At 33.3% G+C, this 288,358-nt stretch overlaps 2 protein-coding genes and 3 long non-coding RNA genes across 8 annotated transcripts in view; 4 read left to right on the forward strand and 1 right to left on the reverse strand.

Moving 5' to 3' along the window:
- Window positions 1–68,799: 68,799 nt before the first annotated feature.
- On the forward strand, window positions 68,800–72,065 carry LOC139903959 (uncharacterized). Of its 2 annotated transcripts, none has more exons than XR_011778604.1 (7): window positions 68,800–69,152; window positions 69,236–69,316; window positions 69,593–69,677; window positions 69,777–69,926; window positions 70,285–70,381; window positions 70,685–70,865; window positions 71,859–72,065. It is a non-coding gene; the product is annotated as an uncharacterized lncRNA (long non-coding RNA). The 2 variants fall into 2 exon arrangements; XR_011778603.1 differs by lacking the exon at window positions 71,859–72,065 and adding an exon at window positions 70,957–71,253.
- A 15,828-nt stretch (window positions 72,066–87,893) lies between these two features.
- Window positions 87,894–207,082, forward strand: LOC139903961 (glutamate receptor 2.7-like). Of its 2 annotated transcripts, XR_011778605.1 has the most exons (5): window positions 87,894–89,442; window positions 89,534–89,843; window positions 90,196–90,602; window positions 90,728–91,668; window positions 206,958–207,082. XR_011778605.1 is itself a non-coding variant. In XM_071885890.1 (4 exons), exons 1-4 carry the CDS (start codon window positions 87,898–87,900, stop codon window positions 91,286–91,288), a joined length of 2,823 nt encoding a protein of 940 aa, XP_071741991.1. In that variant the 5' UTR covers window positions 87,894–87,897; the 3' UTR covers window positions 91,289–91,851. The 2 variants fall into 2 exon arrangements, 1 of the variants encoding a protein (XP_071741991.1); XM_071885890.1 differs by lacking the exon at window positions 206,958–207,082 and having other exon boundaries at window positions 90,728–91,851.
- LOC139903962 (uncharacterized) lies at window positions 90,113–93,107 on the reverse strand. Its single transcript, XR_011778606.1, has 3 exons — window positions 92,931–93,107; window positions 90,806–91,097; window positions 90,113–90,327 (listed from the first exon to the last, which is right to left on the reverse strand). It is a non-coding gene; the product is annotated as an uncharacterized lncRNA (long non-coding RNA).
- LOC139904457 (uncharacterized) lies at window positions 198,924–200,304 on the forward strand. Of its 2 annotated transcripts, XR_011778806.1 has the most exons (4): window positions 198,924–199,170; window positions 199,310–199,359; window positions 199,775–199,831; window positions 200,166–200,304. It is a non-coding gene; the product is annotated as an uncharacterized lncRNA (long non-coding RNA). The 2 variants fall into 2 exon arrangements; XR_011778807.1 differs by lacking the exon at window positions 199,310–199,359.
- Window positions 207,083–284,882: 77,800 nt separating the features above from the next.
- The window catches only part of LOC139842965 (glutamate receptor 2.7-like), a 7,037-nt gene continuing 3,561 nt past the window's right edge, over window positions 284,883–288,358 (forward strand). Inside the window, exons 1-3 of the mRNA XM_071833060.1 lie at window positions 284,883–285,401; window positions 287,545–287,562; window positions 287,654–287,711. Coding sequence (XP_071689161.1) covers window positions 284,883–285,401; window positions 287,545–287,562; window positions 287,654–287,711 — 595 coding nt within the window. The remainder of the gene's footprint in view (window positions 285,402–287,544; window positions 287,563–287,653; window positions 287,712–288,358) is intronic.

The raw sequence follows: 288,358 nt of genomic DNA on the forward strand, positions 1-288,358 counted from the left end.
ACGAAATATCAACTGAGTAGTACAAACTTTGACAAATTAAGCTCAAAATTTTAATTCTATATACACTTATATATATTTATATATTTAAATTCATTTAAATAGCAACCTTATTATAATGCTTATTATTTTACAATTTAGTTCTTACAATTAAATCATATATTATTTCAAATTAATATATATATATATATATATATATATATATATATATATATATATATACATTTAAATATATATGTAACTATTTTCAAATAGTAGTTCGTGAATCGTCAAGAACAGTCGAAGGTCAATTGAATATATGAAATAGTTCAAAATTTTTGAGATGCAACATAACGGACTTTGCTTATCGTGTCAAAGATATAATATCGTATCGAGAGTTTGGTTTAAAATTAGTCGAAATTTTCCGGGTCGTGACAGTACCTACCCGTTAAAGAAATTTCGTCCCCGAAATTTGATCGAGATTGTCATGGATAACCTTAAGAATGTTTTTTTTTTTTCATGACAATAAGAGTTGATAACTAGAGTTTTATCATTATTGATTAATATAGATAAAACGATTCGATGATATGAAGCGTACGAGTAAAGCTATCACAAAAGATTGAGATAAAGATTAAACTTTTTGGCGTAGTCACGGTGGATTTCCGGAATAAAATTTTTTTTTTAAAGAAAATCATCTAATCAGAAAGAAAATGTAATGGCACAATTTATTAGCAATTTGTTTGAATTACGGAAGAACAGAAATATCAAAGAAATATTTATGTGATATGCTTAGAGATTAAGTAGAATTAAAGAATCGTGTAACATGGCACATGATGAGGGTAAGATCTGTGAACCATCATCACGTTTCATTAGAAATTTAGCATGACTTACTGTAATATAACCACGTTGGCCCGACGTCATTATATTATACTAACTCATGCTTCAATTTCCTACACTTCTCCAAAAATCATCCATAATTTAAACTCAAATTTCATAGAAGGATAGAAACTGAAACAGTTATTTTTATGAGATAACATAGATAGCACGAGAAGATAGATAATTTCGGACAGGAATATTTATGAAAATATCCTCAAAAATATCGAAGATATTTTATGATGATATTTTGGAATTTCTAAGTTCGAAGATTGATGGAAAAGATTTTTTGCAAGATTTTAACATGACTTCGGAACAAGATATTCTCTAAAGATTCCATCGGGTCCAAAATTACCTGGATTCTTTGAATATAGGGTTTAGTACTTGTATTTATCCTTGGTCTCCTTCATGGTGTGCTCAATCCGATTTCCAGTACCAGTTTTCTATTGAGTGTTCCAAACACTTCCTTCTTTATCATCAACTTTTGGCCATTAAGGCCATCTACAACATGCTGCTTCGTCAACATTTTCAAAGTTAACGGATCTGGGTCATTGGTTATTAAACCGAGGGGTTTTCAGGAGAATTGCGTTTCGAGATGATTAAATGCTGATGGTAGTATGGTGGAATATGAAAGGTTCTCCGGTAATAATAAAAGAGTACGCATATATATATATATATATATATATATATATATATATATATATATATATATATATATATATATATATATATATATATATATATATATATATATATATATATATATATATATAAAGGTTTTAATAAGGTTGTTTTGAGTGAAAAGTCGAAGCTGTCTTGCTGGAGCTGTGACAAAATTTGGCTATTTTGAAAAGGGATTGCAAAGTGATTTTCGGTAGTAACATCGCCAAAGGAGCTAACGCATATACATGTTAAACCTTTACTCAGGTTCCAAGAGTTTTTCAGGTGCATAACTATATGCATAAATCTTTTCTTCCGTAGATAAAGTGTGGTTGGTTCATCTTCTCGATTGAGGTGTTTTCAAGAATCATGGAAGGTTCGAACGCAGATTGTAATCGTCAAGATACAAATGAGGTTTAAAATGAAATCAAGTGGCAAACTTGAAGAAATGTTTAGTTTCATATGTTATAATCAATATTTTAATTCATTTTAATTGTCCAATATTATTAGTACACAGTCTATAGTCCACATTTAACAGTCCAATAGTTCATATATAGTTTAATATATAACATTCGAATTAATTAATACGTATCGTGACCCGTGTACCGGTCTCAGTATTGATCACAACTCAAACTATATATATATTTTGGAATCAACCTCAACCCTGTATAGCTAACTCCGTCATTTACATATAGAGTGTCTATGGTTGTTCCAAGATAAATATCTAGATGGGTTAATATGATATGTCGAAACCTTGTATACGTGTCCCGTTATTTAAAGTGCGTAAAATAAATACAGAAATTAAATGACGATAAATAAAATTGCGAGAATGTAAATTGCGATAATTAAATTGCGATAAATAAAATGTAACCAGTTAGCTAGGAACAGTTAGCTAGGAACAGTTAGCGTGGATTCTTAATAATATTTCAATTAGTTAGTTCGTTTGTTTCTAACAAATTTTACTTTGTCCGATGTTTTCTTCATTATGCCACTTGTTGGATTTTGATAGATCAGAATCCAAATATGAAATTGAACGAAAATGGATTATGTGGTGAACGGATACGTATATCTATGGATACAAGTAGGATAGTGACTGACTGTTGAATCAGAGTCGAAGAATGTACCGTGTAACTGATTAATGTGAAATCTAAATATTCCTCGGGTATTACCTACCCGTTAAAATATTTTCACCATTAACAGTTTGTACAAAAGAATTTTAATTACAATCTTTATGAAAATATACTTGCATATATATTTTCTTCAGATGTAATCATGGATTTAATGAGTCAATAAGATATTAAACTCATTTGATTTACCGTTAATACTAGATTACATAATCTCTAAAACTTTAGAAATTACATAATCGCCATGTCGAGCGAAGATAATCGATGTAGAACGATTCGTAGAACGATGATTATACTCGAGGTACAGAATGAGATGGTGAGGCATGGATTGTTGAAACTTGGGTTATTGGTGGTACTGGTACCGTTGGTGCTGAAGCTGGTGATGTTACTGGTGTTGGTGATACTGCTGGTGCTTGCAAATTGTGTACCATGCTCTCTAAAGTTAACACTCGAGCTCGGAGTTCTTTAACTTCTTCTACTAACCCTGGTTGGTTATCAGTGTGAGGTAAAGGTCGAATATCTTCTCTAGTTCCGTTAATGGTAGCCTCAAGATGAAAATTTCTTGCAAAAAGGGTATAAACAGTGTTGCGAACAGGTTCGCCGGTGAGCGGGTCGAGCACTCCGACGTTAGGTGGTAAGTTCGGCTCATGATATGGAGTACCTTCTTCATTTCTCCATAGGGTAAGTATTTCGCGAACCCATCCCCACTTTCTAAAAAAATCACGGTAGTTGATCGGTTGGTGCGCTCCCGTCACGCTATCTTCGGAGTCAGAAGAACTTGGTCGATTCGTAGAGGCCATCGTACGCGATCACAGAAAAGAATTTTGGTATGAAAAGCTTAGTGACAGCAAATGATAGTTGAATGGTATTCTCAATGCATAATATGCATAGATTTATATAGTACCAGGATCCCTTAAATTACGGAGAAATTTACGGAAGATATCAAGCAAAGTCTATCGTAATAGATGCGCTAAGATATGATTTAGCAGATACGCTAAGATATGAGTTTTGTCTATACACTAATCATGCAGTCGATGCAGTAAGATGTGTCTAGACTAAGAATAATGAGCAGGTAATTTCCTAAAGATGATAAGCAGATGATTTTCGACAAAAATGATAAGCCAAAACTTTTAACATGCAGACACGGTCGAAGTCCAGATCCACTAATGCATCTAAACAACTATCAGTTAGACACATTAATGTAAGACCTGTTTCGCTAAGACCACTGCTCTAATACCACCTGTAACGACCCGTCCTAATCCTCCTGGACGAAGTCATCAACATTTGGTCCCATTGCGATGATCGACTCCAAGTAATGTCCTTAAAATGAGCAAATGCACAGCGGAAGACTTAATTCGTACCTGAGAATAAACATGCTTAAAAGTGTCAACCAAAAGGTTGGTGAGTTCATAGGTTTATCATGATAATCATATCAATATATATTAATAGACCACAAGATTTCCGTTTATAAATATATATGTACACTCGCAAGTGTATAAAAGTATTCTATAAATTATAGGCACCCGATAACAAGCCTTAACGTTCATATTTTACCCTCTGAAGTACACCAGATCAGGTGTGTTTAAAATAACCTCGAAGTACTAAAGCATCCCATAGTCAGGATGGGGTTTGTCAGGCCCAATAGATCTATCTTTAGGATTCGCACCTACCGTACATAGACAAGTAGTTTAATGTTACCAAGCTAAGGGTATATTTCTGGTTTAAACCCACATAGAATTTGTTTTAGTACTTGTGCCTATTTCGTAAAACATTTATAAAACAGCGCATGTATTCTCAGTCCAAAAATATATATTGCAAAAGCAATTAAAAAGGGAGCAAATGAAACTCACCATACTGTATTTTGTAGTAAAAATACATATGACGTCATTTAACAAGTATAGGGTTGATCTCGGATTTACGAACCTATATCAGTTGCATATATATTAATACACATCCCATGTAATCAGCTAAATTTTACTTATATTTTATAATTTATTAAAATTGGTATCTTTAAATATAATTATACTTATAATAAATATATGATATATAATTTAATTAAAGTTTTATCAATATAATGATAGTATATTAGTTGAAAACATTTTAGTATGTAATATTAGTTATCATGTATAGATCATATTTGTTTGCTAAAAATAATTACAAAAATACCTAAAATAATAATAATAATGATAATAATAATAATGATAATACTTTTAATAATGATAAAAATAATAATACTTATAATGATAATAGTTAATATGATAATATTTTCATATTGAGAATAATAATGATTAGATTTAATAATGATAATGATAATAAAAATGTTGATAATAATAATAACAATAAAAATAATTATTAATATTGATAATATGATAGTTTTTAATAATAATAATAATAATAATAACAATACTTACATTAATAATAATAATAATAATAATAATAATAATAATAATAATAATAATAATACTTATGTTAGTAATAAAAATAATAAAGTTAATAATGATAATAATAATAATACTAACTCTTATGATAGTAATAATAATAATAACATTAATATTAATAATAATAACAATATGTAATACCTTTAATCTTAAAAATAAATTAAACTGCCTCAAACCGGGATAGAACCTGCAACCTCCCGTTTAGCATCCCTCCCTACAAACCACTCTACCATCTTTGTTTTTCTGAATAACTCATGTCCCAATGATATATAACCCGTATTCCGTATTTCATATAATTATCATCATATTATCTATATCGTGACATGATCATACATCATCATAAGTAAGATTGTCATCTATTATTATCAACATCTAACATCACCCATTTTGATCATAATCATCATCTTAATCTCATCGTTACTTCTTCATTAGTTTTATCATCAACACCTTATTTTCGACCCAATAACATAAGATGAATCTTGGCCCAATTAAAAGAGTCCAATAATCCGTTTGTTTAAAATCGAACTCGAAATAGATATGTGGGAAACAAGCCCAATACGATCAACTCATTTAGGGTCCGTTATGTGTAGGATTTTAAATAAATCGGTTAGTAGCTTTTGTTGTGGTGGGTTCCTGTCGTCAGGAAAAAGGGAGACAGAAATAACAATACATCATTATCATATATTTATACGTAATCATCTCCATCAACTCAACTATTCGTCGTCTTCATCCTCTAGATGAATTGGTAAGCAAAAAGGTCGTAGGTTTTGGAATAGAATGAAACGGAAAAATATAATTGCGGTGGTTATGGTTTCGTGACTGTAAAACCGTAAGTGTGCAGTTGTAGAAATCATGGGATGAAGGTTGTTTTGGGTGAGATGATTTTCTTGGTGGTGGTGGTGGAATGGGTTTACGAAAGAGAATAAGAGAGAGAGGTATATAGAGAGAGAAGTGGTTGTGATTGATGGTGAATTGAAGTGGTTGTGGTGGCCTCCGGTAACGGTGGTAGGAGGTAGTGGAAGCTAGTTGTTACAAAGAAGAAGGGAAGGAGAAAGATGATGATTGGGGTGATGACCCGTTGTCGTAGTTTGAACAGAAAATAGAATGAAAACGGTTGATCACTATGGTTTTCGTTAACAAGACTCAACAGTAGCGTAGTAGCAGTTGAACTTGGGTCTTGTTCGACAGAATACAGAAAGAACATGAGTAATAGTCGATGGTTTTTCTTGAGGTGTGGGTTGTAATCGAAAGGTAACAAAATGAACCCATTTTGATGTTGGGTTTGATCGGAAACAATAGAATATTGAGCTAGTGGGTTAATAGTGATTGTAGTGGTAGTCGATGTTTAAATGGGTTTAGATGGTGGTTGGGTTGTCTACGGTTGCAAACAGAAGAAGAGGAAAAGAAAGAAAAAAAAATAACGATGGGGTGTGATAGTAGGGTGGTGGTGACGATTTGTTGTGGTTTGTGGTGGGTGTTTAAATGGTGATCAAGATTGGTTTGTTCCCCGGTGTTGATCAATGAATGGTGGATAACAACGGTGGTGGTAGTGATGGTTGTAGGGTAGTGATGGTTAAGTGGCGAGCTATGGTGGTTACCGGTTGTTCTTAAAGGTGATGAAGGTTGTCGAGTTGGTGATTAATAATGATAGGATGATGTGGTTCGTTGTTAGAGAAACTTGGACTGAGTCAGGGAGATGATTGGAGATAGTTCAAATGTATGTGATCATATATAGATAAAATAATACATGACACACAGTAATCTTAATCAATATTTCACTAACATATAATATTATAAGATAAATTAAAAGTAGCACATGTGAATTAGCTGTCATTCTATTCTATACCTGCCGACACCTTAACACACACGGGTATCATACTGTGGTCCATTGCTAAACAGTTAATACATAAAAGTGTTCCTAAAAATCCCAAACTTTTGGATTAAATATATTTAATTATTTCACTCATTAACTGTTTGAAACCTGATCAAAAAGGTTAGATAATTATTTATTTTCTGTCTCAATTACTATGTACGGAGTACTAATATTTAAACTTAAAAATGTAAAAATAGTTTTAACAAATCTAAAATCTTTGTAATCAATTTACGCTCCAACTTTTATTTTAGTCTTTCATAAACTCATGTTAAACCTATATGAACGCTAACGAAATATCAACTGAGTAGTACAAACTTTGACAAATTAAGCTCAAAATTATTAATTCTATATACACTTATATATATTTATATATTTAAATTCATTTAAATAGCAACCTTATTATAATGCTTATTATTTTACAATTTAGTTCTTACAATTAAATCATATATTATTTCAAATTAATATATATATATATATATATATATATATATATATATATATATATATATATATATATATATATATATATATATATATATATACATTTAAATATATATGTAACTATTTTCAAATAGTAGTTCGTGAATCGTCAAGAACAGTCGAAGGTCAATTGAATATATGAAATAGTTCAAAATTTTTGAGATGCAACATAACGGACTTTGCTTATCGTGTCAAAGATATAATATCGTATCGAGAGTTTGGTTTAAAATTAGTCGAAATTTTCCGGGTCGTGACAGCAGTAAACTTACCAACAATTTTGTTGATCCTTAATTTTTCGAAAAATCATTATCTTTATCGAAACCTTATCATATAGTCATCCACATCTTATAACGAGAATTACCATACCAATTACCGAGAATCAGCAATCAATATTTTGAAATCTCGCAGCATGTCTACGCCAACAATTATATGTGTACTTATAACGTCTATCTTCTAGACTTACATACTTCGAATGTGAAGTTTCTGAAAAACACCCCAATATACCATTTAGTTCTTCGAATTTTTGGAAAAGCTGAATGAAACAGCAGAAACTGTAGACAACAGTAGCAGTCAAAAGTTTGATGATAAAGAATAGTGGGTTGGCAAAGCTCAGAAAAAGAGAAGATTTGGTACTGAAAAACGAATTGAACAAACCATGAAGGAGACCAAGGATAAATACAAGGGCCAAACCCTGTATTTAAAGAATCCTGATGATTCTGTTTCTGATGAAATCTTTAGCGAATACCTTACTTCTAAATTTCTCTAAATCATTGTGAATGAATTTCTTCATCACACTATGATTCTAAAATCCTAGGATATCATCGTATCTTTCATTATAAATATCCTCCATATTTCTGAAGATAATTTCATAATTATTCTTACCTGAAATTATTTATCTCTTCGCAAAATCAGTGTTACATCAGAAAAGAAACTGTTAGTTCCTAAATTTCTGAAAAATTCGAGTTTGAATTATGAATGCTTTGAAGTAGTGTTGGAAATTGATGCATGAGTTCGTATAATATAATGACACTTGATCAACGTGATTATATTACAGTAAGTCATGCTGAGTTTCTAATGAAACATGATGATTCATAGACCCTAACGTCATCCTGTTCCATGTTACACGACTCTTACATTCTACCTAATCTCTAAACAAATCAAGAACATATTTTCTTGATAGTTCTATCTTTTTCCGTAACTTCTGGTAATTTAACCAATCAAGATCGTGTTATTACAATTTTTTAAAACATTAGCTATATTTATTTGAAACTCCATACCTACGAATTATGGACCATTATTTGCTTTATTTAAAGTCGGAAAGAGAAAACAAAAGCATGGAGCTCCAAAATATAAGGGAGAATATAAAGCTCGATAACAACACATAAATTATAAACCGTGTACATCAATGTTTATCGCAACATAAAGACACGGGAGAATTAAAAACACTATAACCCCAAGGGCGAAGTAGAAGTAAACAGATTCCTCCGGTGGAAGTTGGAAAAGGAGAAGGATTATTGCGATAGTCAGGATCAGGACAAGGATTAGAACTGGATTAAGCACTTTCACAATCTTTTGAATTTGGGAATTGAGTATAGGAGTGGTAAAAGTAATGGAAAGAAAGAAGTTAATTTATAGAGAAATATCTGATAAAGAAATCAAGGCAGATTTTCGCATTCAATTAGAGAGATCTTAATTTCCTTATTCGCTAAAGACTCAAATCTTTTAAAGATTACGAAGATTTTCTTTAAATCCTTTAAATTCCGGAATTCAACCATGACTAATCAAAAGTTATGATGAAACTTGTCTTTCTCATTTCACTCTATCGTGATAGCTTCACTCGCACTTTTCACAAAAACGAATTGTTTTATTCGTATTACTAACTAATGATAAAACTCTATTTATCAACTTATATGTGTCATGAAAACATACTTATTGTCAGCCATGACGATCCCAATCAAATTTCGGGACGAAATTTCTTTAACGGGTAGGTACTGTGACGACCCGGAAATTTCCGACCAAATTTAAACTTAATCTCTATATGGTTTCGACATGATAAGAAAAGTCTATTAAATTGAATTTCAAAATCTTTGAACTATGTTATGAAATCATTTGACCTTCGACTGCTCTCGACGATTCACGAACAATTAATTGTAAATAGATATGTGCATATGTATATATATAAATAATAATTCAAAATATAATTTGAAGTATTATATGTTGTTGTTATTAAAAATTAATAAAATAAAAATAGGATATTATAATAATTATTATTTAAAATATATCTATATATATATATATATATATATATATATATATATATATATATATATATATAAATAAATAAAGTATATCAAAAATAAATATTAAATGATTGTAATACTCGTTTGATGTTTCGATTGATATTAAGCAAGTTAAATTCAAACTTATGTAATTTTAAATAAACGGTGATACGAAAATGAGTTCTATAAATTTTAGGCTTATTAAAAATGTATTTAGGAACTACTTGTTAAGTTTTAAAACACTTTTCATATTTTACCCATAAATGAGAGGGACAATTGATGTAATTTTTATTTAACAAATTAAGGATCGAATTTTATACCATAATGACCAAAATAAATAAATATAGTTAATTTAAAAATATGAAATTTTTCTGAACACTTTTTATCTGCTACTGATTAACAACGGGCACGATATAGCACTTAGTGGAAATTGTTGGTAGATAATATCATATATATATGAAAGCTGTAAAGTGATTTGTGCACGTTCTTTTCTTCTTTAGTTAAAATATAAAATATATAATACTACTTAACATGTGAATGTATAGTAGTAAACAAGTTACTGTGTTTGTAACTATATACCCATATTATATGCGTGACATATATGCCTAACAAGGAGAAGACATCAAATTAAAACCCACTTATTCTAAACTTCATCTTGTTTGACAATCAACACTTGAGAACTATTTTTGGTGTTCCGACTCCTACCACCATCACGGTCTTGAACCTCCATGACCACCACAACCATCGTGATACATCACAAAGTCTATCATAATCATCGAGCCATCATCACCTCCGCCACCATCAAACCACCGGCCACTCTTAAAAACACTACTACCATTACCGCCACCATGCACCCCCCCCCCCTCTCTCTCTCTCTCTCTCTCTATCTATCTCTCTTTCACCTCCTTCTCTTTTGCTATCTTCGTGAATCATCACAACCACAACCACCTCCACCCTACACCACCACTATCACCGCCATTAGAACCACCCTCACCTAGTGTGTTATGTCTTTGCAGCCATCGTAAACCACCACCATCATGACTATAAACTACCTGTCTTGATAATTCTTTCCTATTTCACGATTGAAACTCACACCCCACGTCAACCCTCACCTTCATCACCATCTTGTTTACTTGTTTTGATCAACCACCATCTCACCATCGAACTATCATTTTTTTTATGTTTCTCTTTCGTTTGTAAGATCAACTTGTTAACCATCGTCACCTTCCTTCTTGTTCCTATTTTAGTCAAGAATCCATAACTCATCAAGGATCATCACATTACCACTCACCATCATCATCGAAACCTGCTACTAATGTGGTACTCGTTCATGTTTCATATCGATTAAACCCAACCAAAATAACCTACTGTGATCCTTGCTACTTTTCGTTCTATTTACAACCATGAAACAACCAAATCCAAACCAAACACTCATGAGCTGTTAGTTTATGTTTCGATTCTGATTAAATCCACACATCAATTATTATCACTATTCGCAGATGCATAGTTCTCGGTCCATTCTATTTTCCAAAACCCACTAATAATCAAATCGAACACCACTCATCTGCTTCTATTATTCGAAAACCAGCAAGGGTTATTATTGCTGTGAAAACAAGGATAATAGGGTGATTTGATATGATGATGGAGATAATGATTATGGCGATGATCTTGAGGGATGTTAAGAACGATGATAATAAATGATTTTTTTTACGGTGGTGACAGCAATTGGGTGCAGGAGGTTATCGATTTCGATGGTGTCAGTGGAAGTCAATAATAATAGTGATGATGTTATTATAAGTGTTAACCGCGTATATTTTTGTATTTTACTCCTTCAGCCGTTAAGTTGCCAAACTCAAACCCAAAGATTGTTTATTGGACCGTAAAATTAAGTTGGGCTCGTGAGAGTGTTTGGGCCGAAAGAATGATTGGGCCAGAGATGTTGTAAGTGGGTTTTAAGAAAACATATACAAACGGGTTATGTAATTAAACGAACTAATTAGTACGCAAATGGATGAGTGGAGCAATGGTATGGGAGTGTGTTGGTTTATCGAGAGGTCGTGGGTTCAATTCTGGGCAGTGACAGTTATTATTTTTGAAGCTTATTAATTCTCTTAAGGTAGTATTATTGCTATTGCTATTGCTATTGCTATTATTATTGTTATTGTTATTGTTATTGTTATTGTTATTGTTATTGTTATTGTTATTGTTATTGTTATTGTTATTGTTATTGTTATTGTTATTGTTATTGTTATTATTATTATTATTATTATTATTATTATTATTATTATTATTATTATTATTATTATTATTATTATAAGTATTAAGTATTATTATTTTTATTATTATCAATAACACATTATTATTAATAATATTATTATCATTATTATAATTATTAACATTATTATTATTATTATTATGATAACAAACATAAAGAATATAGATACAAATAATATCATAAAAATGATTAAGTTACAATGAATTATTATTATTACCATTATTTTAGTATTATTATAATTTTAACAAACAAATGATATTTATATAAAAATATATATTTTTACATCTATCATAACTATATTAATATTAATATTGTTTTTAAATGAAATGTTATTATTATAAAATATTAATTATTTATCTAAAGTATATAAAATAGTTATAACTAATTTATTTATTAATATCACATACAAATTATTAAGTATATTAATATTAATATATATACTTGCTTAATTATTATTATAGATTTTAATATATACACAAATGATATAGGTTCGTGAATCCAAGGCCAACCCTGCATTGTTCAGTATCGTCGTATGAATATTTTTACTACAAAATATTGTATCGTGAGTTTCATTTGCTCCCTTTTTAAATGCTTTTGCAATATATATTTTTGGGACTGAGAATACATGCGCTGCTTTATAAATGTTTGACGAAATAGACACAAGTACTTAAAACTACATTCTATGGCTGGATTATTAAACTAAATATGCCCCTTTTTAGTCTGGTAATCTAAGAATTAGGGAACAGACACCCTAATTGACGCAAATCCTAAAGATATATCTATTGGGCCCAACAAGCCCCATCCAAAGTACCGGATGCTTTAGTACTTTGAATTTATCATGTTTGAAGGGAGTCCTGAAATGATGGGAATATTCTATATGCATCTTATTAAGGTCGTTTACCAGGTGTTCACCATATGAATGAATTTTTATCTCTATGTAGTTTGCGAAATGCCTGATATGAGATTAAGTTTATGAGAAATTGAAATATGAAATCTTGTGGTCTATTAAAATTATGGAAATGATTGATTATGATAAACTAATGAACTCATCAACCTTTTGGTTGACACTTTAAAGTATGTTTATTCTCAGGTAATTAAAAAATCTTTCGCTGTGCATTTGCTCATTTTAGAGATATACTTGGAGTCATTCATGACATATTTCAAAAGACGTTGCATTCGAGTCATTGAGTTCATCAAGATTATTATTAAGTCAATTATAGTTGGATATATTATGAAATGGTATGCATGCCATCAACTTTCGATGAAATGAAAGTTTGTCTTTTAAAAACGAATGCAATGTTTGTAAAATGTATCATATAGAGGTCAAGTACCTCGCGATGTAACCAAATGTAATGTAATCGTCCAGATGGATCAGGACGGGGCATTAGAGTTTGAACAAGATGTGGGTAGTTTAACTCCAAACACCATGCTCTAGGTGTCGTTTGGAGTTTAAACTCTTATGGTCGAAACTTGTATTTTTGAATGAAACTCGTAAAACGGCCGATGTAGGCCCGATGTCGCAAAACTTGGTTTTATTGTGGGAACTTCTTAGTTTTAATTATATTATCATGTTGTGAAAAGAGTTTCGTTTAAAAGTGTCGGGAAGTGGGTTTTCCGCTAATGTAATTTGGACACTTGGTCAGAATCTGGCAGTTCATTTGGATGCCGTCCAGATCTTCTGGACGCCGTCCAAGTCTTCTTTGCTGGGCGCCGTCCAGATGTGTTGAAATAGAATTGTTTTTTTTGGAGTCATATTTTGGTATAACGAGGTTTTGGTTGTTACATGATTAGCTACCATTGTTACGGGTTCAAATCGTGTCAAACGAGCGATATACGATAATTGTTGAGCAAGATGGGGCGGTGAGGTGTATATGTATATATTTGTGTCTTGTCCTTTCGTTTCATTGTTTAATCTATTTCCGTTTTATAGTATGAAGACGAGAAACGGACCCGAGAACCATGAAGTAGGTACGAGTGAGGACCTCGCGTTTACCGCCAAAGTGGAGGCCATCTTTAAACGTCAAAAGCGGAGTTTCTCGAAGACGTTAAGAAGATGTTTCTAGATACGGTTGACGAGCAACTAGTCAATGTGGTTAAGGAACAAGTTAAACTTGTTCTACAAGAAGATAATGTGGGAAGACTGGACTTCTTTTATAAGAATTTCAAGGATTCTCAACCTCCCACCTTTGAAGGTGAACGAGACCCTCTTAAGAGTGCCCGTTGGATCTCCGATATGGAGGGGGATTTCCGTACTTGTGAATGTCCTCTCGATAAGAAGACAAGGTATGGGTGTAGTATGTTGCGGGGTGATGCTAAATTGTGGTGGGACGCGAAGATCCAACTTTATGGTGAAGAACAATGTATGGATTTCACTTGGGAAGAGTTCAAGGCTGAGTTTTTCGATGAGTACTGATAATGCTAAAAACGAACATATATTTCATAGCATTATCCCTCAAGAAAGACAAGCTTTTAGTTGCAATTATTCTATTTACAAGTAATATTCGTTTAAATAATAAAAGGTGAAGACAAAAGACAAATTCGACGAATTGAAGACGCAAACTACCAAAAAGCTAAAAAGTACAAAGTACAATCAAAGTGGTTCAAATTATTGATGAGAAACGTCTCGAAATTACAAGAGTACAAGACGCAAAACGCAAAATACAAGATATTAAATTGTACGCAAGGACGTTCGAAAATCCGGAACTGGGACCAGAGTCAACTCTCAACGCTCGACGCAACGGACTAAAAATTACAAGTCAACTATGTACATAAATATAATATAATATTTAAATAATTCTTAAAATTATTTATATATTATATTTATTTATAAAATCCGTCGGCAAGAAAGAAAACAAAGCAATGTGAGCTGGTACCTACCTCCATGCGATCGCATGGCCTGTAGGCTTAATATCCATGCGATCGCATGGGCTACTTTTTGTGGCCACATGCCTATAAATTCGCAGTTTGGTGATCGATTAAACATCCATCTATCTCTCTATCTCACTCGTATAATATATATATATATATATATATATATATATATATATATATATATATATATATATTTTAATTTTAATTTTAATTTTAATTTTAAATTCTAATAATAAGGGTATGTTAGCGAATGTTGTAAGGGTGTAAGTCGAAATTCTATCCGTGTAACGCTACGCTATTTTTAATCATTGTAAGTTATGTTCAACCTTTTTAAATTAATGTCTCGTAGCTAAGTTATTATTATGCTTATTTAATGCCGAAGTAATCGTGATGTTGGGCTAAATATTAAAATTGGGTAATTGGGCTTTGTACCATAATTGGGGTTTGGATAAAAGAATGATACTTGTGGAAATTAGACTATGGGCTATTAATGGGTTTTATATTAACTTAATGATACCTCGTTAATTTAATATAAAGGTTATAATTTGACGTATCTATAAATAACCACATACGCTTAATCGGGTACGGTGGGCGGGATATCTATAAATACCAATAATTGTTCAATTTATCGGACACGGAACTGGATTAATAGTTAATAGACTTGTTGAAACAGGGGTGGATTACATTCAAGGGTAATTGGTGTAATTGTTAACAAAGTAGTAAAACCTTGGTTTACACGCAGTCGATAACCTGGTGTATTCATTAAACAAAGTATTAAGACCTTGTTACAATTCGAATCCCCAATTAGTAGGAATATTTGACTTCGGGTATAAGGATAATTTGACGAAGACTCTCGCACTTTATATTTATGACTGATGGACTATTATGGACAAATCCGTATGGACATATCGAATAATCCAGGACAAAGGACAATTAACCCATGGTAATAAACTAAAAACAACACGTCGAACATCATGATTATGGAAGTTTAAATAAGCATAATTCCTTTATTTCATATTTAAATTCCTTTATTTCATATTTAATTGCACTTTTAATTATCGCACTTTTATTTATTGTCATTTTATTTAATTGCACTTTTAATTATCGCACTTTAATTTATTGTCATTTTAATTATCGTAATTTTTAATTATCGTAATTTTATTTTATCGCACTTTTATTTATCACAATTTCATTATCATTATTTACTTTACGCTTTAAATTAAGTTTTATTTATTTTTAATATTTTACATTAGGTTTTAACTGCGACTAAAGTTTTTAAAATTGACAAACCGGTCATTAAACGGTAAAATCCCCCTTTTATAATAATAATAATACTACTTATATATATTTTTGTATTTTTACAAATATAGCGTTAAACTTGGCTAAGATCCCTGTGGAACAAATCGGACTTACTAAAAACTACACTACTGTACGATTAGGTACACTGCCTATAAGTGTTGTAGCAAGGTTTAGGTATATCCATTCTATAAATAAATAAATATCTTGTGTAAAAATTGTATCATATTTAATAGAATTTTGTATTAAAAATACAACTATTTTGTATACACATCTACGCACATCAAGTATTTTTGGCGCCGCTGCCGGGGACACTAAAACGCCGAAAGCGCAACGCTATAAAAAAAAGATTTTTATTTAGTTCTTTTTATAAAAATATACGTTTTAAATATTAAAAATACAAAAATATAAAAAGAAAAACAAAATATATATATATATTTAAGAGTTGTTCAAAAATATATAAAATTATAAAATATTTCTATTTTTATTTTTAGTTTGTAAAAATATAAGTTTTATTTAATTTATATAAATACTTTTTATAAATATTAAAACATAAAATTAAAACAGAAAAAAAAGTAAAAACCACTCGGCCCGATCACTGTTGCAGCCCAAAGCCTGGCCCGAAACCTTACTCCATGCGACCGCATGGAAATTTAACTATCAAACCATGCGATCGCATGGCTTGATTTGACCCGTATGATACCTCTGCCAACAGAAATTAGGGTTTTTAATTAATAATAATTATTATTATTAAACCCTAATTAGGGTTACATTTAATTTTATTTAGTTTAGTTTTATTATTTATTTTGTATTATTAAGTTTAATTAGTTTTATAAATTATAAAATTAATACTTTTATAAAATAAATAATATAAAAATAATATTTTTATAAAAATTGTACTTTTTACAACTTTAAGTTTATTTTTATATTTTATATCTTTTTATTTGTTTTAGCGTAATATTTGTATTTTTCGCTCGTAATTAGTTTTAAGACATAATTTTTGCCGTAGTTATTTTTATTTCTAGATTTTTAGGCTTTGCCGTAAAATCCCTTAAGTGCTTTTTCTTTAGACTAATATTTAGGTGCTTTAGAACTTTGCGACGCCATTTTATAAATTTTAGTACTTTTTAAAATATTATTATATATATATTCTTTAGAACTTTGCGACGCCATTTTATAAATTTTAGTACTTTTTAAGTTATTATCGTTTTGGATTTAGATTTTCTCTAAGCTTTAATATTTTTAGACGCAACTTTTAATTCTTAGTTTTTAGTTCCTTTTAAGTTTAGACGCGCTACGTTCTTTTTTTTTCGACCTTTTATTTTTCGACGTTTTCCGAAGCACTCGTTTTCTTTCTTATTTCTCGACGCTCTAGTTTTTAAGACATAGAATTTTCTATTTCTTCTCTAAAATTTCAAAACGAAAAATTATTTTAAGCAATTAAATTGATAGACATCCAAATTTTCTGGTTCGTAGTAATAGTTGGATTTGTTAGTGGCGAGTTGGGGCTTCCGATTTAAAGGGTTCTGGCTCCCTGCTGTATCTATTGGCTATTCGAAACGTGGGCAAAAGCAGAAAAGTCTATTATTTTGATAACTTATATAATTTTTATCTTTTATAACTAATAGGATATTCAGTGAATGCACCGAGCAAAACGTTCACCACCTTTTGTACGTTCACCACCTGTAACTCGATCAAGAAATCTAGCCAATATTGTCGCCGTTGATTTTTCTTTAGAATCGTCATCCAGTCGACCAAGTACTCCAATTTAAATTTTCGATAATCCATTTTTTGAACCCGACAACACAATTGAGAATCCGGAGGATATTCAGGGACAATTCCGAGATCCTGAACCACTAATCTTTCATCCGGAACCACCAATCATTCAAACAGAGATTGTTGAGGAACCTACCATTAAATCAGAATCCTCTATTGAAAGGACCCATTCATATACATTATAAACGATTCACAATAGTTGATTACATCGCGAGGTATTTGACCTTTATATGATACGTTTTACAAACATTGCATTCGTTTTTAAAAGACAAACTTTCTTTACATCTAAAATTGACGGCATGCATACCATTTCATATTACATTCAACTATAATTGACTTAATATTAATCTTGATGAACTCAATGACTCGAATGCAACGTCTTTCAAAGTATGTCATGAATGACTCCAAGTAATATCCTTAAAAAGAGCTAATGCACAGCGGAAGATTTCTTTAATACCTGAGAATAAACATGCTTTAAAGTGTCAACTAAATGGTTGGTGAGTTCATTAGTTTATCATAATCAATCATTTTCGTAATAGTAATAGACCACAAGATTTCATATACATAAACGTTTTAATAAAAATATTCTAAGTGGTTGAGCACTTGGTAACCATACTTAACATTTAATCAACGTCGCATATTCCCTTTATTATGAAATCTCACTACACTGTACCAAGTGTAGTCACTGAAACGAAGTACTGTGCAACCGTTGAATACTGATGGTCCAGTCCGGTTGGGGTTGTCAGGCCCGATAGATCTATCAACAGGATTCGCGTTTACAATACCGCATGTAAGTGGTAGTTACCAAGCTACAGGGAAGTATGCCAGTGGTACAACTCAACGTAGAATATATTTTAAGTACTTATGTCTATTTTGTAAAGCATTCATAAAACAACGCATGTATTCTCAGCCGAAAAATATATAATGCAAAAGCATTTAAAAAGGGAGCAAATGAAACTCACAATACTGTATTTCGTAGCAATTATGTATATGACGACACTGAACAAGTGCAGGGTTTGTCTCGGATTCACAAACGTATCAATATTGTGATTCAATATTGCAGGAAAGTACGTAGACGCAACGAAAATGATAAACGTTAGGTTGACCATACTCTCGATCAATACCCATAACCTCCATAGCTATAACCCATAATTTCCTTAGCTCTATTCTGTTTGAAAACTTATTTTGAAATCGTCTGAATATAACACCGTCGTAGTATTTTATGTATACTAATAATATCTTGAAGTAATACTAAGTAAATATATATATGTAATTCGATTGAGAGAGTTTAGAGAAATATATTTTCAAGTTTTCTATGAAATAATGAAACCTATTGAATTCTATTTATAATAGATTTTTGGATTATTAAAGTGAATTATTAAAGTATGAATTATTAAAGTGAATTATTAAAGTGAATTATTAAAGTGAATTATTAAAGTGAATTATTAAAGCATGAATTATTAAAGTGAATTATTAAAGTATGAATTATTAAAGTTAAAGTAAAGTAAAAGTAAAGTAAAGGTAAAGTTAAAGTATAGTAAAAGTATAAAACTATGTACGTATAATACGCGTATAAATATATTTAATATTAATTTAAATCGTTATATTATAAAACATTTTAGAAAAGTAGAATTATATATATTCATAATTGGTTTCAAGTTTTTAAATTACAGTCTGTTGGTGAAGCATGGGATAAAGTCCAAAGGTTAAATAAACGTATGAAATCATCTTAATGAAAAATGTCGAGTTACTTAACTTGTCGATATCCAACATCTAAGTTATTTACACTCCACGTTCTTACTTTCATATTAAATAAAATGAAAGTTAACATAGTTATCTTATCAAGGTCACTAGGAAAATATTATAAAACATGCCTTGAAAATTAAACAGGAATTTCCACTAACCCTTGTCTAGTTCCCGTTAATTGACACATTTGTTCTTACTTATAAATCACTTTACCATTTTTCGAATATTGTCAAAAATAATAGATTTCTTAAATCACAGTGGACCTCATAACATAGGCCCGTAATCATATCATAATGTATCTGATAATTCAATCATTTGATATTATCTCTTAATTCTGTCGATAAATATATCAAAACAATTACGTTCATATAAAGTATCATATATCTAATACTTTGTTAATGTTTTCAGTTAATATTATATATTATATATACATATCTATATACACATAATTGTTCGTGAATCGTCGAACACGGTCAAAGGGTAATTGATTACATGAATGTAGTTCCAAACTTTTTGAGATTCAACATTACAAATTCTGCTTATCGTGTCGGAAACATATAAAGGTTAAGTTTAAATTTGGTCAGAAATTTCCGGGTTGTCACAGTACCTACCCGTTAAAGAAATTTCGTCCCGAAATTTGATCGAGGTCGTCATGGCTAACCATAAAAATGTTTTCATGACGGATATGTGTTGATAGATAGTATTTTATTACCATAGAGTAATATGGATAAAATGATCCGATTACACGAAGCGTATGAGTGAAGCTATCACAAAATAGTGGAATGAGGAAAATAAGTTTCGTCATAATTTTTGACGTAGTCATGGTTGAATTCCGGAATTCAAGGGATTCAAAAAAAAAAAAATCTTGGAAATCTATAAGATCTGTTTCTTCGAGATTTAAGGAAATTAGGATCTCTTTAATTAAATGCGATGATCTGTCCCGATTACTACGTCTGATATTTCCCTTATATATTTACCTTTTCCATTCCATTAGTTTTTACCACTTCTATACTCAATTCCAATTTCAAAAGATTGCGAAAATGCTTAATCCAGTTCTAACCTTTGTCCTTATCCTTACTATCGCAACAATCATTCTCCTTTTCCAACTTTCACCGGAGGAATCTGTTTTCTTCTACTTCGCCCTTGGGGTTATAGTGTTTTTAATTCTCCCGTGTCTTTATGTTGCGATAAACATTGATATACACGGTTTGTAATTTATGTGTTGTTATTGGACTTTATATTCTCCCTTACATTTCGGAGTTTCATACTTTTGTTGTCTCTTCCCGGCTTTAAGTCAAGCGAATAATGGTCTAAAATTAGTAGGTATGAAGTTTTGGATGAACATAGTTAATGTTCTAAGAAGGAAATCATAATGGTACGATCTTGATTTGACAAATTACCAGAATATCCGAAAAGATAGAACTATCAAGAAGATATGTTCTTAATATGTTTGGAGATTTGGTAGAATGTAAGAGTCGTGTAAATGGCACATGATGACGGTATGTTCTGTGAATCATCACGTTCCATTAGAAACTCAGCATGAATTACTGTAATATAATCACGTTGATCAAGTGTCATTATATTATACTAACTCATGCTTCAGTTCCCAACACTACTTCAAAACATTCATATTTGAATTTTTTAGAATTTAGAAACTAACACAGTTTCTTTTATGTTACAGATATTACGGAGAGATAAATGATCTCAGATAAGAATAGTTGTGAAAATATCTCCAGAAATATGGAGAATATGTATAATGAGAGATACGAAGATATCTTATAATATTTAAGATAAGATGATGATGAAGAATAAGGTCCGCAAAGGTTTAGAGTCAGGAGCAAGGTATTCGTTAATGACTTCGTCAGAAACAGAATCATCAAGATTCTTTAAATACAGACTTTGGTCCTTGTATTTGTCCTTGGTCTCCTTCACGGTCTGCTCAATCCATTGTTCAGTACCAACTCTTCTCTTTTTCTGGGCTTTACCAACACATTATTCTTTGTCATCAAACTTTTGACTGTTAAAGTCGTTTACAGTTTCTGCTGCTTCATTAGCATTTCGAGAACTAATTCACAGTTTGAGATGTTTTTCAGAAACTTCACATTCGAAGTGTGTAAGTTTAGGAGATAGACGTTATATGTATATATAACTATTGAAGTAGAAACGCTGCGAGATTTCAAAATACTGATTGTTGATTTTCAGTAATTGGTATGGCAATTCTTGTTGCAAGATGCGGATGAATAAGAGATGGAGTTTCAATGAATAAGTATAGTGACTTTTCAGAGAGGTTTAAGTCGAAGGTTAATGAAGTTGTTGATAATTTTACTGCTAATATGGTGAGATATGAAAGGTTCCCCAGTAACGATGGTGAAAGGGCAGCGTATCTATCGAAGTTATAATAAAATTAGTTTTACTGAAAAGTCGAAGTTGACTTGTTGGAGCTGTGACAAAACTGGCTACTTTGAAAAGAATCGTAAGGTTGCTTTTGCTAATAAATGCTAAAGAATTCAACGCGGGTACGTGTTAAACTATGACTTTGGGTTCGACAGTTTTTTAGGTACAAGACTTCGGGTAATGTGTGATTGGATCATCATCTCGATTGTTCCTTATTTGAAGTGTCTTCCGAAATTTCGAAGCGTTTTAAATGCAGCTTGTCATTTTCAATATCCAAAGGATAAATTCGTCATAAATCTCGATTGATTCTCGTATCCTTTTGAGTGTTACAATTAAAAGTGATGTTCTATCACAGTTTTGAAGTCAAAGTATAGCTTTGAAAAAATGTAAGGATCTAAGAGTGATGGTTTTTCTTATATCTCGAGTTGCATTCTGAGATTTCAAAAATCAGAATAGGTGATTGAATTTGAACGAGTATGGTTGTTTTGATTTCTTATAAAAGAAGGTATACTGTTGTGAAAATAGGGAGTATAGTTGATGATTTACTGAATTAGAATCGAAGAATGTAATATATTAATTGTGCATTTATATATCTCTCGGGTATTACCTACCCGTTAAAAAAAATGTCACAAATAATATTTTGAACAAGAATTTTTCATTACAGTCTTTATAAAAATATATGTATGTATATTTTCTTCAGATGTAATACAGATTTAATGAGTTAATATCATATTAAGCTCATTTGATTTTCGGCTTGGATTAGTAAAGAATAATCTCTAAAACATTAGAGATTACATAATCTTCATGGAGTATTTCGCTAATGTAATCAATACTTCAATATTTATTCTTATAGATATTTCCTTAGTGAATTATGCTGATGCTCATAGAACTCTTGCTAACTTCACAAGATACGAATGTTGTTTTCCAGTAAGTTTCGAGTACATTGAAGATGAAAGTGTAAAATCAAACATGTTATTGAATGATACACTTGGTTTATTATGAAACCGAATTCATTTAATTGAATCAAAGATTGTAGTTACGATGGTTAGGTTGTTAACGAAGGATGTACATCATAGCATATTAGTAATATGAATTTAACTGAGTAGTATCTACCATTTTTCAATTCATATTCAATAGCTAAGTACGAAAGATTTTTATAGTTTCAGCATTCATATATATAAAATATATATATATAATTTATTCAGAAGAATGAGTTAATACTTCATAACTCGTTGATACAAAATACTCGTTGTTGATCAATGATGACGTCCACGGCGATTCTTGAACTGACGGAACTTGTGATGTTATAGGTGCTGCTAGTGCTGATGATGCTGACAGTACTGACGGTGATGGTGGTGCTGACGATATTGTTGATGCTGATGATACTACCGGTAACTGCTGGTGATGCTTGTATAGCAAGTCTAGCTTGTAAATCGCTCACCATTCTTGTCAGGGTTTTGATTCTTCTCCCTATCATCTCTATCTATTCTACTCATCTGATTTATGGATAATGCTGAAATAGATAATCTCTAAGACTTTAGAGATTACATTATCACCGCATGATGTTTCTCCGATGAAGTTATGAATCAATACCTCATCGTTTGTTGTTGTTGGTATTCCTTGGTATCTATGGTACGTGTGATGTTGATATTCGAGGTACAGATTGTGATGTTGAGGCGTGTGATGCGGATGTGATTGTTGGTGGTGGTACTGATCCTGTTGATGTTGATGGTGGTGGTGCTGTTGATGCCGGTGATGCTGCTGAAGCTTGTTGTATTAAGGCTTGCAATGTGGATGTTACTGGCGGTATTGGTTATGCTGCTGGTGCTGCTGATGGTGTTTGTAATCCTTGCACCATGTGTTCCAAAGCCACTACTCGGGCGCGAAGTTCGTTAATTTCTGCTAGTACACCAGGATGATTGACGGTTGGAACGAGTGGATGAATAAGATTCGCAATATGGGATAGTATATAATCATGACAAGATACTCTAGCAATGAGTGAGAAAATGGTGTCTCGAACAGGTTCGCCGGTAAGTGCTTCAGGTTCATCGCCAAGAGGGCAATGTGGTGGATGGAAGGGATCACCTTCTTCTTGTCTCCAATGGTTGAGTAGACTACGGACCCATCCCCAATTCATCCAAAATAGATGATGGGAAATTGGTTGATCCATTCCGGTGACGCTACTTTCGGAGCTCAGGTAGATATCCATATCAGAATAGCTGTCGGAATCTGAGGAATTCGAACTGGTTGAGGGATCCATCTAGTAGAATCAGGGAAAGAATTTTTAGTATGAAATAGATTGTAGAATTTAGATTTGGCATTCTTCAATTACATAATTTGTATATGTATATATAATACCAAAATCCCGTAAATTACGGAGAATCATTGAAAAGATGTCAGTCAAAGTTCACAGTAATAGATGTGCTAAGATAAGAATTCGTCTATACACTATTATGCAATAAATGCAGGAAAACGCGTCTAGACTTAAGATGATAAGCAGGTAATTTCCTAAAGATGATAAGTAGATGATTTTGGACTAGAATTGATAAGCAAACTTTTTGACATGCAGACACGGTCGAAATCCAGACTCACTAATGCATCTTAACAACTATCAGTTAGACACACTAATGCAAGACCTGGTTCGCTAAGACCACCGCTCTGATACCAACTGAAAGGACCCGTTCATATACATTATAAACGTTTCACAATAGTTGATTACATCGCGAGGTATTTGACCTCTATATGATACGTTTTACAAACATTGCATTCGTTTTTAAAAGACAAACTTTCTTTACATCTAAAATTGACGGCATGCATACCATTTCATATTACATCCAACTATAATTGACTTAATATTAATCTTGATGAACTCAACGACTCGAATGCAACGTCTTTCAAAGTAGGTCATGAATGACTCCAAGTAATATCCTTAAAATGAGCTAATGCACAGCGGAAGATTTCTTTAATACCTGAGAATAAACATGCTTTAAAGTGTCAACCAAAAGGTTGGTGAGTTCATTAGTTTATCATAATCAATCATTTCTGTAATAGTAATAGACCACAAGATTTCATATACATAAACGTTTTAATAAAAATATTCTAAGTGGTTGAGCACTTGGTAACCATACTTAACATTTAATCAACGTCGCATATTCCCTTTATTATGAAATCTCACTACACTGTACCAAGTGTAGTCACTGAAATGAAGTACTGTGCAACCGTTGAATACTGGTCGTCCAGTCCGGTTGGGGTTGTCAGGCCCGATAGATCTATCAACAGGATTCGCGTTTACAATACCGCATGTAAATGGTAGTTACCAAGCTACAGGGAAGTATGCCAGTGGTACAACTCAACATAGAATATATTTTAAGTACTTATGTCTATTTTGTAAAGCATTCATAAAACAACGCATGTATTCTCAGCCCAAAAATATATAATGCAAAAGCATTTAAAAAGGGAGCAAATGAAACTCACAATACTGTATTACGTAGCAATTATGTATATGACGACACTGAACAAGTGCAGGGTTTGTCTCGGATTCACGAACGTATCAATATTGTGATTCGATATTGCAGAAAAGTACGTAGATGCAACGAAAATGATAAACGTTAGGTTGACCTCACGAGCAATACCCTCGATCAATACCCATAACCTCCATAGCTATAACCCATAATTTCCTTAGCTCTATTCCGTTTGAAAACTAATTTTGAAATCGTCTGAATATAACTCCGTCGTAGTATTTTATGTATACTAATAATATCTTGAAGTAATACTAAGTAAATATATATATATGTAATTCAATTGAGAGAGTTTAGAGAAATATATTTTCAAGTTTTCTATGAAATAATGAAACCTATTGAATTCTATTTATAATAGATTTTTGAATTATTAAAGTGAATTATTAAAGTATGAATTATTAAAGTGAATTATTAAAGTGAATTATTAAAGTATGAATTATTAAAGTGAATTATTAAAGTGAATTATTAAAGTGAATTATTAAAGTATGAATTATTAAAGTGAATTATTAAAGTATGAATTATTAAAGTTAAAGTAAAGTAAAAGTAAAGTAAAGATAAAGTTAAAGTATAGTAAAAGTATAAAACTATGTACGTATAATACGCGTATAAATATATTTAATATTAATTTAAATCGTTATATCATAAAACATTTTAGAAAAGTAGAATTATATATATTAATAATAGGTTTCAAGTTTTTAAATTACAGTCTGTTGGTGAAGCATGGGATAAAGTCCAAAGGTTAAATAAACGTATGAAATCATCTTAATGAAAAATGTCAAGTTACTTAACTTGTCGATATCCAACATCTAAGTTATTTACACTCCACGTTCTTACTTTCATATTAAATAAAATAAAAGTTAACATAGTTATCTTATCAAGGTCACTAGGAAAATATTATAAAACATGCCTTGAAAATTAAACAGGAATTTCCACTAACCCTTGTCTAGTTCCCGTTAATTGACACATTTGTTCTTACTTATAAATCACTTTACCATTTTCCGAATATTGTCAAAAAGAATAGATTTCTTAAATCACAGTGGACCTCATAACATAGGCCCGTAATCATATCATAATGTATCTGATAATTCAATCATTTGATATTATCTCTTAATTCTGTCGATAAATATATCGAAACAATTACGTTCATGTAAAGTATCATATATCTGATACTTTGTTAATGTTTTCAGTTAATATTATATATTATATATACATATCTATATACACATAATTGTTCGTGAATCGTCAAACACGGTCAAAGGGTAATTGATTACATGAATGTAGTTCCAAACTTTTTGAGATTCAACATTACAAATTCTGCTTATCGTGTCGGAAACATATAAAGGTTAAGTTTAAATTTGGTCAGAAATTTCCGGGTCGTCACATCTAGTGATTCAGATTCAACAAATTCAATCATGGAAAATCTGGAACCTCTAAGTATGGAAGACCGAATGAGAGCTAAACGCACTGGCCAAGGTCACGCAATTACTCAACCTGACATTAATGCGCCAGATTATGAAATCAAAGGACAAATTCTACACATGGTAACTAATCAATGTCAATTTAGTGGTGCACCGAAGGAAGATCCAAATGAACATCTTCGTACATTTAATAGGATCTGCACTCTATTTAAAATAAGAGAAGTGGAGGATGAACATATATATCTCATGTTATTTCCCTGGACTTTAAAGGGAGAAACCAAAGATTGGTTAGAATCATTACCTGAAGGGGCGATTGATACATCGGACGTTTTAGTTGAAACTTTTCTTAAACAATTCTTTCCGGCATCTAAAGCCGTGAGACTTCAAGGAAAAATTGTTACGCTCACGCAAAAGCTAAATGAAACTCTATATGAGGCGTGGACAAGATTTGAAAAGTTATTGAGAGGATGTCCGCAACATAGTTTAGACACTTGTCAAATAGTACAAATATTCTACCAAGGATGCGACATCACTACAAGGAAAGACATCGATATAGCAGTTGGTGGTTCCATTATGAAGAAAACCGCAACTGATGCTTACAAAATTATTGATAACACTGCTTCTCACTCACATGAGTGGCACCAAGAAAAAGATATCGTTAGATCATCTAAAGCAACTAGAGCCAATTCTAACCATGACTTCGATTCCATTTCTGCAAAGATAGATGCTGTCGAGAGACGAATGTAAAAGATGACTAAAGATATTCACTCAATACGAATTAGTTGTGAGCAGTGTGGAGGAACACATTTGACAAAAGATTGTCTCAGTATTGAACTAACAATGGAACAAAGAGAGAATGTTTCATACATGAACCAAAGGCCTGGAAATAATTATCAGAATAATTATCAACCGCCAAGACCAATCTCCAATCAAAACCAGAATTATAACCGAAATGTTCCATACAACAACCAACAAGGTCCTAGCAATCAACAAGTATCCAACAATACTTACAATCAGCAAAGACCTATTTTTCAAAATAAACCACCACAAACCGATGATAAAAAGCCAAATTTAGAAGATATGATGTCGAAGCTAGTTGAATCTCAAACGCAGTTTTTCACATCTCAGAAACAAACCAATGAACAAAATGCTCAAGCATTTAGAAATCAACAAGCTTCTATTCAAAATCTTGAACAAGAAGTAAGCAACCTAGCAAGGTTGATAGATGAAAGAAAACCGGGAAGTCTACCTAGTGATACAAATGCTAACCCCTGAAATGAAACAGCTAAAGCCATTACCACAAGAAGTGGTATTACACTTAAACCACCTGAAATACCTGTAATTTCTGATAATGCTATTCCTACTCCACAAGAACCACAACCTGAGCAAGATAAGGAAACAGAACCGGTAGTTGAAAAGGTTAATGAAGATAACACAGTTAAAGCTAAACCTTATGTTAAACCATACCAACCACCACTTCCTTACCCAAGTAAAATGAGAAAAGAGAGACTTGAAGCCGAGCAATCCAAATTCTTGGATATGTTTAAACAAATAAATGTCAATCTTCCTTTCATTGATGTGATTTCAGGAATGCCTAGATATGCTAAATTTCTGAAAGATCTAATCACAAATAGAAAGAAAATGGAAGAACTCTCGGCTGTTACTATGAATGCTAATTGTTCTGCAGTACTGTTGAATAAGATACCAGAAAAATTATCAGATTCAGGAAGTTTCACAATTCCATGTTTTCTGGGTAGTCTTAGTTCAATAGAAGCATTGGCAGATTTTGGTGCTTGTATAAATTTAATGCCGTATTCACTATACGCTAAACTAGACCTTGGAGAATTGATACCAACACGAATAAGTATACAACTAGCTAATCGATCAGTAAAATATCCTAGAGGAATAATGGAGAACATGCTAGTTAAAGTTGGTACTTTAGTATTTCCAGTAGATTTTGTTATTCTGGACATGGAAGAAGATTCTCGAGTTCCTCTCATATTAGGAAGACCATTCTTAAACACGGCCAAAGCAATAATAGACGTGTTCGGTAAGAAACTGACCCTAAGTATAGAGGACGAGAGTGTTACCTTTTCTGTTGATAGAGCAATGCAACAACCGCAATCTGCAGATGATACATGTTATTATATTCAAACTATAGATTCACATGCAGAATTATTAGAAGAATTTCCAGAATTACAAGGAACAGGAGAATGTTCTTTAGGAGAAGGAACTGAACCAATTGATGAAACTGAAATGTTAGCTACACTTATGGCTAATGGATATGAGCCAACAACAGAAGAAATTCAAATGCTAAAAGAGGAAGACAGATATCGATATAAATCATCGATAGAAGAACCACCGACATTAGAGTTAAAGCCATTTCCAAACCATTTGGAATACGCTTATTTACATGGTGAATCCGAATTACCTATAATAATATCATCTTCTCTTACTGAAAATGAAAAATCTCAACTCATTTCTGTGCTAAAAGCTCATAAACCAGCTATTGCATGGAAAATTCATGATATTAAAGGAATAAGTCCTTCGTATTGCACACATAAAATCCTTATGGAAGAAGGTCATAAAACGTATGTGCAACGCCAACGAAGACTAAATCCTAATATGCAAGATGTTGTTAAGAAAGAAATTATTAAACTGCTTGATGCAGGTTTAATTTATCCAATCTCTAATAGTCCATGGGTAAGCCCAGTTCAATGCCTACCTAAGAAGGGTGGCATGACTGTCATCACAAATGAGAAAAATGAGCTTATTCCTACTAGGACTGTAACAGGATGGCGTGTCTGTATTGATTATAGAAAATTAAATGACGCCACCAGAAAAGATCACTTTCCCTTTCCTTTCATTGATCAAATGTTGGAAAGATTAGCCGGAAATAGTTACTATTGTTTTCTTGATGGTTTTTCCGGATATTTTCAAATTCCAATAGCACCCGAGGACCAAGAGAAAACCACATTCACGTGCCCTTATGGTACTTTTTCTTACAAACGCATGCCATTTGGACTTTGCAACGCCCCTGCAACTTTTCAAAGGTGCATGATGGCGATTTTTCACGACATGATAGAAGAATGCATGGAAGTTTTCATGGATGACTTTTCAGTCTTCGGTGATACATTTGAATCATGTCTAGTTAATCTTGAACGAATGCTTATTAGATGCGAACAATCAAATCTAGTACTTAATTATGAGAAATGCCATTTCATGGTTAAAGAAGGCATCTTTCTTGGTCATAAAATTTCAAAGGAAGGAATTGAAGTGGATAGAGCTAAAGTAGATGTAATTGCTAAACTTCCACATCCCACCAATGTTAGAGGAGTTAGGAGTTTTCTAGGGCATTTCGGTTTTTACCGACGTTTTATAAAAGATTTTTCTAAAATTGTCACTCCTATGAATAAACTCCTAGAAAATGATGCTCCATTCATCTTTTCAGATGAATGTGTCAAATCTTTTAATATTCTTAAAGAAAAACTTACTAATGCGCCGATCATGATAACTCCAAATTGGAATCTACCATTTGAACTCATGTGCGATGCAAGTGATTTTGCAATGGGAGCCGTTTTAGGACAAAGGATTGAAAAACGATTTCAACCTATATATTATGCTAGTAAGACATTACAAGGAGCACAAACGAATTACACAACTACTGAAAAAGAACTCCTTGCTATTGTCTTTGCTTTTGACAAATTTCGTTCATATCTCGTTCTAGCTAAAACGGTGGTCTATACCGACCATTCTGCTCTTAGATACCTATTTTTGAAACAAGATGCTAAACCAAGATTAATCCGTTGGATCTTACCCTTACAAGAGTTCGATATTGAAATCCGAGATAAAAAGGGAGCAGAAAATCTCGCCGCTGATCATCTTTCTCGTCTTGAAAATCCTGAATTAGAAGTTCTGAATGAATCGGCCATACAAGACAACTTTCCTGATGAATATCTATTGAAGATAGATTATAATGAAATTCCATGGTTTGCAGACTATGCAAACTACTTAGTATGTGGATTCCTTGAAAAAGGATTGTCGTACCAAAAACGAAAGAAATTCTTTAGTGATATAAAACACTATTTCTGGGAAGATCCACATTTATTTAAAAGTTGTCCCGATGGAATAATACGCCGATGTGTATTCGGGGATGAAGCTAGTAAAATCTTAAACCATTGTCACACAGGACCAACAGGAGGGCATTATGGGCCTCAGCTCACAGCAAGAAAAGTTTACGATGCTGGATTCTATTGGCCTACAATTTTCAAAGACGCACACATTCTTTGCAAATCCTGTGATGCTTGTCAAAGGGGCGGAAAAATAAGTCAACGTGATGAAATACCACAAAATGTCATTCAAGTATGTGAAGTATTTGACATTTGGGGTATTGACTTTATGGGTCCATTTCCAAAATCTCAAAATAATCTCTACATTCTCGTTGCCATTGATTATGTATCTAAATGGGCGGAAGCACAAGCTCTCCCGACTAACGATGCACGAGTTGTAGTCAAATTTTTAAAATGTATTTTTGCAAGGTTTGAAACACCGAAAGCTTTAATAAGTGATCGGGGTACTCATTTTTGTAATAATCAACTTGAGAAAGTTCTTAAAAGATATGGAGTAACTCATAAAATCTCCACTGCTTATCATCCACAAACAAGTGGACAAGTTGAAAATACCAACCGAGCTTTAAAACGTATTCTAGAGAAAACCGTAGGATCAAATCCGAAGGAATGGTCCATGAAATTGGAGGATGCACTCTGGGATTTTAGAACAGCCTATAAAACTCCAATTGGAACCACACCTTTCAAACTCGTTTACGGAAAAGCATGTCATCTTCCAGTAGAAATTGAACACAAAGCATTTTGGGCTTTGAAGACATGTAATCTTGATTTACATGAATCCGGACGTCTACGATTGAGTCAACTAAATGAATTAGAAGAATTAAGACATGAAGCATACGAAAACTCGTTAATCTATAAAGAAAGAATGAAGAAATGGCATGATAAAAGAATCAGAAGTTCAAAAGAATTCAAAAAAGGAGACAGAGTTCTTCTTTTCAATTCACGATTCAAGCTATTTTCTGGAAAATTGAAATCAAGATGGTCTGGACCATTCATAGTCAAAAGAGTTTTCCCATACGGAACAATAGAGTTAATAAATTCAAATGGGATTGAATTTAAAGTTAATGGTCACAGAGTTAAACATTACATACATGGTCCGATGGAAGTTAACAATGAAGTCAATCATAATTTCACCACCTAAGAAAACCTTTAAAATGAAAACATAAATATGTTATCAACAACATATGAAAAATCAAAATTGGAAAATAGGGAGGATTCAAATTGGAGTGATGAAGAAGAATTCTTATACAAACCTCCCATTCCAAGAAACGAAGAAAAATGTGAACAAGAAGTTCAAATAGAAGTGAAAGAACCAAGAAAAGAACACCTGAAAAAGGTTTACAAACCAACTCGACTTACTAAAGCAGGAGACCCGGGTGAATTTATCATTTCTTGCTTGCTTAATGATGGTGCTATATATAATGGACTCGCAGATTTAGGAGCAAGTGCAAATATTATGCCTCTTTCCTTATACAAAAGATTAGATATGGGTAAATTAAAACCAACCAAAATAGGTGTTCAATCATTTGACCTAACCATTAAACACCCGGTTGGAATAGCAAGTAATTTACTTATTAACGTGAGAAGTTTGACCTTTGTTGCAAACTTCATAGTGATTAATATGGAGGAAAACCTTGATATTCCTCTAATTTTAGGTCGCCCATTTTTAGCAACCACCGAGGCGTTCATTGATGTAAGAGAAGGTAGAATGACACTTAGGGATGGTGATAAATCGATCACCTTTGTGAACCGAAAGTTTATATCTCCACCAACCAAAACTGTTAGACCAATAAAAACACATAAGTGTGGGGAAGATGAAGAAACACTTAATGATGATCCGATCACAAAGAACCCCGTTGATGATACGAAATTAGATGAACCCGTTTTTAACAGTTCAACGAAGAAACTTTATAAACGGATTCACGATGCTAAGATTAAAGGAAACTTTAAGTTATGTAACCGATTAGTATCCAATTTATCACCAAAAGAAAAGGCGATGTTAGTTGAATTTGTGAAAGTTACAGAGGAAATCAACAAATGGATTGAAGCAAAAGTCAGAGATATACAAGTTGTTGATGATACAATTGAAAATAACGTTAATCACAATTTCAACACCACATCTAACTAAGTGTGGGGAGGTTCGAATATTTTTAGGGTAATATATATTTCTGTTAGAGTTAGATATTCTGTTTTCGTGTAGTTCTCGAGAATGGAATCCGTATGGTCTTTCCCTAGCAGACCCTAAAGAACTAGTCTTCTCCCCCCATTCTGAATTTTTATTTTTTTAGGTTTTACGAGATGAAAAATTCCCGTGAACTAAACCATGGTCTAATGCTGCACGCTTTGATCACTAAACATAATAATGACACACTCTCGAGTGACCTGGTATCAGTAATAAGAGCCAAATTGGACGGAGTAAGAAAAGAACTCAGAAACGATCATAATAAGTTACATTTTGGTAAAGGAAAATCAAAATCCGCAGCGAAAAGAAGAGCACGACACCTTGAAAGATGTCACAAATGCGGAAAATGGTCACACGAAGGAAAATGCTCGACGAATCAGACATATTCCAATACCAAGTTCGTTACTTTATGTAGAGAAGGACCGTTCATATGTTTCGAAGAAAAATCGTTGAATGCTAGAGGTTACGCCTATGTAGCTATGGAAAACCAATTAGTCCGACTATCTTATGAGTGGGCTAAAGCAGGTCACTGAGAATTCTATCTCACAGGTAAGTATGCACAGTTTTTATTTTTATTTTATTGCTTTTAATCTTTTGATAATAAACGATAAATCGTTCGCTATAAAGTATTAAATTGGTATTCAATAAAATTAGGTTTTGCGACCGAAATTTATTACATCACTGCGAAATTTACCGTTTATTCTTAAGGTATAAATATCTTTAATCAATCAACCCAAAATATTTCAGAAATTCGTCAGGAGTAAAACTAGGTAATATAGCCGAAATTACTTTACCGAAAAGAGGGGCGTATATTTTTGATAATATTTGATTGATTAAAGTGGAATAAAAGACCAAAAAGATTTTTAATTTTATTTTTACTTTTTTTAAAAATTAATATTAAATTATTATTATAAACTTTTTAAAATTAATATATTTAAGTTTGTAAATATTTGAAAATTAATATTTTTAAAATAAGTTTGTATGTTTAAAAACAAAATTTTTAATATAAATTTTGTATTAATAATATGAATTTTTAATTTTATGCATTTCAAATTTAAGTTTGGTGTGAAATTTAAAAACAAAAATTTACTTTATTTCTCTAAGTTAAAAAAATTGATTTTTAAAATTCGTCGTGAGTTGAAAACTAGGTCGTTGAACCGAAATTGCTCTACCCAAGGGAGGGACGAGAACTTTTATTATCATTATTTTTAATCTTATTGAATTAAAGTATGCCAAAAATATTTAAAAAAACCAAAAAAAAATTACTTTTAAAACCGCTCTTTGAATTGACAAATTTTAAAATTTTGTCGAGGGACGGACTAGGACAACGATCCGAAACACCCTCACTCCTAAAAAGAAACAAATTTTTAAAATTTTATTAATTTATGTTTTATTAGTATAAGGTTTTTTTTTAAAAAAAAAAAACAACTGTACCCGGACCCCATGCGATCGCATGGGATTTGGCCTTCAGAGCCATGCGATCGCATGGAGCTGGAAAAATGGTCAGGATCAAAAGGTCAGTCGAGTTCTGCTCTCCACACAACACACATACAAATACACGAACATACACCCTAAAACCTCTCAAATTTCATCAATTTTTCACCAAAATCAACCAAATTTCTTGCTACAATCCGCTCTAATCATGAATTTGATAAGAAGTTTATCAAGAAGGGTAACAATTTCATCCCTAAACCTCTTTAAATTTGATTTTTAGTGTTCTTGAGCTATATTTTACCTAATTTGATTTTGTTAATTTCTAGTGTAATTAGAGTTAAATTGTTAGTATTTTATGCATGTATAACCTAGATTGATGCTATTTAACATGATTTGAAGCCAAAAACTTCAAAATTTTTAGAAATCTAGGGTTTGTGTTCTTGAGCAATTTGGGGCTTTTTGATATAAACAGGTTATGGCCGATTTTTGTCATGAATTATTGCTAAATTAAGTAGTGTAACATGTTTAGGTAGCTAAATGATCCAAACTTTGATCCTAAACATGATTTTTGAGAATTAAAGTGGACTTTTTAGGTCAAAATTTTATGAACTTGATTAATTTGATATAATTGTCATTTGAGACTTGTTTAATTGCTAGTAATGACTATTTTAACATGATATTTGAATTGAATGCTTATGAACTTTGTAAACATTTTCATATATGTTTATTTGAAAAAGTGTAGAATTGTTAAAATTGTGAAAATGTGTATAAGTTTAATTTTGATTAAACATGTTATTGTAATTGTTTCAAGTTGTTATTTTGCTAACACTAATACATATTTGGATGCACAAATTTTGTGTTTAATGTGTTTTGCAGAGATTTACTAATACTGAAACTGGAGGTGCATCATCATCATCTAGACAACCACAACCAGAACCTGAACCAGAATATGAGCCGTAATACGAGCCTGAACCGGAACAACAAAAGGAACCACAACATCAACCTGATCAACACGTACCTTATTATGATCCGCTACAATTTGTTGATGCCTTCATAGTATTTTCGATGCATCCGCCAGTAGAATACCCAACGATTCCTGAACACACGTTGCATCCTAATCTGAGATTCGATAGAAGCTGGAGAGATTACCCAACATATCAAAGTAACAAATTCAAACTGATACCGAAAAATGTAGAAGTACCAAGGGTAATCAATTGGGAGCCTTTGGAAAGGGTCCAACTTGCTAACTCGATTAGACAGCATTTGATCCAAAGGTATGGCAGCACTTCTTTTCACGATTGGGAACGTTTATTCACCATTCGTAGACCTGTATATAAGGAATGGTCCATTGAGCTTTTGAGTACTATAGTGTTAAATGCAGATGTAGATAGATTAGATGATAGAAGTTTTCTTAGATTTATACTTGGCCGTAGGATGTACAGGATGTCCATGCTGGATATGGCCAGGGCTTTGCAGATATATACTCCTGGTGAATTACTACTTCCTGATTGTATGAATTTGATTTATCGTGGTGAGAGGGTAGATAGGAATTTTGACGCGAACGCCGTTTGGAGGCGTATGTCAGATTATAATGTTTTTACGCTGGGAGGAAAACACTCCTACTTAAATATTAACAAAGCCGAACTTCGTATAATTCATAGATTTTTGGCTAACTCGATTACACAGAGAGGTCACAACAAGGAGAAAATGACCTTACATGATTTATTTTACCTAAAGTGTATTCAAGACCCAAGAGGCTTTGTTAATATCCCTTACTATGTTGGTTTTTATTTGTCTAAAATGGTAGAAGGAATACAGGAAGGGAGAATAATAGGAGGAGGTATTTTTGTTACTCTCATTGGAGAGTATTTGGGTGTAGATAGGGATTAAGGAGGTCCACTTTTGGAATGTTGGGAATAGGTTGAGCCTTTAGGATTGAGGGTCTATCAGGGTGCTAAGGTATTAAAAAGCAGACGCAATCAGGCAATACCCTATGTTGGTAGTCATCCTCAGGAAGAGAAAGGTTCAGATGAGGAAATGGAGGAAGCAGATGACATTAGGGATGTCATTAGGGAGGCTATGACTGATGTCTACCAGCGTATAGATGAGGTGGAAATGACAAACGAGGAGAGATTTAGTCGAATGGAGCAGTGGCAAGCCCGGAATGATTACGAGCATTCCAGGCAACGACAGCATGATAAATGGGACTATCATCAGCGTCAGATCATGAGCCGACTGTCACCTCAGGATCACTACGTACCGACCCGACCCGCTTACTATCCTTCACATCAGCCCGAGATGAGACCACCATATACTCTCTACGACCCTAACCATGCCTACCAGTACACCTATCACCAACCATGGAACCCGACCGATGACATGAACTGGGACCCCTATCTAGATTGATATAGTTCCTGTTGGTGATTTTTATGATTTTTTATCTTTTTATTACGTAGTATTTTTATTTATTTATTTATGTTTAAGCATACAAATATTGATACTGTTATTGTAATGTTTAATATTTTTATTATTTTGTACTAATATTTCATATTTGATTTGAAAGTGAGATTTTAAGTCCCATTTCAAATTACCATGCATGTTATTATTTGTATGTATGTATATTGTCAATTGTACACAACGGGGTAAAATAGCGCATTTTCAAAGACTGGCATTAAGTTCAGCAAAAGCTACTGATTTTGACGACAAAACGAAAAACAAATGTGATGTAACAACAAGACGGAATGAACAAATTGAAATGTCCCGTTCATATTGATTATAAACGTTCCATATTAATTGATTTCGTCGCGAGGTTTTGACCTCTATATGAGACGTTTTTCAAAGACTGCATTCATTTTTAAAACAACCATAACCTTTATTTTATCTATAAAGGTTTAAAAAGCATTACGTAGATTATCAAATAATGATAATCTAAAATATACCGTTTACACACGACCATTACATAATGGTTTACAATAAGAATATATTACATCAAAAATAAGTTTCTTGAATGCAGTTTTTACATAATATCATACAAGCATGGACTCTAAATCTTGTCCTTATTTTAGTATGCAACAGCGGAAGCACTTAATAATCACCTGAGAATAAACATGCTTAAAACGTCAACAAAAATGTTGGTGAGTTATAGGTTTAACCTATATATTATCAAATCATAATAATAGACCACAAGACTTCATATTTCAATATACATCCCATACATAGAGATAAAATTCATTCATATGGTGAACACCTGGTAACCGACATTAACAAGATGCATATATAAGAATATCCCCATCATTCCGGGACACCCTTCGGATATGATATAAATTTCGAAGTACTAAAGCATCCGGTACTTTGGATAGGGTTTGTTAGGCCCAATAGATCTATCTTTAGGATTCGCGTCAATTAGGGTGTCTGTTCCCTAATTCTTAGATTACCAGACTTAATAAAAAGGGGCATATTCGATTTCGATAATTCAACCATAGAATGTAGTTCCACGTACTTGTGTCTATTTTGTAAATCATTTATAAAACCTGCATGTATTCTCATCCCAAAAATATTAGATTTTAAAAGTGGGACTATAACTCACTTTCACAGATTTTTTACTTCGTCGGAAAGTAAGACTTGGCCACTGGTCGATTCACGAACCTATAACAAATATGTACATATATATCAAAGTATGTTCAAAATATATTTACAACACTTTTAATACATTTTTGATGTTTTAAGTTTATTAAGTCAGCTGTCCTCGTTAGTAACCTACAACTAGTTGTCCACAGTTAGATGTACAGAAATAAATCGATATATATTATCTTGAATCAATCCACAACCCAATGTATACATATCTCAGTATTGATCACAACTCAAACTATATATATTTTGGAATCAACCTCAACCCTGTATAGCTAACTCCAACATTCACATATAGAGTGTCTATGGTTGTTCTGAAATATATATAGATGTGTCGACATGATAGGTCGAAACATTGTATACGTGTCTATGGTATCTCAAGATTACATAATATACAATACAAGTTGATTAAGTTATGGTTGGAATAGATTTGTTACCAATTTTCACGTAGCTAAAATGAGTAGTTTTTACCAATTTTGTTTTGCTCGCCATTTCTTCGTTTCTAATCCGTTTTGAGTGATTTAAGCGGCCACGGTTTCGTATTGAACTTGACTATATGAAACTAAACAGAAAAGGTATAGGTTTATAGTTGGAAATACAAGTTACAAGTCATTTTTGAAAGAGGTAGTCATTTCCGTCGAAAGAACGACATCTTGATGACTATTTTGAAAAACATACTTTCACTTTGAGTTTAACCATGATTTTTGGATATGGTTTCATGTTCATAAGAAAAATCATTTTCCCAAAAGTATAGCTTTTAAATCAAAGTTTTTCATAGTTTTTAATTATCCAAACCAAAACAGCCCCCGATTGTAACTACGACGGCGTAAATCCGGTTTTATGGTGTTTATCGTGTTTTCGGGTTTTAAATCATTAAGTTAGCATATCATATAGATATAGATCATGTGTATAGTTGATTTTAAAAGTGTAGTTAGAAGGATTAACTTTATTTGCGAACAAGTTTAGAATTAACTAAACTATGTTCTAGTGATTACTAGTTTACCACTTCGAATATGATAGCTTTTTATGTATGAATCAAATGATGTTATGAACATAATTACTACCTTAAGTTCCTTGGATAAACCTACTGGAAAAGATTAAAATGGATCTAGCTTCAACGGATCCTTGGATGGCTCGAAGTTCTTGAAGCAGAATCATGACACGAAAACAAGTTCAAGTAAGATCATCACTTGAAATAAGATTGTTACAGTTATAGAAATTGAACCAAAGTTTGAATATGATTATTACCTTGTATTAGAATGATAACCTACTGTAAGAAACAAAGATTTCTTGAGGTTGGATGATCACCTTACAAGATTGGAAGTGAGCTAGCAAACTTGAAAGTATTCTTGATTTTATGAAACTAGAACTTGTAGAATTTATGAAGAACACTTAGAACTTGAAGATAGAACTTGAGAGAGATTAATTAGATGAAGAAAATTGAAGAATGAAAGTGTTTGTAGGTGTCTTTAGTCATTGGTGTATGGATTAGATATAAAGGATATGTAATTTTGTTTTCATGTAAATAAGTCATGAATGATTACTCATATTTTTGTAATTTTATGTGATATTTCATGCTAGTTGCCAAATGATAGTTCCCACATGTGTTCAGTGACTCACATGGGCTTCTGAGAGCTGATCATTGGAGTGTATATACCAATAGTACATACATCTAAAAGCTGTGTATTGTACGAGTACGAATACGGGTGCATACGAGTAGAATTGTTGATGAAACTGAACGAGGATGTAATTGTAAGCATTTTTGTTAAGTAGAAGTATTTTAATAAGTGTCTTGAAGTCTTTCAAAAGTGTATGAATACATATTAAAACACTACATGTATATACATTTTAACTGAGTCGTTAAGTCATCGTTAGTCGTTACATGTAAGTGTTGTTTTGAAACCTTTACGTTAACGATCTTGTTAAATGTTGTTAACCCAATGTTTATAATATCAAATGAGATTTTAAATTATTATATTATCATGATATTATGATATATTAATATATCTTAATATAATATATACATTTAAATGTCGTTACGACGATAATCGTTACATATATGTCTCGTTTCGAAATCCTTAAGTTAGTAGTCTTGTTTTTACTTATGTAGTTCATTGTTAATACACTTAATGATATATTTAATTATCATATTATCATATTATATATAATATAACAATGTATTAATATGCTTCATATATATTTAGTAAGACGTGGTTATAACGATAATCGTTATATGTATCGTTTCGAGTTTCATACGTCAATAGTCTCCTTTTTAAGTATATAACTTATTGTTACTATTTTTAATGAGATACTTGATGATCATTATATCATGTTAAACATATATATTTATTCATTTATGTATCATCATGTCATATACAACTTATAGCGTTCGTGAATCATTGGTCAAACTGGGTAATCAGACGTTTACAAAATTTCCGTTTCAATTAACCAAGTCTTAACAAGTTTGATTGCTTAACATGTTGGAAACATTTAATCATGTAAATATAGTTTTCATTAAACATATAATCATAGAAAGGTTCAAAAAAGTTCGGGTCACTGCAGTACCAACCCGTTATATAAATTTCGTCCCGAAATTTTAAGCGATTGGAGGTGTTGGCTCATCTTCTGGAAATAAGTGCGGGTACTTCTTCTTCATCTGATCTTCTCATTCCCAGGTGAACTTGGGTCCTCTACGAGCATTCCATCGAACCTTAACAATCGGTATCTTGTTTTGTTTAAGTCTCTTAACCTCACGATCCATTATTTCAACGGGTTCTTCAATGAATTGAAGTTTTTCATTGATTTGGATTTCGTCCAACGGAATAGTGAGATCTTCTTTAGCAAAACATTTCTTCAAATTCGAGACATGGAAAGTGTTATGTACAGCCGCGAGTTGTTGAGGTAACTCAAGTCGGTAAGCTACTGGTCCGACACGATCAATAATCTTGAATGGTCCAATATACCTTAGATTTAATTTCCCTCGTTTACCAAATCGAACAACACCTTTCCAAGGTGCAACCTTAAGTATGACCATCTCTTCAATTTCAAATTCTATATCTTTTCTTTTAATGTCGGCATAGCTCTTTTGTCGACTTTGGGCGGTTTTCAACCGTTGTTGAATTTGGATGATCTTCTCAGTAGTTTCTTGTATTATCTCTTGACCCGTAATCTGTCTATCCCCCACTTCACTCTAACAAATTGGAGACCTGCACTTTCTACCATAAAGTGCTTCAAATGGCGCCATCTCAATGCTTGAATGGTAGCTGTTGTTGTAGGAAAATTCTGCTAACGGTAGATGTCGATCCCAACTGTTTCCGAAATCAATAACACATGCTCGTAGCATGTCTTCAAGCGTTTGTATCGTCCTTTCACTCTGCCCATCAGTTTGTGGATGATAGGCAGTACTCATGTCTAGACGAGTTCCTAATGCTTGCTGTAATGTCTGCCAGAATCTTGAAATAAATCTGCCATCCCTATCAGAGATAATAGAGATTGGTATTCCATGTCTGGAGATGACTTCCTTCAAATACAGTCGTGCTAACTTCTCCATCTTGTCATCTTCTCTTATTGGCAGGAAGTGTGCTGATTTGGTGAGACGATCAACTATTACCCAAATAGTATCAAAACCACTTGCAGTCCTTGGCAATTTAGTGATGAAATCCATGGTAATGTTTTCCCATTTCCATTCCGGGATTTCGGGTTGTTGAAGTAGACCTGATGGTTTCTGATGCTCAGCTTTGACCTTAGAACACGTCAAACATTCTCCTACGTATTTAGCAACATCGGCTTTCATACCCGGCCACCAAAAATGTTTCTTGAGATCCTTGTACATCTTTCCCGTTCCAGGATGTATTGAGTATCTGGTTTTATGAGCTTCTCTAAGTACCATTTCTCTCATATTTCCAAATTTTGGTACCCAAATCCTTTCAGCCCTATACCGGGTTCCGTCTTCTCGAATATTAAGATGCTTCTCCGATCCTTTGGGTATTTCATCCTTTAAATTTCCCTCTTTTAAAACTCCTTGTTGTGCCTCCTTTATTTGAGTAGTAAGGTTATTGTGAATTATAATATTCATAGATTTTACTCGAATGGGTTCTCTGTCCTTCCTGCTCAAGGCGTCGGCTACCACATTTGCCTTCCCCGGGTGGTAACGAATCTCAAAGTCGTAATCATTCAACAATTCAATCCATCTACGCTGCCTCATATTCAGTTGTTTCTGATTAAATATGTGTTGAAGACTTTTGTGGTCGGTATATATATTACTTTTGACCCCATATAAGTAGTGCCTCCAAGTCTTTAATACAAAAACAACCGCGCCTAATTCCAAATCATGCGTCGTATAATTCTGTTCGTGAATCTTCAATTGTCTAGACGCATAAGCAATTACTTTCATTCGTTGCATTAATACACAACCGAGACCTTGCTTTGAGGCATCACAATATATCACAAAATCATCATTCCCTTCAGGTAATGACAATATAGGTGCCGTAGTTAACTTTTTCTTTAACAATTGAAACACTTTCTCTTGTTCATCTTTCCATTCAAATTTCTTCCCTTTATGCGTTAATGCAGTCAAGGGTTTTGCTATTCTGGAAAAGTCTTGGATGAACCTTCTGTAGTAACCCGCTAGTCCTAAAAACTGGCGTATGTGTTTCGGAGTTTTCGGGGTTTCCCACTTTTCAACGGTTTCGATCTTTGCTGGATCCACCTGAATACCTTCTTTGTTCACTATGTGATCGAGGAATTGAACTTCTTCCAACCAAAATGTACACTTTGAAAACTTAGCGTACAGTTTTTCTTTTCTCAGCAACTCTAGCACTTTTCTCAAATGTTCTTCGTGCTCTTGATCATTCTTCGAGTAAATAAGTATGTCATCGATGAAAACAATGACAAACTTGTCAAGATATGGCCCACACACTCGGTTCATGAGGTCCATGAACACAGCTGGTGCGTTAGTCAATCCAAACGGCATAACCATAAACTCGTAATGACCGTAACGCGTCCTAAAAGCAGTCTTTGGAATATCATCCTCCTTCACCCGCATTTGATGATATCCAGAACGTAAATCGATCTTCGAATAAACAGACGAGCCTTGTAGTTGATCAAATAAGTCGTCGATTCTCGGTAGTGGGTAGCGGTTCTTAATGGTAAGTTTGTTCAACTCTTGGTAGTCGATACACAACCTGAATGTACCATCTTTCTTCTTGACAAACAAAACAGGAGCTCCCCACGGTGATGTGCTTGGTCGAATGAAACCACGCTCTAAAAGTTCTTGTAATTGGCTCTGAAGTTCCTTCATTTCGCTAGGTGCGAGTCTGTATGGAGCACGAGCTATTGGTGCAGCTCCCGGTACAAGGTCTATTTGAAATTCAACGGATCGGTGTGGAGGTAGTCCCGGTAATTCTTTCGGAAATACATCGAGAAATTCTTTTGCGACGGGAATATCATTGATGTTCTTTTCTTCGGAATTCACTTTCTCGACGTGTGCTAGTACAGCATAGCAACCTTTTCTTATTAGTTTTTGTGCCTTCAGGTTACTAATAAGATTTAACTTCGCGTTGCTCTTTTCTCCGTACACCATTAAGGGTTTTCCTTTTTCTCGTATAATGCGAATTGCATTTTTGTAACAAACGATCTCTGCTTTCACTTCTCTCAACTAGTCCATACCGATTATCACATCAAAACTCCCTAACTCTACTGGTATCAAGTCAATCTTAAATGTTTCGCTAACCAGTTTAATTTCTCGATTCCGACATATATTATCTGCTGAAATTAATTTACCATTTGCTAATTCGAGTAAAAATTTACTATCCAAAGGCGCCAATGGGCAACTTAATTTAGCACAAAATTCTCTACTCATATAGCTTCTATCCGCACCCGAATCAAATAAAACATAAGCAGATTTATCGTCAATAAGAAACGTACCCGTAACAAGCTCCGGGTCTTCCTGTGCCTCTGCCATATTAATATTGAAAACTCTTCCGCAGCCTTGTCCATTTGTGTTCTCCTGGTTCGGGCAATTTCTAATAATGTGGCCCGGTTTTCCACATTTATAACAAACTACATTAGCATAACTTGCTCCTACACTACTTGCTCCACCATTACTCGTTCCGACACCATTTGTTCCTTTCGTTCTGTTAACCCCTGGTCCGTAGACCTCACACTTTGCCGCGCTATGACCATTTCTTTTATACTTGTTGCAAAATTTGGTGCAGAACCCCGAGTGATACTTTTCACACCTTTGGCATAGCTGCTTCTGATTATTGTTGTTGTTGCGGTTGTTATTGTTGTTGGGATGATTGTTATAGTTGCTGTTGTTGTTGTTGTTGTTGTTGTTGTTGTTGGGCCATTTGTTGTAGTTGCGATTGATGTTGCGATTGTTGGGATAGTTTTTGCGATTATTGTTGTAATTGCTGTTATTGTTGTATTAGTGATTCTTATCACCGTTTTCCTCCCACTTTCTTTTGACTTGCTTCACATTGGCCTCTTCAGCCGCCTGTTCTTTAATTCTTTCCTCAATCTGGTTCACTAGTTTGTGAGCCATTCTACATGCCTGTTGTATGGAGGCGGGCTCGTGTGAACTTATATCTTCTTGGATTCTTTCCGGTAATCCTTTCACAAATGCGTCGATCTTCTCTTCCTCATCTTCGAACGCTCCCGGACACAATAGGCACAATTCTGTGAATCGTCTTTCATACGTGGTAATATCAAATCCTTGGGTTCGTAACCCTCTAAGTTCTGTCTTGAGCTTATTGACCTCGATTCTGGGACGGTACTTCTCGTTCATCAAGTGCTTGAATGCTGACCACGGTAGTGCGTAAGCATCATCTTGTCCCACTTGCTCTAGATAGGTATTCCACCATGTTAACGCAGTACCTGTGAAGGTATGCGTAGCGTACTTCACATTGTCCTCTTCAGTACACTTACTTATGGCAAACACCGATTCGACCTTCTCGGTCCACCGTTTCAATCCGATCGGTCCTTCAGTTCCATCAAATTCCAAAGGTTTGCAGGCAGTGAATTCTTTGTAGGTGCATCCTACACGATTTCCTGTACTGCTAGATCCAAGGTTATTGTTGGTATGTAGCGCAGCCTGAACTGCGGCTATGTTTGCAGCAAGAAAGGTACGAAATTCCTCTTCGCTCATATTCATGGTTTGTCGAGTAGTCAGTAACATTTCCTTCAAATAGTCAAATGAAACAAATTAATCATACAGAATATTAAGAGTAGTCAATAGTATCTCGTAGCATAATATGAACTCATTTATAAAAGCTTTTTCTTCATATTAGCATTTTATAAGTTTAAATTCGGGTAGTACCTACCCGTTAAGTTCATACTTAGTAGCTAATATACAATTCAACTACTACAATTCTATATGAAAAACTGATTATAATAATATTTCGCGTTCAAACTTTTTCACAATATTTTACAAACTTACAATACCGCTTATTTTACATATAACATGAAATATAGCACACAATAACTTTGATACAAGATAGTTGTGAAGATAATTCTAGCTAGTACACAAGTCGTTCAGCAAAGGCAATAAAGACACGTAATTCATACGTCCAGAAACAAGTCATGCATTCTGGTTTTACTAGGACTACTTCCCATCCTTGGTTTTGTGGAACATAACCGTTATGGCCGTTGATAAGACAGCGTGTTGTAACGTCGTCAAAGGGACGAGGGTTACGTAATATCCAACAGTCCCGTAACAATCTAAAAACCTTGTTTCTCACCCCAACTACTGAGTCCGTCACTTGTGGGAACGTTTTGTTTAATAGTTGTAGCCTGATGTTCTTGTTCTCACTTTGGTGAGAAGCGAACATTACTAAACCGTAAGCATAACATGCTTCTTTATGTTGCATGTTAGCCGCTTTTTCTAAATCACGAAGTCCTATATTCGGATATATTGAGTCAAAATAATTTCTTAACCCGTTGCGTAAAATAGCATTTGGGTTCCCCGCAATATATACGTCAAAGTAAACACATCGTAACTTATGGATTTCCCAATATGATATCCCCCATCTTTCGAACGAAAGCCTTTTATAAACCAAGGCATTCTTGGAACGTTCTTCGAATGTCTTACAAACTGATCTCGCCTTAAATAGTTGTGCCGAAGATTTCTGACCGACTCTAGACAAGATTTCATCAATCATGTCTCCGGGTAGGTCTCTTAAAATATTGGGTTGTCTATCCATTTTGTGTTTTTATACTGTAAAATAGACAAGAGTTAGATTCATAAAAAAAAATACTTATTAATACAAGCAATTTTTACATATATCATAAAGCATAAGCACACTATATTACATATATTACACCACACGAATACAACTATCTTATTCCGACTCGCTCGTTTCTTTTTCTTCTTCAGTTTTGGTTCGTTTTGCTAAGTTTCTAGGGATATATGATGTTCCCCTAATACGAGCCGTCGTTTTCCACATTGGTTTAGAAAATCCTGGTGGTTTAGAGGTTCCCGGGTTATTGTCACAACTTAAGAAATACGGGTGTTGACGATACATATAAAGTTCATCGGGTTTGGAATCAAATTTCTCTATTTTTATGCCCTTTCCCTTATTGTTCTCTTTTGCCTTATTAAATTGTGTTGGGGTAATTTCTATAACATCATCGGAATCCTTGTCGGGATCCGATTCATCGGAGAATTGGTAATCCTCCCAATACTTTGCTTCCTTGACGGAAACACCATTGACCATAATTAACTTTGGTCGGTTGGTTGAGGATTTTCTTCTACTTAACCATTTTATTATTTCCCCCACTGGTTCTATTTATTCTTCCGGTTCCGATTCTTCTTCCGGTTCCGATTCTTCTTCCGGTTCCTCTTCGGGAACTTGTGAATCAGTCCACGAATCATTCCAATTTATATTTGACTCTTCATTATTATTAGGTGAGTCAATGGGACTTGTTCTAGAGGTAGACATCTATCACATAATATCAAACACGTTAAGAGATTAATATATCACATAATATTCACATGTTAAAAATATATAGTTTCCAACAAAATTTGTTAAGCAATCATTTTTCAAGTAAACACGGTCGAAGTCCAGACTCACTAATGCATCCTAATAAACTCGATAAGACACACTAATGCAAAATTCTGGTTCTCTAAGACCAACGCTCGGATACCAACTGAAATGTCCCGTTCATATTGATTATAAACGTTCCATATTAATTGATTTCATCGCGAGATTTTGACCTCTATATGAGACGTTTTTCAAAGACTGCATTCATTTTTAAAACAACCATAACCTTTATTTTATCTATAAAGGTTTAAAAAGCATTACGTAGATTATCAAATAATGATAATCTATAATATACCGTTTACACAAGACCATTACATAATGGTTTACAATAAGAATATATTACATCAAAAATAAGTTTCTTGAATGTAGTTTTTACATAATATCATACAAGCATGAACTCCAAATCTTGTCCTTATTTTAGTATGCAACAGCGGAAGCTCTTAATAATCACCTGAGAATAAACATGCTTAAAACGTCAACAAAAATGTTAGTGAGTTATAGGTTTAACCTATATATTATCAAATCATAATAATAGACCACAAGACTTCATATTTCAATATACATCCCATACATAGAGATAAAATTCATTCATATGGTGAACACCTGGTAACCGACATTAACAAGATGCATATATAAGAATATCCCCATCATTCCGGGACACCCTTCGGATATGATATAAATTTCGAAGTACTAAAGCATCCGGTACTTTGGATGGGGTTTGTTAGGCCCAATAGATCTATCTTTAGAATTCGCGTCAATTAGGGTGTATGTTCCCTAATTCTTAGATTACCAGACTTAATAAAAAGGGGCATATTCGATTTCGATAATTCAACCATAGAATGTAGTTCCACGTACTTGTGTCTATTTTGTAAATCATTTATAAAACCTGCATGTATTCTCATCCCAAAAATATTAGATTTTAAAAGTGGGACTATAACTCACTTTCACAGATTTTTTACTTCGTCGGGAAGTAAGACTTGGCCACTGGTCGATTCACGAACCTATAACAAATATGTACATATATATCAAAGTATGTTCAAAATATATTTACAACACTTTTAATACATTTTTGATGTTTTAAGTTTATTAAGTCAGCTGTCCTCGTTAGTAACCTACAACTAGTTGTCCACAGTTAGATGTACAGAAATAAATCGATATATATTATCTTAAATCAATCCACGACCCAATGTATACATATCTCAGTATTGATCATAACTCAAACTATAAATATTTTGGAATCAACCTCAACCCTGTATAGCTAACTCCAACATTCACATATAGAGTGTCTATGGTTGTTCTGAAATATATATAGATGTGTCGACATGATAGGTCGAAACATTGTATACGTGTCTATGGTATCTCAAGATTACATAATATACAATACAAGTTGATTAAGTTATGGTTGGAATAGATTTGTTACCAATTTTCACGTAGCTAAAATGAGTAGTTTTTACCAATTTTGTTTTGCTCGCCATTTCTTCGTTTCTAATCCGTTTTGAGTGATTTAAGCGGCCATGGTTTCGTATTGAACTTGAATTTATGAAACTAAATAGAAAAGGTATAGGTTTATAGTCGGAAATACAAGTTACAATTCGTTTTTGAAAGAGGTAGTCATTTCCGTTGAAAGAACGACATCTTGATGACTGTTTTGAAAAACATACTTTCACTTTGAGTTTAACCATGATTTTTGGATATGGTTTCATGTTCATAAGAAAAATCATTTTCCCAGAAGTATAGCTTTTAAATCAAAGTTTTTCATAGTTTTTAATTATCCAAACCAAAACAGCCCCCGATTGTAACTACGACGGCGTAAATCCGGTTATATGGTGTTTATCGTGTTTTCGGGTTTTAAATCATTAAGTTAGCATATAATATAGATATAGATCATGTGTATAGTTGATTTTAAAAGTGTAGTTAGAAGGATTAACTTTATTTGAAAACAAGTTTAGAATTAACTAAACTATGTTCTAGTGATTACTAGTTTACCACTTCGAATATGATAGCTTTTTATGTATGAATCGAATGATGTTATGAACATAATTACTACCTTAAGTTCCTTGGATAAACCTACTAGAAAAGAGAAAAATGGATCTAGCTTCAACGGATCCTTGGATGGCTCGAAGTTCTTGAAGCAGAATCATGACACGAAAACAAGTTCAAGTAAGATCATCACTTGAAATAAGATTGTTATAGTTATAGAAATTGAACCAAAGTTTGAATATGATTATTACCTTGTATTAGAATGATAACCTACTGTAAGAAACAAAGATTTCTTGAGGTTGGATGATCACCTTACAAGATTGGAAGTGAGCTAGCAAACTTGAAAGTATTCTTGATTTTATGAAACTAGAACTTGTAGAATTTATGAAGAACACTTAGAACTTGAAGATAGAACTTGAGAGAGATCAATTAGATAAAGAAAATTGAAGAATGAAAGTGTTGGTAGGTGTTTTTGGTCGTTGGTGTATGGATTAGATATAAAGGATATGTAATTTTGTTTTCATGTAAATAAGTCATGAATGATTACTCATATTTTTGTAATTTTATGAGATATTTCATGCTAGTTGCCAAATGATAGTTCCCACATGTGGTAGGTGACTCACATGGGCTTCTAAGAGCTGATCATTGGAGTGTATATACCAATAGTACATACATCTAAAAGCTGTGTATTGTACGAGTACGAATACGGGTGCATACGAGTAGAATTGTTGATGAAACTGAACGAGGATGTAATTGTAAGCATTTTTGTTAAATAGAAGTATTTTGATAAGTGTCTTGAAGTCTTTCAAAAGTGTATGAATACATATTAAAACACTACATGTATATACATTTTAACTGAGTCGTTAAGTCATCGTTAGTCGTTACATGTAAGTGTTGTTTTGAAACCTTTAGGTTAACGATCTTGTTTAATGTTGTTAACCCAATGTTTATAATATCAAATGAGATTTTAAATTATTATATTATCATGATGTTATGATATATTAATATATCTTAATATGATATATACATTTAAATGTCGTTACAACGATAATCGTTACATATATGTCTCGTTTCGAAATCCTTAAGTTAGTAGTCTTGTTTTTACTTATGTAGTTCATTGTTAATACACTTAATGATATATTTAATTATCATATTATCATATTATATATAATATAACAATGTATTAATATGCTTCATATATATTTAGTAAGACGTGGTTATAACGATAATCGTTATATGTATCGTTTCGAGTTTCATACGTCAATAGTCTCCTTTTTAAGTATATAACTTATTGTTACTATTTTTAATGAGATACTTGATGATCATTATATCATGTTAAACATATGTATTTATTTATTTATGTATCATCATGTCATATACAACTTATAGCGTTCGTGAATCATTGGTCAAACTGGGTAATCAGACGTTTACAAAATTTCCGTTTCAATTAACCAAGTCTTAACAAGTTTGATTGCTTAACATGTTGGAAACATTTAATCATGTAAATATAGTTTTCATTAAACATATAATCATAGAAAGGTTCGGAAAAGTTCGGGTCACTACACAAATGATGTGCACCATTTATCATTCAGCAAACAAACGCCAATATGTTTGGAAACTATGGTAAAATTTAATCATTTTTCTACGCTAATCACCCTCAATAATTTAAATTATTACTGATTTCTTGCAAATGAGGGCATTGCAAGATCTTAAGTGTGGGAAGGGGTTAAATTATTTCGGATTTTTAAAATTTTTTTTTGACTTAAACACTTGGTTACCATTAAAAATACTAGTAACGCAGTAGTTGTATTAGAATCTAGTGCTCTCTGATAATAAAGAACAGCCCTAGTCTTATATACTGACTACCCAATTCTAGAAAAAAATTTTAAATTTTCAAATAAATGAATTCAAAATCATATTTATACATATTTATGAACGATAAAACTAGGTGTTAACACTGAAATTATTGTTACCTCGGAAAGGACATAAATTGAGAAACAAACCAAAATGTTAGAATTCATTTAAAATGGAATAGAGGACAATAAAAAGGCAAAGAAAGGAAAATAAAAGCCAAGTGTGGGAAAAATTTATCAAGTTATTTAAAACATATATCACATATTTTTGTAACAAATAATTGAAGATACTTTTACATTGGACTAAACTAATCTGTTTTACCCGGAAAACTGTAATATATTTGAAAGAAAGATGGATCTACACAATGAATCAATTCCATCATTAAAAGGAAGTAAAGTCTTTCGAAAAAGACACGCGCTTCTTGATTTAGGTCAGGAAGTTGTCGTCCAGACCAGCTGTAGAGTCTACGAAAAACTTTGAAAAGTTTTCTCGAAAATCAGCTGGAAATCCACAGACCTCAGCATCAAACAGGGTCGCCAAGTGGTCAGACTTATCCTAACCATGAGAGGATCTGTCTCGTAAAATGGGGAGGGCACCGTGCAAATTAGCTTGATCAGACTAATGAATCAGATCCCCAGAAAGGATAATCTCCTTAAAGATCAAAAATCAGCTTTTAAGACTGATATTACTCAATCCGTGAGATTGACTTTTAAAGATTGAGAATTACAAACTCATGGAATTCAATGATATCTAAACTCGAGCTTGATCGAGAAAATATTTTGATCAAATTAAAACCGATTTGTTTTCTGAAAACTCATTTTTAATGCGTTCATTACCATTGAACGTAAAATCCTAGAAATTCACCTGGAATTCATTAGGTCACCTGAACCAAATCGGGTGTCAACCGTAAGAACGGTGGTTGCATAGCATGGTCAAAGACAGGACCTTGTGCCAGACCGAAAAACCATAAGGGTGAGCTTTACTATTGCTCCTACCAAGGATAGTAATTGCATCCGACACGTTATAGACCATAATTGAAAGCATGTCATGGGACATTGCCTTAACAGTTGCTTGTTCAACGCTTTCCTTTACAACCGGACGGTAGTTTACCGAAAGGTAATATACGGAGCAAGTATACTGGACGTGTTGCTTTCCTAATACAAGGTTAGCAAGTTTTGAGCTAAAATTTTCAAATCTAAAACCCACCAATCCCACAAAAACAATTTGCAAACACCGGTGAAGGGTTATTTCGGAAAACTTATCTAGGGTAAAAGCTAGATTGAATTTACAAAAGATCAAATGTTTTCATAAAGATCCAATTTCCTTAAGGATCTAAATTTTCATAGTCATGTGGGACTATAAACCACATCGTTACTACCATTGTTCACACCGCCGTATAGAAATCACTGATGTACAAAGTGTAAAGAATAAAGAAGTGATTCTAGTATTTTTATTTCAAGACTATATTGCTTGAGGACAAGCAACGCTCAAGTGTGGAAATATTTGATAATGCTAAAAACGAACATATATTTCATAGCATTATCCCTCAAGAAAGACAAGCTTTTAGTTGCAATTGTTCTATTTACAAGTAATATTAGTTTAAATAATAAAAGGTGAAGATAAAATACAGATTCGACGAATTAAAGATGCAAACGACCAAAAAGCTAAAAAGTACAAAGTACAATCAAAGTGGTTCAAATTATTGATGAGAAACGTCTCGAAATTACAAGAGTACAAGACGCAAAACGCAAAATATAAGATATTAAATTGTACGCAAGGACGTTCGAAAATCCGGAACCGGGACCAGAGTCAACTCTCAACGATCGACGCAACGGACTAAAAATTAAAAGTCAACTATGCACATAAATATAATATAATATTTAAATAATTCTTAAAATTATTTATATATTATATTTATTTATAAAAACCGTCGGCAAGAAAGAAAACAAAGCAATGTGAGCTGGTACCTACCTCCATGCTATCGCATGGCCTGTAGGCTTAATATCCATGCGATCGCATGGGCCACTTTTTGTGGCCACATGCCTGTAAATTCGCAATTTGGTGATCGATTAAACATCCATCTATCTCTCTATCTCACTCGTATAATATATATATATATATATATATATATATATATATATATATATATATATATATATATATATATATATATATATATATATATATTATATTTTAATTTTAATTTTAATTTTAATTTTAATTTTAATTTTAAATTCTAATAATAAGGGTATGTTTGCGAATGTTGTAAGGGTGTAAGTCGAAATTCTGTCCGTGTAACGCTACGCTATTTTTAATCATTGTAAGTTATGTTCAATCTTTTTAAATTAATGTCTCGTAGCTAAGTTATTATTATGCTTATTTAATGCCGAAGTAATCGTGATGTTGGGCTAAATATTAAAATTGGGTAATTGGGCTTTGTACCATAATTGGGGTTTGGATAAAAGAACGATACTTGTGGAAATTAGACTATGGGCTATTAATGGGTTTTATATTAACTTAATGATACCTCGTTAATTTAATATAAAGGTTATAATTTGACGTATCTATAAATAACCACATACGCTTAATCGGGTACGGTGGGCGGGATATCTATACATACCAATAATTGTTCAATTTACCGGGCACGGAACTGGATTAATAGTTAATAGACTTGTTGAAACAGGGGTGGATTACATTCAAGGGTAATTGGTGTAATTGTTAACAAAGTAGTAAAACCTTGGTTTACACGCAGTCGATAACCTGGTGTATTCATTAAACAAAGTATTAAGACCTTGTTACAATTCGAATCCCCAATTAGTTGGAATATTTGACTTCGGGTATAAGGATAATTTGACGAAGACTTTCGCACTTTATATTTATGACTGATGGACTATTATGGACAAATTCGTATGGACATATCGAATAATCCAGGACAAAGGACAATTAACCCATGGTAATAAACTAAAAACAACACGTCGAACATCATGATTACAGAAGTTTAAATAAGCATAATTCCTTTATTTCATATTTAAATTCCTTTATTTCATATTTAATTTCACTTTTAATTATCGCACTTTTATTTATTGTCATTTTATTTAATTGCACTTTTAATTATCGCACTTTAATTTATTGTCATTTTAATTATCGTAATTTTTAATTATCGTAATTTTATTTTATCGCACTTTTATTTATCGCAATTTCATTATCGTTATTTACTTTACGTTTTAAATTAAGTTATATTTATTTTTAATATTTTACATTAGATTTTAACTGCGACTAAAGTTTTAAAATCTACAAACCGGTCATTAAACGGTAAAATCCCCCTTTTATAATAATAATACTACTTATATATATTTTTGTATTTTTACAAATATAGTTTTTAAAAATATAGCGTTAAACTTGGCTAAGATCCCTGTGGAACGAACCGGACTTACTAAAAACTACACTACTGTACGATTAGGTACACTGCCTATAAGTGTTGTAGCAAGGTTTAGGTATATCCATTCTATAAATAAATAAATATCGTGTGTAAAAATTGTATCATATTTAATAGTATTTTGTAGTAAAAATACAACTATTTTGTATACACCTCTACGCACATCAAGTACCGAACTTTGGCCGATCTTACTAGGCTTAAGGACGAGTTGCGTGCCTCGAGGCAAGGGTCGATGGATTTGAACACTCTCAAATCCGTTTTCTTGTCAAAGACCCAATTTTTCCCGAAGTATGTCGGGAATGATAAAATGTTGAAGGAAGACTTCTATCGAACCTTGAACGATAGTTATCAAGAAAAGATTAGTGTAAGCGTGGTAAAAAGTTTTGATGAGTTGTTCAATATGGCCAAAGGTTTTGAGGCGCTTGTGTTGAGAAAGAGTGGCTTTACGTTTGGCAAAAGGAAGTTTGAAGCTACTAGTCATTCGAACAAGAAAAGTAAGGGTGCGAGTGAGAGTGTTGGTAGTGTGAAGAAGGGTACGTCCGGGGGTTTTGAACATAAATGTTATAATTGTGGACGACAAGGACACATGGCTAGCGATTGCACCAAGCCATCTTCTACAACCAAACTCACTTGTTATAATTGTGGTAAGTAAGGGCAGCGAAGGCCGGAGTGTCCCGATTTGAACACCGATCATGTTAAGAAGTTGGAGAAGGCGGCGGGTACGACTCAGGGACGAAACTATTTGATGACCAATGATGAGGCCAAGCAATCCAACGAAGTTGTCTCGGGTACTTTCATGGTTAACTCTAATCCGGCAAGGATACTTTTTGATAGTGGTGCTAATTTGTCGTTCGTGTCTCCGAGATTTGTGTCTAAGCTTGATAAACCGCTAGCTAAGTTGAGGCATCCAGTAGAAGTTGAAATAGCGGATGGTAAGACGGTGCTAGGGGTTGATGTTTGTAATGATTGTGATATTATGTTTGGTACTAAAACGTTTAAAATTGATCTTATCCCGATGACCTTGGGTGAATTCGATATTGTCGTTGGTATGGATTGGCTCGATCGTTATAGGGCCGATATTTCATGCCATGAAAAATCTATTCGTGTGAAGACCCCAAGTGGGGGAGAGTTAATTATTCATGGCGAGAGACGGAGAAGACTTGTGCCATTATGCACTTATGCACAGGCACATCGTTTTCTTGTTAGTGGTGGCATGGCTTTTTCTTGCTCATGTAGTTGATACTCTTGAAGAGCCACCATCCATTCATGAAATTCCAGTGGTTAGTGAATTCGAAGACATTTTTCCGAACGAATTACCGGGTGTTCCGGCGGAAAGAAAAGTTGAATTTCGCATTGAGTTGGTTCCGGGGGCTACTCCCATTGCCAAAACTCCTTATCGTTTAGCACCAACGGAAATGCAAGAGTTGTTAAATCAAACTCAAGAATTACTTGAAAAGGGTTTTATTCGACCGAGTGCTTCTCCATGGGGTGCTCCAGTTTTATTCGTGAAGAAGAAGGATGGTAGTATGCGGATGTGCATTGATTATCGTGAGTTGAACAAGGTGGCCATCAAGAATCGTTATCCATTGCTTCGGATTGACGATTTGTTTGATCAACTCCAAAGCGCAACTTACTTTTCTAAAACCGACTTACGGTCCGGCTATCACCAAATGCGAATCCGTGAGGAAGATATTGAGAAAACGGCTTTTCGAACGCGTTACGGGCATTTTTAGTTTGTAGTTATGCCTTTTGGTCTTACGAATGCACTGGCGGCATTCATGGATCTTATGAACCGAGTGTGCCAACCTATGTTGGACAAGTCGGTGATTGTGTTCATTGACGACATACTTGTCTATTCGAAGAGTATGAAAGAACATGAACATCATTTGCGTGGTGTGGTGAAGACGTTGCGGAAGGAGAAGTTGTAAGCAAAATTCTCCAAATGTGAATTTTGGCTAAGGGAAGTTCAATTCCTTGGTCATATTGTGAACAAAGATGGTATTCAAGTAGATCCGGGGAAGATTGAGACGGTAAAGAGTTGGGGACGACCGACTACGCCTACGGAAATTCGAAGTTTCCTCGGATTGGCTGGTTATTATCATCGGTTTATCCAAGACTTTTCTAAAATCGCTTCTCCTTTGACGAAGTTGACGAGAAAGAACTCGAGATTTAATTGGGAGAACGAGCAAGAAATTGCTTTTCAATTGTTAAAAGAGAAGTTATGTCAAGCTCCGGTGTTAGTGTTGCCGGAAGGGGTAGAAGACATGACGGTTTATTGTGATGCTTCTTTAAATGGGATCGGTTTTGTTCTAATGCAACGAGGTAGAGTCATCGCGTATGCCACTCGACAATTAAAGGAACACGAAATGAGATATCCGACTCATGATCTTAAGTTGGCGACGGTTGTTCATGCATTGAAAATTTGGCGCCATTACTTGTATGGTGTCAAGTGTACGATTTATTCGGATCACAAGAGCTTAAAACATCTTTTTGATCAACGATATTTGAATTATCGTCAACGTAGATGGATGGATGTGGTGAAAGACTATGATTGTGAAATACTTTATCATCCGGGTAAGGCGAATGTGGTCGCGGATGCGTTAAGTCGGAAGAGTCAACATCCGGCGATACGAGTAGGATCGTTACGCATTATTATTACTAACGATTTTCTAGTAAAGCTCGGCGAGATACAAATTGAAGCTTTTGTTAACAACAAACATGAGGAACGGATCGTGGGCCAAACGGAGTTTATTACCTTAGGTCCGCACGGTTTGTTGTCCTTTCAAGGACGAGTGTGGGTGCCTAGAATGGGAGATTTCCGACGAGTGCTACTTGATGAAGCACATAAGTCAAAGTATTCCATTCGTCCGGGCGCAACGAAGATGTATCTTGATTTGAAGAAAGAGTATTGGTGGCCGAGCATGAAACGTGATGTTGTAAAGTATGTTGAACAATGTGTCATGTGTTTGCAAGTTAAGGCCGAGCACCAAAATCCGTATGGTAAGTTACAACAGTTGGAAGTCCCGAAATGGAAATGGGAGCACATTACCATGGATTTCATTACAAAGTTACCAAAGATGGCGAGAACCCAATTTGACTCGATTTGGGTGATAGTTGATCGGTTGATGAAAAGTACCTTGTTTCTTCCCATTCGGGAAACGATATCGTCGGAGACTTTGGCTAAATTATTTATCAATGAGGTGATATCGAGGCATGGGGTTCCTATATCTATTATTTCGGATCGAGACACTCGTTTCACATCTCAATTTTGGAATAAGTTTCATGAAGATATGGGTACACAATTGAGAATGAGCACGGCATACCATCCTCAAACGGACTGTCAAACCGAACGTACGAATCAAACATTAGAGGATATGTTACGGGCGTGTATTATTGAGTTCGGTGGTAGTTGGGATGAGCATTTGCCCTTGGTGGAATTCTCGTACAATAATAGTTATCATACTAGTATCGGGATGCCACCTTATGAGATGCTTTATGGGCGGAGGTGTCGAACTCCGATTTGTTGGGGTGAAGTGGGTCAAAGAGAAATCGGGAGTACCGATTTGGTTTTAGAGACGAATAGCAAGATTGAGATGATTCGGACTCATTTGAAAGCGGCTCAAGATAGACGAAATTCGTATGCCGATAAACGTAGGCGATTGATTGAGTTCCAAGAAGGTGACATGGTGATGCTTAAGGTTTCGCCATGGAAGGGTATTATTCGGTTTTGAAAACGGGGAAAGTTAGCTCCTCGGTTTATTGGGCCATTTAAGATTTTAGCTCGTGTTGGTGAAGTTGCGTATCGCTTGGAATTACCCGAAGAGCTTGCGGGGATCCATAATACATTTCATGTTTCCCATCTCCGTAAGTGTCTTGCAGATGATTCTTCATGGATGCCATTAGACGAAATTGAACTAAACAACAATTTAGAGAATGTTGAGGAGCCGATTGTGATACTCGACGAAAAGGTGAAAAGGTTGAGGAATAAAGAAGTGAGAACTTATAAAGTTCAACGGTGTCGTAGTAAAGGTTCCGAGTTTACTTAGGAGCCCGAAGAGTTTGTTATTGTTTATCTTCCTTCTTGTTATGCGGCTTGGATTGCGAGGACGCAATCCGGTTCAAGTGGGGGAGAGTTGTAAGATCCTGTTTTCACATAAGGTTGGGACGCCGTCCAAATGGTGGGACGCCGTCCTTTATTGAAGGGCTGGACGTCGTCCAGTATTCTGGACGCCGTCCAGATGAACTGGCGAGCCAGCTGTTTTGTTTTTAAATATTACAAATGGGTAATTTGATAATTTCACTTTGTGGACGAATTTAAGGCCCTAGATCAGTTTTTGGAGCACCATTTACTCCATCTTCAACCACCACTTCTTATCCACTTAAATTCTAGAGAGAGAAAAGGGTTTTAGTTTGAGAAAGCTCAATCCAAAGAGGAAGAAGCTAGTTTCGGATCTCAGTGCGAGTTCTAAAGTTGTTCATCTACTCCCTAGCTACGCTTTGATTGTAGTTGTAAGTCTTAACCTTGAATTCCTTACTTTAATTGTTTAAGGGTTAGGGTTTGGGTAGGTGATGAATTTAAAACCCATTTGCTTGTAATTTGGGGGTTTTGGGTAAGTTTGGGTCATGAGGACTCAAAGATGACTAACATAGGGTTTCTAAAATGATAAATGTGTTTAAGAGTCTTAATTGGTTAGTTGAGTACTAGCACACCTAGATATTGAGTAAGTAAGTGCTATTTGGGTATGGTGGTGACCCAAATGGGTGTGTTAACTTTGAAATGGGTCAAGGGAGTCTTGATGACCTAAGTTGTTTAATGGGCGTGAAAATGCGATGACCATGTGTTAAAAGGTATATTAAGACCAAATTTGGCTAGTGTTAGGGTTTTGGGGCGGAGTTGACTCAATGTTAGAGTTAAGGGTGCAATTGGGTCACAATTGCACTATGAGTCAAATGACACTAGGGTGGTGAATGAGTTGGTTGACCAACTTGATTGTATGATTGATTATATGCATAATGTAATAGGTGCGTTACATTGAAGGTTGCAAGCTTAGGCTATCATTCACCGAAGGCATAAGGTGAGTGGAATAATTATGCATGTATGTATATAGTGTATTTATTTGTGTGCTATGGTATGAACCACGGAGCCGGTAGTGCCATAGTATGTGCGAGTGTGCTATGATGTGAACCACGGAGCCGGTAGCATCATGGTACGTGTGTTGTAGTGTGAACCACGGAGCCGGTAGCACTATAGCACGAGTAGTTAAAGTGTGAACCACGGAGCCGGTAGCACTATAAAAGAGTATGACTCGAGTTTGTGATGTGAACCACGGAGCCGGTAACATCAAAGTGTGAACCACAGAGCCGGTAGCACTATAAAATGAGGTGTGAACCACGGAGCCGGTAACACCAAAGTGTGAACCACGGAGCCGGTAGCACTATAAAAGGTTATGACTCAAATGCGTAGTGACGTGAACCACGGAGCCGGTAGCGTCATAGCATTGCGTATGGTGTGAACCACGGAGCCGGTAGCACCATGACGCGTTTATGGTTAACCATATAGTTTGTGTATGTGTTATTGTATAGCATAATATGTTATTTTGGTGAATATGCTATTGATTAGTCTAGTTGCGATTTTTGGAGGTTATTAGCTTATACTCGGAGTTGGTATGCTAATTGTTATTACTAGCGATTATACGGTGTGTGTAAGTGTATGCAAGTAGGTATATTATATATGTATATGTATAATTATTGCATTCACTAAGCGTTTTGCTTACCCTCTCGTTGTTTACTCTTTTTAGGTTCCGGCGTAGACAAGGGTAAGGGTGTTCGTTTGGATTAGAGGCCTACCGCTTTGTTTTGGATAGGGGACGCTTTTGGGAAGATTAGTTTCCGAAGTTTGACCAAGATGTGGGTAGTTTAACCCCAAACACCTGCTCAAGGTGTCGTTTGGAGTTAAAACTCTTATGGTCGAAACTTGTATTTTTGAACGAAACTCGTAAAACGGCCGATGTAGGTCCGATGTCGTAAAACTTGGTTTTATTGTGGAAACTTCTTAGTTTTAATTATATTATCATGTTGTGAAAAGCGTTTCGTTTAAAAGTGTCGGGAAGTGGGTTTTTCGCTCATGTAATTTGGACACTTGGTCAGAATCTGGCAGTTCATTTGGACGCCGTCCAGATCTTCTGGACGCTGTCCAAGTCTTCTTTGCTGGACGCCGTCCAGATAGATGTGTTGAAACAGAATTTTTTTTTTTTTTTTTTTTTTTTGGGGGTCATATTTTGGTATAACGAGGTTTTGGTTGTTACAACATAACAAACCTATGATAATACATGCAACATTTATTAAGAGATATTTCTTAACAGGAACTTCATAAGTGAAAATTAAAACGACATGTGTTGTATCATATCCATACGAAGGAGAACAATTTAAATGACTCACCGACTTTTTTGACCACCCCTTTCATTTTAAGTTGACATCAATTTTGAGGTTCTACTAATGCAGCCATGTGTGCCTTTTATGTATGCACATAAGGTTATAGTAAAATGTTTTTGTAAAGAAAGTTTCGACCACCCAAATTATTTTTGATCAGTTTGTTTGTAGGGAGTTAGTGCGCATTTATATCATCTTTTTGGTTTATTCAGTTAGCTGGCTTATGGTAAATCTTTTTAGTGGACACAATTTGACCACTGCTGCCAAATTATTTGATGTAGAATCGGGCTCTAAGTAATACAAGGGCTACAAAAGACACAGAATTGGGCCAAACCATCATTCAATCCATGAAGTTTAAAGAGTTTGTTGTGAACTTGGAACATGTGATCCAAGAAGTTTAAACGTGGGATTGGATAGTTGTTATTTAACTATTTAAGTTTGTATTGGATAAGGATTAATGTATCTTTATCTCATTTTGTTTTCCTATTTCCTAGCTACTTTGTAGGGTACTCCGTATTTATATTTCGTTTCATAACTTTGAAAAATTAAGTTGATTATTGATATCCTGTTTACGTGAAGTAATAAAACAAGCCATTGGCTTTTGTTTGATATAGCAAATATATTTTTGGTGTGTGATATCCAATTATATTCTACTATTTGTATTGGAGAGTAATATTCAATACTAATTATCTATCTTGTTCTAGTGTTTAAGTCATCGATCTTTAATATCGCATTATGTGGTATCAGATTCCAAAGCTAAACAAGCTGAGTTCGAGAGATTGAATCGCAAGATTCAAGAGTTGGATTACATGAAAGATCGATTGCTTAATGTAGCGATGAAGCTTTAAAATATTGAATTTTCAAGAAAGGCTCAATCGGATGACACTATTGATTCGGTTGATCAAGTTTTTAATCAGGAAGACGCTCCTGAACCTATTATGGATGAAGATTCTGAGCCCATCTATGATATAGATGGTGAGGATGAAGCACCAATCTATGATACTGATAGTGAAATAGATGCAAATTTTCTGGATTTCAATGATATTAATGATACTGTCATCAAATATATTTCGGGTGTAAAAGCTGTAGTGGCAGGTGAAGATGTTGATGTTAGTTTGAAAAACGAGTTAAAAAATATTTGTTTAGTCCTTGAGGATCATTTAGTCCTTGAGGATCATTTAGATGTTTTAGTTCTTGAAGTTGTAGACTCGAGGACGAGTCTTTTCGAAGAAGGGGAGAATGATGTAGAATCGGGCTCAAGTAATACATGGGCTACAAAAGACACAGAATTGGACCAAACCATCATTCAAGCCATGAAGTTTAAAGAGTTTGTTGTGAACTTGAAACATGTGATCAAGAAGTTTAAACGTGGGATTGGATAGTTGTTATTTAACTATTTGACCACCGCTGCCAAATTATATAGCTTTATTTGTTGGACATTAATACTGGGTTAATGATTTGCTTTGGTCCATTAAGTAGGCAATGATCAATTAGCTGCCGATGCAAATCCATGTTAAGTTGCAAAAGTTCTTAAAAGAAAAAAGTTTTTGCTAACTTAGTTACTGATGTTGGGATTGCTTTTCTACAGCCACAGAAACTGACTCATAATATCTTTATTTAGCCTTAGTGTATGGCGCTATCTGCAGACACACGCGGGGTGGAACTTTGTCCACTCAGACATTTATGCAAATGGAAGGTGCCAATATAGGCGACCATCATCTACTCAGATAAGAGCCCTCTAATCACATAGAACCTAAAGCTAAATAGATAGCTAAGCCAAAGTATATTTTGTTCAAGACTTAAGTTGGCACATAACCAATATCATCGACACAATTAACCTCACCAGACAAACATTCACTATTGCCACTTTCCTCTTGCCCTTTTCTAGTTCCCATTACGCTATTAAGTACTGTTGTTTAACTACTAAGTAGGAATCAGATATAAGAAAAATCTAATCGTCATAAATGACCCTTAGAGCCACATACGCCATTGACAACCACAAAATCAGTAACAACATAAAACAAAGCGAAATAAAACAATACAAAACAGCAAAAAACACAATTAGAAAAATACAAATAGCAACATTCAGATCTTATATTACCGTTAAGTGACATAAGCTCAAATGCTGGTCAGCGTTCCAGTGAAAACCTCCAACAAACCACATTATAAATCAACATTCACCATATCAAGTTATGAGAAAAAATATGAGGCAGGTGCATGTTCTCAAACAACACCACAACACAATAGAATGAACCCGGAAAAGAAACGTATAAATCAAAAGTTAGGGTTGAAATAAATCAAAATTATGAGGAAAAAAAAATCAAACCTAAAAAGGACCATACACTGTAATTGGGAGTCAGGAATCCAGGCATTAAACATCTGCAGTCAATATAACTCAAACTTAGGTTTGAATTATTTTGTAACCTTGTTATGGTAGTCGGAAGCGAGCACCGGCGAGGAGATGATGAGGGACGAACAACAGCAACAGGACAGTAGCGGAAGAGGAACGGTGGAGCATATCGTCATCGCCAGAGATTGGATTTGGAGGGGTTGGTAGGTGTGCTTGTTTATTACGGAATATGCATTTTTTTAGTACTCCCTCGTATTAATAGTTAACGGACAAAAAAACACACAGTTTAAGATACTTTTATAATAATACTGTACATTCTGTCAACTTTTTAGTTTTACCCTTACGTTTTCTTTCTCTTTCAATTCTATACACATACATTAAGGGTATAATAAAACTTTACCTTATTATTCTCATCTTTATATGAAAGTGGATTATTAATTTGGGACATCTCAAAAATGAAGTACTAGACTATCAATATAGGACAGAGGTCAGAGGGAGTATTTCTTTAAGGTTATGATTGGGTTGAGAAATAAATTATAACCGATAACCCATCAAAACATCATTATGATTGAATAAAACGACTGATTTCTGCGAGGCTAATCGAATGTAAGGGTTAATAATAGTAAAATATATATACCAGCTTTAAAGTTTGAATATTGGTTTTCTGTTGCAAATTTGAATAAGGTAATAATACTATTATATGGATAATATGGTGGGTTATGATATACGGAGTAGCTAGTAGGCATTTCATTGGCTGAAAAAATATGTTTTGTTGTGTTTTTCAGGGGTTGTGATTGTTAGCATATCAGCAAACAATGATAGTAACAAATAAACGGATTTACATCAACTTGACATTTACTCGACCAAGAGAGGGAAATGAGATGAGGCTTGACCTTGTAGCGTTCTAAGTTAACTCTAGTCGTGATGAAGGTCTCGGGAGGGTGGTTTAGATGCTAGTTGTCGACTGATCGGACGCGACCAATCAACAGCAATGAGGAAAACGGCATACATAAATCATAGGAGAAATCCTGTAGAAGTCGGTCCATTGTGAAGAATTTTACTTTTTTATCTTATAATTCAGTTTTAGATGAGTTAAGAATTTCTTTTACCCATTAGTACTCATTATATGTTATAAGAAATGCAGTTAGATTGCAAGGTTTGATCTGTTATAAGAAACTTAGGTGCAAAATTTTATTGAGAAAATACATATACATATACTAATATATATTGAAATTCTAAAGATATTTTCTTATCATATTGTTGCTGCATATTTGTTAAATGTTTGTTGAAAGGTAGTAAATATAAAATCCGTTAAAACCTTACTTTAAGCTAGCAATTTTCACGATACACTAAACTTTTTTATCGCTATTAGCATCACCTAAAGTACTGAGACCTCCAATATGATGTAGGCACCCCATATAGCCTACACAAACAGATTTCATATAATCAAATAGCTGAATGAATTGATACGTTGTTCTGTGCCCTACTTCGTTCATTTTTTCCTACTCGGATACTCTGAAAGTAACAGAAGATCACATAATGGCGAACCTTTCAAGAAAGTGGATCGGAGATTCATCCATTTGTGATCAGCAGAACGAAGCTACAGTCACCTCGGAAAAAGCTCACACTCGATAGCTTTTATTCATTGCTGACTTATCATCCACCTCTGCTCTCATGCTTTTCTTCCTAAAATGTTGATGTTTTGTCGAATTAATTATACATTAATGTCTTGCCGAAAACGTGAGTCCCACCCGATCGGAAAAAAAAATAAAAAATTGGGGGAGAGATATTGAAAATTTAGAATGGAACCGTCTAGTCTAGTTGATTTAGGGTTAATACCTACTTTGCCCTCTCATGGTATATTTTAATTAAAAATTTATTTGATATTGATTTTGTTGATAGATGGTCTAAATTTGTTCTTACCATTTTTTTTAAAATAAGAACTAGTGGTGTGAGTCCCACTTTGTTAGGGACAAGGATTGGATCGGGTTATTAGTGGCGGAACTTGAAATTTGTTACCCGGGGGCGAGATCGATACGGACGATAAAAATACCAAAATCTACATATAGCAATAGTAATTTACAAATAATGAATAAGTAGTCTCAAAGACACAACCTGCACAACATTTACATATCGCAATAGTAATTAAGGGTCATGTAGAACCAAACTAGCTTACAAATGTGTTACATGAAAGCAACACAAATAGATCAGATGGAATACATAATTAGCAACGGCAGTGTCCAGTAACGTATTAAGTATTCAGGAAGATTCAACAACCACCTTATACAAATAAAGAAAATTAAATGTTCTAGACTTTTATTTAAATCAATGAAAGTATAAAACGTATGTGTACCATTAAAGTATTAAGTATTCGATCATTTGCAAATATTGAATTTATATAGGTACACATTAAGCATAAAATGAATTAAATGTAGTCCTATGCCCCAGTTCAGGGAATCATTATTCTATCAAATACATAACAACGAAAACAAAATAAGTCTCATTATAGAAATAAAGAAAAATACCTCAAACAATAAGATTTTATGTAATCGCATATGCATAATCAGGAGCGACTCTAGAGTGTGTGGTATGGGGTCAAAGGACCCCACAATAATTTGATTTCTTTTTGTCAATTACTATTAAAATTTTGTAGGACACCATAAAATTTGAAAATATGACCTCATATGTTTTTAAAATTAATGGTTTTTTCTGAAGTAAACAGTCATATTTTGAAGGAAAAAAATACAAAGTATCACTCAGATAGTATAGGACCCCGTTGAGTTTCGATCCTAAATTCGCCACTGTGCATAATTGAAGAAGAGCGTCGTTCACTAGCTTGTGGTTAGCTGGGAATCTTATTCATTAAGATTGATGAAGAGCATCCGTTCACTCATTTAGGCAATGGGCTGATTTGGGTATATTTAATTAAAGGCTTTATGTGTAATTTTTTGGAGGACTAAATTATAGATTTATTTTTAGTCTTTTGAGCTGGGGCAAAAGAATAAAAGGTTATACACTAAAGCCCAATGCATGTCAAATGGTTACAAGTAAAAACCCAGCCGCGGCAAATGCCCATTGCTGCCTTAAGACGAGTTCCAACGCTGCGTCAGTCAATCCATGTGGCGAATTTTGACGATATTTGACGCCGTTAAAGGGCGTCAGTTTTTGACGCCTAAAACCGTTAGTTGAATTTTTGACGTCCTTTGGTTTGAGCGTGAGATTTACATTGGGCCAATCATATGTTTTCTACATTTATATTTATTATTTAATTTATTTTTTTCTCACCCAATTTCCAATCAGATTTTACCACCTCACCCTCCAAATATTTGACACAAAAACTTGACATTTGAGTTAACGGAGGTCAAGTACAGTCACAGTCAAAAACCCACTTTTTCACCAAAAAGTGCATTATTCGCCTCTGAGTTGGAAACAGTCTAAGTATCTTTCGTCACTGCGGGTGATCCAAATATAAAAGTGGTTACAATAGTAAAGTTTGGTTTTTAGAGTCGATCAAATTGCAACAATAAATACACCATTTAGAATATTTATAAATAAATGTTCATATTTGAACACTCACATATATATATATATATATATATATATATATATATATATATATATATATATATGATCAAGAGGGAAGTAACCATTCGGGGGGAAGCGGGGGGAAGCAATTTTTTTTTTTTCGTTTTTTTGAAAAAACTTTGTTCACGAACATTATAGATTGGATGAAAATATGAACATTTAATAAAGACATTTTATGATAAATGTTTTTATTTTGGCGGGAAAACGCTCGAAGAAGTAATATATAACAATTATCGTGTTTTTCGAGCGTATGTTGAGGTTTTAGCTATTGGGGTTTAGATATTAGAGTTTAGATATTAGGGTTTATAGGGTTTAGATATTAGGGTTTAGAAATTTAGGGTTTAGGGTTTAGATTTAGGGTTTAGAATGAGTTTTTAACACGAACGGTTTAGGGTTTAGGATTTAGGGTTTGGTGTTTTGAGTTTATGGAATAAACCCAAAACACCAAACCCTAAACCCTAAACTCTAAATCGGGCTAAATTTTACTTCACAAAACATGGAAAAAGACGTTCATATTCTTCACGAACAATATTATCTTGAATGTTATTTTTGTCGATCGTTTTTCCGCCTAAAGAATAACATTCATCACGAAGTGTCTCTTCTAAATGTTCATATTTTCGTGTGATCTTGATGCCGGAAAAAAAATTCCAAAAAAACAAAAAAAAAATATTTTGCTTCCCCCCGCTTCCACCCGATTGGTTACTTCCCTATTGATCCTGCATATATATATATATATATATATATATATATATATATATATATATATATATATATATATAACTCTAGTACTGTGAGAACCCGAGAACTCATAGTCGAACAATAAATTGATGCGGCCGAACAAAAAGTAGGGTTAGTCGAACAAAAAAAAACAAGGGCGAACCATTTTGTTGTATTAGAACAAATTTGAGCTGCATCTTTATTTTGTAGAACAAATAATTGTAGAACAACAAAATGTAGAACATGTTCGAATTAGCCAAAAATTGCTTGAATTCATTTATTTTTGTTTGAATTCGAGAAAATGTAGAACAAAAACATGTTCGAATATGCCCAGAATCGTTCAACTTGACCATGTTTTGGTTCAAATTTCACCTGTTATGTTCAAAATCAACTTTTTCGTAAATTTAGCATGATTTAGAGTTTAGGGTTTAGGGTTGAGGGTTTACAGCTAAACCCTAAACTCTAAACCGTTCGTGTAAAAAACTCATTCTAAACCCTAAATCTAAACCCTAAACCCTAAAATCTAAACCCTAAAACCGTAAATCTAAACCCTAACTTAATTTGATGTAGAACAAGTGTAGAACAACATGATCTACATGCTGTTGTACACCAGATTCTACATAAAATGTAGAACCAAGCAAACAATGCATCTAAAAGACAAAAAAATGCATCTAAAAGACAAAAAATAAAAATTGTTCGACTAGAACAATTTTTGTTCAGCCGCGTCCCATTTTCGCTCGCGTCCCTCTACTTATATATATATATATATATATATATATATATATATATATATATATATATATATATATATATATATATATATATATATATATATATATATATATATATATATATACACATTAAAAGAGAGTCCTGATTAGCTAATAAATGTTTTCAAAACCCCCTTAATCATCGTTAGATTAGAAAATTACATTACAATACCCCTAGATCCAACGGTCCATAATCAATCACTAAAAAATTAGCTAATAAATAAGTTTTACATATAATCCATCCCTAAATTACCCCCGTCTAATGATGAAAAACACGGGAGCTGTTAAAAAAATTAGGGGGCACGCTCATCAAGCAAAGGGTTTCTATGATCCTGACTCCGGTGCTAGATTCCCAATCTATTCACAGAGATCCTGACTCCGGTGCTTGATATCTATGATCTCCATTAATCAAATTGTTAATCGGTTACCAGTATAACATCTCGATTCATTCAATTGTTCTAATCCAATTGAAACGGTGGAAGCAATAACCTAATCCTTGGAAGCAATCTCGATTCATTCGATTACTTTTGTGTTCTTTTCTTTTTTCTTTTTCTTTTATATCGTTGTTTTTGCAGGTTTTAACTTCAGCTGTTGATTATCTCTGATTTAGGCCTTCTAATACGGTATTTTGAGTATCAAGTTTTTCTTTTAATTTATGTAAATTGTTATTGTTATTATTTTTAAGTATCTGACTGTTGTTTCTCAGCTGCAATTTGTCGATCCAAGTCTTCATGTTCTCGGGATCTTAAATCAGTTATCCAACAATTGCTCCAGGTTGTAAAAGTTTGTAAGTGGCGTTGTTTGATTTTGTGTACTGCCTATTACGTGGATCTGTTACAGATTTTAATTGGTTCTGTTTTGATGTTATGGGTCATATGATGCAAAGTAGAATTGGTATGTGTCATTATATTATTTTCTCTTGCACTCCCATTCGTATGATGAATTTTTCTCTAACTATTAATTGCAATGTACAATTGGTCTTCAGGGTTATGAACTCATTAGTATGTTATATATCCTTCTGGTTCGATCTAATCCAGTCAAGTTCTTACTTGTCCAATAACAGTTACTCGTACATTATGGTCGTTATCAGTGCTTGTCCAACGTATTACAAGGCAAAGTTCTCCTATCTCTAATTGTACCCAATGCAGGTATATTCTGCTACAAATAAAACACCATGCTTGACACAACCTCTGCTTTTGTTTGTTTTCTTGATAAAAAATTATTGTGTATTGTTTGTGTGTGTGCAGATGATTTCAGCTGAAAATTTGGTGAAGATTTCAACACATGATCGATCATCAGGATAGGCTTTCGTCAAGGACAACTGGTGTGTTTGTTAAGCCCCGAAACATTCAACAGTAGATAGAACTGAAAAAACGTTCCCGGAAAGAGTTGAGAGGGTACGTTTACTACTATGTGTGACTTGGAAATACATATACTTATATGTCAGATGCGACAAGATGGGCGGGTTGATTAACGTGTGAAAACATGTTTTCGGCTGAAAATGGTCACTTTTGGCACAAGTTAAATATTTGTAACTTACTTGTGAAGTTTAATAAAACAATATTTGCACAATAATATTACATTATTTTCACTATAAAATTCTGAATCACTGATAAAATAAAACACAGCCCAGGTTCTAAATGCTATAATGTTTAGAAAATATTTTGGTAAAAGAGTTGGCTTGGATGACACTAGCCATACCCGCAGTTCAACCATTAGATCTGTAATAAATTTGTCATGTTTTATGATACTCAGGGCTATGGAACCACAAGCTGCGGGCATGACTTGACTATTTTGTACAAATATTATTCTTACATTTGCCGAGTTTGATCATCTATCATTGCGAAGTGAGGTAAATTTGTGATCATAATTTTTAGTTTACGCTGTGATTGCTAATAATGTATAGCTACATATTTCAGCGTACGTATACATTCATATGTAAGAATAATATTTCAATGGAGCTACCTATACGTTAATAGTGTCACGAATAATGAATGCAACCTTAGTAATTCAATGACTTGAATTACGCTCTTTCTGCCAACACAAAAAGTAATTTTTGAAGTTGTGCTGTTAATTGTACATATTACGATTTTTTATGTTTTTCTAGACGCTGATACACGTGTTTAACATTATATGCTAATTTTATGTTGTGCAGTGTATTTTAAGATATCTTTGATGAAGACAATAAAAATGACAGTTCAAAACAGGATGTGATAGTCATAAGAAAAGCTGCCTACTGAAAATTTTGTCTCAGTTCTTCAAGTAAGGGAGCATTTTACATCGTGGGTAGCTTAGGTTACTATGACGAGATGACCAAATTATGGGGCGAATTCTAGGTATGTAGTATTTGATGCTCCTGATTCCTTTGGAACCATTTGTTATGGTATAACTTTGAACCAATTCATTTATTTGAATTTGTTGCTGTAGGATTTTGTCAACATCTAATACAATGGTGATCCAGATCCTATGCAAAGTTAATACTTGGTGTTGCCACAATGCTAGATCGAGTTTTTACCCCATTTTTTATGCATAAAAACTTCCTCTAGATGCAGGCTTATAGTTGATAGAAAGATTCCTCAAGTATTTGGTCATGTCATTATGGGTGGGTTTGAGTTATAGATTGTTATTACCAATCTTGAGCCCAGTTCGGTACTATGGATTTATCATGACCATCTTTTGTTTAACATAACAATCAAAGTGATATATAAAACCGACATTGATTGATTTTCCAATCTTACCATAACTAGATAAGTTATTGCTACATTTAATGTCCGTACCATAAGATGGATGCGTTATTAGTTTATTACTATTAAAAGACTCATTTGATCTGGGTTTTGGTTATAACATAGGGTTTAGAGTTTAGGGTTTATATTATAGGGTTTAGAGTTTAGGTTTAGGGTTTAGGTTAGGGTTTAGGGTTTAGATTTAGGGTTTTGGGTTTAGATTTAGGGTTTGGGATTTAGATTTAGGGTTTAGATTCTAGGGTTTATATTTTAGGGCTTAGGGTTTACGGTTTAGGGTTAGGGTTAGGGTTTAGAGTTTTTAGGGTTTATATTTTAGGGCTTAGTGTTTAGGGTTAGTGTTCAGAGTATTTAGGGTTTAGAGTTTGGGTTTAGGGTTTAGGGTTTAGAGGTTAGGTTTTTGGGTTTAGATTTAGGATTTAGGGTTTAGGTTAGGGTTCTGGATTTAGGGTTTAGGGTTTACAATGCTGGATTTGTTGATAATCTTAAACATTTTAAGAAGGTAATATTCTTATTAACAAGATTAATTTTACCATCCACATTTGTGATTAGACTGGCTTTTGAGAATTGATCCTTTTTGACACTCAGCTTCCGAAGTAGACTGCTAAAAGTACCAGCTGGCTTACTGGATGTGCAGCTAGTGTAAGTTCTTTTTGTCGATGGTCCAGAAATGACCTAAATACAATAAATCGGTGTTGGGTTCTGTAAGCCGTATTCTGATAATTATTCATCATTGTAACTTTGTTTTTATATACGATTTGGGCTTTTTGAATAAAAGTTTTCTTTATTCTTTCTTCTCCGGGCTTTTTGGATGGAATTATGATTTTCGGTATAAGAATCTTATATACAAGCTTATTTATATGTAGGTTATTAGTAAATAGAGGGAGTGGGCAAATGTAGATTATGTATATCCATCCCCGTTGACCAATTGTAAATGTGAAAGTGGTAATACGAACAATCAAAAAGAACGAATGGGTCGATTTAATCTCTAACGAGTCAACGTGGGTAAATTAAAAAGAAGTTACGTCAAATATGTGACGACCCGGAAATTTCCGACCAAATTTAAACTAAGTCTTAATTTGAAATCGACACGATAAGCAAAGTCTGTATTGTTGAGTTTCGAAAACTTTAGAATGGTTTACATGAATGCATTTACCTTTTTGACCATTCCCGACGATTCACGAACAATTGTTTGTAAATAAATATATAGATATAAATATAAATACAAGTATACATAGATATTATTTTGAACTAATAAAATACACTCCAATCTATTGGAACTAATAATGTGAAAATAAAATACAGAATAAATAAGTTGCTATTAAAATATATATATATATATATATATTTATTTTATTTATATATATATATGAATTCTGAACATAAATAATATTATATGGATTGTAAATTATAAATATTTAATATAAGTTATTATATAATATATTATATAATTAGTAACTACGATAAAATTTATAAATTGTAATATATTAATTTACAAGTTTGAATATAACCGTTATGTTAATATTATTAACAATAATTTCATTATGAACACTAATATGAATATTTGAATAATATATATATATATATATATATATATATATATATATATATATATATATATATATATATATATATATATATATATATATATATATATATATATATATATATATATATATATATATACGATTATATACAAATACATAAAGATATATATATGTATATACAGAATTATATAAAAACAGACATTTACAAAAATAGATACAGATATATAAATAAATCAGTATTATTATTGAATTAAAAAGTAATAATATAAATATACGTACATAAATATATATTTATATATAAGATATGGAATTAGAGGAACATATCAGAATGCGTACAATCTGTCTATTATTTTTTTTCATGCTTCTCCTATTCTGCTCGTGAGGTATGTCGACATCCCTTGGTTACAAAACAAAAATCGATCCATCCTTATTTGATGTTTTAATCAATCGAGTACTCCTATCATCAACTGCACACTTATTAATCCCCATTGCCATTCAAAAATCAGAAAAAATAAAAGAAACCTGAGTCGTTCCTTTGTTATTGAACTCGAATTGCAAGAGCACGATTTTGCATTGTTTTTCGAAATCTATAAATGCAATTAGGTTAGTATTCACCTAGTCAATCTTTTTGTAAAATCTCACTTCACAATTCTTTCTATCGATCATGAATTCACGAGTCAAAGTTTTGGTTTTCAAAAGTCAACCTTGTGTTCATCCCAAAAATTCGTTTTGTTTTGAAACTTCTGTTGAAATTGAGAGTTCACAAAGTTTGTAAGAACGATTTAAAACCAAATTCATGTTGTAACAATCATCTAAAACAGTCTCAATTTCATAATCACGAATTTAGTTATATTTTTTTTGTTTGTTCGTGACTGCTTCTGCAGTTTCTTTTAATTTTTTTCTGTTAAAAACAAAACCCACCATCTGCTAATTCAGTTTCGTTGCAAATACAAAACATGTTATGGTTTGCTATTAAGATCATCGATTTGGGTATTTGGCTGAAAGGACCCGTTCATATACATTATAAACGATTCACAATAGTTGATTACATCGCGAGGTATTTGACCTCTATATGATACGTTTTACAAACATTGCATTCGTTTTTAAAAGACAAACTTTCTTTACATCAAAAATTGACGGCATGCATACCATTTCATATTACATCCAACTATAATTGACTTAATATTAATCTTGATGAACTCAACGACTCGAATGCAACGTCTTTCAAAGTATGTCATGAATGACTCCAAGTAATATCCTTAAAATGAGCTAATGCACAGCGAAAGATTTCTTTAATATCTGAGAATAAACATGCTTTAAAGTGTCAACCAAAAGGTTGGTGAGTTCATTAGTTTATCATAATCAATCATTTCTGTAATAGTAATAGACCACAAGATTTCAGTTTCCATAAATATCTGTATACTCGCAAGTGTATAAAAGTATTCTATAAGTTGTAGGCACCCGGTAACAAGCCTTAACGTTCATGTTTTACCCTCTGAAGTACACCAGACCAGGTATGTTTAATATAACTTCGAAGTACCAAAGCATCCCATAGTCAGGATGGGGTTTGTCAGGCCCAATAGATCTATCTTTAGGATTCGCGCCTACCGTACATAGACAAGTAGTTTAATGTTACCAAGCTAAGGGTATATTTCTGGTTTAAACCCACGTAGAATTTGTTTTAGTACTTGTGCCTATTTCGTAAAACATTTATAAAACAGCGCATGTATTCTCAGCCCAAAAATATATATTGCAAAAGCAATTAAAAAGGGAGCAAATAAAACTCACAATACTGTATTTCGTAGCAATTATGTATATGATGGCACTGAACAAGTGCAGGGTTTGTCTCAGATTCACGAACGTATCAATATTGTGATTCAATATTGCAGGAAAGTACGTAGACGCAACGAAAATGATAAACGTTAGGTTGACCTGACGAGCAATACCCTCGAACAAAACCCATAACCTCCATAGCTATAACCCATAATTTCCTTAGCTCTATCCCGTTTGAAAACTTATTTTGAAATCGTCTGAATATAACTCCGTCGTAGTATTTTATGTATACTAATAATATCTTGAAATAATACTAAGTAAATATATATATGTAATTCGATTGAGAGAGTTTAGAGAAATATATTTTCAAGTTTCTATGAAATAATGAAACCTATTGAATTCTATTTATAATAGATTTTTGAATTATTAAAGTATGAATTATTAAAGTGAATTATTAAAGTATGAATTATTAAAGTGAATTATTAAAGTGTGAATTATTAAAGTGAATTATTAAAGTATGAATTATTAAAGTGAATTATTAAAGTATGAATTATTAAAGTGAATTATTAAAGTATGAATTATTAAAGTATGAATTATTAAAGTGAATTATTAAAGTGAATTATTAAAGTATGAATTATTAAAGTTAAAGTAAAGTAAAGGTAAAGTTAAAGTATAGTAAAAGTTCAAATCTTATGTACGTATAATGCGCGTATTAATTTAAATTGTTATATATATTTAATAAAATAAAATATAAATATCGTTATCTTTATCATACTGGTTAAGTAATGAGTTGTCAAAAGTGGTTCTAGATATTTATCAAAGTTATATACGTTTTAATAATAAAGTTCTTTTTAAACTGAAAACGTTTTTGTACGCTTGAAACTAAATCGAGTACTTATAAATTTGGTTTTCCAAAATTAATTATATTCCAAATCATCCTTTAAAAAGGTTTTATCTATATCGTAAAACGTTTTCAATAATATGAAAACTAATCATTATCTTACCCAAAGACACGAGACAATCATTGTAAAGCATGCATTGAAAGTTAAGCAGTAATCTCCACTAATTTTTGTCTAATTCTCGTTAATGAAACTTTTGTTCTTACTTGTAAATCACATTACCAAATATTCCGAATACCGTTAAAAAGAAATGATTTCTCAAATCAACGTGGACCTCATAACAGAGACTCGCAATCATAATTCAATGTATCTGATAATTTAATCATATGATATTATCTTTTAATTCCATCGATAAACATATTGAAACAAATACTTTTATGTAAAGTATTTTATATCTAATACTTTGTTAATGTTTTCAGTTAATAAGTATATATTATATATACATATCAGTATACACATAAATGTTCGTGAATCGTTGAGCATAGTCAAAGGGTAATTGATTACATGAATATAGATTTCAAAACTTTCGAGACTCAATATTACAGATTTTGCTTATAATGTCGGAAACATATAAAGATTAAAGTTTAAATTTAATCGAAAATTTCCGGGTCATCACATTGGCCGTATGAATTTGAAAATGAATATGAAAACATAACAGGAGGTTTAAGTAAATTCGGTTCTGGTTTAGTCAGATGAAATGATGACAGATGAGTGGTTAGGGTGTTTGTTGGTGATCGAGAGGTCGCGGGTTCGAGCCCGGCTGTTGCCATTTTTTTTTAGAAACCCTTTTCTTTTGAGGTATAACTTCTACTATTATTATTATTATTATTATTATTATTATTATTATTATTATTATTATTATTATTATTATTATTATTATTATTATTATTATTATTATTATTATTATTATTATTATTATTTTATTATTGTTATTATTATTATTGTTATTGTTATTATTATTATTGTTATTATTAGTATTATAATTATTTTTTCTACTATTGTTATTAGTGTTGTTATCATTAGTTATTATCAATATTACAAGTATTATAATTATTATTATTAGTAATGCTAAAATATGTGTTAGTTATTATTATTATGAATATAGTTACATTCATAAACAATATTAATATTATTAACATTTTGTTACCAAGTAACATCATTAAATATTATTAGTGTTACTATTGTTGGTATTATTAATATTGATATAAGTATTATTATGATTAGGATAATATAAGTATTATTATGATTAGGATATTATTATTATTAATATCATTAAGTATCAGAATTATTATTATTATTAAGTATTATGAATATTAGTTATTGCTGTTATTATTACTAATGTAAGTATTAGTTACCATTTATTATTATTATCATAACCTGTGATGACCCGAAAATTTCCGATCAAATTTATACTTAATCTTTGTATGATTAACATTTCCGACACGATAAGCAAAGTTTGTAATATTGATTCTCAAAATTTTTGAACTAATCTTATATATTCAGTTAACCTTTGACTATTGACTAACGATTCATGAACATCTATTTGAAAATAGATATATATATAAATTGGAATATTAATTATTCATAAATAACTTGCAATGTGTATTTAAAAACTGATTTATGTATATTAAAAAGATATATACATATATATAATTTCAAGTTATTTAGTAAACGATAGTAACATTCGTTTATTGATTCGATTGATATTTAGATAAGTTAACTAAAGCATTTAAGATGAACCAGTAAAACACTAATTTGCTACAGTATTTTTAAATTGCTACAGTACCCAAAATGCTTTCGAAAATCACTATTTGCTACAGTGAAATTTACTTTGCTGCAGTGAATTGCTACAGTAAAAATTGACTTGCTACAGTACCTTTGCTACAGTAAAACACTATTTCAAAATGAAAATGTATGTATTATATATTAACAAATAGCGAGACGATGATTTATAGAAGTAAATGACCAGAACACTCAAATGTATAAGTTATACCTCGAGTGGTATAGTTTATGGATGATTTAAGACTATATTTTATGTCGACGAGCTAAATTACAAAGTCGAGTGACAACGTACGACTTATCGGAACAAAAATTACAAGTCAACGATGCATGTGAATTTAATATAATATATAATTAATTATATAAATTAAATATATTATATATATTATGTCGACGAGCTAAATTACAAAAATTTGTGAGCTGGAAAAACGGGCCATGCGATCGCATGGCAAATGGCCTTCAGAACCATGCGATCGCATGGGGTCTGAATTCATGCCACACCTATAAAAGCTCGAGCATATCTGTTTCTGATTCATTCCATTACTCCGTATTTATTTACTTATTATATTATTATTATTATTATTATTATTATTATTATTATTCTTATTAATATTAAATCTTATTATTATTAATATTATTCTTATTATTAGTAGTACACATAAAATACTACGACGAGGTTTTGCTCGAATAAATTCAAAACAAGTTTTCGAGCGAGTTAAAGCTAAGGAAATTATGGGTTATTGCCAAGGAGGTTATGGGTAATGTTCAGGGGTATATTTGTGAATCAAACCTAGTATTTACCATCTTCGTTACTTCTACGTACTATCCTACAATATTGAATCTCAATATTGATACGTTGAGATCTACAGTTATTTGGTAATCCGTGTTTCGGTCACATTTTGATGAACGACTTTATATGCTGCTAAGGTGAGTTTCATTTACTCCCTTTTTAATTGTTTTTGCAATCTATATTTTTGGGCTGAGAATACATGCATTTTATTTTTAAATGCAATGGATACAAGTAAATACTAAATTCTACACCGAGTTTGAACCGAAAATCCCTTAGCTTTGGTAACTAGTAACTACCGGTTATAAGAACTGGTGGGCGCGAGTAGTAGTATATGGATCCATAGGGCTTGATATCCCCGTCCGAGCTAGAGCACTAGCCTTTTAACGGACGTATGCTATTTGAGAAGCGTACACGTTGGTTTGCGTGTATTATTAAGATGATTATACAAAGGGTACAAATTATATATACGTTAAGTTTAGTTACCAGGGTGCTCAATTTCGTAGAATATTTTGATAAACGTTTCTGGATTGAACAACTGAAATCTTGTGATCCACCTTTATATACAGATTATGCGCAATATTAAAACTATGAACTCACCAACCTTTGTGTTGACACTTGTTAGCATTTTTATTCTCAGATTTCCTAGAAGTCTTCCGCTGTTTTCTTAGATGTTAGACAAGCTATGTGCATGGAGTCTTAAATGACATATTTTTCAAGGAAACGTTGCATTCACCAAATCATCACCATGTATCTTATTTTGTGATGACCCCGGAAATTTCTGACCAAATTTAAACTTAATCTTTGTATGATTAATATTTCCGACGCGATAAGCAAAGTCTGTAAAACTGAATCTCAAAATTTTTGAACTACTTTCATATATTCAAATACCTTTCGGTTGTTCTCGACGATTCGCTAACAATTATATGTATATAGATACATATATATATACTATAACTTGAAAACGTAACAATGTATTAATTGTTTGATACCGTACATTAAACTTATTGGTTTAAATATTTATTTGAATATATATGATAAGTTGAAATATTAATTGTATGAATAACTTGCGACGTATATTTAAAACTTGTTTATGAATGTTGAAAATATATATTAACTTGGTCATAAAACGATTTGTTATTATATATATATCAACAAATAGCGAGACAATGATTTATAGAAGTAAATGACCAAAACACTCGAAAGTTTAAGATACACTTTGAATGATATAGTTTATTGATAATTTAAGACTATATTTTGACAAAGGTACGAGTCACAAAACGTAAATTGCGAGTTTTCTAAGCGTACGAAAATGCGTTCGAGAAACCGGAACCGGGACATAAGTCGAGTGACAACGTACGAGTCATCGGAACGAAAATTACAAGTCAACTATGCACATGAATTTAATATAATATATAATTAATTATTTAAATTATATATATTATATATATTATATTTAATTATGTCGACAAACAAAACAACAAAAAAATTGTGAGCTGGATTTTGGGGTCATGCGATCGCATGAGAAATAGGCATAAAACCCATGCGATCGCATGGGCATCAGATTCCAAAAAGTTGCCTATAAAATGCCAGTTTCTGCTCTAGTTTTTCTTATACATATTACTCCCTCTGTAATTATTATTATTATTATTATTTATATTATTATTATTATTATTATTATTATTATTATTATTATTATTATTATTATTATTATTATTATTATTATTATTATTATTATTATTATTATTATTATTATTATTATTATTATTCTTATTATTATTAGTAGTATTAATATTATACATAAAATACTACGACGAGGTCTTGAGCGTGTCACTTTCAAAATGGGTTTTCAAGCGGGATAGAGCAAAGGAAATTATGGGTAATGTTCGGGGGTATATTTATGAATCAAACCTAGTGTTTATCATCTGCGTTACGTCTACGTACTTTCCTACAATATTGAATCTCAATATTGATACGTAAGCACTCATATTTTATCTTTTATATATTAATTGTGTATCCATGTCTAGTGCTCGAGTATATATATTTATACATACGTGTATGCTAAATTTTGTCGTTAAACAGTTTATAATAGATCACAAATTAAATACATATATTACTGGTAAAAGGTATATGATATACATGTTTTTGGAAAGCTGGCGAAAAATCAATAACTTTTCATTTAGATATCGAATAGTTTCGATGAACGGATTAAAAGATATGATCAACTGAATTATAATTGACGTTAATTGGAATTGCTTTTGAATCTGCAATTAATATTTAAATAAATTGTTTGTAAGATTGAGAAATTGGATTTTTGAATATTACCAACCGAGTAAATGAATCCTTATATAAGGTACGTCTCTTTTTGTTGAACTATTGTCAAAATTGACTTTTTGAAACGATTTTGGATAACTTTTGTATGTCGAACTCGAGCTTTAGGATTGTGATACACTATGACCTGACCTAGCTTGATAGACAATTATTGACCAACATATGTTCTCTAGGTTGAGATCTACGGTTATTTGGTATTTCGAGTTTCGGTCCCATTTCGGTGAATGACCTTATGTGCTGCTAAGGTGAGTTTCATTTCTCCCTTTTTAATTGCTTTTGCAATCTATATTTTTGGGCTGAGAATACATGCACTTTATTTTAAACGCAATGAATACAAGTACATACTAAATTATACACCGAGTTTGAACCGAAAATTCCTTAGCTTTGGTAACTAGTAACTGCCAGTTATAAGAACTGGTGGGCGCGAGTAGTAGTATATGGATCCATAGGGTTTGACATCCCCGTCTGTTCCAGGTATAGAAAGAAACTCTAGCCTGAACTATAAAACAGACGTATGCTATTTGAAGTTAGTACACGTTGGATTGCGTGTATTGTACGTGTTGGTTGCATGTTAAACGAGGGGTACTTATTATAGACGTTAAGGCTTGGTTACCAAGGTGCTCAATCTTGTAGAATATTTTGATAAACGTTTCTGGATGAAACAACTGAAATCTTGTGATCCACCTTTATGTACAGATTATGCAAAACATTAAAACTATGAACTCACCAACCTTTTGTGTTGACACTTGTTAGCATGTTTATTCTCAGGTTCCCTAGAAGTCTTCCGCTGTTTGCTTATATGTTAGACAAGCTATGTGCATGGAGTCTTACATGGCATATTTATCAAGGAAACGTTGCATTCACCAAATCATCACCATGTATCTTATTTTGACTGCATTGTCAACAGAATTACTATTGTAAACTATTATTTACGGTGATTGTCTATATGTAGAAATTAGCAGATGTCGAAAACCTTTGATTTAAATATTCATTTATGGTGTGCCTTTTCAAAAGAATGCAATGTTTACAAAACGTATCATATAGAGGTCAAATACCTCGCAATGAAATCGATGAATGACGTGTTCGTCCATATGGATTTGGAGCGATCGTCACATATTTTGACTGCATTGTCAACGGAAATACTGTTGTAAACTATTATTTATGGTGATTGTCTATATGTAGAAATCATCAGATGTCGAAAACCTTTGATTTAAATATTCATTTAAGGTGTGCCTTTTCAAAGAATGCAATGCTTACAAAACGTATCATATAGAGGTCAAATACCTCGCAATGAAATCAATGAATGACGTGTTCGTCCATATGGATTTGGAGCGATCGTCACATAACCCTAGTTATAATTATGATTATTATTATTATTATTATTATTATTATTATTATTATTATTATTATTATTATCAAAATAGGTATTATTATTAAGTAATATGATTATCATTATTAATGAGATTTCTATTATTAATATTATTATTATTATTATTATAAGTATCAGTATTAACAAAATCATTATTAGTATTAATAAATTTATTATTATTAGCAAATCATTATTATTATCAAAACTATCTTTTTAAACAAATGAATATTTTGTGCATAAAATATACTTATTACATATATTATAATTATATCAATATTTTGCATAACTATATATATCAAACCTATTAATATTATTTATATATAAATACTTACATATACCAAACTATTGATTTTTAAATATAACACTAAACAATATATATATATATATATATATATATATATATATATATATATATATATATATATATATATATATATATATATATATATATATATATATATATATATATATATATATATATATATATAAATTAAGATATAATAAATAAATTTGTTCAGTTACGATTATATGTTTTAATATATATATATACAAATGGTATAGGTTCGTGAATCGAAGGCCAACCCTGCATTGTTCAATTTCGTCATATGTATTTTTACTACAAAATACAGTATTGTGAATTTCATTTGCTCCCTTTTTAAATGCTTTTGCAATATATATTTTTGGGACTGAGAATACATGCGCTGTTTTTTATAAATGTTTGACGAAATAGACACAAGTACTTAAAACTACATTCTATGGTTGGATTATTATACCGAATATTGCCCTTTCAAGTCTGGTAACCTAAGAATTAGAGAAATGGCCCCTAATTGACGCGAATCCTAAAGATAGATCTATGGGCCTAACAAACCCCATTCTGGAATTTGGAATGCTTTAGTACTTCGATTTAAATGGTGATTGCGATTGCCAATATTTATGGCATACTTGCGAGTATGCGGGGGATATTCTATATGCATTATGTTAATGTCGGTTACCAGGTGTTCATCATACGAATGATTTTTATACACTTGCGAGTGTAATGTTATTTATGAAAAAGAGAATCTTGTGGTCTATTATATAATTGAAAATGATTGATTATGATAAACTAATGAACTCACCAACCTTTTGGTTGACATTTTAAAGCATGTTTATTCTCAGGTATGAAAGAAATCTTCCGCTGTGCATTTGCTCATTTTAAAGATATTACTTGGAGTCATTTATGTCATATTTCAAAAGACGTTGCATTCGAGTCGTTGAGTTCATCAAGAATATTATTAAGTCATTTATAGTTGGATATATTATGAAATGGTATGCATGCCGTCAACTTTCGATGTGATGAAAGTTTGTCTTTTAAAAACGAATGCAATGTTTGTAAAATGTATCATATAGAGGTCAAATACCTAGCGATGTAATCAACTATTGTGAATCGTTTATAATCGATATGAACGGTTCCTTTCAGTTGGTATCAGAGCGGTGGTCTTAGCGAACCAGGTCTTGCATTAGTGTGTCTAACTGGTAGTTGTTTAGATGCATTAGTGGGTCTGAACTTTGACCGTGTCTGCATGTCAAAAGTTTTGCTTACCGTTCTTTGTCGAAATATATCTACCTATCATTTTCAGTCTCGACACGTCTTATTGCAATTATTGCATAGATAGTGTACAGACAAATTCATATCACATCACATTAAATCTTGTCTAACACGTTTCCTTAATTCCCTCCGTAATCTACGGGATCTTCTGTACTATATACAGGTATTCTATGTAATTAGAATATCATCCGATATCCAAAAATCATTTCCTATCAAAATCCTTTAACTAATCGTGAGAGATGGATCCTACATCTAGCTTGTATTACATTAGTTCCGGAAGTGATTTCGAGAGGTATATTGAAGTAAACTCTGAAGTCAATGAACCAGAAGTGCCTCAACCAATTCACCAACTAATTTGTACATTCTCAGTCCACCGGGAGTGAAGTATTACAGATACACCATGTAACAAAATTCACCAATTGACCATATTGACACCCTTACAATTTTAGCATACAACCCATTCCACTACAGGTATGATTCTGTTTTAATAGCTAGCACATTGCAGTTTGCACTATTGGGATCTACACGCCATGCCGCAAAAGAATCTGTGATATTCTTCCCTCAAAAAATACCAGGACTCTTAAACTCAAAATATAAGAGTGATGCAAAAGCTAACAATGCACAAAGTCAAGATTTATTATTGAAGATTATGATGATTTTAAGTTGGTTACCAGTATGTTGAAGCTACAATGTTCAAGCTATAAAGTTGATTTTTAGTTGGTTCCTTGTATGTATGTTTACCTGTTTTAAGCTCATTAATAACTTGAATTTTATGTAACAGTTATAAGTACTATGTTTTGTGATGTAAGTTGAATGTTACAATATTTTTATGTTAATTGTATGATGTACTATGCAAATACATATTTTCAATCACATGTTACAGTTGAAGAGATTCTAGTAGTTGTAAGGTTTTCCCTGTTCGGGATACCCGGGAAGGGCGAGTAATCCGACCCCATACTCTAGTGTACGCAGTCCATCAGGAATACTCCCTGGCTGTTTTCAACCCTTCCCTGGCCACCCCAAGAATTGAACCTGAGACCTCTTACAAGGATCTCAGGGCCCCAATCACTTGGGCCCTGAGAGTTAATTGTATTGACTTTGTTCTCACTGCAAGTTCATGACCAAAAGAGTAGCTTATAAAAAAGCAAACTAATGTGACCCATTTTGACATCTTATAGAAACCTAACAAATTGTATGCTTTATATAATCAAACTAATGTGGCACTGATTAATAATGTGACATGAGATTAGAAAAGAACTGCATAGAATTTACCAGAATTAGTTCATTAAAATTAAAGTTAAAAAACAAAAGAATTTACCGGTATTAATCAATAATACATTTACTTTGGGCCAACTTACTGTAACTACCTTTTTAACATACTTTGGGTCACAATAGCATTGTTAGTTTTGATACCTTTTTATGCTATTTACTTTGGGTCAAAACTTATTGTTGGTCATATCACTAGATTATGATCTGTAACTGATATGGTCATAAACTTGTTAAGTGATGTTGTTGAAATTTGTGTTATGGTCAAAAGGAGTATTTGTCATTTGGTCATATTGTTTAATTTGCAAAACAGGTCCATGATTGCACTTAGGTTAAAACGAGTCAAAATTACTACTTACTTTGTGCAAATAATTAAAAGACAATACTTGTAATCTCCTCAAGTCATTTGGTCGTTTGGTAATCTGATCACAAGGTCATTTGATCATAGTTTTACAACATAAAGTACTTGTCATGTATGTGATCTGTATCACTTGCAGACATCATACTCATACCCTATAAGCACACATATATGCAGACTTCAATGACAAAATTTCAAAGCTTCAAAATGACAGCTTAAAACAGCCAAAGCATTATCAATGACAAAATTTCAAAGCTTCAATGTCAAGATCCTCGAATAGCTGAGCTCAAGATTATTACAGCTTAAAACAGCAAAAGCATTATCAAAATCATCTACTTAAACCCTTTTTATTACAACTGATTGGTTCATTTGTAAGCTTCAAAATGACATAATCTTCTATAGAGGTACATTTAAATATCTTGTATTTTCTTGTGCTAGGAACCAGCAGCCATTGTTCTTTTTACCAATTAGGGTTTGTAAACTAGATGAATTGGGAACGAGTATTGGAAAAAGGGGAGTACGTCAATAGAATTTTGGAACCAGTGAGTAACTTGTAAATGCAGATCAAAATGTAGTTGGACCAAATTGCCCTCACGTGCCTAGCACGTGAGGATCTTAACTCCTAAAAACCAACGGAGTTTATGCAGGGGTCATCGGTGCCAAATTTCGATAAATGAAGGTCAACGACGCTAAAAAATAGATAAAGGTCAATCATGCTATTTGTTACAAACATAATGGACCATCGGCGCAATTTTGTCTTAAGAAAATAAACAAAATCAATAACCAGAGAAAGTCGATTTGAATTGGTTACGTACATAGGAATGTGGAGAAAAAGAAACTTTTAACTTAAAAATGTAAATTATCTACTCAAATCATAAATCTAACACATATATACAATAAAATATAATAACTTAATATAATTATTTAATAATGTCTAAATTGAATTCGGTTTTATATTCGGTTAACCAAATTCGGAAATTTTAAAACTAAAAACTAAAAGGAAAACCAAATTTGATTTCGGTTTTTCGGTTTCGCTCGATCCGAAAACCATTTTATAAATTCAATTTGGATTTTTTTCGGTTTAGTTTCAATTTGGTGTTCAGTTTAAATGGTTTAAACCAAACCGATGAACACCCCGACATGCCTTTTTCCCTTTCTATTCTGTCGACAAAATCACCCAAACATATCTAACCATCATATCATCATTGTTTTCGGTAAACGTTCCGGACTGGTAACGACCTCTCGATGTTTGTAACGACTTTCCGGCAACTGATAACAATTTTCTGCAAGCACAAACACAATCGTTGATGCTCCCTTATTGGTTAAATTTGTTAATTTCCATTTTATGTCTCATATATATGACGATGAAGGTTCTGATTAAGAAACGAAATTGATGACTATGGATGATGATGTAGATGACGATAAATGGTGGATGATGACGATTATGGATGATAATGATGTAGATGAAGATTGCAGATATCACATATGGGTTTTTATAAGAGGTTTGATTTTTTAGATCAGGTTTCATAAAATTGTTTGGAACAAATAAATATACATAAGGTACAAGCTATGTTTTAGTAAAAAAAAAAAAAAATCATGAGAGAGAGTACAGTAAAAAGACTAAAATAGTCTCACATGATTCAGTTTAACAGAAAATGGAATGAAAAATAGATGGAAGGATGACGAGCGTTATTTTTTAAAAGTTCGGTAATGAGGCAAACAACAAAAAAAGTTTAAGGACGACGTTAATAGTTACAAGTTCAAGAACGACTGGCGTAATTTTGTCTATACGTTAATTTCTTTTCGTCTTGTCAAATACGTTATGGTTTTGGAAAGACATATCAAACAAGTCAATTTTGAATATTGACGAATGACAAAATTAATTTCCGTAAGTGGAAGATTCCTGGTCGTGTCATATGAGCAATTTTACATTTGACATTAAATTAATTAATAATTTAATTTAATAATTAATAAATAAACAGCATTTAGTCATGCTCGATAATAGTAGTGTAACAAAATATTGAGGATTATGCTGTTTACAATGAATTTGCAATCTAAGCTATTGGTAATGTATATATTTTTAATAACATGACAAATTTTAGATGTGGTTGGTTGAGGATATTAGAGGTTAAGGAATGAGAATGATAATGATTATAGATGTTTGGTTACTTATAATGAGATGAAAATACCAAGCACACCGTTAGTGATGTCGTGTGTACCTCATACAATTGATTCACATATGAAAATACCAAAAAATATATGTGAGAGTATTCCCAACCATAATGCACTTCTTCCGATTAACACACTACCACATCTTCATTTCTTTCCATCACTAATCCATCACGTTTTATTCTCAAGAATGACATACACATTAAATTAATTAATAAAATTAATTTACAAATGCTAATGATATATATACAAGTAAACCAACCATACACTCCCGTGATTCAAAATATTAAAAATGAACAAATTGGTTGGCTAATTGAAATTGGCATGTGATTGGACATGCATTTCCAATGATAGCATAGGATTGACAATCAATTGGCATTCTCATTTGAAGTGCTCTAACAATAAGACTGTTTTCAATCGTGTCTGTGACATTACAAAAAGATTTGCACGTTTTGATCAAAAAGTGCAATCTGCCTGTGACATGGCAATGTCAGATTTTGACCCCGTTAACACAAAATGTCAAATTGCGTGTCAGATTGATTCTCGTAGGGTCCACTCATGTTTTATTTTTACATTTTTTATATCAAATTAATACATTATTTAATAAAGCTAGTTATTTAATATTCATTAAAACAAAAAAACCCGCTAAAAGGGTTGGCAGTTGACCCAGTTAACTTATTACTACTGCATGTATAAAATTGCAATCAAGTCTTTCATTCTATCACACTTAAAAAAACCCATTTATTTAGGTAGCAGTATTTAGTATGGAGAATATAATATGTCACCATACAGTAGTACTAGCCTTTGTAATGATTACTATAAGTTTTATATGTGTTACAACAGAAAAAATAAAGATAGAAATAGGTGTCATTTTGGATATGGAAACAAGCATTGGTAAGATGAGCAGTACCTGCATTTCAATGGCGTTACGTGATTTCTATCAGCAACACGTAAACTATACCACCGAAATTCAGCTTCACTTTCGTGATGCTAAACAAGACAACGTTCAAGCCGCTTCAGCAGCCATCGACCTGTTGAAAAACGATCAAGTCATGGCTATTTTAGGACCCATGAGATCTGCACAAGCAGATTTTGTGATTAACATCGGTAACAAATCAAATGTTCCTATAATCTCGCCTGCAACTAGCCCTTATCTTTCCACAGACGACAACGTTTACTTCATTCGTACTGCACCTGATTCGTCCTTACAACTCGAACCCATTGCAGAATTGATCAACCACTTTAAATGGAAAGAAATAGTGTTTATTTATGAAGCTGGTGAATATGGGAGAGGCCTTGTTCCTTATTTATCGGAAGCCATGATGAATATTGATACAAAAGTTATGTCTCGTAACGCTATATCTCCTTCCGCTTCAGATGATTCGATCCTTGAAAAGCTTTACAAGCTGAAAACAATGCAGACTCGTGTTTTTGTTGTACACGTGTTGCCCGATTTGGCGGTGCGATTTTTCAAGAAAGCAAATGAAGCAGGAATGATGGAAGAAGGTTATGTTTGGATCATAACTGAAGTGCTCACGAGCCGTTTACATTCTTTCGATCATACGGTTATAGATTCGATGCAAGGAGTATTAGGTGTGAAGTCTTATATCCCGAGGTCTAACGAGCTAGTAAAGTTTGAGAAACAATGGAAACGACAATTTATGAAACAATATCCTGAAGACGATGTTACGGAACTAGACATGTTTGGGATATGGACATACGATACATTTTTTGTGTTGGCAATGGCACTGGAGAGAATCGGATTAAGTGAAATGAATACTAGTTTCAAACGACAACGGAACTCAACAACTGATTTGGGTGCTACTGGAATATCTGAAATGGGGTCAAGGATTCTTCCATGGATCCGAAATTCATGCTTTAAAGGGCTAAGTGGCGATTTCCGTATAGTTAACGGACAGTTACAATGGTCGGTTCACCAGATTGTGAACGTAATAGGAACGAAGGAGAATGGTATCGGGTTTTGGACTTCTAAAAACGGCATCTCGAAGAAATTAAACGAACAAACGAATAATCTTAGGGCCGTTATATGGCCTGGTGACAGTCATGTCATACCTAAAGGATGGGAGATTCCAACGAGCAACGTAAACACGTTAAGAGTCGGCGTACCTGTACAACGGGGGTTTGGCGTGTTTATTGATGCTAATACCAACCCTCAAACAAACCAAGTAATCATTACTGGGTTTGTTGTGGACGTTTTCAACGCAGTTATTGATGCACTTCCTTACGCTGTCAAACATGAGTTCGTAACAGGAACCTATATCGGTCTTATGTACGGTCTCTCTGATGGGGTAATAAGATCAATAATTTCATTTATTTGCATACTTTTTGACAATATGTTGAAGATACGATGGTTTGTAACTGATAATTTCGCTGATACAGACATATGATGCAGTGGCTGGAGATATTACAATACGTGCAAACCGTGCGGATATTGTTGATTTCACGTTACCGTACACAGAATCAGGCGTGTCGATGATTGTTGCGATCAAGGATGAGAGGAAGAGCGCATGGATCTTCATGAGACCATTAGAGAAAGAGCTTTGGATAACGATTGGTGCGTTTTTCATCTACACAGGACTCGTGGTATGGATTCTAGAACATCAAGTAAACAAAGAGTTTCGCGGGCCACCTCATAAACAAGTCGGGATGATATTCTGGTTTTCCTTCTCCACGCTCGTGTTTGCCCATCGTAAGCACCTGTCTAGTAATTATTACTCTACTATTCATCTCAAAGTTATTGTCCACAAACATATTTATTATATTATAGTTAAGGATTTTGCTAGCGACAACATGCGCTAAAGTATTGTACACGCCAGTTACTTATTTACTTATCACTTTTAAAATGACGGTTACCAAATTGTTTAACACATTAAAGCGTATTAAGAACATCCGTTGTGTTGTGGTATGATAGTTATACCCTTTTGTTTCAACTATTATATGCTTACTTTAAGTTTTGTCAATAGCAAGTATATTAGCAGTACTTTTACATTTGCACACATATTGAACCATAATTCAATTACTAACAAATTGGAGGTATGCAGGGGAGAAGGTGATGAGTAACTTATCGAGATTTGTGGTAGTTGTGTGGGTGTTTGTGGTACTCGTGCTCACTTCAAGCTACACAGCAAGCTTGACATCTATGTTAACCGTACAACAGCTTAGGCCGACGTACACTGATATTCATGAGATCATGAGAAACGGTGAATCAGTAGGATACCAAGATGGTTCTTTCGTATTAGAGATTTTGAAAGATATGGGTTTTGATGATAGCAAGGTAAAAAACTACAGCACGTTTGAGCAGTATGACGAAGCCCTCCAAAAAGGAAGTAAAAATGGAGGTGTTTCCGCGATTATGGATGAACTCCCCTATAATAGAGTTTTCTTGGCAAAATATTGTTCCAATTATACCATGACTGGTCCCATTTACAAATCCGCAGGCTTTGGTTTTGTAAGTTTTATCCCATTCCATTCCATTCCAAATTGACTCTAAATTTCTTTGTATGTGTTATGTTAAATAACAGTAGTTGATGAAAGTTATATTAATATTTAATGATGACACATTTAAACATATAGGCATTTCCAAAAGGGTCTCCACTAGTCCATGATGTTTCAACAGCAGTCCTGAAAGTAACAGAAAATCAAATGACGAACCTTTCAAGAAAGTGGTTCGGTGATTCGGCCAGTTGTGATCAGCAGAACGATCCTACGGTCACCTCCGACAAGCTCACACTTGATAGCTTCAAGGGACTTTTTCTCATTGCTGGCTTATCATCAACTTCTGCACTCATGTTTTTCTTCCTAAATTTTCTTTATCAGAATAGACGAATGTTATCTTCACAAGATTCAGTTAGTCAAAAGCTAGTTGCAATTGCAAAAACTTTTGACTTGTTCAAGGACGACGAATCCAAAAGGGCCACCGCAGAGGTAGCAGCAGTAGATGAATCTGTCATTGCGGACAGTATTAATAATAGTCCCGCAAACAACATATTTCATCAAGATGAAGGCTTTTTAACTAATGAACCCGGGACACCGGTACGTGACAGTATTGAACTCATAGAAACTACTGCTCAACAGAGGACACCAGTTCGTCTCACCATTCAAGTCCTAGAAACTAGTGTTGAGAGCCGGGTTTAAACATGATGATGCCAATTTTCTATGTAGTTAGTTTTATATAACTATATAATAAGGTTTCGTGTTCCATAGTATATACTAGTGAAGAGGTCCGGGGTTACTATTTTGGGTGATACAATCTCTGAATCCCATATTTAAAAGTTTCCTAGATGTGATATGCACTTATTATTTTATAGCAGCTAATATGTAAGCAAAAGCAGATATTGTCTCGGTTACAAAAGTTGAGTGCATCAAGCAAAAGTAACAAAAGTTAAGTTGGGATGTTGCTGCTGTTATCATAATTTGGTGGAGCATCTTTGTGATTCTGCCGGCAACATTTACACACAAAACCTAGTCTTCTTTCCTTGGAGTTGGTCTGCTAATCTTCCTTTTTTACTGATTAGGTAATTTCTTATATGTAGAATAGTGTAACTGTAAAATGAATGCTACCTGGTTCTGTGAACAGAACCCGTTTGTGGTTGTGCGCTCTATGTGCGCGGCACTCACCAATTTCAGATTTCAGATTTTAGTTTTCGACCAAATTGACACCTGACCCAAATTAGACAATACCATCGAATCTCCTGAGCTAATGCATCAAATATGATATACATTATATTACTTCAACCTACCTAGTTTATAACATAATAAAACCAGTTTTTATCTTTAGTTGCAAACACAAACAGTTGTTTCGACCCAAAAAGACACAAGTAAAAGAGCATGATCTAGACCCAAAAATTCATTAGCACTAAAGTAAACGAGCAACTATCTTCACATCTAGCAATCTTCATAACATAAGCTATTCGTCTTTTAAACCCTTACCATTGTCGACACTCGATCCTATATAAAGATTAACCCTAAATGGGTAAACGGAAGCTTAGTGAGAACAACAAGCATGAATACATATATATATATACACATATAAGCATATCAACGATAACACAAATCACTATGCCAGCCCCCAAGTGGGCGAAGATGCCAAATACACATACACATACAAATATACATTCACACAAGTTGAACTCGCCTTTAACTCAAGCAAGTAATCACAATCTGTTTAAATGCACACAACAAGTAGCAAGAAAGTTCCAAGTTAGGAGTTTAACCTATTCATCAATCGCATAACACATAACACATTACTTAACCATTACTTGTACAATGGTCCAGTAGACCATTTCACACATGAATCTAAGTCTTCTTTCCCATAATCCCAATTTAATTAATCACAAGATGGTAATGGTACTATTTTTACCTCTTTACTAGTCTCGTTACTTTCATTCCAACCGCTGCATCTTTCTAAGTACTATATTTTAATTTAGCATTCATCAAGTTCCATCTTCTACATCATTTTAATAACCAATCATACTAGTATTATATATTACTAGTAAAAATTATACGGAGTAGTATATATGAACTTATGTTCATCCTCTTTAAATCAAATTGTCAAATCTCTAGACATTAACAACCAACCAAAAAGTTTCTATCCCATTGATCACCATCGTACCTACTACTACTTTTTAAAAATCAATCATTATCCAAACCCATCTACCCATAAACCCTAGCTTACAACTTGAGTTAGGATTTGAATAAAGTTAAAAACCTCATTTTAACACCGACTCACCGACATTAACATATAAATTTGGATTTAAAAAGACACAAAATTCGATACCTTAAGTCGAGGGTTTATAAAACCCCCAAAATCTTCAAGTAACGATGATTGGAAGCAAATATAAGGTTCCAAGAGTGCTAACAGGTGTTACTGATGATGTTTACACTCTTACAACTAAATGTATGTAAAAAATTCTTGAGTTCTTCGTTCTTTCGCTTAAAATCGCCAAGTGTCTGACTCACAAGACAAGCTCTCAAATTTTTCTGCATTTTGGGGAAGGAAATGAAAACTCTAGAAAAATAAAAAATAAGCTTATGAAAAAAAGTATCTTATTAACTAGAAAATAGTAAATTAGTTTATCAAACACTTATAAAAAAATAATAAGCTTCGACTACAATTTCAAAAAGAAAAAATTATTTTGATAGTCCCTGTGTTTTACACTATATTTCTCCATTAATCCCTGAATTTTTATTTTGACCTGATTGATCCCTGTAATTTACAAATGTTACGTGGGTGATCCCTACCTCTAACAACTGTTAAAAATCCGTTAACTTAGGGGTATTTTCGTCCTTTCAATGATTGCTCACCCATTTATATTTACAAATGTTACGTGGGTAATCCCCGTGATTTAAAAATATTATATCACTTCACTATCACTATATACATTAAAAGAGAGTCTTGATTAGCTAGTAAATGTTTTCAAAACTCCATTTGTTACCATTAAATTAAAAAATTACATTATAATACCCTTTAATCAAATGGTCCTTAATCATTCACTAAAAATTAGCTAATAAATCAATTTTACATATAAACCATCCCTAAAATACCCTTCTAATAAAAAACACTTAAGCTTATCAAAAAATTAGGGATTTCGTACAAAAACTAACAAATTGAATCCATGGATTCACAGATATCCCGACTCCGGTGCTAGATATTTATGATCTCCATTACTGAAAATGTTAATCGGTTACCAGTATAACATCTCGATTCATTCAATTGCTCTAATCCACCTCCAGTCGATTGAAACGTGAATGGAATCGTTTTGTTCTTCAACCTAAACTTTTTTAACTCAGGTAATCACAATTTATTTTAGTTAGGGTTTAGGGTTATTTAATTATATGAATATTTATTGCATCTATATATGAATTTCGATACATGTGATTTAAGTTTTCATGTACAGTAATTTATAATAGCTGTTAGGGTTTTATTTAATTAGTACATCAGGTTTTGTATCGTACCTAAAACTAATACTCAATATGTTTCACAGATTAATCGACTGATTGTAAGGTTTAAATCTATAATAATCATAAAATATTATTATCCTTGGTTGTTCTGTATATTTATTGTTGATGAACCCCCTGAGGTAGTTATAATTATATGAATGAATGTAACCATGTTTTTCATTAGGTACCGATAGAAGTGTTGTGATTTGGCGTTATAATACATCGAGTGACGAAAATGCGTAAGTAGGCGAAATATACAAGCAAAAATGGCAGCGCAATCATGGTTTACTGGTGCTGCCTCTTCAGCTTTTGTAGCTTATGGTACTCATTTTTTAACATATCATTGATGATGTTTAGTATTTATGTTTATGACTTTAGACATTCTCAATGCACTATATATTTGGTCTGCTCAGTATTCATGTTTTTATAGTTAGGGCTACATATTTACTTATGGTGAATGTATTTTTCTTTTTAATTGTTGTTGATGAGCATGGTGTAGTAGAGGGGGATTTCCATATGAGAGATGGATGAAAACTGATTTGATAAAGAACTCAAATGACAAACACATGAAGATTTGAGAATATTAGCTCAAATCCACTGATAACCTTAATATGAAGTAATTTAAAGTTGCTTACAGTAGTTTTGATAATTTGATTTTTTTATATTAGAAACATAGTAGACAGATTTCAATTTTTGATTTTTTTTTATATATGTTAAAGTGAGTTTGGATGCCACTTTGGATGATTTATTCGATATGTTTTTTAGGATTTACCTATATTACCTATGAGTGGAACATTTATTGAAATTTTGTTGCTGGTGAATTTTGAAGTAAACTCAGGAACAGAAATGTCGCTCTTAAGGGGTACTCTGGTCACTTCGTTGGTTCTATTGATTGAGGTTGGTTGGTTTCGATGAGATTGATTGCAGTCTTCAGACATGTCAACCACTTGCAGAGATTGGTTGTCACCGAACATGATAGTAGCACCACGGTCGAGTTGATGTTTGTATCAGTGACTTTGTTAGATGCTACTTACATCTCCTATTAAGAATGAAAAGTCACCCCTTTCTACTTAGTATGCTTTGACTTTTTGCTTCTACTGTAAGCAGTCTCCATGAAAACTGTTTGTGCTTCTGTTTTTACGTTAATTTTTTTTGGCAACATGGTTTACGATTTATTCTGCCAATACAATCTGTGTTATCTGTTAAATTAGTTGCGTCTACTGTTGTTGTTAGGTTTATGCTTACACCACGAAGACAAATCAGACAAACCCAATGGGCAGTTTTGCATTGAGGACGAAGTAAAAACGCCCCCGACCAACAACGTTCCACTTCAGGTACTGTGACACCACTATTTTGTTTTTTTTTTTTATATGTGGCGGAAGCATTTATTTATTAATTACAAAATAAACATTAACTAATGTTAATACAACTAGTGTCACGTGTCATTACAAAATACATGTTTATACGGAGAAGATGTATTTACAATATGTTTACAAAAGATTATTGTTTAAACAAAGCAAGACAACATCAGAGTTGACTCCTGTCAAACATAATATCACCATGCCCGTCTTCTCCCCAAAATGCATAATCTATAAAAGCTAACAAAACAACCTGTAGGGAGGAGATGGAGGGGAATTAGCACGAAGCTAAGTGAGTAAAATTAACTACAGGCAATAGTATACAGAAACCGTTATACTAATCATGTCATAAAATCTAACACACAAACATCACCCAAGTGCCGTCTACAGAGACTCTGGCGGCTCGGCCAAACCATTAATGTCATACCCCGTCCTAATCCATCTGGACGAAGTCACCAACATCTGGTTCCATTGCGATGATCGACTCCAAATAATGTCTTTACAATGAGCAAATGCACAGCGAAAGATTTCTTTCATACCTGAGAATAAACATGTTTTCAAGTGTCAACCAAAAGGTTGGTGAGTTTATAGGTTTATCATAAAACAATAAAATTCATCATTTTGATAGACCACAAGATTTAAATGCTGCATGGTACAAATGGGCCCGAATCCTATACCCACATGTAATGTACATGCGATATCTTTTAAATACAGTACACCTTTCATGTGTACGAAATCATCTTTCATAAATCTTAGTAACCGTACACATATCTCGTGCACAAAAATAACATACACATAACCTGTGTATAAAATCATTCTCTCGATACATAACATTCACTTTTCATTTCTTTCATAGCTTGGCTTGGTAACCGACCTTAACATATAATGCGCATAAATAATATCCCCAAAACAGAACATCTCGTCTGTATAATAATCATATAAACTTCGAAGTACTAAACACCACGCCCACTAGCCCTTCCGTCTAGTGACCATTCTGGGTGGGGGTGTTAAACCCGGTAGCTACCTTTAGGATTCGCGTGAATTAGGCGTGCACTAATTCTCAAAATTAGTGATGTTCTCTAATTCTTAGGTTACCAAGCAATAATAATCAGGGGAAAAATATTCATATCAATGGTGGCAATTATCACGTCCACATAATTCAATGGTGGCAATTATCACGTCCACATAATTCATTCGAGGAATGTTTTGCTTGTGTCTATCTCATCAAACATTTATAAAAGCATTTCATGTATTCGCAGTTCAAAATGTATTTCAAAAGCATTTAATAAAGCAGTTGTAAAAGTAGCGCATGTATTCTCTGTCCCAAAAATGTAAAGAGTAAAAGGGAATCAAATGAACTCACAATACTGTATTTTGTAGTAAAAATACATATGACGGTAATGAACAATGCAGGGTTGGCCTCGAATTCACGAAGTTATATCATTTATATATATATATCAAATAATATTATCACATATAATAATAGCGAACAGTATGTATTTTATAGCGTATTAAGATTTATATCTTTATAATATATTTATAATAATATTTTTCATATATATATATATATATATATATATATATATATATATATATATATATATATATATATATATATATATATATATGTTGTACGTATAGTAATAGAGTTAATAATAATAAAAGAGTCATATTTTATAATGATAATGATAGTAATAATACTTATAGTAATAATGATAATACTTAATAATAATCTTAATAATAATAAAATTGATAAAAATGATAATATTAGTAATGATAATAATAATGATAGCTTTCAATAATAATAAAAATGATAATTTTTAATAATTTTAATAATGATAATAATAATAATAATAACTATAATAACTATAATAATAATAATTTACTAATAATGATAATAATAATAATAATGATAATAATATTAATATTAATGATGATATTTACAAAATCATAATATTTATAATAATCTTAATAATAATAATGTTAATGATAAAAGTAATAATAAAAATGATAAAAATAATAATAATAATATCAAATAATACCTTAGAAGCATTAAAAGAAATAAATTGCCTGCGACGGGACTCGAACCCGCGACCTCTAGCTTAGACCACAACACCCCTAACCATGGATCCAATTATGTTTTTACTGATCAATACCAGACTTTCATTTATTTAACCCATTTGTCTTCATTTCGGGCCAACATGATAGGTCACAGCCCAACTACAAGCCGAGCCCAAGAGACAAACGAAGCCCAACAGCTTCTGTTGCTAATTTACAAAAAATAGAGTCGTGGCCTGGTTTCGAACTCGTGACCTCTCGGTTACCAGTCACCATGCCAGACCAACTGCGCTACAACTCGTTTCTGAATTAAATCACAACTTAATTCTATTAATCCTTCATTCTTTTTTTCATCTTCTTCTTCTAATAACACAACAACCCAGAACTATTCATGTCTTTCTTATGTATCATTTTCATCAACTCTTTCGCTAAACATCATCATCATCATCATTCCCTTTTATACATCGTCATCTCATCATCACTGTTCCATCATCATCTTTATCACTTTCGTATCATCATCATAACTAGACCATCTTCATCATCAAAATATCCATCGTAATTACTAAAACAGAAAAAGACAGCAGCGGCTGCAGCAAACTAAAGCTGCAGCAGTAACATGTAAACAACAACACAGCAATGGTAGCGAGTAGTTTTAGAAGATCAACTAGAAACAGAAAAATGGGGACCAAAGGAAGAAAAAGAAAAATAATAGAAGAGGTATAAAGGTGACGGGTTAGTGATGGTGATTTGGGTTCTATGGTGGAGATGGTGGTGCTCTCGACTGGAGGTATAACAAGTGGTGGTTCACGATTTACAACAGAAAAATATAACTTCAATAGTTTGTGATTTACAATGAAATATATATAGAAGGTGATGGTACGGTGGTGGTTCTCAGCCTGTGACAGGAATAGGAGAAAAATAATAATAAAGATGATCATGGTGGTGGTAGTTTAGCGGTGAACAGCAGCACAGAAGAAATTAACGAAGAAGAGGAGAAAGAAAAAAAAATGCAACAGTAGCTATCAAAAACGAGAAAGATGGTTGTGATGTAGTTGTTTTATAGCAAAAACAGCAGAGGTGATGGGTTTCGTTTAGGTGAGGGTGTCGTGATGGTGTTCGGAAAAAGGAACAACAAAAGATACCGTGATTGTGTTTGGGTGTCATACAACAACAACAAGCAACCGGTAGCGATGGTGATGATGATTTGTAGGATGGTGTGTGGTTAAATGGGTGATGGTGTGTTATCGGTTGTTCAATGGAAATGGAAGAAGGTGGCTGTTACACGGTGTTGTTCACCAAGAAAGAAAATAGGATATAGTAGCATATTGATTTCGCGTGAAGGTGTTCTAGTGGTGGTGTTGTCGATGGTTGGAATGGTGGTAGTGGATTCGATGGTGATGAAGGTTTGGGGTGCGGTTTCGGGTGGTGATGTTTACCGAGGAAGAAGGTGGTTGTATTAGTGATCAAGTATGGAATTGGTAGAGTGGTTTTTGTGATAATCAAATTGCACATATATATAAATATATTACTCCGTTGTCATTGTTTGAAAAAGAGAACAAAAAGAAAAATACAGTAAACATTTAAATATTATATAATTATATTCTCCTAATGTAAACGTGAATATACAGTAGAGAATAATTCAGCAGCCTATTATTTTGTTTTTAACTACCCACAGTTTTAACGGACTACTATTTCATACCCCGTTGATAATTAGTGGCGGATAAAAGTGCTCAGAAAAATTTCATATTTTTAAATTAACTATATTTATTTATTTTGGTCATTATGGTATAAAATTCGATCATTAATTTAGTAAATAAAAATTAAATCAACAGTCCCTCTCATTTATGGGTAAAATATAAAAAGTGTTAAAATTTAACAAATAGTTCCTAAATACATTTTTAATAAGCCTAAAATTTATAGAACTCATTTTCGTATTACCGTTTATTTTAAAATTACATAAGTTTAAATTTAACTTGTTTAATATCAATCGGAACATTAAACGAGTATTACAATCATTTAATATTTATTTTTAATATACTTTATTTATATATAGAGATATATTTTAAATAATAATTATTATAATATCTTATTTTTATTTTATTAATTTTTAATAACAACATATAATACTTCAAATTATATTTCGAATTATTATTTATATATACATACACAAATATCTATTTACAATTAATTGTTCGTGAATCGTCGAGAACGGTCGAAAGTCAAATGCATATATGAAACATTTCAAAATTTTGAGACTCAGTTTAATAGACTTTGCTTATCTTGTTGAAACCATATAAAGATTAAGTTTAAATTTGGTCAGAAATTTCCGGGTCGTCACAATTAACCACCAGCTGATCGGACTGGGGCTTACCAGAAGTTCCTCTGAAATGTCACGTTCATATTGATTATAAACGTTCCATATTAATTGATTTCGTCGCGAGGTTTTGACCTCTATATGAGACGTTTTTCAAAGACTGCATTCATTTTTAAAAACAACCCTAACCTTTATTTTATCGATAAAGGTTTAAAAAGCATTACGTAGATTATCAAGTAATGATAATCTAAAATATACCGTTTACACACGACCATTACATAATGGTTTACAATAAGAATATATTACATAAAAAAAATAAGTTTCTTAAATGCAGTTTTTACATAATATCATACAAGCATGGACTCCAAATCTTGTCCTTATTTTAGTATGCAACAGCGGAAGCTCTTAATAATCACCTGAGAATAAACATGCTTAAAACGTCAACAAAAATGTTGGTGAGTTATAGGTTTAACCTATATATTATCAAATCATAATAATAGACCACAAGATTTCATATTTCAATATACATCCCATACATAGAGATAAAATTCATTCATATGGTGAACACCTGGTAACCGACATTAACAAGATGCATATAAGAATATCCCCTATCATTCCGGAAAATCCTTCGGATATGATAAAAACTAATTCGAAGTATTAAAGCATCCGATACTTTGGATGGGGTTCGTTAGGCCCAATAGATCTATCTTTAGGATTCGCGTCAATTAGTAGATCGGTTTACTAATTCTTAGGCTACCAAGCAAAAGGGCCATATTCGGCTTCGATCATTCACCCATATAATGTAGTTTCATTTACTTGTGTCTATTTCGTAAAACATAAAACTGCATGTATTCTCATCCCAAAATATTAGATTTTAAAAGTGGGACTATAACTCACTTTCACAGATTTTTACTTCGTCGGGAAGTAAGACTTGGCCACTGGTCGATTCACGAACCTATAACAAATATGTACATATATATATATATCAAAGTATGTTCAAAATATATTTACAATATTTTTAATACGTTTTAATGTTTTAAGTTTATTAAGTCAGCTGTCATCGTTAGTAACCTACAACTAGTTGTCCACAATTAGATGTACAGAAATAAATCGATATATATATTATCTTGAATCAATCCATGACCCAGTGTATACACGTCTCAGGCTAGATCACAACTCAAAGTATATATATTTTTGGAATCAACCTCAACCCTGTATAGCTAACTCCAACATTACTGCATATAGAGTGTCTATGGTTGTTCCAAATAATATATATAGATGGGTCGATATGATATGTCAAAACATTTGCATACGTGTCTATGGTATCCCAAGATTACATAATATATTAGAATACATGTATAATACAATATAAGTTAGCTAGGATATGATTTGTATAGAATTGTTACAATATTTCTCGTAGCTACAACAATCAAAAAAATATCCAATCTTGTTTTACCCATAACTTCTTCGTTTTAAATCTGTTTTGAGTGAATCAAATTGCTATGGTTTCATATTGAACTCTATTTTATGAATCTAAACAGAAAAAGTATAGGTTTATTGTCAGAAATATAAGTTACAAGTGAAAGATGTAATCATTTCAGTCGAAAGAACGACGTCTTGATGACCATTTTGAAAAACATACTTCCACTTTGAGTTTAACCATGATTTTTGGATATAGTTTCATGTTCATAAGAAAAATCATTTTCCCAGAAGAACAACTTTTAAATCAAAGTTTATCATAGTTTTTAATTATCAAACCCAAAACAGCCCGCAGTGTTACTACTGTAGTGACCCGAACTTTTCCATGTTTATATATATTAATTGAGATTGATATTTACATGATTAAATGTTTCCAACATGTTAAACAATCAAACTTGTTAAGACTTGATTAATTGAAATATGTTTCATATAGACAATTGACCACCCAAGTTGACCGGTGATTCACGAACGTTAAAACTTGTAAAAACTATATGATGACATATATATGGATATATATATAGTTAACATGATACTATGATAAGTAAACATATCATTAAGTATATTAACAATGAACTACATATGTAAAAACAAGACTACTAACTTAATGATTTTTAAACGAGACATATATGTAACGATTATCGTTGTAAAGACATTTAATGTATATATATCATATTAAGAGATATTCATACATGATAATATCATGATAATATCATGATAATATAATAATTTAAAATCTCATTTGATATTATAAACATTGGGTTAACAACATTTAACAAGATCGTTAACCTAAAGGTTTCAAAACAACACTTACATGTAACGACTAACGATGACTTAACGACTAAGTTAAAATGTATATACATGTAGTGTTTTAATATGTATTTATACACTTTTGAAAGACTTCAATACACTTATCAAAATACTTCTACTTAACAAAAATGCTTACAATTACATCCTCGTTCAGTTTCATCAACAATTCTACTCGTATGCACCCGTATTCGTACTCGTACAATACACAGCTTTTAGATGTATGTACTATTGGTATATACACTCCAATGATCAGCTCTTAGCAGCCCATGTGAGTCACCTAACACATGTGGGAACCATCATTTGGCAACTAGCATGAAATATCTCATAAAATTACAAAAATATGAGTAATCATTCATGACTTATTTACATGAAAACAAAATTACATATCCTTTATATCTAATCCATACACCAACGACCAAAAATACCTACAAACACTTTCATTCTTCAATTTTCTTCATCTAATTGATCTCTCTCAAGTTCTATCTTCAAGTTCTAAGTGTTCTTCATAAGTTCTACAAGTTCTAGTTACATAAAATCAAGAATACTTTCAAGTTTGCTAGCTCACTTCCAATCTTGTAAGGTGATCATCCAACCTCAAGAAATCTTTGTTTCTTACAGTAGGTTATCATTCTAATACAAGGTAATAATCATATTCAAACTTTGGTTCAATTTCTATAACTATAATAATCTTATTTCAAGTGATGATCTTACTTGAACTTGTTTTCGTGTCATGATTCTGCTTCAAGAACTTCGAGCCATCCAAGGATCCGTTGAAGCTAGATCCATTTTTCTCTTTTCCAGTAGGTTTATCCAAGGAACTTAAGGTAGTAATGATGTTCATAACATCATTCAATTCATACATATAAAGCTATCTTATTCGAAGGTTTAAACTTGTAATCACTAGAACATAGTTTAGTTAATTCTAAACTTGTTCGCAAACAAAAGTTAATCCTTCTAACTTGACTTTTAAAATCAACTAAACACATGTTCTATATCTATATGATATGCTAACTTAATGATTTAAAACATGGAAACACGAAAAACACCGTAAAACCGGATTTACGCCGTCGTAGTAACACCGCAGGCTGTTTTGGGTTAGTTAATTAAAAACTATGATAAACTTTGATTTAAAAGTTGTTATTCTGAGAAAATGATTTTTATTATGAACATGAAACTATATCCAAAAATTATGGTTAAACTCAAAGTGGAAGTATGTTTTCTAAAATGGTCATCTAGACGTCGTTATTTCGACTGAAATGACTACCTTTACAAAAACGACTTGTAACTGTTATAATAATAATAATAATATAGATATGGATAGTCAATTTTGGTGTATACATATAGTCAATTTTGGTACACAAAGTATGTATTTTTATATTGAGATTTTAGGCTATAAATACTCATGAATGCAAGCATTAAACTTGCACCATTTCTCACACTTACAAAGTGTTTCTTTCTTTCTCTCCATTATCATCTTTGTTCTTACACTTCATTATTAGTATTCTAAATCAAGAATCAAATCACTAAAGGTAGTTATAAGCCTACTGAATTATAACATCAAGAATCAAACCACTAAAGGTAGTTATAAGCCTACTGAATTATAACATCAAGAATCAAACCACTAAAGGTAGTTATAAGCCTACTGAATTATAACACGTTATCAGCACGATAATCTTAATACTAAATATGGTTGGCTCTGCCACCAAAATGATATATGGTCGGTTATACCACCAAAATGATATATGGTCGGTTATACCACCAAAATGATATATGGTCGGTTATACCACCAGAATGATATAGGTCGGTTATACCACCTGAAAAAATATATGGTCGACACTGTCGCCAAATTTTCATTTATGTTTACTAATATTTATATTTTTGTTATATAACATTTATTTATGATTGCTTACACATGGTCGACACTGTCACCTACTTATCATTTATGTTATATTAAATTTATGTTTAATGTTTATATACTTATGAATATAAATTGACTCTAATTTATCATGATGTTTGTTTTAATTTTTGATAATAGAAAATGTCGAATCTGGAAAAGCTTAAATTTACTCCTTTAGAATCAACTGGAAACAACTACATGCCATGGGTTATAAAAGTAAAAATGCATCTTAAATCAATGGGCATTCTTGAAACCATAAATGAAAACAACACTTGTTCTGAAAAAGAACAAGCTACGGCATGTTGCTTTATTCATCAACATATTGATGAATGCTTACAAAATAATTATGTGACTGTAGAAGATCCCCATGTTTTATGGGAAGGTCTCAAAAGCAGATTCAATAATCAAAGAGAAATTTTACTTCCAGCTGCAATGGAACAATGGAGAACATTAAGGTTCCAAGACTTTAAGAAAGTAAATGAATACAGCTCAGCTCTGTATAATACATGTTCACAACTTAAATTCTGTGGACATGAAATTAGTGATGCAGACATGATGGAGAAAACTTTCTCCACAATGAATGCTGCAAACATCACAGTGCAAAGAAATTTGAGAATGCTAAAGTTCAAAACATATCCTGAACTTAATTCATATCTCTTAGTTGCAGAGCAAAATGATGAGCTATTAATGAAAAATCAGCAATCCCGTCCTACTGGTACACTTGCAATCCCTGAAGCAAATACTGCAAATAATTATAAACAGGGACAAGGACGCGGGCAAGGTCGTGGTTATAATAACCATCACCATCATCATGCCAAAAGCCATAACTATGGTAGAAACCATCCTTATGGTAATGGTAATGGGCGTGGACGTGGTCGTGGTCGTGGCCGTGGTGGTCAAAGAAATAGTAATCCACGAAAATATAAATATCAACCACAAAACAAGCCCATTAAACAAGATGTTGAAGAAAATTCTTCTAAAAATTCTGAAGAATCTTGCTACAGATGTGGTAGAATGGGCCACTGGGCTAATACTTGCCGAACATCTAAACATCTTGTTAAGATGTATCAGGATTCGCTGAAAGGTAAAGAAAAGGAAGTAAATTTTGTGGATAATATTGATCCAACAGTCACTGAGAAACCATCTGATTTATATGAAGATTTCTTGAATGTTTAAGTTGTGTGTCTTTTGAAAAATAAACGATTTAATATCGTCTGTCTTTGTCATTATGTTTGCTAAATGTTTCAGTACTATCTATTTGCGTTTAAAATATTGTGTAATATTAATGTACTCACTATTTATTTCTTATATATGAAGTTCAATATGAATTTTGCTGGAATACAACATCAATCAAGTGGTGGAGATCTCTGTATAGCAGACAGTGGAACTACACACACTATACTTAAATCCGAGAAATATTTTATTGATCTAAAACCAACGGAAGGAACTATACATACAATATCAGGACCTGCTAACTTGATAAAAGGGATAGGAAAGGCAAATTTCATACTACCAAATGGTACAAAATTTTTAATAAATGATGCCTTATTTTCTCCCAAGTCAAGCAGAAATTTATTGAGTTTCTCCGACATATACCTTAACGGGTATGATTATCAGTCAGTGACAACAGAAAATGAGAAATATTTAAGTATCACTGACAAGAGTCATGTGGTTGAAAAACTGCCAAGACTTAGTTCTGGATTACATTATACACATATAAATGTACCAGAAATACATATGGTAGTTAACGAAAAATATATTGATCCTGGTGTATTCAGTTTATGGCATAACAGATTAGGCCATCCAGGATCAACAATGATGAAAAGGATTATTGAATGTACTCATGGACATCCACTAAAGGATAGAAAAATCCATCATGATACAATGGTTCCATGTACATCTTGCTCTCTTGGAAAATTGATAACTAGACCCTCACCACTTAAGGTTGAGAAAGAATCACCAATGTTTCTTGAAAGAATTCAAGGTGATATATGTGGACCAATTCATCCACCATGTGGACCATTTAGATATTTCATGGTTCTAATAGACGCATCTAGCAGATGGTCTCATGTTTGTCTGTTATCAAGCCGTAATGTGGCATTTGCAAAATTTCTTGCCCAAATTATTAAATTGAGAGCTCATTTTCCTGATTACACCATTAAAAGGGTGAGACTTGATAATGCTGGTGAATTTACATCTCAAGCATTTAATGACTATTGCATGTCTATAGGAATTGTTGTTGAACATTCTGTTGCTCATGTGCATACACAAAATGGTTTAGCCGAGTCATTGATTAAACGTTTACAGTTAATCGCTAGACCATTGATAATGAGAACAAAACTCCCTGTATCTATATGGGGTCATGCAATTTTACATGCTGCTGCATTGATTCGCATCAGACCAAGTGCAAGTCATAAATATTCCCCCCTACAACTTGCTTTTGGTCAAGAGCCAAATATTTCCCATCTTAGAACATTTGGTTGTGCAGTGTATGTTCCAATTGCGACACCACAACGTACAAAAATGGGTCCTCAAAGGAGGTTGGGAATATATGTTGGATATGAAACATCTTCAATATTAAGGTATATTGAACCTATGACAGGTGACGTTTTTACAGCACGTTTTGCTGATTGTCATTTTAATGAAACATTGTTCCCTAGATTAGGGGGAGAAATGAAAAATAAAGAAAATGATGTTTCATGGTGTGAACCTCAATTAAAGTATCTTGATCCTCGCACAAAAGAATGCGAGACAGAAGTTCAAAAGATAATGCATATACAAGAACTTGCAAATCAATTGCCTGATGCATTTACAGATACAAAAACGGTGACAAAATCATATATACCAGCAGTAAATACTCCAGCTCGAATTGAAATTCCAAAAGCTGGCAATAACGTCACTCATGAATCTTTGCCACGTCAGAAACGTGGAAGACCAATCGGTTCAAAGGATAAAAATCCTCGAAAAAGAAAATCAGCTGATAATGAAGTAAAAGAAAGTGTTCAAGAAGAACCACAAATCAGTACTCCTACTGCAGAGGAGATTGATGATGTCAATACAGAAATTGCAATCAATTATGCATATTCAAAAATATTATGGAACCGAAATGAAATGAAAAATCTTGATGAGAAATTTTCATTTAATGTTGCATATGACATCATGAATAATGATGATGATCCAGAACCAACATCTATGGTTGAATGTCAAAATAGACATGATTGGGCTCAATGGAAAGAAGCAATACGAGCTGAATTAGAATCACTCAATAAAAGAAAAGTTTTCGGATCCATCATTCTCACTCCTAAAGATGTGAAACCTGTAGGATACAGATGGATTTTTGTCCGAAAAAGAAATGAGAAAAATGAAGTTACAAGGTATAAAGCTAGACTTGTAGCTCAAGGTTTTTCTCAAAGACCGGGAATTGATTATGAAGAAACTTATTCTCCTGTTATGGATGCAATTACTTTTAGGTACTTAATCAGTCTGGCAGTTTCTAAAAATTTAGAAATGCATCTCATGGATGTTGTGACTGCTTATCTATATGGATCACTTGATAGTGATATATATATGAAGATACCTGAAGGATTTAAGGTACCAGAAGCATCAAATGCAAAACCCAAAGAAATGTATTCGATTAAATTACAAAGATCTTTATATGGGTTAAAACAATCGGGACGTATGTGGTATAACCGATTAAGTGATTACTTGATAAGCAAAGGGTATACAAATAATCTTACTTGCCCTTGTGTTTTCATTAAGAAAACAACATCCGGATATGTGATCATAGCTGTTTATGTTGATGATCTTAACATCATAGGTACAAATAAAGAGATCCATGAAGCCATTCAACTTCTAAAGAAAGAATTTGAAATGAAAGATCTCGGAAAAACCAAGTATTGCCTTGGTTTACAAATTGAGCATATGCCTAATGGTTTACTTGTACATCAAACAACATATACTGAAAAGATTTTGAAACGTTTCAATATGGACAAGGCAAAACCATTAAGTACTCCTATGGTTGTTAGATCACTCAATGTTGAAGCTGATCCATTTCGTCCATGTGAAGATCAAGAAGACATTCTTGGACCAGAAGTACCATATCTTAGTGAAATTGGAGCTCTTATGTATCTTACAAATTGTACAAGACCTGACATTTCTTTTGCAGTTAATTTGTTGGCAAGGTTCAGCTCTGCTCCTACCAAAAGACACTGGAATGGGATCAAACACATATTTCGATACCTTCGAGGAACTACTGATTTAGGATTATTTTATTCTAACGAATCAAAACAAGATTTGGTTGGTTATGCAGATGCAGGTTATTTATCTGATCCACATAAAGCTAAATCTCAAACTGGATATGTATTCCTAAATGGAGGTACTGCAATATCATGGCGTTCTCAAAAACAAACACTTGTTGCTACATCGTCAAATCATGCCGAAGTGATTGCATTACATGAAGCTACTCGAGAATGTTTTTGGTTGAGATCAATGACACAACTCATTACTGATTCTTGTGGACTAGAACGCGATAAAAGTCCAACAACTATCTATGAAGATAATGCAGCTTGCATAGCACAGATGAAAGAAGGGTATATCAAAAGTGACCGAACAAAACACATACCACCTAGATTCTTCTCATACACTCAAAATCTCATTAAGGACAACCAGATTGAAATGAGATATGTGCAATCTAGCAAAAACTCTGCTGATCTTTTCACGAAAGCACTTCCAACTGCTATTTTCAGAACACACGTTCATAACATTGGCATGAGACATGTTCAAAAGATGTAACAGCTGAAGCGATGTCTACTTGAGGGGGAGTCAACTCCATGCTGCACTCTTTTTCCCTTAGCTAAAGTTTTTTCCCACTGGGTTTTCTTTAGCAAGGTTTTTAACGAGGCAGTAATTTATAGTTGATCTTCAACAAAATAAAATTGCTATCCAAGGGGGAGTGTTATAATAATAATAATAATATAGATATGGATAGTCAATTTTGGTGTATACATATAGTCAATTTTGGTACACAAAGTATGTATTTTTATATTGAGATTTTAGGCTATAAATACTCATGAATGCAAGCATTAAACTTGCACCATTTCTCACACTTACAAAGTGTTTCTTTCTTTCTCTCCATTATCATCTTTGTTCTTACACTTCATTATTAGTATTCTAAATCAAGAATCAAATCACTAAAGGTAGTTATAAGCCTACTGAATTATAACATCAAGAATCAAACCACTAAAGGTAGTTATAAGCCTACTGAATTATAACATCAAGAATCAAACCACTAAAGGTAGTTATAAGCCTACTGAATTATAACAGTAACTTATTTTTCCGACTATAAACCTATACTTTTTCTGTTTAGATTCATAAAATAGAGTTCAATATGAAACCATAGCAATTTTATTCACTCAAAACGGATTTAAAATGAAGAAGTTATGGGTAAAACAAGATTGGATAATTTTTCTCATTTTAGCTACGTGAAAATTGGTAACAAATCTATTCCAACCATAACTTAATCAACTTGTATTGTATATTATGTAATCTTGAGATACCATAGACACGTATACAATGTTTCGACCTATCATGTCGACACATCTATATATATTTCGGAACAACTATAGACACTCTATATGTGAATGTTGGAGTTAGCTATACAGGGTTGAGATTGATTCCAAAATATATATAGTTTGAGTTGTGATCAATACTGAGATACGTATACACTGGGTCGTGGATTGATTCAAGATAATATTTATCGATTTATTTCTGTACATCTAACTGTGGACAACTAGTTGTAGGTTACTAACGAGGACAGCTGACTTAATAAACTTAAAACATCAAAATATATTAAAAGTGTTGTAAATATATTTTGAACATACTTTGATATATATGTATATATTGTTATAGGTTCGTGAATCAACCAGTGACCAAGTCTTACTTCCCGACGAAGTAAAAATCTGTGAAAGTGAGTTATAGTCCCACTTTTAAAATCTAATATTTTTGGGATGAGAATACATGCAGGTTTTATAAATGATTTACAAAATAGACACAAGTACGTGAAACTACATTCTATGGTTGAATTATCGAAATCGAATATGCCCCTTTTTATTAAGTCTGGTAATCTAAGAATTAGGGAACAGACACCCTAATTGACGCGAATCCTAAAGATAGATCTATTGGGCCTAACAAACCCCATCCAAAGTACCAGATGCTTTAGTACTTCGAAATTTATATCATATCCGAAGGGTGTCCCGGAATGATGGGGATATTCTTATATATGCATCTTGTTAATGTCGGTTACCAGGTGTTCACCATATGAATGATTTTTATCTCTATGTATGGGATGTGTATTGAAATATGAAATCTTGTGGTCTATTATTATGATTTGATATATATAGGTTAAACCTATAACTCACCAACATTTTTGTTGACGTTTTAAGCATGTTTATTCTCAGGTGATTATTAAGAGCTTCCGCTGTCGCATAGTTAAATAAGGACGAGATTTGGAGTCCATGCTTGTATGATATTGTGTAAAAACTGCATTCAAGAAACTTATTTTGTTGTAACATATTTGTATTGTAAACCATTATGTAATGGTCGTGTGTAAACAGGATATTTTAGATTATCATTATTTGATAATCTACGTAAAGCTTTTTAAAACCTTTATCTATGAAATAAAGGTTATGGTTTGTTTTAAAAATGAATGCAGTCTTTGAAAAACGTCTCATATAGAGGTCAAAACCTCGCAACGAAATCAATTAATATGGAACGTTTTTAATCAATAAGAACGGGACATTTCAGTTGGTATCCGAGCGTTGGTCTTAGAGAACTAGAATTTTGCATTAGTGTGTCTTATCGAGTTTGTTAGGATGCATTAGTGAGTCTGGACTTCGACCGTGTTTACTTGAAAAATGATTGCTTAACAAATTTTGTTGGAAACTATATATTTTTAACATGTGAATATTATGTGATATATTAATCTCTTAACGCGTTTGATATTATGTGATAGATGTCTACCTCTAGAACAAGTCCCATTGACTCACCTAATAATAATGAAGAGTCAAATGTAAATTGGAATAATTCGTGGACTGATTCACAAGTTCCCGAAGAGGAACCGGAAGAAGAGTCGGAACCGGAAGAAGAATCGGAACCGGAAGAAGAATCGGAACCGGATGAAGAAATAGAACCGGTGGGGGAAATAATAAAACGGTTAAGTAAAAGAAAATCCTCAACCAACCGACCAAGGTTAATTATGGTCAATGGTGTTTCCGCCAAGGAAGCAAAATATTGGGAGGATTACCAATTCTCCGATGAATCGGATTCCGACGAGAATTCCGATGATGTTATAGAAATTACCCCAACTGAATTTAAGAAGGCAAAAGAAAATAATAAGGGAAAGGGCATAAAAATAGAGAAATCTAATTCCAACCCCGATGAACTTTATATGTATCGTCAACCCCCGAAGTCCTTAAGTTGTAACAATGACCCGGGAACCTCTAAACCACCAGGTTTTTCTAAACCAATGTGGAAAACGACGGCTCGTATTAGGGGAACATCATATATCCCTAGAAACTTGGCAAAACGAACCAAAATCGAAGAAGAAGAAACAAGCGAGTCGGAATAAGATAGTTGTATTCGTGTGGTGTAATATATGTAATATAGTGTGCTTATGCTTTATGATATATGTAAAAATTGCTTGTATTAATAAGTATTTTTTTTTATGAATCTAACTCTTGTCTATTTTACAGTATAAAAACACAAAATGGATAGATAACCCAATATTTTAAGAGACCTACCCGGAGACATGATTGATGAAATCTTGTCTAGAGTCGGTCAGAATTCTTCGGCACAACTATTTAAGGCGAGATCAGTTTGTAAGACATTCGAAGAACGTTCCAAGAATGCCTTGGTTTATGAAAGGCTTTCGTTCGAAAGATGGGGGATATCACATTGGGAAATCCATAAGTTACGATGTGTTTACTTTGACGCATATATTGCGGGGAACCCAAATGCTATTTTACGCAATGGGTTAAGAAATTATTTTGACTCAATATATCCGAATATTGGACTTCGTGATTTAGAAAAAGCGGCTAACATACAACATAAAGAAGCATGTTATGCTTACGGATTAGTAATGTTCGCTTCTCACCAAAGTGAGAACAAGAACATCGGGCTACAACTATTAAACAAAACGTTTTCACAAGTGACGGAGTCGGTAATTGGAGTAAGAAATGAGGTTTTTAGATTGTTACGGGACTGTTGGACATTACGTAACCCTCGTCCCTTTGACGAGGTTACAACACGCTGTCTTATCAACGGCCATAACGGTTATGTTCCACAAGACCAAGGATGAGAAGTAATCCTAGTAAAATCAGAATGCATGACTTGTTTCTGGACGTATGAATTACGTGTCTTTATTGCCTTTGCTGAACGACTTGTGTACTAGCTAGAATTATCTTCACAACCATCTTGTATCAAATTTATTGTGTGCTATATTTCATGTTATATGTAAAATAAGCAGTATTGTAAGTTTGTAAAATATTGTGTAAAAGTTTGAACGCGAAATATTATTATAATCAGTTTTTCATATAGAATTGTAGTAGTTGAATTGTATATTAGCTACTAAGTATGAACTTAACGGGTAGGTACTACCCGAATTTAAACTTATAAAACGCTAATATGAAGAAAAAGCTTTTATAAATGAGTTCATATTATGCTACGAAATACTATTAACTACTCTTAATATTATGTATGATTAACTTGTTCCATTTGACTATTTTGAAGGAAATGGCACCGACTACTCGACACACCGTGAATATGAATGAAGAGGAATTCCGTACTTTTCTAGCTTCAAACATAGCCGCAGTACAGGCTGCGCTACATACCAACAATAACCTTGGATCTAGCAGTACAGGAAATCGTGTAGGATGCACCTACAAAGAATTCACTGCCTGCAAACCTTTGGAATTTGATGGAACCGAAGGACCGATCGGATTGAAACGGTGGACCGAGAAGGTCGAATCGGTGTTTGCCATAAGTAAGTGTACTGAAGAGGACAAAGTGAAGTACGCTACGCATACCTTCACAGGTTCTGCGTTAACATGGTGGAATACCTATCTAGAGCAAGTGGGACAAGACGATGCGTACGCACTACCGTGGTCAACATTCAAGCACTTGATGAACGAGAAGTACCGTCCCAGAACCGAGGTCAATAAGCTCAAGACAGAACTTAGAGGGTTACGAACCCAAGGATTTGATATTACCACGTACGAAAGACGATTCACAAAATTGTGCCTATTGTGTCCGGGAGCATTCGAAGATGAGGAAGAGAAGATCGACGCGTTTGTGAAAGGATTACCGGAAAGAATCCAAGAAGATATAAGTTCACACGAGCCCGCCTCCATACAACAGGCATGTAGAATGGCTCACAAACTAGTGAACCAGATTGAAGAAAGAATTAAAGAACAGACTGCTGAAGAGGCCAATGTGAAGCAAGTCAAAAGAAAGTGGGAGGAAAACGGTGATAAGAATCACCAATACAACAACAACAGCAATTACAACAATAATCGCAACAATTATCCCAACAATCGCAACATCAATCGCAACTACAACAAATGGCCCAACAACAACAACAACAACAACAACAACAACAGCAGCAGCAACTACAACAATCATCCCAACAACAATAATAACCGCAACAACAACAACAATCAGAAACAGCTATGTCAAAGGTGTGAAAAGTATCACTCGGGGTTCTGCACCAAATTTTGCAACAAGTGTAAAAGAAATGGTCATAGCGCGGCGAAGTGTGAGGTCTACGGACCAGGGGTTAATAGAACGAAAGGAACAAATGGTGTCGGAACGAGTAATGGCGGAGCAAGTAGTGTCGGAGCAAGTTATGCCAATGTAGTTTGTTATAAATGTGGAAAACCGGGCCACATTATTAGAAATTACCCGAACCAGGAGAACACGAATGGACAAGGCCGCGGAAGAGTTTTCAATATTAATGCGGCAGAGGCACAGGAAGACCCGGAGCTTGTTACGAGTACGTTTCTTATTGACAATAAATCTGCTTACGTTTTATTTGATTCGGGTGCGGATAGAAGCTATATGAGTAGAGATTTTTGTGCTAAATTAAGTTGTCCATTGACGCCTTTGGATAGTAAATTTTTACTCGAATTAGCAAATGGTAAATTAATTTCAGCAGATAATATATGTCGGAATCGAGAAATTAAACTGGTTAGCGAAACATTTAAGATTGATTTGATACCAGTAGAGTTAGGGAGTTTTGATGTGATAATCGGTATGGACTGGTTGAAAGAAGTGAAAGCAGAGATCGTTTGTTACAAAAATGCAATTCGCATTATACGAGAAAAAGGAAAACCCTTAATGGTGTACGGAGAAAAGGGCAACACGAAGCTACATCTTATTAGTAATTTGAAGGAACAAAAACTAATAAGAAAAGGTTGCTATGCTGTTCTAGCACACGTCGAGAAAGTACAAACTGAAGAAAAGAGCATCAATGATGTTCCCATTGCAAAAGAATTTCCCGATGTATTTCCGAAAGAATTACCGGGATTACCCCCACATCGATCCGTTGAATTTCAAATAGATCTTGTACCAGGAGCTGCACCAATAGCTCGTGCTCCTTACAGACTCGCACCCAGCGAGATGAAAGAACTGCAAAGCCAATTACAAGAACTTTTAGAGCGTGGTTTCATTCGACCAAGCACATCACCGTGGGGAGCTCCTGTTTTGTTTGTCAAGAAGAAAGATGGTACATTCAGGTTGTGTATCGACTACCGAGAGTTGAACAAACTTACCATCAAGAACCGCTACCCACTACCGAGAATCGACGACTTATTTGATCAACTACAAGGCTCGTCTGTTTATTCAAAGATTGACTTACGTTCCGGGTATCATCAAATGCGGGTGAAAGAAGATGATATTCCAAAGACTGCTTTTAGAACACGTTACGGTCATTACGAGTTTATGGTCATGCCGTTTGGTTTAACTAAAGCACCAGTTGTGTTCATGGACCTTATGAACCGAGTGTGTGGACCATACCTTGACAAGTTTGTCATTGTTTTCATTGATGACATACTTATTTACTCAAAGAATGACCAAGAACACGGTGAACATTTGAGAAAGGTGTTAGAAGTATTGAGGAAGGAAGAATTGTACGCTAAGTTTTCAAAGTGTGCATTTTGGTTGGAAGAAGTTCAATTCCTCGGTCACATAGTGAACGAAGAAGGTATTAAGGTGGATCCGGCAAAGATAGAAACTGTTGAAAAGTGGGAAACTCCAAAAACTCCGAAACACATACGCCAGTTTTTAGGACTAGCTGGTTACTACAGAAGGTTCATCCAAGACTTTTCCAGAATAGCAAAACCCTTGACTGCATTAACGCATAAAGGGAAGAAATTTGAATGGAATGATGAATAAGAGAAAGCGTTTCAGTTATTGAAGAAAAAACTAACTACGGCACCTATATTGTCATTGCCTGAAGGGAATGATGATTTTGTGATTTATTGTGATGCATCAAAGCAAGGTCTCGGTTGTGTATTAATGCAACGAACGAAGGTGATTGCTTATGCGTCTAGACAATTGAAGATTCACGAACAAAATTATACGACGCATGATTTGGAATTAGGCGCGGTTGTTTTTGCATTAAAGACTTGGAGACACTACTTATATGGGGTCAAAAGTATTATATATACCGACCACAAAAGTCTTCAACACATATTTAATCAGAAACAACTGAATATGAGGCAGCGTAGTTGGATTGAATTGTTGAATGATTACGACTTTGAGATTCGTTACCACCCGGAGAAGGAAAATGTGGTAGCCGATGCCTTGAGCAGGAAGGACAGAGAACCCATTCGAGTAAAATCTATGAATATAATGATTCATAATAACCTTACTACTCAAATAAAGGAGGCGCAACAAGGAGTTTTAAAAGAGGGAAATTTAAAGGATGAAATACCCAAAGGATCGGAGAAGCATCTTAATATTCGGGAAGACGGAACCCGGTATAGGGCTGAAAGGATTTGGGTACCAAAATTTGGAGATATGAGAGAAATGGTACTTAGAGAAGCTCATAAAACCAGATACTCAATACATCCTGGAACGGGGAAGATGTACAAGGATCTCAAGAAACATTTTTGGTGGCCGGGTATGAAAGCCGATGTTGCTAAATACGTAGGAGAATGTTTGACGTGTTCTAAGGTCAAAGCTGAGCATCAGAAACCATCAGGTCTACTTCAACAACCCGAAATCCCGGAATGGAAATGGGAAAACATTACCATGGATTTCATCACTAAATTGCCAAGGACTGCAAGTGGTTTTGATACTATTTGGGTAATAGTTGATCGTCTCACCAAATCAGCACACTTCCTGCCAATAAGAGAAGATGACAAGATGGAGAAGTTAGCACGACTGTATTTGAAGGAAGTCGTCTCCAAACATGGAATACCAATCTTTATTATCTCTGATAGGAATGGCAGATTTATTTCAAGATTCTGGCAGACATTACAGCAAGCATTAGGAACTCGTCTAGACATGAGTACTGCCTATCATCCACAAACTGATGGGCAGAGCGAAAGGACGATACAAACGCTTGAAGACATGCTACGAGCATGTGTTATTGATTTCGGAAACAGTTGGGATCGACATCTACCGTTAGCAGAATTTTTCTACAACAACAGCTACCATTCAAGCATTGAGATGGCGCCGTTTGAAGCACTTTATGGTAGAAAGTGCAGGTCTCCGATTTGTTGAAGTGAAGTGGGGGATAGACAGATTACGGGTCCGGAGATTATACAAGAAACTACCGAGAAGATCATCCAAATTCAACAACGGTTGAAAACCGCCCAAAGTCGACAAAAGAGCTACGCTGACATTAAAAGAAAAGATATAGAATTTGAAATTGGAGAGATGGTCATGCTTAAAGTTGCACCTTGGAAAGGCGTTGTTCGATTTGGTAAACGAGGGAAATTAAATCCAAGGTATATTGGACCATTCAAGATTATTGATCGTGTCGGACCAGTAGCTTACCGACTTGAGTTACCTCAACAACTCGCGGCTGTACATAACGCTTTCCACGTCTCAAATTTGAAGAAATGTTTTGCTAAAAAAGATCTCACTATTCCGTTAGATGAAATCCAAATCAACGAAAAACTCCAATTCATCGAAGAACCCGTCGAAATAATGGATCGTGAGGTTAAAAGACTTAAGCAAAACAAGATACCAATTGTTAAGGTTCGATGGAATGCTCGTAGAGGACCCGAGTTCACCTGGGAGCGTGAAGATCAGATGAAGAAGAAATACCCGCATCTATTTCCAGAAGATTCGTCAACACCTTCAACAGCTTAAAATTTCGGGACGAAATTTATTTAACGGGTAGGTACTGTAGTGACCCGAACTTTTCCATGTTTATATATATTAATTGAGATTGATATTTACAGGATTAAATATTTCCAACATGTTAAGCAATCAAACTTGTTAAGACTTGATTAATTGAAATATGTTTCATATAGACAATTGACCACCCAAGTTGACCGGTGATTCACGAACGTTAAAACTTGTAAAAACTATATGATGACATATATATGGATATATATATATAGTTAACATGATACTATGATAAGTAAACATATCATTAAGTATATTAACAATGAACTACATATGTAAAAACAAGACTACTAACTTAATGATTTTTAAACGAGACATATATGTAACGATTATCGTTGTAAAGACATTTAATGTATATATATCTTATTAAGAGATATTCATAAATGATAATATCATGATAATATAATAATTTAAAATCTCATTTGATATTATAAACATTGGGTTAACAACATTTAACAAGATCGTTAACCTAAAGGTTTCAAAACAACACTTATATGTAACGACTAACGATGACTTAACGACTCAGTTAAAATGTATATACATGTAGTGTTTTAATATGTATTTATACACTTTTGAAAGACTTCAATACACTTATCAAAATACTTCTACTTAACAAAAATGCTTACAATTACATCCTCGTTCAGTTTCATCAACAATTCTACTCGTATGTTCCCGTATTCGTACTCGTACAATACACAGCTTTTAGATGTATGTACTATTGGTATATACACTCCAATGATCAGCTCTTAGCAGCTCATGTGAGTCACCTAACACATGTGGGAACCATCATTTGGCAACTAGCATGAAATATCTCATAAAATTACAAAAATATGAGTAATCATTCATGACTTATTTACATGAAAACAAAATTACATATCCTTTATATCTAATCCATACACCAACGACCAAAAACACCTACAAACACTTTCATTCTTCAATTTTCTTCATCTAATTGATCTCTCTCAAGTTCTATCTTCAAGTTCTAAGTGTTCTTCATAAGTTCTACAAGTTCTAGTTACATAAAATCAAGAATACTTTCAAGTTTGCTAGCTCACTTCCAATCTTGTAAGGTGATCATCCAACCTCAAGAAATCTTTGTTTCTTATAGTAGGTTATCATTCTAATACAAGGTAATAATTATATTCAAACTTTGGTTCAATTTCTATAACTATAACAATCTTATTTCAAGTGATGATCTTACTTGAACTTGTTTTCGTGTCATGATTCTGCTTCAAGAACTTCGAGCCATCCAAGGATCCGTTGAAGCTAGATCCATTTTTATCTTTTCCAGTAGGTTTATCCAAGGAACTTAAGGTAGTAATGATGTTCATAACATCATTCGATTCATACATATAAAGCTATCTTATTCGAAGGTTTAAACTTGTAATCACTAGAACATAGTTTAGTTAATTCTAAACTTGTTCGCAAACAAAAGTTAATCCTTCTAACTTGACTTTTAAAATCAACTAAACACATGTTCTATATCTATATGATATGCTAACTTAATGATTTAAAACCTGGAAACACGAAAAACACCGTAAAACCGGATTTACGCCGTCGTAGTAACACCGCAGGCTGTTTTGGGTTAGTTAATTAAAAACTATGATAAACTTTGATTTAAAAGTTGTTATTCTAAGAAAATGATTTTTATTATGAACATGAAACTATATCCAAAAATTATGGTTAAACTCAAAGTGGAAGTATGTTTTCTAAAATGGTCATCTAGACGTCGTTCTTTCGACTGAAATGACTACCTTTACAAAAACGACTTGTAACTTATTTTTCCGACTATAAACCTATACTTTTTCTGTTTAGATTCATAAAATAGAGTTCAATATGAAACCATAGCAATTTTATTCACTCAAAACGGATTTAAAATGAAGAAGTTATGGGTAAAACAAGATTGGATAATTTTTCTCATTTTAGCTACGTGAAAATTGGTAACAAATCTATTCCAACCATAACTTAATCAACTTGTATTGTATATTATGTAATCTTGAGATACCATAGACACGTATACAATGTTTCGACCTATCATGTCGACACATCTATATATATTTCGGAACAACTATAGACACTCTATATGTGAATGTTGGAGTTAGCTATACAGGGTTGAGGTTGATTCCAAAATATATATAGTTTGAGTTGTGATCAATACTGAGATACGTATACACTGGGTCGTGGATTGATTCAAGATAATATTTATCGATTTATTTCTGTACATCTAACTGTGGACAACTAGTTGTAGGTTACTAACGAGGACAGCTGACTTAATAAACTTAAAACATCAAAATATATTATAAGTGTTGTAAATATATTTTGAACATACTTTAATATATATGTATATATTGTTATAGGTTCGTGAATCAACCAGTGACCAAGTCTTACTTCCCGACGAAGTAAAAATCTGTAAAAGTGAGTTATAGTCCCACTTTTAAAATCTAATATTTTTGGGATGAGAATACATGCAGGTTTTATAAATGATTTACAAAATAGACACAAGTACGTGAAACTACATTCTATGGTTGAATTATCGAAATCGAATATGCCCCTTTTTATTAAGTCTGGTAATCTAAGAATTAGGGAACAGACACCCTAATTGACGCGAATCCTAAAGATAGATCTATTGGGCCTAACAAACCCCATCCAAAGTACCGGATGCTTTAGTACTTCGAAATTTATATCATATCCGAAGGGTGTCCCGGAATGATGGGGATATTCTTATATATGCATCTTGTTAATGTCGGTTACCAGGTGTTCACCATATGAATGATTTTTATCTCTATGTATGGGATGTGTATTGAAATATGAAATCGTGTGGTCTATTATTATGATTTGATATATATAGGTTAAACCTATAACTCACCAACATTTTTGTTGACGTTTTAAGCATGTTTATTCTCAGGTGATTATTAAGAGCTTCCGCTGTCGCATACTTAAATAAGGATGAGATTTGGAGTCCATGCTTGTATGATATTGTGTAAAAACTGCATTCAAGAAACTTATTTTGTTGTAACATATTTGTATTGTAAACCATTATGTAATGGTCGTGTGTAAACAGGATATTTTAGATTATCATTATTTGATAATCTACGTAAAGCTTTTTAAAACCTTTATCTATGAAATAAAGGTTATGGTTTGTTTTAAAAATGAATGCAGTCTTTGAAAAACGTCTCATATAGAGGTCAAAACCTCGCAACGAAATCAATTAATATGGAACGTTTTTAATCAATAAGAACGGGACATTTCAACTACGACGGCATATGACCGGTTTTACGGTGTTTTTCGTGTTTTCAGGTTTTAAATCATTAAGTTAGCATATCATATAGATATAGAACATGTGTTTAGTTGATTTTAAAAGTCAAGTTAGAAGAATTAACTTTATTTGCGAACAAGTTTAGAATTAACTAAACTATGTTCTAGTGATTACAAGTTTAAATCTTCGAATAAGATAGTTTTATATGTATGAATCGAATGATGTGATGAACATCATTACTACCTTAATTTTAGTAGGTAAACCTACTGGAAATGAGAAAAAATAGATCTAGCTTCAAAAGATCCTTGGATGGCTTGAAAGTTCTTGAAGCAGAATCATGACACGAAAACAAGTTCAAGTAAGATTTTCACTCGAAATAAGATTGTTATAGTTATAGAAATTGAATCAAAGTTTGAATATGAGTATTACCTTGTATTAGAAATATATTTTAATGTAAATAAGAAAGATTTCTTGAGGTTGGATGATCACTTTTTACAAGATTGGAAGTAAGCTAGCAAACTTGAAAGTATTCTTGATTTTATGAAATTAGAACTTATAGAATTTATGAAGTATATATATATATATATATATATATGTATATATATATATGTATATATATATATATATATATGTATATATATATCTATATATATATATGTATAGATAGAACTTGAGAGAGATCAATTAGATGAAGAAAATTGAAGAATGAAAGTGTTTGTAGGTGTTTTTGGTCGTTGGTATATGGATTAGATATAAAGGATGTGTAATTTTGTTTACATGTAAATAAGTCATGAATGATTACTAATATTTTTGTAATTTTATGAGATATTTCATGCTAGTTGCCAAATGATGGTTCTGACATGTGTTAGGTGACTCACATGGGCTGCTAATAGCTGATCATTGGAGTGTATATACCAATAGTACATACATCTAAAAGCTGTGTATTGTACGAGTACGAATACGGGTGCATACGAGTAGAATTGTTGATGAAACTGAATGAGGATGTAATTGTAAGCATTTTTGTTAAGTAGAAGTATTTTGATAAGTGTCTTGAAGTCTTTCACAGTGTAAGAATACATATAAAAACACTACATGTATATACATTTTAACTGAGTCGTTAAATCATCGTTAGTCGTTACATGTAAATGTTGTTTTGAAACCTTTAGGTTAACGATCTTGTTAAATGTTGTTAACTCATTGTTTATTATATCTAAAGAGATGTTAAATTATTACATTATCATGATATTATGATATATTAATATATCTTAGTATGATATATATACAGTTAAATGTTGTTACAACGATAATCGTTACATATATGTCTCGTTTCGAAATCATTAAGTTAGTAGTCTTGTTTTTACATATATAGTTCATTGTTAATACACTTAATGACATGTTTACTTATCATTTATCATGATTAAACATAGTGTATCAATATCTTAATATGGTTCATATGTATTTAGTAAGACGTTGTTATAACGATAATCGTTATATATATCGTTTCGAGTTTCTTAATTCAATAAACACAATTTTATATATATAACTCATTGTTAAAATACCTAATGAGATACTTACTTATCATAATATCATGTTAACTATATATATAATTATATATATGTCATCATATATTTTTTACAAGTTTTAACGTTCGTGAATCACCGGTCAACTTGGGTGGTCAATTGTCTATATGAAACCTATTTCAATTAATCAAGTCTTAACAAGTTTGATTGCTTAACATGTTGGAAACACTTAATCATGTAAATAACAATTTCATTTAATATATATAAACATGGAAAAGTTCGGGTCACTACATCCTCCACCACCGTGTGTATATATATAATCCACACGCGACGGACGCGTCATTCACATATATATTGTAACATCCCGCATTTTTTCGTTAAATTATTTTAACGCCCGTCTTTTTATTTTAAATAATATCCTTTGTGACTAGATTCGTATCTTCCGTTAGCTAACATTCTTAATAATTTTGATATTGGATTATAACGTCTCCCGTACTCTCGTGAAATTCAAAATAATTCGTTTGGTTAATTCACGCACCCACACCCGAACTAGAGGGACCATTGTTGCCAAAGGGGCAAAGAGGTGACTAGGTCAACTAGTCAACACTCTTCCTCCTCCATTCATTATTTCCTTTTCTTTTTCCATTTTCTAAATACTTTCACTAAACTCTCTCAAACACCAAAACAAGAATTCATCATCTAAAATCAGATTAGGAGGCTAGCAACAAAACAAATTACATATTTGGAATCCTCTCTTCATCCTCTACAACTTGATACCAATTTCATCTCATTTGGGTAACTTTCTAAAATTACTAGATTTTGTGTTCTTGATGTTTTTAATTTATAAAGTTGTTAATTAGTGTCTATGGCTCAAGTCTAACATGAATATATGATTTATATGCTCGATTTGTTGTTTTGGAGTAACTAGCATGAACTTGAAAATGGGTTTGCTTAATCTTTGATTTTGGATGAGTTAATGTTGTTAAATTGTTTAAGTTCATGTTTTAATTGTGTTACTAGTATCACTAGCTTCGTTTTGATGCGTAGGTTGATTAAGAAAACTTCAAATACATGATTATTGATTTTTGTGAATTTTGGTTAGGGTTTGATAAGCATAAAACGAACTTTTGATGTTTTGAATGCCATGAAATGTTATTAGTAAGTGTTTAGTTGTAATGTATGTTTCATTACCTTCAAAACGGCATACCATATGTGTGAATTGGATTCCCGAATCTTAAAAATGAGTTTTGAGAACTTGAGACTTTGAAAATAGACTTTTAATGATCACTTGACGGGAAATCAGTTATTAAAAATGATGTTTTTGTTTGATGAAACGTGTTTAGTTGTATCCCTTGTCAAAAGAGCTTTCCAACGATATAAGATACGCATTCTAAGTGTTTACGGTTTGTGTTTTGTGTTTGTTTGAGTTTTGATTTGGGACTTAAACAATTGAGACTGGCCAGGTACCAGCACATGTTAAGTGCCGCGGCGCGGCCAGCCTATGTCGCGGCGCGACAATAGGCATTTGATTCTGTTCTCCTTGTCAATTATACGAAAAATGTTTGGCACACTATGGACCTCCGATTCACATGAGACTTGTTCTAACATGCTTATATATGAATAACTAGCACAGAAAAATAGTTCGGGACCCGACCCGAACGTGTTGACTTTTGTTGACTTTGACCCGACCAAAGTTTGACTTTTTGTCAAACTTAACCAAATGTTTATGCAACCTTTATAACATGATTCTATACTTGTATCTTGCATGAAACTTGACAATTTGATTCTCATGCTATATAATCGAGTCGTAACGAGCCATAGGACTAATTGAACATCTTTTACCGATCGTGATTACCGTTATTGATACAACCCTATTTGTTTAGGTCAAGACTAGCGTTTGTACTTTGCACGTTACTTGTTGAAGTGTCTTTTTACTCTCGCACTCAAGGTGAGATCATAGTCCCACTTTTACTATTTTGAACTTACATTTGGGATGAGAAAACATAAATGTTCCTTTTTAACTAAGTGAACACAAGTACAGGAAAACAAACATTCTACATACGAGTTTAGAACAAAATCCTCAATTCGATTATCATTAGTTACACTTGCAGGGTGTAAGTGTAGGCGTGAACTTATGTTGTATGGCCATATGGGTTTGACAAACCCTCATTCGGACGGTTCGCTACCGTTATTCGGATGAAATATATTTTCGAGAAACGGTGTATGTTCTAACACTATTGTGATGGGGTACTAAGGAAGGAAATGTTAAGCCTTGATAATTGGGTGTTCGTGAATATTAACTTTTAGAATGTATTACTTTTATCAATGTTGCAAATCTTGTGGTTCGACTTACTTTTACTCACTTGCTTATTTAAACCTATGATTTCACCAACGTTTTCGTTGACAGATTTCTATATTTTTCTCAGGTCTTTGAACGATATGTGAAACATGCTTCCGCTCATTTTTTTTTATACTTGCATTGGATGTCGAGTATATGTGCATACATGGAGCGTCTTTTGACTTTATTTAAAACTGTGTCGCATAGTTTCCTTTGTACTTATAACTTTGTAACGTAACTTTTGGATGAACAATTCTTGTAAACTGTGAAACAAATCTTTACTTTTGAAAGGAATGCGACATATCTTTGGTCAAACGTCATTTTAAAGACTTACGACCACGCAATGGGACCTAAGTAGTCGGCGCCGTCAATGACGATTTGGTCGGGTCGCTACAGATGGTATCAGAGCTTTGGTTGTAGGGATTTAGAGTTCATTGGTGTCAACCCCGAGTCATAGGGTACATTAGTGAATCTAGACTACAACCGGCATATAGACTTGAAGTAGGAATTACTTGACTATTTGTGCATTTATACTCGAACGTTTCTACTCATATCTAACTCTTGATTCATCTTGATCTCACGTTGTTTAATTTAATTGACGCGCCACCTTGACTTTATGAAATAATGTCGAATGCACATATGAATTAGGGTAATATAATTGCCGGGATTATATTACGGTGACTCATATGAACGTTCTGACATTTTGACATAAAGAATTTAAGGCGAGTCAAGGAAAATTTTCTCTTTATCTTGATTTCATATCACGATTAGTATTATTGATAATACTAATCAACGGTATTCTTGTGTCATGAAGGAACAATGGCTCACCAAGGCCAACACGATACTCCTCTCGAAAATCTAGAACAAGCTCTTTAACGAATGATAACCACCGCCCTGGGTGCGGCCGTGGCCGATCACTTTTCCAACAACAACAATCATGGAGCCGGTAATTCAAGCGAGAGTTGCTCCTACAAAAACTTCATGAAATACAAACCTCCCACTTTCGATGGAACCGGGGGACCAGTTGCTCTCACCCGATGGTTTGATCAAACGGAAGCCGTTTTTACCATAAGCGGTTGTCGGGACCAAGATAAGGTCAAGTTTTCCACCCTCACTTTCACCGGCGTTGCTCTTTCATGGTGGAAAAAGTATGTACAATCGGTGGGTATCGATGAAGCCCACACACTCTCTCGGACCGAATTAAGAGAAAGAATGATCACCGAATACTTCCCGCGCGATGAAACTCGAAGGCTCGAACAGGGGCTAAGAAATTTAAAAACGGTCGGGAATGACCTCGAAACTTATAATCAACGGTTTGCTGAACTAGCCATAAGTTGTCCGACCCTCATGACTCCCGAGTCCCTAAGAGTTGAACTTTACATGGATGGCCTCCCTAAGAGCATTCAACACGGGGTAATGTCATCCAAACCCACTAACCTACAAGAGGCTTTAGCGATGGCCCGCCAATCTATAAAAACGGTGAATGAAATTGACGCGCCGGCACTAACGGCCGAGGACCAACCGGGTAACAACAAAAGAAAATGGGAAGCCTCTCCATCAAGCAACCACAACCACAACAACTTCGCCAAGAAGCCTTTCACCCCCGGTGGCAAGAAGGGGTATGCCGGAAACCTACCTTATTGTAACAAGTGCCACAAACATCATTTGGGTGAATGTGGTAAACCATTTTGCATCAGATGTCAAAGAAGTGGCCATGTGGCCCATATTTGTAAAAGTATTGCCCCCGTTGCTAAAAAGGGGCCCAATGTACCAAAAACGAGTGTTTGTTTCAAACGTGGCCAACCGGGTCATTTTAGGAATGCATGTCCTGTGATGATCCGGGAATTTCCGACCAAATTTAAACTTTAATCTTTATATGTTTCCGACACGATAAGCAAAATCTGTAATGTTGAGTCTCGAAAAGTTTGAAACTACATTCATGTAATCAAATACCCTTTGACCATGCCGGATGATTCACGAACAATTGTGTGGAAATAAATATATAAATATATATATATATATATATATATATATATATATAAATATAAGTGTATATATATTTGAATCAACAAAGTACATTTTAATCATTAGAACTCAATATGTAAAATAATATACCAGATAAGGAAGTTGTAATTAAAATAAATCTATGTATAGATATATATGAATTCTATACATAATTATTACATGTATATTGTAATATATATATATATATATATATATAATTTATAGATAGTAAACATTCAATGAAGATTATCATATTATATATGATTATATTACATAATTAATAAAATATACTACAATTTAAAGATATAGTTGTTACATTAATATTAATACTTTCAGTATTATTATAAATATTAATATTAATAAGAATATCAATATTAAAATCAATATCATTAATTTAATACATTTGAAGTGTTACAATATTATTAATATTATTAACATTGTTAAAAACATTATTATTATAACAAGTAGTAAAATTTTAATTTTAGTTATTACGATTTATAGTTATATAAAAATTTAGTACTCGTTAGGATATAATACATATTATATAATTATATTACATTTAAGTACAAGGTTAAAAATAATTGTTATATTAATATTACTATTATTACTTTTATGGATATTAAACTTTGTATAATTAATAGTATTACTTTTAATACAAAAGATATATATAAAAATTTAATATGTATAAATTATTATTGATTATTGATATCATTAAAGTAATATTACTGATTATTATTATTATTACAAATTCCATTACTATTATTATTAGTTATTATATTTATTATTATTATCAATAACAATATTATTATTAATAGATTTATATTTATTAAAAATTAATAGCTAAAGTAAATTATAAAAACAGATATACATTACATGAATCTGTTCGATTTATCTTGCTAACTGTACTAGATTTTGTTGTTGTCTCTTAAATTGTGAACAAACTGAAATCAGACACAGAACATAAAACAAATTCAGTTGTGGGTCTTTTTCCACTTTTATTTTTTTTATATTTGTTTTGGTACTGGCTCGAATTTTATCAATCAACACCAGTAGATTAGGTAACAACCGATTCTCATTTGCAATTGATTAACTTCTTCACTTTCTTCATCTCCTATATCAATTACAGCATATATTTTTTTTTTTAAAACAGAAATTGAATAACTAAACCCATTATTCTCTGTTTCATAACTTTTTCGCCAAAACTTGATTTTGAATCAAATTTTAAAATCTATTAATGGGAAATTATTAGGAATCATACGTCTAAACTTCCTGTAAAGTTACAAAAGCTAATTTTTCTTATCGTGTTCGAATTTGGAGGTCAAAGTTTTGATCTCAAAAAGTCAAAGTTTGTTCATCGATTAAATTAGAGTTCAAGGTGATGTTTCCAGTTAAATTATCGATTGAGAAAGATTTTATGAATGATTTTAAATCTATTTGGTGTTGTAAACATTAGCTAAAATGACCTCAAACTCAAAATCATTATTTTTTTTTATTATAAACCGTAAGACAGCAGCAGTGTGGTGTTTTAGCAGAGTGGTATAAAGATACTATTAAATTTTACAAGAAAATACTATTAAATACGATACATTTTTACACAAGATATTTATTTATTTATAGAATGGATATACTTAAACCTTGCTACAACACTTATAGGCAGTGTACCTAATCGTACAGTAGTGTAGTTTTTAGTAAGTCCGGTTCGTTCCACAGGGAATCTTTTTAAACAAAGCTTAACGCTATATTAGTTTACTTTTATAAAAATACAAATATATATATATATAAGTAATATTATTATTATAAAGGGGGGTTTTTACCGTTTAATGACCGGTTTGTCGATTTTAAAACTTTAGTCACAGTTAAAACCAAATGTAAAATATTAAAAATAAATACAAGACTTAAATTAAAGCGTAAAGTAAATAACGATAATGAAATTGCGAATAATAAAAGTGCGATAAAATAAACTTGCGATAATTAAAAAGTACGATAATTAAAAGTGCAATAAAATAACAATAAAAATGCGATAATTAGAAGTGCAATTAAATATAAAATAAAGGAAATTAAATATGAAATAAAAGAATTATGCTTATTTAAACTTCCGTAATCATGATGTTTGACGTGTTGATTTTAGTTTTATGCCCATGGGTTAATTGTCCTTTGTCCTGGATTATTTAATATGTCCATACGGATTTGTCCATAATAGTCCATCAGTCATAAATATAAAGAGCGAAAGCCTTCGTCAAATTATTCTTATTCCCGAAGTCAAATATTCCAACTAATTGGGGATTCGAATTGTAACAAGGTTTTAATACTTTGTTTAATGAATACACCAGGTTATCGACTGCGTGTAAACCAAGGTTTTACTACTTTGTTAACAATTACACCAATTACCCTTGAATGTAATTCACCCCTGTTTCAACAAGTCTATTAACTATTAATCCAGTTCCGTGTCCGGTAAAATGAATAATTATTGGTATTTATAGATATCCCGCCCACCGTACCCAGTCAAGCGTATGTGGTTATATATAAATACGTCAAATTATAAGTTTGTATATTAAATTAACAAGGTATTGTTTAGTTAATATAAAACCCATTAATAGTCCATAGTCTAATTTCCACAAGTGTCGTTCTTTTGTCCAAACCCCAATTATAGTACAAAGCCCAATTACCCAATTTTAGTAATTAGCCCAACATCATGATTACTTCGGATTAAATAAGCATAATAATAACTTAGCTACGAGACATTAATGTAAAAAGGCTGAACATAACTTACAATGATTAAAAATAACGTAGCGTTACACGGACAGAATTTCAACTTACACCCTTACAACATTCGCTAACATACCCTTATTATAAAAATTAAAATTAAAATTAAAATTATAATATATATATAAATATATACGATATAGATAGAGAGATGGATATATGATGGATAAAAATGATCAGAATTCGGTTGGCTTTATAGGGAGTTTCAAAACTTGGGGCTCCGCGACTCGCGGCCCTTTTGGCCTACAAACTCCGCGAGTCGCGGAGTTTGTAAATACAGCTCACACAAGTTTGGCTCTTTGTTTACCGACGGTTTTATAAATAAATATAATATATTAAATAATTATAAGAATTATTTAAATATTATATTATATTTATGTGCATAGTTGACTTGTAATTTTTAGTCCGTTGCGGCGAGCGTTGAGAGTTGACTCTGGTCCTGGTTCCGGATTTTCGAACGTCCTTGCGTACAATTTAATATCTTGTACTTTGCGTTTTGAATCTTGTACTCTTGTAATTTCGAGACGTTTCTTATCAATAATTGGAACCTCTTTGATTGTATTTTGTACTTTTGAGCTTTTTGGTCGTTTGCGTCTTCAATTCGTCGATTCTGTCTTTTGTCTTTACCTTTTATTATTTAAACGAATATCACTTGTAAATAGAACAATTGCAACTAAAAGCTTGTCTTTTTTGAGGAATAATGCTATGAAATATATGTTCGTTTTTAGCATTATCAAATATTCCCACACTTGAGCGTTGCTTGTCCTCAAGCAATATCGTCTTGAAATACTAGAATCACTTCTTTATTCTTCACACTTTGTACATCAGTGATTTCTATACGGCGGTATAAACAATGGTAGTAACGATATGGTTTACAGTCCCACATGACTATAAAAATTTAGATCCATTAAGGAAATTGGATCTTTATGAAAACATTTGATCTTTTGAAAATTAAATCTAGTTTTTACCCTAGATAAGTTTTTCGGAATAACCCTTAACCGGTATTTGCAAAATATTTTTGTGGGTTTGGTGGGTTTCAGATTTGAAAATTTTAGCTCAAAACTTGCGATTTTGTGTCACCCACTTGCTAACCTTGTATTTGGAAAGCAACACGTCCAGTTTACTTGTCCCGTATATTACCTTTCGGTAAACTACCGTCCGGTTGTAAAGGAAAGCGTTGAACAAGCAACTGTTAAGGCAATGTCCCCTGACATGCTTTTAATTATGGTCTATAACATGTCGGACGCAATTACTATCCTTGGTAGGAGCAATAGTAAAGCTCACCCTTATGATTTTTCAGTCTGGCACAAGGTCCTGTCTTTGACCACTATGCAACCACCGTTCTTACGGTTGACACTCGATTTAGTTCAGGTGACCTAATGAATTCCAGGTGAATTCCTAGGATTTTACATTCAATGGTAATGAACGCATTGAAAATAGGGTTTTCAGAAAACAAATCGGTTTGTAATTTTGATCAAAATATTTTCTCGTTCAAGCTCGAGTTTAGATATCATTGAATTCCATGAGTTTGAATTCTCAATCTTTAAGGTCAATCTCTAGGATTGAGTAATATCAGGCTTAAAAGCTGATTTTTGATCTTTTAAGGAGATTATCCTTTCTGGGGATCTGATTTATTAGTCTTATCCAGCTAATTTGCATGGTGCCCCCCCATTTTACGAGATAAATCCTTCTCATGGTTAGGATAAATCTGACCACTTGGCGACCCTGTTTAATGCTGAGGTCCGTGGATTTCCTGCTGATTTTAGTGATGACTTTTCTAGATTTTTCGTCAACCTACAGCTGGTCTGGACGACAACTTCCTGACTTAAATCAAGAAGCGCGTTTCTTTTTCGGAAGACTTTACTTCCTTTTAATGATGGAATTGATTCATCGTGTAGATCCATCTCTTCTTTTCTTTCATCGGGTAAAATAGTTTAGTTTAGTCCAAAGCAAAAGTATTTTCAGTTATTTGTTACAGATATATGTGACATATGTTTAAGATAACTTGGTAAATTTTACCACACTTGGCTTTTATTTTCCTTTTTATCGTCCTCTATTCCATTTTAAATGAATTTTAACATTTTGGTTTGTTTCTCAATTTATGTCCTTTCCGAGGTTTCAATAATTTCGGTGTTAAAACCTAGTTTTATCGTTCATAAATATGTATAAACATGATTTTGAGTTCATTTAATTGAAAATTTTGAAAAATTTTACTAGAATTGGGTAGTCAGTATATAAGACTAGGGCTGTTCTTTATTATCAGAGAGCACTAGATTCTAATACAACTACTGCTTTACTAGTATTTTTAATGGTAACCAAGTGTATAAAGTAAAAAATTTTAAAATCCGAAAGAATTTAACCCCTTCCTACACTTAAGATCTTGCAATGCCCTCATTTGCAAGAAATCAGTAACAATTTAAATTATTGAGGGTGATTTGTGTGTAAATGATTAAAATTTTTACCAAAGTTTCCAAACATATTGGCGTTTGTTTGCTGAATGATAAATGGTGCACATCATTTGTTCATTCCGTCTCGTTGTTATTTCACATATATTTTGCATCTTGTCGTCAAAATTAGTTGCTTTTGCTGAACTTAATGCCAGTCTTTGAAAATGCGTTGTTTTACCCTATTGTGTACATTAGATAAACTGCAAACATATATACATATTTTTGAAGTTTGGTATATTACCCCACATTCAAAAATTATTAAAATCTAGGAATAAAAGTTAGAAAATTATAAAGACTATTACAATATTAACATAAGTATTAAATGTATCAATATTACAAATTACAAAATAAATAAAACTAAGTAGACTAGGGATGATACTGGTACCAATAGGGGTTCCAGGCATAACCATAGGTGCTATAAAATGCTTCAGCAGGGTTATACGTAGGATACGGTGGTTGCATCTCTATAGACCAGGGAGGGAATATGGGTTTTGGTGTAGGAATATAGTTTCTACCTATATGTTGGCAATGAGCTATGATTTGGTTCTGATGAACTTGCCAATCTTCAAATGCTCTCTGTCTAGCATTTTCGTATTCCTGTGAAGCTGTAAACCTTTGCATTTCTTGCATCTCATTTCCCCCTCCTACATTACCTTGCTGTTGGTTTCTCTCAACCTGTGGATGTCTACCATGGTATTGTACTGCGGCGTTATTTCGCCTCTTCAAAACTTTCGCACCATGGTATACATTTAAACCTATAGTATCGTGGGGTTCTGGTTCTTCGACTAATAATCCCCCCCGACTTATATTCACACCTAGATATTCAGCAATCAAAGTAATAAAAATACCACCTCCTATTATGCTATGCGGTCTCATCCCCCTAACCATAGCTGATAAATAATAACCCACACAATAAGGTATACTTACAGCGCTTTGTGGGTCTCGAATACACATATGGTAAAACAAATTCTGTTCATTTACCTTTTCCTTGTTCTTAGCTCTTTGTGTAATCGAATTAGCTAAAAACCTATGAATCACTCTTAATTCAGCTCTATCTATATCCAAATAAGAGTAATTTCCCCCTTTGAATCGGTGATGGCTTGTCATTTGACTCCATACACCGTGTGTATCAAAATTTTCATCTATCTTTCTACCATTTAGTATCAACCCTCTACAATCGGCAGATGCTAACTCCTCAGGCGTATATATACGTAAAGCCTGAGCCATGTCTAGTAAAGACATGTGGCGCATCGAACCGCCTAACAAAAATCTAATAAAAGATCGATCGGTTAAACTAGCTACCCGATCATTCAACTCTATACTACACAACAATTCTTCACACCATACTTTATATACAGGTCTACGCATGGTGAATAAACGTACCCAGTCATTAAAAGTAGAATTACCATACCTCTGTGCAAGTAATTCCCTAATTGGCCCGGCCAATTCTACAGCTTCTAAGGGTCCCCATTCTATGACCCTAGGTACCTCAACAACTTTAGAATGAAGAGTATGCAAACCCCTTTGGTATTTTGGATAATCTATCCAAAGTCTGTCAAATCTCAGGTTCGGGTGCAACTCTTCCAAGTGCATATCAGAAAATGTCATGACTGGATGAGGTATATCTTGCTTGTAGTAGTTATCCACCTCCTGTTGTTCCGCATTCTCAGCAGGAGCATTGCGAGCTTGGGATGAAGATTCACCCCTTTCAGTCGTTTTTCTTGAGTAATTCCTTGATAGCATCCTTCTCAACATGATTTTAGTAAAAGATTTGATGATTAACGGTTAAAAATTGTGATTTTGGGGTGTATTTTTCGTGTATTTTCGGCAGTTTGTTCGCAGGTTTTTTTTTTTTTTTTTTTGTGTTGTGTGGTTTGAGCTGTTTCAGCTCTTTTTATTTTTTCTGTAATCCGATCCCTCCGCGACTCGCGGTGAATTACCCTTCAAACTCCGCGAGTCGCGGAGTTTGTTTTCTTTTCTTTTTTTTTTATATAATCTTTAACTTATAAAATAATTAAGTAATTAATTTTTAAAATTTTGTTTCCCTTGTTATTTAGGACGAGGTCGTTTCGGATTGATGTCCTAGTCCGTCCTTCGACAAAATTTTAAAATTTGTCTTTTTGTAGCGATTGTTTTAAAAGCTAAGATTTTTGGGTTTTTTTAATGTTTTTGGCATATTTTAATTCAATAAGATTAAAAATAATGATAATTAAAGTTCTCGTCCCTCCCTTGGGTAAAGCAATTTCGGTTCAAAGACCTAGTCTTCAACTTACGACGAATTTTAAAAATCATATTTTTAACTTAATGAGATAAAGTAAATTTTTGTTTTTAAATTTACACAACTTAAATATAAAATTCAAAATTAATATTAAAAATTCACACCAAACTTACAATTTGAAATGCATAAAATTAAAAATTCATATTTTAAAAATTAAAAATTCACACCAAACTTAATTTAAAAATTTATATTATAAAATCACACCAAACTTAATTTAAAAATTCATATTATAAATTCACACCAAACTTAATTTAATTTTTCAAATATTTACAATTTTAAATATATTATTTTTACAAAGTTTACAATATCAATTTAAGATTTATATATTAATTTTAAAAAAACATGGTAAAAATAAAATTAAAAATCTTTTTGGCTTTTTATCCCACTTTAATCAATCAAATATTATCAAAAATATGCGCCCCTCTTTTCGGTAAAGTAATTTCGGTTCCAAGACCTAATTTAACTCATGACGAATTTTTGAAATATTTTGGGTTGATTGATTAAAGATATTTATACCTTAAGAATAAACGTTAAATTTCGCAGTGATGTAATAAATTTTTTTTATGATATCAATAATTTCGGTCGCCAAACCTAATTTTATTCAATACCAATTTAATACTTTATAGCGAACAAATTAGCGTTTATTATCAAAAGGTTAAAAATAAAAAAAAAATAAAATAAAAACTGTACAAACTTACCTGTGAAATAGATTTCTTAGTTATATGATCTATCCCATTCATAAGATAGTCGGTTTAATTGGTTTTCCATAGCTATATAGGCGTAACCTCGAGCATTCAGCGTCTTTTCTTCTAAACATATGAACGGTCCTTCTCTGCATAAAGTAACAAATTCGGTATTTGAATAGGTTTGATTATTTGAACATTTACCTCCATTTGACCATTTTCCGCATTTGTGACATCTTTCTAGGTGTCTTGCTCTTCTTTTTGCTGCAGATTTTGATTTTCCTTTACCAAATTGTAACTTATTATCTTCGCATCTGGATTCTTTTCTAACTCCGTCCATTCTATCTCTGATTACTGATACTATTTCACTCGGAAGTGTGTCATTATTACGTTTAGTGATCAAAGCGTGTAGCATTAGACCATGGTTTAGTTCACAGGCAGTCTTCATTTTGTAAAAATCTAAAAAAAATAAAAATTCAGAATGGGGGGAGAAGACTAGTTCTTTAGGGTCTGCTAGGGAAAGACCATTCGGGTTCCATTTTCGAGAACTACACGAAAACAGACAATATAACTCTAACAGAAATACATAAACCTTTAAAGACTTGATTCTCCCCACACTTAGTTAGCTGTGGTGTCGAAATTGTGATTAACTTCGTTGTCAACTTCCATCGGACCATGTATGTAATGTTTAACTCTGTGACCATTAACTTTAAATTTAATCCCATTTGAATTTATTAATTCTATCGTTCCGTATGGGAAAACTCTTTTGACTATGAATGGTCCAGACCATCTTGATTTCAATTTTCCAGGAAATAGCTTGAATCGTGAATTGAAAAGAAGAACTTTGTCTCCTTCTTTAAATTCTTTTGAACTTCTGATTCTTTTATCATGCCATTTCTTCGTTCTTTCTTTATAGATTAACGAATTTTCGTATGCTTCATGTCTTAATTCTTCTAATTCGTTTAGTTGACTTAATCGTAGACGTCCGGCTTCATGTAAATCAAGATTACATATTTTCAAAGCCCAAAATGCTTTGTGTTCAATTTCTACTGGAAGATGACATGCTTTTCCATAAACAAGTCTAAAAGGTGTGGTTCCAATTGGAGTTTTGTAGGCTGTTCTAAAAGCCCAGAGTGCATCCTCCAATTTAATGGACCATTCTTTCGGATTTGATCCTACGGTTTTCTCTAGAATACGTTTTAAAGCTCGGTTGGTATTTTCAACTTGTCCACTTGTTTGTGGATGATATACGGTGGAGATTTTATGAGTTACTCCATATCTTTTAAGAACTTTCTCAAGTTGATTATTACAGAAATGAGTACCCCGATCACTTATTAAAGCTTTCGGTGTTCCAAACCTTGCAAAAAGATGTTTTAAAAAATTGACTACAACTCGTGCATCGTTAGTTGGGAGAGCTTGTGCTTCCGCCCATTTAGATACATAATCAATGGCTACAAGTATATATAGATTATTATGAGATTTTGGAAATGGACCCATAAAGTCAATACCCCAAATGTCAAATACTTCACATACTTGGATGACATTTTGTGGCATTTCATCACGTTGACTTATTTTTCCGGCCCTTTGACAAGCATCACAGGATTTGCAAAGAAGGTGTGCGTCTTTGTAAATTGTAGGCCAATAGAATCCAGCATCATAAACTTTTCTTGCTGTTAGTTGAGGCCCATAATGCCCTCCTGTTGGTCCTGTGTGACAATGGTTTAATATTTTACTAGCTTCATCTCCAAATACACATCGGCGTATTATTCCATCGGGACAACTTTTAAACAAATGTGGATCTTCCCAAAAATAGTGTTTTATATCACTGAAGAATTTCTTTCGTCTTTGGTACGATAATCCTTTTTCAAGGAATCCACAAACTAAGTAGTTTGCATAGTCTGCAAACCATGGAATTTCTTTATAATCTATCTTCAATAGGTATTCATCGGGAAAGTTGTCTTGTATGGCCGATTCATTTAGAACTTCTAATTCGGGATTTTCAAGACGAGAAAGATGATCAGCGGCGAGATTTTCTGCTCCTCTTTTATCTCGGATTTCAATATCAAACTCTTGTAAGAGTAAGATCCAACGGATTAATCTTGGTTTAGCATCTTGTTTTGAAAATAGGTATCTAAGAGCAGAATGGTCGGTATAGACCACCGTTTTTGCTAGAACGAGATATGATCGAAATTTGTCAAAAGCAAAGACAATAGCAAGGAGTTCTTTTTCAGTAGTTGTATAGTTCGTTTGTGCTCCTTGTAACGTCTTACTAGCATAATATATAGGTTGAAATCGTTTTTCTATCCTTTGTCCTAAAACGGCTCCCATTGCAAAATCACTTGCATCGCACATTAGTTCAAATGGTAGATTCCAATTTGGTGTTATCATGATCGGCGCATTAGTGAGTTTCTCTTTAAGAATATTAAAAGATTTGATACACTCATCTGAAAAGATGAATGGAGCATCCTTTTCTAGGAGTTTATTCATAGGAGTGGCAATTTTAGAAAAATCTTTTATGAAACGTCGGTAAAAACCGGCATGCCCTAGAAAACTCCTAACTCCTCTAACATTGGTGGGATGTGGAAGTTTAGCAATTACATCTACTTTAGCTCTATCCACTTCAATTCCTTCTTTTGAAATTTTATGTCCAAGAACGATGCCTTCTTTAACCATGAAATGGCATTTCTCCCAATTAAGTACTAGATTTGATTGTTCACATCTAATAAGCATTCGTTCAAGATTAACTAGACATGATTCAAATGTATCACCGAAGACTGAAAAGTCATCCATGAAAACTTCCATGCATTCTTCTATCATGTCATGAAAAATCGCCATCATGCACCTTTGAAAGGTTGCAGGGGCGTTGCAAAGTCCAAATGGCATGCGTTTGTAAGCAAAAGTACCATAAGGGCACGTGAATGTGGTTTTCTCTTGATCTTCGGGTGCTATTGGAATTTGAAAATATCCGGAAAATCCATCTAGAAAACAATAGTAACTATTTCCGGCTAATCTTTCCAACATTTGATCAATGAAAGGTAAGGGAAAGTGATCTTTTCTGGTGGCGTCATTTAATTTTCTATAATCAATACACACACGCCATCCTGTTACAGTCCTAGTAGGAATAAGCTCATTTTTCTCATTTGTAATGACAGTCATGCCACCCTTCTTAGGCACGCATTGAACTGGGCTTACCCATGGACTATCAGAAATTGGATAAATTAGACCTGCATCTAGCAGTTTAATAATCTCTTTCTTAACTACATCTTGCATATTAGGATTTAGTCTTCGTTGGCGTTGCACATACGTTTTATGACCTTCTTCCATAAGGATTTTATGTGTACAATACGAAGGACTTATTCCTTTAATATCATGAATCTTCCATGCAATGGCTGGTTTATGGGCTTTCAACACAGAAATGAGTTGTGATTTCTCATTTTCAGTAAGAGAAGAAGATATTATTACAGGTAATTCAGATTCACCATGTAAATAAGCGTATTCCAAATGGTTTGGAAGTGGCTTTAACTCTAATTTCGGAGGTTCTTCTATCGATGATTTGTATCGATATCTGTCTTCTTCTTTTAGCATTTGAATTTCTTCTGTTGTTGGTGTAACGACCCGGCTTTTTCGACTTGCTTTTGTGCCTTGTGTTTTTGCGAAACTGCGTATTTGTGCGTACTGTGTTACTTTATACTCTGGAAACTTGATTTACGTGGTTTACTTCCATTTATATGTTAAAACGTGCCTTAGAGTACGTAGGATACATAGCTTGATCATTGGAAGCCTTTATAACCGTTAGTGTTATTTGACGTTTCGAATAAACCGCGAACTTGCGCGCTGATAATGCTAAAAACGAACATATATTTCATAGCATTATTCCTCAAGAAAGACAAGCTTTTAGTTGCAATTGTTCTATTTACAAGAGATATTCGTTTAAATAATAAAAGGTGAAGACAAAAGACAGATTCGACGAGTTGAAGACGCAAACGACCAAAAAGCTCAAAAGTACAAAAGACAATCAAAAAGGTTCCAATTATTGATAAGAAACGTCTCGAAATCACAAGAGTACAAGATTCAAAACGCAAAGTACAAGATATTAAATTGTACGCAAGGACGTTCGAAAATCCGGAACCGGGACTAGAGTCAACTCTTAACGCTCGACGCAACGGACTAAAAATTACAAGTTAACTATATATATAAATATAATATAATATATAATTAATTATATTAATTATATATATATTATATATATATATTTAAAACTGTCGGCAGCCAGAAACTCCAAGGGAGTAAATTGAAAATACCTCTCCGCGACTCGCGGAGTTTGAAGGGCTTTTTGCCGCGAGTCGCGGAGCCCCAAAAATCGTTCCTGGCTATAAATCAACCCGAATTCTGATCAAAATCATCATCATATTTTTCTTCTCTTCATACGAGTAATATATATTTATATTTATAATTTATATTTTAATTTTAATTATAATTCTAATAATAAGGGTATGTTAGCGAATGTTGTAAGGGTGTAAGTCGAAATTCTGTCCGTGTAACGCTACGCTATTTTTAATCATTGTAAGTTATGTTCAACCTTTTTACATTAATGTCTCGTAGCTAAGTTATTATTATGCTTGTTTAAAATGAAGTAATCATGATGTTGGGCTAATTACTAAAATTGGGTAATTGGGCTTTGTACCATAATTGGGGTTTGGACAAAAGAACGACACTTGTGGAAACTAGGCTATGGGCTATTAATGAGCTTTATATTTGTTTAACTAAATGAAAGTTTGTTAATGTTAATATAAAGATTTACAATTGGGCGTCCCTATAAATTACCATATACACTCGATCGGACACGATGGGCAGGGTATTTATATGTACGAATAATCGTTCATTTAACCGGACACGGGAATGGATTAATAGCCACTAGAATAATTAAAACAGGGGTGAAATTACATTCAAGGGTAATTGGTGTAATTGTTAACAAAGTAGTAAAACCTTGGTTTACACGCAGTCGATAACCTGGTGTATTCATTAAACAAAGTATTAAAACCTTGTTACAATTCGAATCCCCAATTAGTTGGAATATTTATCTTCGGGTATAATAATAATTTGACAAGGACACTTGCAATTTATATTTATGACTGATGGACTGTTATGGACAAAAACCAGACGGACATATTGAATAATCCAGGACAAAGGACAATTAACCCATGGGCATAAAACTAAAATCAACACGTCAAACATCATGATTACGGAAGTTTAAATAAGCATAATTCTTTTATTTCATATTTAATTTCCTTTATTTTATATTTAATTGCACTTCTAATTATCGCACTTTTATTTATTGTTATTTCATTTTATCGCACTTTTAATTATCGTACTTTTTAATTATCGCAATTTAATTTTTATCGCATTTTTATTATTCGCAATTTCATTATCGTTATTTACTTTACGCTTTAATTTAAAGTCTTGTATTTATTTTATATTTTACATTAGGTTTTAACTGCGACTAAAGTTTTAAAATCGACAAACCGGTCATTAAACGGTAAAAACCCCCCTTTATAATAATAATATTACTTATATATATATTTGTACTTTTATAAAAGTAAACTAATATAGCGTTGAGCTTTGCTTAAAGATCTCCCTGTGGAACGAACCGGACTTACTAAAAACTACACTACTGTACGATTAGGTACACTGCCTATAAGTGTTGTAGCAAGGTTTAAGTATATCCATTCTATAAATAAATAAATATCTTGTGTAAAATTGTATCGTATTTAATAGTATTTTCTAGTAAAATATAAACTATTTTATATACACCTCGCGAAACATCAAGTATTTTTGGCGCCGCTGCCGGGGAATTATCTTAAAAGCCGGAAGCGCAACGCTAATATAAAAAAAAAAAAAAGATTTTTTTTATTAAAAGTCGTTTTTGTAAAAATTACGTTTTAATTATTCAAAAATATAAAAAGAAAAACAAAAATATAAGTATTTTTAGGATTTTGTTAAATATTTAAGTTTTATAAGTTTCTTTATCTTTATTTTAATTTATAAAAATATAAATTTTATTAAAAATCGTTTATTTAAACTAAAAACAGAAAAAAGAAAATAAAAAAAAAAAAAATAAAGAAAAACGCGTAAAAAGTAAAAGCTGTCAACTGTTTTTCTGAACCCCGCGACTCGCGGGGTTTTCCTCTTTATTAGCCGCGACTCGCGGAGGCCCTCTGACACACGGACAAAACCCTAATCACGGGTTTTAATTTATTATTATTATTATTAATTACTTAATTATTATTATTATTATTAATTTTAGTTTTATTTTTACTTTTTACTTTATATTTATGTATTTTGTTTAATTAGTTTAATTAAAATTGTAAAATTAGTAGTTTTATTAAATAAATAATATAAAAATAATATTTTTATAAAAATTGTACCTTTTACAACTTTTTGTATATTTTTATATTTTGTACCTTTTTAATCATTGTAGCGTAATATTTGTATTTTTTAGCTCATAATTAATTTTAAACTTAGTTTTAGCTATAGTTATTTTTACTCCTAGATTTTTAGGCTTTGCCGTAGAATTCCTTAAGTGCTTTTTCTTTAGACTAAGAATTAGGTGCTTTAGAATTTTGCGACGCCTTTTTAAGTTTTAGTTTCTTTTTAAGTTATTTCCATTTGGGATTTAGTTTTTCCTGTAAGCTTTAATATTTTTAGACACCTTTTACTATGTATCAATTATCATTCCAATTAGTAATTTCAATTTGCGATTATAATTTTAAGTTAGTTGTAGTAATAAGGTTAAATTAGTTGAATATTTTTAAGTTTTTTTTAAGTTTCTTTTATTTTTCCGTCACCTTTTATTTTTCAACCATTTCTTTTTCGACATTTTGCGACGAACTCTTTTTCTCTCTTATTTCTCGCTATTCTAGTTTTTAGGACTTAGAATTTTTTCTACTTCTTATCTAAATTTCTTAAAATTACGAAAATTTATTTTAAGTGGTTAAATTGATAGACATCAAAATTTTCTGGTTCGTAGTAATAGTTGGATTTGTACGTGGACCGGGTTATTGGAGCCAAACAGTCCTCAATTATATTGAGACCAAACGAATCCTGCCCCTCTGCTGCATCTTTTGGCTATTCGAAACGTGGGCAAAATCAGAAAAGTCTATTGATTGGATAACTTATTATAATTTTTCTTTCCTTTTAAAAACTAATAGAATATTCAGTGAATGCACCGAGCAAGACGTTCATCACCTTTTGTACGTTCACCACCTGTAACTAGATCAAGACATCGTTTAACAAATATAACCGCCGTTGATTTTTCTTTAGAATCGTCATCCAGTCGACCAAGTACTTCAGTTCAAATTTCCGATAATCCAGTTTTTGAAACAAACCTCACAATTGAGAATCCAGAAAATATTCAGGAACGGTTCATAGATCCTGAACCATTAAACTTTCCTCCGGAACCACCAATCATTCAAACAGAGATTGTTGAGGAACGAACTATTAAATCAGAATCATCTAGTGATACCGATTCAACAAATTCAATTATGGAGAATCTGGAACCTTTAAGTATGGAAGACCGAATGAGAGCTAAACGCACTGGCCAAGGTCACGCAATTACTCATCCAGACATTAATGCGCCAGATTATGAAATCAAAGGACAAATTTTACACATGGTGACTAATCAATGCCAATTTAGTGGTGCGCCGAAGGAAGATCCAAATGAACATCTACGTACCTTTAATAGGATCTGCACACTATTTAAAATCCGAGAAGTGGAGGATGAACAGATATATCTCATGTTATTTCCCTGGACTTTAAAGGGAGAAGCCAAAGATTGGTTAGAATCGTTACCTGAAGGGGCGATCGATACATGGGACGTTTTAATTGACAAATTTCTTAAACAATTTTTTCCTGCATCTAAAGCCGTAAGACTTCAAGCAGAAATTGTTACGTTCACACAGAAGCCAAATGAAACTCTATATGAGGCGTGGACAAGATATGGAAAGTTGTTAAGAGGATGTCCGCAACATGGTTTAGACACCTGTCAAATAGTACAAATATTCTACCAAGGATGCGACATCACTACAAGAAAAGACATAGATATAGCAGCTGGTGGTTCGATTATGAAGAAAACCGAAACTGATGCTTACAAAATTATTGATAACACTGCTTCCCACTCACATGAGTGGCACCAAGAAAAAGATATCTTTCGATCATCTAAAGTGGCTAGAACCGATTCTAGCCATGACTTAGATTCCATTTCCGCAAAAATAGATGCTGTGGAGAGACGAATGGAAAAGATGACTAAGGATATTCATGCTATACGAATTAGTTGTGAGCAGTGTGGAGGACCACATTTGACAAAAGATTGTCTCAGTATTGAATTAACAATGGAACAAAGAGAGAATATTTCATACATAAACCAAAGGCCTGGAAATAATTATCAGAATAATTATCAACCGCCAAGACCGATTTACAATCAAAACCAGAATTATAACCGAAATATTCCATACAACAACCAACAAGGTCCTAGCAATCAACAAGTATCCAATAATACTTACAATCAGCAAAGACCTAATTTTCAAAACAAACCACCACAACAAACCGATGATAAAAAGCCGAATTTAGAAGATATGATGACGAAGCTAGTTGAAACTCAAACGCAGTTTTTCACATCTCAAAAACAAACCAATGAACAAAATGCTCAAGCATTTAGAAATCAACAAGCTTCTATTCAAAATCTGGAACAAGAAGTGAGTAACCTAGCAAGGTTAATAGGTGAAAGAAAACCGGGAAGTCTACCAAGCGATACAAATGCTAACCCCCGGAATGAAACAGCTAAAGCTATTACCACAAGAAGTGGTACAACACTTAAACCACCTGAAATACCAGTAACTTCTGATGAAACTATTCCTACTCCACAAGAACCACAACCTGATCAAGATAAGGAAAAAGAACCGGTAGTTGAAAAGGTTAATGAAGATAACACAGTTAAGGATAAACCTTATGTTAAACCATACCAACCACCACTTCCTTATCCGAGTAAAATGAAGAAGGAAAAACTTGAAGCCGAGCAATCCAAATTCTTGGATATGTTTAAACAGATAAATGTAAATCTTCCTTTCATTGATGTGATTTCAGGAATGCCAAGATATGCTAAATTCTTGAAAGATCTAATCACGAATAGAAAGAAAATGGAAGAACTCTCGGCTGTTACAATGAATGCTAATTGTTCAGCAGTGCTGTTGAATAAGATACCAGAAAAACTATCTGATCCAGGAAGTTTCACAATTCCATGTTTTCTGGGTAGCCTTAGTTCAATAGAAGCATTGGCTGATTTAGGTGCTAGTATAAATTTAATGCCGTATTCACTATACGCTAAACTAGACCTTGGAGAATTGAAACCAACCAGAATAAGCATACAACTAGCCGATAGATCAATAAAATATCCTAGAGGGATAATGGAGAACATGCTAGTTAAAGTTGGTACTTTAGTATTCCCAGTAGATTTTGTTGTTTTAGACATGGAAGAAGATTCTCAAGTTCCTCTCATATTAGGAAGACCATTCTTAAACACGGCTAAAGCAATGATAGACGTGTTCGGTAAGAAACTGACCCTAAGTATAGAGGATGAGAGTGTTACCTTTTCAGTTGATAGAGCAATGCAACAACCACAATCTGCAGATGATACATGTTATTATATTCAAACTATAGATGCACATGCAGAATTATTAGAAGAATTTCCAGAATTACAAGGAACAGGAGAATGTTCTTTAGGAGAAGGAAATGAACCAATTGATGAAGCTGAAATGTTAGCTACACTTATAGCTAATGGATATGAACCAACAACAGAAGAAATTCAAATGCTAAAAGAAGAAGACAGATATCGATATAAATCATCGATAGAAGAACCTCCGAAATTAGAATTAAAGCCACTTCCAAACCATTTGGAATACGCTTATTTACATGGTGAATCTGAATTACCTGTAATAATATCGTCTTCTCTTACTGAAAATGAGAAATCACAACTCATTTCTGTGTTGAAAGCTCATAAACCAGCCATTGCATGGAAGATTCATGATATTAAAGGAATAAGTCCTTCGTATTGCACACATAAAATCCTTATGGAAGAAGGTCATAAAACGTATGTGCAACGCCAACGAAGACTAAATCCTAATATGCAAGATGTAGTTAAGAAAGAGATTATTAAACTGCTAGATGCAGGTTTGATATATCCAATCTCTGATAGTCCATGGGTAAGCCCAGTTCAATGCGTGCCTAAGAAGGGTGGTATGACTGTCATTACAAATGAGAAAAATGAGCTTATTCCTACTAGGACTGTAACAGGATGGCGTGTATGTATTGATTATAGAAAATTAAATGACGCCACCAGAAAAGATCACTTTCCCTTACCTTTCATAGATCAAATGTTGGAAAGATTAGCCGGAAATAGTTACTATTGTTTTCTAGATGGATTTTCCGGATATTTTCAAATTCCAATAGCACCCGAGGACCAAGAGAAAACCACATTCACGTGCCCTTATGGTACTTTTGCTTACAAACGCATGCCATTTGGACTTTGTAACGCCCCTGCAACCTTTCAAAGGTGTATGATGGCGATTTTTCACGACATGATAGAAGAATGCATGGAAGTATTCATGGATGACTTTTCAGTCTTCGGTGATACATTTAAATCATGTCTAGTTAATCTGGAACGAATGCTAATTAGATGCGAAAAATCAAATCTAGTACTTAATTGGGAGAAATGCCATTTCATGGTTAAAGAAGGCATCGTTCTTGGACATAAAATTTCAAAAGAAGGAATTGAAGTGGATAGAGCTAAAGTAGATGTAATTGCTAAACTTCCACATCCCACCAATGTTAGAGGAGTTAGGAGTTTTCTAGGGCATGCCGGTTTTTACCGACGTTTCATAAAAGATTTTTCTAAAATTGCCACTCCTATGAATAAACTCCTAGAAAAGGATGCGCCATTCATCTTTTCAGATGAATGTATCAAATCTTTTAATATTCTTAAAGAAAAACTCACTAATGCACCGATCATGATAACACCAAATTGGAATCTACCATTTGAACTAATGTGCGATGCAAGTGATTTTGCAATGGGAGCCGTTTTAGGACAAAGGATTGAAAAACGATTTCAACCTATATATTATGCTAGTAAGACATTACAAGGAGCACAAACGAACTATACAACTACTGAAAAAGAACTCCTTGCTATTGTCTTTGCTTTTGACAAATTTCGATCATATCTCGTTCTAGCAAAAACGGTGGTCTATACCGACCATTCTGCTCTTAGATACCTATTTTCAAAACAAGATGCTAAACCAAGATTAATCCGTTGGATTTTACTCTTACAAGAGTTTGATATTGAAATCCGAGATAAAAAGGGAGCAGAAAATCTCGCCGCTGATCATCTTTCTCGTCTTGAAAATCCCGAATTAGAAGTTCTGAATGAATCGGCCATACAAGACAACTTTCCTGATGAATATCTATTGAAGATAGATTATAAAGAAATCCCATGGTTTGCAGACTATGCAAACTACTTAGTTTGTGGATTCCTTGAAAAAGGATTATCGTACCAAAGACGAAAGAAATTCTTCAGTGATATAAAACACTATTTCTGGGAAGATCCACATCTGTTCAAAAGTTGTCCCGATGGAATAATACGCCGATGTGTATTTGGAGATGAAGCTAGTAAAATTTTAAACCATTGTCACACAGGACCAACAGGAGGGCATTATGGGCCTCAACTAACAGCAAGAAAAGTTTATGAAGCTGGATTCTATTGGCCTACAATTTACAAAGACGCACACCTTCTTTGCAAATCCTGTGATGCATGTCAAAGGGCCGGAAAAATAAGTCAACGTGATGAAATGCCACAAAATGTCATCCAAGTATGTGAAGTATTTGACATTTGGGGTATTGACTTTATGGGTCCATTTCCAAAATCTCATAATAATCTATATATACTCGTAGCCATTGATTATGTATCTAAATGGGCGGAAGCACAAGCTCTCCCAACTAACGATGCACGAGTTGTAGTCAATTTTTTAAAACGTCTTTTTGCAAGGTTTGGAACACCGAAAGCTTTAATAAGTGATCGGGGTACTCATTTCTGTAATAATCAACTTGAGAAAGTTCTTAAAAGATATGGAGTAACTCATAAAATTTCCACCGCATATCATCCACAAACAAGTGGACAAGTTGAAAATACCAACCGAGCTTTAAAACGTATTCTAGAGAAAACCGTAGGATCAAATCCGAAGGAATGGTCCATTAAATTGGAGGATGCACTCTGGGCTTTTAGAACAGCCTACAAAACTCCAATTGGAACCACACCTTTTAGACTTGTTTATGGAAAAGCGTGTCATCTTCCAGTAGAAATTGAACACAAAGCATTTTGGGCTTTGAAGACATGTAATCTTGATTTACATGAAGCCGGGCGTCTACGATTAAGTCAACTAAACGAATTAGAAGAATTAAGACATGAAGCATACGAAAATTCGTTAATCTATAAAGAAAGAACGAAGAAATGGCATGATAAAAGAATCAGAAGTTCAAAAGAATTTAAAGAAGGAGATAGAGTTCTTCTTTTCAATTCACGATTCAAGCTATTTCCTGGAAAATTGAAATCAAGATGGTCTGGACCATTCATAGTCAAAAGAGTTTTCCCATACGGAACGATAGAATTAATAAATTCAAATGGGATTGAATTTAAAGTTAATGGTCACAGAGTTAAACATTACATACATGGTCCGATGGAAGTCGACAACGAAGTTAATCACAATTTCGACACCACAGCTAACTAAGTGTGGGGAGAATCAAGTCTTTAAAGGATAATATGAATTTCTGTTAGAGTTAGATTGTCTGTTTTCGTATAGTTCTCGAAAATGGAACACGTATGGTCTTTCCCTAGCAGACCCTAAAGAACTAGTCTTCTCCCCCCATTCTGAATTTTTATTTTTTTTAGGTTTTTACAAAATGAAGACTGCCTGTGAACTAAACCATGGTCTAATGCTACACGCTTTGATCGCTAAACGTAATAATGACATACTACCGAGTGAATTAGTATCAGTAATCAGAGAAAGAATGGACGGAGTTAGAAAAGGATCCAGATGCGAAGATAATAAGTTACAATTTGGTAAAGGAAAATCAAAATCCGCAGCGAAAAGAAGAGCACGACACCTAGAAAAATGTCACAAATGCGGAAAATGGTCACATGGAGGTAAATGTTCAAATAATCAAACTTATTCAAATACCGAATTTGTTACTTTATGCAGAGACGGACCGTTCATATGTTTAGAAGAAAAGACAATGAATGCTCGAGGTTACGCCTATGCAGCCATGGAAGACCAATTAAACCGACTATCTTATGAATATAATAGATCATATAACTAAGAAATCTATTTCACAGGTATGTCTGTATAGTTTTTATTTTTATTTTTATTTTTAACCTTTTGATAATAAACGCTAATTTGTTCGCTAAAAAGTATTAAATTGGTATTAAATAAAATTAGGTTTGGCGACCGAAATTATTGATATCGTTCAAAAATTTATTACATCACTGCGAAATTTAACGTTTATTCTTAAGGTATAAATATCTTTAATCAATCAAACCAAAATATTTCAAAAATTCGTCATGAGTTAAATTAGGTCTTGGAACCGAAATTACTTTACCGAAAAGAGGGGCGCATATTTTTGATAATATTTGATTGATTAAAGTAGGATAAAAAGACAAAAAGATTTTTAATTTTATTTTTACCATGTTTTTTTTAATCTTAATATTTAAATCTTAAATTAATATTGTAAACTTTGTAAAAACAATATTTTTAAAATTGTAAATATTTGAAAAATTAATATAAGTTTGGTGTAAATTTATAATATGAATTTTTAAATTAAGTTTGGTTTGAATTTTTAATTTTTAAAATATGAAATTTTAATTTTATGCATTTTAAATTTTGAGTTTGGTGTGAATTTTTAATATTAATTTTGAATTTTATATTTAAGTTGTGTGAATTTAAAAAAAATTTACTTTATCTCATTAAGTTAAGAATATGATTTTTAAAATTCGTCGTAAGTTGAAGACTAGGTCTCTGAACCGAAATTGCTTTACCCGAGGAAGGGACGAGAACTTTTATTATCAATATTTTTAATCTTGTTGATTTAAAGTATGCCAAAAACATTAAAAAAACCCAAAAATCTTAGCTTTTAAAACAATCGCTACAAAAAGACAAATTTTAAAAATTTTGTCGAGGGACGGACTAGGACATCAATCCGAAACGACCTCGTCCTAAATAACAAGGGAAACAAAATTTTAAAATTAATTTCTTATTTGTTTTATAAGTTAAAGATTATAAAAAATAAAAAAAAAAAAAAAAAAAAAAAAAAAAAAAAAAAAAAAAAAAAAATAACTCCGCGACTCGCGGAGTTTTCAGTGAAAACCTCCGCGACTCGCGGAGGGACCAAATTACAGAAAAAAAATAAAACAGCTGCTCGATCAGATAACTCACACACACACATAAACACCCGAAATAGCTGCGAAAAAACCCGAAAAAACCCACAAAAATCATCCCAAAAACTCGATTTTTCACCGTTAATCTTCAAATTTTTCACTACAATCATGTTGAGAAGGATGATATCTAGGAACTACTCAAGAAAACAGGTACAATTACACCCCAAATCACCTTTAAATCCGAATTTTAGTGTGTTCTTGAGCATATTTTCATAATTTGAATTTTGTTAATTTTTAGTGTAATTAGTGTGAAATTGTTAGTATATTATGCATGTATAACCTAGATTGATGCTTGTTAACATGATTTGAAGCCAAAAACTTCAAAATTTTTAGAATCTAGGGTTTGTGTTCTTGAGCAAAATTGGGGCTTTTTGATATAAACAGGTTATGGCCGATTTTTGTCATGAATTGTTGCTAAATTGAGTAGTGTAACATGTCTAGGTAGTTAAATGATCAAAACTTTGAGCCTAAACATGATTTTGAGAATTAAAGTGGACTTTTTCAAGTCCAAAATTCATGAACTTGATTTTTGAAAGATAATGCCATTTGAGACTTGTTTATTTGCTAGTAATGATTATTTTGACATGTTATTTGAGTTGAATGCTTATGAACTTGGCGAAAATTTTCGTATATGCTTATTTGAAAAAGTGTAGATTTGATAAAAATGTGAAAATAAGCTTAAGTTTGATGTAAATTAATAATGTCATTGTAATTATTTTGATTGATGATTTTGCTAACACTAATGCATATTTGGATGCACAAAATTTGTGTTTGATGTGTTTTGCAGAATGAAAGGGGTGAATCTTCATCCCAAGCCCGCCATGCTCCTGCTGAGAACTTGGAACAACAGGAGGTAGATAACTACTACAAGCAGGATGTACCTCATCCAGTCATGACCTTTTCAGATATGCACTTGGAACAGTTGCACCCGAACTTGCGATTTGACAGACTTTGGATAGATTATCCAAAATATCAACGGGGTTTGCATACTCTTCATTCCAAGGTTGTTGAGGTACCGAGGGTCATAGAATGGGGACCCTTGGAAGCTGTAGAATTGGCCGGGCCAATTAGGGAATTACTGGTACAGAGGTATGGTAATTCTTCTTTTAATGACTGGATATGTTTATTCACCATACGCAGACCTGTATATAAAGTATGGTGTGAAGAGTTGTTATGTAGTATAGAGTTGAATGATCGGGTAGCTAGTTTAACCGATCGTTCTTTTGTTAGATTTTTGTTAGGCGGTTCGATGCGCCACATGTCTTTACTAGACATGGCTCAGGCTTTACGTATATATACGCCTGAGGAATTAGCGTCTGCCGATTGTAGAGGATTGATACTAAACGGTAGGAAAATAGATGAGAATTTTGATACACACGGTGTGTGGAGTCAAATGACAAGCCACCACCGTTTCAAAGGGGGAAACTACTCTTATTTGGATATAGATAGAGCCGAATTAAGAGTAATACATAGATTTTTAGCTAATTCGATTACACAAAGGGGTAAAAACAAAGAAAAGGTAAATGAACAAGATTTGTTTTACCATATGTGTATTCGAGACCCACACAGCGCTGTAAGTATACCATATTGTGTGGGTTATTATTTATCAGCTATGGTTCGAGGGATGCGTCCACATAGCATAATAGGGGGTGGTATTTTTATTACTTTGATTGGTGAATATCTCGGTGTGGATATAAGTCGGGGGGGATTATTAGTAGAAGAGCCGGAACCCCGCGACACTATAGGTTTAAATGTGTACCATGGTGCGAAAGTTTTGAAGCGGCGAAACAACGCCGCAGTACGATACAATGGTAGACATCCACAGGTAGAGAGAAACCAGGAACAAGGTAATGTAGGAGGGGGGAACCAGATGCAAGAAATGCATAGGTTTATAGCTTCTCAGGAATACGAAAATGCTAGACAGAGAGCATTTGAAGATTGGCAAGTTCATCAGAACCAGATCATAGCGCATTGCCAACATATAGGTAGAAACTATATTCCTACACCGAAACCCGTCTTCCCTCCTTGGTCGATAGAGATGCAGCCACCATATCCTACGTATGACCCTGCCGAGGCATTCTATAGCACTTATGGTTATGCGTGGAACCCCTATTGGTACCAATATCATCCTTAGTTTTTTTTTTTATTTTTATTTTTATTTTGTAATTTGTATTTATTGATATGTTTAATACTTTTGTTAATATTGTAATCATTTTTATATTTATCTAACTTTTATTCTTAGATTTTAATAATTTTTGAATGTGGGGTAATATACCAAACTTCAAAAATATGTATATATGTTTGCAGTTTATCTTATGTAAACAACAGGGTAAAACAACGCATTTTCAAAGACTGGCATTAAGTTCAGCAAAAGCAAGTAATTTTGACGACAATGATGCAAAATGTATGTGAAATAACAACAAGACGGGATGAACAAATGATGTGCACCATTTATCATTCAGCAAACAAACGACAATATATTTGGAAACTTTGGTAAAAATTTAATCATTTTCACACAAAGCACCCTCAATAATTTAAATTGTTACTGATTTCTTGCAAATGAGGGCATTGCAAGATCTTAAGTGTGGGAAGGGGTTAAATTCTTTCGGATTTTAAAATTTTTATATTAAACACTTGGTTACCATTAAAAATACTAGTAAAGCAGTAGTTGTATTAGAATCTAGTGCTCTCTGATAAAAAAGAACAGCCCTGGTCTTATATACTAACTACCCAATTCTAGTAAATTTTTCAAAATTTTCAATTAAATAAATTAAAATCATGTTTATACATATTTATGAACGATAAAACTAGGTTTTAACACCGAAATTATTGTTACCTCGGAAAGGACATAAATTGAGAAACAAACTAAAATGTTAAAATTCATTTAAAATGGAATAGAGGACGATAAAAAGAAAAATAAAAAGCCAAGTGTGGGAAAATTTACCAAGTTATTTTAAACATATGCCACATATATTTGTAACAAATAACTGAAAATACTTTTGCTTTGAACTAAACTAAACTGTTTTACCCAATGAAAGAAAAGAAGAGATGGATCTACACGATGAATCAATTCCATCATTAAAAGGAAGTAAAGTCTTCCGAAAAAGACACGCGCTTTTTGATTTAGGTCATGAAGTTGTCGTCCAGACCAGCTGTAGGTTGACGAAAAATCTAGAAAAGTCATCACTAAAATCAGCAGGAAATCCACGGACCTCAGCATAAAACAGGGTCGCCAAGTGGTCAGATTTATCCTAACCATGAGAAGGATTTATCTCGTACAATGGGGAGGCACCGTGCAAATTAGCTGGATAAGACTAATGAATCAGATCCCCAGAAAGGATAATCTCCTTAAAGATTAAAAATCAGCTTTTAAGCCTGATATTACTCAATCCTTGAGATTGACCTTAAAGATTGAGAATTACAAACTCATGGAATTCAATGATATCTAAACTCGAGCTTAAACGAGAAAATATTTTGATCAAAAATACAAACCGATTTGTTTTCTGAAAACCCTATTTTCAATGCGTTCATTACCATTGAACGTAAAATCCTAGGAATTCACCTGGAATTCATTAGGTCACCTGAACTAAATCGGGTGTCAACCGTAAGAACGGTGGTTGCATAGCATGGTCAAAGACAGGACCTTGTGCCAGACCGACAAATTATGAGGGTGAGCTTTACTATTGCTCCTACCAAGGATAGTAATTGCGTCCGACACGTTATAGACCACAATCAAAAGCATGTCACGGGACATTGCCTTAACAGTTGCTTGTTCAACGCTTTCCTTTACAACCGGACGGTAGTTTGCCGAAAGGTAATATACGGAACAAGTAAACTGGACGTGTTGCTTTCCAAATACAAGGTTAGCAAGTGGGTGACACAAAACCGCAAGTTTTGAGCTAAAATTTTCAAATCTGAAACCCACCAAACCCACAAAAATATTTTGCAAACACCGGTAAAGGGTTATTCCGGAAAACTTATCTAGGGTAAAAACTAGATTTCAAAAGATCAAATGTTTTCATAAAGATCCAATTTCCTTAATGGATCTAAATTTTTATAGTCATGTGGGACTGTAAACCATATCGTTACTACCATTGTTTATACCACCGTATAGAAATCACTGATGTACAAAGTGTGAAGAATAAAGAAGTGATTCTAGTATTTCAAGACGATATTGCTTGAGGACAAGCAACGCTCAAGTGTGGGAATATTTGATAATGCTAAAAACGAACATATATTTCATAGCATTATTCCTCAAGAAAGACAAGCTTTTAGTTGCAATTGTTCTATTTACAAGAGATATTCGTTTAAATAATAAAAGGTGAAGACAAAAGACAGATTCGACGAGTTGAAGACGCAAACGACCAAAAAGCTCAAAAGTACAAAAGACAATCAAAAAGGTTCCAATTATTGATAAGAAACGTCTCGAAATCACAAGAGTACAAGATTCAAAACGCAAAGTACAAGATATTAAATTGTACGCAAGGACGTTCGAAAATCCGGAACCGGGACTAGAGTCAACTCTTAACGCTCGACGCAACGGACTAAAAATTACAAGTTAACTATATATATAAATATAATATAATATATAATTAATTATATTAATTATATATATATTATATATATATATTTAAAACTGTCGGCAGCCAGAAACTCCAAGGGAGTAAATTGAAAATACCTCTCCGCGACTCGCGGAGTTTGAAGGGCTTTTTGCCGCGAGTCGCGGAGCCCCAAAAATCGTTCCTGGCTATAAATCAACCCGAATTCTGATCAAAATCATCATCATATTTTTCTTCTCTTCATACGAGTAATATATATTTATATTTATAATTTATATTTTAATTTTAATTATAATTCTAATAATAAGGGTATGTTAGCGAATGTTGTAAGGGTGTAAGTCGAAATTCTGTCCGTGTAACGCTACGCTATTTTTAATCATTGTAAGTTATGTTCAACCTTTTTACATTAATGTCTCGTAGCTAAGTTATTATTATGCTTGTTTAAAATGAAGTAATCATGATGTTGGGCTAATTACTAAAATTGGGTAATTGGGCTTTGTACCATAATTGGGGTTTGGACAAAAGAACGACACTTGTGGAAACTAGGCTATGGGCTATTAATGAGCTTTATATTTGTTTAACTAAATGAAAGTTTGTTAATGTTAATATAAAGATTTACAATTGGGCGTCCCTATAAATTACCATATACACTCGATCGGACACGATGGGCAGGGTATTTATATGTACGAATAATCGTTCATTTAACCGGACACGGGAATGGATTAATAGCCACTAGAATAATTAAAACAGGGGTGAAATTACATTCAAGGGTAATTGGTGTAATTGTTAACAAAGTAGTAAAACCTTGGTTTACACGCAGTCGATAACCTGGTGTATTCATTAAACAAAGTATTAAAACCTTGTTACAATTCGAATCCCCAATTAGTTGGAATATTTATCTTCGGGTATAATAATAATTTGACAAGGACACTTGCAATTTATATTTATGACTGATGGACTGTTATGGACAAAAACCAGACGGACATATTGAATAATCCAGGACAAAGGACAATTAACCCATGGGCATAAAACTAAAATCAACACGTCAAACATCATGATTACGGAAGTTTAAATAAGCATAATTCTTTTATTTCATATTTAATTTCCTTTATTTTATATTTAATTGCACTTCTAATTATCGCACTTTTATTTATTGTTATTTCATTTTATCGCACTTTTAATTATCGTACTTTTTAATTATCGCAATTTAATTTTTATCGCATTTTTATTATTCGCAATTTCATTATCGTTATTTACTTTACGCTTTAATTTAAAGTCTTGTATTTATTTTATATTTTACATTAGGTTTTAACTGCGACTAAAGTTTTAAAATCGACAAACCGGTCATTAAACGGTAAAAACCCCCCTTTATAATAATAATATTACTTATATATATATTTGTACTTTTATAAAAGTAAACTAATATAGCGTTGAGCTTTGCTTAAAGATCTCCCTGTGGAACGAACCGGACTTACTAAAAACTACACTACTGTACGATTAGGTACACTGCCTATAAGTGTTGTAGCAAGGTTTAAGTATATCCATTCTATAAATAAATAAATATCTTGTGTAAAATTGTATCGTATTTAATAGTATTTTCTAGTAAAATATAAACTATTTTATATACACCTCGCGAAACATCACGCGCACGTTTAACTTTTGTCATAATCGGAATATTATGACTGCGAAATATTAATTATTATTTTATAATAATAATTACCTGGGTTTTTGGATGCTTAATTACGCGTAGTAATTTATTTATGCACAATAGTTAGTCTTGTTGGACTTTCTACCTTGTTGGGCTCAAGCCCACCCTACTCTAGCTAGTGACCCAATTAATTAGCCCTTGTCCATGTCATCAATCCTTTTCAAATTCCTTGCTTATAAATATTAGCCCTTGTCCATGTCATCAATCCTTGTCAAATTCCTTGCTTATAAATACTAGCCTTGTCCATGTCATCAATCCTTGTCAAATTCCTTGCTTATAACTACTAGCCATTTACCTCTCATTCAAATCACTTGCTCATTTGGTTTTCACACACACTTGTTCTTTCTTTCTTTCCTTTTTAGTATTGCTTGTAAGTCTCCTTTTTCTTCTTCTTTTCCTTTCATTTTCGTGGCCATCATCATCATATTATGGAGATCAAAGTTCCTTTTAGCTTTGATCTTGCTTATATCTTGTTGATTCAAGCATGAATCTTTCAAGAACATGGAAGATTCAAGCTTTCTAGCTTTGAATCTTCACCAACTTTGTAGATTCATCTTTCTTTTACTTTAATCTTGTTATTTTGTGATAAAGATTCAAACTTTTGTTTGTTATCTTCATATATCTTAAAGATCCAAGCTTTATGCTTGAAGATCTTCAAGAACACTAAAGGTTCAAGCTTTCTAGCTTTGTGACCTTATAAATTGTGTGAAAGGGATCCAAGCTCTCTAGCTTAGGGTTCCATCACCTCTTTTGACTTGGATCATGTTCATACTTGTTTGATTGATGTAAAGTTTGTAACTTTGTTTGTAAATAGGACTTGTAATTGTGTTAAGACTAAGGATATGATGTAACCTTGGTTCATCATCCATCTAAGACTCTTAAATGAGTTGTGTTACCACTTGGTCTTAAGATATTGTGTATTGATGGTAGAATCTTGGTCAAAAGTGATGCTAAACCATCAACGAGTTGTACACTTGAAGCTACAACATCAAGGATGAGAACCGTGATGAGCATCAAGCACCAAGAACCTCACCGGAGCATTTGTCCACTGATTTTCGTATCTGATCAGACCACCTGGGCTACTGGAAAGTTGATTTTTAGTTAGTTCGGTTCGAGTAGATGATTTTCCGTTTATTCCTCATCTTAATCCGAGTTACGGTTTAGGATTTATGGCCCTCCGAGAGTCACTACACCCTATTAACGTTGTGCTGAAATTTCTGACCTACTCGCACTTAAACCGTCGCCACGGTCAAACGAAGACGAGTTAGGTTCTGAAAATTGGTCAGCGGTTATGGGACTCACATACGGAGCCATAGCCACTGACTATCCTTCTTTTCGATTTACGTAGAGGTCGCAGCAGCTGACCGAAGTCAGCCTATTGTTTCGATCTCTATTCTTGTCGAACTTACTTAGCTTTTATGATGATGAATGATGATGATGATGACACTTAAACTTACTTTATGCACTATTAGAATTTATAAAAACAACCTACTGACCTAGTAACCCTTGATTTAGGTTGACGACCTTTCGGACCGACTTACTACTTGCGTACTTTCATTACCGACTTTACCGCTTTTATCACAGTGAGTTATACATTCCCTTTTTCCTTTAACTTATTTTGGGAACTGAGAATACATGCGGATTTTATGTTTTACATACTAGGCACGAGTACTTAAACTTATATATGTGTGGGTTATACAACGGCAGAAACATTCCCTTTAGCTCGGTAACGTTTAGTCATTGGTTTTTGAACCGGTGAACGCGAATCTTAGATATGGATCCATAGGGTTTGACATCCCCACTCGAGCTAGTCGCGCTAGCATTTAACGAGTGTTTAATACTTCGTGAACATACGCACTCGCCAAGTGTACTTTCATGGGGTTATAAATGTTAAGTCTAGTTACCGGGTGCCCACGGTTATACATATACTTTATCATACTGATTTGAATTACTGATTTGAAACGCTTGTTTGAAGCACTGAAATCTCGTAGCCTACATTACATTACTGAATACAAACAAACTATAGCTCACCAACATTCGTGTTGACTTTTTAAGCATGTATTTCTCAGGTGTTTAGACGGTGTTGCTTCTGCTGTTAGTCTTGATGTTCTAGTCTCGGTGTATAGACTTGCTGTTACAGACTTGCTGTGTTAGACTTCCGCTGCATTACTTAGAGATGTCTCAAGCATGAAACTTTTACTTTGCATTCCCAACTTATGTTATTTTCGAAACAATAGCTTTTGTAATGACCTTAGTATCATGTACTCATGTTAATGTTTCCTATTCATCTTTTGTAAAACGTTATCTGTTCATGAATGCAAAACTGGTTTTCAAACAGCATATAGTGTTTGACCTTGTAATGATCCTGTTGTTGATGTACCGTACACGATGATTTTGTACGGGGAATCACAGTTGGTATCAGAGCATTGGTTGTAGGGAATTAGGTTGCATTAGTGAGTCTAGGACCGACCCGAGTAGGATTCACTAATAGGACTAATCTACAACTTGCTAGTTTACTTGTTTCTGCAGAACCTGCTGCATGCTACTGTGTTATATTACTACATGTTACTGCTTACTACTACTGCATGCCACTGCTTACTTTTACTATCGTATGAACTTGCTGCATGCTACCGTTTCCTTTTACTGCTATGTAAACTCGCTGCATGCTTTTGCTTATTCTAGCTACTGCATGCTACTATCTGCTTTTGATTGCATGTTACTTCTGTTTAGTACTGTTAATATTGTCATGCTATATACTGCTGTAAATGAGCTAGGTTGCTGTAGTGCCTGATTACGTACTTGCTTCATGCCTGCTATTCGCTGCACCGACTTGGAAAAACTTACCTTTCCTAGTTCAGATGTTCTTCTTAACCCATTTTCCACACGTCTAACCCTAAGGATTAGTATTGTAATCTACATGTTACTACTGTTCCACCGTTCCAGAGATCGAAACGATTCTTCACTCAATCTAGGAGGAGTACCCCTCGGATTACACGCCCACTAAAGTCGATCCTCGGAGGAGGAGGAGATATTGGAGGATTTGTCGGAGTGACCGCACCCCGAGCTCACTCTAAATAGCCACGTACGACGTGTGAACATTCGAAGGTTGTTCAGTTCCTGCAAGATGGCTCGTATCTCGTACGCTTTCATGACCGTCACTTATCTCTTTCGTTCTTCACCACTGCTCGACGATCTGACGACATTTCTGGATTTAGTACCCTAACACTCTTAGGCATTGGGGAAGTCGGGAGGACATCTCCTTTCACAAGGTCAGAGTGCCTTCTACTGATGCTCAACCATACCCAAAGACTTGGGAGTCGCCTCAAGACATATCGTACTACTACTTGCTACACATACAACTCGACGCGAGACCCAGATTGAATTTCTAGAAAGGAACCTAACGATGTTACCTGAACCTGAACATTTTGAAGAAATTTCAGGACATTTAGGCATTGGTGCATGACCTACGGAACTTACGCACCCACACCGAGAAACCGTGAGATTAATTATGTAGATTTTGTTTTGAGATAGCATAGATAAAGCACCGTTGGATGAAATTGAGTAGAACTTAAAGTGATCACGTTACATTGACCATATGGAGTGATATTGGAATGAACGTACGATTTAGTACAATATAATGACGCCAGGCCAGCGTAATTATATTGAAGTGAATCATGCAGAAGTCCCAATGTTACTACATAAGGAATATGAAGCGATTCAAAGGAAATTTTGGTAGGAACCACTTGAATATACGCATTATGGTCTGATAAAGGCAGGAATAACCACTTAGTCTAGATACTGTACGAGAAGGGCCTGGACTGCAGAATTGATAACCCGAAAATTTGTTATAGATATAGACACCCTGGATACTTAAGGAAAAAGTTCTCAAATAGGAAAAAAAAAAACTTTGGACTCACATACGATAGAGCAATCGTTATCTCAGCTATGGAGACTCGCATGGATCCTGATTTTAGTTAGGGTACGTTTCTTCACAACGATTTATCGTCTCGGAATTGTATAATACTAGAGTGATAGAAACCTTATATATAAGAATCCTAGTGTGATGACTAATAAGCCATTAACAATCATGAGAGTTAAGTATTCTATAGGACAAGCTAATGGTAAGTTGGCAGAGATAGAGGAGTAATTTAAGATAGTACCTTAAAAATTAACAGGTGGGTCATTTGGAGATGACCTCATGACAACAAAACTTGGAAGTTTTATAGTAGTAGTTGGAAAGGATTAGTTACCTGCGCACAAGCAGATGTTATTTGAGAAGGTTGATAAAAATTTTCACGTAAGTATAATAAGATTTGGTTGGAATGGACCTTAAAATTAACCTAATACTCATCGAGTTAGAAAGCTTTGAGGAAATAGTTGGAACGGACTGACTTTCAAGGACGAAAGCGAAAGTTATTTATAGTAAGAAGATTATTCGTATACCTCGCGAGAATGGTGAGCCAAAAGCCATCTGGATTACTTCAACAACCCGAGATCCCACAATGGAAATGGAAAGGGATGACGATGGATTTCATTCTGAAACTACCGAAAATAGTCGGCAGTTATGACACTATCGGGGTTATCGTTGATTGCCTCACCAAATCTGCTCACTTTCTAGCCATGAAAGAAACCGATACAATGAACAACGATATATAAAGGAAATTGTATCCCGTCACTTCAGCAATTCAAATTCTATACTACCCAAGAATCGTATTTGATACTCATTCTTATGCGACACTGAATCCTAACTTATTCCGAGAGAATTCTTAATCAATGATAATCACACCATCACCCTTCTTACTTCGATATTAGTCATACCAGTTCAGAATTTCCAAAATCAATGGGTAGTTAATCCCCGTTCTCATACTCTCCCTTTCGTTTCTCACTTATAAGCAACAACTTTATACTTATGCATTTTTGGTCGAAGGACTTATGCCCTACTAATAGTCATCAACCACATTAAAATTCAATAGTTTTCATTACCTCGTAACATTTTTGCTCAAATATCACCCGAGATTTTCAAAAGTCTTTTACTCGATTCTCATCAATCTTTTTTTCAACTTGTAACCTCCAAAATATGAAAATTTTGTTTGCCAAAATTTTACTTACACTATTTTACTGTGCGATCCTCTCAAAACTTAATAAAAATAAATTTATTTTATTTGCCATTCGTGCAAATTTTTGAAATCGTATACGTTATATAAAATAAAGTAAATAATTACTTCTTTTTGACAAATACATATGAAATTTTACTTTCACTTTTACAAATCAAATCTTTTATTCAAAGGATATTTTACCTTGAATGGTACGTGTTGTACATAACCCTAGTTTGCTAAGAACTTAATTTCTTTTCTTACATCGTCACCTTAAATGAATTCTATAAAATTTTCGTTGCTTGTCAATATAAAATTTTTCGTTGCTTATTCGTATCCAAGTCATCATGAAGACAGACAACTGTTAAAACTAAGAGATTCATGTGTGTGTATGTGATGAAGGCACTTACTACCATTTCATGCAGAGCCTTCGGGCATCCACAAATACTTAAACCATTCAAAATTACTGCGTTACCCCAGGGATCTTATTCTTCACACCTGTCGGAGCGATGCTCTATCTTACATAACTCAAAGTCCTGACCTATTCCAAGGAAATTCTCATCTAGCGATATTAACATCATTAGTATTCCGACTTTAATATTAGCCATAACCTGTGTGGCATTCTGCAAAGTCAAGAAGCGATTAACTTCTCATCCTCATGCTCTATCCTTCATACCTCACTTTTTAGCAACGGCTTCGCACGTAAACATTTTTGGGCCAAAGACTTAAGTTCGGATAATCATCCAAACTACATTTAATTCATTAGTTTTCATTACCTAGTAACATGTCAACCGATGATTCAAAGATTTTTCACTCGACCTTTTTCAACTCGTAACCTCTGAAATACGAAAAACTATGTTTATTAAAATTTTTACACGTTGATTTACACGTTGCTTATTTGTGCAGTGCTCACGAGATTTATGGACAAATGAAAGTACTAAAAACTTTTCTATCACTTACGCGATATATAAAATCATATATGTATAAATTTACCCTTACTTATTTTGGGTTAGTACATACTAAGTTATACCTTCAAGATGATTAAAAATCGCTCCTTTATTGAGTTGTTTTAAGTCAAATAATTTTGTGCAAATGGTACTCGTTATACATACTTCTAAATTTACCAAGAACTTCGTTCCATTTATGCTGTCGCATCAAACGTTTAAAGGTTTTTCAAAACTTCCTTGGTTGATTTTATTAAAGGTTTTCGTATTAGACTACACCATGTAGGGATCATACTTCTTCTCTCCCTCCGTTAGGGATGAAGCTTACTATTAAAATCCTTGTTAAAAATGCTTGAGCCACTTTGGGTGGCAGATTTATAAAAAAAAAAAAATTTGTTAGGAAGTCTTTGTACACGAAAAATGTTCCTTTTAAGGTTAAACATGGCAAAATCGCGGGCTGATAAATCAGTTTTCTGAGGTACACTCAATGGTCACCCCATTGTAGGAAGGGCACTAGGTGGGTTTCTATTCTCAATATTTCACGGCTAATCGCAACATCCTCGTAAAAATCATATCTATGAATTAGTAGGTTGAGGTACAAGGAATCGTTTTGAGATTCTTTTCACTTAGAGTAAACCGTTCTTTATGACCAAGGGTCCACATATCTTCTTGTCCGCGCATCTCCTTAAGTATAAGGATAAATTCAGAACAAATCGCTCGAAGAGTTCACCCTGGTTCAAAGATCACACCTTTCGTGCGATTCTCTTTCGAAAATGTAAAGTAACATACTTTAGGAATCTATGAATCTTGTTATCCTCTTGGAAGGGACTGCTTAAAACATCTGTAATACGGATATGGTTACTCTACACATTCCTTTCTTCGTCGGTTGCAACTATATGTTGTTCTAGTTAATGTTAACCCTAACTTCAACATGTAACTGAAAGGATAAAGTTACATTATGGAACTGTTCTTTCATTCCATCTAAGGATAAGTTCACCTGCAGTATGGTAAACTGGGTGATATCCTTCATTGTTCGTTCAGACCGTCCTGAAGGCACTATAGATAATTATGGCTTGCATTGCATATAAGTCCGATTATTCACTTTCAGCAAAAGTTTCAATTCATATAGTCAAATGAAACGTTCTTAAATATCGAGTTCTTTATGCCTATGGTCTCTTTCCGAAATCAAGGGGTTAGTAAAATCCGTGGCTAACACTATCCAGACATCAAATCGCATGGTTATGATCACCATGTTTTCCATCCTACCTATCAGCTTTGTATTGCGACATAAACGCTCAATGTTTTAGATGAGTTTAGTAACATTCATGATGTATTTCATGCATCCAGCTTACTAAAGATGCCTGTAAGGCTAAAAACATCATCTTTTCTTTTGTGGATATATTCAGACAACATACTCATGTTAACCAGAAACGAAATCAATTTGTTGATCTCCTAAGATACTTAATTAATAGCATATACCTATTCTTACTTTTATACGCCAGAGTACCTTTCAAGGTAAATAGCTCACTTTTTAGCCCACGAATCTTTCGGAACTTTGATACGCTACTTCTTATTTAAATACGGTACCATTTTTTTTTTGTCACTCCTCAAATATTGGGAGGAAATTTCCATTAACAGGCGGGTAATGTAACGTCCCGGCTTTTTCGACTTGCTTTTGTGCCTTGTGTTTTTGCGAAACTGCGTATTTGTGCATACTGTGTTACTTTATACTCTGAAAACTTGATTTACGTGGTTTACTTCCATTTATATGTTAAAACGTGCCTTATAGTACGTAAGATACATAACTTGATCATTGGAAGCCTTTATAACCGTTAGTGTTATTTGACGTTTCGAATAAACCGCGAACTTGCGCGCACGTTTAACTTTTGTCATAATCGGAATATTATGACTGCGAAATATTAATTATTATTTTATAATAATAATTACCTGGGTTTTTGGATGCTTAATTACGCGTAGTAATTTAATTATGCACAATAGTTAGTCTTGTTGGACTTTCTACCTTGTTGGGCTCAAGCCCACCCTACTCTAGCTAGTGACCCAATTAATTAGCCCTTGTCCATGTCATCAATCCTTTTTTCAAATTCCTTGCTTATAAGTATTAGCCCTTGTCCATGTCATCAATCCTTGTCAAATTCCTTGCTTATAAATACTAGCCCTTGTCCATGTCATCAATCCTTGTCAAATTCCTTGCTTATAAATACTAGCCCTTGTCCATGTCATCAATCCTTGTCAAATTCCTTGCTTATAACTACTAGCCATTTACCTCTCATTCAAATCACTTGCTCATTTAGTTTTCACACACACTTGTTCTTTCTTTCTTTCCTTTTTAGTATTGCTTGTAAGTCTCCTTTTTCTTCTTCTTTTCCTTTCATTTTCGTGGCCATCATCATCATATTATGGAGATCAAAGTTCCTTTTAGCTTTGATCTTGCTTATATCTTGTTGATTCAAGCATGAATCTTTCAAGAACATCGAAGATTCAAGCTTTCTAGCTTTGAATCTTCACCAACTTTGTAGATTCATCTTTCTTTTACTTTAATCTTGTTATTTTGTGATAAAGATTCAAACTTTTGTTTGTTATCTTCATATATCTTAAAGATCCAAGCTTTATGCTTGAAGATCTTCAAGAACACTAAAGGTTCAAGCTTTCTAGCTTTGTGACCTTATAAATTGTGTGAAAGGGATCCAAGCTCTCTAGCTTAGGGTTCCATCACCTCTTTTGACTTGGATCATGTTCATACTTGTTTGATTGATGTAAAGTTTGTAACTTTGTTTGTAAATAGGACTTGTAATTGTGTTAAGACTAAGGATATGATGTAACCTTGGTTCATCATCCATCTAAGACTCTTAAATGAGTTGTGTTACCACTTGGTCTTAACATATTGTGTATTGATGGTAAAATCTTGGTCAAAAGTGATGCTAAACCATCAACGAGTTGTACACTTGAAGCTACAACATCAAGGATGAGAACCGTGATGAGCATCAAGCACCAAGAACCTCACCGGAGCACTTGTCCACTGATTTTCGTATCTGATCAGACCACCTGGGCTACTGGAAAGTTGATTTTTAGTTAGTTCGGTTCGAGTAGATGATTTTCCGTTTATGCCTCATCTTAATCCGAGTTACGGTTTAGGATTTATGGCCCTCCGAGAGTCACTACACCCTATTAACGTTGTGCTGAAATTTCTGACCTACTCGCACTTAAACCGTCGCCACGGTCAAACGAAGACGAGTTAGGTTCTGAAAATTGGTCAGTGGTTAGGGGACTCACATACAGAGCCATAGCCACTGACTATCCATCTTTTCGATTTACGTAGAGGTCGCAGCAGCTGACCGAAGTCAGCCTATTGTTTCGATCTCTATTCTTGTCGAACTTACTTAGCTTTTATGATGATGAATGATGATGATGATGACACTTAAACTTACTTTATGCACTATTAGAATTTATAAAAACAACCTACTGACCTAGTAACCCTTGATTTAGGTTGACGATCTTTCGGACCGACTTACTACTTGCGTACTTTCATTACCGACTTTACCGCTTTTATCACTGTGAGTTATAGCATTCCCTTTTTACTTTAACTTATTTTGGGAACTGAGAATACATGCGGATTTTATGTTTTACATACTAGGCACGAGTACTTAAACTTATATATGTGTGGGTTATACAACGGCAGAAACATTCCCTTTAGCTCGGTAACGTTTAGTCATTGGTTTTTGAACCGGTGAACGCGAATCTTAGATATGGATCCATAGGGTTTGACATCCCCACTCGGGCTAGTCGCGCTAGCATTTAACGAGTGTTTAATACTTCGTGAACATACGCACTCGCCAAGTGTACTTTTAGGAGGTTATAAACATTAAGTCTAGTTACCGGGTGCCCACGGTTATACATATACTTTATCATACTGATTTGAATTACTGATTTGAAACGCTTGTTTGAAGCACTGAAATCTCGTGGCCTACATTACATTACTGAATACAAACAAACTATAGCTCACCAACATTCGTGTTGACTTTTTAATTGACTTTTTAAGCATGTATTTCTCAGGTGTTTAGACATTGTTGCTTCTGCTGTTAGTCTTGCTGTTCTAGTCTCGGTGTATAGACTTGCTGTTACAGACTTGCTGTGTTAGACTTCCGCTGCATTACTTAGAGATGTCTCAAGCATGAAACTTTTACTTTGCATTCCCAACTTATGTTATTTTCAAAACAATAGCTTTGTAATGACCTTAGTATCATGTACTCATGTTAATGTTTCCTATTCATCTTTTGTAAAACGTTATCTGTTCATGAATGCAAAACTGGTTTTCAAACAGCATATAGTGTTTGACCTTGTAATGATCCTGTTGTTGATGTACCGTACACGATGATTTTGTACGGGGCCGTCCCACATCGGTTGGAGAGGGGAACGAAGCATGCCTTATAAGGGTGTGGAGACCTTTCCTAGCATGACGCGTTTTGGGACCACAAGCGCAGCAGATCCCATGAGAACTCTGCAGTTAAGCGTGCTCAGGCGAGAGCACTACTAGGATGGGTGACCTCCTGGGAAAGTGCTCGTCGTGTTTGGTCGCCAAGAAAAATCCGTGAGCAACCTACGGGGGAGACAAGGGTACGTCCCTATCTCTGCAAAGCGGACAATATCATGCTACGGGGAACGTTTTACCTGGGGTGTTACAGTTGGTTCATATCCATTAGCTATAAGTGTAGCTAACATTTCAACTTCATCAATTGGTTCATTACCTTCTCCTAAAGAACATTCTCCTGTTCCTTGTAATTCTGGAAATTCTTCTAATAATTCTGCATGTGCATCTATAGTTTGAATATAATAACATGTATCATCTGCAGATTGCGGTTGTTGCATTGCTCTATCAACTGAAAAGGTAACACTCTCATCCTCTATACTTAGGGTCAGTTTCTTACCGAACACGTCTATCATTGCTTTAGCCGTATTTAAGAATGGTCTTCCTAATATGAGAGGAACTTGAGAATCTTCTTCCATGTCCAGAACAACAAAATCTACTGGAAATACTAAAGTACCAACTTTAACTAGCATGTTCTCCATTATCCCTCTAGGATATTTTATTGATCTATCGGCTAGTTGTATGCTTATTCTAGTTGGTTTCAATTCTCCAAGGTCTAGTTTAGCGTATAGTGAATACGGCATTAGATTTATACTAGCACCTAAGTCTGCCAATGCTTCTATTGAACTAAAACTACCCAGAAAACATGGAATTGAAAAACTTCCTGGATCAGATAATTTTTCTGGTATCTTATTCAACAGCACTGCTGAACAATTAGCATTCATAGTAACAGCCGAGAGTTCTTCCATTTTCTTTCTATTTGAGATTAGATCTTTCAAGAATTTAGCATATCTAGGCATTCCTGAAATCACATCAATGAAAGGAAGATTTACATTTATCTGTTTAAACATATCCAAAAATTTGGATTGCTCGGCTTCAAGTTTCTCTTTCTTCATTTTACTCGGGTAAGGAAGTGGTGGTTGGTATGGTTTAACATAAGGTTTAGCCTTAACTGTGTTATCTTCATTAACCTTTTCAACTACCGGTTCGTTTTCCTTATCTTGATTAGGTTGTGGTTCTTGTGGAGTAGGAATAGCTTCATCAGAAGTTACAGGTATTTCAGGTGGTTTAAGTGTTGTACCACTTCTTGTGGTAATGGCTTTAGCTGTTTCATTCCGGGGATTAGCATTTGTATCACTAGGTAGACTTCCCGGTTTTCTTTCACCTATTAACCTTGCTAGGTTACTTACTTCTTGTTCCAGATTTTGAATAGAAGCTTGTTGATTTCTAAATGCTTGAGCATTTTGTTCATTAGTTTGTTTTTGAGATGTGAAAAACTGCGTTTGAGTTTCAACTAGCTTCGTCATCATATCTTCTAAATTCGGCTTTTTATCATCGGTTTGTTGTGGTGGTTTGTTTTGAAAATTAGGTCTTTGCTGATTGTAAGTATTATTGGATACTTGTTGATTGCTAGGACCTTGTTGGTTGTTGTATGGAATATTTCTGTTATAATTCTGGTTTTGATTGTAAATCGGTCTTGGCGGTTGATAATTATTCTGATAATTATTTCCAGGCCTTTGGTTTATGTATGAAATATTCTCTCTTTGTTCCATTGTTAATTCAATACTGAGACAATCTTTTGTCAAATGTGGTCCTCCACACTGCTCACAACTAATTCGTATTGAGTGTATATCTTTAGTCATCTTTTCCATTCGTCTCTCGACAGCATCTATCTTTGCGGAAATGGAATCTAAGTCATGGCTAGAATCGGCTCTAGCTGCTTTAGATGATCTAACGATATCTTTTTCTTGGTGCCACTCGTGTGAGTGGGAAGCAGTGTTATCAATAATTTTGTAAGCATCAGTTTCGGTTTTCTTCATAATAGAACCACCAGCTGCTATATCTATGTCTTTCCTTGTAGTGATGTCGCATCATTGGTAAAATATTTGTACTATTTGACAGGTGTCTAAACCATGTTGCGGACATCCTCTTAATAACTTTCCATATCTTGTCCACGCCTCATATAGAGTTTCATTTGGCTTCTGTGTGAACGTAACAATTTCTGCTTGAAGTCTTACGGCTTTAGATGCAGGAAAGAATTGTTTAAGAAATTTTTCAACTAAAACATCCCATGTATCAATCGCCCCTTCAGGTAACGATTCCAACCAATCTTTGGCTTCTCCCTTTAAAGTCCAGGGAAATAACATGAGATATATCTATTCATCCTCCACTTCTCGAATTTTAAATAGTGTGCAGATCCTATTAAAGGTACGTAGATGTTCATTTGGATCTTCCTTCGGCGCACCACTAAATTGACATTGATTAGTCACCATGTGTAGAATTTGTCCTTTGATTTCATAATCTGGCGCATTAATGTCTGGATGAGTAATTGCGTGACCTTGGCCAGTGCGTTTAGCTCTCATTCGGTCTTCCATACTTAAAGGTTCCAAATTCTCCATAATTGAATTTGTTGAATCAGAATCACTAGAGGATTCTGATTTAATGGTTCGTTCCTCAACAATCTCTGTTTGAATGATTGGTGGTTCCGGAGGAAAGTTTAGTGGTTCAGGATCTACGAATCGTTCCTGAATATTCTCCGGATTCTCAATTGTGAGGTAGGGTTCAAAAAATGAATTATCGAAAATTTGAACTGAAGTACTTGGTCGACTGGATGACGATTCTAAAGAAAAATCAACGGCAGTAATATTTGCTAAATGTCTTGATCTAGTTACAGGTGGTGAACGTACAAAAGGTGATGAACGTCTTGCTCGGTGCATTCACTGAATATCCTATTAGTTTTTAAAAGGAAAGAAAAATTATAATAAGTTATCCAATCAATAGACTTTTCTGATTTTGCCCACGTTTCGAATAGCCAAAAGATGCAGCAGAGGGGCAGGATTCGTTTGGTCTCAATATAATTGAGGACTGTTTGGCTCCAATAACCCGGTCCACGTACAAATCCAACTATTACTACGAACCAGAAAATTTTGATGTCTATCAATTTAACCACTTAAAATAAATTTTCGTAATTTTAAGAAATTTAGATAAGAAGTAGAATAAAAATCTATGTCCTAAAACAAGAATAGCGAGAAATAAGAAAGAAAAAGAGCGTTTCGGGAAAAGGTCGAAAAAGAAAAATGGTTGAAAAATAAAAGGTGACGGAAAAATAAAAGAAACTTATAAAACTTAAAAATACTTGACTAACCTAACCTTATTACTACAACTAACTTAAAATTATAATCGCAAATTGAGATTACTAATTGGAATGATAATTGATACATAGGAAAAAGTCGTCTAAAAATATTAAAGCTTACAGGAAAAACTAAATCCCAAATGGAAATATCTTAAACAGAAACTAAAACTTAAAAAGGCGTCGCAAAATTCTAAAGCACCTAAATCTTAGTCTAAAAAAAAGCACTTAAGGAATTCTACGGCAAAGCCTAAAAATCTAGAAATAAAAATAACTATGGTAAAAACTAAGTTTAAAACTAAATATGAGCTAAAAATTCAAATATTACGCTAAAACGATTAAAAAGGGATAAAATATAAAAATATACAAAAAGTTGTAAAAAAATACAATTTTTATAAAAATATTATTTTTATATTATTTATTTTATAAAACTATTAATTTTACAATTTAATTAAACTTAATAAACTAAATATACAAATTAATTAAAACTTAAATTAAATACTAAATTAATTAAATATTTAACCCTAATACAAATTAATTAATAATAATTAATAATACTCCGTAATTAATGCAGATTAGGGTTCTGTGTGGCCCGTGTCAGACGGCTTCGCGACTTGCGGTATTCAAAGCAACAAACCCCGCGACTCGCGGGGTTCTAAAATTCAACTGACAGGTTTAAAATTCGACGCGTTTTTTTTTTTATTTTATATTTTCTGTTTTTATATTTTCTGTTTTAAAATCTAATTAAAATATTTATATATTTTAAATAAAACTTATCTTTAATAACAAAGATAAAAATAAAATACTTTATAACAATCTAAAAAAAACAGATTTATATATATTTATATATTTTTTTTTCGGTTTTTTATATTTATAAAATATATTTATAAAATAAATTAAATAAAACTTATATTTTTACAAACTAAAGAAACTTTATAAAACTTAAATATTTATCAAACTCCTAAAAGTATTTATATTTTTGTTTTTCTTTTTATATTTTCGAATATTTAAAACGTACTTTTATAAAAACGAATTTTAATAAAAGTAAAATAAATTTTTTTTTTTATATATTAGCGTTGCGCTTCCGGCGTTTAAGAGATCTCCGGCAGCGGCGCCAAAAATAACTTGGTGTTTTAGCAGAGTGGTATAAAAATACTATTAAATTTTACAAGAAAATACTATTAAATACGATACATTTTTACACAAGATATTTATTTATTTATAGAATGGATATACTTAAACCTTGCTACAACACTTATAGGCAGTGTACCTAATCGTACAGTAGTGTAGTTTTTAGTAAGTCCGGTTCGTTCCACAGGGAATATTTTTAAACAAAGCTTAACGCTATATTAGTTTACTTTTATAAAAATACAAATATATATATATATATATAAGTAATATTATTATTATAAAGGGGGGTTTTTACCGTTTAATGACCGGTTTGTCGATTTTAAAACTTTAGTCACAGTTAAAACCAAATGTAAAATATTAAAAATAAATATAAGACTTAAATTAAAGCGTAAAGTAAATAACGATAATGAAATTGCGAATAATAAAAGTGCGATAAAATAAACTTGCGATAATTAAAAAGTACGATAATTAAAAGTGCAATAAAATAACAATAAAAATGCGATAATTAGAAGTGCAATTAAATATAAAATAAAGGAAATTAAATATGAAATAAAAGAATTATGCTTATTTAAACTTCCTTAATCATGATGTTTGACGTGTTGATTTTAGTTTTATGCCCATGGGTTAATTGTCCTTTGTCCTGGATTATTTAATATGTCCATACGGATTTGTCCATAATAGTCCATCAGTCATAAATATAAAGAGCGAAAGCCTTCATCAAATTATTCTTATTCCCGAAGTCAAATATTCCAACTAATTGGGGATTCGAATTGTAACAAGGTTTTAATACTTTGTTTAATGAATACACCAGGTTATCGACTGCGTGTAAACCAAGGTTTTACTACTTTGTTAACAATTACACCAATTACCCTTGAATGTAATTCACCCCTGTTTCAACAAGTCTATTAACTATTAATCCAGTTCCGTGTCCGGTAAAATGAATAATTATTGGTATTTATAGATATCCCGCCCACCGTACCCAGTCAAGCGTATGTGGTTATATATAAATACGTCAAATTATAAGTTTGTATATTAAATTAACAAGGTATTGTTTAGTTAATATAAAACTCATTAATAGCCCACAGTCTAATTTCCACAAGTGTCGTTCTTTTGTCCAAACCCCAATTATGGTACAAAGCCCAATTACCCAATTTTAGTAATTAGCCCAACATCATGATTACTTCGGATTAAATAAGCATAATAATAACTTAGCTACGAGACATTAATGTAAAAAGGCTGAACATAACTTACAATGATTAAAAATAGCGTAGCGTTACACGGACAGAATTTCGACTTACACCCTTACAACATTCGCTAACATACCTTTATTATTAAAATTAAAATTAAAATTAAAATTATAATATATATATAAATATATACGATATAGATAGAGAGATGGATATATGATGGATAAAAATGATCAGAATTCGGTTGGCTTTATAGGGAGTTTCAAAACTTGGGGCTCCGCGACTCGCGGCCCTTTTGGCCTTCAAACTCCGCGAGTCGCGGAGTTTGTAAATACAGCTCACACAAGTTTGGCTCTTTGTTTACCGACGGTTTTATAAATAAATATAATATATTAAATAATTATAAGAATTATTTAAATATTATATTATATTTATGTGCATAGTTGACTTGTAATTTTTAGTCCGTTGAGGCGAGCGTTGAGAGTTGACTCTGGTCCCGGTTTCGGATTTTCGAACGTCCTTGCGTACAATTTAATATCTTGTACTTTGCGTTTTGAATCTTGTACTCTTGTAATTTCGAGACGTTTCTTATCAATAATTGGAACCTCTTTGATTGTATTTTGTACTTTTGAGCTTTTTGGTCGTTTGCGTCTTCAATTCGTCGAATCTATCTTTTGTATTCACCTTTTATTATTTAAACGAATATCACTTGTAAATAGAACAATTGCAACTAAAAGCTTGTCTTTTTTGAGGAATAATGCTATGAAATATATGTTCGTTTTTAGCATTATCACAGTGACTGTAATTCCTTTTCATTTTCTTTTTCAATTTCAAAAACCCCTTTGTTAGTTTCATGGTTGTTTACAAGTGTAATTAAAAAGAAAAGCTCGTTTTCAGCTGTGTTGATGAGGTTACAATTGAATTGGGTTGCTTAGAATGAAGAAGATGATGATTTAAAGAAGTGGGTTATATTTTTCTTGTGGGGTTTAATTCCAGAAAAAGGGCGACAGCCCAGTTGGTTGAATGTGTATTTGGGTTTACAAGAGGTCGCGGGATCGAGTCTCACCTAAGACAATTCTTTGTAGACAAAGTTTTGAAAGGGTATAACCATTACTTTTAGTTCTATTATCATTATTAATATTAATTATTACTATTATTTGAGTGAATAATGTTATTATTATGATTATGAGTCTTATTATGATTATTAACATTTCATTTATTATTATTATTGTAATTAAAAACATAGGTATTATTAATAACATTATCATCACTTTTATTGATATAATTATAATTATCATTAAACTAATTGGTAATATTATCATTATTGTTATTATATATATTATATTAATTATTATTATTATAGGTACAAGTATAATAATCATTATCACTTATATTATTAGAAGTATTAATAACATTATTATTATTAGTAATCTTATCAATTTAGTATTAATATCAACATTAAGATTGTGGTTACGATTATCATCAATATGAAAATAATACAAATTATTATTATTTTTATAAGTATTTGTATTAGTACCTTTTTATAAATATTAGAATTGTTAAAAGTTAACAAGTATTATTATTTGTATTATCACAAGCATTATTATGTAAATTACTAAAAATCGGTAACATAACTATTATTAACAGGAAAAATTAATATTTTACAAATATAATTATTAATATCATTATCATTATCATTAATAGAATTATTAACACTATTATCTCACTAGTAATATTAAGTAATATAACTACTATCATTTTACCACAATTAATATTATTTTGACTACTATTAGTATTAATATACAAACGATATATTTACATATATTAAAAAAAAATTATTTAATACATATAACCTAACAAGATTAATATTTTTATATAACGAAATGAATATAAGAACCATATATATATTATTAATATAAAAGAAATATAACTAATAAATTTATATATATTTGTTCAATTACAACGATGTATATTAATAAATACACAAATGATATAGGTTCGTGAATCCGAGGCCAACCCTACTTTTGTTCAATGACGTCATATGTATTTTTACTACAAAATACAGTATGGTGAGTTTCATTTGCTCCCTTTTACTCTTTACATTTTTGGGACTGAGAATACATGCAAATACTTTATTAACTGTTTTACAATATTTATATGCGTGAGTTTTATTATTCACTTTTTATATACATTTTTGGGCTGAGAATACATGCAAATGCTTTATTAACTATTTTACAATATTTATATGCGTGAGTTTCATTGATTCCCTTTTACTCTTTATATTTTTGGGACTGAGAATGCATGCGCTTTTATAAATGTTTTACGAAATAGACACAAGTAATCGAAACTACATTATATGGTTGAATGATCAAAATCGAATATGCCCCTTTTTATTAAGTCTGGTAATCTAAGAATTAGGGAACAGACACCCTAATTGACGCGAATATTAAAGATAGATCTATCGGGCCCAACAAGCCCCATCCAAAGTACCGGATGCTTTAGTACTTCAAAATTTACATCATGTCCGAAGGAGGATCCCGGAATGATGGGGATATTCTTATATGCATCTTGTGAATGTCGGTTACCAGGTGTTCAATCCATATGAATGATATTTTGTCTCTATGCAGGGGACGTATGTTTATGAGAAATGGAAATATGAAATCTTGTGGTCTATTAAAATTATGAAATGATTATTTATGTTAAACTAATGAACTCACCAACCTTTTGGTTGACACTTTAAAGCATGTTTATTCTCAGGTGTGAAAGAAACCTTCCGCTATGCATTTTGCTCATTTTAAGGACAATACTTGGAGTCGATCATCGCTCTGGGATCAAAGGTTGATGACTTCGTTCGGATGGATTAGGACGGGTCTTCACATGTCCAACGAAGAAACCAACCCCAACACACGCCGTTGAACTTTCAACATCGACACCTAGGATGCCCGAGACGACGAAGGACTAGTCACGGGTATGTTTCTTCACAACAACCCTATATCTCATGTTTATTCGATTCGGTTACTGTTAGACATTTTATAAACAAGGCTTTGACTCGTACTCCTTGCACTCCACCACTCCCCCTAGACACTACTTATGCCATTCAAGTGACCAACGGAAAAATATTGTGTACCAAAATTTTATCGAAAGATGTACGTTAAACTTATCGGGTGGATAGTTTGAAGTTTTACTTGATACCTATAGAACTAAGGAGCTCAAAACCTATTCGTTAAGGAGAAATGTTTCCCTACAATTATGTATAGATCATTGGAACTAAGTAACTTTCGGTTGAAAACCGATACCCTCTTCCTCATATCCATGACCTCATGATTATTTACATGAATCTCGTGTGTATTCCAAACTGACCTCTGTTCCGGTTATCATCAATTGAGAGATCAGGGAGAAGATGTCTCCTAACTCGCTTTTAGAACTCGCTACGATAGTTGTAAATTTCTTTTCATACCGTTCAGTTTAACTAAGGCTCTGTCCGAAATCATGGATCTTAAGAACCGCATATGCAAACTTATCTAGACAAATCCGTTATCGTATTTATAGATGATGTCTAAACCTATTCAAGTAAAGAAGAAAACGAACAACATCACCGTCTTACGCTCGAACCCTTGAGAAAAGAGCAACTCTATGCCGAATTCTCCAAGCGAGAATTTTGGTTAAACGAAGTCCAAATTTTAGACCATGTTGTTAGTGGTCAAGGTATTACTACAATTCTCGCATAAATCGAAGCCACACATAATCGGGAAACCCTCACGACTCTGACTTGTAATCATAAAATCTTAGACCTCGCCGGTTATTTTCGAAGATTCATTTTCAACTTTTCTCGTGTTGCACGACCTTTAACCTCGTTAACTCACTAAGGGAAAATTTAAACCTCTCCGTGTCCGAATCTTGAACGTGATTATTCACACCAACCTTACTAGCTAAATTCGTGAAGCACAATGTAATTTAAATATGGAAATATCCCTACTTGAACGCCTGAAGGGCATACTCTCTCGACTCGAAATCAAGGAAACTGAAATTCGTTATTTTGCACGAAGAATATGAACACTTAATTATGGATCCGATAAATTTTCTCATCACCACGTACCATGATACATAACTCTGTCATTTCACTATTACCGTCTAATATTACTGGGACCCAAGATAACACAATCCAAGGATACCTCTTTCTTCTTTGACTTACCGTCCTTATGCTTCTGATAATTGGCCAACTACTACTCAACTCCGAACTATACAACTACGTGTACTATCTAGTCTCCCACCAAGTCTCAACAATTGATCACTAGATGCGCGACATGGTTACCTCAAGGTGTGAACTCATCCTATTCTAAGTTCTCATTTTACTCATGTCTTATTGCTCGTACTTTCGTATAAGGAAACTTTTTATAAAATTTCTCAATGGAGAGAGAAACTCTTCACATTATATTAGTATTCGCTACGAGGGCGAATAGTCCTAACAAACATTTTCGGAAACCGATAGATCTTCCGCAGCGCGGACCTCTTGAGAAACGAAACCTGTTCAAATGTGTTTTTAAAGAAAATTCTAGCTCGGCACGACGTGCCATCTCCATAAAAATTTCAAAATCAAGATACTCGTCTCACTTCTAAATTCGGGATGCCTTACAAGGAACCTCGGGGACCCGTCCAAACATGAGTGCCGCGTATCATTCACAAACCAACGGACCAAACAAACTTATGATTCAAATCTTGGAAAGATATGTTACAAACTTGTATTGTTGCCTTTAGTTGTCTCCCCTCACACAGTAGTTACCACTCGTGTATTAACGCCGCACCTTTCGAAACCTTACATCACCACAAGTGTCGTCCTCCTATTTCGTTGGACCGAAGTAGGTGACAAGTAAATCATCAGATTCGAAATCATTTAAGAAATAACCGTTGAGATAATTCAACTCAGAGAAGGGCTAAAGACGACTCGTAATCACCAGAGAAGTTATACCAAGGTTAGATGAAAAATCTCTCAAGTTCAAAGTCAGTGACCGCGTAACATTGAAAAACTGCATCTTGGAAAGGTGCAATCCGTTTCGAGAAATCGAGGAAAGTTATATCCGCAATATTGATCCTTTTGAAATCTTGGGGCGTATTGGAACCGCTCCCTACCGTTTAGACCTCCTAACTCAATTAAAGTTTCCGTATACCTTACGTTTCATGTAACAAACCTAGAGACGTGTCCTGCGGAACAGGAACGTGCTGTCCTGCTAGATAAACCTACTATGGATGACAAACTCTCCTTCGTGTGGAAAACCGGTTGAAGTTGTGGATCGTAAAACCAAGCCTTAATACAACGTGAAATCCCGAATATCAAGGTTCATGAGAATGCCCAAGGACGTATCTTCACTTATTCATAGCATTGACAACGCAAGGTCTCGAGGAAGAGACATCGACTATTGCTTCCAACTAAATTTCGGGACGAAATTTCTTTTAAGGTGTGGGTAATATAACATCCCGCATTTTTCCGTTAAATTATTTTAACGCCCATCTTTTTATTTTAAATAATATCCTTCGTAACTAGATTCGTATCTTCCGTTAGCTAACATTCTTAATAATTTCGATATTGGATTATAACGTCTCCCGTACTCTCGTGAAATTCAAAATAATTCGTTTGGTTAATTCACGCACCCGCACCCGAACTAGAGGGACCATTGTTGCCAAAGGGGCAAAGAGGTGACTAGGTCAACTAGTCAACACTCTTCCTCCTCCATTCATTATTTCCTTTTCTTTTTCCATTTTCTAAATACTTTCACTAAACTCTCTCAAACACCAAAACAAGAATTCATCATTTAAATTCGGATTAGGAGGCTAGCAACAAAACAAGTTACATATTTGGAATCATCTCTTCATCCTCTACAACTTGATACTAATTTTATCTCATTTGAGTAACTTTCTAAAATCACTAGATTTTGTGTTCTTGATGTTTTTGATTTATAAAGTTGTTAATTAGTGTCTATGGCTCAAGTCTAACATGAATATATGATTTATATGCTCGATTTGTTGTTTTGGAGTAACTAGCATGAACTTGAAAATGAGTTTGCTTAATCTTTGATTTTGGATGAGTTAATGTTGTTAAATTGTTTAAGTTCATGTTTTAATTATGTTACTAGTATCACTAGCTTCGTTTTGATGCGTAGGTTGATTAAGAGAACTTCAAATACATGATTATTGATTTTTGTGAATTTTGGTTAGAGTTTGATAAGCATAAAACGAACTTTTGATGTTTTGGATGCCATGAAATGTTATTAGTAAGTGTTTAGTTGTAATGTATGTTTCATTACCTTCAAAACGGCATACCATATGTGTGAATTGGATTCTCGAATCTTAAAAATGAGTTTTGAGAACTTGAGACTTTGAAAATAGACTTTTAATGATCACTTGACGGGAAATCGGTTATTGAAAATGATGTTTTTGTTTGATGAAACGTATTTAGTTGTATCCCTTGTCAAAAGAGCTTTCCAACGATATAAGATACGCATTCTAAGTGTTTACGGTTTGTGTTTTGTGTTTGTTTGAGTTTTGATTTGGGACTTAAACAATTGAGACTGACCAGGTACCAGCACACGTTAAGTGCCGCGGCGCGGCCAGCCTATGTCGCAGCGCGACAATAGGCATACTTTGATTCTGTTCTCCTTGTCAATTATACGAAAAATGTTTGGCACACTATGGACCTCCGATTCACATGAGACTTGTTCTAACATGCTTATATATGAATAACTAGCACAGAAAAATAGTTCGGGACCCGACCCGAACGTGTTGACTTTTGTTGACTTTGACCCGACCAAAGTTTGACTTTTTGTCAAACTTAACCAAATGTTTATGCAACCTTTATAACATGATTCTATACTTGTATCTTGCATGAAACTTGACAATTTGATTCTCATGCTATATAATCGAGTCGTAACGAGCTATAGGACTAATTGAACATCTTTTACCGATCGTGATTACCGTTATTGATACAACCCTATTTGTTTAGGTCAAGACTAGCTTTTGTACTTTGCACGTTACTTGTTGAAGTGTCTTTTTACTCTCGCACTCAAGGTGAGATCATAGTCCCACTTTTACTATTTTGAATTTACATTTGGGATGAGAAAACATAAATGTTCCTTTTTAACTAAGTGAACACAAGTACAAGAAAACAAACATTCTACATACGAGTTTAGAACAAAATCCTCAATTCAATTATCATTAGTTAAACTTGCAGGGTGTAAGTGTAGGCGTGAACTTATGTTGTATGGCCATATGGGTTTGACAAACCCTCATTCGGACGGTTCGCTACCGTTATTCGGATGAAATATATTTTCGGGAAACGGTGTATGTTCTAACAATTTTGTGATGGGGTACTAAGGAAGGAAACGTTAAGCCTTGATAATTGGGTGCTCGTGAATATTAACTTTTAGAATGTATTACTTTTATCAATGTTGCAAATCTTGTGGTTCGACTTACTTTTACTCACTTGCTTATTTAAACCTATGATTTCACCAACGTTTTCGTTGACAAATTTCTATGTTTTTCTCAGGTCTTTGAACGATATGTGAAACATGCTTCCGTTCATTTTTTTTTATACTTGCATTGGATGTCGAGTATATGTGCATACATGGAGCGTCTTTTGACTTTATTTAAAACTGTGTCGCATAGGTTTCCTTTGTACTTATAACTTTGTAACGTAACTTTTGGATGAACAATTCTTGTAAACTGTGAAACAAATCTTTACTTTTGAAAGGAATGCGACATATCTTTGGTCAAATGTCATTTTAAAGACTTACGACCACGCAATGGGACCTAAGTAGTCGGCGCCGTCAATGACGATTTGGTCGGGTCGCTACATATATACATCTCGATTGTCTAAGCTACCACATGAGGAACCCAACCCGCAGGTTGATCTCTCCTACCGAGGCTACCACATAATAGGGACGCACTGGGCACCAGCAGACAAGCATTAACTAACATGCAGTCATCATAACGTACTAACTAACCATAACAGTAAGTATATCTAACAAGCATGGCAATCATAATATAACATGCTACTCTATACTATATTCTCTAGTTAGTCCCACTCACCAATTACCAGCAACCAGCTCAGATAATCTACTACTGAGCGGCTTCTTTATCCTTATCACCTGAACATAAGACAAATCAAGTTAGTTACTGTCCATTAACATCAAATAACACAGTACAGAAATTTTTGTATCAAAAAGCGTTCGCTAAAATTTTTTGCTTAAAACTTATGCACTTTCAAAATTTACATCCTGAACATCAAAATACAAACGGGCAGCATAACGGCTAAAAATCAACACTTAGTAAAATATTTCACCGCCAAAGACACTCGGTCGACTGTCATAGACAGTCGGCTGACTGTCTACACTCACTCGGCCGAGTGTCTAGTCACTTGGTCGATGGTCTTTCACAGACACACTCAGCCGTGGGTCATACACACTCGGTCGATTGGTCGAGTCGGTCGGTCGAGTGTCTCGAGACACTCGGCTGACTGTGTTTATCTGTAGAATGAAAGGACCCGTCCTAATCCATCTGGATGAAGTCACCAACATCTGGTTCCATTGCGATGATCAACTCCAAATAATGTCTTTAAAATGAGCAAATGTACAGCGGAAAGTTTCTTTCATACATGAGAATAAACATGCTTTCAAGTGTCAACCAAAAAGTTGGTGAGTTCATAAGTTTATAATAAATCAATAAAATTCATCATTTTGATAGACCACAAGATTTAAATGCTGCATGGTACAAATGGGCCCGAATCCTATACCCACCTGTAATGTACATGTTATATCTTTTAAATACAGTACAACTTTCTCGTGTACGAAACCAATTTCATAAATCATAGTAACCGTACACATATCTTGTGCACAAAAATAACATACACATAACCTGTGTATAAAATCATTCTCTCGATATATAACATTCACAACAACTGGTGGCAATTATCATGTCCACATAATTCAATGGTGGCAATTATCATGTCCACATAATTCAATGGTGGCAATTATCATGTCCACATAATTCAATAATAATCCGCAGAACTTCTGTCTGCATAATAATTCATTCGAGGAATGTTTTGCTTGTGTCTATCTCGTCAAACATTTATAAAAGCATTTCATGTATTCGCAGTTCAAAATGTATTTCAAAAGCATTTAATAAAGCAGTTGTAAAAGTGGCGCATGTATTCTTAGTCCCAAAAATGTAAAGAGTAAAAGGGAATCAAATGAACTCACGCATATAAATTTTGTAAAACAGTTAATAAAGTATTTGCATGTATTCTCAGCCTAAAAACGTAAAGAGTAAAAGGGAGCAAATGAAACTCACAATACTGTATTTTGTAGTAAAAATACATATGACGTCATTGAACAAGTGTAGGGTTGGTCTCGGATTCACGAACCTATATCCAATCATATATATTAATACATGTAATGGTATTCGAACAATTATATATGTTATTAGTGATTTTATTTGTTATTTTATATTATGTGTTTTATTAACAACTTTATTAGATATATTTATCCTTATATAGATAATTAACATCTATTACAAAGGTATTAATATGGTTAGGTTTTATGTCACAAATATATTTTTATATAGAAAATCTTCATTTAATATATTAATAATACTAATAATAATAATAATAATAAAAATAATATATATATATATATATATATATATATATATATATATATATAAAATAATAACTACCTCATAAAGCTTTTCCTAAAAAGATACCCCGGACAGGGCTCGAACCCGCGACCTCCCGCTAACCCTATAACAACCTAAACCACTCGTTTGTCCATGATTTTCTGAATTTATACCAATCTATCATTTATTAACCCATGTTTCTGTTTTCCTTCATCATCATAATCATCATCATCATTCAACCTAGATATCATCCTCATATCATTTCGATCACCTTTATGGTCATCATCGTCATCAACATCAAGTATTATTATTATAACTTTCATATCATCTTTATCATTATCATTATTAGTATTCTATGTACACACCATCATAGTTCTCGATTATCATTATCAATTTACCACCTCATCATCATAATACCGAACCCATTATCATCATCATACATCGTAACAACCATCATCATAATTGTTTATCTTGCCATTCAAAAATTAGCATCGTCATTTAATCAAATGATAACGGGCCTTGATTGGAACACATGGGTAACGACTCAAGTTTTAAAGAAATAAAACCTATATATACGTTCAAGTCCAAAAAGCCATTCGACCCAATAACAGAAATAAAAATTTCGGTCCACTACAAAAGAAGATACCCGGTCTTTTTCATCCCCTTCTTTTTAGCCGACAAAAAGAAAAAAAAAGTACGCTCTCATCATCATCATTATCCAGGTATTATCATTATCATACGCATGATTAGAAACATATCGTAAAGCTGCAGTTTAATTTAATGGTGTTTGATTAGTTTTAATGGGTCATAAATTGAAGTGGTGATGAGGTGATGGTTCTTTGATGGGTCGATGGGTGATGCTTGGCTTTTCGACAGGAAACAGAAAAAAAACGAAGGTGTTTATTCGATGATGGTGGCGATTGAAGAAAATTGAAGACATTAAACATGGCCGTAATTGAGATGATCGAGCAGGTTGCAGGTAGTTCGTAATATATATGTATTTTGGGTTACATCCGAACAGTAACAACCGTGGTCGGGTAATAACTATGGTGTTCGTGTCGTGGTTGTATTGAACACAAGGTTGTAGTTTGGGTTTTATTCTTCAAACAGGAACGACGACGGTAGCTGTAACAATAGTGCAAGGTTTGCATCGGTTGTAACCAGGAAACATAAAGATATAAATGTATTAGCAATCGGTTAATGGGTGGCTGTGATGGTTTGATGATTAAATGAGTTTTGTTAATCGAAACAGGCCAACACAGAAGTGGATGCAAGGGTGGTTTCAATATGGTGGTTTGTGGGCTGTAATCACAGAAAGTAAGCAATGGCGTGTCTAGCAGGAGCAGTAAAAAAAATCGAACAACAACAAGCTTGTTGATTGGAATAGTAACAACCATTACTTATGGTTCAATTGATGGTGTTTATTGTGTGATCAAAAAAAATAATAATATATATATATATATAACAGCTAGATCAATGATGATGTAACAAGGAAACAGAAGAAACCGTTGGTGTCTTGCTTTGAGTAGAACCGGACAGTAGGTTGGTGCGTAGTAGTGAGGATGGTGAGGTGATGGTTGTAGAGTGGTTCTTGAATGGGGATAGAAACAAATATTACTTAAATAGCAGCCTTAATAATCCATGCGGGTCCGAAAAAAAATAATAATATAGGTGTGCAATCTTGGCTCGTCTACTTCGCAAAGGAAAAAAAATACAATAATTGTTGATCTTCACGTGTCCATTAAAAGAATATAAAGGGAGTCAGTTTTCATTTCACTTTCCATGGTACCCACTAAGTAGAATAATTGTAAATGGAATTCTAAAGGTGGTCGGCCATTTTAGCTAGTACTAGTCCCACTTGCTAATGAATATTAATATACAATATTCTCATATTGAATAAATAAGACTTCTTGTTGGTAATCATGTTTGAAAATTTCTGCCAAAAAGAGAAGTAACATGTAAAAAGGTAGTTTGAATTATTATTTGTAGACAATTGTTCGAATATATAGCGGTTGTGTAGTTTATTAAAAAAGGTTGTACGTGTTTGATCAGAAGGAAAGATTAAGGAGGAACAGGCGAGCAATTGGTCAGCAGTTTAATGGTGATTCATGGTAATAATAGGCTGTAAACGGAAAGCAGACAGTGAAATATTAAGATAGTCCAAGGTATGTTTGATAGTGGATGATGGTGTTGAATTGTTGGTTGATCAAAAGAGATATATATCATCTGGGTCTATACATATATGTATATACATGCTTTTAGGTGATGAGGGACAAGGACAGATTCATTACAAATTCACGGATATAATGTATCACTTTAAAGTAATAGTATTCTATTAATAATAATTAATCAATAAACTACGATTCTTAATCCCATGGAGTAAATAGAAAGGAGACAATATGATACAGTTCAACAGCCGGATCCCTGGTTGCTTCTACCGACACTTTTAATGTGAATAGTAAATTGTACTCCGTTGATAATCAGTAGCGGATAAAAGTGTTAAGAAAAAAATCCCATATTTTTAAATTAACTATATTTATTTATTTTAGTCATTATGATATAAAATTCGATCATTAACTATTTAAAATTATTAAATAAAAATTAGATCAACTGTCCACGCTCAATCCCAGATAAAATATAAAAAGTTTTAATATTTAACAAGTGACTCCTATATACATTTTTAATAAGTCTAAAATTTATAGAACTCATTTTCGTATCACCGTTTATTTTAAAATTACATAAGTTTGAATTTAACTTGCTTAATATCAATCGAAACATCAAACGAGTATTAGAATCATTTAATATTTATTTTTAATATACTTTATTTATATATAGAGATATATTTTAAATAATAGTTATTATAATATCCTATTTTTATTTTATTAACTTTTAATAATAACAACATATAATATTTCAAATTATATTTCGAATTATTTATTTATATATACTTACACACATATCTATTTACAATTTATTTGTTCGTGAATCGTCGAGAGCAGTCAAAGGTCAATTGAATATATGAAACAGTTCGAACTTTTTGAGACTCAGTTAAATAGACTTTGCTTATTTTGTCGAAATCATATAAAGATTTAGGTTTAAATTTGGTCGGAAATTCCCGGGTCATCACAGTACCTACCCGTTAAAGAAATTTCGTCCCGAAATTTGAGTGAGGTGGTCATGGCTAACAATAAAAATGTTTTCATGACGAATATGAGTTGATAAATTGAGTTTTATAATTGTTGAGTAATATGGATAAGATAATTCGATTACTGAAAGAGTACGAGTGAAGTTATCACCAAAGAGTGAAATAGGAAAGTAAAGATTCATTCTTGACTTTTGACAGAGTCAGGATTGAATTTAGAAAATAGGATGCGTCTTATCTTTTGACGTTGTCTTGATTGAATTCCGGAATTTAAGGGATTTGAAGAAAATCTTCAAAATCTAAAAGATTTGATTCTTCTGCGAATAAGGAAATTTAGATTTCTATAATTAAATACGGTGATCTGCCTCGATTCCTCTGTCTGATATTTTCACTATAAATTTTACCTTTTCCGTTCCATTAATCTTCACCACTTCAATACTCAATTCCCAAATTCAAAAGATCGTGAAATGCTTAATCCAGTTCTGATCCTTGTCCTTATCCTGATTATTGCAACAATCATTCTCCTTTTCCAACTTCCACCAGAGGAATCCGTTTATTTCTACCATGCTTTAGGGATTATTGTATTTATAATCCTCCTGTGTCTTTATATTGCTATACGCACTGATATCCACGGTTTGTAATTTCGGTGTTGTTGTTGGGCTTTATATTTTCTCTTATATTTTAGAGCTCTTTGCCTTTTTATTATTCTCCAGACCTCTAGTAAAGCGAGTAATGGTCCAGAATTCGTAAGTATAGAATTTCGAATAAACATCGTGTTCTAAATAAGAACTAATGTATTAGCACGATTTGATTTATCAAATTACCAGAATCACTGAGAATAGAACTATCAAGAAAATACTTTCTTGATATGTTCAGAAGTTAAGCATAATGAAAGAGTTATGTAACATGGCATGTGATGACGTTAGGATCTGTGAATCATCACGTCCCATTAGAAACTCAGCATGACTTACTGTAATATAATCACGTTGATCAAGTGTCATTATATTATACTAACTCATGCATCAGTTCCCAATATTACTTCAATAACATTCATATTTTAAGCTCGAAAGTTTACAGAATATAGAAACTAACAGTTTCTATATGATGTAATACTGATAGCACGAAGAGATTAATGATTTCAGATAAGAATAGTTATAAAAATATCTCCAGAAATATGGAGGATATTTATAATGAAAGATACGATAATATCTCGGAATATCTAAGATCAGCGGATGATAGAAACTATTGTCTGCAAGGGTTTAGAGTAAGGAGCAAAATATTCACTAAAGACTTTAGCAGACATTGAATCATTTGGATTCTTTGAAGTCAAACTTATTCTTTGTGATTTGTCCACGACATTCTTCATAGTTTCCCATAATCTGCTTTTCGGTACTAAATTTTCTATTGAATGTTTTCATTATAATGATACACAGGAAGCACGAAGAGGTATATAATTTCGGACGAGAATATTTATGAAAATATCCTCAGAAATATTGAAGATATTGATGATGATATTTTGGAATTTCTAAGTTCGACGGTTGATGGAGAAAGATTTTTCCGTAAGATTTTAACATGACTTCAGGGCAAGATATTCTCTAAAGATTTCAACGGATCCAGAATTATCTGGATTCTTTGAATATAGGGTATGGTCCTTGTATTTGTCCTTGGTCTCCTTCATGGTTAACTCTTTCCGTTTTCCAGTTCTAACGTTTCTGAGCTTTTCCAACATATTATTCTTTATCATCAAACTTCCGACGACTAAGGTCGTTTAAGGTTTCCTACAGTTTCTGCTGCTTCATTCAGCTTTTTCAACATTCAGAGTATCGATTCGTAAACTGAGTGCCTTTTCAAAATTTCAGAATTGAAGGTCGTAATTCTAGGAGATAATTGTTATATGTATAGATATAACTATTGATGTAGAAATGCTACGAGATTCGAAATACTGATTGCTGATTCCCGGTAATTGGTATGGCAATTATTGTTACAGGGTATAGATGAATGCAAGATGGGGTTTCAATGAATATAATGATTTTTTTTTTCGGAAAATCCAAATTCATTGAAGTTGCTGGTAATTTTACTGCTAATGTGGTGAAATATAAACGGTTCTCCGGTAACGATGACGATAGGCAAACTTATATATCGAGGTTATAATAAGGCTAATTCGAATGGAAATTGAAGTTGATTTGTTGGAGCTGTGACAAAATTGGCTAATTTGGAAAGGGATCGCAAAGTTATTTTTGCTAATAAATGCCAAAGGATCTGATGCGGCTACGTGTTAAACTTTTACTCAATTGTCGAGAGTTTCTCAGGTGCATAACTATATGCATAAATTTTTCCTTCCGTAGATGAAGTTCGGTTGGTTCATCCTCTCGACTGAGGTGTTTTCAAGAATCATGAAAGGTTTGAACGTAAATTAGAATTGTCAAGATACAAATGGCGTTTAAGATGAAATCAAGTGGCAAACTTGAAGAATTGTTTAGTTTCATATATTATAATCAATATTTTAATTCATTTTAATTGTCTAATGTTATTAGTCCACAGTCGATAGTCCACAGTTGACAGTCCAATAATTCATATATATAGTTTAATATATAATATTCGAATTAATTAATACGTGTCATGACCTGTATACATCTCAGACTCGATCACAACTCAAACTATATATATTATTGTAGAACCAACCTCAACCCTGTATAGAGAACTCGATCATTACTGCATATAGAGTGTCTATGGTGATTCCAAATAATATATATAGATGCGTCGATATGATATGTCAAAACCTTGTATACGTGTCCCGATATTTAAAGTGCGTAAAATAAATAGCAGAAATTAAATAACGATAAATAAAGTGCGTAAAGTAAATAACAGAAATTAAATAACAATAAATAAAATTGCGAGAATTAAATTGCGATAAAATAAATTGCGATAATTAAATTGCGATAAATAAAATGTAATACGGAATTAACAGTTAGCTAGGAACAGTTAGCTAGGATTTTGTTAGCGTGGATTCTTAACAAAATTTCATATTGTTAATTAGTCTGTTTCTAATCAATTTTTATTGTGTCCATTTTTTCTTCATTATGCCACTTGTTGGATTCTGATATGTCAAAATCCTAATATGAAATTGAATTTGAATGAAAATAGTTATTCTTCGGTGAACGGATACGTATATCGGTGGATGTAAGTAGGATAGTATATGACTGTTGAAACACATTCGAAGAACGTACAATGTAACTTATTAATGTAAAATTTAAATATTCCTCGGGTATTACCTACCCGTTAAAATATTTTCACCATTAACAGTTTGTACAAGAGAATTTTTAATTACAATCTTTATGAAAACATATATACATATATATTTTCTTCAGATGTATTCATGGATTTAATGAGTTAATATGATATTAAACTCATTTGCTTTTCGATTGGAACTAGAATAAATAATCTCTAAAACTTTAGAGATTTCATATTCGCCATGTCGAACGAAGATAAATGAGGTAGAACGATACGTAGAACGAAGATCATACTCAAAGTATAGATGATGATATTGAAGCATGGATTGTTGATGATACTGGTGCTGTTATTGATGGTACTGTTGGTGCCGGTGATGTTGCTGAAGCTGGTACATTTTGCACCATATTCTCCGAATTGATTATTCAAGCGCGAAGTTCGTTGACTTATTACTCCAGGATGATTGTCGATCGGAACGAGCGGATGAATAAGGTTCAGAATTGTGGATAGAATATAATCTTGTCGAGTTACCCTGGAAATGAGACTGAAAATGGTGTCTCAAACAGGTTCGCCGGTAAACGCTTCAGGTTCATTGTGAGGTAAATTCGGTTGGTGGAAGGGATTGCCTTCTGCGTGTTTCCATTAATTAAGTCGACTACGAACCCATCAAATGAATTGATAATGGCTGATTGGTTAATTCATGCCGATGACGCTGTTTTCAGAGTTTAGGTGAACATCTATGTCGGAATAGCTGTCGGAATAACTATCGGAATAGCTATCGGAATCTGAGGGACTCGAAATGGTTGCAGGATTCATCTCGTACGATCAGATGAAGGATTTTTGATAAGAAATAGATTATAGGATGTAGATTAGTACCCTGCAATACATAATTTACATATGCATATATAATACTAAAATCCTATAAGTTACGGAGGAATCTACGGGAGTTGTCAGGCAAAGTTACAGTAACAGATACGCTAAGATATGAAGTAGCAGATACGCTAAGATATGAATTTTGTCTATACACTATTCATGCAGTCAATGCAGTAAAACGTGTCTAGACTAAGAATGATAAGCAAGTGATTCTCTAAGAATGATAAGCAGGTAATTTTTGACACAAAATGATAAGCAAAACTTTTGACATGCAGACACGGTCGAAGTCCAGACTCACTAATGTATCCTAACGACTTATCAGTTAGACACACTAATGCAGACATGGTTCGCTAAGACCACCGCTCTGATACCAACTGAAAGGACCCGTCCTAATCCATCTGGATGAAGTCACCAACATCTGGTTCCATTGCGATGATCGACTCTAAATAATGTCTTTAAAATGAGCAAATGCACAGCGGAAAGTTTCTTTCATACCTGAGAATAAACATGCTTTCAAGTGTCAACCAAAAGGTTGGTGAGTTCATAAGTTTATCATAAATCAATAAAATTCATCATTTTGATAGACCACAAGATTTAAATGCTGCATGGTACAAATGGTCCCGAATCCTATACTCACCTGTAATGTACATGCTATATCTTTTAAATACAGTACAACTTTCTCGTGTACGAAACCAATTTCATAAATCATAGTAACCGTACACATATCTTGTGCACAAAAATAACATACACATAACCTGTGTATAAAATCATTCTCTCGATATATAACATTCACAACAACTGGTGGCAATTATCATGTCCACATAATTCAATGGTGGCAATTATCATGTCCACATAATTCAATGGTGGCAATTATCATGTCCACATAATTCAATAATAATCCGCAGAACTTCTGTCTGCATAATAATTCATTCGAGGAATGTTTTGCTTGTGTCTATCTCGTCAAACATTTATAAGAGCATTTCATGTATTCGCAGTTCAAAATGTATTTCAAAAGCATTTAATAAAGCAGTTGTAAAAGTAGCGCATGTATTCTCAGTCCCAAAAATGTAAAGAGTAAAAGGGAATCAAATGAACTCACGCATATAAATATTGTAAAACAGTTAATAAAGTATTTGCATGTATTCTCAGCCCAAAAACGTAAAGAGTAAAAGGGAGCAAATGAAACTCACAATACTGTATTTTGTAGTAAAAATACATATGACGTCATTGAACAAGTGTAGGGTTGGTCTCGGATTCGCGAACCTATATCCAATCATATATATTAATACATGTAATGGTATTCGAACAATTATATATGTTATTAGTGATTTTATTTGTTATTTTATATTATGTGTTTTATTAACAACTTTTTTAGATATATTTATCCTTATATAGATAATTAACATATATTACAAAGGTATTAATATGGTTAGGTTTTATGTCACAAATATATTTTTATATAGAAAATCTTTATTTGATATATTAATAATAATACTAATAATAATAATAATAATAAAAATAATATATATATATATATATAAATATATATATATATATATATATATACATATATATATATATATATATATATATATATATATATTTATATATATATATATATATATATATATATATATATATATATATATATATATATATATATATATATATATATATATATATATATATATAAAATAATAACTACCTCATAAAGCTTTTCCTAAAAAGATACCCGGACAGGGCTCGAACCCACGACCTCCCGCTAACCCTATAACAACCTAAACCACTCGTTTGTCCATGATTTTCTGAATTTATACCAATCTATCATTTATTAACCCATGTTTCTGTTTTCCTTCATCATCATAATCATCATCATCATTCAACCTAGATATCATCCTCATATCATTTCGATCACCTTTATGGTCATCATCGTCATCAACATCAAGTATTATTATTATAACTTTCATATCATCTTTATCATTATCATTATTAGTATTCTATGTACACACCATCATAGTTCTCAATTATCATTATCAATTTACCACCTCATCATCATAATACCGAACCCATTATCATCATCATACATCGTAACAACCATCATCATAATTGTTTATCTTGCCATTCAAAAATTAGCATCGTCATTTAATCAAATGATAACGGGCCTTGATTGGAACACATGGGTAACGACTCAAGTTTTAAAGAAATAAAACCTATATATACGTTCAAGTCCAAAAAGCCATTCGACCCAATAACAGAAATAAAAATTTCGGTCCACTACAAAAGAAGATACCCGGTCTTTTTCATCCCCTTCTTTTTAGCCGACAAAAAAAAAAAGTACGCTCTCATCATCATCATTATCCAGGTATTATCATTATCATACGCATGATTAGAAACATATCGTAAAGCTGCAGTTTAATTTAATGGTGTTTGATGAGTTTTAATGGGTCACAAATTGAAGTGGTGATGAGGTGATGGTTCTTTGATGGGTCGATGGGTGATGCTTGGCTTTTCGACAGGAAACAGAAAAAAACGAAGGTGTTTATTCGATGATGGTGGCGATTGAAGAAAATTGAAGACATTAAACATGGTCGTAATTGAGATGATCGAGCAGGTTGCAGGTAGTTCGTAATATATATGAATTTTGGGTTACATCCGAACAGTAACAACCGTGGTCGGTTAATAACTATGGTGTTCGTGTCGTGGTTGTATTGAACACAAGGTTGTAGTTTGGGTTTTATTCTTCAAACAGGAACGACGACGGTAGCTGTAACAATAGTGCAAGGTTTGCATCGGTTGTAACCAGGAAACATAAAGATATAAATGTATTAGCAATCGGTTAATGGGTGGCTGTGATGGTTTGATGATTAAATGAGTTTTGTTAATCGAAACAGGCCAACACAGAAGTGGATGCAAGGGTGGTTTCAATATGGTGGTTCGTGGGCTGTAATCACAGAAAGTAAGCAATGGCGTGTCTAGCAGCAGCAGTAAAAAAAATCGAACAACAACAAGCTTGTTGATTGGAATAGTAACAACCATTAATTATGGTTCAATTGATGGTGTTTATTGTGTGATCAAAAAATAATAATAATATATATATAACAGCTAGATCAATGATGATGTAACAAGGAAACAGAAGAAACCGTTGGTGTCTTGCTTTGAGTAGAACCGGACAGTAGGTTGGTGCGTAGTAGTGAGGATGGTGAGGTGATGGTTGTAGAGTGGTTCTTGAATGGGGATAGAAACAAATATTACTTAAATAGCAGCCTTAATAATCCATGCGGGTCCCAAAAAAATAATAATATAGGTGTGCAATCTTGGCTCGTCTACTTCGCAAAGGAAAAAAAAATACAATAATTGTTGATCTTCACGTGTCCATTAAAAGAATATAAAGGGAGTCAGTTTTCATTTCACTTTCCATGGTACCCACTAAGTAGAATAATTGTAAATGGAATTCTAAAGGTGGTCGGCCATTTTAGCTAGTACTAGTCCCACTTGCTAATGAATATTAATATATAATATTCTCATATTGAATAAATAAGACTTCTTGTTGGTAATCATGTTTGAAAATTTCGGCCAAAAAGAGAAGTAACATGTAAAAAGGTAGTTTGAATTATTATTTGTAGACAATTGTTCGAATATATAGCGGTTGTGTAGTTTATTAAAAAAGGTTGTACGTGTTTGATCAGAAGGAAAGATTAAGGAGGAACAAGCGAGCAATTGGTCAGCAGTTTAATGGTGATTCATGGTAATAATAGGCTGTAAACGGAAAGCAGACAGTGAAATATTAAGATAGTCCAAGGTGTGTTTGATAGTGGATGATGGTGTTGAATTGTTGGTTGATCAAAAGAGATATATATCATCTGGGTCTATACATATATGTATATACATGCTTTTAGGTGATGAGGGACAAGGACAGATTCATTGCAAATTCATGGATATAATGTATCACTTTAAAGTAATAGTATTCTATTAATAATAATTAATCAATAAACTACGATTCTTAATCCCATGGAGTAAATAGAAAGGAGACAATATGATACAGTTCAACAGCCGGATCCCTGGTTGCTTCTACCGACACTTTTAATGCGAATAGTAAATTGTACTCCGTTGATAATCAGTAGCGGATAAAAGTGTTAAGAAAAAAATCCCATATTTTTAAATTAACTATATTTATTTATTTTAGTCATTATGATATAAAATTCGATCATTAACTATTTAAAATTATTAAATAAAAATTAGATCAACTGTCCACGCTCAATCCCAGATAAAATATAAAAAGTTTTAATATTTAACAAGTGACTCCTATATACATTTTTAATAAGTCTAAAATTTATAGAACTCATTTTCGTATCACCGTTTATTTTAAAATTACATAAGTTTGAATTTAACTTGCTTAATATCAATCGAAACATCAAACGAGTATTAGAATCATTTAATATTTATTTTTAATATACTTTATTTATATATAGAGATATATTTTAAATAATAGTTATTATAATATCCTATTTTTATTTTATTAACTTTTAATAATAACAACATATAATATTTCAAATTATATTTCGAATTATTTATTTATATATACTTACACACATATCTATTTACAATTTATTTGTTCGTGAATCGTCGAGAGCAGTCAAAGGTCAATTGAATATATGAAACAGTTCGAACTTTTTGAGACTCAGTTAAATAGACTTTGCTTATTTTGTCGAAATCATATAAAGATTTAGGTTTAAATTTGGTCGGAAATTCCCGGGTCATCACACAGAAGCTGAAGACAAAGTGACGGGTTTCACCCAAATTCATCCAATTCTTGCTCTAGAGCTCGATTACGACCTCAAAACTGACCAAATCAAAGACACTAAACATGTAGAAACATAAACCCACAAGATTTAGACTCAAACAACATCAAATCTAACCATTTTGACCCAAATTACACACTTTGTAAAAACTAACACAAAAACTCAAATTTCTCAAAGATTAGAGCATGAAATGCTACAAATCTTACCTTGATAGAATCAGTAAAACACAAGGAACAAGATAGTAAGAAAGATTCGAGCTCAAGAACAAGGATTCTAGATTAGGGTTTGATTAGGTGAAGGAGATTAAGAATGAGGTGTTTAGTGTGTGCGGAGGATTCTGGAAACAAAATGAGGAGAGAAGCAACACTAGTCATCTAAATGGGTTTAATTTCCCACACTGTGCAACACACGAGTATTTATCAGTTATATCATATCTTTCGTTCATTATTTGACAACCCAAACAAAGTTCAAATTAAATAAACAAACCTGTTATGTGAACCTTGTCACAAACTGGTCCTAACCACATCATTATTTAATAATAAGCATTAAATAAAAATAAAAGCATATAATAACACCATACTAACTTAAGGGCAATTTAGTAATCTTACAGCTAGGCCCGATTGAGGATGTTACAGGTACGATCAATAATCTAGCTACTTTTATATTTCAATTTCAGTTTATGCGATTATCATTACAAAGATTCTTCGATAAGGTATGTATAGTTCATACGGAATTTGTACTTTATTTGTTTTTTTGTTGTTGTTAGATGTATCATGCGTTTTTGTTGCTTGAATTTAGTATATGTATGTTAACTATACAAGATATATAATTGACAATGAAATGATTGATTGTGTTTACCTTGAGGTCTTACAAGATATATATGGTCAAAGATAACCCCAAAATATGCCAAATGTGAGTATCAGGTTTTAATTTAACTGCATTACACAAACTGTATAACCCAGTCAAATTGTGATTCTTTGGCGGTTATGGACACGTGCTCCATTTTCTCAGTCCACGTTTTTGCAGTTCTGATTTTGCAACAACTGACTCATTCAGCAACTATAAATAACCTTCTTCTGACCAATAGTCAAATCACATTACACCTCTGCAAGTCCATCTATTTTACTCTCCAACTGTTTCTCTATCGTTTTTTTTTAACATGGCTAGCAATCAAGATGTGTTTACTCCTTTGAATCGTTTGACTATCAAAGCTGCAAAGAAGGTAAACTTTAATATAGTTATATATAGTTTTAATTTCTAAGAGTACTTGCTGATATAGTTTTAACTTATAAGAGTACTTGCTGATATATTATACCACAATTGTAGCCTTGCAGGAGGTAAACTTTGTTTTCCTAGGTTTGATTGGTCAACTTATGATTAGCACATGATACTTGCTGATGACTTACTTTATGGAAGTCAGTTTTGATATCTGGAAAATCATATGTGCTGGGTTTGCTAAAGATCTCCAAATCTCCTTGGTGCCATCTACAATTTGTTTGAGTATGGACAGGAACTGCAGCTACAGGGTTATATTTTTTTTATTCAGCGATTTCTTTTCTTTTCACCATCTTTAAATTTAAATACATCCAATGGCCATGATTCTGTCAGTTTTTTTATTACAGTTTTCAGAACACAATTGCAGGTGTGTTTACTGGTTGTTGGTCATCAGATTGTTGAATTAACGTCGCTTATATGTTTTTTACCCTCAAGTGTCAATTATATATGTATACGTGGGATCTTTACTTCACCTTTTACATCTACTTTTTTTGTTTCTTATTCTTATAACAGGTTGGTTTGAAGGGTGAGGCCATGGATGTAATCTCCTTGAACCATATGTCTTCGGTCGAATGGTTGCAGGGTTCACTTATCGTTCAGAGACAACAACCACTGACCTCTCACAAGGTATTTGCAATGACAAAAAGTCACATATGATGGCTATTTAGCAGCATCTTATTTTCCAAACTGTTGCTAACCTCTTTAACTAATCTCTCTTTTATTTATCTATTATAACAAACCTTATAATACATTACTCCCATTCAAAAAATTCTACATGGCAAATCCTACACCCTATTTAGTTCAATACCGACATAATCGTTCTTGCGAAACCCTTCAAGATACAAGATTACAGATTGAGAAATCACTCATCCGTATCACGACCCATTTCATTCAATTCAATACTGGAATAAATTTTGATAGTGCATTATTGCCTGCTACCTGATTTAGTTGTGATGCATCTGATCAATCTTTCGTGTATTCACTATTTTGTTCCTCTTTAGTCGTGTTATTTGTTGTATCTATTTGTGATATGTAGTTTAAGACCCAAATTTGTTTGCTGACACGTGTAGATAGAGGATGACTGATAGGCTTGATGACGTTGACTCGTGAAGTTTCATTGGTAAGTTCTACTTACATCCAGTGTTTATTTTTAAAATAATATAAAATATGGGTGTACATGTAATATAATATGTATAGATTTACCATTAACTTAATTCATTTAGTGCATTTGCACTGCTCCCTGGAATGCTTATAGGAAGTAATCTTTAATTTGTGCTTCGAAATGTTTTAGAATAATTTAATAGTGCTAATCGATATATTGTGTTTGAATACTACTGATGTCACATGGTGACTATTAGGGTCAAAAATGTAAGTACCGTATTCCTAGCTACTGATTTTAGATGGCTCATTGGATCTAATAATGGGTTAATTTTGAATTGATTAACAAGGGATTACCTATATTTTTCTTATTAATTTAGGTGACTACCTTAGTATAGGTGTCAAACATTTACTGTATGATTATATAAACTTTTTAGAGGTTCAACATCTATTGTATGTTAGTTCAGAAGATATATGTCTCACAATCATGTAACATGTCAATCGAGAAGTCGTCAGATCACAGTATCTGAATGATTACGTAACAGATCTCAGGTATGTTATATATAACGTTGTTGGAAAATTACGGTCTCACTAATTCCCACCACCCAGCCCAACAATAATAGTAAAGAAATAAAAACAATACACAACACAAGATTTAACGTGGAAACTCCAAAACAGGAGAAAAACCACCGGCCCCCAAAGAGAGAAATACACTATATCACAAATTGTTACAATGATATAGACGACTCTCTTAAGCCAACTACACTCTCCAAAATATTTAACTAATACAACTCTCAAACAAGAGTAAGAAAGAAAGAAATAATCAAATACTTAAAGTGTATTGATTGGTGCGATTTGGAATGAAGACTTAGCCCCTCTTATATAACCAAGTCACTCACCCCTCACATCTTCCTCCCACCAATGTGGGATAAACATATCTTCTACTAAACAAAATAAACCAACAAACGTATCACCTTCCATCTTTTCTCAACATTAAGACATAATTTAGTGATTTGATCGTCTAACCTAATTTTTTGTCATTGTTTGTTAGTGGTACAAAGATTTGTTGCACTTTTTGGGCGGGTTTTGCGTATATGTTGTTGTTAGTCGATATTATTGTTAATATTATTATTATATTCACGTTTATGTTTTGTAAGCTCATCTCTATAAGGGCTCGGTGTTTAGGGTTAGCCTATTAGGTTTGAGATGTTATCTATTTATATTCGGTATTAGCATTCATGTAAGGTACAATCAATTTATCAATGAGATCACACCTTAACATGGTATCAAGAGCTTAACCTAAAAATAAAAAAAATTAAAAAAAAAAATTGTCAGCCGATCGCCATACCACCGCTACAGCATCTAACAAATTTCATCATTATATCTTATTCATTCTTTAGAAATCATCTTTTAATCTATTTTATACATCTATATTTCAATCCATTCTGGGACCCGCCATTTATAAAATTAGGAAGACAAAAGAAAGGGATCACGTGGATGTTATTATCATACTAGCATAAAGCATCGGCTCGTTTCTCAACAAAGCTGCATACATCATCGTTATTGTAAGCATATTTTATCGATTTCTTTTATGATCATTAACTTCAACCATAAATTTATCATTTTACAATCTGTAAGTTTTAAGCCTTCACCAAATAAATAATCTCGATGGCCGCTGCAACCACACAGACCTACGATCTAAATTCTCTAAATTCAACTCAGCTCTTGAATATAATAAAAGTGCAGGATGAACTTTTGGCCCAATATGGCATAGCCCAAAATAGACCACAGACTTATTTCATCACTGAACCAAATTCCTTTTACCAGTCTGGTCTTTCTTCTCGAATTGGGTCTCACAAATTGGGCCAGAGTGGACAGCCTCATACTTTTTACATGCAACCCAGATCAAACAGTCAACCCACTTATCAAACCTCAACACCTCTGTTTACTAATTGGAGCAGTCAACATAGTGGTCCAGTAGATTGGAATATGGACACAGGTGCTTCCACCCATCTTACATCTAGCATTAATAATTTAAGTATAATTTTTAATTATTGCATGTACCCTTCGGTTGTCGTTGGCGACAGGAACAACATTCCCGTCACTAACACTGGTCATTGCGTGTTGCCTAATATCCACCGACCACTTTACCTTTCTAACGTTCTTGTAACACCTAACATTGTGAAAAACCTTATTTCTGTTCGTCGTTTTGCCCGTGATAATAAAGTGTCTGTTTGTTTTGACGAGTTTGGTTTTTCTGTCAAAGATTACTTGACCTTAACAGTTGTATGATCGCATCATCCAAACTGCTCCCCTGGTATGTGTGTAATTGTTCTCTAAAAATTCGAGAGGACCAAAAATTATGTGGGGGATATAGAATATTGAAATGTGATTTGATGCGACCCATGTATACTTAAATTGCAAAAAAGATATGTTAATATGTGAAACAATCAAACATAACTAAGAACTAAGCCCGATAAGTTTTCCGTTTGTAACTTGCAGGAGTTGTTTATGTAGAAAGGTATAGTGATTATATCATAGGTCACTAGGTGAGTAAAATCTATTTTCTAAAATTCTATGTTTGAATAATTTGTGGTGTTGTGCATTCATGTGTATATTGTGTTTTATGTGTGTATGTATATGTATATGTGTGTATCGATCTATGCTTATATGTAGCAATTATCTCTAAGGTGTATTTTGATAGCAGACAACACTGGTGCAGGCCATCTTTGCATCTGTAATACCCTTTGTGTGCGTTTCTTTATTTTGGTTTATCTGTTCAAATATTCTTTTATGTGATTTATGATCATATTTTATATAAACGACATGAAAAGTATCTTCTTTGGTTATGGGTACAATCTTTCATTGACTGCTTTTGTTTTTAAACATTGATTGTCAAATTTTATATATGAATCTTTGGTAAGTATATTACATGTACCGAATTTGTTCTTTAAACTCGCGGACTCTGGGGGTTTTCAGCTTCAGTTGGCAAATTTTTTTCAGGATGGAATCTTGTTTTGAATAAATCTATAATCTTCTATCTATCTACATCTACAATCTACAACACTATATAAATCGTGAAAATTAGTCTCACGTGTCAGTCACTAATCTTCCCTTAATCATCTAATCTGACGTGCTAATCCGGAACATAATCACAATTAACGCTAATTAACATATCAAATATACACGTTGGCAGCTCAATGAAAAAACACTAAGAATAATTCCCCCATCTTTCTTCTCCTACGGCTCCTTTCCGATCTATCTGCTACAAACCCTAATACATCAATTGATTCAACCTGACAACCGATGGATATATATTGCAATCAATCAGATGCGATTTGGTGGGTTTATGTTCGTGATTTTGGGGTTTGGAAGACAGATTAGGGTTTAATGATTTCATCGTTTGCCACTTTTCATAAATCCTTTCCGTTTCTTCGATTGCCTATTCATGACGTGGATGGGAATGTTTCCAGCGTGTTGGTCATTGACAGAGAATAAGGTACGAACTCATTTATGTTTTGCTTTGTTTTTATGTTATTATTATTATTGCTGTATTTTTAGGTGCTATTGATATTATGATCTGTTTGTATGTTGTGTTCCGATTGCCGATTGTTTGGATCAAATTCTTTCGCAAGCAGTTCCTCTGTTTATTTCTTTGTGCGTCTGGCGATTCGATTTGTATATGTAGGTAGGTTTGATGCTTAAATTTGTTCTTCATTGTGTGTTTGTCAATGTTTAATTGTTTTGAAATACCAGCAGAACTCCGATAACAAATTATAAATGGCGACAACAATGTCTTTTTGTGTTTCGTTGACATTATTTTCTATTTTTGTTGTCAAGATCATTCAGTTTAGGCGTAATAAATTTTGGGGTTTTGAGGGCTACTTAAAGTATTTGTTTTGAGTGAAGGTTCTGCATTCAATTTAGTGGGTTGATAATAAGGTTTTCATGGGTGTAATTAGAGTGGGGCTTTTCATCCTGTTTATGTTTGTGATATGGTGTATGTGTTTATTTATTTTATGTTGAACTCTTTGTTCTTTCTTCATATTGCAGGGGTTTTTTTCGTGTAGGGTTTTTTCATCCTGTTTTGCCTTTTGTGACAGGTTTTTAACGCAACCTGCTTTGAAGCTTTTGATATCTCGAAATCAACGGCTAACGAGGTGCGTTCTTATTATTTATTTCATGTTTGTTAATGTTATGCAGTATTGAATTTTCTAATTCGCATAAAATTTACTGTGTAGCGTTATTTGATTGAATAATTTGAATGATTAGGATATCCCCTAAAATTAGGCTTAAAGTATTTGAAATTAAATCATTTAGCATGATATGAATTAATGAAAGTCATGAAATTAATTCATACAAACCAGTGCATATTAATATTGATATAAAGTTAATACGGAGTTGTAATTACAAATGTGTTCAGAACCCTTCAATATTGTTATCATGTAAAGTGTCTATTTGAAGTAATGAAAGTTATTAATTGAAATCATACAGATTGCTGTAAATTTTTATCTTACAAAGAGATGGCGTGTTGCGAAAAAGAATGCTTACTTGCTGTAAACTTGGCTCTTTCAGAGTCACATTTGGCAGATATCTCAGTTAATAGTCAACGGTTGGAAAGCATTTGAGTTAATAGTGGCAGTGAAATAGATTTTACCCATCATTTTGCCAATATTTGCTTATTTGTTATAAAATTTAAATTTAAAGAAACACTTTTGTGTTGATTATTATATCTCAGGTTGATTTTTAATATTGTAACCGATTACCACAGATGGATTCGTTGATTTATACTATTTGAATTTGGTATAGGGTATAGAAGATATGGAATTACTCAAGTTCATATGGAAGAAGATGATTGGAAGAACTTTCTTTGGGCTTATTCGCAAGTGATCATTCTCAAATTATAGGTGAAGGTGTAAAACTTATTATTTTGACACCCTGGAAAATTATAATCACAAACTTTGCAAGTGAACAACTGAAACTGGCTATTTCTAAGTTCAGTAAAAAAGAATAAGTATATTTTTTAATTTTTGTTTCAAGTTTGTTTATCAACTTTCAATTACTGACTTTCAAATATAATAGTTCACTATTGTTATGACAAATGTGTAGCTTGAACTGGGTACAACTCTGTTTGTTGTAGCTAAATTTATATGCCAATTATATTAGGATTAATGTTGCATCGTTTGCGTGTGAACAGGTTAGCCTCTCGGCAATCAAAAGCAGCAACCGAGGCTTATTTAAGAAGAGATCATGCAACGGCACAAGAATTTGATCCTAAGGCACGAGAAAAATGGAGTACCGCTGAAAAGCTTAATGCTAAAGCAGCGAAGGAACTCCTAACCATTCAAAAGTGTGAAAATGATGATTGGAAAACACACATTTGAGGATATTGTGTCTCAAGAAATAGAGAAGGCGGATAAACAAAAGCTATCTAGGCCAAGATTGTTAGAAGTCTTACAGGTAACAAACAAATTTATGTACACTGCTTCTATATTTTCTCTGTGTGGAGTGCTAGATTACTGCAACAAATTAAAGTTAACAACGATTCATGTGTTATATATCATGTTAGTAACAACTGCTTCGAAGTTGATATAATTATACTACACAACCTGAATGGTCCACTTATAAGTAAGTGGGTTTGAATTGATACGCGTACGGGAGGCTTAGAGCTTAATTATAATTGTAACATAATTAAGGATGATGGTCAAGATATGGTTTTAGTACCGGAATCATACTGTACCGTACCGTAACCGCCAAAAATCGAAAATAAAATTATCAAAAAAATAGGAACCGAAAATGAAAATGGTACTGGTATCAGTACTCGATTTTTGCGATATTTACCCGTTGAAACCGAATTTTACTTTACGAATTGTATACTTTGTATACAATATGACCACTGAACTATTTATTCGTAACTCATTGTTAATATTTTTATGTAGCAATTTGAAGTTTTGAACTTTAAATATTTTAAGATGCAGTATTTAATAAAAAAAAAATATTCATACGATCAGATGATAGGAAGATACTCTATGGTCATGGGCTTCTACAGTTCGGCTAAAAATTTTCCAATCCAAAATATAACATGAATTGCTTAGATTCAGAATTAAGAAGTCGGTCACTTTTGTCTTCTTTGAACCATTTTTAAAAGGCTGTTTATTCTGTTTTACCCAAATAGTAGTACCAAACATATCTTTTTAACTTGCTATGTAATTTACAACGGGCTTTTTAAATTCTTCTTACATAAGAACGGTTATATATATTTGTGTTGTTTTGATATTGTGTGCCCACAATGTCTTAATGTGTATATATATTTAGTCGAGTAGATCATGAGAATACAATGATAATTGACAAGTAATTGCTTAAATTACACGTGAATTTGATTCATGAGAATACAATGATAATTGACAAGTAATTGCTTAAATTACAGGTGAATTTGATTCGCAGTTGGAGAAATTGTGGTTGTTGAGAATGAGGGGAGGTGTTAGGGAATGAGGCAATAAAGAGCGTTAGACTACAACTAATACCGCTAGACTGTCATTAGACTTGACGACACAGAGTTGTGGATCAACTCGTCAGGTACAGAATGGTTTGTTACAGACTCAAATTCGATTCTCTATTTGGGGGAAAATAACCAAGTGCTAATATTTGTATTTGAAATACAAAATGGTTTGTATTTGAAATGACTTTATCAAATTCGATTCTCTATTTCAAATACAAACTATTTCATATACAAAAAGGTTTGTATTTGAATTGACTTGATCAAAAAGGGTAATTTCAGTTTAAGATTCAAATTACTTCTTAATCTTCGTATCAATTATTTTGTTCATTTAAAAGGTAAAATTCAATTTTAACTGTTTACAGTAACATCTAACCTATTTGAAGAAAATATTTTTTATTACTTATGTTGTATATTGTCACAAAAAAATTCGAAAATATAATCTAACCTATTTGAAGAAAACATTTTGTATTACTTATGTTGTATATTGTCACAAAAAAATTGAATTTATAATGCCTTGATCAAAACAGGGTATTTTCATTTATAATTTATTTCATCATTGTAAGTGTATAATATAAGTAATCGGTACCATTATTAACGCATTCGAATACTAAATTTTTGAGCTGCCGTGCAACTCACGGGCTCTTAAATCTAGTTTTAATAATATAAGTATTCATTATATGGAATCTTGTTTTTCAATAAATTCATATAATACAAGTATTTATATTTTTTTGTGCATATCCCATCATATTTTAGCTTTGGATACTCGCTGAATCTTCTCAAAGCTGAGCAAGTTATGAAAATGAAGCCTTTATTAACAAAACGTAACCATTTGCCTAAAGAGCATATTCGTTAACAGTATCTATTTTCAGTCACTTGGTTTCTTGAACTTTTAGAAAAAATGTAGTATTTTTACTTTATTATGTTTTAAAAAATGTCCGAGTTAGATGTTTTTAAAAACTTCGTGTTCATGATTCTTAGTTTTTTTGTACAAAGTCATTAGTGACACTTTCTGTTGGCTTATATAAACATTTTGTTTAGAAATCCTACTATTTTATTGATCACCAAATTCGCGTACATACAACTATAGCCTACAGGGAGTGAGCTAGACATTACAATCCACATATATCTATTGATACATACATATATAAGGATCTCTTTTTTCTTCACATAGGCTGTAGACAATGTTAAAGAATAATTACTTAAAAACTATTATTTTTAATGTTGCTCATAAGTAGTCCATTGACTTACACAGTTACACATAAGTACGAGAAACACTTTCATTAAACTTTATAGGACTAAGTGGCTATCAAATATAAAAATAACCTGTTACCGACCCTCATTGCAGACATGCGTATTTGACTACAAAAAATGAATTAAAACCAATCATATTGGACGACAATGGAAATGATTCAAATACCACCAAGAATGTTGTTTTTAAGAAAGTCTTGAGACGTATTTGACTGGGATGTAAATGTTCTATGGTTAAATATCCTTTGAATATTTTTTGTACATCTCTAATTATGTATACTTATAGTACAAACTAAATTCATTTTGACAACTAATATAAGCTTAATGGATAAAAAGGATTAACGTTGAGAGTTAATGGTTTAAGGTTTAGGAATTGTTATTTAGGGTTTATGGTTTATGGTTTACAGTTTAGGGTTAAGATTTTAGAATTTATGCTTTAGGGTTTAATGTATAGGGTTTACGGTTTAATGTTTAGGGTTTAGGGCTAAGGGTTTAGAGTTTATGATTTAGTTTTTAGAATTTATGGTATAGAGTTTAAGGTTTAGGGTTTAGGGGGTTATGGTTTATGATTTAGGGTTTAGTGTTTAGGGTTAAGATATATGGTTTAGGGTTTAGTGTATATGATTTTGGTTTTAGAGTTTAGGGTTTAAGGTTTAGATTTTAGGATTTATGGTTTAGGGTTTAGGGTGTAGGGTTAAGGGTTAGTGGTATAGGGTTTAAGGTTGATTTAGGGTTTAAGGTTGAGGGTTTGGGGTTTAGATATAGGGTTTAGAGTTTAGAGTTTAGTGTATACGGTTTAGGGTTTAGGGTTTAGGGTTTAGGTTTTATGGTTTAGACTTTAAGATTTAAGGTTTAGATTTTAGAATATATGGTTTAGGGTTTAGGGCTTAGGGTTTAGGGCTTAGGGTTTAGTTTTTACAATTTATGGTTTAGAGTATAGATATAGGATTTAGGGTACATGGTTTAGGGTTTAGAGTTTAGGAATTAGGGTTTAGATTTTAGAATTTAAGGTTTAGGGTTTATGGTGTAAGGTTTAGGGTTTAGAGTTTAGAGTTTAGAGTTTAGGGTTGAGTGTGTAGGGTAAAGGGTTGGTGGTTTCACAATATCAAATACTTTAACAGGAAAAGATTTTGTAAATAAAGAAGACGAAGCGGCAATGTCAAGTTATCACAATTGTTTAACAGGGCAAAGGGTTTATGTCTTTTTTAGTTGAAAAGTTTATGGATGCGGTATACTAAATCATAAACTTCATACATCTTCTAAATAAATAAAAAATTTTTACAATCTTATACATTTTATTACAAATATAATGTTTCAACTCATTATGGGCTGACGAATTACGACGGAAGACTTTATCAGAGATGCACAAATTACTAACAACAAGACAAAGAGTTATGACATTATTCACAATTCATGATCATTTAACAAGAATAACTACATTGTCGGATATATGGGAAAATACAACGAAGATTTGAGATAACCATCCACAATTCTTAATTCAATCGCCTAAAACTACATCATGATATCGCAGATGATTTATTTAATTTGAATCAAAATTTTGTTTTTTTATTTATTCGTTAGTACATTATGACACTTTAACAATTTGAATCCCCTATAAAATATTTGGTTTAATGTTCATCATAGACTTAATAATAGTTCGTTAGTACATTTTGAAACTTTAAAAATTACAAGCCCCTAAAAAACATTTGGTTTAATGTTCATCTAGACATAATAATAGTTTTTAATGAATTATTTAATTTTATAGCTTAAATGATTAGACCTTTCAAAAATCCCGCGAAACCGCGGGTCTTTAAGTAGTATGTATTTATATTATAGTTATATTTATTATATATGTATTTATATTATATTTATTATATATGTAGTTTTAGTATATTTATATTTATTATATACATATTATATTATATTTATATTATTATACATGTTTATGTTATATTTATATTATTATACGTCTTTATATTATAATCATATTTAATATATACGTAGTTTTATTATAATTATATTTATTTTATAATCATATTTATATATACATATTATATATGCGTTTGTTATTGTGTTATTGATTTTCCCATATGAGTAAATTGGTCAACAATAAATATCCCAAAGTTCACTAAACCTAATATAAATACGTATATAAATAATATAAATATAAAAAAATATGTATATAATAAATCATAAACACGTATAATAATATAAATATTATAGAATACGTATATATAATACGTATATAACAAATATAATATAACTACGTATATAATAAATATAAATTTAACATAAATACGTATATAATAAATGTTAAATAACCAAATCATTGGTTATGAAGGTGGATTTCGCTCCCAACCGCCCCCAACCACCCCATACACACGCCTAATAACTTTTATGCAACACGATGAAAATATAAAAGGTTGCATGATGTACATGTAATATCACTTTCGACCTGAAAACTTTCTTCAAAGACTAATTGGATAATGAAAGAACTCACTTGTTGGTAAAATATCGGGTAAATACGTCTGAAGATTGCGAAAAGGAAGAAGTGGAGAATGAGATGAAGAAATTATGACGTTATTAATAAATATAAATACGTGTATAAGAAATATAAATATAAATATAAATGTAATATAAATATGTGCATAAATAAATATAATAATACGTATATAATAAATATGAATATAATATAACATATATGATAATATAAATATAATACGTATATATATAATATAAATATAATACCAATATATAAATATGAATATAATATAAATATAATATAATACGTATATATAATATAAATTATAATATGTACATATAAATATGAATATAATATAAATACGTACAGTAAATAATAAATATAAATATAATATTATTACATTTATAATAAATATAAATATAGATACATATATAATAAATATAACTATAATATAAATACATATATAATATTTCTAAATAACAAGGACCACTCACGTAACATTTGTAAATATAAATGGGTGAGAAATCATTGAAAGGACAAAATTACCCCTCAGTTAACGGATTTTTTAACAGCTGTTATAGGTAGGGACCACCAGGTAACATTTGTAAATCACAGGGATCACTCAGGTTAAAATATAAATTCAAGGATTAACGGAGAAATTTGGTAAAAAAACACATGGACTATTCAAGTAATTTTTTCTTTCAAAAATAAGCTCTAGCTCTATCTCATACGCTCCAGCTCCAGCTACAAACTCCAGCTCCAGCTACTTTCATCCAAACGCATCCAAAGGCTGATTTAGGAATATTTATAACTAGTCACATTTACACTTTCTATCCTTTCCATCAATATTTTTACACTTAAGGTCCTATCCCTTTGCAACCCTAGTCCTTTTTCCTAACATTTTATCAAGTTAACTAACAATACATATAATATGATTTATAACTTTTTTTTTTAAATATAGCCTTTAGGGATATGCCTAAAATTTTTGGACATCGTATGATTTATTTGCACACATATTGAACCATAATTCAATTACTAACAAATTGGAGGTATGCAGGGGAGAAGGTGATGAGTAACTTATCGAGATTTGTGGTGATTGTGTGGGTGTTTGTGGTGCTCGTGCTCACTTCGAGCTACACAACGAGCTTGACATCTATGTTAACTGTACAATAGCTTAAGCCAGTGTACACTGATATTAACGTGATCATGAGAAACGATGAATCGGTAGGATATCAAGATGGTTCTTTCGTTAAAGAGATGTTGAAAAATATGGGTTTTGATGATAGCAAAGTAAAAAACTACAGCACGTTTGAGCAGTACGACGAAGCCCTCCAAAAAGGAAGTAAAAATGGTGGTGTTTCGGTAATTATGGATGAACTTCCCTATAATAGAGTTGAACAAACTTACCATCAAGAACCGCTACCCACTACCGAGAATCGACGACTTATTTGATCAACTACAAGGTTCGTCTGTTTATTCGAAGATCGATTTACATTCTGGATATCATCAAATGCGAGTAAAGGAGGATGATATTCCAAAAACTGCTTTTAGGACGCGTTATGGTCATTACGAGTTTATGGTTATGCCATTTGGATTGACTAACGCACCAGCTGTGTTCATGGACTTTATGAACCGAGTGTGTAGGCCATATCTTGACAAGTTTGTCATTGTTTTCATCGATGACATACTTATTTACTCAAAGAATGATCAAGAGCACGAAGAACATTTGAGAAAAGTGCTAGAAGTATTGAGGAAAGAAAAACTGTACGCTAAGTTTTCAAAGTGTGCATTTTGGTTGGAAGAAGTTCAATTCCTCGGTCACATAGTGAACAAAGAAGGTATCCAGGTGGACCCTGTAGTGACCCGAACTTTTCCATGTTTATATATATTAATTGAGATTGATATTTACATGATTAAATGTTTCCAATATGTTAAGCAATCAAACTTGTTAAGACTTGATTAATTGAAATATGTTTCATATAGACAATTGACCACCCAAGTTGACCGGTGATTCACGAACGTTAAAACTTGTAAAAACTATATGATGACATATATATATATATATATATATATATATATATATATATATATATATATATATATATATATATATATATATATATATATATATAGTTAACATGATACTATGATAAGTAAACATATCATTAAGTATATTAACAATGAACTACATATGTAAAAACAAAACTACTAACTTAATGATTTTTAAACGAGACATATATGTAACGATTATCATTGTAAAGACATTTAATGTATATATATCATATTAAGAGATATTCATACATGATAATATCATGATAATATAATAATTTAAAATCTCATTTGATATTATAAACATTGGGTTAACAACATTTAACAAGATCGTTAACCTAAAGGTTTCAAAACAACACTTACATGTAACGACTAACGATGACTTAACGACTCAGTTAAAATGTATATACATGTAGTGTTTTAATATGTATTTATACACTTTTGAAAGACTTCAATACACTTATCAAAATACTTCTACTTAACAAAAATGCTTACAATTACATCCTCGTTCAGTTTCATCAACAATTCTACTCGTATGCACCCGTATTCGTACTCGTACAATACACAGCTTTTAGATGTATGTACTATTGGTATATACACTCCAATGATCAGCTCTTAGCAGCCCATGTGAGTCACCTAACACATGTGGGAACCATCATTTGGCAACTAGCATGAAATATCTCATAAAATTACAAAAATATGAGTAATCATTCATGACTTATTTACATGAAAACAAAATTACATATCCTTTATATCTAATCCATACACCAACGACCAAAAACACCTACAAACACTTTCATTCTTCAATTTTCTTCATCTAATTGATCTTTCTCAAGTTCTATCTTCAAGTTCTAAGTGTTCTTCATAAATTCTACAAGTTCTAGTTACATAAAATCAAGAACACTTTCAAGTTTGCTAGCTCACTTCCAATCTTGTAAAGTGATCATCCAACCTCAAGAAATCTTTGTTTCTTACAGTAGGTTATCATTCTAATATAAGGTAATAATCATATTCAAACTTTGGTTCAATTTCTATAACTATAACAATCTTATTTCAAGTGATGATCTTACTTGAACTTGTTTTCGTGTCATGATTCTGCTTCAAGAACTTCGAGCCATCCAAGGATCCGTTGAAGCTAGATCCATTTTTCTCTTTTCCAGTAGGTTTATCCAAGGAACTTAAGGTAGTAATGATGTTCATAACATCATTCGATTCATACATATAAAGCTATCTTATTCGAAGGTTTAAACTTGTAATCACTAGAACATAGTTTAGTTAATTCTAAACTTGTTCGCAAACAAAAGTTAATCCTTCTAACTTGACTTTTAAAATCAACTAAACACATGTTCTATATCTATATGATATGCTAACTTAATGATTTAAAACCTGGAAACACGAAAAACACCGTAAAATCGGATTTACGCCGTCGTAGTAACACCGCGGGTTGTTTTGGGTTAGTTAATTAAAAACTATGATAAACTTTGATTTAAAAGTTGTTATTCTGAGAAAATTATTTTTATTATGAACATGAAACTATATCCAAAAATTATGGTTAAACTCAAAGTGGAAGTATGTTTTCTAAAATGGTCATCTAGACGTCGTTCTTTCGACTGAAATGACTACCTTTACAAAAACGACTTGTAACTTATTTTTCCGACTATAAACCTATACTTTTTCTGTTTAGATTCATAAAATAGAGTTCAATATGAAACCATAGCAATTTGATTCACTCAAAACGGATTTAAAATGAAGAAGTTATGGGTAAAACAAGATTGGATAATTTTTCTCATTTTAGCTACGTGAAAATTGGTAACAAATCTATTCCAACCATAACTTAATCAACTTGTATTGTATATTATGTAATCTTGATTAGACACGTATACAATGTTTCGACCTATCATGTCGACACATCTATATATATTTCGGAACAACCATAGACACTCTATATGTGAATGTTGGAGTTAGCTATACAGGGTTGAGGTTGATTCCAAAATACATATAGTTTGAGTTGTGATCAATACTGAGATACGTATACACTGGGTCGTGGATTGATTCAAGATAATATTTATCGATTTATTTCTGTACATCTAACTGTGGACAACTAGTTGTAGGTTACTAACGAGGACAGCTGACTTAATAAACTTAAAACATCAAAATATATTAAAAGTGTTGTAAATATATTTTGAACATACTTTGATATATATGTATATATTGTTATAGGTTCGTGAATCAACCAGTGGCCAAGTCTTACTTCCCGACAAAGTAAAAATCTGTGAAAGTGAGTTATAGTCCCACTTTTAAAATCTAATATTTTTGGGATGAGAATACATGCAGGTTTTATAAATGATTTACAAAATAGACACAAGTACGTGAAACTACATTCTATGGTTGAATTATCGAAATCGAATATGCCCCTTTTTATTAAGTCTGGTAATCTAAGAATTAGGGAACATACACCCTAATTGACGCGAATCCTAAAGATAGATCTATTGGGCCTAACAAACCCCATCCAAAGTACCGGATGCTTTAGTACTTCGAAATTTATATCATATCCGAAGGGTGTCCCGGAATGATGGGGATATTCTTATATATGCATCTTGTTAATGTCGTTTACCAGGTGTTCACCATATGAATGACTTTTATCTCTATGTATGGGATGTGTATTGAAATATGAAATCTTGTGGTCTATTATTATGATTTGATATATATAGGTTAAACCTATAACTCACCAACATTTTTGTTGACGTTTTAAGCATGTTTATTCTCAGGTAATTATTAAGAGCTTCCGCTGTCGCATACTTAAATAAGGACGAGATTTGGAGTCCATGCTTGTATGATATTGTGAAAAAACTGCATTCAAGAAACTTATTTTGTTGTAACATATTTGTATTGTAAACCATTATGTAATGGTCGTGTGTAAACAGGATATTTTAGATTATCATTATTTGATAATCTACGTAAAGCTTTTTAAACCTTTATTGATGAAATAAAGGTTATGGTTTGTTTTAAAATGAATGCAGTCTTTGAAAAACGTCTCGTATAGAGGTCAAAACCTCGCAACGAAATCAATTAATATGGAACGTTTTTAATCAATAAGAACGGGACATTTCAGTTGGTATCCGAGCGTTGGTCTTAGAGAACCAGAATTTTGCATTAGTGTGTCTTATCGAGTTTGTTAGGATGCATTAGTGAGTCTGGACTTCGACCGTGTTTACTTGAAAAATGATTGCTTAACAAATTTTGTTGGAAACTATATATTTTTAACATGTGAATATTATGTGATATATTAATCTCTTAACGCGTTTGATATTATGTGATAGATGTCTACCTCTAGAACAAGTCCCATTGACTCACCTAATAATAATGAAGAGTCAAATGTAAATTGGAATGATTCGTGGACTGATTCACAAGTTCCCGAAGAGGAACCGGAAGAAGAGTCGGAACCGGAAGAAGAATCGGAACCGGAAGAAGAATCGGAACCGGATGAAGAAATAGAACCGGTGGGGGAAATAATAAAACGGTTAAGTAAAAGAAAATCCTCAACCAACCGACCAAGGTTAATTATGGTCAATGGTGTTTCCGCCAAGGAAGCAAAATATTGGGAGGATTACCAATTCTCCGATGAATCGGATTCCGACGAGAATTCCGATGATGTTATAGAAATTACCCCAACTGAATTTAAAAAGGCAAAAGGAAATAATAAGGGAAAGTGCATAAAAATAGAGAAATCTAATTCCAACCCCGATGAACTTTATATGTATCGTCAACCCCCGAAGTCCTTAAGTTGTAACAATGACCCGGGAACCTCTAAACCACCAGGTTTTTCTAAACCAATGTGGAAAACGACGGCTCGTATTAGGGGAACATCATATATCCCTAGAAACTTGGCAAAACGAACCAAAACCGAAGAAGAAGAAACAAGCGAGTCGGAATAAGATAGTTGTATTCGTGTGGTGTAATATATGTAATATAGTGTGCTTATGCTTTATGATATATGTAAAAATTGCTTGTATTAATAAGTATTTTTTTTATGAATCTAACTCTTGTCTATTTTACAGTATAAAAATACAAAATGGATAGACAACCCAATATTTTAAGAGACCTACCCGGAGACATGATTGATGAAATTTTGTCTAGAGTCGGTCAGAATTCTTCGGCACAACTATTTAAGGAGAGATCAGTTTGTAAGACATTCGAAGAACGTTCTAAGAATGCCTTGGTTTATAAAAGGCTTTCGTTCGAAAGATGGGGGATATCACATTGGAAAATCCATAAGTTACGATGTGTTTACTTTGACGCATATATTGCGGGGAACCCAAATGCTATTTTACGCAATGGGTTAAGAAATTATTTTGACTCAATATATCCGAATATTGGACTTCGTGATTTAGAAAAAGCGGCTAACATGCAACATAAAGAAGCATGTTATGCTTACGGATTAGTAATGTTCGCTTCTCACCAAAGTGAGAACAAGAACATCGGGCTACAACTATTAAACAAAACGTTCCCACAAGTGACGGAGTCGGTAATTGGGGTAAGAAATGAGGTTTTTAGATTGTTACGGGACTGTTGGACATTACGTAACCCTCGTCCCTTTGACGATGTTACAACACGCTGTCTTATCAACGGCTATAACGGTTATGTTCCACAAGACCAAGGATGGGAAGTAATCCTAGTAAAACCAGAATGCATGACTTGTTTCTGGACGTATGAATTACGTGTCTTTATTGCCTTTGCTGAACGACTTGTGTACTAGCTAGAATTATCTTCACAACCATCTTGTATCAAATTTATTGTGTGCTATATTTCATGCTATATGTAAAATAAGCGGTATTGTAAGTTTGTAAAATATTGTGTAAAAGTTTGAACGCGAAATATTCTTATAATCAGTTTTTCATATAGAATTGTAGTAGTTGAATTGTATATTAGCTACTAAGTATGAACTTAACGGGTAGGTACTACCCGAATTTAAACTTATAAAACGCTAATATGAAGAAAAAGCTTTTATAAATGAGTTCATATTATGCTACGAAATACTATTAACTACTCTTAATATTCTGTATGATTAACTTGTTCCATTTGATTATTTTGAAGGAAATGGCACCGACTACTCGACACACCGTGAATATGAATGAAGAGGAATTCCGTACTTTTCTAGCTTCAAACATAGCCGCAGTACAGGCTGCGCTACATACCAACAATAACCTTGGATCTAGTAGTACAGGAAATCGTGTAGGATGCACCTACAAAGAATTCACTGCCTGCAAACCTTTGGAATTTGATGGAACCGAAGGACCGATCGGATTGAAACGGTGGACCGAGAAGGTCGAATCGGTGTTTGCCATAAGTAAGTGTACTGAAGAGGACAAAGTGAAGTACGCTACGCATACCTTCACAGGTTCTGCGTTAACATGGTGGAATACCTATCTAGAGCAAGTGGGACAAGACGATGCGTACGCACTACCGTGGTCAGCATTCAAGCACTTGATGAACGAGAAGTACCGTCCCAGAACCGAGGTCAATAAGCTCAAGACAGAACTTAGAGGGTTACGAACCCAAGGATTTGATATTACCATGTACGAAAGACGATTCACAGAATTGTGCCTATTGTGTCCGGGAGCATTCGAAGATGAGGAAGAGAAGATCGACGCGTTTGTGAAAGGATTACCGGAAAGAATCCAAGAAGATATAAGTTCACACGAGCCCGCCTCCATACAACAGGCATGTAGAATGGCTCACAAACTAGTGAACCAGATTGAAGAAAGAATTAAAGAACAGACTGCTGAAGAGGCCAATGTGAAGCAAGTCAAAAGAAAGTGGGAGGAAAACGGTGATAAGAATCACCAATACAACAACAACAGCAATTACAACAATAATCGCAACAATTATCCCAACAATCGCAACATTAATCGCAACTACAACAAACGGCCCAACAACAACAACAACAATAACAACAACAACAACAACAGCAACTACAACAATCATCCCAACAACAATAATAACCGCAACAACAACAACAATCAGAAGCAGCTATGCCAAAGGTGTGAAAAGTATCACTTGGGGTTCTGCACCAAATTTTGCAACAAGTGTAAAAGAAATGGTCATAGCGCGGCGAAGTGTGAGGTCTACGGACCAGGGGTTAATAGAACGAAAGGAACAAATGGTGTCGGAACGAGTAATGGCGGAGCAAGTAGTGTCGGAGCAAGTTATGCCAATGTAGTTTGTTATAAATGTGGAAAACCGGGCCACATTATTAGAAATTGCCCGAACCAGGAGAACACGAATGGACAAGGCCGCGTAAGAGTTTTCAATATTAATGCGGCAGAGGCACAGGAAGACCCGGAGCTTGTTACGGGTACGTTTCTTATTGACAATAAATCTGCTTACGTTTTATTTGATTCAGGTGCGGATAGAAGCTATATGAGTAGAGATTTTTGTGCTAAATTAAGTTGTCCATTGACGCCTTTGGATAGTAAATTTTTACTCGAATTAGCAAATGGTAAATTAATTTCAGCAAATAATATATGTCGAAATCGAGAAATTAAACTGGTTAGCGAAACATTTAAGATTGATTTGATACCAGTAGAGTTAGGGAGTTTTGATGTGATAATCGGTATGGACTGGTTGAAAGAAGTGAAAGCAGAGATCGTTTGTTACAAAAATGCAATTCGCATTATACGAGAAAAAGGAAAACCCTTAATGGTGTACGGAGAAAAGGGCAACACGAAGCTACATCTTATTAGTAATTTGAAGGCACAAAAACTAATAAGAAAAGGTTGCTATGCTGTTCTAGCACACGTCGAGAAAGTACAAACTGAAGAAAAGAGCATCAATGATGTTCCCATTGCAAAAGAATTTCCCGATGTATTTCCGAAAGAATTACCGGGATTACCCCCACATCGATCCGTTGAATTTCAAATAGATCTTGTACCAGGAGCTGCACCAATAGCTCGTGCTCCTTACAGACTCGCACCCAGCGAGATGAAAGAACTGCAAAGCCAATTACAAGAACTTTTAGAGCGTGGTTTCATTCGACCAAGCACATCACCGTGGGGAGCTCCTGTTTTGTTTGTCAAGAAGAAAGATGGTACATTCAGGTTGTGTATCGACTACCGAGAGTTGAACAAACTTACCATCAAGAACCGCCACCCACTACCGAGAATCGACGACTTATTTGATCAACTACAAGGCTCGTCCGTTTATTCAAATATTGACTTACGTTCCGGGTATCATCAAATGCGGGTGAAAGAAGATGATATTCCAAAGACTGCTTTCAGAACACGTTACGGTCATTACGAGTTTATGGTCATGCCGTTTGGTTAACTTGTAGCGACCCGACCAAAATCGTCATTGACGGCGCCGCTAACTTAGGCCCCGTTACGTGGTCATAGTCCCTATATGAGACGCGTTTGACCAAAATTATGTCGCATTCATTTGAAACGTGCATGACTTGCAAAGTTTAGTTTACAAAACCGTTCGACAACAATTTTAAGTTTGCAAAAGTATAAATTATGAATGAGATAACTTGCGACATAATTAGTTTAAATCACGGTTGCTATAAATAGCGTAAGTATGTAAACGATATGTTTGAATCCAAAGGTGCTATCACTAGCGTATGTATGTATGCATGCTTGACTCCAAGCAAGTATGAGTGTACGCGGAAGCATGTATCAAATAGCCAAGTATGAACCTGAGAAACATATAGAAAACTGTCAACGAAAATGTTGGTGAAATCATAGGTGTTTTAGTAAACGTTGTATTTGAACCACAAGATTTAGTATAAGATGATTATCAAAATCATTTGCATTCCAAAGTTGTTGTTTGTATCCCGGGCACCCAATTATCAAACTTAACTGTTTTGCACCCTTTGCGTAGTGTTAGAACATACACTAGACCCGAAAATATATTTCATCCGCTAACGGTAGCGAACCGTCCGAATGAGGCTCGTCAAGCCCATGTGATCACATAATATAAGTTCACGTTTACACCCTGCAAGTGTAACTAATGATAATTGAATTGAGGCTTTTTGTTCAAACCTGTACGTGGAATGTTCGTTTTCGTACTTGTGTTCAAAGTGTAAAAGTATGATACGTATATGTTTCTCATCCCATAGTTTAAAGCATAAAAGTTGTTTGAAAGATGGGACTATGATCTCACCTCGAGTGCACGAGTATAAATGTACTTCACAAAGTAAACGTGTGCATGAATGTTGCTTAGCCTTGACCTAAACAAGTAAGTTGTATCAATTAACCGGTTACGACACAAGGTCGGGCGAAATGTGTTCAATTAGTCCTATGGCTCACGACTCGAATAGTATAGCATGTGAATCACGTTGTCAAGTTTCATGCAAGAATCAAGTATAAAATAAGATTAGAACGATTGTATAAGTGTTTTGTTAAGTTTGACTAAAAGTCAAACTTGGTCAAAGTCAACGAAAAAGTCAACGGGATCGGGTCGGGTCCCGAACTATTTTTCTGAGGTTTTTATTCATATATAAGCATGTTAGAACAAGTTACATGTGAATCAGAGGTGCGTAGCATAGCAAACATTTTTCGAAATTTGACAAAGTAGGTCAGAACCCAAACACGTCTATTGCCGCGCCGCGGCCAGAGGTGTCGCGCCGCGACATTAGGCGTGGCCTGGTACCTGGTCAGTTTCAAAAGTTCAAGTCTTGATCCAAAATTCAATTTAGCACAAAACGCAAACCGTAAACACTTAGAATACGCATCTTATATCATTGGAAAGCTCTTTTTGACAAGGAATACAATTAACTACCTTTCACAAGCAAAAACATCAATTACAATAACCGAAAACTCGTCAATTGATCAAGAAAGGTTTATTTTCAAAGTTTCAAGTTCGTAAAACGTATTTTATGATTCGGGAATCCAATTTACACATACGATATGCCGTTTCGAAGGTAATTAAGCATACATTGCATCTAAACACTTACTAACAACATTAACAAGCATTCAACGCATCAAGAGTTCATTTCAAAGTCTATCAAACCCTAACTAAAATTCACAAAAATCAATAATCATGTGTTTGAAGTTTTCTTAATCAACCTACGCATCAAAACGAAGCTAGTGATACTAGTAACACAATTAAAACATGAACTTTAACAATCAAACAACATTTAATCATCCAAAATCAAAGATTTAGCACACCCATTTCAAATGTTCAAACTAGTTACTCAAAACAACGAATCGAGCAAACAAAACATATATTCATGTTATACACGAGCCATAGACACTAACTAACACCATTTTAAGTCAAAAACACGAATTTAGAGAAATCTAGAGTTTTAGAAATGTTACCCAAATGAGATGAAATTGGTACCAAAATGTAGAGGATGAAGAGAGGATCACGAAAATGTAATTTGTTTTGATGTTTGCCTCTTGATCCGGATTTAGATGATGATTTTTGTGAGTTGGGTGTTTAAGTTCAAAAATGGAAGATGAGAAAGGAGAGAAAGAGATGAGGAGGTGAGTGGAAGTGAATGGGTGGATGAGGTGGGTTGACTAGTTGACCTAGTCAACTAGTTTGCCCAGTTGGCAACCTCGGTCCCTCAAGTTTCAAAGCGGGTGCGGGAATTAACCAAACGAATATTTTAAAAACGCTCAAGTAAACGAGTGATGTTATAATTAAATAACGAGAATATTATGAACGTTTGTCAATGGAATCTACGAATATAAATAACGAAAGATATTATTTAAAAAAAAAAGATAGTGTTAAAAATAAATTTAACAGAAAAACGCGGGATGTTACATTACCTACACCTTAAAAGAAATTTCGTCCCGAAATTTAGTTGGAAGTAGTAGTTGTTGTTTCTTCTTCGAAACCTTGCGTTGCAAATTCTACGGATATGTGAAGGTACTTCCTTGGGCATTTCAACGAACTTTGACAGTCGGGATTTTACGTTGGTTTAAAGTTTGGTTTCACGATTTATAGTTTCAACCGGTCCTCCTAGGAAGTGAAGTTTATCGTTGATAGTAAGTTCGTCGAAGAGGATAACAAGTTCTTGTTTCGCAAGACACGCCTTTAAGTTTGATACACAGAATGTAGGGTGAACGGAATTTGTTTGTGTCGGAAGTTCGAAACGGTAAGCAACGGGTACAAAACACCCCAAGATTTTAAAAGGATCAAAATATCACGGATTTAGCTTTCTACGTTTTCGACACGGATTACACCTTTTCAAGGCGTGACTTTTAACATTTTGTGGTTACCCACATGGAATTCGAAAGGTTTACGTCTAACATCAGCATAGCTCCTTTGGCGACTACGGGCCGTCTCGAGCCTTTCTTGAATTTGAAACGATTTTAACGGTTACTCCATGAATGAGTCCGAGTTCGGTGACTTGATTATCATTTACTTGGTTCAACAAAAGGAGAATGACGTTTCCGGTCATATAAGATTTCAAAAGGTGTGACGTTAAGACTTGAATGATAACCATCGTTGTAAGAGAATTTGGTTAAAGGCAAAAACTTTTCTCAAGTAAATTTGAAGTTGATAATGCAAACTCGTATTATGGTTTCCAAGGTTTGAATCATGTGTTTTCTTGGTCCGTCGGTTTGTGAATGATACGCGGTACTCATGTTTAAACGTGGTCCTGAGGCTTTTTGTAAGGCACTCCGAAATCTAGAAGTGAAATGAGAATCTCGATCCGAAACGAGGTACATTTCCTTAAGGTATATTTGAAAAATTTTGTTTGGACTTGAAAACGTTTGTTGGAACAAGTTTCTGTTTCTCAAGAATTTTTCGCCGCGGAAGATTTATCGGTTTCTAAAAACGTTCGTTAGGACTATTCACCCTCGAGGCGAATACTAGTATAACGTGAGGAGTCTCTCCCTCCATTGAGAATTTAGAATAAAGATTTCCTTATACGAAAGTGCGAGTGTAAGGCGAGAGAGGTTTCCGCCTCGATGTGAGCATACCAAGCATTTTGTAGTTCGTCGATAAAATTGTGCGAAAACGAGATAGTATACACGTATAGCATATGGTTGAAGTCGAAGGAATTTGTCATTCATTCGGAAGCATAAGTATGGTTCGATAATAATCGATGATGTGTCCCGGGTATGGTTGTTATCAGTATTCTCGGAGTTGTCGGATGTTCAAACAAGAAAAATGAAGTCATGTACATGGCACATGGTGGTGATTAGGTTGATCGAGTCCAATCACCATCACGTGTCACTAGAACTTTGGTGTGAATTACCGTAATATAACCACGTTGATCGAGTGTCGTTATATTACGCTAACTCATACCTCCATCCCCACATCACTCCATAGATTCAGGTTCGTGTAATCGTGAAGTTTTAAAATGAACAAAGCATAGCGACATCACCAACGTGACTCGTATTTAATCGCAAGAATTAGTGCAACTCTAAAGAAGCGTTCCCCGAGGGAAGTGTATAAATGATTGTTCACGTCAATGCGGTTCAAGTCAAACAATAATGTCTTTAGGCGCGAAAAGAGTAACGAATCATGATAACGAGTAGTACGCAACCGTAGTGATAAGTAGTGACGACGATACTCACCTAGAGTAGTGATGGCAGTAACAAGAAGTGGTAGATAGTAAGGTACACCGGTGTGACACCAATAGTAAGTTGAAACGGTGGCGAATAACAATCTGGGAGACAGAATTCCTGAACAAGTGTGACTAATGAAGTCGTCATCATCCTTACGTGTATGAATCCTGAATTTACGCGTGTTACTAGAAAGTTGCAGAATACGAGTTCGTATGATGAAAACGTGGTACCATTAAGAAGTTTGCCTAAGAATGATTCAAGTATAATGCACAAGTAGTCAAGTAAGTGCCATCTATAGCAAATGTATGTCAGAATGCAATGGCTAACTATCCGGTTGTAGTCTAGATTTACTAATGCGTCCTAACGACTGTCAGACACACTAATGCACATCCTAGATCCCTACAACCAACGCTCTGATACCATCTGTAGCGACCCGACCAAAATCGTCATTGACGGCGCCGCTAACTTAGGTCCCGTTACGTGGTCATAGTCCCTATATGAGACGCGTTTGACCAAAATTATGTCGCATTCATTTGAAACGTGCATGACTTGCAAAGTTTAGTTTACAAAACCGTTCGACAACAATTTTAAGTTTGCAAAAGTATAAATTATGAATGAGATAACTTGCGACATAATTAGTTTAAATCACGGTTGCTATAAATAGCGTAAGTATGTAAACGATATGTTTGAATCCAAAGGTGCTATCACTAGCGTATGTATGTATGCATGCTTGACTCCAAGCAAGTATGAGTGTACGCGGAAGCATGTATCAAATAGCCAAGTATGAACCTGAGAAACATATAGAAAACTGTCAACGAAAACGTTGGTGAAATCATAGGTGTTTTAGTAAACGTTGTATTTGAACCACAAGATTTAGTATAAGATGATTATCAAAATCATTTGCATTCCAAAGTTGTTGTTTGTATCCCGGGCACCCAATTATCAAACTTAACTGTTTTGCACCCTTTGCGTAGTGTTAGAACATACACTAGACCCGAAAATATATTTCATCCGCTAACGGTAGCGAACCGTCCGAATGAGGCTCGTCAAGCCCATGTGATCACATAATATAAGTTCACGTTTACACCCTGCAAGTGTAACTAATGATAATTGAATTGAGGCTTTTTGTTCAAACCCGTACGTGGAATGTTCATTTTCGTACTTGTGTTCAAAGTGTAAAAGTATGATACGTATATGTTTCTCATCCCATAGTTTAAAGCATAAAAGTTGTTTGAAAGATGGGACTATGATCTCACCTCGAGTGCACGAGTATAAATGTACTTCACAAAGTAAACGTGTGCATGAATGTTGCTTAGCCTTAACCTAAACAAGTAAGTTGTATCAATTAACCGGTTACGACACAAGGTCGGGCGAAATGTGTTCAATTAGTCCTATGGCTCGTTACGACTCGAATAGTATAGCATGTGAATCACGTTGTCAAGTTTCATGCAAGAATCAAGTATAAAATAAGATTAGAACGATTGTATAAGTGTTTTGTTAAGTTTGACTAAAAGTCAAACTTGGTCAAAGTCAACGAAAAAGTCAACGGGATCGGGTCGGGTCCCGAACTATTTTTCTGAGGTTTTTATTCATATATAAGCATGTTAGAACAAGTTACATGTGAATCAGAGGTGCGTAGCATAGCAAACATTTTTCGAAATTTGACAAAGTAGGTCAGAACCCAAACACGGCTATTGCCGCGCCGCGGCCAGAGGTGTCGCGCCGCGACATTAGGCGTGGCCTGGTACCTGGTCAGTTTCAAAAGTTCAAGTCTTGATCCAAAATTCAATTTAGCACAAAACGCAAACCGTAAACACTTAGAATACGCATCTTATATCATTGGAAAGCTCTTTTGACAAGGAATACAATTAACTACCTTTCACAAGCAAAAACATCAATTACAATAACCGAAAACTCGTCAATTGATCAAGAAAGGTTTATTTTCAAAGTTTCAAGTTCGTAAAACGTATTTTATGATTCGGGAATCCAATTTACACATACGATATGCCGTTTCGAAGGTAATTAAGCATACATTGCATCTAAACACTTACTAAAAACATTAACAAGCATTCAACGCATCAAGAGTTCATTTCAAAGTCTATCAAACCCTAACCAAAATTCACAAAAATCAATAATCATGTGTTTGAAGTTTTCTTAATCAACCTACGCATCAAAACGAAGCTAGTGATACTAGTAACACAATTAAAACATGAACTTTAACAATCAAACAACATTTAATCATCCAAAATCAAAGATTTAGCACACCCATTTCAAATGTTCAAACTAGTTACTCAAAACAACGAATCGAGCAAACAAAACATATATTCATGTTATACACGAGCCATAGACACTAACTAACACCATTTCAAGTCAAAAACACGAATTTAGAGAAATCTAGAGTTTTAGAAATGTTACCCAAATGAGATGAAATTGGTACCAAAATGTAGAGGATGAAGAGAGGATCACGAAAATGTAATTTGTTTTGATGTTTGCCTCTTGATCCGGATTTAGATGATGATTTTTGTGAGTTGGGTGTTTAAGTTCAAAAATGGAAGATGAGAAAGGAGAGAAAGAGATGAGGAGGTGAGTGGAAGTGAATGGGTGGATGAGGTGGGTTGACTAGTTGACCTAGTCAACTAGTTTGCCCAGTTGGCAACCTCGGTCCCTCAAGTTTCAAAGCGGGTGCGGGAATTAACCAAACGAATATTTTAAAAACGCTCAAGTAAACGAGTGATGTTATAATTAAATAACGAGAATATTATGAACGTTTGTCAACGGAATCTACGAATATAAATAACGAAAGATATTATTTTAAAAAAAAAAGATAGTGTTAAAAATAAATTTAACGGAAAAACGCGGGATGTTACATTACCTACACCTTAAAAGAAATTTCATCCCGAAATTTAGTTGGAAGTAGTAGTTGTTGTTTCTTCTTCGAAACCTTGCGTTGCAAATTCTACGGATATGTGAAGGTACTTCCTTGGGCATTTCAACGAACTTTGACAGTCGGGATTTTACGTTGGTTTAAAGTTTGGTTTCACGATTTATAGTTTCAATCGGTCCTCCTAGGAAGTGAAGTTTATCGTTGATAGTAAGTTCGTCGAAGAGGATAACAAGTTCTTGTTTCGCAAGACACGCCTTTAAGTTTGATACACAGAATGTAGGGTGAACGGAATTTGTTTGTGTCGGAAGTTCGAAACGGTAAGCAACGGGTACAAAACGCCCCAAGATTTTAAAAGGATCAAAATATCACGGATTTAGCTTTCTACGTTTTCGACACGGATTACACCTTTTCAAGGCGTGACTTTTAACATTTTGTGGTTTCCCACATGGAATTCGAAAGGTTTACGTCTAACATCAGCATAGCTCCTTTGGCGACTACGGGCCGTCTCGAGCCTTTCTTGAATTTGAAACAATTTTAACGGTTACTCCATGAATGAGTCCGGGTTCGGTGACTTGATTATCATTTACTTGGTTCAACAAAAGGAGAATGACGTTTCCGGTCATATAAGATTTCAAAAGGTGTGACGTTAAGACTTGAATGATAACCATCGTTGTAAGAGAATTTGGTTAAAGGCAAAAACTTTTCTCAAGTAAATTTGAAGTTGATAATGCAAACTCGTATTATGGTTTCCAAGGTTTGAATCATGTGTTTGCTTGGTCCGTCGGTTTGTGAATGATACGCGGTACTCATGTTTAAACGTGGTCCTGAGGCTTTTTGTAAGGCACTCCGAAATCTAGAAGTGAAATGAGAATCTCGATCCGAAACGAGGTACATTTCCTTAAGGTATATTTGAAAAATTTTGTTTGGACTTGAAAACTGTCATAACCCGTCCTTAACCATAAGAACGTGTTAGATAACGTATGATTTCATTGCGAGGTATTGACCTCTATATGCGACATTTTTAAAAGAACAACTACATTTATTTTACATTACAAACCATAACTCTTATGATAATACAAGCTTTAGACAATATAAAGATGATTATCGTTTAGCGATAATCTTAGACTTACAAACTTTACATGTGATGATAACAATACGATTTCTAGCATATTTTACATTACAAATCCTCCGATATGCAGTTTTATTTTTGACACAAATATGCATACTCAAGATCTTGTTTAAATTCAACATGTTGCAGCGGAAGCTTCTAATTATCACCTGAGAATGAACATGCTTAAAACGTCAACATAAAGTTGGTGAGATATAGGTTTAATGCCGGCAGCAATATATATATAGACCACAAGATTTCATATATAAACATTTTAATAAAAATATTCTAAGTGGTTGAGCACTTGGTAACCATACTTAACATTTAATCACGTCGCATATTCCCTTTATTATGAAATCTTACTACACCGTACCAAGTGTAGTTATGAAACGAAGTACTGTGCAACCGTTGAATACTGGTCGTCCAGTCCGGTTGGGGTTGTCAGGCCCGATAGATCTATCAACAGGATTCGCGTTTACAATACCGCTGTAAATAATAGTTACCAAGCTACAGGGAAGTATGCCAGTGGTACAACTCAACGTAGAATATATTTTTCAGTTACTTGTGTCCATAACGTAAAACATAAAATACATGTATTCTCATCCCGAAATACTTAGAGTTTAAAAGTGGGACTATATACTCACTTTTGTCTTGAAGATATGTAATTTCGACTTGGTCTCCGATTGATATCACGAACCTATCCATATATAATATATCAATACCTTTTCTTTTTAAAAAAATCGTCACATATATATACTTGTTATACTTTTAATACTTTTAATAATTCCTTAGTCCGTAGTTAGCAGCTCGTTGTTAGTAATTCAATTTTAATGGTTCATTTTTAGGTGTTTAATAAACCCCCAATGAAATAAATAAAACCCCCATCGAATATGTATTGGTCGAGATTAATCTTGACCCACGGTACCGGTGTTGTCAAATGACGTGTTGCGTACATAAAGTACCGGTGTTGTCAAATGACGTGTTGCGTACAATCATGGGATCTTATGATTAATCTTCTCGTATTGTTTACGGGTGATCCTGAACCATATAAAATTAAATTATGAGTACATATATATAAAATATCATGTTATTTTAAAAAGATGTGATTTATTTAATTTTTCTCCAATTATTTTCGTGACTAAACAAGTCTTGGATATCCGATTTTGTTTTGGTCATAGTTTCTTCGTTACAACTCCGTTTTCGTTGGTTCAACTTGCCACTTCCTTGGATCGAGTACCTCTTTAAGAATATGAACTGTAAATACCTTAGTTTGTATTCGAAATCACAGGTCAAAGGTCAAATTTTGGTGAAACTTATGAAGTTAATCATTTTTGTTACAAAAATATCATTTAATGACCATTTTTCTAAAAACACTTATACTTTGAATTAAATCATGAAATTTTTATGTGTTAACATATTCATAAGAAATATCATTTTTCCAGAATATAAACATCCAATTCAAAGTTCAAGATGGTTTTTAATTATCCAACCCCAAACAGCCCCCGGTTGCACTCCGACGTCGTAAAAACAGTTTTTAAGGTGTTCTTTGAAAAACCAAGTTATACCTTGTTAAATTAGCATATATTTATGTTATATTACAGGTCTTGAAGTATTTTAAAAGTTAAGTTAGAAGGATCTATTTAGTTTGCAAACAAGTTTGAAAACATTCAAACTATGTTCTTGTTGTTAAAATTTTATACCACAAAATAAGATAGCTATATATATATGAATCGAATAAGGTTATGAACAAAGTTACTACCTCAAGTTACTTGGACAAGATTGCTGTAAAAGAGAAGTAAAAAATCTAGAACCAAAAGAGTGATGGAGTTGGATGAAAGATTGGAAGTAAACTTGTGTTCTTGAAAGGATTCTTGAAGTGTTTTTGTAAGGTTTTTCTTATGGTGTTTAAGTGATGTTTTTATGGCTAGATCTTCATGGATACTAGCTGAATGGTTATGGAGTTTCTTAAGAGTGTGTTTTTGGTTAAAGAAATGTGTAGTAAAATGAAAATGGAATGGAGTATAAATGGTGGTGTAAAAGGTGTATAAGTTTGTAATTTTGTGAAAAAATCTTTTAATCATGTGAAATTGTCATACTAGATAACAAAAGTAGTTACCTTATACATAAGGCATTGAACAAAGGCTGGTTGGTGGTGATTTGATGTGTATATACCAATAGTAAATATGTATAGAAGCTAGGTATGATACGAGTACATGTACTCTAGATATACGTATAGAAATTTTGTGAAAAATGGAATGAGAATTCAAATATAGCTATCTTTTGTGAATACACTTATATTGTTTTATGTGTTTAAGTCCTTAAAAAGTGGTTAAATACATTACTTATACGATATATGTATAAACATTATAGATTATAAGTATTTATGTCAATTAACGTTACGTATGGTTATCGTTTTGAAAACTTAAGTTAGTAGTTTCAAAATATACTTATAACTTATTGTTATTAATACAAAATGAGATATTAAAACATTCTTAGGTCATGTTAAATTTGTATATACACATATATATACACAAACGTATAATTATCATATGTTATATAGTTCGTGATATCATCGGTCAAACTAGACGGTCAAACGTTGTGTAAATCTCTTTTCAAAAACATAAGTCTCAACAATTTGGATTGCTTATCATGTTGGTAAGGTTTAATTTATGTAAATATTAATCTTATTAGTATAGAACGATCGAAAAAGTGCGGGTCATTACAGTACCTACCCGTTAAATAAATTTCGTCCCGAAATTTTAAAATTGTACCTATTTTGCGTCATCGAGAAACAAGTGTGGATACTTTTGTTTCATCTGATCCTCTCGTTCCCAAGTAAACTCGGGACCCCTTCGAGCATTCCAACGAACCTTAACGATCGGTATGTTGCTCTGCTTGAGCTGTTTAACTTCACGGTCCATGATTTCGATTGGTTCTTCGACGAATTGTAGTTTCTCGTCGACATGGATTTCTTCAAGAGGAATGGTGAAATCTTCCTTTGCAAGACACTTCTTAAGGTTTGAGATGTGAAAGGTATTATGTACTCCGGCGAGTTGTTGCGGTAACTCGAGTCGATAAGCTACCGGTCCAATGCGTTCGATGATCTTGAACGGGCCTACGTACCTTGGGTTCAGTTTACCCCTTTTGCCAAAACGTATTACACCTTTCCATGGTGATACCTTTAACATAACCATGTCACCTATCTGAAACTCTAATGGTTTCCTTCGAACATCAGCGTAGCTCTTTTGGCGACTACGGGCTGTTTTCAATCTCTCCTTAATTTGTACTATCTTTTCAGTAGTTTCATGTATGATCTCGGGACCAGTTAATTGTCGATTTCCTACTTCATTCCAACAGATAGGAGATCTACACTTCCTCCCATACAGTGCTTCAAATGGCGCAGCTTTAATGCTCGCATGATAACTATTATTATACGAGAATTCTGCTAACGGTAAATACTTATCCCATCCGTTTCCAAAATCGATCACACATGCCCTGAGCATGTCTTCAAGAGTCTGAATTGTTCTTTCACTCTGCCCGTCAGTTTGCGGATGATATGCGGTGCTCATATCCAAACGAGTTCCTAGGGCCTCCTGTAGTGATTGCCAGAACTTTGAGGTAAATCTACTATCACGATCGGATATAATGGAAATAGGTATTCCATGCCTTGAAACAATTTCCTTTATATACAATCGTAATAGTTTCTCCATTCTATCCGTTTCCTTTATAGGCAAGAAATGTGCAGACTTGGTGAGACGATCATCAATCACCCAAATGGTGTCGTATCCCCAGGCAGTCTTTGGTAACTTCGTGATGAAATCCATGGTAATACCATCCCATTTCCATTATGGGATTTCTGGTTGTTGAAGTAACCCTGACGGCTTTTGGTGTTCAGCTTTGACTTTGGAACAAGTTAAACATTCCCCAACATATGTTGCAACATCTGTCTTTAAATTAGGCCACCAATAACGTGTCTTAAGATCTTGGTACATCTTTCCAACTCCAGGATGTATCGAATATCTTGTCTTATGTGCCTCGTTCAATATCAACTTCCTTAATCCACCCAACTTCGGTACCCAAATACGATTTGCAAAATATCGAATTCCATCTTTCCGCATAACGAGTTGCTTCTCATACTTCTTCATTATTTCATTTCCTATATTTTCTTTAGTAAGTGCTTCTCGTTGAACTTCTTTGATTTGTGAGTTGAGATTCATGCGAATTTTTATGTTCATCGCTCGTACTCGAATTGGTTCTCGTTCCTTTTTGCTTAGTGCGTCAGCCACCACATTCGCTTTCCCGGGATGATAACAAATTTCACAATCATAGTCGTTTATTAACTCGACCCACCTACGTTGCCTCATGTTCAGCTGTTTCTGATCAAAAATATGTTGAAGGCTTTTATGATCAGTAAACACAGTGCATTTAACCCCATACAAGTAGTGTCTCCATATCTTCAATGCAAACACGACTGCTCCCAGTTCTAGATCATGCGTCGTATAATTCCGCTCGTGAATCTTCAATTGTCGGGATGCGTATGCAATAACTTTCTTTCGTTGCATAAGAACACAACCAAAACCTTGTCGCGAAGCGTCACAATATATTTCAAAATCATCGTTCCCTTCAGGTAACGATAAAATAGGCGCCGTAGTTAACTTCTTCTTCAGTAATTGAAATGCGTTCTCCTGCTCCGAGGTCCATTCGTATTTCTTCCCTTTTTGCGTTAATGCTGTCAACGGCTTAGCTATTCGGGAAAAATCTTGAATAAACCTTCTATAATAACCGGCTAAACCCAAAAATTGGCGTATCTGCATTGGTGTTTTAGGAGTCTCCCATTTTTCAATGGCCTCAATTTTAGCTGGATCAACCTGAATTCCTTTGCTACTAACAACGTGACCAAGAAATTGCACTTCTTTCAACCAGAAAGCACACTTAGAAAATTTAGCGTATAGCTGTTCTTTTCTCAACAACTCTAATATCAACCTTAAATGCTGCTCATGCTCTTGCTCACTCTTAGAATAGATAAGAATGTCATCAATGAAAACAATAACAAACTTATCTAAATATGGACTACAAACTCGATTCATGAGGTCCATGAATACAGCTGGCGCATTTGTCAACCCAAACGGCATGACCAAAAATTCGTAATGACCATAACGTGTCCGAAAAGCAGTTTTCGGTATATCTTCTTCTTTGACGCGTAATTGATGATAGCTCGATCTTAGGTCAATTTTCGAGTACACACATGATCCTTGGAGTTGATCAAATAAGTCGTCAATTCTCGGTAGTGGATACCGATTTTTGATAGTTAACTTATTTAATTCACGATAATCTATACACATCCTAAAAGATCCATCTTTCTTTTTAACAAATAGAATCGGAGCTCCCCACGGTGAAGTACTTGGTCGTATGAATCCACGATCCAGTAATTCTTTTAACTGACTCTGAAGTTCTTTTAACTCGGACGGTGCAAGTCTATATGGAGCACGGGCAACTGGTGCAGCTCCTGGTACTAAATCTATTTGAAATTCTACAGATCTAAATGGAGGTAGTCCCGGCAACTCTTCCGGAAAAACTTCAGGAAAATCTCTTGCCACAGGCACGTCGTTGATGCACTTCTCTTTTTCTTTCTTTTCGACTTTATTAACATGTGCTAGAATAGCATAACATCCCTTTTCTAAACAATTCTTGGCTTTCAAACAGCTAATGAGTTTTAGCTTTGAGTTACCCTTCTCTCCATAAATCATCACCGGCATTTTATCCTTACAAGGAATGCGAATTGCCTTCTTGGCACACACAACTTCAGCTCCTACTTTGGACATCTAGTCCATGCCGACTATTACATCAAAACTTCCTAATTCTACGGGTATTAAGTCAATTTTAAATGTTTCTCCGGCTAAATTTATTTTACAATCACGGCAAATTTTATCGGCTTTAATTAGTTTACCATTAGCTAACTCAATCATGTACTTAGCATCTAGAGGTAATGATGAACAATTCAATTTAGCGTAAAAACCTCTACTCACGTAACTTCTATCGGCACCAGTATCAAATATAATAGATGCGGATAAGTTATTAATGGTAAACGTACCCGTAACAAGCTCCGGGTCTTCACACGCCTCTCTAGCATTAATAACAAATGCTCTTCCACGTGCAGATCCATTATTCTTCTCTGGATTCGGACACTGGCTCTTATAGTGACCTTGTTTTCCACACCCATAACAAGTAATGGTAGCCAAAGCAGTTCTATTTGCATTGGTGGGAGGAGTCTTGGTACCATTTGTATTTGTAACGAGGGCCCTACAATCTTCAGCAAGATGACCCTTTCGATTACATTTGTTGCATACCACATTACAATAGCCAGAGTGATGTTTGTGGCATCGGTTACATAAAGGATTTTGTCCTTTGTAACCAAAGCTTAAACCACTACCCGCACCTTGCGTGATTTCTTGTTTCTTAAAAGATTGTTGTTGGTTACCTCGATCATAATTTCCATTCCACTTTCTTTTGTTACCTGATACCTTCACATCAGCATTGGATACTTTCTTATCCATGATGACCTGATCCATTAGCTCGTTTGCCATGGTTATAGCTTCATGAATTGTCTTAGGTTTCGATGCTGTAACATTTGCCTTGACCTTTTTGGGTAAACCATCTTTGTACATTTCAATCTTCCGTTCTTCGGTTGGAACCAATTCAGGACATAGCAAAACTAATTCCATGAATCGCTGATTGTAGTTGGTGATTTCAGTACCAACAACCTTCAGACTTCGTAATTCATCTTCCAACTTCCTAACCTCGTTCCTTGGACAATATTCGTTGATTAACATTGTTTTGAATTCTTCCCATGGAGTATCATAAGCTACATCTCCTCCTACAGCCTTCACAAAATTTTTCCACCACGTGAGTGCACTATCTTGTAAAGTGCACGATGCATACTTGGTCATGTCCTTTTCAACACAACCACTGATTTTAAACACAGTCTCCATCTTTTCTATCCACCGGGTTAAACCGATCGGTCCTTCCGTTCTACTGAATGATGAGGGCTTGCAAGCTTGAAAAGTTTTGTAGGTGCATCCTACACGAGGATTTGGGTTAACTGCAGCAGCTCTTGCAGCTTCGACCCATAACATTCTGTCGTTCACTCGCTGGTTGATGAATTCCTCGACTTCTTGTTCCGTCATTCGATTCAATCGCGCCATTTCCTAATGAAAGAAAATAATTATTCACATGGAATATTATAGATGTAGTGTGTATTTATAGTACATTATAGCTTGTTAATAATATGAACCAGGTATTATTATAAAAGCCTTTTCTTCTTATTAGCATTTTATAATTATATCTAGGGTAGTACCTACCCGTTAATGTTCATACTTAATAGCTTAGTACAGAACCAATTACTACAATCTAAATAATACTTAACCATGGAAAATTATTGCATTTCATACTTCACTATTTTACATATGCTTATCTTACATCGAACATTAAGCAAACCACACTAATAATATTATACAAAACATCATATGATCCCATGGTTTAATACGGCAGCGCATCGTTTGGTCTATTTTCTAGGACGTTTAGGTTCAAGGAATGGCCTAACGCTTATCCTAGCTGTCTGCCTATATTTTGGCTGTGGGGCTGAAGAACTGGATGCCGGGATAGCACGAATAGGAATAGCGGGAATAGGGGTGGTAGTGTCTAGTGGAGTTGGTGCCACATCATCCTTACTAAACTCGGGATTTGAATTTTCTAATTCATTAGCCTTTCGTTTCTTTCCTAGTTCGAACTTGTCTTTTGTAATTTCCTGTATTTCTTCCTCGGGTTCACTTTCCTCCTCGGGTTCACTTTCCTCCTCGGGTTCACTTTCCTCCTCGGGTTCACTTTCCGGGTTCTCTATAGTCGGTTCATCCGAAATTTGTGAGTCTTCCCCAAAGATATTATTTTCGTCATCGGATAGGTTAATGACTGGAACACCATCTGAAGATTCTGGTTCGGAGTCGCTGAATGTGATAACAAGTTTTGAGCCCGACATCTATCACACAACAACTAACCCATTAGTACTACATAATATTTACATATAAATTTTAACCAACAATGATAAGCAATGGTTTTTAAATCAGACCAGGTCAAATTCCAGACTTACTAATGTATCCTAACGACTTATCAGTTAGACACACTAATGCAAACCTGGTTCGCTAAGACCACCGCTCTGATACCACATGTCATAACCCGTCCTTAACCATAAGAACGTGTTAGATAACGTATGATTTCATTGCGAGGTATTGACCTCTATATGCGGCATTTTTAAAAGAACAACTGCATTTATTTTACATTACAAACCATAACTCTTATGATAATACAAGCTTTAGACAATATAAAGATGATTATCGTTTAGCGATAATCTTAGACTTACAAACTTTACATGTGATGATAACAATACGATTTCTAGCATATTTTACATTACAAATCCTCCGATATGCAGTTTTATTTTTGACACAAATATGCATACTCAAGATCTTGTTTAAATTCAACATGTTGCAGCGGAAGCTTCTAATTATCACCTGAGAATGAACATGCTTAAAACGTCAACATAAAGTTGGTGAGATATAGGTTTAATGCCGGCAGCAATATATATATAGACCACAAGATTTCATATATAAACATTTTAATAAAAATATTCTAAGTGGTTGAGCACTTGGTAACCATACTTAACATTTAATCACGTCGCATATTCCCTTTATTATGAAATCTTACTACACCGTACCAAGTGTAGTTACGAAACGAAGTACTGTGCAACCGTTGAATACTGGTCGTCCAGTCCGGTTGGGGTTGTCAGGCCCGATAGATCTATCAACAGGATTCGCGTTTACAATACCGCTGTAAATAATAGTTACCAAGCTACAGGGAAGTATGCCAGTGGTACAACTCAACGTAGAATATATTTTTCAGTTACTTGTGTCCATAACGTAAAACATAAAATACATGTATTCTCATCCCGAAATACTTAGAGTTTAAAAGTGGGACTATATACTCACTTTTGTCTTGAAGATATGTAATTTCGACTTGGTCTCCGATTGATATCACGAACCTATCCATATATAATATATCAATACCTTTTCTTTTTAAAAAAATCGTCACATATATATACTTGTTATACTTTTAATACTTTTAATAATTCCTTAGTCCGTAGTTAGCAGCTCGTTGTTAGTAATTCAATTTTAATGGTTCATTTTTAGGTGTTTAATAAACCCCCAATGAAATAAATAAAACCCCCATCGAATATGTATTGGTCGAGATTAATCTTGACCCACGGTACCGGTGTTGTCAAATGACGTGTTGCGTACATAAAGTACCGGTGTTGTCAAATGACGTGTTGCGTACAATCATGGGATCTTATGATTAATCTTCTCGTATTGTTTACGGGTGATCCTGAACCATATAAAATTAAATTATGAGTACATATATATAAAATATCATGTTATTTTAAAAAGATGTGATTTATTTAATTTTTCTCCAATTATTTTCGTGACTAAACAAGTCTTGGATATCCGATTTTGTTTTGGTCATAGTTTCTTCGTTACAACTCCGTTTTCGTTGGTTCAACTTGCCACTTCCTTGGATCGAGTCCTTCTTTAAGAATATGAACTGTAAATACCTTAGTTTGTATTCGAAATCACAGGTCAAAGGTCAAATTTTGGTGAAACTTATGAAGTTAATCATTTTTGTTACAAAAATATCATTTAATGACCATTTTTCTAAAAACACTTATACTTTGAATTAAATCATGAAATTTTTATGTGTTAACATATTCATAAGAAATATCATTTTTCCAGAATATAAACCTCCAATTCAAAGTTCAAGATGGTTTTTAATTATCCAACCCCAAACAGCCCCCGGTTGCACTCCGACGTCGTAAAAACAGTTTTTAAGGTGTTCTTTGAAAAACCAAGTTATACCTTGTTAAATTAGCATATATTTATGTTATATTACAGGTCTTGAAGTATTTTAAAAGTTAAGTTAGAAGGATCTATTTAGTTTGCAAACAAGTTTGAAAACATTCAAACTATGTTCTTGTTGTTAAAATTTTATACCACAAAATAAGATAGCTATATATATATATATGAATCGAATAAGGTTATGAACAAAGTTACTACCTCAAGTTACTTGGACAAGATTGCTGTAAAAGAGAAGTAAAAAATCTAGAACCAAAAGAGTGATGGAGTTGGATGAAAGATTGGAAGTAAACTTGTGTTCTTGAAAGGATTCTTGAAGTGTTTTTGTAAGGTTTTTCTTATGGTGTTTAAGTGATGTTTTTATGGCTAGATCTTCATGGATACTAGCTGAATGGTTATGGAGTTTCTTAAGAGTGTGTTTTTGGTTAAAGAAATGTGTAGTAAAATGAAAATGGAATGGAGTATAAATGGTAGTGTAAAAGGTGTATAAGTTTGTAATTTTGTGAAAAAATCTTTTAATCATGTGAAATTGTCATACTAGATAACAAAAGTAGTTACCTTATACATAATGCATTGAACAAGGGCTGGTTGGTGGTGATTTGATGTGTATATACCAATAGTAAATATGTATAGAAGCTAGGTATGATACGAGTACATGTACTCTAGATATACGTATAGAAATTTTGTGAAAAATGGAATGAGAATTCAAATATAGCTATCTTTTGTGAATACACTTATATTGTTTTATGTGTTTAAGTCGTTAAAAATTGGTTAAATACATTACTTATACGATATATGTATAAACATTATAGATTATAAGTATTTATGTCAATTAACGTTACGTATGGTTATCGTTTTGAAAACTTAAGTTAGTAGTTTCAAAATATACTTATAACTTATTGTTATTAATACAAAATGAGATATTAAAACATTCTTAGGTCATGTTAAATTTGTATATATACATATACATACACAAACGTATAATTATCATATGTTATATAGTTCGTGATATCATCGGTCAAACTAGACGGTCAAACGTTGTGTAAATCTCTTTTCAAAAACATAAGTCTCAACAATTTGGATTGCTTATCATGTTGGTAAGGTTTAATTTATGTAAATATTAATCTTATAAGTATAGAACGATCGAAAAAGTGCGGGTCATTACAAAAACGTTTGTTGGAACAAGTTTCTGTTTCTCAAGAATTTTTCGCCGCGGAAGATTTATCGATTTCTAAAAACGTTCGTTAGGACTATTCACCCTCGAGGCGAATACTAGTATAACGTGAGGAGTCTCTCCCTCCATTGAGAATTTAGAATAAAGATTTCCTTATACAAAAGTGCGAGTGTAAGGCGAGAGAGGTTTCCGCCTCGATGTGAGCATACCAAGCATTTTGTAGTTCGTCGATAAAATTGTGCGAAAACGAGATAGTATACACGTATAGCATATGGTTGAAGTCGAAGGAATTTGTCATTCATTCGGAAGCATAAGTATGGTTCGATAATAATCGATGATGTGTCCCGGGTATGGTTGTTATCAGTATTCTCGGAGTTGTCGGATGTTCAAACAAGAAAAATGAAGTCATGTACATGGCACATGGTGGTGATTAGGTTGATCGAGTCCAATCACCATCACGTGTCACTAGAACTTTGGTGTGAATTACCGTAATATAACCACGTTGATCGAGTGTCGTTATATTACGCTAACTCATACCTCCAACCCCACATCACTCCATAGATTCAGGTTCGTGTAATCGTGAAGTTTTAAAATGAACAAAGCATAGCGACATCACCAACGTGACTCGTATTTAATCGCAAGAATTAGTGCAACTCTAAAGAAGCGTTCCCCGAGGGAAGTGTATAAATGATTGTTCACGTCAATGCGGTTCAAGTCAAACAATAATGTCTTTAGGCGCGAAAAGAGTAACGAATCATGATAACGAGTAGTACGCAACCGTAGTGATAAGTAGTGACGACGATACTCACCTAGAGTAGTGATGGCAGTAACAAGAAGTGGTAGATAGTAAGGTACACCGGTGTGACACCGATAGTAAGTTGAAACGGTGGCGAATAACAATCTGGGAGACAGAGTTCCTGAACAAGTGTGACTAATGAAGTCGTCATCATCCTTACGTGTATGAATCCTGAATTTACGCGTGTTACTAGAAAGTTGCAGAATACGAGTTTGTATGATGAAAACGTGGTACCATTAAGAAGTTTGCCTAAGAATGATTCAAGTATAATGCACAAGTAGTCAAGTAAGTGCCATCTATAGCAAATGTATGTCAGAATGCAATGGCTAACTATCCGGTTGTAGTCTAGATTCACTAATGCGTCCTAACGACTCTGTCAGACACACTAATGCACATCCTAGATCCCTACAACCAATGCTCTGATACCATCTGTAGCGACCCGACCAAAATCATCATTGACGGCGCCGCTAACTTAGGTCCCGTTACGTGGTCATAGTCCCTATATGAGACGCGTTTGACCAAAATTATGTCGCATTCATTTGAAACGTGCATGACTTGCAAAGTTTAGTTTACAAAACCGTTCGACAACAATTTTAAGTTTGCAAAAGTATAAATTATGAATGAGATAACTTGCGACATAATTAGTTTAAATCACGGTTGCTATAAATAGCGTAAGTATGTAAACGATATGTTTGAATCCAAAGGTGCTATCACTAGCGTATGTATGTATGCATGCTTGACTCCAAGCAAGTATGAGTGTACGCGGAAGCATGTATCAAATAGCCAAGTATGAACCTGAGAAACATATAGAAAACTGTCAACGAAAACGTTGGTGAAATCATAGGTGTTTTAGTAAATGTTGTATTTGAACCACAAGATTTAGTATAAGATGATTATCAAAATCATTTGCATTCCAAAGTTATTGTTTGTATCCCGGGCACCCAATTATCAAACTTAACTGTTTTGCACCCTTTGCGTAGTGTTAGAACATACACTAGACCCGAAAATATATTTCATCCGCTAACGGTAGCGAACCGTCCGAATGAGGCTCGTCAAGCCCATGTGATCACATAATATAAGTTCACGTTTACACCCTGCAAGTGTAACTAATGATAATTGAATTGAGGCTTTTTGTTCAAACCCGTACGTGGAATGTTCGTTTTCGTACTTGTGTTCAAAGTGTAAAAGTATGATACGTATATGTTTCTCATCCCATAGTTTAAAGCATAAAAGTTGTTTGAAAGATGGGACTATGATCTCACCTCGAGTGCACGAGTATAAATGTACTTCACAAAGTAAACGTGTGCATGAATGTTGCTTAGCCTTGACCTAAACAAGTAAGTTGTATCAATTAACCGGTTACGACACAAGGTCGGGCGAAATGTGTTCAATTAGTCCTATGGCTCACGACTCGAATAGTATAGCATGTGAATCACGTTGTCAAGTTTCATGCAAGAATCAAGTATAAAATAAGATTAGAACGATTGTATAAGTGTTTTGTTAAGTTTGACTAAAAGTCAAACTTGGTCAAAGTCAACGAAAAAGTCAACGGGATCGGGTCGGGTCCCGAACTATTTTTCTGAGGTTTTTATTCATATATAAGCATGTTAGAACAAGTTACATGTGAATCAGAGGTGCGTAGCATAGCAAACATTTTTCGAAATTTGACAAAGTAGGTCAGAACCCAAACACGTCTATTGCCGCGCCGCGGCCAGAGGTGTCGCACCGCGACATTAGGCGTGGCCTGGTACCTGGTCAGTTTCAAAAGTTCAAGTCTTGATCCAAAATTCAATTTAGCACAAAACTCAAACCGTAAACACTTAAAATACGCATCTTATATCATTGGAAAGCTCTTTTTGACAAGGAATACAATTAACTACCTTTCACAAGCAAAAACATCAATTACAATAACCGAAAACTCGTCAATTGATCAAGAAAGGTTTATTTTCAAAGTTTCAAGTTCGTAAAACGTATTTTATGATTCGGGAATCCAATTTACACATACGATATGCCGTTTCGAAGGTAATTAAGCATACATTGCATCTAAACACTTACTAACAACATTAACAAGCATTCAACGCATCAAGAGTTCATTTCAAAGTCTATCAAACCCTAACCAAAATTCACAAAAATCAATAATCATGTGTTTGAAGTTTTCTTAATCAACCTACGCATCAAAACGAAGCTAGTGATACTAGTAACACAATTAAAACATGAACTTTAACAATCAAACAACATTTAATCATCCAAAATCAAAGATTTAGCACACCCATTTCAAATGTTCAAACTAGTTACTCAAAACAACGAATCGAGCAAACAAAACATATATTCATGTTATACACGAGCCATAGACACTAACTAACACCATTTTAAGTCAAAAACACGAATTTAGAGAAATCTAGAGTTTTAGAAATGTTACCCAAATGAGATGAAATTGGTACCAAAATGTAGAGGATGAAGAGAGGATCACGAAAATGTAATTTGTTTTGATGTTTGCCTCTTGATCCGGATTTAGATGATGATTTTTGTGAGTTGGGTGTTTAAGTTCAAAAATGGAAGATGAGAAAGGAGAGAAAGAGATGAGGAGGTGAGTGGAAGTGAATAGGTGGATGAGGTGGGTTGACTAGTTGACCTAGTCAACTAGTTTGCCCAGTTGGCAACCTCGGTCCCTCAAGTTTCAAAGCGGGTGCGGGAATTAACCAAACGAATATTTTAAAAACGCTCAAGTAAACGAGTGATGTTATAATTAAATAACGAGAATATTATGAACGTTTGTCAACGGAATCTACGAATATAAATAACGAAAGATATTATTTAAAAAAAAAAGATAGTGTTAAAAATAAATTTAACGGAAAAACGCGGGATGTTACATTACCTACACCTTAAAATAAATTTCGTCCCAAAATTTAGTTGGAAGTAGTAGTTGTTGTTTCTTCTTCGAAACCTTGCGTTGCAAATTCTACGGATATGTGAAGGTACTTCCTTGGGCATTTCAACGAACTTTGACAGTCGGGATTTTACGTTGGTTTAAAGTTTGGTTTCACGATTTATAGTTTCAACCGGTCCTCCTAGGAAGTGAAGTTTATCGTTGATAGTAAGTTCGTCGAAGAGGATAACAAGTTCTTGTTTCGCAAGACACGCCTTTAAGTTTGATACACAGAATGTAGGGTGAACGGAATTTGTTTGTGTCGGAAGTTCGAAACGGTAAGCAACGGGTACAAAACGCCCCAAGATTTTAAAAGGATCAAAATATCACGGATTTAGCTTTCTACGTTTTCGACACGGATTACACCTTTTCAAGGCGTGACTTTTAACATTTTGTGGTTACCCACATGGAATTCGAAAGGTTTACGTCTAACATCAGCATAGCTCCTTTGGCGACTACGGGCCGTCTCGAGCCTTTCTTGAATTTGAAACGATTTTAACGGTTACTCCATGAATGAGTCCGGGTTCGGTGACTTGATTATCATTTACTTGGTTCAACAAAAGGAGAATGACGTTTCCGGTCATATAAGATTTCAAAAGGTGTGACGTTAAGACTTGAATGATAACCATCGTTGTAAGAGAATTTGGTTAAAGGCAAAAACTTTTCTCAAGTAAATTTGAAGTTGATAATGCAAACTCGTATTATGGTTTCCAAGTTTTGAATCATGTGTTTGCTTGGTCCGTCGGTTTGTGAATGATACGCGGTACTCATGTTTAAACGTGGTCCTGAGGCTTTTTGTAAGGCACTCCGAAATCTAGAAGTGAAATGAGAATCTCGATCCGAAACGAGGTACATTTCCTTAAGGTATATTTGAAAAATTTTGTTTGGACTTGAAAACGTTTGTTGGAACAAGTTTCTGTTTCTCAAGAATTTTTCGCCGCGGAAGATTTATCGGTTTCTAAAAACGTTCGTTAGGACTATTCACCCTCGAGGCGAATACTAGTATAACGTGAGGAGTCTCTCCCTCCATTGAGAATTTAGAATAAAGATTTCCTTATACGAAAGTGCGAGTGTAAGGCGAGAGAGGTTTCCGCCTCGATGTGAGCATACCAAGCATTTTGTAGTTCGTCGATAAAATTGTGCGAAAACGAGATAGTATACACGTATAGCATATGGTTGAAGTCGAAGGAATTTGTCATTCATTCGGAAGCATAAGTATGGTTCGATAATAATCGATGATGTGTCCCGGGTATGGTTGTTATCAGTATTCTCGGAGTTGTCGGATGTTCAAACAAGAAAAATGAAGTCATGTACATGGCACATGGTGGTGATTAGGTTGATCGAGTCCAATCACCATCACGTGTCACTAGAACTTTGGTGTGAATTACCGTAATATAACCACGTTGATCGAGTGTCGTTATATTACGCTAACTCATACCTCCATCCCCACATCACTCCATAGATTCAGGTTCGTGTAATCGTGAAGTTTTAAAATGAACAAAGCATAGCGACATCACCAACGTGACTCGTATTTAATCGCAAGAATTAGTGCAACTCTAAAGAAGCGTTCCCCGAGGGAAGTGTATAAATGATTGTTCACGTCAATGCGGTTCAAGTCAAACAATAATGTCTTTAGGCGCGAAAAGAGTAACGAATCATGATAACGAGTAGTACGCAACCGTAGTGATAAGTAGTGACGACGATACTCACCTAGAGTAGTGATGGCAGTAACAAGAAGTGGTAGATAGTAAGGTACACCGGTGTGACACCGATAGTAAGTTGAAACGGTGGCGAATAACAATCTGGGAGACAGAGTTCCTGAACAAGTGTGACTAATGAAGTCGTCATCATCCTTACGTGTATGAATCCTGAATTTATGCGTGTTACTAGAAAGTTGCAGAATACGAGTTCGTATGATGAAAACGTGGTACCATTAAGAAGTTTGCCTAAGAATGATTCAAGTATAATGCACAAGTAGTCAAGTAAGTGCCATCTATAGCAAATGTATGTCAGAATGCAATGGCTAACTATCCGGTTGTAGTCTAGATTCACTAATGCGTCCTAACGACTGTCAGACACACTAATGCACATCCTAGATCCCTACAACCAACGCTCTGATACCATCTGTAGCGACCCGACCAAAATCGTCATTGACGGCGCCGCTAACTTAGGTCCCGTTACGTGGTCATAGTCCCTATATGAGACGCGTTTGACCAAAATTATGTCGCATTCATTTGAAACGTGCATGACTTGCAAAGTTTAGTTTACAAAACCGTTCGACAACAATTTTAAGTTTGCAAAAGTATAAATTATGAATGAGATAACTTGCGACATAATTAGTTTAAATCACGGTTGCTATAAATAGCGTAAGTATGTAAACGATATGTTTGAATCCAAAGGTGCTATCACTAGCGTATGTATGTATGCATGCTTGACTCCAAGCAAGTATGAGTGTACGCGGAAGCATGTATCAAATAGCCAAGTATGAACCTGAGAAACATATAGAAAACTGTCAATGAAAACGTTGGTGAAATCATAGGTGTTTTAGTAAACGTTGTATTTGAACCACAAGATTTAGTATAAGATGATTATCAAAATCATTTGCATTCCAAAGTTGTTGTTTGTATCCCGGGCACCCAATTATCAAACTTAACTGTTTTGCACCCTTTGCGTAGTGTTAGAACATACACTAGACCCGAAAATATATTTCATCCGCTAACGGTAGCGAACCGTCCGAATGAGGCTCGTCAAGCCCATGTGATCACATAATATAAGTTCACGTTTACACCCTGCAAGTGTAACTAATGATAATTGAATTGAGGCTTTTTGTTCAAACCCGTACATGGAATGTTTGTTTTCGTACTTGTGTTCAAAGTGTAAAAGTATGATACGTATATGTTTCTCATCCCATAGTTTAAAGCATAAAAGTTGTTTGAAAGATGGGACTATGATCTCACCTCGAGTGCACGAGTATAAATGTACTTCACAAAGTAAACGTGTGCATGAATGTTGATTAGCCTTAACCTAAACAAGTAAGTTGTATCAATTAACCGGTTACGACACAAGGTCGGGCGAAATGTGTTCAATTAGTCCTATGGCTCGTTACGACTCGAATAGTATAGCATGTGAATCACGTTGTCAAGTTTCATGCAAGAATCAAGTATAAAATAAGATTAGAACGATTGTATAAGTGTTTTGTTAAGTTTGACTAAAAGTCAAACTTGGTCAAAGTCAACGAAAAAGTCAACGGGATCGGGTCGGGTCCCGAACTATTTTTCTGAGGTTTTTATTCATATATAAGCATGTTAGAACAAGTTACATGTGAATCAGAGGTGCGTAGCATAGCAAACATTTTTCGAAATTTGACAAAGTAGGTCAGAACCCAAACACGGCTATTGCCGCGCCGCGGCCAGAGGTGTCGCGCCGCGACATTAGGCGTGGCCTGGTACCTGGTCAGTTTCAAAAGTTCAAGTCTTGATCCAAAATTCAATTTAGCACAAAACGCAAACCGTAAACACTTAGAATACGCATCTTATATCATTGGAAATCTCTTTTGACAAGGAATACAATTAACTACCTTTCACAAGCAAAAACATCAATTACAATAACCGAAAACTCGTCAATTGATCAAGAAAGGTTTATTTTCAAAGTTTCAAGTTCGTAAAACGTATTTTATGATTCGGGAATCCAATTTACACATACGATATGCCGTTTCGAAGGTAATTAAGCATACATTGCATCTAAACACTTACTAACAACATTAACAAGCATTCAACGCATCAAGAGTTCATTTCAAAGTCTATCAAACCCTAACCAAAATTCACAAAAATCAATAATCATGTGTTTGAAGTTTTCTTAATCAACCTACGCATCAAAACGAAGCTAGTGATACTAGTAACACAATTAAAACATGAACTTTAACAATCAAACAACATTTAATCATCCAAAATCAAAGATTTAGCACACCCATTTCAAATGTTCAAACTAGTTACTCAAAACAACGAATCGAGCAAACAAAACATATATTCATGTTATACACGAGCCATAGACACTAACTAACACCATTTCAAGTCAAAAACACGAATTTAGAGAAATCTAGAGTTTTAGAAATGTTACCCAAATGAGATGAAATTGGTACCAAAATGTAGAGGATGAAGAGAGGATCACGAAAATGTAATTTGTTTTGATGTTTGCCTCTTGATCCGGATTTAGATGATGATTTTTGTGAGTTGGGTGTTTAAGTTCAAAAATGGAAGATGAGAAAGGAGAGAAAGAGATGAGGAGGTGAGTGGAAGTGAATGGGTGGATGAGGTGGGTTGACTAGTTGACCTAGTCAACTAGTTTGCCCAGTTGGCAACCTCGGTCCCTCAAGTTTCAAAGCGGGTGCGGGAATTAACCAAACGAATATTTTAAAAACGCTCAAGTAAACGAGTGATGTTATAATTAAATAACGAGAATATTATGAACGTCTGTCAACGGAATCTACGAATATAAATAACGAAAGATATTATTTAAAAAAAAAGATAGTGTTAAAAATAAATTTAACGGAAAAACGCGGGATGTTACATAACTAATGCACCAGCTGTGTTCATGGACCTTATAAACCGAGTGTGTGGACCATACCTTGACAAGTTTGTCATTGTTTTCATTGATGACATACTTATTTACTCAAAGAATGACCAAGAACACGGTGAACATTTGAGAAAGGTGTTAGAAGTATCGAGGAAGGAAGAATTGTACGCTAAGTTTTCAAAGTGTGCATTTTGGTTGGAAGAAGTTTAATTCCTCGGTCACATAGTGAACAAAGAAGGTATTAAGGTGGATCCGGCAAAGATAGAAACTGTTAAAAAGTGGGAAACTCCGAAAACTCCGAAACACATATGCCAGTTTTTAGGACTAGCTGGTTGCTACAGAAGGTTCATCCAAGACTTTTACAGAATAGCAAAACCCTTGACTGCATTAACGCATAAAGGGAAAAAATTTGAATGGAATGATGAACAAGAGAAAGCGTTTCAGTTATTGAAGAAAAAGCTAACTACGGCACCAATATTGTCATTGCCTGAAGGGAATGATGATTTTGTGATTTATTGTGACGCATCAAAGCAAGGCCTCGGTTGTGTATTAATGCAACGAACGAAGGTGATTGCTTATGCGTCTAGACAATTGAAGATTCACGAACAAAATTATACGACGCATGAGTTGGAATTAGGAGCGGTTGTTTTTGCATTAAAGACTTGGAGGCACTACTTATATGGGGTCAAAAGTATTATATATACCGACCACAAAAGTCTTCAACACATATTTAATCAGAAACAACTGAATATGAGGCAGCGTAGGTGGATTGAATTATTGAATGATTACGACTTTGAGATTCGTTACCACCCGGGGAAGGCAAATGTGGTAGCCGATGCCTTGAGCAGGAAGGACAGAGAACCCATTCGAGTAAAATCTATGAATATAATGATTCATAATAACCTTACTACTCAAATAAAGGAGGCGCAACAAGGAGTTTTAAAAGAGGGAAATTTAAAGGATGAAATACCCAAAGGATCGGAGAAGCATCTTAATATTCGGGAAGACGGAATCCGGTATAGGGCTGAAAGGATTTGGGTACCAAAATTTGGAGATATGAGAGAAATGGTACTTAGAGAAGCTCATAAAACCAGATACTCAATACATCCTGGAACGGGGAAGATGTACAAGAATCTCAAGAAATATTTTTGGTGGCCGGTTATGAAAGCCGATGTTGCTAAATACGTAGGAGAATGTTTGACGTGTTCTAAGGTCAAAGCTGAGCATCAGAAACCATCAGGTCTACTTCAACAACCCGAAATCCCGGAATGGAAATGGGAAAACATTACCATGGATTTCATCACTAAATTGCCAAGGACTGCAAGTGGTTTTGATACTATTTGGGTAATAGTTGATCGTCTCACCAAATCAGCACACTTCCTGCCAATAAGAGAAGATGACAAGATGGAGAAGTTAGCACGACTGTATTTGAAGGAAGTCGTCTCCAGACATGGAATACCAATCTCTATTATCTCTGATAGGGATGGCAGATTTATTTCAAGATTCTGGCAGACATTACAGCAAGCATTAGGAACTCGTCTAGACATGAGTACTGCCTATCATCCACAAACTGATGGGCAGAGAGAAAGGACGATACAAACGCTTGAAGACATGCTACGAGCATGTGTTATTGATTTCGGAAACAGTTGGGATCGACATCTACCGTTAGCAGAATTTTCCTACAACAACAGCTACCATTCAAGCATTGAGATGGCGCCGTTTGAAACACTTTATGGTAGAAAGTGCAGGTCTCCAATTTGTTGGAGTGAAGTGGGGGATAGACAGATTACGGGTCCAGAGATTATACAAGAAACTACCGAGAAGATCATCCAAATTCAACAACGGTTGAAAACCGCTCAAAGTCGACAAAAGAGCTATGCTGACATTAAAAGAAAAGATATAGAATTTGAAATTGGAGAGATGGTCATGCTTAAAGTTGCACCTTGGAAAGGCGTTGTTCGATTTGGTAAACGAGGGAAATTAAATCCAAGGTATATTGGACCATTCAAGATTATTTATCGTGTCGGACCAGTAGCTTACCGACTTGAGTTACCTCAACAACTCGCGACTGTACATAACACTTTCCACGTCTCGAATTTGAAGAAATGTTTTGCTAAAGAAGATCTCACTATTCCGTTAGATGAAATCCAAATCAACGAAAAACTTCAATTCATCGAAGAACCCGTCGAAATAATGGATCGTGAGATTAAAAGACTTAAGCAAAACAAGATACCAATTGTTAAGGTTCGATGGAATGCTCGTAGAGGACCCGAGTTCACCTGGGAGCATGAAGATCAGATGAAGAAGAAATACCCGCATCTATTTTCAGAAGATTCGTCAACACCTTCAACAGCTTAAAATTTCGGGACGAAATTTATTTAACGGGTAGGTACTGTAGTGACCCGAACTTTTCCATGTTTATATATATTAATTGAGATTGATATCTACATGATTAAATGTTTCCAATATGTTAAGCAATCAAACTTGTTAAGACTTGATTAATTGAAATATGTTTCATATAGACAATTGACCACCCAAGTTGACCGGTGATTCACGAACGTTAAAACTTGTAAAAACTATATGATGACATATATATGGATATATATATAGTTAACATGATACTATGATAAGTAAACATATCATTAAGTATATTAACAATGAACTACATATGTAAAAACAAGACTACTAACTTAATGATTTTTAAACGAGACATATATGTAACGATTATCGTTGTAAAGACATTTAATGTATATATATCATATTAAGAGATATTCATATATGATAATATCATGATAATATAATAATTTAAAATCTCATTTGATATTATAAACATTGGGTTAACAACATTTAACAAGATCGTTAACCTAAAGGTTTCAAAACAACACTTACATGTAACGACTAACGATGACTTAACGACTCAGTTAAAATGTATATACATGTAGTGTTTTAATATGTATTTATACACTTTTGAAAGACTTCAATACACTTATCAAAATACTTCTACTTAACAAAAATGCTTACAATTACATCCTCGTTCAGTTTCATCAACAATTCTACTCGTATGCACCCGTATTCGTACTCGTACAATACACAGCTTTTAGATGTATGTACTATTGGTATATACACTCCAATGATCAGCTCTTAGTAGCCCATGTGAGTCACCTAACACATGTGGGAACCATCATTTGGCAACTAGCATGAAATATCTCATAAAATTACAAAAATATGAGTAATCATTCATGACTTATTTACATGAAAACAAAATTACATATCCTTTATATCTAATCCATATACCAACGACCAAAAACACCTACAAACACTTTCATTCTTCAATTTTCTTCATCTAATTGATCTCTCTCAAGTTCTATCTTCAAGTTCTAAGTGTTCTTCATAAATTCTACAAGTTCTAGTTACATAAAATCAAGAATACTTTCAAGTTTGCTAGCTCACTTCCAATCTTGTAAGGTGATCATCCAACCTCAAGAAATATTTGTTTCTTACAGTAGGTTATCATTCTAATACAAGGTAATAATCATATTCAAACTTTGGTTCAATTTCTATAACTATAACAATCTTATTTCAAGTGATGATCTTACTTGAACTTGTTTTCGTGTCATGATTCTGCTTCAAGAACTTCGAGCCATCCAAGGATCCGTTGAAGCTAGATCCATTTTTCTCTCTTCCAGTAGTTTTATCCAAGGAACTTAAGGTAGTAATGATGTTCATAACATCATTCGATTCATACATATAAAGCTATCTTATTCGAAGGTTTAAACTTGTAATCACTAGAACATAGTTTAGTTAATTCTAAACTTGTTCGCAAACAAAAGTTAATCCTTCTAACTTGACTTTTAAAATCAACTAAACACATGTTCTATATCTATATGATATGCTAACTTAATGATTTAAAATCTGGAAACACGAAAAATACCGTAAAACCGGATTTACGCCGTCGTAGTAACACCGCGGGCTGTTTTGGGTTAGTTAATTAAAAACTATGATAAACTTTGATTTAAAAGTTGTTATTCTGAGAAAATGATTTTTATTATGAACATGAAACTATATCCAAAAATTATGGTTAAACTCAAAGTGGAAGTATGTTTTCTAAAATGGTCATCTAGACGTCGTTCTTTCGACTGAAATGACTACCTTTACAAAAACGACTTGTAACTTATTTTTCCGACTATAAACCTATACTTTTTCTTTTTAGATTCATAAAATAGAGTTCAATATGAAACCATAGCAATTTGATTCACTCAAAACGGATTTAAAATGAAGAAGTTATGGGTAAAACAAGATTGGATAATTTTTCTCATTTTAGCTACGTGAAAATTGGTAACAAATCTATTCCAACCATAACTTAATCAACTTGTATTGTATATTATGTAATCTTGATTAGACACGTATACAATGTTTCGACCTATCATGTCGACACATCTATATATATTTCGGAACAACCATATGAAATGACCCGTCCTAATCCATCCGGATGAAGTCCGTATCGATTATAAACGATTCACAATAGTTGATTACATCGCGAGGTACTTGACCTCTATATGATACATTTTACAAACATTGCATTCGTTTTTGAAAAGACAATATTTCATTACATCGAAAGTTGACGGCATGCATACCATTTCATAATATATCTAACTATAATTGACTTAATAATAATCTTGATGAACTCAATGACTCGAATGCAACGTCTTTTGAAATATGTCATGAATGACTTCAAGTAATATCTCTAAAATGAGCAAATGCACAGCGGAAGATTTCTTTCGTACCTGAGAATAAACATGCTTTAAAGTGTCAACCAAAAGATTGGTGAGTTCATTAGTTTATCATAAATAATCATTTCATAATTTTAATAGACCACAAGATTTCATATTTCCATTTCTCATAAACATACGTCTCGTACCTAGAGACAAAAATATCATTCATATGGATTGAACACCTGGTAACCGACATTCACAATATACATATAAGAATATCCCCATCATTCCGGGATCCTCCTTCGGACATGATATAAATTTTGAAGTACTAAAGCATCCGGTACTTTGGATGGGCTTGTTGGGCCCGATAGATCTATCTTTAGAGTTCGCGTCAATTAGGGTGTCTGTTCCCTAATTCTTAGATTACCAGACTTAATAAAAAGGGGCATATTCGATTTCGATCATTCAACCATATAATGTAGTTTTGATTACTTGTGTCTATTTCGTAAAACATTTATAAAAGTTGCGCATGTATTCTCAGCCCAAAAATGTATATAAAAAGGGAATAATGAAACTCACCTAATGTATTTTGTAGTAAAAATACATATGACTATATTGAACAATGTAGGGTTGGCCTCGGATTCACGAACCTATATCATTAATGTATATTAACACATATATTTGTAATCGAACAAATTTATATATATTATATCTTAGTTTATATGTTATATGTATTTAATTTGTATATATTTAAAATGATTAATTTTTATACATGTAGATATCTTAATATGTATATTAGTATTTTATCAATAATTTATTATTTGTAATATTTATAAAATAATGTTAATATGTTTAGTATATAATTATATGTAATATAAGTATAACATTTATTTGTTATAAAAATAATAATAAAAAAATGATAATTAAAATAATAATGATAATTAAAATAGTAGTAATAATAATGTAAATTACTAATAATAATATTAAAAATAATAACATTTTTATATAAAAATCATTTCAATAATAATAATAATAATAATAATAATAATAATAATAATAATAATAATAATAATAATAATAATAATAATAATAATAATAATAATAATAATAATAGTAATAATAATAATAATGATAATGATAAATAAGTAAACTACCTCAAAGAAGTAGCCCTTAAAAAAAATGCCCAAGTCCGAGTTTGAACCCGCGACGTCCCGCTAACCCGAAATTCCCTTAGACCGGCTGAGCTAGCCTACTTTTCAGATTTAAATCCGTTTTCAACCATAATTAACCCTTTCATGTCTGTTTCCTAATGGATTAAACATCATCCATCATCAAACGATATCATTGTGACCATCATTTATCCCTTATCACAATCATCATCTAATCATTATCTAATTACCATGTATCATCCTTAAACCCTAATCATAATATCATGTATTATTATCATAATTATCCTACCTGCATCATCATCATTATTATCATCACAAACTCATCATCATTTGTTATTATAAATAACACTACCGTCATCATCAATTTCTACATAATCCATCTAGTCCCCATTTCCATGATTTGGCCCAATTAGACAACCAAGATGATTAGTCCAACAAATGAAAATGGGACAAGGTCCACAAAAAAAAAGTAAAACACGTAAATAACCTTCTTTATGTAATAAGCTTAGGATTCCATTATCAACTTGCATCACTCAATCATTGTCAAGTCCCCATTGTTCAATCCTTTTATCATGATACCCACATCATCATCTTTATCATTGTTATTGTTATAATAACATAAGTAAATAAACACGTACCAACAAAACAGAAAACAAATAAAAAGTAGCAGCCGTGTAACAGTGACAGTGATCGTGGAATTTTCAGAGTTTTTGATGGTTGTTCGAGTTGTACCAGATCAGAAACAGAAACAACATAGTGTGCAGCAGCTGCAACAAGTAAACGGTAGCATGTTTCCAATGCCCAACTAACATGGTAGTCTAAACTTATCCTTAATCCATGATTTAAATAACGAAAGCCCATGTTATTAGCCCATACTGTTACAGCGTCCAGTATTGATATCAATTAGTTCGGCAGTAATAATTTGTGGGGTTGTAGGGGTTTAAAAAAAATATATAGATCAGTGAAACAAAAAATACGCCTAGTTCCTTTGTCTCCATATTCAAACCCTACTTTAATCATGTCACCCCACTAGCTTGTTCTACTTTAACATCTCACCCTCTTTATTCCTTTCTGTTTCATTATCAATTGTGCTCATATATAATAACATTAATACCGAAACAATTTGGCAAGTGGAAAAGGAATGTCGGCCAACAAGAGGTAGAAAACAAACGTGCCATTATACTTACCTTTATCAATTCATTATCATTATTATTTGCTTATATTGTTTGCTTGTATTATTGCAAAAACAAGAGCACATACAATAAAGATTTTCGAACTGTATCCAAAGAGAAGGCAGAACAATTGACGAGCAGAAGTGCAGTTGGTTAAGGTTGTGTTTAAGGTTTAAAAAGGTGGTGATGTAAGGTGAATCCGGTAGTATTAATAATTGATGATAGTTTTTGCAATGGATTGGATCAAAACAGAAAAATAAAGGCGATCGTGGTAGTTTCATTGTAACTAAAACAGGAGCAAGTGGGTCGATGGTGTTTGTAATCACATAAGGTGATTGATTATGGTTTGCTAATGGTGATCATGAAAGCCAAAGTGTTTGGTTTGGTTAAGAATAGAAAAGATGGATATAAAGAGTAAAGGGGTACCTGGTGGTCGTTTGTATCAAGGAACAGAAACGGCAAGACATCAATGAGTATCATTTGCCATGGTTATGATGGTAGTGTTATAGATGAGTTTTGTTGGTGATGTCTAAGATGGCGGGTGTAGGTTGAAGATGGTTGTTGATGATGATCAAGAGAAGAAAGTATATTGCAGCAGTTTGAATAAATTCGGTGGTGATTGTTATATGTGGGTGTCCTTTATTCTATTATTGATGATAACCTCATATGTAGTTGGTAATCGAATATTTGCTGTCCATAAAGATGATTTGATAAACTTTGGTTTGTAATGCGAGTTGATATGGACTAGTAATAATATTTAAACAAATGACAAAAATAACTACAGTCCGATGTTGAAATTAGATCAGAAATTGATTTGTACTATCAATTATCAATGGAGTTGATGGAGTAATTTAATAGACATTTTAAAAGGCCAGATAGCGATGTAAAACTGATTTGGCATATATCAGTGTTTTAATTCGTATATAATAAATTTTAATATTAAATACATTAATTAAATTAATTAATAATATTAATAATAATAACTAATAATAGTAATTATAATAATAATGATATTAACTATAACAATGATAATGATACCAATCGTGAAATTAATAATAATAACTAACATAACAATAATAACATTAATTAATAATACTTATAATAATATACGTCTTGGTTAATGTTTTCAAGTTATAATATATATACACATATACATATATAATCAGATTTGTTCATATAATGGTTCGTGAATCATAGAAACTTGGTCGAGGTTTAAATGAATGTATGAACACGGTTTAAAAATCTTTGAGATTCAACTTACAACTTTGCTTATCGTGTCGGGAATATATAAAGATTAAAGTTTAAATTTGGTCGGAAATTTCCGGGTCATCACAGTACCTACCCGTTAAAAGAAATTTCGTCCCGAAATTTGAGTGAGGTCGTCATGGCTAACAATAATTATGTTTTCCTGACGAAAATGAGCTGATAAATAGAGTTTTATCATTATTGAATAATACAGATAAAATAATTCGATTATTCGAAGAGCACGAATGAAGCTATCACAAAAGAGTGAAATGAGTAAATGTAAGTTTGTCTTAACCAGTGACGTAGTCACGATTGATTTTCAGAATTTAAGGGATTTAAAGAAAATCTTCTTAATAAGATTTGATTCTTCGGAAATCAAGGGAATTAGGATCCGCTTTGAATGCGATTATCTGTTTTGATTGCTCTGTCAGATATTTTACTATAAATTCACCCCCGTCATTTCCTTACAACTCACATCTTCTATTCTTCCTCCTTCACTCCTACTTTAAAGCATTCATTAATATGCTCCATTCCATTCTGATCCTTGATATACTCCTAACCTTCATATCGGTCATTCTTTTTTTTTTCATCTACCACCGGAAGAATCTATTCACTTCTACTATTACCTTGGGGTTATAGAAATTTTAATTCTCTCGTGCCTTTATGTGGCAATACGTATTGATATGCACGGTTTGTAATTCATGTGTTGTTGTCGAGCTTTTTTTTTTTTTTTTTATATTCAAGAGTTCCATACTTTTGTCTCTTCTTCCCGACTTCAAGTCAAGCGAATAATGGTCCAGAACTTGTAGATATGAAATTTGAAATGAACATAGTTAATGATCTAAGTGGGAAATCGTAATGGCACGATCTTGATTTGGTAAATTACCAGAATATCCGAAAAGATAGAACTATCAATGAGATATGTTCTTAATATGTTTAGAGATTGGGTAGAATGTAAGAGTCGTGTAAATGGCACATGATGACGGTATGTTCTGTGAATCATCACGTTCCATTAGAAACTCAGCATGAATTACTGTAATATAATCACGTTGATCAAGTGTCATTATATTATACTAACTCATGCATCAGTTCCCAACACTACTTCAAAAACATGCATATTTTAAATTCGAAGGTTCGCAGAATATAGAAACTAAAACAGTTTCCTTTTATGATATAATGCGGTTAGTGGAGAGAGATAATTAATATCGATTGAGAATATTTATGAAGATATCTTCAGAAATATTGAGGATATTTACAAAGAAAGATACGATAATATCTTGGAATGTTAGAACCAAATTATGAGGAAGAAATTCATTCACGATGATTTAGAGCGGTTAAGGAGTAAGGTATTCACTAAAGATTTCATCAGAAATAGAATCATCAGGATTCTTTAAATACAGGGTTTAGTCCTTGTATTTGTCCTTGGTCTCCCTCATGGTTTGCTCGATTCATTTTTCAGAACTCAGAGATCTGATTCGTAAGCTAGAGTGCTTTTCAGAATCTCAGACGGGAAGATCATAGTTCTAAAAGATAAATGTTATATGTATACATATAACTGTTGATGTAGAAATGCTTCAAGATTCAAAATACTGATTGCTAATTCCCGGTAATTGGTATGGCAGTTCTTGTTACAAGATGCGGATGAGTACATGATGAGACTTCAATAGATAAATATAGTGATTTGTCGGAAAGATTTAAGCCAAGGAGCAACGAGGTTGCTGGTACGTCTGCTGGTAATATGTTGGATTATAAAAGGTTCCCCGGTAACAATAAAAGAGCACGCATATATATCAAAGTTATAATAAGGTTAATCCAAATGAAAAGTCGAAGTTGACTTGTTGGAGCTGTGACAAAATTTGCTAATTTGGAAAGGGATTGCAAAGTTATTTTTGGTAATAAATGCCAAAGGATCTGACGCAGCTACATGTTAAACTTTTACTCAATTGCCGAGAGTTTCTTAGGTGCATAACTATATGCATAAATCTTTCCTTCCGTTAATGAAGTGCGGTTGGTTCATCCTATCGATTGAGGTGTTTTCAAGAATCATGAAAGGTTTGAACGCAGATTGTAATCGTCAAGATACAAATGAGGTTTAAGATGAAATCAAGTGGCAACTTGAAGAAATGTTTAGTTTCATATGTTATAATCAATATTTTAATTCATTTTAATTGTCCAATGTTGGTAGTCCTCGATTGATAGTCCACAGTTAGCAATTCAACAATTCATATATAATTTAATATATAATATTCGAATTAATTAATACGTATCGTGACCCGTATTCGTCTCAGACTCGATCACAACTCAAATTATATATATTATTATAGAATCAACCTCAACCCTATATAGAGAACTCGATCATTACTGCATATAGAGTGTATATGGTGATTCCAAATAATATATATAGATGCGTCGATATGATATGTCAAAACCTTGTATACGTGTCCCGATATTTAAAGTGCGTAAAATAAATAACAAAAATTAAATGACGATAAATAAAGTGCGTAAAGTAAATAACAGAAATTAAATGACGTTAAATAAAATTGCGAGAATTAAAATTACGATAAAATAAATTGCGATAATTAAATTGCGATAAATAAAATGTACTATGGAATTAACAGTTAGCTAGGAACAGTTAGATAGAATCTTGTTAGCGTGGTTTCTTAACAAATTTCTATATTGTTAATTAGTCTGTTTCTAATCAATTTTTTTTATTGTGTCCATTATTTCTTCATTATGCCACTTGTTGAATTCTGATAGATCAAAATTCAAATATGAAAATTGAATGAAAAGGGTTATTCTGTGGTGAACGGATTTGTATATCGGTGGATGTGAGTAGGATAGTATATGACTGTTGAAACAAATTCGAAGAACGTACAATGTAACTTATTAATGTGAAATTTAAATATTCCTCGGATATTACCTACCCGTTAAAATATTTTCACCATTAACAGTTTGTACAAGAGAATTTTTAATTACAATCTTTATGAAAACATATATAACATATATATTTTCTTCAGATGTATTCATGGATTTAATGAGTTAATATGATATTAAACTCATTTACTTTTCGGTTGGGACTAGAATAAATAATCTCTAAAACTTTAGAGATTACATATTCGCCATGTCGAACGAAGATAAATGAGGTAGAACGATACGTAGAACGAAGATCGTACTCAAAGTACAGATGATGATATTGAAGCATGGATTGTTGATGGTACTGGTGCTATTATTGATGGTACTGTTGGTGCCGGTGATGTTGCTGAAGCTGGTACATTTTGCACTATATTCTCCGAATTGATTATTCGAGCGTGAAGTTCGTTGACTTATTACTCCAGGATGATTGTCGGTCGAAACGAGCGGATGAATAAAGTTTAGATTTGTGGATAGAATATAATCTTGTCGATTTACCCTGGAAATGAGACTGAAAATGGTGTCTCGAATAGGTTAGCCGGTAAACGCTTCAGGTTCATTGTCAAGAGGTGAATTCGGTTGGTGGAAGGGATTGCCTTCTGCGTGTTTCCATTAATTAAATAGACTACGAACCCATCAGATGAATTGATAATGGCTGATTGGTTGATTCATGCCGATGACGCTATTTTCGGAGCTTAGGTGAACATCTATGTCTGAATAGCTGTCAGAATAACTATCGGAATAGCTATCGGAATCTGAGGGACTCGAACTGGTTGAGGGATTCATCTCGTACGTTCAGATGAAGAATTTTCGATAAGAAATAGATTATAGGATGTTGTTTAGTACCCTGCAATACATAATTTACATATGTATATATAATACTAAAATCCCTTAAGTTACGGAGGAATCTACGGAAGTTGTCAGGCAAAGTCTACAGTAACAGATATGCTAAGATATGAATTAGCAGATACGCTAAGATATGAATCTGTCTATACACTATTCATGCAATCAATGCAGCAAGATGTGTCTAGACTAGGAGTGATAAGCAGGTAATTTCCTAAGGATGATAAACAGATGATTCTCGACAGAAATGATAAGCAAAACTTTTGACATGCAGACACGGTCGAAGTCCAGATTTACTAATGCATCCTAACGACTATTAGATAGACACACTAATGCAAGATCTGGTTCACTAAGACCTCCGCTCTGATACCAACTGAAATGACCCGTCCTAATCTATCCGGATGAAGTCCGTATCGATTATAAACGATTCACAATAGTTGATTACATCGCGAGGTACTTGACCTCTATATGATACATTTTACAAACATTGCATTTGTTTTTGAAAAGACAATATTTCATTACATCGAAAGTTGACGGCATGCATACCATTTCATAATATATCTAACTATAATTGACTTAATAATAATCTTGATGAACTCAATGACTCGAATGCAATGTCTTTTGAAATATGTCATGAATGACTTCAAGTAATATCTCTAAAATGAGCAAATGCACAGCGGAAGATTTCTTTCGTACCTGAGAATAAACATGCTTTAAAGTGTCAACCAAAAGATTGGTGAGTTCATTAGTTTATCATAAATAATCATTTCATAATTTTAATAGACCACAAGATTTCATATTTCCATTTCTCATAAACATATGTCCCGTACCTAGAGACAAAAATATCATTCATATGGATTGAACACCTGGTAACCGACATTCACAATATACATATAAGAATATCCCCATCATTCCGGGATCCTCCTTCGGACATGATATAAATTTCGAAGTACTAAAGCATCCGGTACTTTGGATGGGGCTTGTTGGGCCCGATAGATCTATCTTTAGAGTTCGCGTCAATTAGGGTGTCTGTTCCCTAATTCTTAGATTACCAGACTTAATAAAAAGGGGCATATTCGATTTCGATCATTCAACCATATAATGTAGTTTTGATTACTTGTGTCTATTTCGTAAAACGTTTATAAAAGTTGCGCATGTATTCTCAGCCCAAAAATGTATATAAAAAGGGAATAATGAAACTCACCTAATGTATTTTGTAGTAAAAATACATATGACTATATTGAACAATGTAGGGTTGGCCTCAGATTCACGAACCTATATCATTAATGTATATTAACACATATATTTGTAATCGAACAAATTTATATATATTATATCTTAGTTTATATGTTATATGTATTTAATTTGTATATATTTAAAATGATTAATTTTTATACATGTAGATATCTTAATATGTATATTAGTATTTTATCAATAATTTATTATTTGTAATATTTATAAAAATAATGTTAATATGTTTAGTATATAATTATATGTAATATAAGTATAACATTTATTTGTTATAAAAATAATAATAAAAAAATGATAATTAAAATAATAATGATAATTAAAATAGTAATAATAATAATGTAAATTACTAATAATAATATTAAAAATAATAACATTTTTATATAAAAATCATTTCAATAATAATAATAATAACAACAACAACAATAATAATAATAATAATAATAATAATAATAATAAAAATAATAATAATAATAATAATAATAATAATAATAATAATAATAATAATAATAATAATAATAATAATAATAATGATAATGATAAATAAGTAAACTACCTCAAAGAAGTAGCCCTTAAAAAAATGCCCAAGTCCGAGTTTGAACCCGCGACGTCCCGCTAACCCGAAATTCCCTTAGACCGGCTGAGCTAGCCTACTTTTCAGATTTAAATCCGTTTTCAACCATAATTAACCCTTTCATGTCTGTTTCCTAATGGATTAAACATCATCCATGTAATGACCCGGAATTTTCCAACCAAATTATACTTATGAGATTAATATTTACATAAATTAAACCATACCAACATGATAAGCAATCCAAATTGTTGAGACTTGTGTTTTTGAAAAGAGCTTTACACAACGTTTGACCGTCCAATATGACCGATGATATCACGAACTATATAACATACGATAATTATACGTTTGTGTATATATATGTATTTATATATATTTAACATGATCTAAGGATGGTTTAACATCTCATTATGTACTAATGACAATGAGTTATAAGTATATTTTGAAACTACTAACTTAAGTTTTCAAAACGATAACTATACGTAACATTCTTTGATATATATACTTATAATATATAATGCTTATACACGTATCGTATATATAAAGTATTTAATCACTTTTTAAGGACTTAAATACATAAAACAATATAAGTATATTCACAAAAGATAGCTATATTTGAATTCTCGTTCCGTTTCCTCAAGATTTCTATACGTATATCTAGGGTATATGTACCCATATCATACCCAGCTTCTATACATATTTACTATTGGTATATACACATCAAATCAACATCCTAATCAACATTATTACTGCCCTAGATATGAGGTAACTAGGATTTGTCAAGTAGTAAGAATTATTAGTAAGAAAACAAAATTAGGTATCCTTTTCTTTCTTTATAAACTAAAAACGTTTTTATAAATGAACACCATTTCTTCACTCCATTTTCTCATACCTACACCCTCATTTCTCTCTCAAAATACTCCTAACTTCATACTTGATCATCTCTAAGCATTTTCCCCATCATTTAGCTTCAATTACAAGCCTTAAACACCATAAGAAAACTCTTTCAAGAACATATCAAAATAACCACCCATTTGAAGAAGTTTACTTCCAACCTTTTGATCTAACTCCACCACTCTTTAATTCCAAGATTATTTCTTATCTTTTGCAGTAACTTTGTCCAAGTAACTTGAGGTAGTAACCTTGTTCATAATCTTATTCAATTCATATTCATATAGCTATCTTATTTTGTGGTATAAAATTTTAACAACAAGAACATAGTTTGAATGATTTCAAACTTGTTCGCAAACTAAATAGATCCTTCTAAATTGACTTTTAAAACACTTCAAGACCTGTAATATATCATAATGATATGCTAACCTAACAAGATATAACTTGGTTTTACAAAGAACATCTTAAAAACTGAATCTACGTCGTCGGAGTGCAACCGGGGGCTGTTTTGGGTTGGATAATTAAAAACCATCTTGAACTTTGAATTGGAAGTTCATGTTATGGAAAAATGATATTTCTTATGAATATGTTAACACATAAAAATTTCATGGTTTAACTCAAAGTGTAAGTATTTTTAGAAAAATGATCATTAAATGTTGTTTTTATGATGGAAAATGATCACTTTCATAAGTTTCACCAAAGTTTGACCTATAACCTATGATTTCGAATACAAACTAAGGTATTTTCAGTTCATATTCTTAAAATTTGACTCGATCCAAGGAAGTGGCAAGTTGAACCAACAAAAACGGAGTTGTAATGAAGAAACTACGACTAAAACAAGATTGGGTATCCGAAGCTAGTTTAGCTACGAAAATATTTGGAGAAAAAGTAAATTAATCATATCTTTTCTAATTAATATGATATTTTATATATAATTACTTATGATTTGATTTTATATATTTCAGGACCACCCGTAAACAACACGAGAAGATTAATCATAAGACCTCATGATTGTACGCAACACGTCATTTGACAACACGGTACTTTATGTACGCAACACGTCATTTGACAACATGGTACCATGGGTCGAGATTAATTCTGATCAATACGAATACGATGGGGTCTTTATTTATTTTATTTAAGCAACTAATTGTGGACCACTAACATCGGACTGCTAACTACGAACTAAGAAAATATTAAAAGTATTAATAGTATATATATATATGTAACGATTACTTAAAAAAGAAAATATGTTGATATATTATATATATGGTTAGGTTCATGATATCTATCGGAGACCAAGTCGAATTAAATACCTTCAAGGCAAAAGTGAGTTTCATTTGCTCCCTTTTATATATATTTTTGGGACTGAGAATACATGCGCTGTTTTTATAAATGTTTTACGAAATAGGCACAAGTACTAAAACTAATTCTACGTGAGTTTAAACCAGAAATATACCCTTAGCTTGGTAACATTAAACTACTTGTCTATGTAAAGTAGGCGCGAATCCTAAAGATAGATCTATTGGGCCTGACAAACCCCATCCTGACTATGGGATGCTTTAGTACTTCGAGGTTATTTTAAACACACCTGATCTGGTGTACTTCAGAGGGTAAAACATGAACGTTAAGGCTTCTTACCGGGTGCCTACAACTTATAGAATACTTTTATACACTTGCGAGTGTACATATATTTATAAACGGAAATCTTGTGGTCTATTAATATATTGAAATGATTGTTATGATAAACCTATGAACTCACCAACCTTTTGGTTGACACTTTAAAGCATGTTTATTCTCAAGTATTAAAGAAATCTTCCGCTGTGCATTAGCTCACTTTAAGGATATTACTTGGAGTCATTCATGGCATATTTTGAAAGACGTTGCATTCGAGTCATTGAGTTCATCAAGATTATTATTAAGTCAATTATAGTTGGATATATTATGAAATGGTGTGCATACCGTCAATTTTCGTTGTAAAGAAAATTTATCTTTTAAAAACGAATGCAATGTTTGTAAAATGTATCATATAGAGGTCAAATACCTCGCGATGTAATCAACTATTGTGAATCGTTTATAATGTATATGAACGGGTCCTTTCAGTTGGTATCAGAGCGGTGGTCGTAGCGAACTAGGTCTTGCATTAGTGTGTCTAACTAGTAGTTGTTAGGATGCATTAATGAGTCTGGACTTCGACCGTGTCTACATGTCAAAAGTTTTGCTTATCATTTCTAGTCAGAAATCATCTGCTTATCATCCTTAGGAAATTACCTGCTTATCATTCATAAGTCTAGACACGTTTTACTGCATTTACTGCATTGATAGTGTATAGACGAATTCTTATCTTAGCATATCTGTTATTGCGAACTTTGACTGATATCTTTTCAAAGATTCTCCGTAATTTACGGGATTTTGATATTATATATACATATGTAAATTATGTATTGAAGAGTACCAAATCTAACTCCTATAATCTATTCCATACCAAAAATTCATTTTCCCCATTATACAAGATGGATTCCGCATCTAGTTCGAATTCTTCAGATTCCGACAGTTATGCCGATATGGATTTCCATTCGGGCTCCGAAAGCAGCGTCACCGGAATGGATCAACCAATTTCCCATCATCTATTCTGGATGAATTGGGGATGGGTTCGTAATATACTAAATCACTGGAGACAAGAAGAAGGTGATCCATTCCATCCACCAAATTGCCCTCTTGGCGATGAACCTGAAGCACTTACCGGCGAACCTATTCGAAACACCATTTTCTCTCTCATTTCTAGAGTATCTCGTCACGATTATATACTATCCCATATTACAAATCTTGTTCATTCGCTCGCTCCAACCGCCAATCATCCTGGTGTACTAGCAGAAGTTAACGAACTTCGCGCTCGCGTGACGGCTTTGGAGAACATGGTGCGAAGGTTGCAAACACCAGTAGCAGCACCAAGAGCATAATCAGCACCACCATCAATAACATCAACAATACCATCATCACCACTAACAAACAACATCCGCATCACACGTCTCGACATCATAATCTGTCCCACAAACATCAACATCATACGCACCATAGATACCAAGGAGTACCAACAATAATGAACGATGAAGTATTGATCCATAACTTCATTGATGTTCTGCGAAGAATATGTTGTTTCAAAAAGTTTTAGAGATTTCTTATTTTAGCTCAAATCAAAAAGCAAATGAGATTAATATCATATTAACTCATTAAATTCATGATTTCATCTGAAGAAAATATATATGTATATATGTTTTCATAAAGATTGTAATTAAAAGTTCTTTTGTACAAAATATTAATGGTGAAATTTTTTTTTTAACGGGTAGGTAATACCCGAGGAATAATTATATTTCATCTTAATAAGTTACATTGTACATTCGTCGAAGCTGATTCAACAGTCATTTACTATCCTACTTACAATCACCGATATACGTATCCGTTCACCGCAGAATAACCATTTTCATTCAATTTCATATTTGGATTTTGACTTCCCAGAATCCAACAAGTGGCATATGAAGAAAACATATGACAAAATAAAATCTGTTAGAAACAAACAAATTAACTATGAAAATTTTTGTTAAGAATCCACACTAACTGTTCCAGCTAACTGTTCCTAGCTAACTGATTACATTTTATTTATCGCAGTTTATTTATCGCAATTTAATTATCGTACTTTTATTTATCGTCATTTAATTTCTGTAATTATTTTACGCACTTTAAATATCGGGACACGTATACAATGTTTTGACATATCATATCGACGCATCTATATATATTATTTGGAATCACCATAGACACTCTATATGCAGTAATGATCGAGTTCTCTATACAGGGTTGAGGTTGATTCTACAATAATATATATAGTTTGAGTTGTGATCGAGTCTGAGACGTATACGGGTCACGACACGTATTAATTAATTCGTATATTATATATTAAACTATATATGAATTATTGGACTGTTACTGTGGACTATCGACTGTGGACTAATGACATTGGACAATTAAAATGAATTAAAATATTGATTATAACATATGAAACTAAACATTTCTTCAAGATTGCCACTTGATTTCATCTTAAACCTCATTGTATCTCGACGATTACAATCAGCGTTCAAATCTATCATGATTCTTAAAAACACCTCAATTGAGAGGATAAACCAACCGCACTTCATCTACGGAAGAAAAGATTGATGCATATAGTTATGCACCTGAAAAATCCTCGGAAACTGAGTAAACGTTTGACACGTATCTGTTCTAGTTCCTTTGACATTGTTATTACCGAAGATCGTTTTGCAATCTCTTTCCAAAGTAGCTAATTTTGTCACAGCTCCAGCAAGTCAACTCCGACTTTTCATCCGAAACAACTTTATTATAACCGCGATATATATGCGTACTCTTTATTGTTACTGGGGAACCTTTTATATTCCACAATATTACCATCAGCGATTAATCATTCTAAAAACACAATTCTCCTGAAACTACCTCGGTTTGATAACCGATGACCCAGATCAGTTAACTTTGAAAATGCTGACGAAGCAGCATGTTGTAGATGATCTTAATGGCCAAAAGTTTGATGATAAAGAAAGGAGTGTTAGGAACGCTCGATAGAAAATTTAGTACCGAAAAGCGGATTATGCGAAACTATGAAGAAAGCCGTGGACAAATCACAAAGAATAAGTTTGCCTTCAAAGAATCCAAATGATTCTGTGCCTGCTGAAATCGTTAGCAAACATCTTATTTCTCATTCTAAACCTTCACAGACAAATCTTCTTCATCATCCATTGATATTAGAAATTCTAAGATATTCTCGTATGTTCTATTATAAATATCCTCCATATTTCTGGCAATATTTTCACAACTATTCTTATCTGAGATCATTTATCTCTCCGTAATATCTGTAACATAAAAGAAACTGTGTTAGTTTCTAAATTCTGAAACCTTCGAGTTTAAAATATGAATGTTTTGAAGTAGTGTTGGGAACTGAAGCATGGATTAGTATAATATAATGACACTTGATCAGCGTCATTATATTACAGTAAGTCATGCTGAGTTTCTAATGAAGCATGATGATTCACAGTACCGTCATCATGTGCCATTTACACAACTCTTACATTCTATCTAATCTCTAAACATATCAAGAGAATATTTTTCTGGATGACTCGGTCTTCTCCAGGGTATTCTGGTAATTTAACAAATCAAAATCGTTCTATTACCATTTTCTTCTTAGAGCATTAGCTATGTTCATTCTGAATTTCATATCTACGAATTCCGGACCATTACTCGCTTGACTCGAAGTCGGGAAGAGAAAACGAAAGCATGAAGCTCCGAAAAATAATGAAGAATATAAACTCCGATAATAACCTCGAAATTACAAACCTTGTATATCGATGCAGATAGCAATATAGAGACACAGGAGAATTAGAAACACTATAAACACAATAGTATAGTAGAAGTAAATAGATTCTTCTGGTGGTAGATGAAAAAGAAGAATGACAGATATAAAAGTTAGGAGTATATCAAAAATCAGGACTGAATGGAGCATATTGATGAATGCTTTAAAGTAAGAATCAAGGGAGGAAGAATAGAATGTGTGAGTCGTGGAAAATAAGGAAACGAAGGGGTGAATTTATACTGAAATATCTGACAGAGCAATCGAAACAGATTATTGCATATAATCAAAGAAGATCCTGATTTCCTTAATCACCAAAGAACCAAATCTTGTTACGTAAGATTCTCTTTAAATCCCTTAAATCCCGGAAATCAATCATAACTACGTCATCGGTTAAGACGAATATATTTTACTCATCTCACTTTTTTACGATAGTCTCATTTATATTCTTCGCATAATCGAATCGTTTTATCTACATTACTCAATGATGATAAAACTCCATTATCACCTTATATTTTTCATGAAAACCTTCTTATTGTTATCCATAACAACCTCTATCAAATTTCGGGGACGAAATTTCTTTAACGGGTAGGTACTGTAATGACCCGGAATTTTCCGACCAAATTATACTTATGAGATTAATATTTACATAAATTAAACCATACCAACATGATAAGCGATCCAAATTGTTGAGACTTGTGTTTTTGAAAAGAGCTTTACACAACGTTTGACCGTCCAATATGACCGATGATATCACGAACTATATAACATACGATAATTATACGTTTGTGTATATATATGTATTTATATATATTTAACATGATCTAAGGATGGTTTAACATCTCATTGTGTACTAATGACAATGAGTTATAAGTATATTTTGAAACTACTAACTTAAGTTTTCAAAACGATAACTATACGTAACATTCTTTGATATATATACTTATAATATATAATGCTTATACACGTATCGTATATATAAAGTATTTAATCACTTTTTAAGGACTTAAATACATAAAACAATATAAGTATATTCACAAAAGATAGCTATATTTGAATTCTCGTTCCGTTTCCTCAAGATTTCTATACGTATATCTAGGGTATATGTACCCATATCATACCCAGCTTCTATACGTATTTACTATTGGTATATACACATCAAATCAACATCCTAATCAACATTATTACTGCCCTAGATATGAGGTAACTAGGATTTGTCAAGTAGTAAGAATTATTAGTAAGAAAACAAAATTAGGTATCCTTTTCTTTCTTTATAAACTAAAAACGTTTTTATAAATGAACATCATTTCTTCACTCCATTTTCTCATACCTACACCCTCATTTCTCTCTCAAAATACTCCTAACTTCATACTTGATCATCTCTAAGCATTTTCCCCATCATTTAGCTTCAATTACAAGTCTTAAACACCATAAGAAAACTCTTTCAAGAACATATCAAAATAACCACCCATTTGAAGAAGTTTACTTCCAACCTTTTGATCTAACTCCACCACTCTTTGATTCCAAGATTATTTCTTATCTTTTGCAGTAACTTTGTCCAAGTAACTTGAGGTAGTAACCTTGTTCATAATCTTATTCAATTCATATTCATATAGCTATCTTATTTTGTGGTATAAAATTTTAACAACAGGAACATAGTTTGAATGATTTCAAACTTGTTCGCAAACTAAATAGATCCTTCTAACTTGACTTTTAAAACACTTCAACACCTGTAATATATCATAATGATATGCTAACCTAACAAGATATAACTTGGTTTTACAAAGAACATCTTAAAAACTGAATCTACGTCGTCGGAGTGCAACCGGGGGCTGTTTTGGGTTGGATAATTAAAAACCATCTTGAACTTTGAATTGGAAGTTCATGTTCTGGAAAAATGATATTTCTTATGAATATGTTAACACATAAAAATTTCATGGTTTAACTCAAAGTGTAAGTATTTTTAGAAAAATGATCATTAAATGTTGTTTTTATGATGGAAAATGATCACTTTCATAAGTTTCACCAAAGTTTGACCTATAACCTATGATTTCGAATACAAACTAAGGTATTTTCAGTTCATATTCTTAAAATTTGACTCGATCCAAGGAAGTTTCAAGTTGAACCAACAAAAACGGAGTTGTAATGAAGAAACTACGACTAAAACAAGATTGGGTATCCGAAGCTAGTTTAGCTACGAAAATATTTGGAGAAAAAGTAAATTAATCATATCTTTTCTAATTAATATGATATTTTATATATAATTACTTATGATTTGATTTTATATATTTCAGGACCACCCGTAAACAACACGAGAAGATTAATCATAAGACCTCATGATTGTACGCAACACGTCATTTGACAACACGGAACTTTATGTACGCAACACGTCATTTGACAACATGGTACCATGGGTCGAGATTAATTCTGATCAATACGAATACGATGGGGTCTTTATTTATTTTATTTAAGCAACTAATTGTGGACCACTAACATCGGACTGCTAACTACGGACTAAGAAAATATTAAAAGTATTAATAGTATATATATATATATGTAACGATTACTTAAAAAAGAAAATATGTTGATATATTATATATATGGTTAGGTTCGTGATATCTATCGGAGACCAAGTCGAATTAAATACCTTCAAGGCAAAAGTGAGTTTCATTTGCTCCCTTTTATATATATTTTTGGGACTGAGAATACATGCGCTGTTTTTATAAATGTTTTACGAAATAGGCACACGTACTAAAACTAATTCTACGTGGGTTTAAACTAGAAATATACCCTTAGCTTGGTAACATTAAACTACTTGTCTATGTAAAGTAGGCGCGAATCCTAAAGATAGATCTATTGGGCCTGACAAACCCCATCCTGACTATGGGATGCTTTAGTACTTCGAGGTTATTTTAAACACACCTGATCTGGTGTACTTCAGAGGGTAAAACATGAACGTTAAGGCTTGTTACCGGGTGCCTACAACTTATAGAATACTTTTATACACTTGCGAGTGTACATATATTTATAAACGGAAATCTTGTGGTCTATTAATATATTGAAATGATTGTTATGATAAACCTATGAACTCACCAACCTTTTGGTTGACACTTTAAAGCATGTTTATTCTCAAGTATTAAAGAAAACTTCCGCTGTGCATTAGATCACTTTAAGGATATTACTTGGAGTCATTCATGGCATATTTTGAAAGACGTTGCATTCGAGTCATTGAGTTCATCAAGATTATTATTAAGTCAATTATAGTTGGATATATTATGAAATGGTGTGCATACCGTCAATTTTCGTTGTAAAGAAAATTTGTCTTTTAAAAACGAATGCAATGTTTGTAAAATGTATCATATAGAGTTCAAATACCTCGCGATGTAATCAACTATTGTGAATCGTTTATAATGTATATGAACGGGTCCTTTCAATCCATCATCAAACGATATCATTGTGACCATCATTTATCCCTTATCACAATCATCATCTAATCATTATCTAATTACCATGTATCATCCTTAAACCCTAATCATAATATCATGTATTATTATCATAATTATCCTACCTGCATCATCATCATTATTATCATCACAAACTCATCATCATTTGTTATTATAAATAACACTACCGTCATCATCAATTTCTACATAATCCATCTAGTCCCCATTTCCATGATTTGGCCCAATTAGACAACCAAGATGATTAGTCCAACAAATGAAAATGGGACAAGGTCCACAAAAAAAAAGTAAAACACGTAAATAACCTTCTTTATGTAATAAGCTTAGGATTCCATTATCAACTTGCATCACTCAATCATTGTCAAGTCCCCATCGTTCAATCCTTTTATCATGATACCCACATCATCATCTTTATCATTGTTATTGTTATAATAACATAAGTAAATAAACACGTACCAACAAAACAGAAAACAAATAAAAAGTAGCAGCCGTGTAACAGTGACAGTGATCGTGGAATTTTCAGAGTTTTTGATGGTTGTTCGAGTTGTACCAGATCAGAAACAGAAACAACATAGTGTGCAGCAGCTGCAACAAGTAAACGGTAGCATGTTTCCAATGCCCAACTAACATGGTAGTCTAAACTTATCCTTAATCCATGATTTAAATAACGAAAGCCCATGTTATTAGCCCATACTGTTACAGCGTCCAGTATTGATATCAATTAGTTCGGCAGTAATAATTTGTGGGGTTGTAGGGGTTTAAAAAAAATATATAGATCAGTGAAACAAAAAATACGCCTAGTTCCTTTGTCTCCATATTCAAACCCTACTTTAATCATGTCACCCCACTAGCTTGTTCTACTTTAACATCTCACCCTCTTTATTCCTTTCTGTTTCATTATCAATTGTGCTCATATATAATAACATTAATACCGAAACAATTTGGCAAGTGGAAAAGGAATGTCGGCCAACAAGAGGTAGAAAACAAACGTGCCATTATACTTACCTTTATCAATTCATTTTCATTATTATTTGCTTATATTGTTTGCTTGTATTATTGCAAAAACAAGAGCACATACAATAAAGATTTTCGAACTGTATCCAAAGAGAAAGCAGAACAATTGACGAGCAGAAGTGCAGTTGGTTAAGGTTGTGTTTAAGGTTTAAAAAGGTGGTGATGTAAGGTGAATCCGGTATTAATAATTGATGATAGTTTTTGCAATGGATTGGATCAAAACAGAAAAATAAAGGCGATCGTGGTAGTTTCATTGTAACTAAAACAGGAGCAAGTGGGTCGATGGTGTTTGTAATCACATAAGGTGATTGATTATGGTTTACTAATGGTGATCATGAAAGCCAAAGTGTTTGGTTTGGTTAAGAATAGAAAAGATGGATATAAAGAGTAAAGGGGTACCTGGTGGTCGTTTGTATCAAGGAACAGAAACGGCAAGACATCAATGAGTATCATTTGCCATGGTTATGATGGTAGTGTTATAGATGAGTTTTGTTGGTGATGTCTAAGATGGCGGGTGTAGGTTGAAGATGGTTGTTGATGATGATCAAGAGAAGAAAGTATATTGCAGCAGTTTGAATAAATTCGGTGGTGATTGTTATATGTGGGTGTCCTTTATTCTATTATTGATGATAACCTCATATGTAGTTGGTAATCGAATATTTGCTGTCCATAAAGATGATTTGATAAACCTTTGTTTGTAATGCGAGTTGATATGGACTAGTAATAATAATATTTAAACAAATGACAAAAATAACTACAGTCCGATGTTGAAATTAGATCAGAAATTGATTTGTACTATCAATTATCAATGGAGTTGATGGAGTAATTTAATAGACATTTTAAAAGGCCAGATAGCGATGTAAAACTGATTTGGCATATATCAGTGTTTTAATTCGTATATAATAAATTTTAATATTAAATACATTAATTAAATTAATTAATAATATTAATAATAATAACTAATAATAGTAATTATAATAATAATGATATTAACTATAACAATGATAATGATACCAATCGTGAAATTAATAATAATAACTAACATAACAATAATAACATTAATTAATAATACTTATAATAATATACGTCTTGGTTAATGTTTTCAAGTTATAATATATATACACATATACATATATAATCAGATTTGTTCATATAATGGTTCGTGAATCATAGAAACTTGGTCGAGGTTTAAATGAATGTATGAACACGGTTTAAAAATCTTTGAGATTCAACTTACAATTTTGCTTATCGTGTCGGGAATATATAAAGATTAAAGTTTAAATTTGGTCGGAAATTTCCGGGTCATCACAATACCTACCCGTTAAAAGAAATTTCGTCCCGAAATTTGAGTGAGGTCGTCATGGCTAACAATAATTATGTTTTCCTGACGAAAATGAGCTGATAAATAGAGTTTTATCATTATTGAATAATACAGATAAAATAATTTGATTATTCGAAGAGCACGAATGAAGCTATCACAAAAGAGTGAAATGAGTAAATGTAAGTTTGTCTTAACCAGTGACGTAGTCACGATTGATTTTCAGAATTTAAGGGATTTAAAGAAAATCTTCTTAATAAGATTTGGTTCTTCGGAAATCAAGGGAATTAGGATCCGCTTTGAATGCGATTATCTGTTTTGATTGCTCTGTCAGATATTTTACTATAAATTCACCCCCGTCATTTCCTTACAACTCACATCTTCTATTCTTCCTCCTTCACTCCTACTTTAAAGCATTCATTAATATGCTCCATTCCATTCTGATCCTTGATATACTCCTAACCTTCATATCGGTCATTCTTTTTTTTTTCATCTACCACCGGAAGAATCTATTCACTTCTACTATTACCTTGGGGTTATAGAAATTTTAATTCTCTCGTGCCTTTATGTGGCAATACGTATTGATATGCACGGTTTGTAATTCATGTGTTGTTGTCGAGTTTTTTTTTTTTTTTTTTTTTATATTCAAGAGTTCCATACTTTTGTCTCTTCTTCCCGACTTCAAGTCAAGCGAATAATGGTCCAGAACTTGTAGATATGAAATTTGAAATGAACATAGTTAATGATCTAAGTGGGAAATCGTAATGGCACGATCTTGATTTGGTAAATTACCAGAATATCCGAAAAGATAGAACTATCAATGAGATATGTTCTTAATATGTTTAGAGATTGGGTAGAATGTAAGAGTCGTGTAAATGGCACATGATGACGGTATGTTCTGTGAATCATCACGTTCCATTAGAAACTCAGCATGAATTACTGTAATATAATCACATTGATCAAGTGTCATTATATTATACTAACTCATGCATCAGTTCCCAACACTACTTCAAAAACATGCATATTTTAAATTCGAAGGTTCGCAGAATATAGAAACTAAAACAGTTTCCTTTTATGATATAATGCGGTTAGTGCAGAGAGATAATTAATATCGAACGAGAATATTTATGAAGATATCTTCAGAAATATTGAGGATATTTACAAAGAAAGATACGATAATATCTTGGAATGTTAGAACCAAATTGTGAGGAAGAAATTCATTCACGATGATTTAGAGCGGTTAAGGAGTAAGGTATTCACTAATTATTTCATCAGAAATAGAATCATCAGGATTCTTTAAATACAGGGTTTGGTCCTTGTATTTGTCCTTGGTCTCCCTCATGGTTTGCTCGATTCATTTTTCAGAACTCAGAGATCTGATTCGTAAGCTAGAGTGCTTTTCAGAATCTCAGACGGGAAGATCATAGTTCTAAAAGATAAATGTTATATGTATACATATAACTGTTGATGTAGAAACGCTGCAAGATTCAAAATACTGATTGCTAATTCCCGGTAATTGGTATGGCAGTTCTTGTTACAAGATGCGGATGAGTACATGATGAGACTTCAATAGATAAATATAGTGATTTTTCGGAGAGATTTAAGCCAAGGAGCAACGAGGTTGCTGGTACGTCTGCTGGTAATATGTTGGATTATAAAAGGTTCCCCGGTAACAATAAAAGAGCACGCATATATATCAAAGTTATAATAAGGTTAATCCAAATGAAAAGTCGAAGTTGACTTGTTGGAGCTGTGACAAAATTTGCTAATTTGGAAAGAGATTGCAAAGTTATTTTTGGTAATAAATGCCAAAGGATCTGACGCAGCTACGTGTTAAACTTTTACTCAATTGCCGAGAGTTTCTTAGGTGCATAACTATATGCATAAATCTTTCCTTCTGTTAATGAAGTGCGGTTGGTTCATCCTATCGATTGAGGTGTTTTCAAGAATCATGAAAGGTTTGAACACAGATTGTAATCGTCAAGATACAAATGAGGTTTAAGATGAAATCAAGTGGCAACTTGAAGAAATGTTTAGTTTCATATGTTATAATCAATATTTTAATTCATTTTAATTGTCCAATGTTGGTAGTCCTCGATTGATAGTCCACAGTTAGCAATTCAACAATTCATATATAATTTAATATATAATATTCGAATTAATTAATACGTATCGTGACTCGTATTCGTCTCAGACTCGATCACAACTCAAATTATATATATTATTATAGAATCAACCTCAACCCTATATAGAGAACTCGATCATTACTGCATATAGAGTGTATATGGTGATTCCAAATAATATATATAGATGCGTCGATATGATATGTCAAAACCTTGTATACGTGTCCCGATATTTAAAGTGCGTAAAATAAATAACAAAAATTAAATGACGATAAATAAAGTGCGTAAAGTAAATAACAGAAAATAAATGACGTTAAATAAAATTGCGAGAATTAAAATTACGATAAAATAAATTGCGATAATTAAATTGCGAAAAATAAAATGTACTATGGAATTAACAGTTAGCTAGGAACAGTTGGATAGAATCTTGTTAGCGTGGTTTCTTAACAAATTTCTGTATTGTTAATTAGTCTGTTTCTAATCAATTTTTTTTATTGTGTCCATTATTTCTTCATTATGCCACTTGTTGAATTCTGATAGATCAAAATTCAAATATGAAAATTGAATGAAAAGGGTTATTCTGTGGTGAACGGATTTGTATATCGGTGGATGTGAGTAGGATAGTATATGACTGTTGAAACAAATTCGAAGAACGTACAATGTAACTTAGGACTAGCAGGTTACTACAGAAGGTTCATCCAAGACTTTTCCAGAATAGAAACACCCTTGACTGCATTAACGCATAAAGGGAAGAAATTTGAATGGAAGGATGAACAAGAGAAGGCGTTTCAGTTATTGAAGAAAAAGCTAACTACAGCACCTATATTGTCATTGCCTGAAGGGAATGATAATTTTGTGATTTATTGTGACGCATCAAAGCAAGGTCTCGGTTGTGTATTAATGCAACGAACGAAGATGATTGCTTATTCGTCTAGACAATTGAAGATTTACGAGCAAAATTATACAACTCACGATTTGGAATTGGGTGCAGTTGTTTTTGCATTAAAGACTTGGAGGCATTATTTAAATGGGGTCAAAAGTATTATATATATCGACCACAAAAGTCTCCAACATATATTTAATCAGAAGCAACTGAATATGAGACAACGCAGGTGGATTGAACTGTTGAATGAATATGATTTTGAGATTCGATATCACCCGGGGAAGGCGAATGTGGTACCCGACGCTTTGAGTAGAAAGGACAGAGAACCTATACGGGTAAAAGCTATGAATATAATTATTCGTACTAACCTTACTACTCAAATAAAGGAGGCGCAACAGGGGGTTGTAAAAGAAGGAAAATTGAAGAATGAGATACCCAAAGGATCAGAGAAACATATTAATATTCGGGAAGACGGAACCCGATATAGGGCTGATAGAATTTGGGTACCAAGGTTTGAGATGTGAGAGAAATGGTACTTAAAGAAGCACATAAAACCAGATATTCAATACATCCCGGAGCGGGGAAGATGTATAAAGATCTCAAGAAACACTTTTGGTGGCCGGGTATGAAAGCCGATATTGCTAAATATGTAGGAGAATGTTTGACGTGTTCTAAGGTCAAAGCCGAACATCAGAAACTATCAGGTCTACTACAACAACCTGAAATCCCGGATGGAAATGGGAAAACATTACCATGGATTTCATTACTAAATTGCCAAGGACTGCAAGTTGTTATGATACTATTTGGGTAATAGTTCATCGTCTCACCAAGTCAGCACACTTCCTGCCAATGAGAGAAGATGACAAAATGGAGAAGTTGGCGCGATTGTATTTGAAGGAGGTTATCTCCAGACATGGAATACCCGTCTCTATTATCTCTGATAGGGATGGTAGATTTGTTTCAAGGTTCTGGCAGACATTGCAACAAGCATTGGGGACTCGTCTAGACATGAGTACTGCCTATCAACTACAAACTAATGGGGAGAGCAAAAGGACGATACAAATGCTTGAAGACATGCTACTAGCATGTGTTATTGATTTCGGAAACAGTTGGGATCGACACCTACCGTTAGCAGAATTTTCCTACAACAACAGTTATCATTCTAGTATTGAGATGGCGCCCTTTGAGGCACTTTATGGTAGAAAGTGCAGGTCTCCGATTTGTTGGAATGAAGTGGGGGATAGACAGATTACGGGTCCGGAGATAATACAAGAAACTACCGAGAAAATCATCCAAATTCAACAACGATTGAAAACCGCCCAGAGTTGACAAAAGAGCTAAGCGGACAGTAAAAGAAAAGATATAGAGTTTGAAATTAGAGAAATGGTCATGCTTAAGGTTTCACCTTGGAAAGGTGTTGTTCGATTTGGTAAATGGGGGAAACTAAATCCAAGGTACATTGGACCATTCAAGATTATAGATCGTGTCGGACCAGTAGCTTACCAACTGGAGCTACCTCAACAACTCGCGGCTGTACATAACACTTTCCACGTCTCAAATTTGAAGAAATGTTTTGCTAAAGAAGATCTCACTATTCCGTTGGACGAAATCCAAATCAATGAAAAACTTCAATTCATTGAAGAACCCGTCGAAATAATGGATCGTGAGGTTAAGAGACTTAAACAAAACAAGATACCGATTGTTAATATTCGATGGAATGCTCGTAGAGGACCCGAGTTCACCTGGGAGCGTGAAGATCAGATGAAGAAGAAATACCCGCATCTATTTCCAGAAGATTCGTCAACACCTTCAACAACTTAAAATTTCGAGACGAAATTTATTTAACGGGTAGGTACTGCAGCGACCCGAACTTTTCCATGTTTATATATATTAATTGAGATTGATATTTACATGACTAAATGTTTCCAACGTGTTAAGCAATCAAACTTGTTAAGACTTTATTAATTGAAATAGGTTTCATATAGACAATTGACCACCCAAGTTGACCGGTGATTCACGAATGTTAAAACTTGTAAAAACTATACGATGACATATATATGGTTATATATATAGTTAACATAATTTTATTATAAGTAAGTATCTCATTAGGCATTTTAACAATGAGTTATATACATAAAAATGAGACTATTAAATTAACAAACTCAAAAACGATATATATAACGATTATCATTATAACAACGTCTTACTAGGTACATATGAATCATATTAAGATATTGATACACTTGGTTAATTATTTTAAATGATAAGTAAATATATCATTAAGTGTATTAACAATGAACTACATATGTAAAAATAAGACTACTAACTTAATGATTTCGAAACGAGACATATATGTAACGATTATCGTCGTAACGATATTTAACTGTATATATATCATACTAAGATATAATATATATCATAATATCATGATAATGTAACAAATTAACATCTCATTTGATATAATAAACAATGGGTTAACAACATTTAACAAGATCGTTAACCTAAAGGTTTCAAAACAACATTTACATGTAACGACTAACGATGACTTAACGACTCAGTTAAAATATATATACATGTAGTGTTTTAATATGTATTCATACACTTTTGAAAGACTTCAAGACACTTATCAAAATACTTCTACTTAACAAAAATGCTTACAATTACATCCTCGTTCAGTTTCATCAACAATTCTACTCGTATGCACCCGTATTCGTACTCGTACAATACACAGCTTTTAGATGAATGTACTATTGGTATATACACTCCAATTATTAGCTCTTATTAGCCCATGTGAGTCACCTAACACATGTAGGAACCATCATTTGGCAGCTAGCATGAAATATCTCATAAAATTACAAAAATATGAGTAATCATTCATGACTTATTTACATGAAAACAAAATTACATATCCTTTATAACTAATCCATATACCAACGACCAAAAACACCTACAAATACTTTCATTCTTAAATTTTCTTCATCTAATTGATCTCTCTCAAGTTCCATCTTCAAGTTCTAAGTGTTCTTCATAAATTCCATAAGTATAGTTTCATAAAAATCAAGAATACTTCCAAGTTTGCAAGTCTACTTCCAAGCTTTCTAATCCATTCCAAGTAATCATCTAAGATCAAGGAACCTTTGTTATTTACAGTAGGTTATCTTTCTAATTCAAGGTAATATTCATATTCAAACTTTGATTCAATTTCTACAACTATAACAATCTTATTTCGAGTGAAAATCTTACTTGAACTGTTTTCGTGTCATGATTCTGTTTCAAGAACTTTCAAGCCATCCAAGGATCCTTTGAAGCTAGATCCATTTTCCTCATTTCCTATAGTTTTATCCAGAAAACTTGAGGTAGTAATGATGTTCATAACATCATTCGATTCATACATATAAAGCTATCTTATTCGAAGGTTTAAACTTGTACTCACTAGAACATAGTTTAGTTAATTCTAAACTTGTTCGCAAACAAAAGTTAATCCTTCTAACTTGATTTTTAAAATCAACTAAACACATGTTCTATATCTATATGATATATAACTTAATGATTTAAAACCTGGAAACACGATGAACACCATAAAATCGGATATACGCCGTCGTAGTGAAACCGGGGGCTGTTTTGGTTTGGATAATTAAAAATTATGATAAACTTTGATTTAAAAGTTGTTCTTCTGGGAAAAATGATTTTTCATATGAACATGAAACTATATCCAAAAATCAAGGTTAAACTCAAAGTGGAAGTATGTTTTCTAAAATGGTCATCTAGACGTCGTTCTTTCGACTGAAATGACTACCTTTACAAAAAAACTTGTAACTTATATTTCTGACTATAAACCTATAATTTTTCTGTTTAGATTCATAAAATAGAGTTCAATATGAAACCATAGCAATTTGATTCACTCAAAACGGATTTAAAATGAAGAAGTTATGGGTAAAACAAGATTGGATATTTTTTATCTTTTTAGCTACTGGAAATGTTTAACAAATCTATACAAATCATATCCTAACTAACTTATATTGTATTACACATGTATTCTAATATATTATGTAATCTTGGGATACCATAGACACGTATGCAAATGTTTTGACATATCATATCGACCCATGTATATATATTATTTGGAACAACCATAGACACTCTATATGCAGTAATGTTGGAGTTAGCTATACAGGGTTGAGGTTGATTCCAAAAATATATATACTTTGAGTTGTGATCTAGCCTGAGACGTGTATACACTGGGTCGTGGATTGATTCAAGATAATATATATCGATTTATTTCTGTACATCTAACTGTGGACAACTAGTTATAGGTTACTAACGAGGACAGCTGACTTAATACAATCAAATCTTTAAAACATAATAAAAATGGTTGTAATTATATTTTGATCATACTTTGATATATATGTACATATTTGTATAGGTTCGTGAATCGATCCGTGGCCAAGTCTTATTTCCGAGGAAGGAAATATATGTGAAAGTGAGTTATAGTCCCACTTTTAAAATCTAATATTTTTGGGATGAGAATACATGCAGGTTTTATAAATGATTTACAAAATAGGCACAAGTACGTGAAACTACATTCTATGGTTGAATTATCGAAATCGAATATACCCCTTTTTATTAAGTCCGGTAATCTAAGAATTAGGGAACAGCCACCCTAATTGACGCGAATCCTAAAGATAGATCTATAAGGCCCAACAAGCCCCATCCAAAGTACCGGATGCTTTAGTACTTCGAAATTTATATCATATCCGAAGGGTGTCCCGGAATGATGGGGATATTCTTATATATGCATCTTGTTAATGTCAGTTACCAGGTGTTCACCATATGAATGATTTTTATCTCTATGTATGGGATGTGTATTGAAATATGAAATCTTGTGGTTTATTGTTACGATTTGATATATATAGGTTAAACCTATAACTCACCAACATTTTTGTTGACGTTTAAAGCATGTTTATTCTCAGGTGAATACTAAGAGCTTCCGCTGTTGCATACTAAAATAAGGACAAGATTTGGAGTCCATGTTTGTATGATATTGTGTAAAAACTGCATTCAAGAAACATATGTCGATGTAATATATTTCTATTGTAAACCATTATGTAATGGTCGTGTGTAAACAGTATATTTTAGATTATCATTATTTGATAATCTACGTAATGTTTTTTAAAACCTTTATTGATAAAATAAAGGTTATGGTTGTTTTAAAAATGAATGCAGTCTTTGAAAAATGTCTCATATAGAGGTCAAAACCTCGCAACGAAATCAATTAATATGGAACATTTATAATCAATATGAACGGGACATTTCAGTTGGTGGTATTGCATTAACATGGTGGAATACCTATCTAGAACAAGTGGGATAAGATGCTGCTTACGTGCTACTGTGGTCAGCATTCAAGCACTTGATGAACGAGAAGTACCGTCTCAGAACCGAGGTCAATAAGCTCAAGTCAGAACTTAGAGGGTTACGAACACAGGGATTCGATATTACTTCGTACGAAAGACGATTCACAGAATTGTGCCTATTGTGTCCGAGAGCGTTCGAAGATGAGAAAGAGAAGATCGACGTGTTTGTGAAAGGGTTACCGGAGAGAATCCAATAAGATATAAATTCACACGAGCCTGCCTCCATACAAAAGGCATGTAGAATGGCTCACAAACTAGTGAACCAGATTGAGGGAAGAATTAAAGAACAGGCGGTCGAAGAGGCCAACGTGAAGTTAGTTAAAAGAAAGTGGGAGGAAAACGGTGATAAGAGTCACCAAAACAACAACAACTATCCCAACAATCGCAACATCAATCGCAACTACAATAAACGGCACAACAACAACAGCAACAACAACAACAACTACAACAATCATCCCAACAACAATAACAACCGCAACAACAACAAAAATCAGAAGCAGCTATGCCAAAGGTGTGAAAAGTATCACTCGGGGTTTTGCACCAAATTTTGCAACAAGTGTAAAAGAAATGGTCATAGCGCGGTGAAGTGTGAGGTCTACGGACCAGGGGTTAACAGAACGACAGGAACAAATGGTGTCAGAAAGAGTAATGGCAGAGCAAGTAGTGTCGGAGCAAGTTATGCCAATGTAGTTTGTTATAAATGTGGAAAACCGGGCCACATTATTAGAAATTGCCCGAACAAGGAGAACACGAATGGACAAGGCCGCGGAAGAGTTTTCAATATTAATGCAGCAGAGGCACAGGAAGACCCGGAGCTTGTTACGGGTACGTTTCTTATTGACAATAAATCTCGTTACGTTTTATTTGATTCGGGTGCGGATAGAAGCTATATGAGTAGATATTTTTGTGCTAAATTAAGTTGTCCATTGACGCCATTGGATAGTAAATTTTTACTCGAATTAGCAAACGGTAAATTAATTTCAGCAGATTATATATGCCGGAATCGAGAAATTAAACTGGGTAGCGAAATATTTAAGATTGATTTGATACCAGTAGAGTTAGGGAGTTTTGATGTAATAGTTGGCATGGACTGGCTGAAGGAGATGAAAGCAGAGATCGTATGTTACAAAAATGCAATTCGCATTGTACGAGAAGAAGGAGAACCCTTAATGGTGTACGGAGAAAAGGACAACACGAAGCTACATCTTATTAGTAATTTGAAGGCACAAAAACTAATAAGAAAAGGTTGCTATGCTGTTCTAGCACACGTCGAGAAAGTACAAACTGAAGAAAAGAGCATCAGTGATGTTCCCGTCGCAAAAGAATTTCTCGATGTATTTCCGAAAGAATTACCGGGACTACCTCCACATCGATCTGTTGAATTTTAAATAGATCTTGTACCAGGAGCTGCACCAATAGCTCGTGCTCCTTACAGACTCGCACCCAGCGAGATGAAAGAACTACAAAGCCAACTGCAAGAACTATTAGAACGTGGTTTCATTCGACCAAGTACATCACCATGGGGAGCTCCTGTTCTGTTTTTGAAGAAGAAAGATGGTACATTCAGGTTGTGTATCGACTACCGAGAGTTGAACAAACTTACCATCAAGAACCGCTACCCACTACCGAGAATCGATGACTTGTTTGATTAACTACAAGGCTCGTCTGTTTATTCGAAGATCGATTTACGTTCTGGATATCATCAAATGCGAGTAAAGGGGGATGATATTCCAAAAACTGCTTTTAGGACGCGTTATGGTCATTACGAGTTTATGGTTATGCCATTTGGATTGACTAACGCACCAGCTGTGTTCATGGACCTTATGAACCGAGTGTGTAGGCCATATCTTGACAATTTTGTCATTGTTTTCATCGATGACATACTTATTTACTCAAAGAATGATCAAGAGCATGAAGAACATTTGAGAAAAGTGCTAGAAGTATTGAGGAAAGAAAAACTGTACGCTAAGTTTTCAAAGTGTGCATTTTGGTTGGAAGAAGTTCAATTCCTCGGTCACATAGTGAACAAAGAAGGTATCCAGGTGGACCCGGCAAAGATCGAAACCGTTGAAAAGTGGGAAACCCCAAAAACTCCGAAGCATATACGTCAATTTTCAGGACTAGCTGGTTACTACAGAAGGTTCATCCAAGACTTTTCCAGATTAGAAAAACCCTTGACTGCATTAACGCCTAAAGGGAAGAAATTTGAATGGAAGGATGAACAAGAGAAGGCGTTTCAGTTATTGAAGAAAAAGCTAACTACGGCACCTATATTGTCATTGCCTGAAGGGAATGATGATTTTGTGATTTATTGTGACACATCAAAGCAAGGTCTCGGTTTTGTATTAATGCAACGAACGAAGGTGATTGCTTATGCGTCTAGACAATTGAAGATTCACGAGCAAAATTATACAACTCACGATTTGGAATTGGGTGCTGTTGTTTTTGCATTAAAGACTTGGAGGCATTATTTATATGGGGTTAAAAGTATTATATATACCGACCACAAAATTCTCCAACATATATTTAATCAGAAGCAACTGAATATGAGACAACGCAGGTGGATTGAACTGTTGAATGATTATGATTTTGAGATTCGATATTACCCGGGGAAGGCGAATGTGGTAGCCGACGCTTTGAGTAGAAAGGAGGTGCAACAGGGGGTTGTAAAAGAAGGAAAATTGAAGAATGAGATACCCAAAGGATCAGAGAAACATATTAATATTCGGGAAGACGGAACCCGATATAGGGCTGATAGAATTTGGGTACCAAGGTTTGGAGATGTGAGAGAAATGGTACTTAAAGAAGCACATAAAAGCAGATATTCAATACCTCCCGGAGCGGGGAAGATGTATAAAGATCTCAAGAAACACTTTTGGTGGCCGGGTGTGAAAGCCGATATTGCTAAATATGTAGGAGAATGTTTGACGTGTTCTAAGGTCAAAGCCAAACATCAGAAACCATCAGGTCTACTACAACAACCTGAAATCCCGGAATGGAAATGGGAAAACATTACCATGGATTTCATTACTAAATTTCCAAGGACTGCAAGTGGTTATGATACTATTTGGGTAATAGTTGATCGTCTCACCAAGTCAGCACACTTCCTGCCAATGAGAGAAGATGACAAAATGGAGAAGTTGGCGCGATTGTATTTGAAGGAGGTTGTCTCCAGACATGGAATACCCATCTCTATTATCTCTGATAGGGATGGTAGATTTGTTTCAAGGTTCTGGCAGACATTGCAACAAGCATTGGGGACTCGTCTAGACATGAGTACTGCCTATCATCCATAAACTGATGGGCAGAGCGAAAGGACGATACAAACGCTTGAAAACATGCTACGAGCATGTGTTATTGATTTCGGAAACAGTTGGGATCGACACCTACCGTTAGCAGAATTTTCCTACAACAACAGTTATCATTCTAGTATTGAGATGGCGCCGTTTGAGGCACTTTATGGTAGAAAGTGCAGGTCTCCGATTTGTTAGAATGAAGTGGGGGATAGACATATTACGGGTCCGGAGATAATACAAGAAACTACCGAGAAAATCATCCAAATTCAACAACGATTGAAAACCGCCCAGAGTCGACAAAAGAGCTACGCGGACAGTTTTAGAAAAGATATAGAGTTTGAAATTGAAAAATGGTCATGCTTAAGGTTTCACCTTGGAAAGGTGTTGTTCGATTTGGTAAACGGGGGAAACTAAATCCAAGGTACATTGGACCATTCAAGATTATAGATCGTGTCGGACCAGTAGCTTACCAACTGGAGCTACCTCAACAACTCACGGCTGTACATAACACTTCCCACGTCTCGAATTTGAAGAAATGTTTTGCTAAAGAAGATCTCACTATTCCGTTGGACGAAATCCAAAGCAATGAAAAACTTCAATTCATTGAAGAACCCGTCGAAATAATGGATCGTGAGGTTAAGAGACTTAAACAAAACAAGATACCGATTGTTAAGATTCGATGGAATGCTCGTAGAGGACTCGAGTTCACCTGGGAGCGTGAAGATCAGATGAAGAAGAAATACCCGCATCTATTTTCAGAAGATTCGTCAACACCTTCAACAGCTTAAAATTTCGGGACGAAATTTATTTAACGGGTAGGTACTGTAGTGACCCGAACTTTTCCATGTTTATATGTATTAATTGAGATTGATATTTACATGACTAAATGTTTCCAACTTGTTAAGCAATTAAACTTGTTAAGACTTGATTAATTGAAATAGGTTTCATATATACAATTGACCACCCAAGTTGACCGGTGATTCACGAACGTTAAAACTTGTAAAAACTATACGATGACATATATATGGTTATATATATAGTTAACATAATTTTATTATAAGTAAGTATCTCATTAGGTATTTTAACAATGAGTTATGTACATAAAAATGAGACTATTAAATTAAGAAACTCAAAAACGATATATATAACGATTATCGTTATAACAACGTCTTACTAGGTACATATGAATCATATTAAGATATTGATACACTTGGTTAATTATGTTAAATGATAAGTAAATATATCATTAAGTGTATTAACAATGAACTACATATGTAAAAATAAGACTACTAACTTAATGATTTCGAAACGAGACATATATGTAACGATTATCGTTGTAACGACATTTAACTGTATATATATCATACTAAGATATAATATATATCATAATATCATGATAATGTAACAAATTAACATCTCATTTGATATAATAAACAATAGGTTAACAACATTTAGCAAGATCGTTAACCTAAAGGTTTCAAAACAACATTTACATGTAACGACTAACGATGACTTAACGACTCAGTTAAAATATATATACATGTAGTGTTTTAATATGTATTCATACACTTTTGAAAGACTTCAAGACACTTATCAAAATACTTCTACTTAACAAAAATGCTTACAATTACATCCTCGTTCAGTTTCATCAACAATTCTACTCGTATGCACCCGTATTCGTACTCGTACAATACACAGCTTTTAGATGAATGTACTATTGGTATATACACTCCAATGATCAGCTCTTAGCAGCCCATGTGAGTCACCTAACACATGTAAGAACCATCATTTGGAAACTAGCATGAAATATCTCAGAAAATTAAAAAAATATGAGTAATCATTCATGACTTATTTACATGAAAACAAAATTACATATCCTTTATATCTAATCCATATACCAACGACCAAAAACACCTACAAACACTTTCATTCTTCAATTTTCTTCATCTAATTGATCTCTCTCAAGTTCCATCTTCAAGTTCTAAGTGTTCTTCATAAATTCCATAAGTATAGTTTCATAAAAATCATGAATACTTCCAAGTTTGCAAGTCTACTTCCAAGCTTTCTAATCCATTCCAAGTAATCATCTAAGATCAAGAAACCTTTGTTATTTACAGTAGGTTATCTTTCTAATTCAAGGTAATATTCATATTCAAACTTTGATTCAATTTCTACAACTATAACAATCTTATTTCGAGTGAAAATCTTACTTGAGCTGTTTTCGTGCCATGATTCTGTTTCAAGAACTTTCAAGCCATCCAAGGATCCTTTGAAGCTAGATCCATTTTTCTCATTTCCAGTAGTTTTATACAGAAAACTTGAGGTAGTAATGATGTTCATAACATCATTCGATTCATACATATAAAGCTATCTTATTCGAAGGTTTAAACTTGTAATCACTAGAACATAGTTTAGTTAATTCTAAACTTGTTCGCAAACAAAAGTTAATCCTTCTAACTTGACTTTTAAAATCAACTAAACACATGTTATATATCTATATTATATGCTAACTTAATGATTTAAAATCTGGAAACACGATGAACACCATAAAATCGGATATACGTCGTCGTAGTGAAACCGGGGGCTGTTTTGGTTTGGATAATTAAAAACTATGATAAACTTTGATTTAAAAGTTGTCCTTCTGGGAAAAATGATTTTTCATATGAATATGAAACTATATCCAAAAATCAAGGTTAAACTCAAAGTGGAAGTATGTTTTCTAAAATGGTCATCTAGACGTCGTTCTTTCGACTGAAATGACTACCTTTACAAAAACAACTTGTAACTTATATTTCCGGCTATAAACCTATAATTTTCCTATTTAGATTCATAAAATAGAGTTCAATATGAAACCATAGCAATTTGATTCACTCAAAACGGATTTAAAATGAAGAAGTTATGGGTAAAACAAGATTGGATATTTTTGATCTTTTTAGCTACGGGAAATGTTTAACAAATCTATACAAATCATATCCTAGCTAACTTATATTGTATTATACATGTATTCTAATATATTATGTAATCTTGGGATACCATAGACACGTATGCAAATGTTTTGACATATCATATCGACCCATGTATATATATTATTTGGAACAACCATAGACACTCTATATGCAGTAATGTTGGAGTTAGCTATACAGGGTTGAGGTTGATTCCAAAAATATATATACTTTGAGTTGTGATCTAGCCTGAGACGTGTATACACTGGGTCGTGGATTGATTCAAGATAATATATATCGATTTATTTCTGTACATCTAACTGTGGACAACTAGTTGTAGGTTATTAACTGACTTAATACACTCAAATCTTTAAAATATAATAAAAATGGTTGTAATTATATTTTGATCATACTTTGATATATATGTACATATTTATATAGGTTCGTGAATCGATCCGTGGCCAAGTCTTATTTCCGAGGAAGGAAATATATGTGAAAGTGAGTTATAGTCCCACTTTTAAAATCTAATATTTTTGGGATGAGAATACATGCAGGTTTTATAAATGATTTACAAAATAGACACAAGTACGTGAAACTACATTCTATGGTTGAATTATCGAAATCGAATATGCCCCTTTTTATTAAGTCTGGTAATCTAAGAATTAGGGAACAGACACCCTAATTGACGCGAATCCTAAAGATAGATCTATCGGGCCCAACAAGCCCCATCCAAAGTACCGGATGCTTTAGTACTTCGAAATTTATATCATATCCGAAGGGTGTCCCGGAATGATGGGGATATTCTTATATATGCATCTTGTTAATGTCGGTTACCAGGTGTTCACCATATGAATGAATTTTATCTCTATGTATGGGATGTGTATTGAAATATGAAATCTTGTGGTTTATTGTTATGATTTGATATATATAGGTTAAACCTATAACTCACCAACATTTTTGTTGACGTTTAAAGCATGTTTATTCTCAGGTGAATACTAAGAGCTTCCGCTGTTGCATACTAAAATAAGGACAAGATTTGGAGTCCATGTTTGTATGATATTGTGTAAAAACTGCATTCAAGAAACATATGTCGATGTAATATATTTCTATTGTAAACCTTTATGTAATGGTCGTGTGTAAACAGTATATTTTAGATTATCATTATTTGATAATCTACGTAATGTTTTTTAAAACCTTTATTGATAAAATAAAGGTTATGGTTGTTTTAAAAATGAATGCAGTCTTTGAAAAACGTCTCATATAGAGGTCAAAACCGCGTAATAAAATCAATTAATATGGAACGTTTATAATCAATATGAACGGGACATTTTAAGTAGACCCATTTTAATTTACCCAAATCGAACACTAACCCGTACATTATGAATATACAGGCATTTCCTAAAGGGTCTCCACTAGTTCACGATGTTTCAACAGCGGTCCTGAAAGTAACAGAAAATCAAATGACAAAACTTTTAAAAAAGTGGTTCGGAGATTCAGACAGTTGCGATCAGCACAACGAAGCCGCAGTCACATCGGACAGGCTCACACTCGATAGCTTCAAGGGCCCGTTTCTCATTGCTGGCATATCATCAACTTCTGCACTCATTCTTTTCTTCCTAAAGTTTCTGTATCAAAATAGACTAATGTTATCTTCACAAGATTCAGTTACTCAAAAACTAGTTGCAATTGCAAAATCGTTTGACGGGTTTAAGGACGATGAATCCAAAAGGGTCAGCCCAGACGCAACAGTAGATGAATTTGTTAGTGCGGACAGTATTAATAATAGTCCTGCAATTAGCATATTTCATCAACATGAAGGCATTTTGACTACTGAACCGGGGACACAAGTTCGTGACTCGATTGAACTTGTAGAAACTACTGTTGAACCGGGTACACCAGTTCGTCACACCATTCAAGTCAATGAAACAAGTGTCGAGACCCGGACTTAAACATGATAATGCTAATTTTCTTTGTAGTTAGTATAATAGAATAAAGGTTTAGTTAGAGTACTTCCATCCATCACACCAAACACAAGCCAAAGCCATGCCATTGAGTTGGCACCAATGGCAGCAAGCAAGCCAAAGCACGCCAATGACTACACGCCATTCTATCGGTGATTACAAAGCAATTTCTTTGGCGTGCTTATTTCTTTAGATACTTGTACCAACAACAATTAATATTGTACATTGATTTACTTAAAGAATTAAGGTGGATCCATGTGATGGTAAATTAGTCTGTGATGGATGGTCGCTAAATGTGCTGAATGAGTGAATGGAAAGAAGTGCCGATGTGGCATCATGGGAAGGAAGGAATCCATGGTTGGGAGTGGTCTTGTGACAATATAAATTGTAAACTAGTATCCATTTTTCTAAAATTAGTAGTATATGTAATGTATGTATGTCAATCTAAGTCAGATTTTAAGTTTTTAACACATGAATTCATGCATGTAGAATTTGGGGGCATAACTCAACGGTTCTCTCCATGTACTTTGTGTCATGGGATAAGGAGGGGTCATGGGTTCGATCCTTAGGGATGACATGATTTTTTTTAAACCAATTGAACACCGATAATGGTGGTATATATTGACCCTATAGGGAGGTTTTAACGGATTCGTTCACGGACCCCTACCTGGAACCACTGCCCGAATGGATGTGTTCCCGGGTACCGTCGATCGGGTTCGGGTTTCTGCCCGAACGTGTGTGTTACGTGCAAATGATGAGGGTCGTTGAAATAAGTGATCTACTGATGCCAATAAAATTGCCGTTCAAAAAACAAAAGTCATGCATGTAATTTTTATCTTATGTAGTGTGTATATATATAATTCATCTAATATTATAGTCTGCAAATAGGAAACATCCATAGAAGTTTATCATAATTTTTAGAATTATCTTTAAGCAATAGTTGAATTATGATTCAGTCAAAATACTATAAATAATTGGTGGCACCATGAACTCACCAGTAGATTCTGAATCTAATTAAAATTGATTGCTCATTTTGTCATACACGTTATGTTTCCAGAGAAATGGTCCAACATTGAGGGCGTTCTTTAAACTTGACTAATGACAGAATCCTTTCTTACCCACCAAGGGAGTATATTGTATTACTCCGTATTAATTACTGTATAATTATAGATTATAGATACATACATGACATGGACTAAAAAACACCAGTTTAAAAAATACAATTAACTATCTATATCTATATCTATATCTATATCTATGTATAAAAGTGACTTTCATCTTCATAAATGAGGTCACTAAAACCTAAAAATTTAATGATCTAATATATGATATTTAATCTTATTATAGGTATAACTAACGGATTATGATAACTATTCAATTTAATACATTAACTTTTGAGTTTCTAATATATTTATGATAATTAATACATATAATAAATTACGATAGAAAAATTTAAATAAATTAAATATAAGTACAATGGTGAGAATATGAAATGAACTCTACAAACTATATAAATTTGAAAATTTAAATCTAAATGGGTAACAAATCAAGTTTTTGAGAATGTAAAGCTATGTAAAACCGTCAATTCAATCTATGTAAGTATTGAGTTTTTGTATCCCTTCATCAAGCTTCATTTTTTATTCTATTAATGTATTAGTTTTTAGTGTTTTATTATTATTAAATTTTCATGTTATTAATTTCAAATTTTCTAACTTTTATGTTCTTTGTGTTGTTGTAGATTAAGTTATCTAAACCAGTGGTGATTTATAACGAACTACTCTTTTGTATTGTTATTGGTATAAATTAAATAATCAAAAAATATAAATAGAATATGAAATGAACTCTACAAATTTATATATTTGATAATCTAAATCTAAATGGGTTACAAATCAATTTTGAGAATGTAAAGTCATGTAAAATCTTTAATTCAATCTTATGTAAGTATTGAGTTTTTGTATTCATTCATCAAGCTTCATTTCTTATTCTATTAATAAATTAGTTTTTGATGTTTTATTATTATTGACTTTTCACGTTACTAATTTCAAATTTTCTAATTTCTATGTTCTTTGTGGTGTTGTAGGTTAAATTATCTAAATCGGTTAAATTAGTTTTTGATGTTTTATTATTATTGACTTTTCACGTTACTAATTTCAAATTTTCTAATTTTTATTTTCTTTGTGTTTTTGTAGGTTAAATTATCTAAATCGGTGGTGATTTATACCGAAGTACTTTTTTATATTGTTATTGGTATAAATTAAATGTTAAAAAAATATGTCAACAATATTCGGTGGTGATTTGTAACAATAACATTATTATACGATTTTTTGTTTTTAATATTATTCAAGTAGTCGGAGTTGGATAATTCGATGTATATTCAATTATGGTTGAGTTTCAGTTATCTTTTGTATTGTGTGAATATATAGTAGAATTTTAATATTGAATGTTTGACACATATTCACTATTAGTCAAGCGATACCATCTAGGCGTCGTAGAGTGTCGTCTATACAGTCAATTTTAATAGTAAATATAGTTTGCAGTGTTGATAAAAACAACTATTATTATATATCATATCCATATAACATTCATATAATAGATTAGTACATTTCAAAACAATAGTTTAAGGTCCCAACACCTCTTAGGATAATAGTTGTGATTTATCCTATGATAATCTATGATACAAATGTTAAATTAAATTAAAAACACGTTATATTGTTTGTTTAGAGTTAAAAAAAACTTTATAAAAAATATATATGTAACTTATTTTTACATAATAAACAGTTTAATTTCTTTATAAAGTATTATATATATATATATATATATATATATATATATATATATATATATATATATATATATATATATATATACACACATATATATATACACACACACAC

The sequence above is a fragment of the Rutidosis leptorrhynchoides genome, chromosome 4, assembly GCF_046630445.1.
Source record: "Rutidosis leptorrhynchoides isolate AG116_Rl617_1_P2 chromosome 4, CSIRO_AGI_Rlap_v1, whole genome shotgun sequence".
NCBI classification, from domain to species: Eukaryota; Viridiplantae; Streptophyta; class Magnoliopsida; order Asterales; family Asteraceae; genus Rutidosis; species Rutidosis leptorrhynchoides.

Excerpts from the sequence above, each read along its gene's own strand:
- LOC139903961 (XM_071885890.1), top strand. The coding sequence starts at position 87,898 with ATGGAGAATATAATATGTCACCATACAGTAGTACTAGCCTTTGTAATG. Across the intron at positions 89,443-89,533 it reads TGTACGGTCTCTCTGATGGG|ACATATGATGCAGTGGCTGG; the intron begins GTAATAAGATCA and ends TCGCTGATACAG. Across the intron at positions 89,844-90,195 it reads CACGCTCGTGTTTGCCCATC|GGGAGAAGGTGATGAGTAAC; the intron begins GTAAGCACCTGT and ends GGAGGTATGCAG.